General features: G+C 46.6%; 1 protein-coding gene across 1 annotated transcript; it reads right to left on the reverse strand.

Moving 5' to 3' along the window:
* Nucleotides 1-15,711: 15,711 nt before the first annotated feature.
* On the reverse strand, nucleotides 15,712-186,675 carry LOC138492279 (2'-5'-oligoadenylate synthase 1-like). Its single transcript, XM_069619330.1, has 7 exons — nucleotides 186,492-186,675; nucleotides 178,041-178,237; nucleotides 137,954-138,236; nucleotides 52,601-52,776; nucleotides 51,347-51,582; nucleotides 50,676-50,823; nucleotides 15,712-16,069 (listed from the first exon to the last, which is right to left on the reverse strand). The coding sequence occupies exons 3-7, from the start codon at nucleotides 138,135-138,137 to the stop codon at nucleotides 15,929-15,931; spliced, it is 885 nt and encodes a 294-aa protein (XP_069475431.1). The 5' UTR covers nucleotides 138,138-138,236; nucleotides 178,041-178,237; nucleotides 186,492-186,675; the 3' UTR covers nucleotides 15,712-15,928.
* Nucleotides 186,676-288,358: the final 101,683 nt, after the last annotated feature.

Below are 288,358 nucleotides of genomic sequence, written 5' to 3' on the forward strand. Positions count from 1 at the left end.
ACATCCTGTTGTGACATTGTTTTACTGTGCTACCTTGGTTGTTGCATCATTGTGGTAGTACTTGGCCTTTGTGAGGTACTGCTACGTCAAGTCATCTACTGGAGGGTGTTCGGGTTCGTTTTTATGCCTTGGATTTTGTGATTTTGGAAATGAGTGTGGATTCTGAGGGTTCAGGCATCTTTTTACACACAAGGTGGGAGATGGTGACGAAGGGTAAAGGTGATCCTGTGGCCAGGTGGAATTGAGGGTTGGAGGCTCCATGACCCAGGTGCAGTTGTTCAGTGGGCCATGGTCATTTGTGAGGGAGGGGGGGGGTTGTTGTTGATAGTTGCCTTGCCCTGCAGTGTGATGGGAACTCTGACATTGTAATGGTGGTATCCTATGTACATGTTGTGTTCTGCTGATCAATGCCTGTTCATGTGTTGTGTTTTCCTTTCAGGTGCGAGGGGATAGTTGTGGTTTGACATGCTGGGGTGTACACATGGTGAATGTTCACATGTGATGTGTAGGGAACACTGATGGTCACTTGAGTGCACATGCATATGTGGAGTGCATGTCCTTGCAGAACCACACACTTGCACTCTGATGCACTACATGTACTCCCACCCTTGCATATCCACGTGTACACTGTTTGCCTTCTGGTGCCCACTGTGTCCCTGCAGCACATGTTCTGTGACCGATTATGGATCCAGTACATGCCTAATTTGATGTTTGATGTGGTCTGTCACTTAGATGTGATGCTCAGGGTGTGCATCACACACAATGGCTGTTCACTGTGCTGTGCGCTGAGCAGTGTGTTGCAGGAGTAGGACACTGCACACATGAGCTGCAGTGTTGATTTTGCAATGCATAATGTGCATGTAGACAGGCATTCATTGTTATGTTACGTCTACGACTGTTGTAATGCATTTGGAAATGACTTATTTTGGGTGGGAGATTTTGTTGGTCTGTCATTTCATCTGATTCCGGGTCAGGCATCATTGTCTGATGCCACTGTACATTTAGGACATGGCAATGTGTACCTTATCGTTACTGTGTTGGTGTATGGGTATTGCTTGCCATGTCATGTTGATGTTTGGGAGGGTTTGAGTGACATGACAGTGATGGCCATGGCCTGTTTTGCAGGTGTGTGTGATGCACACCTTGCATGTCAGGGTCATCCGCTTCTCAGAGCAACTAGCTGGGGGTAGATTTCTCTCCGCGGCAGGGCCCTCCCCCTGGAACAGACTTCCTGCCTGACTTGAACTTGAGGGGAACCATCTCCAGTTCTGGAAGCACCTCAAGACCTTCCTCTTTGCTTCTGCTTACTCTCTGCCTCTCCCTTGCAGAATTTTTCACTGGAACTGCACAGGAGCTGCAACTGGGCCACTCTCACCGACCTCGGTCCCTGGCCCAGCCACTCTCCACTTGCACTGCCTCCCTGGCAACCCCTGCACTGCAGTACTGTCTCTCTATCCCTACAGCCCTCCCTTCCCAGCACTTGTCTGCACTTACCTTTGCAGTTGCCACCAGCCGACTTATGTATTATTTTTTTGGGCTACTTCCCCTGTACTGGACTCCCCCCCCACCCTTCCCCTTGCACTTTTCCCTTCCCCCTACCCCTCCACTTGCACGATCTCAATGACACCTGGCCTAGTAGTACCGTTGTCTGTCTTCCCTTGTTCCCCCCTCCCTGCCTCATTGCGCCTTGAAATACTTGTGTATGGGCCATATCATGTCATATGTCATATGTGTGCCTTTTGGTCACACAGGATAGCTTGTGTTTAAGTAGCTAGGGATGCAGACGATGTGGCACTTCCATGGCAACTATCTCAGGGTGGTAGGGTTGTGACAGTTGACTGTCTCTTTGTCATCATCGATTGTCACCTGGTATGTGCCAGGCCTGTGTGCACTCCGCAGGGGTGGGAGTTTAGCTGAAAAATGTGGCCACAAGCTGGTTCCGGGCTTCCACGCCACGTGCCCTGTCCCCTCCCATGGGCAGCGCCTGTGCCTGTGGTTGGGGATGTGGGGGCACCACCATGTCCACCGGGATGCCCTGCCGTGTTGCAACATTGTGCAGGACACATGCTGCCACAATGATCCTGCACACTACTGGTGGTGCATAGAGTAGTTGCCCACCAGAGCGGTCAAGGGAGCGGAAACGTGACTTGAGCACTCCGAATGTGCGCTCCACTATGCCCCTGGTTGCAATATGGGCGGCGTTGTATCTTACCTGGGGTGGTGTGGTGGGGTTCCGGATTGGCGTCATCATGTGGTTGCTCAGAGGGTAGGCACTGTCCCCTGGGGAGGTGATAATAGTTGAGATTATTAGGGTTTGGATATTTGTCTGTGTGTGACTTGCATGCATGTGCAAGGGTATTTGTACTGACCTAGGAGCCATGCTGCCCAGCTTCCAGGGCCCGGCTCAGGGCGGACATTCTGTATATGAAACTGTCATGGGTGGAGCCAGGGTAGTTTGCATAGACAGAGGTGATGATTCCCTTTGCATCACATACCACCTGTACATTGATGGAATGCCAGTGCTTGCGGTTTCGGTAGATGTGCTCAGTGGCCATAGGTGGACGTAGGGCCACATGGGTGCAATCTATGGCACCGAGCACTTTGGGGAAGTGTGCCACCCTGAAAAAATCCAGGACAACGGCCTGCCTTTCTGCGGGTGTTCTGGGCATGTATATGTGCCTGCGGACTGAGGGGCGCACTGTCATGATTGCCAGTACCTGGTGTAGGCAGCGTGACTGCGTGGCCTGTGAGACCCCCCCCCACTATGGCAGTGGTCCGCTGAAATGACCCAGTGGCCAAAAAATGCAGGACATTGAGCAGCTTCTCCAAGGGGCTCAATGCTTGGGAGCAAAGGGTGGGGGATGTGAGGTCATCTTCCCACTCCCTGACTAGGTCTAGGATGATATGGGGTGGAAACCTATACCTGCCGTAGACCTGGTTGTCAGGCATCCCAAAAAGGCTTGTCCGTGGTGCGAAAATGCGTGCCCTGGCTATTCTCCTCCTCCTGCAGTGTCCCACGATCAGTGCAGCGACAAATGGGGCATTCATCGTAGCTGTATATACGCGTTTGTTGTTTGCGCGCACTTTTATGCTGTGCGCGGGGACGCCTCCGCCTGCCTTCGTGTGGGCGGACGCGTTGACGCCTGTGCAGGTCTTTTGCCGTGCGCGGGTTTCCCGTATTCGGATACGTGGTAAGACTGTACGTCCGAGTGTCGTCGCATGTGATCGGAGGGGAGTGAGCGTACATGCAATTGGCCTGGGTACGTGTGTTTCGGGGTGCGCGGGAAGTTCCACACGCGATTCGCCTGGGTATGTGTGTTCCGGGGTGCGCAGGAACTTTCACACGCGATTGGTGGAAATCCACGTGTGTTCTGTCATCACGTGCAATGAGGGAAACACCCGCGCGCGTCACGTCACAGACGCGCTCACGCGCTAAGGGCCTTTGGTCCAATGAAATCGCATATGCGTGCTGCCGTGCATACGCGCGAAGGGCCTTTCCTCGTATTACACGCGGACGTGCAGTTTTTCACGCGCGCTGAAATGCCCATGCACTTCTGTACACATCACGTCACAGGGGCGCTTGCGCTTGAGGGGCCTTCTGTCCAATGAAAATGCGTATGCGTGCAGACGCGCTTACGTGCTAAGAGCCTTTCCTCGAATTACACGCTGACGTGCAGATTTTTCATGTGCCAAATCACTCCGTATCAAGCTGGCCACGCGTAAGCACATGGAAGACCACGCTCCTGCCCAGAAGGCCGAACTACTGCCCCCCAGAGCCCCGAGCACGCTCCCACCTGCCATCTGCTGCTGCCTGACTGCCTGCTGCCCACGTGCCCTGCCATTTGCTGCCTGCACATCAGCCAGGGGTGCTGTTGCTGTGACCACCCCTGCTGGAACCGAAGACTCCCGACTGGGATTCCATCGCTCCACAGCCCAGCCCCAGGACCCAGTTGCCCACCCACTCCTGCCTCTGGGGTTGTCATGTCGGGGCAAACACCATCTGAGACCACTGACAACCCCCGGCCAGAGAGGCAGAGGGGCACCAGCTTCAGTGCCACCGAAGTTGGTGTCCTGGTGGAGCAAGTCCTGGGGCAGTATGATGCCCTCTTCGGAAGTTCCCGTGCCGACAAGGAAGGACGGACTCGGATCTGGACTGACATCGTGACTGCCATCAACGTGGAGGGGGTGGCAGTCCGCGACTTACAACATGTCAAGAAGTGCTGGGAGGACTTCAGGTCCAGGACCCTGAACAAGACCCGGCGCCTCTTGAAGGCAGCGGATGCCAAGGGGCGCCGGGGCCACTTGTCGGAAGAACAGATGAGGGTCCTGGAACGCATATCCCCATCGCTCCACGTCCAGGTCCTTGAGAGGCAGACCTGCCTGGAGTCGAGCGGTAAGTGTACATGCATCCTGATTGTGAGCAGTGCGTGTGGTGATTTTTCAGTAGTATGCAGGTTGCACATCTGTTTGTATGGGGTCGAGTATGGGTGGGGGTGTACAGGGCTGTGGCGCTAACACATGCGAGGGCTGGAATGTGTGAGACATGGATGGTGCTTGTGTGTGTAGGCTTGCATGCCAAATGCAGTTGTGTGGGCACACATGTTTGGATGAATGTGTATGTAAGTAGACATGTCCGTGATGTCACGCATGTATGTTGTTTTCAGCTGCATGTATCAGCACTGTGTACATGTGCATGTGTGTGTATTTGACAAGGGTGCAACAGTGATGCAACATGAATGCATGTGACAGCGGTATGTGGAAGCCTGATTGGCAGATGTGACATGGATGCCCGTCTGAACACTGCGACACTTGGCAGGGGTGTACACATGCATGCAAGTGTGGTGGTGTGTGTACATGTGTGGTGCACTTCCTGTGTTGCATGTGATGTCTGGCTCACCTTTGCCTGCTCATGCTGTTGTATGTGTATGGATGGTGCTGGCAGTTGCGATATGGCTGTGGTATGGCTCATGTGTGTGAGTTGAAATGACATGTGTGTTGGGGATTGTGATGACATGTCTGAGGTTTGCCAATGCCACTCATGTACAACTGTCATGTGTGTATGTGTCCATTTTACAGTGCCCTGATGCCTGTGTTTTGTTTCTCCCTGTCTGCAGCGTCAACTGATGAAGAGGGCGGAGAAGGTGCTGTGGAGCACAGCGGCGGGGATCCCACCGCCAGCCGGAGACGCAAGCCCCGGCTCCCCTCCCAGGTTGTCATCTCGTCGGGGAGTGAGGAGTCCGGTGCCGCGTCCCAGGCCGCAGCTGCCGGGGAAGGTCCAAGAGGCGGAGGTTGGAGTTGGACTCCTCGGCAGCAGAAGGGGCAGCTGGGACCCCACAGGGCCCAACAGGAGAAGATGGCACGGAGTCATCCAGGTTGGTGGGGGGTTTGGTGGAGGAGGAGGCCGTGCAAGCACCAGAGACGGGGTCTGGAGGTGGGGATCCCACTGGTGCTAGTGGTGCAGTGCAGGACCAGGGACAGGAGGCAGCACAGGCCGCCGCGGAGGTGCCTGTGTGCAATCCTGTCCCTGATCCTGTCCCTGCATCATCTTGCACCAGCAAGGATGCCTACGTCCAGAGCCGTTTTCAGGCAGGGGATGAGCTCACGCCAACTGGCCTTCCTCTGCCTGCGGACGTGGCTATCCGGGTCCGGGTTGAGCCTGTCCTGACTGGTGTGGCCTTGCGTCAACGGGCCATGCGAGGTGACCTGCAGTCTTTTCATGAGGAGACTGCATGTCATCTCGAATGGCTCGTTGACCACGTCAGCCTGCTGGGACAGGTCACCCAGGCCGGATTCATCCGTATGATGGGGCTTGCTACGACCCCCTCCTCAACTGGACCCCCTACGCGCCAGTCGTCCTCCGTGCCATCTTCCCACCCATCAGTCACCTGGGTGCCCTGTGGAGCTGCCTCTGACGGTGCGTCCAGGCTGGTGGAGGAGGCATCCCTGCCACAGTCGGGAGTCGGACGTCCAGCAGGGGTGGCCACATCAACAACTGCACCCCAGCCGGCGGAGGATGTGCAGGCAGCAGGAGGCAGTGCACGGGCAGAGGCACAGCAGCAGCAGCAACGTGGTGGGAGCCATGAAGGCTTGGGGCCTTCAACATCGGAGGGGCAGGCATCGGCCGGAGGGCAGGAGGACCCAGGACAGAGAGTGTCTTCCGTGTGGCAGAGGTTGGGCCACGCCATAGATGCGGAGCGGCAGCGGGCGGAAGAGGCACAGCTCACAATGGTCAGGGCAGAGAACTCCATGCGGAGGGCCCTGAGGCGGGCCGAGTGCCTCGAGGCAATCCGCAGGGGTTTGGAGGTGGACACGTCGACGGCCCTGCGGACCCTCGGGGCCATGGAGGAGGACCGTCTCCGGGACATTGAGCAGGAGTTCGATGATGCCCTGGCCCGGGACATTCACAAGTGAGCCGTCAAACTAGCCCGCTGCCCTTGTACATAGTTATGTAGGTAGTGTTAGGTTTCATTTTTGTTTTGATTTTATTTGGACCTTTCGGACATTGGCCACATTTTTGTATATAGTTTATTTTATTAGTTAGTGTAGTTAGATAGGTTTCCTTTCTTTTGTTGGGATAATGGACCCTGGCTTTTTCCCATGTACATAGTTCACTGTTGGATTGTATTTTTTTTTCACATTTTAACCATGGAGCAATGGCTTTCTTTTTTATTTCCCATTGGATTTTGTTTTGTGGACAGTGACTTTGGACACCATTACTTTGGAATTTTATTTTTGGTTTTGCTTTTTTTCACGGACATGCTTCTTTTAATTTTTGTACATTCACATTTCTGTTTCTTTATTTTTTATTCTATATATGTTTCCTTTAATACATATTTTTTTTGGTGAACTTCAATGTGTGGTATCTCATTGGTTTCATGCATTTCAGGATATGGGTTTTGAGATTCACTGACACCCATTGGGTGTATGTGAGGGAGATGTGTTTGTTTCGGAACTTGCAATTGGTGTTCTGTGATGTAATTGCAATTTATGAGTGGGTGGATGCAATACTCGGGTGGGTGTTTTGCATTTGGAGGCTGACCATAGGGACCAGGGATCTAGATTGTGATGACATGTTGGCTGGGGAACATGAGTTGCACATGGGTGGGGGCCTGCTGGCAGGTGCCCCACAGTGCTGGGGGGTGGGGGTGGTGGGGAACATGAGTTGGACATGGGTGGGGGCCTGCTGGCAGGTGCCTCACAGTGCTGGGGGGTGGGGGTGGTGGGGAACATGAGTTGGACATGGGTGTGGGCCTGGTGGAGGGTGCCCCTGGGGGGTGGGGGTGCTGGGAGACATGGGTGGGGGCCTGGTGGAGGCTGCCCCTGCACTGCTGGGGGGTGGGGGTGGTGGGAGACATGGGTGGGGGCCTGGTGGACGGTGACCCTGGTGGCTGGGGGGTGGGGGTGCTGGGAGACATGGGTAGGGGCCTGGTGGAGGCTGCCCCTGGTGGCTGGGGGGTGGGGGTGGTGGGAGACATGGATGGGGGCCTGGTGGTGGGTGCCCCTGCACTGCTGGGGGGTGGGGGTGGTGGGAGACATGGGTGGGGGCCTGGTGGAGGCTGCCCCTGGTGGCTGGGGGTGGTGGGAGACATGGGTGAGGGCCTGCTGGCAGGTGCCCCACAGTGCTGGGGGGTGGGGGTGGTGGGGAACATGAGTTGGACATGGGTGGGGGCCTGCTGGCAGGTGCCCCACAGTGCTGGGGGGTGGGGGTGGTGGGGAACATGAGTTGGACATGGGTGGGGGCCTGGTGGAGGGTGCCCCTGGTGGCTGGGGGGTGGGGGTGCTGGGAGACATGGTTGGGGGCCTGGTGGCGGCTGCCCCTGCACTGCTGGGGGGTGGGGGTGGTGGGAGACATGGGTGGGGGCCTGGTGGAGGGTGCCCCTGGTGGCTGGGGGTGGGGGTGCTGGGAGACATGGGTGGGGCCTGGTGGTGGGTGCCCCTGCACTGCTGGGGGGTGGGGGTGGTGGGAGACATGGGTGGGGGCCTGGTGGAGGCTGCCCCTGGTGGCTGGGGGGTGGGGGTGCTGGGAGACATGGGTGGGGGCCTGGTGGTGGGTGCACCTGCACTGCTGAGGGGTGATGGGAGAGATGGGTGGGGGCCTGGTGGAGGCTGCCCCTGCACTGCTGGGGGGTGGGGGTGGTGGGAGACATGGGTGGGGGCCTGGTGGAGGGTGCCCCTGCACTGATGGGGGGTGGGGGTGGTGGGAGACATGGGTGGGGGCCTGCTGGCAGGTGCCCCACAGTGCTGGGGGGTTGGGGTGGTGGGAGACATGGGTGGGGGCCTGGTGTAAGGTGCCCCACAGTGCTGGGGGGTGGGGGTGGTGGGGAACATGAGTTGGACATGGGTGGGGGCCTGCTGGCAGGTGCCCCACAGTGCTGGGGGTGGAGGTGGTGGGGAACATGAGTTGGACATTGGTGGGGGCCTGCTGGCAGGTGCCCCACAGTGCTGGGGGTGGGGGTGGTGGGGAACATGAGTTGGACATGGGTGGGGGCCTGGTGGAGGGTGCCCCTTGTGGCTGGGGGGTAGGGTGCTGGGAGACATGGGTGGGGGCCTGGTGGAGGCTGCCCCTGCACTGCTGGAGGGTGGGGGTGGTGGGAGACATGGGTAGGGGGCCTGGTGGAGGGTGCCCCTGGTGGCTGGGGGGTGGGGGTGCTCGTAGACATGGGTGGGGGCCTGGTGGAGGCTGCCCCTAGTGGCTGGGGGGTGGGGGTGGTGGGACACATGGGTGGGGGCCTGGTGGTGGGTGCCCCTGCACTGCTGGAGGGTGGGGGTGGTGTGAGACATGGGTGGGGGCCTGGTGGAGGCTGCCCCTGGTGGCTGGGGGTGGGGGTGCTGGGAGACATGGGTGGGGGCCTGGTGGAGGCTGCCCCTGGTGGCTGGGGGGTGGGGGTGGTGGGAGACATGGGTGGGGGCCTGGTGGTGGGTGCCCCTGCACTGCTGGGGGGTGGGGGGGGGTGGGGGTGGTGGGAGACATGGGTGGGGGCCTGGTGGAGGCTGCCCCTGGTGGCTGGGGGGTGGGGGTGCTGGGAGACATGGGTGGGGGCCTGGTGGTGGGTGCCCCTGCACTGCTGGGGGGTGGGGGTGGTGGGAGACATGGGTGGGGCCTGGTGGAGGCTGCCCCTGCACTGCTGGGGGGGTGGGGTGGTGGGAGACATGGGTGGGGGCCTGGTGGAGGGTGCCCCTGCACTGCTGGGGGTGGGGGTGGTGGGAGACATGAGTGGGGGCCTGCTGGCAGGTGCCCCACAGTGCTGGGGGGTGGGGGTGGTGGGAGACATGGGTGGGGGCCTGGTGGAGGGTGCCCCTGCACTGCTGGGGGGTGGGGGTGGTGGGAGACATGGGTGGGGGCCTGGTGGAGGCTGCCCCTGCACTGCTGGGGGGTGGGGGTGGTGGGAGACATGGGTGGGGGCCTGGTGGTGGCTGCCCCTGGTGGCTGGGGGGTGGGGGTGCTGGGAGACATGGGTGGGGGCCTGGTGGAGGCTGCCCCTGCACTGCTGGGGGTTGGGGATGGTGGGAGACATGGGTGGGGGCCTGGTGGAGGCTGCCCCTGGTGGTTGGGGGGTGGGGGTGGTGGGAGACATGGGTGGGGGCCTGGTGGTGGGTGCCCCTGCACTGCTGGGGGGGGGATGGTGGGAGACATGGGTGGGGGCCTGGTGGAGGCTGCCCCTGGTGGCTGGGGGGTGGGGGTGGTGGGAGACATGGGTGGGGGCCTGGTGGAGGGTGCCCCTGCACTGCTGGGGGGTGGGGGGTGGGAGACATGGGTGGGGGTCTGGTGGAGGCTGCCCCTGGTGGCTGGGGGATGGGGGTGGTGGGAGACATGGGTGGGGGCCTGGTGGAGGCTGCCCCTGGTGGCTGGGGGGTGGGGGTGGTGGGAGACATGGGTGGGGGCCTGGTGGAGGGTGCCCCTGGTGGCTGGGGGATGGGGGTGGCGGGAGACATGGGTGGGGGCCTGGTGGTGGGTGCCCCTGCACTGCTGGGGGGTGGGGTGGTGGGGAACATGAGTTGGACATGGGTGTGGGCCTGCTGGCAGGTGCCCCACAGTGCTGGGGGGTGGGGGTGGTGGGGAACATGAGTTGGACATGGGTGGGGGCCTGCTGGCAGGTGCCCCACAGTGCTGGGGGGTGGGGGTGGTGGGGAACATGAGTTGGACATGGGTGTGGGCCTGCTGGCAGGTGCCCCACAGTGCTGGGGGGTGGGGGTGGTGGGGAACATGAGTTGGACATGGGTGGGGGCCTGCTGGCAGGTGCCCCACAGTGCTGGGGGGTGGGGGTGGTGGGGAACATGAATTGGACATGGGTGGGGGCCTGCTGGCAGGTGCCCCACAGTGCTGGGGGGTGGGGGTGGTGGGGAACATGAGTTGGACATGGGTGGGGGCCTGGTGGAGGGTGCCCCTGGTGGCTGGGGTGTGGGGGTGCTGGGAGACATGGGTGGGGGCCTGGTGGAGGCTGCCCCTGCACTGCTGGGGGGTGGGGGTGATGGGAGACATGGGTGGGGGCCTGGTGAAGAGTGCCCCTGGTGGCTGGGGGGTGGGGGTGCTGGGAGACATGGGTGGGGGCCTGGTGGAGGCTGCCCCTGGTGGCTGGGGGGTGGGGGTGGTGGGAGACATGGGTGGGGCCTGGTGGTGGGTGCCCCTGCACTGCTGGGGGGTGGGGGTGGTGGGAGACATGGGTGGGGGCCTGGTGGAGGCTGCCCCTGGTGGCTGGGGGGTGGGGGTGCTGGGAGACATGGGTGGGGGCTGGTGGTGGGTGCACCTGCACTGCTGGGGGGTGGTGGGAGAGATGGGTGGGGGCCTGGTGGTGGGTGCCCCTGCACTGCTGGGGGGTGGGGGTGGTGGGAGACATGAGTGGGGGCCTGGTGGAGGCTGCCCCTGGTGGCTGGGGGGTGGGGGTGCTGGGAGACATGGGTGGGGGCCTGGTGGTGGGTGCCCCTTCACTGCTGGGGGGTGGGGTGGTGGGAGACATGGGTGGGGGCCTGGTGGAGGCTTCCCCTGCACTGCTGGGGGGTGGGGGTGGTGGGAGACATGGGTGGGGGCCTGCTGGCAGGTGCCCCACAGTGCTGGGGGGTGGGGGTGGTGGGAGACATGGGTGGGGGCCTGGTGGAGAGTGCCCCTGCACTGCTGGGGGGTGGGGGTGGTGGGAGACATGGGTGGGGGCCTGGTGGAGGCTGCCCCTGCACTGCTGGGGGCTGGGGGTGGTGGGAGACATGGGTGGGGGCCTGGTGGAGGCTGCCCCTGGTGGCTGGGGGGTGGGGGTGCTGGGAGACATGGGTGGGGGCATGGTGGAGGCTGCCCCTGCACTGCTGGGGGGTGGGGGTGGTGGGAGACATGGGTTGGGGCCTGGTGGAGGCTGCCCCTGGTGGCTGGGGGGTGGTGGGAGACATGGGTGGGGGCCTGGTGGTGGGTGCCCCTGCACTGCTGGGGGGTGGTGGGAGACATGGGTGGGGGCCTGGTGGAGGCTGCCCCTGGTGGCTGGGGGGTGGGGGTGGTGGGAGACATGGGTGGGGGCCTGGTGGAGGGTGCCCCTGCACTGCTGGGGGGTGGGGGTGGTGGGAGACATGGGTGGGGGCCTGGTGGAGGCTGCCCCTGGTGGCTGGGGGATGGGGGTGGTGGGAGACATGGGTGGGGGCCTGGTGGAGGCTGCCCCTGGTGGCTGGGGGGGTGGGGTGGTGGGAGACATGGGTGGGGGCCTGGTGGAGGGTGCCCCTGGTGGCTGGGGGTGCAGGGGGACATGCGTTGGTGGGCAATAGTGCAAGTTGACATGTGGGTTGGCTGGGGGGCATGGCCATGGTGGATGGGGTGCCTGCAGGACATGTGCAGGGTAGGCCCCTGTGGTGTGAGCCACCTGCAGGGGCCGTGGAGGGTGTAGAGGGCACACCTGGGTGGACCCACACGTGCAATTCACGTGTGGTGCTCCCCGCGCACCCCTGTAATACACGTACCCTGATGAGATCGCGTGTGGAACTTCCCGCGCACCCCTGTAATACACGTACCCTGATGGAATTGCATGTGGAACTTCCCGCGCACCCCTGGAATACACGTACCCTGCTGATGTTGCGTGTGATACTTCCCCCGCACCCCGAAATACACGTACCCTGATGAGATCGCGTGTGTAACTTCCCGCAAACCCCCGAAATACACGTACCCTGATGAGATCGCGTGTGTAACTTCCCGCGCACCCCCGAAATACACGTACCCTGATGTGATCGCGTGTGTAACTTCCCGCACACCCCCGAAATACAGGTACCCCGCTCAATCGCGTGTGTAACTTCCCGCGCACCCCCGAAATACACGTACCCCACTCAATCGCGTGTGTAACTTCCTGCGCGCCCCCGAAATACACGTACCCCGCTCAATAGCGTGTGTAACTTCCCGTGCACCCCCCAAATACACGTACCCCGCTCAATCGCGTGTGTTACTTCCCGCGCACCCCCGCAATACACGTGCCCCGCTCGCACAGGCCCAATTGCTGTATGTTGCCACTTTTGTGATGCGCTGGGACTCTACCACCTGCCTTCGTGTGGCGGACGTGTTTCAGCTTGTGCGTGTCTTTGGCTGTGCGTGGCTTTGCCCTATTCGATTCCATGAATGCGTGTGGTTCGAGTGCGTGTGGGCGTTCCGTCTGCTTCCCTGCAGTACATCCCCAGTTACGCCCTTATTTTCGCGCGTTGTTCCCCATTCCGCGTGTTACGCCCTGTGTCCCGCCCACTTTCTGGTGTATGCGCCAAGGTTGTGCGCTTTCACTGTGCGCATCGCGCACGCCTTTCGGAATGTTGCAGTGACTTGTGCTCCATGCACAGGTTTGGCGCACATCCCGAGGTAAACACGCGCAGGGACTTCCATGAATCGCACGCCTGTTTTTTTGCGCTTGCGCCTGCTTGCGCAAAGATTTTCGGCGCACGTTTGTTCCATGAATCAGCCCCTAATTGTCATACGGCTTTACGAGAGTTGTCGACGATTTACGAGCGTGCACATGTGGAATATCTTGATTTGACAAAATGAAACTGATGCAGCTTTGGGGTAACATTGTCTGAATTGGGAAGCAGTACATTTATAATTGACAGCTGTCATGTCATATTTTACTTTTAGTAAACAGCTAGTGGTATGATATGATAGGTTATTTATAACGCGCTCAAAGCGCTGACCCAGGGATTGAACCTGTGTTGTTTGGTGTAGTCTTGCTTCCAAGGAGAGCACGTTGCCTCTGAACTATCCTCCCGAGACTGGTGTGTCTGCTTCTAATAAGCATTTCCATGCGTATGCTTGGGCACACTCTTAAAAAAAAGTGCAGAGCCAATTGAGGCGTGGAGACAACTGCCTGCCCACCTCTCTTTTGTTTTTCCCATTAGACATTTTGGATTTGGAAACCGAATAACTTTTTGTTTAATTGTTAGAGCGTAATTTAAATCTCTTATTACAAAATCATATCCAGGGCTGGATTCCGATCTAATAGCAGCTCTTGAAAAAGTTGTCTGGCCGGCACCTTATTGCATTGATCCAACACACAGGCAATGCTAACCACTTGGAGGGGAGATTGGAAGGCCCAAATTGTGCAAATAGTGCATTTTGCAATACATTTGTCCATAAATAGTGACAAAAAGTTCATGATCTCTCAGTGTGGTTGCCTCCCCGACCCGATGGCACCGCAGCCCAAACCAGCCCGCAAACCCTTCAGCTTAATAGGTAAGATACCTTTTTCCCCTATGGCCAGAACACCACTGATCACATAGGCAGGAACCTGATGGCATGTAAAAATGTACCATTCTTTACACTTTGGAGGGCATTGTTTGATGTCCCCTTATTTTGCACAGCAGACTTTATGCATGTAGAATAGTTTGAAACTCTATTGCACATTACAAGGCAGCAAAAGGGGACAGGAGAGGCCGAACCAGCAGTGGACAAGGCAAGGAGTTGTAAGTGGAGAGTGGGGATGGACGGGGAAGTGGGCATGCAGACTGGGTAGTGGAGGAGGGTGCAGGGCATCAGGGCCTTTTAAACCTTTCAGTTGAAATGGGTGCCAAGCAACAGGGTGGCCCCCCCAAGCAGCTGCCCCTGTGATGGCAGTCTTACTACACAGCAACATATTTCTTTAATTCATGACATTAAATGTGCGCTTTGCGGCGTGCACATTAAAGATTGCCTTTGCTTGTGCGCGGCAGGCAACAGCGTTGCTTTATACTCCGGTTTCGTCTGCATTAGCACCTTGCTGACAAAGAGCAGTTACTTACTTTCCAATGGGCATTCAGCATTTCAGCTCCCCGCTGGCTGCCTGTCCCATGATAATTTGCAGCGATTAACATCCCCACTGCATTCCTGCTATCCATTATTATGGAATTGTACGATCGGACTGAAAAAAAAGGTGCCTCAGACCGTTTTCCCAACCTGTATGCAAGGGGCCCCCAAACATCATATTGAAATGTGCCCCCACAAGCCCATGCAAATATTCAGAATGGATGAGTAGAGTGTGGAGGGAAGTCGGGAGGAGGGACTAGGAGGGACTAGGAGGGATCCGGGGTTTCCTCCAGAAAATCAACAGGGCGAATGGAAGGTGGGCAGGGGTTGGGGGGCGGCTGGGGAGATAGGGAGCAAAAAGAGATCATTTTTGCAACTCATTTTGCGCAAGAGTCTAAACACAATGCAAGTTGCGAAAAGGATCATATTTTCTAAAACAACATAGAACCCATTGTTTGGCCATCAGCCTGCATCCCTAGAGCACAGAGATGGAAGGGGCTTCGGCAGACCACTATTAAGGTGAATGCATCCTTGACTGTACTTAGCTGTGTCCAGTGTTTGCCCAGCACTGCCCCTAGAAAGCGACACTATGTGAAACCTTGACACTTTTTAATTGCCTGTTGAAAAGGTATCAGGTAATAATGCCCCCATACATAATGTCCCCATACATAATGTCCCCATACATAATGCCCCCATACATAATGCCCCCATACATAATGTCCCCATATATAATGCCCCCATACATAATGTCCCCATACATAATGTCCCCATGCATAATGTCCCCATACATAATGTCCCCATACATAATGCCCCCATACATAATGTCCCCATACATAATGTCCCCATGCATAATGTCCCCATACATAATGTCCTCATACATAATGTCCCCATGCATAATGCCCCCATACATAATGCCCCATACATAATGTCCCCATGCATAATGTCCCCATACATAATGCCCCATACATAATGTCCCCATGCATAATGTCCCCATACATAATGTCCTCATACATAATGTCCCCATGCATAATGTCGCAGGGAAAAGCCAATGGCGACATTATATGGTGACATGTGTGGGGATGGGTTGCATGGATGTCCCCTGTGACTTGCAAAAAATAAAAGAATTTGGGAGTTGCAGGGTTGTCCCCCTCATGTTCAATGTAATAATGTCTCTGTAAAAAATGGCGAAATTTTTGTCAGGAGACATTTTTGCAGGGACATTTTTACATGGAACAGTTGAAAAGTCAATGAATAACCACAATTGGAGTGAATAAGGGCCGACTCAGTCTTTCATCCTTTTGAGGTCTATAAACTGAGTACCCTTGAATTTGGTAATAGCATTATGTTATTTAGATAATTACAGAGCAGCAAAAACTGATGTAGGAAGCACTAAATAAAAAAAAAACAGAAATGAGTACTATCATTTTTATAAGTATTTTTTTCCACCTGCTAAAACCTTCCATAATGGACCTCCTTGGCCTGACGTGCGATGTTGGTAAGGTAATTTTTTTTATTAGCAATACATATGTTTTCGATATTTAGTTATCACATCCTTTTATTTTACATTATTTTAATCCATATTGTGGCTGAGCACCTGCAGCAGGGCTTGCGTGACTCATGCCTCCCCTCTTTTAGGGACCACTTGATGCCCACAAGGTGCTGAGTAATATCTAAGGAGGTGAGGACCACATTCCCTACCCCCCCAGATCACAGGATGGTGCAGTAGGTCCCACTGGTCTCTTGCTGGGTCGGTGGCGGGCTCGATTCGTTGTCTGCGTCAGTAGACCAAGAATTTAATCGTGGTACATATCTCGGACTGCGGCTGATCAGCGAATCTGGAAGTGTGGGCTGCAAAAGAAATAACAACATATCTTTGTCATTGTTTTGATTGTGGGATTAATGTCTAGATCATAGAAAGAACACAAATAAAGACTTGTGAGAAGTGTACTTAAAAAAGCTAGTTTAAACCATGGAAACCTTTTTTTTCTTTTTTTCTTTCTTTTATTTTGGTTGGCTGAAAATATCAACCTTTCAAAATATTTACAACACAAACAGTGTACACATACGTTAATAAAACCAAAAATGGATAAAACCGAGAGAGAAGGGGAAAAAACAATAAAGATTAACAAGAAAATATCTCATCTGACATGACCATGAGACATGACCATGATACATTTTTAAAATGGATTCAATATAATAGCAAAATCAGAACAATAATAAATAAAAAAAGAGCAAATTTTCCTCATATATACATTTAAAACACTTCACTAACATGTAACTACAGATCGTCTCTTCAAAGTATCACAAACAGATTTCATAGCTAGACTGAGGAAGATGAAAGAATTGCTTCCAAAAACAGCACCAATGCAATTCTAACAGAAATTCTTGAACAGGTAAAAATGGTTTGCCAGAACTTGTTTGCTTCCATTGGACGATATATGGCAAAACATTTCTTAAAAAACAGATGACGTTTTGCAAGTAGGGCAGGACATTCTACAATCAAGTGTTGGAGTGTTTCTTTCTGGAGTACATTTACACAGAAGCGACAATAGTTTTGTTCTTTGGTTATAAAACGCCTCCTAGCCAAAATATCATTAGTGGGCCACAGGTTTAATCTGAATGTTAGGTACTGATTCCTAATGTGTGGTGAAGGACATTTAACCAAATAATCGGCCATGTGACTGAGTTTCTTGTGGCCAAACAAAGAACAATCAAAATCAACATAGGTTTCACATTTCTCTTGTGAAGAGATCCAATCATGCTGGTACAGTTTGATCTTGGCTCTCTCTGGATTATCCAACAAGAGGTCTAGAGTAATGTTAGCATCAGACAGAGCATCTGTTATAAATTTGCGCCAAGTTTGTGGAAAAACATGAGCAGAAGTAATTAAACAATGGGCTACAACGCTCAAGATATTATTTACGCCGGTGCCAAGAAGACATTTTCTTAGTAAACAACACATTTTCCACAGAACGTGGACATATAATGACAGAGACCGTAATCAAACCGTATTAATGCCAATGGAGTAGAATTAGGCAATTTTAGTACTCCTTTCCAAAAGCGGGCCTCTAGTATATCCCAGCACTTCTGTTTTCTAGGGACCTTGGTTTCAGATCCATATAGCATAATAGGTACAACCTTTTGATGGAAAAACATCATGATGTGGTTACAAGTGAAGTTACCATAGTTATAAACCAACATTTTAGCCTGTGAAATCAAATTCACTAGTTTAGAGTCCAAACTCAGTTTATATAAGGCTTCCTTATCTGAGTCATGAAAGGATACACCCATGTATTTATATTGATGTACTGTGGTAAATTGCGTATTTTGTAAAGACCACGAGTACTTAGTTACTTTAGATCTTGCATGACTACCACATACCACGATTTGTTTTTTTTTTCGTATTTATCAACAGATTGTTCACAGAGGCATATTCAGCTAATTTATCTAAAAGATTTTGCAGCCCTTTTGGGGTTTGGGACATAAGGACGAGGTCGTCCGCATAGAGTAACCATGCTATTTGTTGGGAAACAAGTTTTGGAGCATCACCTATTGTTTCCATAAATGTATGGCCCATATCCGGAATGAATAAATAAAAAAGGGTCGAGGCCAATATGCACCCCTGCTTCAAACCACGTTTGGTAGCAAAGGAAGCAGATAATTGACCATCCAGTGATAATCTGACCTGCATTGTTGTGTTCATATGGAGTAGGTCAATCAAAGAGAGTAGTGATGCAGGATATTCAAAGCGACATAGCTTTTCATGAAGTAGTTGTCGATCAATTGAATCAAAGGCCACCCGGAAGTCCACAAAGGCCATATATAGGGACATTTTTTATTCTGGTTTTGCACTCTAGCAGTTCCTTCTCAGTTTGATCATCTTCAGAGGAATGTCAGAAGAATTAAGTTATGGGGGCGTTTACAAGAATCAAACCGGCCACCAGTGTTTAATCACTGCTACCAGCAGGTACGCTGTTTTGTCATGAGGACATGGCACGTTCCTCAAACACGTAATGATGTTCCTCACTTGTCCTGCACCAATAGAGGACGACCAGTAAATAGGAGGTGTGCTAGCAGGTCAGTGTTCTTCATTTTACATCCCCGAAAAGGAGGGAGTGCATGGAGGAATCCCTCTAGCAGGTGGATTGGGTGAAATTAGAATGGGAAACAGTAGGGAATGGGAACATTAGCTGTCCTGGTTATCAGGGGCACCTGGTTCAATCCATGTGCAACCACCAGCATGGAGAGCCTTGTTCTATAAAAGGTTAAGACCTTAACAAAACACCACACCCACAAAACATCAGAGGGTGTAGCATGGAGCCACCACACCCGCCTCATGTGTGTTACCATTGACAGGGATTCACATACCTTCTTCGAACACCTAAATAAGTGTAAAAATCAATCCCAATATCAGTGTATTTCTTTTGGTTGCTCACCAACCTTCTGGCCTAGATGCCAATTTCATCCTCGGATAGATAGGCCTCTGCAATGTACAATGTTTGGCTTCTACAAGCACTGGGGTAGCTTGCATTGCAGTTTGTAGAATGCATGGGACTAAGAACACTACAAAGAAGATGTAGGTCCCCCACATTTTCAAAAATGGCAATGTAAACAAAGTCACTGCTTTGCACCCTGTCCAGACTGGGTACTGCACAGGGTTGGTCTTAGACCTGTGAGTTCTATGTGAACTGGGGGCCCCCGTGGACGAGGAGCCATGGCAGAGCCTGGCAACTAATACATTATGTATCTCTTCTGCCTCTCCAGGCCAACACATGTTGCATTATTTTGGGATGACTGAGGCACACACACACACACACACGCACACACACACACCCTTGTGTATCCCAAGTCGAGTGCAGTCAGAAGAAAAGAGAAGAGCGGGACAAAGTCACCCACTGTGAGCGATCCGTAAGGACGGCCTGCTAACTCCAATTGGAAGAGATGAGGTACAAGCAGCTTACAGTGGACCTTCTCAAAGGCAGGAGATATGTTCAGTAATTTCAAAACCGCCACACCTCCGCCATCTGCTGCTTGCCTTCGAGTATCAAAGACACTGACCAGGACTGATTCAGTGCCTGTATCTGGGTGAAAGCCTGTCTGGTTATTATGGAGAAGAATTAAAGATTCTGTGTAGCTCTACTATGACTACTACCCATTCACAAATTGTGGATGAGCAGGGAACTTGATAAATAGGGTAGACATTTTTCAGTAATGCAGGATTTAAGGATGCAAATTTCCATAGATGGAAAATATTAACCTTTTTTATTTCGGATGGACGTCATCCATATACATGAATGGAGCATTGCCTAAAAGTGTCAATTTAAGAGCAATAGTGTCAAGAGTGGGGTCAGTAGTTTCGCTGGATAGAAGGGATCGAGAGGGCTTACATTTCCTTATGACATTTTTGAATTTCTTGACCTGTAGGATGACATAAATAAAATAATCCCTTGTGGCTTCCCGTAATTGGAACAAACTGACTCGTTAACGATTGCTGACAAGGAATGGGGAGGGGGGATCCGTACTGAGCCCCTTTTCCATTTCCATGGCAGCCATACCGAAGCAGAGTGGAAGGCACAGCTTGCTGCCACCGCAATCAGGTAAATGGGGAGGGGGAATTTGTAAAAAATAAGGGAACGGAGGGTGGGGGAAGATGATGGGCAGGTGCACAAGCCATTAGGTGGCTTGGAACGTTGCCAGAGATGGCCAGTTTCAGCCCGCGTTCCTAGCCTCCTTATTGGTTGGCTCCCCAGCAGGGTGCTAACAGATTTTAGGGAGTGTGTGATCCATTTCTTGGGAGCAAGATCATGTATACTGATTGTTAGCTTGGAGTTTAAAGCTCCCTTGATAGCACCTGGATCGCTATTGATCATGATAGATTGTTTAGCAATTGATTGAGAAAGGGATTGGCTTGAATGAGAGGAACGTAAGTAAAACCATCAGAAACATAATTTTCAAACTCATGATTGCTTTTAGACAAATGAGTGATTTGACATTAATTGCACAATGTATACTTTTGACACAGATACTTGACTAAGCAATTATTGGGAAACACCTTTGGCAAGCAAAATTTAGCAATATATTTTTAAAGGCCAAAACCTGAGGCAGAGATTTCAATGTTGACTTATCTCCTTCCTTAATATCCCCTTTTGATTTCAGTTAACCTCCAGATCTGTATTCTTTGCTGCATTTTTCCTTTTCTGGCCTTTCCACACAGTTACCATAATTATTTCAATCATACTATCACGCCTAGACTATGCCAATGCACTATACTTAGGATTCCACACCTCGCATCTGAGAAAACTTTGAGTGCAAAATACTGCTGCGAGAGTCCTCCTAGCCTTCCGTCCTAGAGAACACATCTCTCCTGCACTCCTAGTCTTCCATTGGCTTACGATCGGTGAACGTGCTACCTTCAAAGCGTTGTGCATCACTCATCAAGCCTTCTACAATAAAGGACCTGAATACCGGCAACAAAGGTTTACTCGCTACAGACCAACTAGAAGCCTCAGATCTGGCTCAGCACTTCTACACATAATTCCAGTGATCAGATCACCTCTAACTGGGGGCACCTCCTTCTCAGTACAAGGAGCCACAATTTGGTACTCTCTCCCTGTAAACATCCATCGCATTGAGGAGCATCTTGTCTTCAGGAAAGCACTCAAAACATGTCTTTTCCCTCTCTTCCACTCCCCCCTTGCATGCCTAATCTGTCATACTTGCCCCAGCACGACAAACAGCCCCTCATTTGTCTCAACCCACCCACCAAAGCCCAGCGCCCCCACGCCCTCCCACAACCTACATAACCAATCCATAAGCTTTCCTGTTTAATCAATTCAGATCTGGCCGCTGTGACATGAGCCAGCAATGTCATTGAACGGAATCAGGCTCTCCCAAAATAAGATACTCCAGTCCTCCCACAGCCCATATGCTACTAAGATTTAAATGAATCTAGGCCCTCTTAAGCTAAGCATTACTAGTGCCTCACGGAGACCACTTGCTTGTGAATGTATGAAATTAGTCTTGCTTAACATAAACCTCTCTAGCCCATCCCAAGGCCCCACCGGATACTGAAGCCTTCTGTAAAGCTCTGGGTTCCCAATGATGACTCTGACATCTCTTGATGTTCCAGTTGTTCCTTTAATTAGTTTCCAGTACATCTTTTATGTTTCATATGTCAAGTTCATCAGAGCTCCAGGCAAACATGCACCAGCATCCTCCCAGGTAGGCTACATCTCACCAACTCTCTCACTAAGAACTCTCAACCATACAACAACATTCTCACCAGCAAGATTCCATGTCACTCACTCAGCATTCTACTCATTCTGCAAAGACAACATGGAAACCTAAATCACTACACCTTCCACAACTTGCACTCCCAAATCCCCACCTGTAGGAATTTCAGCCTTGCCCTCAGCTAAGTGGAAAGGATCAGAAGTTCCATGTGTGAAATGGACATTCAGGGGACTCGTGAGTCAACGAGGAGGGTAACAAGTGGTGTCTCTCTAGAGGACCAGAACAAGTTCAGTATTTTTCTATAGGTGACAATGCATTATCGCTGCCACGTTTGAATCCATTATACTATATTTGACTGCAATAACAAGATGGTACAGATAAGAGGAACTCCTCTGGTGGTATCTGTTTCTTATGTGACAACTGTGAAAGTAATGTGCTTGTTGACTGCATGTTAGCCATTGAGGCATGTGTTCTGCATGTTAAGCATAGCAGGGACCTTAACGTAGAGAGCTGGCCTAGGATTTAACAGACTATTTACAAAACCCTTTCTCCCACTCACTCTGAAACCCATAGAATACAGCTGAGTCCCATGAAAAATGCGGTCCAGCTGTCACATAGCCACTGACATAGGATCCGGGAACATGGCGAAAGGGCAACATGTTTGTCTTGGAAGCAAGACAACCCATAGCAACACTGGTTCAAATCCCAGGCTCGTGCTTATAACCTGGTCTCCGGTATTAAGCGCATAATAAAAGAACAATTATAATTATAATTTATGATTATGGCAGTCTTTCCTTATGCCTTTGTAATATGTGCTGCATGATTTAAAATGCTTCAACCTAGTCATCTCTGCTAACATGGAATTTCAATTACTGTTCACTCACATTGTATTGCTCCTTTTATTCACGTTTGCACAGACTACGGTCTTCCGAAGGGCGTTCATCCACCGCAGCGCTTCAAAGCCATACTTAAGTGAGTAGGGGCTACACAAATATCAAATGACATACCATATGGGGTACAGTGTTCTTCCATGACCATATTCCTGCAGCAGTGTTCTGCTGTGGGTTTCTCTTTGTATGGATGCATTGTGACACTGGCAGAGGCACAAGCCAGCGTTAACATATGCTCCTGGCTTTCAGCAAGGCTTTGAAGTGTAAACAGGAACAGAAGAGTCCTTACGTGTGTGGTGGAATAGGGGAAAAAAACAGTCGCTATATCCGTGTCCCTTTGCCTCGAATTTGAAGCATACCATTCGGCATGGCTCGATGTAAACCCATCCTTTATTTACACAAATTCACCAGTCCATACAGAATGTGAATGTTAATCATGTTTTGTTTAGCACACAGCTGCCGTTGGTGTGGTGTGATAGCAGTGTAAAACAAAACACCATTATTTGGCTTGAAGGTCTCCCGGTGCCAAACAAGGACTAGAGTGGTGAGAGTGCGGCACAATGCACTTGGAGCATTTAGAGCCCACAAATTAGTTAGGTTTGGGCCTCTTTCTGGCAAGGCAACCATGCCACGACCCATTCCCCCTCGCCTGCTTGCCTCATCAGTTCCTACCTGCCCCCCACCTCGTTCAGAGCTACTCACACCACATGTTTGCCTGCCCACCCTCAACTCTGCCCCAATTCAGTACCCACTGATCCCCTTGTCCGTGCAGTATGCAAGTGTTTCCTTCTTCGCACCCCTTTGCTGGAGTTTCCCAGTGATGCACCACCAGTGTCCCTTATGCTCATCTGTCCCACTTTTCTGCCTACTGTCCACAGTCCATTAGTACTCATTGGTACCTGTAAGTGCCCTTCTCTTGTCACGGGTCTAGTAACCATGCTCCCTTCAATCTCCATGTTCTTATTCCTTCTCTTTCCCTCACTCCCACTGCCCGCAGGTCTTGGACTTGAAGGCTATGTGCTATTTTCATCACCCACCACTTCCTGAACATCTCTAGCATATTCTACACTTGCAAATTATTTTGTATCTCCTTTTGAGAGCTATTAAGGTTTTTCTGGCCCACCACTAAAAGGGTGTTCCGAACATTGTTGTAATAATAAGGGCTTCCAGCACAGTTATGGTAACACAGAGTCTCTAATGCCCAACATGGAATTAGTTGATATCTTCAATCTTTTCCATGCTCTCAACACAGACCTCTGAGGCCTCTTTCCTTCCAGATCCCCTTCATCGCCACTCCTTTTTCCCCCCTTGTTGATCATTTCCTTCCCTTTCAATTACCAAAATGTTTTCATCAGAGATCCCAGCATTGGCAATGGACAGTTCCTCTGGAACTAGATGCTCAAGTTCAATAATGGTAGGCAAGGATGAAGAACCTCCACTCCTTGCTGTACTAGGAGATCCCAGGTCGTGGGGAGGAGACAAAATACTCCTCTCAAGAGCAAGAGGAATCCGAGAATCATGTCGGTCAAGGCCAGTAAGGAGCCACCAAGATTAGGCTGCAACTGCGAGCATACATGAAGGTGTGTAGTGTCTGGCAAATTAGAGGAAATGGGGGAATGGGTAAAGAAAATTCCCTGACCAATCCAGGCTGAAGTCATCTCCTAGGGAGAAGAAGCCCAACCACTGATCAGAACCATCCACCCGACACAGATGGTTGCACTCCGTTGCAAGCAAGCCCACCAAAGGATGGCCCTATTTCTGAAATAAATGTATTGATGGCTGAACCTGTTGAGCTCCCATTGTTGAGTGCTATGAAACAGGATGCTCAAGGAGTCCGTTTTCACATTCTTCTCCCCATGAAGATAGGATGCGACAAGATGAACATGATTCAGAAGGCATCACTTCCAAAGCTTGCAGGGTAGGAGACACAAAGAGGGGGATTTTGGGTGGACTATTACTGTGCTGTTGTCCATGAACACCTCAACCACTTTCCCCTGGATCAGAGAGAGGAAAGATTTGAGGTCCTTAAAAAGGGTTCTCAGTTCTGAGTAGTTTATGTGGGTATCATGCGAAAATACAGAGAAAACAAAACGCATCTTTGTTTACTGTGCATTTGCAGTAGACGAAAATGCCTAATCTCCATTATATCGCACAAGGGGATCAGGGTTTGTGGGAGTGCCGGGAGAGGGAGGGTATCCACAAGTTGTTGACCCCTCGCGTCCCCTGCACACTCAAGAATACTGTCCGTGGACAGTCAATACATTCGGTTCTTTAGATGCAATTATTTGCAGTCATGTAGGTCCATAAATGTACGGGAAAACTCTTCTGGTTCATTCAATAGAGATATGTTAGAAGAAATTAGAAAAAATTGGAAAAAAAAAATAAATAAATAATTAAATTTCACTCTAGGTTCTCGGTGCAAGATATATCTACACATATATTTGTTTATTTCACAAATATTGTTAGTGGGATTATCTTTTTAACATGCGTGCAGTACACAACTCACAACATTGTTTGGTGTACAATTGTCCAGAACATATAGCAGTCTCTGTAATTTCTCACTCATGACAATTCTTAAAAACTCAACGCGTTTCAGGGAAAATCCCTTCTTCTGGAGTAAATGTTAAGGAATGTGAAAGTCTACTTCTATCCATAGCTTTTCTTCAATTTCTAAACTTCGAGGATGATGTTTCTGGGTATCTCTAAGAGAAATAATAATTCTCAGATGGAATCTTGTTCATTTGGTCAACAACAGATTTTTTCTTACTAATTGCATTTATCAAACTAGCAAAGTACTTCCTACCTCACATTGGTGCCCCCCACTCCCACTGTGCGGTATAACTGTTTCAGGGGTTGCGTGGGTGTCTCCCACACTTGCAGGCCAGGTATTGTATCATTCTACCATGGTACAGTGATCACTGCACGCCTGCATTTTTGCATTCAGAATTTCCGAATTCAGTATTTCCGGGCGGCAGTGCTCACATAGATCCTTTTATGTGAAGATTCTGCTCGTGGAGGTTCCACAAACATTAGGTTTGGTGAGATTTACAGTGGCTTCGCCGCCAAAAGAGGGAGGAGTCAGTAACCACAGAGATTTGAGGAGATTAGGGAGACCCCCTGAGGAGGTTCAAGTCCAACGTCCACCAATTGCGAGAACTCTGGATTTCCTTTGAGATGGTAATCCTCATGGACTGAGGCCCCTACAGATGATCCCAGTTTGCTAATAAATGCAACTGCACAGGTCTCATTCTAAGTCTGGCCAGTGGCATGACTAGAATGTATGAGGCCATCAGCCCCAAATGGCTCTCGTACCAGCAGGCGGATGCATGAGCCCTGATGGCGAAATGGTGCATTGTTTGATGCAAAGCCACAAGTCTGTCAGCAGAGGGAAGGACATAGCTAGAGAGGTGTCCAGAACTGCCTTTTTGAATGAGATTTTCTCAGCTGGAATGAAGGAGGACTTTTTCGTGTTGATCAAAACCCTGAGATCATTTAGATTGTTGCACACGACTAAAAGACTGCACAGATTTTCCTCCCAACGAGGAGCCCTGATCAATCATACAGGTAGGGATAATTCAAAGATGAGCTGCCAACACAGAAAGCACTTTCGTGAAGACTGAGGGGTCCTCAGTCAAAACAAATGGTAGGCACCTGTGCTGGTAATGCTGACTGCCGAGAGTGAACCTGAGGTTCTGATGGTGTTCTTTCCTGATAAGGACCTGGAAATTGGCATCCTGAAGATCCACAAAGGTTAACCGATCCCCCAACTAGACAGCCTCCATCATGTGAAATATCTCCACGGGGAGGAAACCGTTGACAGAGCTTATCTGTTGTGTAACTTGTATCCAGCCAGAACAGAAGCTGCGTTAATCTGTCTGAAGCATAGAGCAGTGTTCTGCTAAAGCATTTTGCCCTGTGATTCCCACAGTTTACAATCTTTATCCAGAGCAGTTGCAGGATTTTGAATTGGCCCTTGCCATTACTAAGACCTGCAGAAATGACTACTGATAGTGCAGGCAAGTCTTCCATAACAGCAAAAGATTCATCCTTTGGAAGCTTGTATTTGGAACCCAAGGATTTGGAAACTATAGACTCTGAATGAGGCTTTGATCAATTGTGCATTACCTGGCAATTCAAAGGATTAAATCATGCTCCCCTTCCGATGCCATTCCGGTGGATATTATGAAGAAAATCTCTCTGGATCTTCTGTCACTTCTCACTGTGGCAGTGAACATCTCCTGCCAGTCGGGGTTAGTCCCACCCGAACTTAAGGCAGCTAGAATTGTCCCACTATTAAAGAAGCCTTCACTTGATCCCACTGTTTTGGCTAATTTCCGTCCAATTTCTCTCCTTCCTTTCCTCACAAAACTTCTTGAATCTCTGGTATCACCCCTTCTACCCTCATTCCTTGAATCTTCTCTCCTCCTTGATCCTGCACAGTCTGGCTTTAGACCTGGCAGAGGCACAAAGAGTGTACTGGTCTCCGTCCAGGATGACATGGCCAGGCTGGTAGACTCAGGTGGGGTGGGTGCTCTGATTCTGCTAGATCTGTCAGCAGCATTCGACACTGTCGACCACCCCATCCTGTTGTCTCGGCTGGCCCAGATAGGCATATCTGGTCAGGTACTAGCTTGGTTCGCGTCATTCCTGGCGGATAAGACCCAGACTCTGTCCATGCCACCTTTTCTATCTGCCCTCTGTCATCTCAGCTGTGGAGTTCCGCAGGGGTCGTCTTTGTCTCTGATCCTGTTCAACATCTATATTTGGGCACTTGTGTGTCTCATCCGCTGCCACAGCGTCAGGTGTTACTCGTACGCCGACGACACCTAGATCCTGATCCGACTCGATCTAGATCGGAGTGAGGTGTCGTTGTGCCTGCGAGAATGCCTGTCTGCTGTAGCAATATAGATGAACCTCAATCGGCTTAAATTGAATGGAGACCAGACGGAGGTGCTGATGGTAGGGTGTCCCCCTGATCCCTCACACTGGGTCTTCTCTTTTTGGCCTACCTCCCTTGTTGCACTCCCCGCCCCGGTAAGTAAGGTGAAGAACTTGGGTGTTATTCTCTCGGCTTCCCTGTCTATGGCAAACCAAGTTGCTGCAGTCTGCCAGGCGGGACACTTACAGCTGAAGGTTTTAAAGAGAGTACTCCCTCTTATCCCTGCTCACCTCTGCCCTCCAGTGGTAGCAGCCTTGATATTATCGCAGCTGGACTATTGCAACTCACTGTATCTGGCCCAACCTAAGGGCCTCATTCAGCGTTTGCAACGCCTCCAGAATATGGTGGCTCGGGTGGCGACTGGAACCCCGTATGGAGCACACATTTCTCCGGTGATACGTTCACTGCACTCGCTCCCTGTCAACCAGCACATTCATTTCAAGACACTTTGCATAGTCCATCGCGCCATACATGAACAGGGCGCAGAGTTCTTGCAAACAAACTTCTCACGCTATACTCCCAGTCGACAGCGACGTTCTGTCTCTGCAAACCTGCTTACCGTACCCTCCTTCCACCGTATGAGGATTGGAGGCAGGGCTTTCTCTGTAGCCGGTGCCAGACTATGGAATGAACTTCCCCTTTCAATAAAAGAAACTCTCTAATCATCTAGCTTTTAGGAAAGCTGTCAAAACCATTATTTTTTAACCACTTTTTGCCTGCACTACTATTGGCCCCGATACGGATGCTTGTTCATCTCTCCAGCGCCAAGATACCTTTGGGTGGCCGTGCGCTTAAGAAGTAACAGTAACATAACATAACCTGCTCCATTAAAGAAACTTACATTGCCAAACGTGGCTTATCTGAAGAAGTAGACAAGAGCCTTGAAAAAAGGCCTGAAGCAGCGGGCTTCTCAGTTGGATGTATGTGTAAATCCTGCATTTCTTTGGACATTACCATATTGAACTGCTTTGAAGAATGAAGAAGGAATTTTGTCAACCGTGGTCAAGTTTGGATGGTTAACTGGTACTTCAATCGGTACCGCATGAGGAGTGGGAACCAATGGTTCTGATGGTAGGCACCTATCAGAAAGCTTTCTGCTGGCCAATATCTCAAACAACTCCTCGGGCTTAACAAACTGCATAACTGTATAAGCTATTGACTAAGTGAAATCTTTAAGAGGGGCTGAAGGCCCCGGAAAAGGTATTCTAAGGAAGCCATAGGAGATTTAGAAGTGCCCACAAATGTTAGAATATCAGCTTTGTGTAATGAGGACGCTAAAGACGTATTATGATACACATTCAAAACCAGCGGTCTTGGTAGCTGTACATTCATAAGAAAAATCAGTATCGAAGTCTAGGAAGCTGCAGGAAAACATTGTTCTGGAGAAAATTGAGGAATGGAAGATTTTTCATCCCTCTGAGGTGTCCCAAAAAGCTCCAGAGGCAGTAGCGTTTAAGTATTTTGAGGAAGAGGTAGGTGCAGGGGCACCCCCTATGCACATTCAGGCCTGCAGTACCCCAACCTGCATCCCCAATGTGCCATGCAATGCTGGGGGAGCAAAATGACCCCATCCTTTCATGGTCTATTTGCATACGAGCTATGTTACTGAATACTGTCAAAGGGAAACCCTTTGACAAGTGGGGCCAGTCTAAGAGCACTCCCTCAGCTGCTTGCGGCAGCTGAGGGAGCGCTCAGTGTTTTCACTGGGCTGTCTTAACTCATCCATAATGGGCGATAGGTCAGCACCCTGTCTGCCAAAATAGACGAGGCACCCCATTGTTGATTCTATATAATCTCCTGAAAAATGTATAACATTCCTCCACGGTCACATGGATCTCTGTATGGTTAGCTGGGTTCTCACCAAAGCGACCTCTTCCCTGAAACCGCCCACATTGTTGGTTGTTATTAGAGGGCAGACACATTTCAAGGTCCCTCAACGCTTTCTCGCAGACTGCATTTTTTGCTCATTTACATTGCTTTTTCTTGTTTTAATATTTTCCATGCCAGAGTATACCAACCTCTAGCGCTCGTATGGATGGCACTCCGGCTATTGGCGTCAAAGATCTCATATTTCCTATGAGTCTGCCAGATACATTAAGAATGTCTTCTGAGGCAGGCTAATCTGCTATGCATAGTTTGATATCAAGATACCCCAATAATCAAAACGTGGATGCCCCTAGGCCGTTTATAAATGTGATTTTCCCTAGTTGATCAGAAGATGCCCTTCTATTTAAGTCTTAAGAGGTGCAAACCCAACTCATACAAGAAGGAATGTAAATGTAGCCCTTCAACATTGCGGCAGCTGAGGGAGCGCTCAGTGTTTTCACTGGGCTGTCTTAACTCGTCCATAAAGGGCGATAGGTCAGCACCCTGTCTGCCATAATGGACGAGCCACCCCATTGATGTTGTTAAACCACTGACTGTGGGCCTCATCACGACTTTGGCAGTACCGCCAGCGGTATTACCGACGGCGGTATTAGCCCTACCGCCGAACTCCCCGACGCTAATAGCGCCGGATCACGAGTTCGGCGGTAAAGTAATTCCCCAATTTCACCCCAGCTCAGAGCTGGGGTGAAATCTGCCGAAGCTCTGATTCGGCGGACCCTTAAATCCGGCGGTAATAGCGCGACCACTGGATTTAAGGGTTACCGCCGAAGTCGTGATGAGGCCCTGTATCTGGTGTTATCTTTTTTCATCCAATATAAAATGATTTTCGGTGTAAAGCTTTTCTATTATTCCATATTGATACCCATAATAAAATCGATTTAATCTTAACTGAATCCGATAAATAAATCAACTTTACCTCGTTGTAAGGTAGGAAAGTTGGCACTAAATTAGATATGGCCAATAATCATTTAAAAAATTGATTCTCCATTTTTTGTAGCTCCCGCGACTTTTCAAAATCCCAAAGCTCTTGTCCATACAGCCCAATGACAGCCGATATTACTTTATAAGCTGTTATCATCTGCTTCACTGGCTGATTGACACTGGATTTACTATAATGGAAATTGTCTACTGAAGTTTGACTCTTTTTTGCTTCTTGATTTTGATGGTGTTGGTACCTTTTCAAGTTTCCAATAAGATATACCTAGACTATTAAATTGATTTGCCTACTCTAAGCAGCTTACAATCATAAGAAAAATGATAGTATTTTCCCTTCTTAGCCAAGAACGAAGACTTCACATTTCTCAGCATTCATGGTTAAGTCCTTGGCAGAAATATAGGTCATGCATTTATCAATGAAAAGTTTCAAGAGTCTCTGGGCTCTAGGGTTTAAGACCATCATGCCATCAACGTATTACGAGTCATATGCATTTTGGCACCTGTAGTCATAGTGTATTTAGTCATCAGGTGATAAAGATTTAGTTTGTGCTGTATAGTGCCTCATTTATCCCTGAATCCATACTGCAGCTCAGCCAAAATAGCTGTAGGAGTCGATTATGTTTGTATAGTCTTCCCATATAGTTCTGCTGAGCTACATATGAGTGAGACCAATTGAGAAGAACTGTCGAGAAATGTGTTTGATTTTCTTATACACTGGTACTATAAAAGCCCAGGTACAACTTAAAGGGTTGCAGAACTTACTGCATTCCAGACTTGCCAGTGTAAAGGCGATCATGGGCCCTGGAATGTTTTATAGATTCAGAGGAACTCTATCTAGGCTTTGGCTTTTTAGCGAACCTTGAGAGCTAAATACCTTTCAGAATTTCTTGAGACTATCCACCTATGTCCTTAATCTACATTAAAAGACCTCTTATACGTTGGTTCCGGGCAGACTCTTTAGATAAATTCCCTCTATATAATCTCCTGAAAAATGTATAACATTCCTCCATAGTCACATGGATATCTGTATGGTTAGCTGTGTTCTCAAGGTAGCTCTTGCCTGAAACCGCCCACATTGTTGGTTGTTATTAAAGGGCAGACACATGTCAAGGTCCTTCAACGCTTTCTCGCAGATTGCATTTTTTGCTCATTTACATTGTTTTTTCTTGTTTTAATATTTTGCATGCCAGAGTATACCAACTTCTAGAGCTCGCATGGATGGCACTCTGGCTATTGGCGCCAGACATCTCATATTTCCTATGAGTCTGCCAGATGCATTAAGAATGTCTTCTGAGGCAGGCTAATCTGCTATGCATAGTTTGATATCAAGATACCCCAATCTAACAATTCCCTCTATGATATCGGAGAGGTCAGTTTTGTCCCAATTGATATTTCTCCCATTTTATGCCACGGTGAAACCTCCTCCTTCCATTTATCGTACTACTTCAAGTGTTTATTTGTGGACTCTACCTAGATATCTAAAACTAGAGGGAAATTATCACTTTCTTTTCCTGGTATTATTATCATATTTACGCTTTTTCACTATTTATTGATACAATGAAATAATCAAAGGTGGATGCCCCTCGGCCGTTTATAAATGTGATTTTCCCTAGTTGATCAGAAGATGCCCTTCTATTTAAGAGGTGCAAACCCAACCCGTACAAGAAGGAATGCAAATGTAGCCCTTCAACATCCACTCTCCCATCTTACATTTGCAGCCTTGGCGTAATGGGACAATAGTTATCTTCATTATGCTAGAGGCGGTCTTCCAAATAATATCAATATCCCATCTTTACATTCAAATGTAAATGGATAATTATCATGAGAAAGTTCAAAAGGGCATCAGGTGTAACAAACATGTGGGTAATTACAGATTTTAAGACATTTCGTGATTGAAAGATTTTCCCTGCACTAACCAAGTTGCTGAATTTAATTACAAGAAAGTGTTTGCTATTATCTGTACTTAACTTCAAGCAAACAATGCACTCATCATCTTTTTTCCATCTGCTTTATTTTATAGTCTGCTAGGGTGGAGATGGTCATGCACAAACCTTCAGAATTAAAGAACTTGCTGAGTTGTTCATTTAGACCATGACGTGATACCTTCTAAATAGGGATATTAGCAGCCAAAGTCTCTTGGATAAGCACAAAATCGTAGGAACACAACATTAGATTGTTTTTCCCAGAAATGTCAGTGATTATCCTCTTACAAGCTTCGACCATTACCTGACTTTAAACACAGAATGGAAGAGATATTATGTAGGCATAGCAGCGCTCTATCCCGATGCATCATTGTCCTGCAAATAAATCAGGATATCTGAAGCATATGTCTGGCACAATGAGTTGGTGATCTGAAAGAGACTATTATTATCTCAAGACTCTCTGCAGTGGCTCAGGTCTCTAACGCATGATTGTAATGGTTTATTTCTTTTCTAAATAACCGATCTCCGCAGGTTAAGTTGGGTACTTTTATTTCTGATTTTTTAGCAGTTAAATATGGAGTCCCGCATGGCTCTTCATTGTCGCCGTTGCTTTTTAACATTTACATTCGCCCTCTGCTGGATATTTTCGCAGAATTTGGATTACTCTATCACTCCTATGCTGACGATAAGCAGATTTACGTGCAGCTAAATGAATCCATGGAAGCTACACAAAGAATGCTTGCACGTGCCAGTAAAAATAAGAGCTGGATGGTTGCCAACAAGCTCCAGCTCAACCCAAACAAAACAGAGGTCATTTTGTTTGGTCCCAAAAAAACAGGCTAAAACTCTATCATGCTTGCCCTGTCCAGAGGTTTCCACATCATTTGCTACACAAGTAAAAAACCTCGGATGTATCTGGCAGACCAACTTAAGATGCAATTTGCAGGTCAATGACATAGTGAAATCTGTATATTACCAACTTAGATTGGTAAAACACTTGCTACCATTGATTGCATCCAAAGATCGTCCCCTGGTTGTCAGCGCCCTGGTTAATTCTAGGCTCGAGTATTGTAATACCCTTCTAATGGGAGTTCCAAAGAAGCAAATCCAGCGTCTGCAGGTTGTGCAGAATTCAGTCGTTAGGCTGATTTTCTAATTGCCACGCCACTCACACATTCCTCAATCTCAGAGGAACCTTCAGTGGTTGTCCGTATAATAGAGGGTGTTGTTTAAGACCCTTTGCTTGATCTTTAGGTGTATCCAAGGGACTGCCCTGAGATACCTTGTGTCAAAGATTTCTGTCTATCACCCGGAACGTTGTCTTCGGTCATCATGAGAACAGTTACTGGTGGCTCCTCACTCAAATTCTGTGACATAGGGCGATAGAAATTTCTCCTGTGCAGGGCCAAGAGCTTGGAATGCCTTACCCTATGAACTCCGCAATACTGTGTCCTTGTAGGACTTCAGGAAGAAATTGAAAACATATCTTTTTAACTAAAATAGTAGACAATGTTGGCTTTCTGGTTCTGTGCTGTTACTACATCTGCGCCCAGATGCAATCATTTTGCCTGGTTCCTTTGTGGATGTGCGCTCTTTAAATGTAAAATACATACATACACATACTATCTGAAATAAGGACAGATAATAGCAGTGATGGAGTAAAGTACGGAGAGAATCCTGCATCCAGAAAGAGCCATAGCAAAAATGCACACCTCTCCCATATCACCTTCTGCCATCAATCCTTCAAAAACAGAGAGAACCACTGCATGACATACTTTGAATCCCTGCCTGCAAACGCTAGACTTTATGAAAGGGACGCATTTAGTGCCAGGTCGAAGGCGAATTATGGTTCAATGAGGTGAGCATTGTGACATTGTCCACATTCACTGTGTCAGTGATATTATGCTGGAGGAAGTTAGACGTCTTTGTCCTGTTAAGGGAAGGAAACATTCTTGGAAAGACCTACTAGCCACTGCATTTGACAACTTACCATAACAACATCACCTGTTTGAATAGCGCTTCATGTGAGATGCCTTCCACTTCCAGGTGCCATAACAATAGGTGTTATTATTACCCAATTTAATGGTACTCAATTGATCAACCTCAGAAGGATTAAGGGCTCAGTAGGCCCTTCCGGTACTCAAACCTGTTACTGTAGTTTGCATGCAAGGTAGCTGAGGTGAGGGCTGAACTCACTGAGCTACCTTGACAGCTTACTAGCCGGGATCATAGACATCAAAGAGTTATTATTGTCATTTTTAACATATTCAGAAAGCTTTTCCCCTGATTAAAAGAATCACGCATTCTTATGGAATCGGTTATGAGGAAGAACCTGCCTAAAAAGCCATGTGGTGTCCAGGAATGAGAGTCAGGTGTATTGGGGTCTTCAGTTATATGAACATCACCCATAGCAGATATGAGCCGCAACAACCCCACAGGCATAGGTAAGTGGCATAGTTGAATGTGCAGAGGTTTGTAGTCCAGGCAAGAGGGCGCATTCTGCAACTAGTCATTTCTGGGGAAAATATTTGTGATAGCCGACATTTATTGGACATAAGATCATTTGAGTATTTGTGGGTGGTACTATTCTGTAACAAATATTAGCGATGGAAATGTCTTCAACCCCCCAAGGTATCCTTGTTATAAATACATCTTGTATAACATTACTTTTCTTGGCAGTAATTACTTCAGACCTGATCCAGTCCACTACATGGACACAGTTTCTCCCAAACTCTCTTTCTCTATGCTACAGATGTGAAATTGGGCTTGGTTTCAGAGCCATCTCCATCGCGTATGGGCATTTTGCAGGGTGGCCGGTTGGAGGAGCATGAGCTCCACAAGCCAGCCGAAAAAAAGGTTCACTGGGGCGAGTGAATCCTCCCTATAAGTAAAAGGCTCTGCCCTACCCTTGGCATCCCTCGCTCACCCAGCTTTAATGCAAAGCTGCTGCTCTTTTAAGGTGAGATGCGCCATTGAATTTGATGCAGTGCTCCAGGTGTTTATGGTACTAAGAAGCCGCAAGAACAGACGACTATTATGGTGGTCTTTTGTGCACTTTATACATGGTGAGACTTGGGGTCTCACTAGAGCTAGATGATATCGGCACGACATCCTTTAATTGCGGGATGTTTTTTCGCTGGGTTTTTTACCCATCAAATTTTTTAGGGCGGGTTAGTACATTATATATATGGGGTGTGGGTGTTTGGGAATAAATACAAATGAAAGAAAATAGGGGTTTTGGGGGAACCCCCCCAAAAATTATTGTAAAAAAATTTGATGGGTTTTTTCGTTAAAAAAATCACAGAAAAAACCTGTGAAAAAACATCCCGCAATGAAAGGACATGGAACCATGATAACATGGTGGTCCGTCCTATCGGAATATGTATTTGTTGAGTTGCCAATCTGTCAATGCGCTTTGTAGGATATTAAATTGGTGTGGAAAAGTAAGTCTGTTGCATGGTGGCAAGATTTCATTAATAAAGCCTTATAGACCAAGGGAGGAATCATTATCGCAGGCTGATGACCCACCACCAAGTTGTGGGTGGGTGGGTAGAGAGGGAGGCGGTAGAGAGATTGGGGTATGGTGGGTGGAGCAGAGAGTGATGAAGGTGGGTGATTGGGCAAGGACAGAGCAGGGGTACAGTGTTTGGGTGGGGGTAGAGAGTGGGGGTAAGATGGGTGGGGTAGCGAGTGAGGGTACAGTGGGTGGGAGTTAGTAAAGAGTGGAGGTATGGTCTATGGGTGGTGGTAGAGGGAGTGGAGGAAGGGTGGGTGGGGTGGAGAGAGTGGAGGTAGAGAGAGTGGAGGTTGGGTGGGTAGATGGTAGAGAGAGTAGAGGTAGGGTGGGTGGGTGGGGGCAGAGAGAGTGTTGATATGGTAGAGAGAGTGAAGGTAGGATGGGTCGAAGGGGGTAAAGAGAGTGGCACTAGGGTGGTTGAGAGGGGGTAGAGAGAGTGGAGGTAGGGTGTGTGCGAGGGGTAGTGAGAGTGCAAGTATAGTGGGTGGGGGTACAGAGAGTGGAGGTACAGTGGGTGGGTGGGAGTACAGAGAGTGGAGGTAGTATGTGTGGTTAATTGTAGAGATAGTGGGGCTAGGGTGGGTGGTGTTATAGAGAGTGGGGTTAGGGTAGTGAGAGTGGGGATATTGGTAGAGAGAGGGGGTAGGGTTGGGTGGGGGTAGAGAGAGTTGGGTTATGTTAGGGTTGGTGGGTGGGGGTAGACAGAGCGGGGGTACGGTGGGTCAGGGTAGAGAAAGCGGGCGTAGAGAGAGAGAGTGGGGGTTACGGTGGGTGGTGTTAGAGAGAGTGTGGGTAGGGTGGTTGGTTTGTGGAGAGAATGGAGGGAGGGTGGGTGGTGTAAGGAACCAGGAGTAAGACTTGGACACAAGGGCACTATGTTGGATGGTGAAGACTTTTATTAAAGTAAAAAGAGGGTTGGAGGAAATTCTATCTTGCCCTATCTCTAAGTGGGGTTTCCCTGCCTCAACAAAACTAAAGGATGTCTGTGTCAGAATGTCCAAAGTAAAGTTCTAGGTTCTGTGTCCAAATCCTAACCTGACCCTTACACGCTAAACTCAAGATAAAGTGAAAAGGGGTGTAGTCTTTCAACTGGTCGTCTGCAGCTCTTTTACAGAGTTCCAATATAAATGTCCAAAAGGTACAAAAAGAAATAAATAAACAATCAAGGGTGGGGGTAGAGAGAGCAGGGGTAGGGTGGGCGGGTGGGGGTAGAAAGAGCAGGGGTAGGGTGGGCGGGTTCGGGTAGAGAGAGAAGGGGTAGGGTGGGCGGGTGGGGGTAGAGAGAGAAGGGGCAGGGTGGGTGGGTGGGGGTAGAGAGAGCAGGGGTAGGGTGGGCGGGTGGGGGTAGAGAGAGCGGGGGTAGGAAAGAGCATGGGTAGGGTGGGAGGGTGGGGATAGAGAGAACAGGCATAGGGTGGGAGGGTGGGGGTAGAGAGAGCAGGAGTAGGGTGGGTATAGAGAGAGCAGAGGTAGGGTGGGAGGGTGGGGTAGAGAGAGCAGAAGTGGGTTGGAGGGTGGGGTAGAGAGAGCAGAGGTAGGGTGGGAGGGTGGGGTAGAGAGAGCAGAGGTAGGGTGGGAGGGTGGGGTAGAGAGAGCAGAGGTAGGGTGGGAGGGTGGGGTAGAGAGAGCAGAGGTAGGGTGGGAGGTTTGGGTAGAGATAGCAGGGGTGGGGTGGAAGGGTGGTAGGGTGGGGGTAGAGAATGCAGGGGTAGGGTGCATGGGTAGCAAACAAGGGTAGGATGGGTGGGTGTCGGTAGAGAGAGCAGGGGTTGGTAGAGAGCTGGGGTGGGGTGGGGGTAGAGAGAGTTGGGTTACAGTGGATGGATGGGGTAGCGGGAGCTGGGCTAGGGTGGGTGGTGATAGAGAGAGAGAGGGGTAGGGTGGGTGGGTGGGGGTAGAGAGCGCAGGGTATGGTGGTTGGTTCATTGTAGAGAGAACGGGGTAGGGTGGATGGGGGTAGAGAGAGCAGGGGTAAGGTGGGTGGGGTACAGAGATTGAGGGTAGGGTGGGTGAGGGTAGAGAGTGGGTGCTCATTTGATGGGGTCTTGAGAGAGTGGGGGTTGGATGGGGTAGAGAGAGTGGGGTAGGGTGGGTGGCGGTAGAGAGTGGGACTAGGGTGGGTGGGGGTAGAGAGTGGGGGTAGGGTTGGTGGGGTAGAGAGAGTAGGGGTAGGGTGGATGGGGTAGGGTGGGTGGGTGGTGGTAGAGAGTGGGTATAGGGTGGGTGGGGTAGAGCGAGCAGGGGTAAGGTGGGTGGGGTAGAGAGGGAGGGTGGATGAGTGGGGGTAGAGAGAGAGGGGGTACGGTTGTTGAGTCCTAGAGAGAGTGGGGGTTGGGTGGGGTACAGAGGGTGGGGTGGGGTAGGGTGGGTGGGGGTAGAGGGTGGGACTAAGGTGGGTGGGGGTAGAGAGAGTAGGGGTAGAGAGAGTAGGGGTAAGGTGGGTGGGGTAGAAAGGGTGGGTGGGGTAGAGAGAATGGGGGTAGAGAGCAGGGTAGGGTGGGTCGGTGGTGGTGGAGAGAGGGGGCTAGATAGAGTGGGAATAGAGAGTTTGTGGGTTGCGGGCGTGGGGGTGGATAGGGTGGGGGTAGGGTTGGTTCGAAATGATAGACAGGGCAGGGGAAGGGTGGGGTGGGGTAGAGAGTGAGGATTGTGAGGGTAGAGAGGGTGGGGATTGGGTGGGTGATGGTGGAGAGGGTGGGGATTGGGTGGGTGGGTGTATAGAGGGTGGGTGGGGTAGAGAGAGTGGGGGTAGGGTGAGTGGAGGTAGGGTGGATGGGGGTAGATAGAGGTGGGGTCAGGTGGGTGGAGGTGGTAGAGGGAGTGGTGGGAGAGAGTAAGGGTAGGTTGGGTGGATGAGGGTAGAGAAAGTAGCGGTAGGGTGGGTGAAGGCTATGGAGACCTGGGGTAGGGTGGGAGTAGAGAGATCAGGGTTAGGGTAGGGGTAGTGGGAGGGTGGGGGTAGAGAACGAGGGTAGGGTTGGTGTGGGTAGAGAGAGTGGGGGTTGGTAGAGAGAGCAGGGGTAGGGTGGGTGGGGTAGAGAGAGCGGGGGTAAGGTGGGTGGGGTAGAGAGATCAGGGGTAGGGTGTGTGTGTGTGGGTAGAGAGAGTTGGGTATGGTTGGTGGGGTCTAAAGAGAGTGGGGGTTGGGTGGGGGTAGAGAGAGTGGGGTTGGGTGAGGTAGAGAGGGTGGGTGGGGGTAGAGCGGGTGGGGATTGGGTGGGTGTAAGTAGAGAGGGAGGGGGTAGGTTGGGTAAGGGTGAGTGGGTGTGTGTTTAGAGAGTAGTGGTGGGGTGGGTGGGTGATGATATTTGGTTAGGGCAAAAAACATGAAGAACAAAGCAGCCTTGGGAGGACTTGTCACAAGTAGCCCAAAATGGCCCAAACAAAACCCAACCAGGACGTGTAATGGGGTGGTGTGGATAGAGGGGTAGTGGGGTGGTTGGGGGATAGAGAGAGTGAGAGGGTAGAGAGAGTGGGCGTTTTTGTAGAAAGGCAGCCTCAGGAGTACAAAAAAACATAATCTGCGGACTAAAGTATCCCAAAAATAGCCCAATTGTCTGCTAAAAATTGCCCGAAATAGCCCAACATAGAAAAACTGCGCAGCTGGGAACTGGAAAGCCCGGCACCCAACTTACTTCTTACAAATCTGCTGATTGGAGCAAATATTGTTAGTGTACTTCTCATTGGATAGTATGGTGGGGGAGTTTGGAAAAAGAGGATTTAGTGATTTGGCAGTTTGATGCCATGGCATTGCCTGTTTCTATGCCAATTAGATATTTCTCAGTTCAGAAACCCCATTCCCTCTCTCTCTCTTCAGCAAAGGTTCAAGCAATTTTGTGGTGCAAGCACCACAAAAATTCGCAAAAACAACAAAGGTCCTTTTGGAGAGGAAGTGTCATGTTCAAAGAAATCGTGCCTGTAAAATTCATTTTTGTTTCCCTGTGTGCTTTCGAAGACAGAATGTTCAGAATGCAGTCAATACAGTAGTTATGGACTGCACTCTACGCATTCTGATTGGCTACAGGAGGTGAATAACAATCTCCATGTGATAACAGTGATATACAGTAGGTCCCCTATTGAATATGTTGTATCTCGGTCTTGCTGCATTCATAGCAAATGACATGCATTCAAAACGTTTCCCAGACCGTGAGAAGGGTGGACAGGCTTACATATTTTTTTTTTTTTACCATGAAGGCATAAATACAGCTTAGCAGGTAAATTAGCTCAACAGGTGCTATAGATATCTGCTCGAACGTGCGCTTTTGTTTCTCAAACACTTCTGCTATGATGCTGTTCGAAATATTCAATAAGTGTTTATCTGCCCGGAGGTCGCAGAGTACATCATGACTGCGATGACTTGATAGATTCCAGTCATGGGAATGTGGAAGCTAGGGAAAGGGTGGAGGATTGAAGGCAAGTGTAGTACAAGCTACGGTCCCAACAATAATGATGACTTTGCAATGCCACAAACACTGCATTATCACACTCTCCTATGTTGGTGGCTTTTACAAATGTGCCTTTTACATCTTCGTATAACATGCAAATACGCTCTGCATACTATCACACCTGTAACTAATCCTATAGTTCTAAACTCAGGCAGGGGGTAATGTAACCAAGCCAATTATCCTAGTAATGTAACTGTACATGTTATCAAGTGGCTAATGCACAGCTTTGTGTTGTAACAAAGTCATCTCCTTGTAACAGCGCCTCGATGTCCCTGGGCTGTGTGCACGCTTTATAAATGCAAATAGATAACTAAATACTGATGGCAGTAGGGGTTTCAAAGGGTCAATAATCACTGTGGAGATACAACAGTAATATGCAGTTATTGCAAAATACTGGAGCCTCTATTGAGGTTTCCTTTGCCATCGTTATTTGTGGGTTAGTTCAAAATCCAATGATGCAGCCCTATTCATTGCACCTGGTACAGAATCTAAAAGACATACAAAAGTGATTGTATGTTAGCAGCAGGACATGTATAAAGCAAATATTACAGGCCACTAACCAAGGTAACAAGCAGAATGAAAATGGTTAAGAGTGACAATGCTACAATTTCTTTTTCAGACAGATCTCATGATTTTCTTTGGGCACAACCATAATTGTAGGGGGTCAGTGATAGCATAGATTGCTAATGCAGTCCTCTTGATTTTCTTTGAGCACAGCAAATGCAAATATGTGTTTTATGCTGGCATATTGAGATTGCCCTATGATTCTCTGTGGGCACAACCAGCATGAAAATGAGTTACACAAATGCTCCTGTGTACTGTTGGTGACCTGCCATCTATTGTGTGTTCCCTTACAGAACAGATTGAACATTCTATGGCAAATGTTCCAATTTTCGTTACAAAGTGTCAATTTCATCCATTGTTTAACTCCCCACTCCACCCCGTGGAATACCCTAAACTCTCTTCAGTTGTTTCTGCCTCGCTCACATCTGTTGGGGGGGGGTGGGATAATATTTACCCCCTACCACTGGGTACCAGATCCTTCTAAGCACTAGTTTTCAGCTGGTATGAGGCTACAGGCAGCCTTTTCGAATTTGCCCTTTGGAAGTAACTTTCTGGATGAGACAAAAGCATGCTAACGAGCCAGACAGATACCATTTCTAGTATGAGGCACTGTTCAGGTGTGTTAAATGTGCATGTCTCCAAACAAAAAAGAGCTTGGCGATGTTAGGCCGAATCACATGCAGTACCCTTTGGGAACACTACATGTAAATAAGACTACAAGTGTAAGCAAAATTTCACCTTTGGTACAAGCCTGTACTACACAGTAAAGTGGTAGCGATGGCTGAGCAGCCACACTTATCTCAAGAATTTAAGTGAGCAGTAGAACAAGTTACACAAAGGACCAACCAATACAGTGATTCAAACAAACACTTACTCAAGGTTTCTTGGTAAAAGAATATACATTTATTTACTCAGTCAGTTTGAAAACATTACACTAGCAAAAGCAGCTCAATATCGCACACTAATAAACCACAAAAAAACACAACCAGTAAGTAACTGAACAAGTTTAGCTCCCCTGAAGTGGGAGCAAAATGGCACTTCAGATACTTAATAAAGGGGTTAAAAAGACAAGGTTGTAAGAATAGACAGCCCAAATACATTCATAGGCAGGGCAAACGATTTCAGTTAAATACAACCAGCAATTCTTCTCAACAGGCCTGGGCTAAAGTCAATGGTTCAGTGTCTTTTGTATAGGATAGCACAGTTCTGGTAGATAACGGTTAAGTCTTTGCTGTGCAGATTAGAAGATTTTGGCTATGGGAAAAGTTTGACAAATGTTAAGGCAAGGACTTCATAGTTAAGGAAAGTTTCAGGTACTTTCTCGATGGCTGAAAAGATTTCCAGCCTGCGTTTGCACAGTACCTTGTTAATGAAGAAGAGCTGTAGCTGAGGCAGTTGTTCCTGGCAGTTCGAGCAGATCTCGCTGTTCCTGAGATTCAGTGGTGGGGACAAGAAGGAGGACGTCGGGAGGTTCCTTCACTGCCCAGGGATGAGGCCAAAAGCTTTAGCAAGAGGTTGGTTTAAGGTGTGAGTGCCTAGTCCACGAGCTGGTTTCCTTCCTTCTGGCTATCCGGTTTTCAACAGCACTCTGATGAAAATCGACCAGATGGGGATGGTGTCCAGGTGGCTTGCGAGTTGGCTGTTCCCAATAACTCAGAGAAGAAGTTAACCTTGAAGGGCTTCTTTGTCGATGGGGTTTCAGGTAATTCGGACCTGCAGCAGGGCTTCACCGGTCGTCCAGGTGTTGCAGCAGTCCTCTTCCTTCAGCTCGTCTTCGGTTCTTTTGTTCCAGTGGTCGACTCTGCCTTCCAAGTCCCAGAGACCTGCTTTTAAACAGTTTTCCCCCATTCATTCCAGCCTGGCTGTCACTCACAAAGCAGGGTGGCTGTCCTTGGCAGACAGCCAGCGGCCATTCACGCCAGAGTGCATTCAGGTCTCCTAGGAGACTAAGCACAGGGAGTTTCGGGCACCTCCCTCACATCCTGTCCACCCCAGACACTCGGGCGCCAGAGGAGGGCTTCAGCACTGAAGCCCGCCAAAGGCCAACAAACAAAGGGACCAAACCTGGTTTGGCACGCAGAGACAAACACAAGAAGGACCTTTCCTAAAATAAATGGCGAAAAAAGATGACCAGAGTCTGTTTTTACAGATAGGTCTTGGGCGCCATATTGAAAAACATGGCTGACCTGATTTTTAGCTACCGTTGTTAGCGGTTGGGAAAAATCATGGTAGTTTGATCTAAACCACTGCTACGAGCCATTTAAAGTAGGAAAGGGTAACATTTTACTGTTACATGAGTGTTTTGACTCAGGGGAAGCTAGGCAACCCCTTAAGCACTCTATGGGAAGATAGTGTGTGTTGTCAGTAAATTTAAAGAGACTAGTAAAGTCAATTTAAGTTTACATGCTCTGGGTGACGGTAGTCAGTCTCAGAGAAGGTATTTAAACCTTGGGAAGTATAAAAGACATCCCTGTGCCACTGCACTGAAGGTGCTTTGTGAAACACAGAAAAAGATGATGCCACTGGAGTTTGTTTTAAAACTCCATAACCAAAGAACACAAAAGAAAAACACACACAATACATGGAAGAGTGGGAAAAAAGACTCACACTCTTTCCAGGTAGTAAAATCAAATCCTAGAAATCCAGCAAAGTTGCTGGGGGTCTCAAAAGGTAAGGGAAATTAGCACATATTGAGAATTCTCCCAAACACTCGCCCCCCCAGACTAAGGGACAAGAGGATTGAATCCACTCCTGGATGAATCTCCTTACTCCAGTCGGTCAAACATCCTGGAGAGACCATCAGCATTTTGGGGGTGACACCCAGACCTGTGTTCAATGGTAAAATCAAACATTTGCAGGCTGATTGACCATCTAAGTAGTTTTGGGTTTTCCCCTTTCATTTGCATCAACCATCTCAAGGGTTGGTGGTCAGTCTGAATCACAAAAGTAGACCCATACAAGTATGGCCTAAACTTCTTCAGTGACCACACAATAGCAAAGCACTCACACTCTATGGTTGCCCACCTTGTTTCTGATTCCTTCATCTTCCTGCTGATGAAGCAAATGGGGTGATCCCTACCTTTCTCATCCAGTTGACTAAGGACTGCATCTATACCTGTATTTGAAGCATCTGTCTGCACAATTAAGGTTTGGTTATAGTTAGGAGCTCTTAGGACTGGAGCTTGACAAAGGGCTTTCTTTAGGCCTTCAAATGCTTGAGTGTACTCCTCATTTCACCTGACCTTTTTAGGGAATTTGGGAGAGGAGATGACATTCAAGGGAGAAGCTATGGTCCCATAGTTCTCAATGAAGTTCCTATAGTACCCAGTGAGGCCTAGGAAGGCTCTCACTTGGGCTTGAGTAGTAGGGATGACCCAGTGTTGTACAGCTTTTACTTTGCTAGGCAATGGCCTGATTTCACCTCCTCCTACTTCATGTCCAAGGTAGACCACTTTACTCTGACCAATTTGACATTTACTAGCCTTTATGGTCCGATGTGCCTGCTCAAGAGCCTGCAAAACATATCCTAAGTGGTCAACATGTTCTTTCCAAGTAGGGCTGAACACTGCAATGTCATCCAAGTATGCCATGCAGAAGTCCTCTATCCCATTCAGAACTTGATTAACCATCCTTTGGAATGTAGCAGGTGCATTCTTTAGTCCAAAAGGCATTACCTTAAACTGGTAGAGGCCTGCTGGGGTGGAGAATGCAGTTTTCTCCTTGGCATGGTCTGTCAGTGCTATTTGCCAATAGCCTGAAGTGAGATCAAATGTCCTGAGGTACTTGGCTGAACCAGGTTTGTCCACCAGTTCATCTGTCCTTGGTAAAGGGTGGGCATCAGTCTTGGTGACTGCATTAAGAGCTCTATAGTCCACACACAATCTCAACACCTTGGATCCTGCCTTTGGTAATAGAACAACTGAACTAGACCATAGACTGGTAGAGGGCTCTATTACCCCAAGATCAAGCATCTTGTTGACCTCCTCCTTTATGTGGGATCTTACATGATCTGACATCCTGTAACCTCTGCTTTTAACAGGTAAACAGTCACCAGTTTGAATATCATGCTGGCCCAAGGGGTCAAGCCTGGTGATAGTGAAAACAGGGAGGCAAACTGATTTAACAGGAACTTGCACTCGTGTTGTTCAGGTGTCAAATTAGAAGAGAGATTAACTCATTCTATTTTCTCATCTAAAGGCTGGCCTCTGAGTAGGTCAGGTAGAGATTCACTCTCCTCCTCCTCTTGAGCTGAAGCTAGAAGCAAAGCTCCCACTTGTGGTCTTGAGACATAAGCTTTTAAACGGTTGGTGTGAAAGACTCTGGGAGCCTCCTTAGGATTGCCTAAGTCCACCAGATAGTTGACCTCTCCACGTTTACCCACAGCCTTGAAGGGTCCTATCCATTTGTCCTGTAAGGCCCTCTGCCTTGTAGGTACCATAACTAGAACTATCTGGTCTTGAGTAAACTCAACCATGTTGGCCTTCTGGTCATGCCAATGTTTCACCAGAGCCAGACCTGCTTTCAAGTTGTCTGATGCTTCTGCCATCATGTGTGACAATCTCCTCCGGAGACGGAGACCTATCACATAGTCAGTGACTCTCACTGGCTTGGGGGAAGGAGCACTCTCCAACCCCTCCTTAATAAGGGCCACGAGGCCTCTAACTGGATGGACATAAAGAAGTTCAAAGGGACTAAATCCAACTCCCTCCTGAGGGACTTCTCTATAAGCAAAGAGAAGGCATGGCAGTAGAAGGTCCCACTTTCTTCTAAGGGGTTCCTCTAAAGCACCTATCGTGCTCTTCATTGTACAGTTAAACCTCTCTACCAATCCATTTGTCTGAGGATGGTAGGCAGTTGAGAACTTGTAAGTTACTCCACAATTTTTCCACATGGCCTGCATGTAGTGGGACATAAAATTGGATCCCCTGTCAGAGATAACTTCCTTAGGAAAACCTACCCTGGTAAAAATACCAAGTAGGGCCTTAGCAACAGCCTGAGCTATAACAGTTCTCATAGGTATTGCTTCAGGATACCTAGTAGCATGGTGTACTACAACCAGTATAAACCTGTTTCCTGAATATGTTGGAGGGTCTAAGGGACCAACAATGTCGATTCCTACCCTCTCAAAAGGAACTCCCACCACTGGGAGAGTCACCAAGGTTGCTACATTCTTGGCTCCACTCTTGCCAGAGGTTTGACAAGTGTGACAGCTCCTCCAGAACTTATCTACATCAGACCCCAACTTAGGCCAGTTGAAATATAGAGGGAGCCTTTCCTTAGTCTTCTTGAAACGTAAGTGACCAGCCAAAGGTATCTCATGGGATAACTGTAGGTACTAGAGTCTGCTTTCAAGAGACACTACAAGTCTTCTGTAGTCCCCTGGGATAGACTCAGTCGGTTCACTGTAGAAGAGGCCATCTTCCCAGTACAACCTATGCTTCCCTGGCTCTTGCCCATCCAGCTGGGAAGCTGCCTGTTGGCGAAGACCTTTAAGAGTAGGACACTCTCTTTGACCTCTGCTGAAGTCTGCCCTACAAGGTCCACCTTCTGCCAGTAAAGACTGCAGCTCAGGATGGTCTGCAGGATCCAGATCTCCAACAGGAGCAAGGTCATCTTCCAGCTCTGATTCCTCAGCAGCTGATTCAACCACACAAGGTTGTTCCACACACTCAGCCTCAGCTGGTGGAGGAGTCACAGGTGTGACTTTGGACAGTCCTCTCAGGGATGTTTTGGTTGGTAGCACAGGAGTGCTGGCTGGTTTCTTCCTAGAGGTTTTAGGTTGCCCCTTTTCCTCCTTCTTCTTAGAAATTGCAGTCAGTAACTCCTGTGGACTTGGAGTTATAGTTTCCTCTATAATCTCCTCTGGAGAGCCCCTTAAGGTACTCTCTCTGGCCTTCCTAGTCTGCTCCTGTTTCCTTTTGCTGGGAGGCCTTTGGGTGCTTGATACAACTCCAAGAGGTTTTAAGTCTTTCACCAACAGGACTCTCCCAGGTACTTCACTCTGCACACTTACAGGTATCTTGACAGTCATGTCATTGCACTGGATGAGAGCTTATATCTGTGGAAGCATTTGGAGAGTACCTCCAGGAAGCTTAGTTAGGAATGTGGGTGCCTTAGAAACATCCTCTTATTTTTGATTCATCAACTACAGTTATGCTGTCCCCAGTGTCTCTGATGGCAGGGGTCTCCTGACCATTCACAAGAACACTGTCTTTGTAATACTCTTTAGTATTGTCTGGAATAGAGTTATACACATCTAGGTTCTGTTGTTCCCACTTACCCAGGGATACTAAAGAAACACTGGCTGAGACTTTCATGGGTTCCTCAGCCAGAAAGTGAGAGTTTCCACTTGCCATTGGTACTTCATCCATTGGTGAGAAGGCTAAGGACACAGTGTGGACCCCTGAAGGTTTACTCTTACATCTGGGATCCCCTTTCACATAGTCAGTTGACCCACAAGAATAACATTTACCAAATGTCTTTATGAATGGGGGTTTGTTCTGACCTCCTTCTGGTTTGTCACCAGAAGGTACACTAGCCTGATTTGGTTTCCCTTGTGGCTTACAGTTGTTATGTTTGTGGCCCTCTTTTGGAGTGGAAGTATTAGAATTCTCTTTGGCATCTTTTTTGTGCTGTTTCCCCTCATCCGTCTTCTGAGTTACCCCCGAATCCTTTTGAGTAGCCCTGTTGGCAACCCACAAGTCAGCAGCCCTTGCTAGCTTCTTGGGATCAATTTCCTTAGAGTCAGCCAAGTGCTGTCTCAGCTCAGAAGAGCAAGCATCATAAATAGATTCCAACATAAACAGATTTCTCATACCTTCATAAGTGTTCACTCTGTAACCCTTAACCCATCCATCTAAGTTTTTCAAACATTCAGTCACCCAGGTAGTCCATCATTCCTTTTGAGGGTTCTAAACCTCTTAAGATACTGAGAAGAGGTCTTCCCAAATCTAGCTATCAAAGCTAGCTTCACAGTTTCATACTCCTTTCTGTCTATATCCCCCAACTCCATTACCACATCAGTTGCAACAGGGGGTAGCCTAGAAAAAAGCCAAGGAATCAACTGATTCCCTGTAATGTCTTGAATCCCATGGTTATATTCAAAAGCAGCCAACCAATCCAAAATATCAAGCTTAACTTCATACATACTTACTGCATCTTTGGGCATGCGAGGCCTCTTAGGACTGGAAGACCTAGAGGACTCTGGGAGAGAAGCAGTTTCAAGAGACAACTTTTTCATTTCAAGTGCATGATTCAATTCCATTTCTCTGAGTCTAAACTCTTGATGCTTGCTTTCAGTTTGAGCTTGGATTCTTTTAAATTCTAACTCAAGTCTCAATGTTTCTAAAGAGACAAATTCAGGACATAGATTTGGACCTGACGGGGTCCCTGTGGTCAAAGGTTGAAGCCTATGAGCAGGTAGAGGTAAGACAGGGCCTACATTCTGAGACTCTTCTGCCTCATCTAACCCATCCACAATATTAGAGCTGGGCTCTGATATATTATCAACCTCATCAACATTTGCCACATTTGCTGCAGGGGTGGGGTTTTCAGACCCACTCCTTAGACTTTGGTATTCTAACAACTTTTCTATCAATTCAACCTTTTTGCCTTTAACAGTGAGATTCCTAGCTTTACACATATCTCTCAATTGATCAACAGTTAAAGTCACTATGGTCTCCTGTCTGTAGCTTTCCATATCAGTCACAATAAAACAATTGCTTTACTAGTGTTGCTTTGCCTTGGGAGGATTATTTGAACAAAAGTAAAAGTATCACTCTAAATGTAACAAGTATACTTTATCCCACCGCTGTACACCAGTGTCAGGCAGAATCACCTGCAGTACCCTTTGGGAACACTACAGGCAATTAGGACTACAAGTGTAAGCACAATTTCACCTTTGGTACAAGCCTGTACTACACAGTAAAGTGGTAGCGATGGCTGTGCAGCCAGACTTAACTCAAGAGTTTAAGTGAGCAGTAGAACAAGTTACACAAAGGACCAACAAATACAGTGATTAAAATATATACTTACTCAAAGTTTCTTGGTAAAAGAATATACATGTATTTACTCAGTCAGTTAGAAAACATTAAACTAGCATAAGCAGCTCAATATCACACACTAATAAACTACAAAAATACAACCGGTAAGTAAATGAACAAGTTTAGCTCCAAATGAAGTGGGAGCAAAATGGCGCTTCAGATACTTAATAAAGGGGTAAAAAGACAAGGTTATAAGAATAGACAGCCCTAATACATTCATAGGAAGGGCAAAGGGTTTCAGTTAAATACAACCAGCAATTCTTCTCAACAGGCCTGGGCCAAAGTCAATGGTTCAGAGTCTTTTGTATAGGATAGCACAGTTCTGGTAGATAACGGTTAAGTCTTTGCCACAGAGGTTAGAAGAATTTGGCTAGGCGAAAGGTTTGACCAATGTTAAGGGAAGGACAAGCCTTTGTAGTTGAGGAAAGTTTCACGCACTTTCTCGATGGCCGAAAAGATTTCCGGACTGCGTTTGCACAGTACCTTGTTAATGAAGAAGAGCTGTAGCTGAGGCAGTTGTTCCTGGCAGTTCGAGCAGATCTCGCTGTTCCTGAGCTTCAGTGGTGGGACAAGAAGGAGGACGTCGGGAGGTTCCTGCACTGCCCAGGGATGAGGCCAAAAGCTTTAGCAAGACGTCAGTTCAAGGTGTGAGTGCCTTAAAGTCCACAAACTGGTTTCCTTCCCTCTGGCTATCCGGTTTTCAACAGCACGCTGATGAAAATTCGACCAGATGGGGACGGTGTCCCGGTGGCTTGCGAGTTGGTTGTTCCCACCAAACTCAAGGGAAGAAGTTAACCTTGAAGGGCTTCTCTGTCGATGGAGTTTCAGGCAATTCGGACCTGCAGCAGGGCTTCACCGGTCATCCAGGAGTTGCAGCAGTCCTTTTCCTTCAGCTCGTCTTCGGTTCTTTTGCTCCAGTGGTCGACTCTGCTTTCCAAGTCCCAGAGACCTGCTTTCAAACAGTTTTCCCCCATTCATTCCAGCCTGGATGTCACTCACACAGCAGGGTGGCTGTCCTTGCCGGACAGCCAGCTGGCCAATCACGCCAGAGTACATTCAAGTCTCCTGGGAGACTAAGCACAGGGAGTTTCGGGCATCTCCCTCACATCCTGTCCACCCCAGACACTCAGGCACCAGAGGAGGGCTTCAGCACTGAAGCCCGCCAAAGGCCAAAGAACAAGGGGACCAAACCTGGTTTGGCGCGCAGAGACAAACACAAGAAGGACCTTTCCTAAAAGAAATGGCGAAAAAAGATGACCAGAGTCTGTTTTTACAGATATGTCTTAGGCGCCATATTGAAAAACATGTCTGACCCTATTTTTAGCTACCGTTGTTAGCGGTCGGGAAAAATCATGGTAGTTTGATCTAAACCACTGCCACCAACCATTTAAAGTAGTAAAAGGTAACATTTGACTTTTACATGAGTGTTTCGACTCAGGGGAAGCTAGGCAACCCCTCCAGCACTCTATTGGAAGATAGAGTGTGCTGGGTCTGTAAATTTAAAGAGACTAGTAAAGCCAATTTAACTTTACATGCTCTGGGAGACAGTAGTCAGTCCCAGAGAAGGTATTTAAACCTTGGGAAGTCTGAACGACATCCCTGTGCCACTACACTGAAGGTGCTGGGTGACACACAGAAAAAGATGATGCCTATGGAGTTGTTATAAAACTCCATATCCAAAGAACACAAAAGTAAAACACACATCAAAATACAAGGAAGAGTGGGAAAAAAAGGTTCACACTCTTCCCAGGTAAAACAATCAAACCCTAGAAATCCAACAAAGTTGCTGGGGGTCTCAAAAGGTAAGGGAAATTAGCACATTTTGGGAATTCTCCCTAACAGGCGAGTCAATGCATTCGTCAACAGAAATGTGGTACTGTCTGGACCAGAGTTTGGCGGTCTTACTGGGACGCAGCAAACAACACTGTGTTCACCAACTCCAAGGACCGGTTATAAGCCTTGATCGTAAGTTAAGTGAATTGAAGACAGCGACATTACAGCTTCTGAAAAAGTGCACCTATGATAAATACTCTGATATACTTTTTAAGACACGCCTTGAGCTCACAAGCTGGCACTCACTGGGAGATCTCTGAAGTCTCTGATCTGTTCAGCAGAGGTTCTGTAGCGCATTGTGGACAAGCAGCTTTCTGCCTCTATGGCGACCAACTCCCAGTTGTATCCTACCCCGAAATTGCCAGTTGGGTCTGCTGGGTCCAGGATAACGGGCCTGAAATATTGAAAAAGATAAAACACATTGAGTCAATCCACCCCAGTCATAGAAAATACACCCCAAAGAGTGATCTTCACCAGCAGAATCAACAACGGTAACACGTGAATTTAGTGATTATGACTGTCATTTTTAACAATGTTTTTATTTGACTTTTTAAAGTTCCGGGTGTCATCCATTGAGTATGGAAAGAATGTCTTCACTGGACCTTCCTTGATTTCACACCTGTAACCTTGACTTGGACAGGAAGCCCAGCCCTGGGTTCCTTCGGGACCAACATTTGTTTCCCTATCTGTACCACCCCATTGACACAGGAACCAGAAACCTGGGATTCGGATGGACTGACTTTGGTTTAATGACGCATCAACCACCACTAAAACCAGCAAGCACTGGCCTGTGCTCATCGAGGAGTGACCTTGGTTTCACTACATTTTCTCCCATTGAGAACGGAAACAGACATAGATACAGCCACGACCAACCATGATTTCAATATTATTATCCCACGGAGATAGGAAGCACAAACCTGGGTTTCTCGATCTGCTCTTCCAGGAACTCTCCTAGCTCTGCGTTGTCATATAAGTTGTAGTTCTCGGTCCACCAGACACAGAGTTCGCGGTAATTGCAGATGAGCTCCAGAAAGTTCCGGAAACTCTGAGCCATATTGAATCTTGGCTGCCCATTAGACCCTTTCTCCCAGGCATAGATGCTCAAAAGTTCGAAAGCATATTTTGGTGGAACGTTCCTGTTTCCGTGCAGCTTCTGTAAAATGGATGGGTACAGAGAAGTAACACATGTTAAGAGTCCCTGGAGAGGAGACATTCTAACAAGAGCCTTTCAATGCAATGAAGCGCTGGCATTGTGGATGTTCTACCAGAAATGTCCTGTCAGTGCTACAGGACTTCAGCAGCGTGGACATCTACCCAGCAAAGCCCTGTCAGTGTTGCATGAGTCCAGCAGTGCAATATACCTACTAGGAATGCCCATAGCAGTGCCACGGGTTTCTAATAGTGTGAGATTCCTCTTAACAGTAGCCACGCAGTAATAGCTCTACTTCTACTCAGCAGTGCTCAGCCAGTCCTCTCAACAGTCCTCGGTCAGTGATTGCTTCAGGTCTCCAATAGTGAGAATACCCCTCAGCAGTGCCCAAGCAGTGTTATAGGACTTCAGCAGTTCGAGCATACTTCCATCAACAACCCTATTGGACTCTTACAGTGTGAACGTCCTCTGACCAGTGACAGCCAGTGCTACAGTACTCCAACAGTACTAGCCTCATCTCAGACCCTGCCAGTGCTAAGGGACTAATCTGGGCGTCTTTGTAGTATCGGATAAAACCCTGCAGAAATCCAGTAGTGTGAAATGCCTCTAAGCAGTGCTGTAAGGGCTACATGACTTCAGCAGTGTTCACGTCCTGCCAGCAATGCATTGTAAATGCTATATAGTACTCCCAGCATTGCCCTTTCAGTAGCCAGCAATGTTTGACATGATTACAGGGCTCCAGTGGTGTAACCCTGTGTGCTTTTACTTTGCAGTGTTCTATCAGTGTGTTCACTCTACTGTCCCCTTAGAGTACTGTTGGACTTCAGCAGTGTGAACATTTCGTCTTCCACACCCTGCCATTTCTATCTGACTCCAACAGTAGGTTTCCTCCGGCAGTTGCATGTCAGTGCTATGCGGGTAGCAGTGTCTGCTTCCTACCTGTGGCACCTCATCAGTGCCACGAGGCTGCAGCAGTGCGAGTCCAGATGCTCTCACACATAGATGGCCCACGTGCACTTACCGTCTTGTACCAGTGCTTGACCAAACGGATGAAGCTCTTCACTTTGGTGGGTCGAGAGATAATGAATTCCCTCTGCAGCTCGGTGAAGCACGAGGAGAAGTTCTCGCCTGGTGACGCATCCCGAATGAGCCTCAGATAAACCTCGGGGGGCGGTTTATATCCAGAGATAAGCTGACCTATCAGAGGAAGAAGGGATAAAGACAAGAGTTAACCCACTTTGTTTTAAACCTGTGTCCATTTACAATCATTTGAATCCATAGAACAGGAGATGCAACGTCATCCATGTGCTAAGTTTAAAAAAACCAATAAGCGCATCAGAGACATGCCCAGACTGGACTGTATGGTAACAGGGCAATGCCCATAGGATCAGGCTGAGAAGCCACTGTGGGCTATTTTTATGGGCCAGAGTGGCCCACATTAAAGACTTTGTGGCTTGTTCATCTGGTAATCTAGAGCAAACCTATTTGCCACTGTGCTTTACAATGCACCATTTACCACAAATACTTTCAAAACAGACGTTCAGTGTGATTGCAATCCATGAATGTCGTCCATTCTGATTTGGCGCCTGGAAATTCTGTCTGTTCCAGTTCTACCATGGACAGAGATCTTCTTACCCTTCCCTGCTAATGAGTAAGAAGTGAGATTGTGAAATGCACCATGGTAAAAAAAAAAGACATAACACATTATTGAGTGTACAACAGTTCAAGAAGACTGCAGGGGTGATGACGAAATAACTTAAAGGCAGGAAGAGACCACTGAGAAATGGACTCTTGAGGCACAGCTGCAGCGGCTGCTGTATTTATGAGGAGGAGCTGATCTCAGGAATGTGGGTCTTACTGAAACTGTGGTGACACCTGAAGCAGCAGAGGATATTACAGTGAGGGTCGGCACAATTGCTGGATGGGAATACCCCAGCCGATTTAGAGTTCGCTTCCCCATGTTGCTCTATGCAACTCACTTTCTTAGTAGCATAGGCTGAGTTTAGAAAGCAGCCTTTTAGGAAGGTGGATGTGAGAGACAGTTTGCTGTACAATCAACAACAGTAGTTAATACAATTTGCATGGGGCAGTTTTAGATTAAACAAAAGGAAAACAACGCCATTATATGCATCTTTAAACAGTGCCTTCACCCTGCCAAAAATAATTAAAGAAAACATTTCGCATTTCAATAATGCCACCAGGGCCATGTTGTATCAAATGGAAACATTCACACCATGGTGGGTTGGAGCACATAAAGTTGGTGGTGCTGTAAAATGTTTGCTGTAATTGTGACAGGCTGCAGACACTGGTTAAATATATAAAAAGAAAGGTTGCACCCTTCCTTTAGAAACCTCTGCTCCTTCTTGCAGTTCTCTGGTGAACATTAGTGGGCCCACATAAGCACTAGTGGATGAAAAGGAAGATCCCAGCAGGTTTATGACAATGGTTTTACCTGCATTTTTTATTCATGGATTTGGACTGGTTTTATATAATTGCCCTTAGAAGTCATGTGTTTTTGATAGATTTTTAGCCCTTACAATTTAATTGATTTTTAGTGGTTGAAATAGAATTACCTATCTACTGGCTCACCAATATTGACAGCACTACTGTGAGCATATATTTACGTTTCACTATGCCATCTTTTATGTTGCTATGCACATTGCTGATGGGTGTATGGTTTACATTCCTAGAAGTGAATATGAGAAACAAAGGATGCTAGAACTATATTCAAGAAAAGAACTATATTCAAGAAAACTATTGCTAATATCAAGGGCCAATTGTTGCTTTAATTACACTATTTTAATACTCACATATTATCTCTACAGGAGAATACATATACATAAATGCCACACAAAAGAAAGAGAACATTATGTTTGTGTTTCTATTAAGGAACTGTGCAGGGAAGTTATTGATGACAAATAATAGTTTACAGAAGCGTACGACACATTGGTTCCTAGATGTTCTTGGGGTAAGCCCACAGCAATACTGCTGTCCAATAGTAAACCTGTCGGGTGCTCTTTGGTAGAGGTTCCATAGTGCTAAATAAATAAATCCACATCCCTCTTGCTTTGGGTATTCCCAGCACCAGGTGCCCATTTTGACATCCTCTAGCATAGAGATTACATTCTTGCAAGGAGGGTATGATGAAAATCATAACATATGGCACCCAATAAGGGGCCACTATCTCTATGGCTTAGAGTATATAATCTAAAAAAAACATATTTTTCATTTTGCAGAGGGATTTTGAAAACTCTCCCTGTTTGGTCACTGGAAAGGGGTCAACAGGGTTGCTAAATATTAAATACAAAGACATTCATATAACTACTAAAGAGATACTAGAATGGCATAACACAGATTTTCCAGTACCTACTGAATGCCGTCAAGCACTAAATAGATAGTTGACAGAGGGAAACATCATAAATCCCATCACTAGTTTTACTGTGGTGGTGGCACAACCAAGAGTTCGGCCCGGAAAAACTCTTACACGAAAACATCTGCTACTAAGGTTGGGGACCTATTTTCAAACCCTTTGACTAAGGAAGGACTTAGATCAAGTAGTACTCTGAATTATCCTTACAGATCATTGACCCTCCACAATGGTTTGCAGCAATTTGAAATGTTTCCAATCTGCTGCAAGACATGGGCCTTTCACATTAGTGCACCTGCTATGAAGATAGCTTCTCGAGGAGCTGCACTCGCACTGCATCCATATTTAGGAAGAGCAGAAAGGGGTTCCCCTTCTGTACCCTCAAATATATGCTGGGTACATGCCCAACAAAACGAGAAGAGATACCTAAGTGGTCCTCCACTAAATTAAGGCAGTATTTCCTCAAGATTCTTAATCCACAGCAGAGATATGTATACCTAGCCGTATAACTAGCCATGATCATGTTGGCAGGGTGCAGTCCACAAATGCAAAACTGTGATAATTGGATTTAATTTCACTATTGGCTGTACTTAGATTTAATGGCTACTCCAACAATCACAGCATTAACACATATTCTTAGGCAAAATAAGTAACATTCAAGGAGCAATCACAGCAATAGGTTTAGCATTAGCCATAGTTATGGGGAACTATCCTATGCTGGAAGGAAAGATCAAACCACAACTAGAAGGAGAACTAACCAGTCTAGATGTTACTACAATTTGCAGACATAGTACCAGCTACATAAAGTCTCTAGGTAGAGCTCACCAAAGAGAGACAACCCTTGGCAAACCTAATAGTGGTAGAACCACCTATCAGCTCAAGGGGAATGGGAAAGTGAGAGCAGTACAAGTCTGCCCAATATAGCAGCAGAATAATGTAGAGTTAATGGCACTAACTGCGACAGAGCAACCTCCTCTGAAAGGGAAAACTCCAGTCCTAAACAAGGAGCCAGTTAGAATATGGGATCAGAGGTCCAATATAAGGGTAGAGTTAAAATGACATTTAATCTCAGAGATAAAATACAGATTAGAGAATCACAAAGGTATAGAAAACAACACTATACGTTCTCTCATCCTCCAAAGGCAAGAAACAGGACTCAACATCCAAGTGAGGACAGAAACCTGTGAGGAAGGACGGAAAGAAGAGAAAAAGCAAACAGTAGATATACAAGAAACAATGGGAAGGTTTGAGACCCAAAGAAATCAGTGACTACATTGCAGTCTTTTTATATTCTGGTTTAAATATTCCATATTTGAGGAAAAACATGAATAACATTTAATAAATATACCAATATATAGCTAAATTGAAATAACTACTTCCACAGAACAAGTGGTAGGAAATAAAATAAATAACGTACTAACAATTCACCTTCGGGAGAGTGACCAAAAGAAATGAAGGCACTTTTTGGCTCAGATTAAATATAAAGTAGGGTGGTCTTTAGGGAACTCAAAACCAGCTAACACTTTTTATGATTGACCGCCCTAGGGGAGAAGATGGTATTGAAATGGACCTTTCAAAAGACGGTAAGGAATACTTAATAAATACATATGCATAATTGTGGGCTGTTCTTTAAGCAGTTCAGTTGTTCAAAACCCATGTAGGTCCTGACATTGAGTTTCTGCCACATAAAATAGTATTGTATGCAATGCCAAATACTCAGAAACAACATCCCACCACAAACAAGATATCCTTCACATAAAAGCAATAGTAGGCGCATTTGTTGAACAAATGAATCATAATGCAATGGCAAGTCCATGCAATGCATCCATATTTCCACTGGGTAAACCAGATGGTATGTACTATTTAGTTCTAGACTACAAAGTGCACAGTACATACCCTTTCGCTGAGGCAGTTCAAAATCTACAAAGGTCTGAACTTTTGAGTAACATCCAAAGGTATATAAATACATGACTGTGGTAGAGTTGGGGAATGTTTTTTCATGCAAGAATAATATCAGGAGGGTTTCAAATACACTGCATTCATCTTCAACTTCCAAGGGAAACACTATTGTTTCATTAGAAGACATTCCAAACTGTCGTACGTATGTAGATGACATCTTCTGTATAGATAATGAATTGAAAACTCAGTCACACAATGCGGATTTAATTGTAAAAACATTAGCTTGAAAGGCATATGTGTATATTACATTTTAAAAATGAGGGTAAGCATATCTCCACACAATTTCTAGAAAATGTACAAACCTCCAGAATCGTTCACACTCAGACAGCTTCAAGCATTACTGTTTTTTTAAACTATGGTCACACATATGTAGGAAACTATGCAGCATTGGTAAAACCACTATATTTGGTTCCATGTCTTTACTTTGGTATGCTCTCCATGCTGTCTTTTCTACGATGCATTTGCATCTCCACATTTAGTTTGGTGGGGCACTGGTCCCATACCCATGCTTCATTTACAAGAGCGTTCTCCACCCTTCAACCGTTTGTCTTGCTCCCCACCCCACCAGACTCAGTCTCCCTGATCTCACATTGCTTTCTATCATGTCCTGGTCTTGCCCACACCTACCTTGACCCACAATAATCTCTATTTTCCCAAAGCCACCATCTCCCTTGAGCCCTTTTCACTATAGCCCTTTCCTGACATTCCACATATACCTTCTTACCCTGTTTCTGTCAGCGTGGTAAAGATAGCACCACAATTCCAGTGTGGTAGTAAAGATGCAAACTGCAATTGCATTGTGGCAAAGACATGCCACACTTTATATATATATTAGTGAAAGTGAATTACCCGCCATCAGGCTGGAAGTCAGAACACACACACACACATACACACACACTCTTTTCAATAAAATAAAATAAGGCACTCCTCTTCAAGACAGGACACTTATAAAGATTTGAAAGTAACATTGCTTCCTGGTAAGAATATATTTATTTATAGTTTGTAATTCTGGCTAGAACAAGCCGTTAACAAGAGCGATGGGTATCCCCTGAACCGTGGACCGGGGGAACAATATACATAAGAAAACATGAGCAAAAGTCACATGGGTAAATATAGACACTATTCAAATACTAATTGATTTAAATAAGTGTGGAGAGGGAAGAGGCTCAATCGGGCAACCAATTTTAGCATCATATTTAATCAAAAAACATCATAATAACATTAAAATATTTATTACATACACACAATAACATCATCAAAATACATTTAAATGTATATCAACACAAAGGAAGTATTCAAAAATATCAAAAAATCTATCTAAAAGCAACCTGTCAATTACTGCTGGATGTAATACATCTCCATCTCTATTTCAAGCGAGCGATAGCACTTTCTTAGTGACTTATGGCACTTAGCACTTTTTGCGATAGCACCTTTGCAGTGATTTACATTTACTGCCTATGAGGTATTACATCCAGCAGTAATTGACAGGTTGCTTTTAGATAGATTTTTTGATATTTCTGAATACTTCCTTTGTGATTTAGCATTCAAGGCCGTTCAGTATGTTGTTGCTTCCAGATCAACAAGTGGCATATTCAGGTAAACTGTACATTTTGATGGGCTTCCATTTCCCTTTCTGCTTTTACAGGAAAGCTATTCCCTCCAGACATAGTACGTTTAAATCTGGGCAAAAGGAGGAGATTGGAGTTAACCGTTCTGGTGGGGCGGGAGAAAGGTGGTCTGGTGAATTTAGTTATAAGGTATTGAGGGGCTGCTTGGTGGAGGCATTTGTGAGTCAGAGAAACAGATTTAAGGAAAATTTGTCTTTGGTGGATAGCCAGTTGACAGACATTCTAGTCTCGGAGATGTGGGCTTTCTTTGGGATGCTAAGGGCCACACAGTGCGTTATTCTGTAAGATTTGAATTTTGTTTGTGATATATTTGTTGCAACCTATATATAGCGCATTGCAATAGTCCAGTTTGGAAAGGATCAGAACCCTGGCTAGGGTGATGCAATTGGAAGGTGAGAGGAATGGTTTGGCTGCTCTGATAAGTTTGAAAGTGTAAGATGTGGTGGATGCCATAGCATTAACTTGCTTTTTGAAGGTGAGAGTGGAATCTAGGTAGAAGCCAAGGGTTTTGACCTCCTTGGCTACAGTGATATTATTATTGTGGATTACAAAAGAGGAGTAGTTTGGGTCTAGTTTGGTGATATTTTGGGAGGACCCTAGAATGAGGAGTTCTGTTTTGTCATCATTCAGGCATAGACCATGTAGGGCCATCCATGCCTGGATGATGAGGTACACTTTGTTAACGAAGGCCAAATCCTCGTCATAATCCCTCGTCAGCGGGATGAGGATCTGGGTATCATCGGCATAGTATGTGTAGGTGATACCCAGACCATCTAGATTGTCAAAAAGGGGCTTCGTGAACATGTTATATAAGGTTGGGGAGAAGCAAGATCCCTGGGGCACGCCACAGGTAATAGGCGATGGGTCGGCTGCTACTAGAGGGGAGAAGACTCTCATCATGCGGTTGTTTAGGAAGGATTGGATCCAACCGGTTGCCTCCTGAGAGAAATGGGCTGCTTTTTGTAGGTGGTTGCATAGGATCTCATGGTCGACCAGGTCGAAAGCGGCTGAGAGGTCAAGGAGTAGTAATAGTGCAATTTTACCCTTGTCTCTCAGCTCATCTATCTGTGCCTTGAGATCTATGAGTGCGGTTTCAGTACCGTGTTGAGGCCTGAAGCCTGATTGTCGGACTCCAAGGAGATGGAAGTGTTCAAGGTAATGTTGGATTTGTTGGTATGCTATTTTATCGAGGATTTTAAGAAGGAATGGTACTGTAGGGATGGTGCGATATTTCGTAGGGGTAGCGGGGTCTAAATTAGGTTTTTTGAGAAGGGGGAGGACCCATGATTGTTTCAAGTTGTTAGGTACGGTTCCTGAAGTGAATGACGCATTTATTAGTTTGGTAATAAATGGTGCGAGATCAAGAGCCTCATCCTTTATCAGTTGTGCAGGGCGTAGGTCCCCATGGCAATTCGAGGGTTTGAGGGTGAGAATGACATTTTCAACCTCTTTAGTAGATACTTTGTGGAAGATGAAGTGGGGATTAGGCACGGGGGTGTGCGACCGAGTGGGGTGTATCATTTTAGGGATCAGGATACTAGGTTTGGTGGAAGCAAGAAGGGAATCTTTTTTAATGCTTATCTTCGTCTTGAGGGAGGTGATTTTGTTGGCTAAGGCATTTTGTGTACCCGTGCACCAATTCTTGTCCTTGAGTCACGAGTCAGGGACTTGGGTGGGCGATTCTACCTCTTTTAGTATTGTAAAAAGCTCTCTAGTGTGAGATTTAGCTTGTGAAATTCGAGTGCTGTAGGACATTTGTTTGGCCAAGATAATTTCTTTTTTATATTGGGAGGCTAGTATACTCAAGTTTTTGTTATTGTTCTCTGAGGGATGTGATCTCCAGGTTTTTTCACAGCGTTGCTTTTCCTGTCTGAGGGCTTTAAGGCGAGGAGAGAACCAAGTGTTGATGTGTTTTCGGGGTTTGCTCTTTCTCAACTTCAGGGGAGCTATGTCATCAAGAGAAGAGAGCATGACTTTATTATATAAGTCTACCATCATGAAGGGATCTGTGTGATCTGGGATGGCATTCAGAGTCGGTAAGATCAGTGGGAGCAGGTTTTCAGGGGTGATGTTCTTTTTGTTTCTGGTCTGGACAGCTGGAGCTTTGCTATCTGATTGCACTGATGTCGCCTCTAAAGTGAACGAGATCAGGTAGTGGTCAGTCCAAGGCCGTGGTAGTATAGCTGAGACTAGGACTGGGCAGTTATGCACAGCTAACCAGTCCAGAGTTCTGCCTTTAGTATGGGTAGACTCTGAGATCTTCTGGGTAAATCCTAGTTCCTCTAAGGTATTATTGATTATTGCGGTATTAACATCTGAGGGGTCGTTGAGACCAGGGTTAATGTCTCCTAATAGGATGCTTTGTGTGGAATTCTTAAGGTTGTTTGATAGGATGTTTGTAAGGTCTTTTTCAAAAGATCCTAGAGGGCCCGGGTAGTCGGTAAATGAGGTGGATGGAGATGGACTGTGTATTAGCTAGGGTAAGCTTAGCGGTTAGGCATTCGCATGAACCTGCGCTAGCATGTGGCGAGATTGTCAATGAAAGATTCGTTTTGGCTATAATGGCAAGACCTCAGCCTCGAGAGGTGGTACGATCGAGTTTTAGTAGAGTGTAGTCATCTGGTATGGCTAACATGATTGCGGGACCTGCGGTTCTGTGATAGCTAAGAAGTCCAGATCTTCATTATATAGTAGGTCAGCAATGTCTGTTGCATGGGCTACCATAGAGTGTGCATTTTTAAGTGCTCCCTTGGTCCCAGGTTGTGCTGGTGTCGGTGGTAGTGGCAAGCTTTTAGGAGTGGTGCTGATAGGCTCACGGAAGAGTCTACTGTTCAGTTGAAGAGGGTGCTGAGAGAGGTTGCTAGTACTAGCCTTATTGTGGGATGTTCTAGATAATGGGTCATATAGCCTAGGGAGTCTAGCCCGTAATTTGAGGTTCCTCTGAAGAACAGTGCAGGGTGAGGTGATCATATCAGTTAGTTTGGGTGTTGATTCATGCGGAAGTGAATTTGGTGGCATGGTAGGGTATTGGGTGCTCACAATATAAAGTAGTGATCTAAGCAGAGCAGTGTAGAGCGTCGGGAGATACATTATCTGGGTAGGATGGGACTAGTGCAGTGGCACTGTTGGTAATTAACATACAGTGTAGCGCCTAGATTCGAATTTAGCACTGAGGTCTGAGACACAGCAGTTATCATGCATAAGTAATATCACACCTAGAGCCAGTTATAACACTAGTAATATCACACCTAGATTCGAATTTAGCACTAAGGTCTGAGACACAGCAGTTAAAATGCATAAGTAATATCACACCTAGATACTCACACAATTCTCTCGAATTTAGCACTAAGGTCTGAGACACAGCAGTTAACATGCATAAGTAATATCACACCTAGAGTCAGTTATAACACTAGTAATATCACACCTAGATTCGAATTTAGCACTAAGGCTGAGACACAGCAGTTAAAATGCATAAGTAATATCACACCTAGAGTCAGTTATAACACTAGTAATATCACACCTAGATTCGAATTTAGCACTAAGGCTGAGACACAGCAGTTAAAATGCATAAGTAATATCACACCTAGATACTCACACAATTCTCTGTGAGTTTAACCACTGTAATAAAGGAGATGGTTCATGAGTATTTCTTGACTCTTGGTGCCTTCTAAGGCATCCTTGTAAAGAAGGATATTACCCTTGATGCATTTGTGATTGGAATAACTTTCTGGATCACCACTGTGATGAAGGAGATCACTCCTGAGACAATCTTGCTTGCAATGACTTTCTTTGCCAACACTGTGATGAAGGACATTACTCCTGAAACACTCTTGCTTGACACAGTTCGGCAACTGTCCTGGATCCCACCTGGTCTGGCCGCCATTCCCGTTTCCTGCTTCTGCCTGGGGATATGGCTCTGGTTCTTACCGGGGTTGCAGATGCTTCGTTATGCAGTTCTCAGTTACTGCCCGGCTCGTTGGCAGAATTCAGCTGGCAGTCTCTGCATTGTTTCTTGACCAAACGATCCACCTTTATGCAGTCACATCACTACTATGACTATTGCAGTCTTGGTTTGAGTCATTCTCCTGTTGGATCACAGGATCCTTTGGTGACATCTCGCCTTCGGCCTCTTCCCATATGAGGGACAGCTTCAGCGTGCCTCCAGGACTCCTGGGTGGAATCTCTCAGGCTTGGGTGGCGTTCTGCTGCTTCACAGGGTCCGTCTCCCAAAGTCAACTCCAGATTGGAATGTTTTCATAGTATTCTTTATGCTTCTCCAAGGCCACCTCATCACAGTATTTAGTGAAGTCTGCTTATTGTTAATTCACATGTTTCTTCCACTTGTCCTCTACCCAGTATTCTCTACACTTGTGATAGTTGTGGCTTCAGCATAACACATGGTATTTCTATCAATTGAGAGGAGGGAGGAGACAACGAAGGTAAGGTATTTTGAGATAGATTGTCAGGGAGGCTTTCCCCCAGATTAACATTTTTGTCCCCTGAAGGGGAGTCCCTCGTATGAGGTACCTAGCGGGACTATTGTGTAGCCTCGCCTCCCTAGCCTCATAAGGAAGGGCTCCCCTCTGGGGAGAAGTGATGGACACTAGTGAATCCTCACAATGTAAGCGAAGATTTTATGTTTGCTTCAATATTGAGGAGGCAGCACTGAATCATTGCTTTGATGATAAGAAGCACACAGCTTTTAAATGCCTTCACCAGGATAGGGCACATCTGCCTATGGCCTCAAAACCTAGCACTTTGTCAATTCTTCCAAACAAATGTGATTGACTGTTACAATGGTTTTGGGACTGAAATAAGCAATGTTTCCAATTTGTATTACATATTTTTCTTTTGTCTGGTTAAACCATTAACAGATATGAAGCATTTTTTTCAGGGAGCATTTGAAATGTCCTTGTGCTGCTAAAACACTGAGTTTATCATGATACAAAGGCTTGGCATAACAAATGAAGACTTGTGCTGCCCTTTGTATTTCTTTGGCCAGAATAAAGGGATCCATCAAAGCACAGAGGATGGAAGAGAGGAATCCTTAGAGGGGATTTAAAAAACGCCACCTGTATTTTTAAATCCATTGCTCTAGTGTTCTTTGCCGTTTGTTTTGTGTACAAATTCCCTCAGAAACTATAGACTTTTGACAGTTTTGTTTAACCCTTTTCATTTAGTAATTAAGTATGAATCCTAACAGCTCCATTGTGAGTATAACGTTGCACTGTTCCACAATTGTAGATGGCTTCACACATTGCAGATTGGTTCTAGAGTGCTGTAACATTTTAGAAGTGAATATGAGAAGAGTAGGATGCAAGGACTATATTCAAATACATTATTGTTACTATTGGGAGCTGCATATAGTTTGTCTATTCTATTATTAATGCTCATATCTCTACAAGAGAATAAAGACATACATGTTAAACAGAAAGAGTGTGAGCAAGTGTAACTACTTGTTGTAGTGACAAACTGTAGGGGAGATATTGATGACATCTAATGATAATCATACACACAATGGCAATACAAATACGTTTCTAGATGCTCTAAGTCGAGGTAGACCAACAACATTATTGTGGTCCGATAATAAACCTGTCAGCAGCTCAGTGCTAGTAATTTCTCTTGCACTTAGCAAAGCGATCCAACTCTCTCCAGATTCTCGCACTAGGTACAGCACTATTTTCTGCTGCAAAACCTGCCACAGCCTCAGGTGGGCTTTTAGAGCACATTTGGGATCGAGGTTAGGCTCTGGCTTTCAGGATCGGATGAGCATCACTACACAATAAGTTGTTCCACACAGGCCCGAATTCTGTGATTCAGAATTCATATTGAAGGGATACAATTTGAAGCTGCACTGATGGATGCTAAATGATTTTAAATATTCCACAGGGAAATCAATAGTATTGAAACAACTTTGGTAGAAGGTTTGCAACGTGAAAAAGGCAAATACTCTTCTGTGGGTTATGTACACAAAGATATACGGAACATATTCTGTGCACAATGCTGGCAATGTGCTATCAGACTTGTCCACAGCAGACTACAAGATCTGTGGATGTCGCCTTTATATGTTCCACTATAAACATATATGAAGACATAAAACCTTGCCTAGAAGCAAGCTGTCCTAACCCAAGATGATTCCCTCACATACAAATATGGTGATTTTAAGGAACTCGTAAAGGATTTGTGATGCTTGGTAGCTATGACAGCACCATAAACACTCCAAGCTGATAATAGTCTACCCTTGTCAGACAAAGTCTCAGAGATGCCCTGTTATGCTGTGGATGTTGCTTGCAATTCTCAAACCCTGGGTTTTTGTTATTGAAAACAGAGTTGTTAATAGACCCCGACCAAGTGTATCCTTTCCTTTGGGATTAACTGGGTTGATCACTTGCCTTTGGTAAGAAAATGCCTATTTTGCCAAGGCAATCGCAGTGTAAAAGTAAAATACCTTAGGAAGTAGTACATGGCACGCCGATGTGTGTATGGCTAACACAATCCTTCAAATTCCACCACCTGGCCAGATCAACTGCTTGTTACCATATTACTAACAGACCCTCTGAAGGTGTGGAAAGACATACTGGCCAAAGAGAGTATAATAAAGAAGGATTGCTGGGTTCTTAGAAAATTCCACAAAACAGAAACAAGTACAGGCAACCAGTGCAGGCCCTCACACGTGGGTGCACAGGAACAGCATTCCTTCCAGCTCGGCCCCCCAAAAAAAGAAACATGCAGTTGATCGCCTAAATGGCATAGAAGAATTGCAGGACAGAGCTGATCGTTTTTGTTTTGTTATATATGTAGCAGGGGCATCGTTCAAAATCACCCTGGTGTGGAGAAGGGACGGAAAGGCAAAGGTTAGGGCAGGATGGATTTCCCCCAAACACCCATAAGAAGAAAGACACTAGTTTAGAATAACTGGCACACAAAAGTAAAGGCAGACAAAGGAATGCTGGTGTATGGTTCTTTGCATTCTTGTTTAGCTTCACATATCTTTTCTTCCGGGACACCAGCAAGGGTTTTTGAGTTTTGTAAAAAAAAAAAAGGGGGAAAATACACAACACTATTTACAACATTAACTAACCCTAAGCAACTGCGTAACTAAACCTTAAAAAATATAAAAAGTCCTTTAAAAAATATAATAATTATTTACGAAATATATACAAAGTACATACAGTGCACTGTACAAAGACTATATATAAAATGCCTTACTTCGAAGATAACCTGACCCAGGCTGTCTCAAGGTCATTGCTGCTGCTTTCTGGTGTTCTTTCTGTTGATGATGGATTCTCTGGCAGGTAAGCAGTTCTTGAAGTGGCAGGCAGCATTTGTGTGTGGGGAGCCTCAAAGTCTTTTGTTTGGCTGGGCTGCGCATGCTAGAAGCAGCCCAGCAAGTGTCAGCAGTGTGGGGGCAGTACCTGGATTATGGCATTGACTGCATGTGGGGGGCCCATAACTCTCTTCAGCCCGGGCTGGATCTTCCAGGTGCCCAGGGAGTCCTGGTGGGCTGCCTAGCTGGGGGCAGCCTCTAACTTTTTTCTGCAGCCCATGAGGGCTTTAACGTTGGGCTCTCACTGCTCTGGGGAGCAGTGCCCAGTGACGGGAGGAATGCCTGGGAGGTGTGGTGATTCTGGGTGCTCCCTTGCTGATCAGGATGGGGCAGCAGCAGTGATGGGCGCTGGGTGGAGCGCCTAACAACCAGTGGTCGAAGTGTACAAAAAGAAGTAGTGGAGCTATGTACCCTGCTGGTCTTCCTTGCTCCCCACAAATCCCATCGCTGCGTCCCCTTCCACACACAATCCAAACCCCCAAAAAACACACCTGCTATTTAAGGGAAAGTTCAGTGCAGTGCACTCAAGTGCAAGCTTCAACTTCTTCCTACACTTTTATTTTAAAACTAAACCGTTCCAGAACGGTTTCTTTTTCAAATAAAAGTATAGGAACAGTGAACCTTAAAAATAAAAAGTATAGGAACAACGCTCCCGACCGCTCCCGCCCACTTCGACCTCTGCTAACAACCCTCCTTGATGAGGGTGGCAACTGTTTTCCTCCCGGTGCTCTGCTCACGTCAAGCAACTGTTTTTTTTCAATTTTAGAGTAAAGGATCCCTCGCGTGCCCACGCACGAGGGTCCTTTACTCTAGTTTTTTTCTCATTTTGTTTGCAAGGATCCTGGCACGGCTTCTTGTGCTGGGGATTCCTTGTATTTCTTTTGTTCAGTTATGTATATGCTTTGCTCCTTTGAACAATGCTCTGCCCTGAGGAGTGCCTTGACCAGCTCTATGAATTTGTCAAGCCATGATTTAGATGGGGCGGCCACCGATTGCCACCTGGTAACCTTGAACTCCGAGGAACCTGCTCTAAAGAAGGAGGACTGGAAGACTGTAAGGAATGGGCAATGGGGACTCAACACTGGACCCCCGGTGAATCAAATATTAACTTCCTAACAGATCTGCTCTCCCTGTTGGTATGATGGAAAGCAGCTGGGGGATCAGTTACGGTGTCCCCCAGGCTCGGCAGAGTAGTCAGCGCCAAGTGAGGGACCCTATCTTCCAGTGCAAGAACAGCTAAAGGTACATCCAGTATAGCAGGCGTGATGGGAGCAGGATTGGGAATAGACTCAGAATGAAAACTCTCCGGTTGGGGTTCGGGTTCACTAAGAGTGTGATCTGGATCTGTGGGTGTAGGTGTGATGCTGGAAATGCATCGGAGGGACAGGGCCTCCGTATCCTTGTCCTTTACTGCTTTTTATCGTGTGTTCTGTCGTGTTTTCCGCACAGGAGTTCATGTGGACTCCTGGCGGTGCAGCTCGCTCTCTTTTTTGGTTTGGTGAACGGACCCGTGGGATACCCTTATGGCACCCATGGGTGGGGGTACAACCCTGTGCCCCTAGTGTATGTTTTTGGGCACCTGTGGGTGGCCCACAGAGCAGGGTATGGGCTGGTGGCAGCTCCATGCTGAAATTGACAGGTGCGCGGAGTATCCTCCATTTTGGGATACCCCGGCCCTGCCATTGGGATCAGTTGATTCCTGATGGGAAACAAGATGGCCCCTGTGGCCTCTTGCTTTCTATTACCCATTACCTTGTTTTCCCAAAGTCCTGGGAAGCTCCGACTCTGTCCCTTCCCCCTGACTGGCTGTTGGGTGGAAATGCCATATATGGTGTTGTTGTGAAGGCCCGGCCAGACTAGCTAGAGCCTTCCCCATGATGTATGTTGTGGGTACCTCCTGTGGGTGGGACCCGGGTGAATAGAGTGTGTGACGAATATGCATTCTGTGTTGTGGATGTCTAGTATCTGGTGGTTGACACAATGACTAAGACAGCCCTGCCCGAAACCGGTATGAATGCAGCTTGGAGTGTTGAATGGCTCGGTACTTGTCCCAATACACATAACTTGTTGTGAGTGTTTGGAGAGAAGTGAATGGCCTGAATACCTCATTTGCCTGATTGGCTGCCTGCCTGCATGAATGCCTGTAGTCGTGATTGGATGCTTGAGTGTGACCCAGCGGAATGAATCGGAGATCAACAGTATATCTGGGGACCTATCACTGCTAAGAATCGTGTTCAGATGCTGAAGTCCACTACGACGAGTAACTGGAGTAACTGACGCTTGACCTTGAAGCCCTGCTGGACGAGAAGAATTGTGTAACGCTCACCTGGCTCCCACGGAGGCGCTGACCTGGTCTGGATTGCTGTGACCTCTTCAAGCGTGATGCGCAGGATTCGAAACACCGACTGAACTGGACCCCCAAATCTAGCTTGTCTGGCTCGTAGAAAAATCTTTCTGTAGGTGGAGAAAGGGGATTAACTGACTGCAGAGTATTGTGATTGCTTCCCACCTCCCCTTTGCTCTTCTCTGACCACCTTCGAAATCCCCAATCAAGGCTCACCTTAATGTTTGAATGGATGAGCTCTCCATCCTGCTTCTGGTGCAGGGGCGCGTATTTGACCAGTTACTTCACTGGTTTCGGAAGGCGAAATGCCGTAAGTATGCAGTTTAAAAAGTTCCAGAGTAGAGTCTTATCTTTGTTTGCTTTTCTTAACCTGCGATCTGTCCTTATTTTCAGGTGCAGAGTGGAAGTGATGCTTTGAGGGATATTGCCGGAGATAAACTCAAGTGAGTTCGTGATAAAATGATCCCTTTAAATGTCTTTGAATCCCTCTAGTAATGTCTTTATTTTTTCCCCTTAGGGGCCGGGGTGCGGTACCAGGCCAAGAAGTGGCGCCGACCCAAAATGAGGAGTGGTTCCGTCAAATATGGCCAGGTAAGTCTTGTGACGGAAAATCAGGCTTTCCTCATTTGTTCCTCCTGCTCACCTTTTGTCTCTTCTTCTCCCCTGCAGGTGCAGAGATGTGGCGGAATGCCCAGAAGGTCGCGGTGGATAGTGAAGACCCCACGAGGCAGGTGAGTGATGCGCGGCGATGCAACAAGTAGCGCAATGCTTTTTAAAGAATGTCTATCTTCAGGATCGCTGGCGTGATGGTTCCGGACACAGGTAGGAAGTTAGATTAAGTTCTTGGTTTTCACCTTTTCTCTTCCCTTCCTTCCTTTCAGGTATCCCAAGATCGAGGCGGGCGTGGCTGGAGGCAAGATGCAGGAGCAGGCACGGTGAGCGTTCAGCTGCTAGATGCAGAGCAACGCGAAGCACGTGTGGCAGTCCGGGCGTGGTTTAAATAGCCTTGGAAGAAGTTCCAGGTAAGTATTCTTCCACGGTCCCCACCCAAGTAAAATAGTTCCTTTGATAAAATAGTCCCGCCTAAGCATCATTTGGCTTGAGGCTTCATGCAGCATGGTCTGCGTCAGGTAAGTGCACCAAACACCCTCTTTTAAGAGCCTGGCGCCTATGGCGCCAGGACTGATGTCCAACATGAGCCTGGCGCCAAAGGCGCCAGGACAAAGTCCAAAGAGCCCCTATTAGGGGCCGCTGGGCTTTTACCCAAGGGCATGATGCCTGCTCCCGGGGGTGCTGGGCCTGTCCTGGTGCTCCGGGGGTAGGCATCATGACAGCACTCCCCCCCAAGTCCCCTCCCAAGGTCGTTCCCTCTGGAGGTTTCGGTTTGTTTGGGAAATCCCGATGGAACTTTTTTACCAGCCGAGGTGCATGTGCGTGGTCGCTGGGTTCCCAAGACCTTTCCTGAGGCCCGTACCCTTTCCAATCAATTAGATAGAAAAGTTTTGATTTTGAAATTTTAGAATCCAAAATGTTCACCTCGAATTCAGGCTCCCCATCTATCTGAATTGGTTCTGGTGGCTTTATTAATCTGGTTCCTGGTTGCACTAGTTTCAAAAGTGACACATGAAAAACGTGATGAATCCGCATGTTAGCTGGCAGATCGAGCTTGACTGCCACTGGATTAATGATAGCTTTGATCGAATAAGGCCCCAAATACCTTGGATTAAAAGTGTGAGGTCCCTTGAGCAATAAATGTTTGGTAGCCAACCATACTTGGTCTCCTATTTGGTATGAAGGCGCCTCCTTCCGATGCAGATCTGCATTTTTCTTGTATTTTTCTTTCGCTTGTTGCAAATGGGCAGTTGCATTCTTGAATGTTTGAGTTATAGTGGAATGCAAATGGTCTACTGCGGGCATTTCAAGGCTCAGAGGAGAGTCCAGGTCTGAAGTACGAGGGTGATGTCCATATAGGGTGTAAAAGGGGCTTTGTCCAGTTCCAGAGTGCACCGAGTTATTGTATGCATATTCGCCCACCCATAACAAATCCTTCCAATTACCCTCCGATTGGCGTAACATACACCGTAGATATTGTTCAAGGGTCTGGTTCGTTCTCTCCGTCTGACCATTGGTCTGTGGGTGATGGCTGGTTGAGAGTCTTACGTCGATTTGTGCCAGTTGACAACACCTTTTCCAAAAATGTGAAATAAACTGGCTTCCCCGGTCAGAGACTAATATGGACGGGAATCCATGCAAGCGGATGATATTTTCGAGGAATTCCTTAGCAAGGACAGAAGCTGAAGGTAATCCTTTCAACGGAATAAAATGAGCCATTTTAGAAAATAGATCCACCAAAACCAGAATAGTATTGTATCCATTACAAGGGGGCAGGTCCGTGATAAAATCTAGTGACAAGGTGTGCCAAGGCGCTGGTGGAATGTCTAAAGGCTGAAGAAGACCGGCGGGTTTTGTCTTTTGGCCTTTGTTTTGGGCGCAAACTCCACAGGACATCACGAAAGATTTAATATCCTTTCGCCAGGAAGGCCACCAGAATTGTCGTTTAATTTTTTCCTCAGTTTTGGCAATGCCAGGATGTCCTTCCATCAGGGTATCATGATGACGGGAAATAACCAGTTCTTGTAATTCCTTTTCTGGCAGAAATAAGCGTCCTTGGAAGTAAGGTAGGCCATCGTTGACCGAAAAGTAAGACCCCCTTTGGATCCAAACCTGCAAGGCGGTAGAGTCCAGGAGTTGTTTTACTCTTGCTTGAATGTCTTCAAAGGTTTGTAAGGAGGTTAATCCCAAAATTCTTTGTTCGGGAATGATCGGCACAGGTTCTGAATTAGTGTCTATTTCTCCCATTCCTATTCTAGATAGTGTGTCTGCTTTGCCATTCTTACAGCCGGGACCGTAAGTGATTACGAAATCAAACTCAGCAAAGAACAAAGCCCATCGGAGCTGATGTGATGATTGAGTCTTGGCAATCTTTAAATATTGTAAATTTCGGTGATCAGTGATCACGGTGATGGTGTGCCTGGTGCCAAGAAGATAATGCCGCCAAGCCTTAAAGGTGGACTTAATGGCTAATAATTCCTTATCGGTAATTGCATAATTTACCTCAGGCGGTGAGAACTTTCTGGACCAAAATGCTACAGGATGCAGTTGGTTGGTTTCAGGGTCTCTCTGAGACAGGACAGCTCGAATGGCTAAACTGGACGCGTCAGTTTCGACTATGTATGGGAGATCGGGACGCGGGTGCTTCAAAATAGGTGCAGACGTGAATTTAGCTTTCAATTCCTGGAAGGCCTGTTCGGCTTCCTTGGTCCATTCGAAACGTTTATTTTTCCGCAAAAGTGCAGTGATGGGTTGTACTACACGTGAAAATTCCGGAATAAATCTGCGATAAAAATTGGCCAAACCAAGCATGCTTTGGACCCCTTTTACCGAGCTAGGAGATGGCCATTTGAGGATGGCCTCCACTTTCCGTGAGTCCATTCGGACCCCATTAGGTGTCAGGATGAATCCAAGAAACTCCACCTCGGTGGTATGGAAAACACACTTTTTTCCAGCTTAGCAAACAGTTTGTGCTGGCGCAATTTCTCAAGGACGGCCCGGACATGCTTTCTGTGATCAGATTCCGAAGAGGAGTACACAAGAATGTCATCGATATATACGACAACACAAACATCGATAAGTTCCCGAAGGACATCGTTCATGAAGAATTGGAAGGCAGCAGGCGCGTTGCACAACCCAAAAAGCATCACCTGGTATTCGAATAAACCATATTTTGTACGGAAGGCCGTTTTCCATTCGTCGCCTTCTTTTACTCGCACCAGATGATAAGCCCCCCGGAGATCTAACTTGGTGTATACGCAAGCGTCCTTCACCTGGTCAAGGAGTTCAGGGATCAAAGGCAGAGGGTAACGGTTTTTAACCGTTATCTGGTTCAATGCGCGGTAGTCGATACAAGTTCTAAGGTCGCCTTCTTTTTTGGGCACGAAGAACAAAGCCGAGGATGCCGGGGACTTTGACGGGCGAATGAAACCATTGGCTAGGTATTGATCTAAATATTGTCTCAAATGCCGGTTCTCAGGTTCAGTAAGGGCATAAATCCTGCTACAAGGGGGTTGTGCACCGGGCACCAGATCGATTTGGCAATCGTACGATCTGTGGGGGGGTAATGTGTTGGCCTGTTCCTTTTGGAAGACGTCCTGAAAGTCTTGGTATTCCGGAGGTAGTTGCATGGAGACAGAGGTTACAGATGCTAGACTAATCTTCAGATTTTCTGGGTAGCAGGTTTGTGCACAATCAGGGAAGGTTATTCTCTTTGCTCGCCAATCAATTCGGGGATTATGTGTCTCTAACCAAGGAATTCCAAGAATAACCTGAAACTGTGGGGCCTTGATTACGTCAAACACAACTGCCTCCCGATGGCCGTCCGGACCAATAAGAGTCACCTCAGTAGTGGAATGTGTTACCGGTCCTGAGGCAATTTCAGTTCCATCGACTGTGGTGATGACATCTTTTCTGGTTTTTGGACGCAGAGGGAGGTTAATCCTAGAGACCAATTCACGATCCACATAGTTTCCTATAGCCCCACTATCGATGTATGCCTTTATTGCATGCAACCGCTTAGGCTGTTCCGGATCTACGAGAACCATTGGTCCAATGAAATGCGAGGTCTGAGAGTTAGTTTTCAAGCTCGGCAAGTGGACCCCTACGCTTGTCGGGCGGAGTCGTTTCCCGAAACAGAGTCTTCATGGTTTTTATCAGCGGCACCTACCACCTTCTTGGGCGGTTTTGCCGGGCAATCTCGTAGAAAGTGTCCAGACTTCCCACAATAAAGACATAATTTTAACTGCCGCCTCCTTTCACGTTCCTTTTGGGTTAAAGGTCCTCTAACCCCTCCAATTTGCATAGGCTCGGAGACATCGGCACCCTTGGGAGTGACGTGGGTCTTGACCAACACCCGGGTTTCAAACTTGGACCGATCCGCTTTTCGGTTTTGGAGCCTGTGATCCAATTGGACCACTAAGTCTATATATTCTGTGCATTCTTGGGGCGGATTTACAACTTGGGCCAAAACATCTTTAAGTTCTCCGCGTAGACCCCGATAGAATAATGTGATTCTTTTATCCTCTGGCCACCCAGTTTCCATGATTAGTCTGTTAAAGGTTGCTATGTAGGAGAGGAGGTCTTGGTTGCCCTGTCGCAGGGATAGAAGTTCATCATCCAGAGCTTGTCCCTGAGAATGTCGAGCAAATAATCTCTCCATGCTTGCTTGAAATCCTTGGAAATCCCAGAGGATTGGGTCATCTTGAGTAACCAGTGGTACTGACCAATCGGCAGCACAGCCGCTAAGGTATGACAACACAAAAGCTACCTTGGTCTGGTCATTAGGGAAGGCCCCAGGTCTGCATAGGAAGTGCAAACGACATTGATTCATGAATACGGCGAACCGTTTGGGGTCCCCAGCAAAGCGTTCAGGTGGGACCAGCGGCATATTTCCAGGTAATTTGATTTACACAGGGTTACTTGAAGCCACAGGAACAGAATTCCCCCCGGAACCAGGTAGAGGGGTTTGCCCAGCTTGACCTTGCAATACCTGCCTAGCCAGGTCATCAGTTCGTTCCTTAGATACGATTAGTTCCCTCCTGAGGGCATTAGTCTCTTGACGAGCGGCATGTACTTCGGCCCGTAATTCCCCCAGTAATTGGGCCAACATATCAGTCTCAGAAGTTTCCATAGCGCCTGGGTGGGAATTTGTAGGAAGGCTTCGCGTTCTGTAACGCTCACCTGGCTCCCACGGAGGCGCTGACCTGCTCTGGATTGCTGTGACCTCTTCAAGCGTGATGTGCAGGATTCGAAACACTGACTGAACTGGACCCCCAAATCTGGCTTGTCTGGCCCGTAGAAAAATCTTTCTGTAGGTGGAGAAAGGGGATTAACTGACTGCAGAGTATTGTGATTGCTTCCCACCTCCCCTTTGCTCTTCTCTGACCACCTCCGAAATCCCCAATCAAGGCTCACCTTAATGTTTGAATGGATGAGCTCTCCATCCTGCTTCTGGTGCAGGGGCGCGTATTTGACCAGTTACTTCACTGGTTTCGGAAGGCGAAATGCCGTAAGTATGCAGTTTAAAAAGTTCCAGAGTAGAGTCTTCTCTTTGTTTGCTTTTCTTAACCTGCGATCTGTCCTTATTTTCAGGTGCAGAGTGGAAGTGATGCTTCGAGGGATATTGCCGGAGATAAACTCAAGTGAGTTTGTGATAAAATGATCCCTTTAAATGTCTTTGAATCCCTCTAGTAATGTCTTTTTTTCCCCTTAGGGGCCGCGGTGCGGTACCAGGCCAAGAAGTGGCGCCGACCCGAAATGAGGAGTGGTTCCTCCTGCTCACCTTTTGTCTCTTCTTCTCCCCTGCAGGTGCAGAGATGTGGCGGAATGCCCAGAAGGTCGCGGTGGATAGTGAAGAGCCCACGAGGCAGGTGAGTGATGCGCAGCGATGCAACAAGTAGCGCAATGCTTTTTAAAGAATGTCTATCTTCAGGATCACTGGCGTGATGGTTCCGGACAAAGGTAGGAAGTTAGATTAAGTTCTTGGTTTTCACCTTTTCTCTTCCCTTCCTTCCTTTCAGGTATCCCAAGATCGAGGCGGGCGTGGCTGGAGGCAAGATGCAGGAGCAGGCACGGTGAGCGTTCAGCTGCTAGATGCAGAGCAACACGAAGCACGTGTGGCAGTCCGGGCGTGGTTTAAATAGCCTTGGAAGAAGTTCCAGGTAAGTATTCTTCCACGGTCCTCACCCAAGTAAAATAGTTCCTTTGATAAAATAGTCCCTCCTAAGCCTCATTTGGCTTGAGGCTTCATGCAGCATGGTCTGCGTCAGGTAAGTGCACCAAACACCCTCTTTTATGAGCCTGGCGCCTATGGCGCCAGGACTGATGTCCAACATGAGCCTGGCGCCAAAGGCGCCAGGACAAAGTCCAAAGAGCCCCTATTAGGGGCCGCTGGGCTTTTACCCGAGGGCATGATGCCTGCTCCCGGGGGTGCTGGACCTGTCCTGGTGCTCCGGGGGTAGGCATCATGACAAATTGCTGTTGCTCTCCTTTACAATCTAAAAGCTGTTGTGCCTCCAAGAACTGACCCAGAGAGGACCTGGTACGGTGCCCTCTTCCCGAGCTACGAGGGATCATCGTGCACAGCTGATCTTTGCCAAAGCTCCCTGGTAGACAGACCTACGACAGGCTGCCGACCCGATACGGGGACTGCTGCAGAACTCCAAGGAGAAGCACTCGGACTGTTGTCCGCCACTGTCGACGACCGCTGTCGCCGACCGGAGCCGCCGTGCTCCCGTTTGCCTAAGAACTTCAATTGATCATCAGATGCTCTCATCTGCATCGTCACCCGCTTGTCTCCCGCTGGAGAAGGCCCGACCGTCGACACGCCGAGGAGCATCCACCGGTGGGTTTCCACCACCTAAAGACCACAGAGACGCCGACGACTCGATGCCCTTGCTGGGCCACAGTTCTTCATCATCTCTTTGCGGTCCAGAACTATCATCACCGAGGTGCCCCGCACGCCTCTTCCTTGCAGGACGCCAACGCTCTGTCGTCGACGAGCACCGCTAGGAACAAAGCTGTCACTTCCCTGCCGTAGTTCAACCTGTTCACCATCGGAAGTTCGACGACCCGTGACTCCCGCCTTAAAGAGAGGGCAATCAAGAAGGGCCGTTGATTCCCAGACACCGAATGCCAAGTTCCCCGACACCTCGCGACGATCCGTGGCTCCCGCCTGAAAGGGAGTCACTCAAGAAGGATCGTTCGATGCATCGTCGGAGAACTCTACTCCACCAGGTACATTGGGGGGGTAAAACCTTTATCGGAAGAAGTGAGACTATTGAACATATGGACTGGGCTTGTGCTATATATCTTTATTTACAGGTTGCCCAGGTGGGGCGATCTCCACACAGAACTGTGCCTCGTGGTAGGGGTCAGTATTCTGCCTACTGTTTCGACCATCTTGCGTTACTTCCTATCTCTATTGCTGGTTTCCTCGTTATTGATCTGTGTGACATTTTAACCGTACAGTTGATGCACTTTAATGAGATTCGATAACATTGGTGGTACCACTTTAGAATTGTATATATTTATCATTATTGACTTCCGAGTACAAAGTGCGTTATTGTGATCGTGTACATACCTTTGAATATTAATTATGTAAAGACTGTGTTTTCAGTAATACAGTGTGTGGACATTCCTTTGTGGGGGTTCGGGGACTACACTGTACTTAAGAACCAGCCTGCATTACCTCCTGAGAAGCTAGGCCTTGATTGCTCGACCACGTACCAATAATAGAGAATCTTGGCTGGGGTCCTCTGTGCCTCTCCTCTACCATATAGAGAGCGGAAGTACAGACACCCCCTACCAGTCTTTACAGTAGGGAACCACACTAGTGTCTGATCTAACCAATGTTCTGTGCAGAAGGCAAACTAATTGTCTTCAGCATCCTCACTGGCTTCCAGCTGGCTTTCTGCTGGTTTCACAGGCTTGGTAGTTTAAGAAGCTTCCGAGGATTGAGCCTTCGAAGGATCTTCTTCTGGCCTTTCAGCACAGAGTCGCTGCCATCTTGTTATTTGGTTACTTGGCCAATTCTTCTTGGGTCACTTTTCGGTGTCAGCTCAACCTCTTCCTCGATTGGGGAGTAAGTGGTTCTGGAGCAAGGTCTTGATGTTCCTTGGCCATTCCTCCTCTCTCAGCGGGTAGGCAGGTAGCTCTGCTAGCTGACACTCTCATTTGTTGCCTAGCTTGTTGTGTCCCCTCTTTCCCAGGCAATGGCTCAACACAAAATCGGCAGGCTGAAGTGCATGAAAACAAACCCTGGTGTTATAGCAGCGTTTGTTTCTTTGTGCTGTTTTCTCTGCTGCAACCTGGGAAAGCTGGTGTGCTTGTTCACGTTTATGCTTGAGCTGTCTCACATAACTGGTTTGATTCTCGCAGCCTTTTCCATCTGTGGACACTCCAAAACACAGGTCTACAGGCAGATGGGCATCCCTTCCAAATATCAAGAAGTTCAGTATAAACCTGGTGGCATCATTATTTGTACAGTTATAAGCATGAGTCCAGGTAGGCACTTTTTGACTCCATCTGTTCTTCTCCTCTGACCTCAGGGTGCCCAGCATTGGCAAGAGGATTCACCTACACCTCTCCACTTTGGCACCCCTCTGAGGGTGATATGGAGTTGTACAGGACTTCTTGATGCCAACCAGCTCTAGCATCTGCTTGACGAGTGCCGATTTGAAATCCAATCCCTGGTCGGAATGAATCCTGGCCGGCCAGCCGTAGTGCACAAAATATTTCTCCTACAACAGGCGGGCAACAGTAGTGGCAGGCTGATCTTTAATGGAAAATGCCTGTGCATACCGAGTGAAGTGGTCATTCACCACCAAGATGTTCTGCACACCTTGCCTACCCATCACCAACTTGAGAAAGTCATTGTAGATGAGGTCCATGGGCACAGAACTCTGCAAGTGATGAAGATAGAATGCAGGACGAGCCACTGTCTTCCTGGTGACACACCTGACACAGTGCTGGAAAGAATACTCGATATCTGCCAATAGACTAGGCCAGAAAAACCTTGGGCGGACCAACTGAAAGGAGCTGCTGCTGCCAAGATGTCCATGCTGGTTGTGGAGTGCATACAGTACAGCTCAGCAAACTTTGTGGCAACACCACGCAATGTAGAATTCGGTCTACAATTTTGCTTTCCTTGTACAGGATTCCAGCCTTCTGCATGAGAATCTTCCACTCAGTCAGCATTGCTGCAGTTCCATGTGTTTAATATCCCCGCAAAAATATCACCATATTTTTGCGGCGATATTAAGGCATGGAACCTGCGGCGGACACCCCCTGCAAACCCAGCTCCCAAAAAACCCTAATATTATCCGCACTAAAAATATCGCCTATGGCCGTTCCCGACGACCATATATACGGCAATATTTTTGATGGGGTTATTACCTGATACCATTGCAGGCCTGCTCTGGATCATGAGAGACATCTCTGGAAACATCCGCTCCCATGGCCTTGGCTTACAGGAACCAAGATGGGCCTGGATCCGCTACCTGTGACATACAGATTTCATCTTGGGTCCGACGCGTTAATTCAGATACCTCCAGACTGGTGATGGGCGATGTAGCAGTAGACACTGGGTACTGCCTCAGCTAAGGATGCCAAGCAATCCACACCCCTGGCTCTTTCTGGCTCCTGCTGACTTGTAGCCTGGCAGATAGCTTGGATACCTGAATATAACTCATTCCACGACGTGGATCCAGCTATATCCTCCTGCTGAGCATGACACCTCCGAGAGAGGGCATCAACAGAAAAGTTAGTGCCCAGGTATGTATTGCAAATTGAAATTGTATGTGGACAGTGTGGCGAGCCATCGCTGTCCAGTAGCATCCAGCTTTGCTGATTTTAACACATACGTAAGGGAGATGTTATCCATCCTTACTGTGAAAGTAATCCTGTAACGGCCCTCTTCGAATCCTAAAATTCCACCTAGTGGACCAGTTAGTTCTGTTTGGCTGCGTGCATGCCTCTGCTGGTGAAAGCGACCAGCCTCTATTGTATACATACAGCTTGAATTAGGCCTGGTATTGCTAAAATCTCTCACAGAGGGTAACTCTTCTTGAAATCTAAAGCATCTCCAGTATGTCCTTTATTAACCAAGCTAGGTTCAAATTACTGTTTAAATCATGAACCTGGAAAAGACAACAGGTGCATGAGATTGGTAAAAGACCTGTTCTACAAGCTTGACTGGAAACCAGATTTTAGGCGGTGTTCGAATCTTAAGACATTAAAAGGCATTTTTGCACGCCGTTTGATAAAACGGGACTGGATTAACAACTACAAACACTTACAAACATTACATGGCTACAGTCAGGTTGTGCAAGTTGTGCACACAATTATATGAGACCACAAGGTTATTTGCTATGCTGCCCCGATTCGGAATTGCAATGGTTCTGATTGTTAATGCGCACAAATCAGGTCCCTGTAAGAACCATTCGTGGTACGCAATGGAAAATCCCAAAGAAAGGTATATTTTGTACAGTATGTGGGATTCCTACATCCATCGAAACGGTAAGACATCTACTCACGGAGTGTCCCAAATTGGGCCCCCTTTGCATGACCTTATTAGGTCATTTGACCCATAATTATGAGTCGATAAAAAACCCTGAATTCTTATCTTTTTATTAAACACTGAAAGTGGGTTGACACACATTGTTGCCCTGTTGAGAGTATGGTGCTGTGTTAACAAGTACGTTTAGGGCACTAATGGTTGATATACAATGGAAAAAATGTTGGTATTCATGGTGAAAAAGACAAGTCTTTGAAGTGCTAATGAGAGTTTTTACTTATTTTATATGAATTTATGAGCTTTAGGATGAATGAATTGACATATAAAATTGTAAAATGTCCTATTTTAGGTTTGTGAGTGAAGTATTGTAATATGTATACATTAATACTTGATGTATGATTAATATGTGATGTATTGCCAATACATTGTCATGTATTTATACTCTAATAATTTTGTAAAAGTTCGTTTTGAACTAAATACAAATTATAAATAAATAATAAATAAATAAATATAATGGTGAGAATAAATAACGCACTCCAAAACTTGGGAGAACCCAAATAATCACTCAGCAAGAGTGATCTTCTACTTTGATGTTGGGATATAGAATCGTTCATAAATTGAAAAGTAGAAAGAAGGGGGGATTATTAACAGTTATTCCCTTTGACACGGACCATGTCAAATGTTTCATTCATTAAAGTACAAAAGATTCCAAATTTATATAACTCATCAGTTGAGACTGTACAACAAGATGCTTCTTAAAAAAAGACTCTAAATAAAGATATCCAAATATAAGTGACAACAAAAACACTTCTAAAAAAGAAGAAGAAAGGATGTAAAGGTGCATCCGATACTTAAAACAGGAACTATGTGTGAAGAGATTAATCCTTTTCTTGTTGTTCAGACTTGTATGTGGTCTCCAAATCAGTTTATCAGACTTGACTATTTCACAAAAAACCTTTAACTCAACATGTTTCAGTCCTCTCTATTGTTTATGGGACTTTCATCAGGAGTATTCATGTCCAAAACCTAGAGTCACAGTCACAAACAAAATGTTTCTCTTTTACTGAAGCAAAGTACACAAATTGAAGGGTGTAACTGGATACACCTGTGCGGCTGGTTCCTCGTGAGAAATACTGTTCATAACTGGACTAATTTCTCGGTTTCTGTGTAAAGGAAACTATTTCTTCAGTAGAAACCTGTCACTAGATAGGTGGATGATTGAATGAATGGACTGGTCAGTCATTGGTCTCCGAAATGAAGTCCTGAAACAATCCCTCTTCCAGTGGCGAATATCTGTCAAGGAAGCACGCAGCACAAAAAGGTATCTACCAAGTGCTGCCTGGTTAACCGCTGATCTCTCTCTGCCTGTTTGGTACATCTGCCACGCACACCATCATTATTCTCACTATCTACTGAGTGGTTGCTCTGGATATGCATTGACAGATGTTGCTAGATACAAATGGTCTGCATCATGAAGCACGTTGTCACAATATACCCAACCTTCTTTGGTGCAAACATTCGTAGGCCACCTGTTTGTTGCAGACAATGGAATCTAGCCTTCAGAAGTCCAAAACTTGCTCTGTAGTGAATTCTGTCTTAATATGGACTTCATTATAGCACTTCTCTTCAGGTTTGTCTGGGTTACTGTCTGCTGTTATGAGCCATGACAGAAGGGGATATACGACATTACCTGTATGCATCAGGCAAAACATGAATGCTATGAGCTGTATCAATTTGTTTTTGATCACATTCACATGGCCATAGATTCATGGCTTCCTTGGTTTGGTGGATGAGTCGTCGTGATTCATCAACGTCAAACCCCCCCCTCGACTGACGTCATTACACAAGCCACTCCCCCAACTGACTTCATTATACAACCCTTCAGAGCTCCATTCATTGCGCACACAGACACACCAAGGTGCACTTATGTGCATCTCACATTCAGTGTGGGTGGCTATGTAAGCTGGCAGAGTGCTGTTGTGTAGTATCATGGCATCATGTGTCGAGCCTGGAAACCTTGCATTGCAGTGGGTGATTGTGAGGTAGGTAGTCCCAGGTCATCTGCATATTCAGGGCATGATGTGGCTTGTAATTCCAGTTACTGCTCCTTCGCACCATGTGACACCAGGGGGACATGTGTGCAGTCCAGGGCATACACGTCTTGAAATTGGGCTATGGTGCAGAACCACCCTTGGATAGAATGTTTCCCATCTTGGGCAGGATTTGGGGCCTGTGGAAGGAAGGCACCTAATATTTTAGGGAGCACACGTGAGAGCGTAGGCTGTGACATGCCATACAAAATGCTCACTGAGTCCTTGAATCTGCCAGTAGTGAAGATATTGCTGTGTGTATGTCGATCTGTCTTGCAAGATCGCCCTCAATGAGCTGCAGTAGATGAGTTATGGAGTTTCTGCTAGTGTTACTGTAGCTGGATGCAATGATGTCTTCTGCCATAAAAGAGGATTCTCAGCCCTGCCACGTGGAGTGGCAGGGCTCAACCAGGCTGTATGGTTCAGTATGTGTTGTAGGAGGTTTGGGTCTGCCTTTTCCTTCCTTTTGAAATGGATGGGTGGCACCAGTGCGTGAATTGGCCTCACGTGACTGTGTTTACCACTCCCTTTTCACAGGAGGTAACATTTAGTGGTATTTCTAGTGCTATTTTTCGCGGTATCAGTACTCTGTATCATGCAGTAATTATCACATGTGGGATCGGTTGTCTTTGTATGGGCTATTTTCCACATCTTTGCATTCGTCTCCCCTAAACGCACTGTGGCAAAACGTGATATTTCCGATTTGAGCATGTTTTAGTGTTATCACATGATTTGTAATAACCTCCACTGTCCTTTCATCCGAAAATACCTTTCTACACACTATTTCTGCGACTGAACCAATGGCAAAAAATACAATTTGAAGATGATGTCTACGTGGAGGACGGGGTATTTTGATGGTCACCTTGGTGTCACTGAGCTGTGTGGCTACTGATGGGCCCATGACGATGCTTATTTTCAAAAAAATGTTTTTAAAAAGTCAGAAATATTCCTGAACTACTTCTAACTTGCAAGTACAGCTGCTTCAGGTTTTGAATTAATGTATTATAGTGCTTCGTTTTTCAACTTTTTTCATCATTACGAATCTCCCACTTCTAAATGCTGTAATAATAATAGTTGTTAGCACCTAATTAAATGGTAATCAATGCGTTGACCTCTTAAGGATAAATGACTGAGTCTGCCCTGCCGGGATTCAAACTTGTGAAGTGCATGATGGCCTCATGTTACAAAAAAGCACTTATATCATCAATGAAATAAAATGTTTTTTTGCAAGAGTTTGCTATGCAACCCTGTGCCGCGGGAGCAGTCAGGGGTTTAAGAAAGGAACGTCACTTCCTATATTGTATGCACAGAGGTGAGTGTGATGGCCAGCATCATGGACGGGTCCGCGGCTGATGCAGTGCGACTGCCTCCAGAAATAGTACAGGCGGTAATGCATTTTCTGCGACATAATAGATACACTTGGTGTCCCCTGTTCTGGTTGTTGGGTGGCGTGATATGTAATAGGCGGGGTTTTGGTCACGTAATGTAATGATGACGTAATCGTACTCTTGTAATCGTATTCCCCATCTCTCGATTCTGACCGGCATCGTTTTGCGAGGGTTCCCGAAAAGGGAGAGCAAAGCTTGGTGGTTGGTCACTAGGGTGAACCTCTTTCCAATGACAAAGTTATGAAAATGTTTGCACAGCCAGACTGCCGCAAGGCTCTCCTTTTCGGCCTGTGAGTTGGTTGATTCCATTTGAGACCTTGCGTAGGCGACTATGTGTCTGGGGTGCGTGTCTTCCCCACTGGGCTGGGCGAGGATGGCGCCTAATCCCACTGGGCTAGTGTCAACTATGAATTCAATAAAGGTAGCAGGTGCCCCTCTCTCGGAAGAAGAAGGCTTGATAACCTGTTCAGTGGTTGTTAACCACATTGAGAGTTCGCAGCCATCTGCTCAGACAGGCGCAGCTTCACCTCACTGATGAGGCCCAACAAGGCTGAAACACGTGTATGGGGTTGCTGTTGGTACTCTTGTTCAGAGAGGAATTGCCATAGCGTTTCGGTGCTGGACTGCCCATGTGGGCGGGACAAAGACTGATATGCAAATGGATATTTCCCATCTGTGAAAGGTACAGCGAGCAAAACGCGTGTGCTGCAAACTCTCATCTCAGAACAGGTTATCATGCCATGTTCCTTCTGGATAGGAGCGCCTGCTACCATTTTTTGAAATTTTTGTAAGGAACTTGGGGTTGGTCACCCTGAGTTACCTGGGGGCAACCAGACGTGGACTCGCTGCACACTGTGCTCAGTGAGGCGCAGCTTCACCTCACTGATGAGGCCCAACAAGGCTGAAACATGTGTATGGGGTTGCTGTTGGTACTCTTGTTCAGAGAGGAATTGCCATAGCATTTCGGTGCTGGACTGTTCATGAGGGCGGGACAAAGACTGATATGCAAATGGATATTTCCCATCTGTGAAAGGTACAGTGAGCAAAAAGCATGTGCTGCAAACTCTCATCTCAGAACAGGTTATCATGCCATATTCCTTCTGGAGAGGAGCGCCTGCTACCATTTTTTGAAATATTTGTAAGGAACTTGGGGTTAGTCACCCTGAGTTACCTGGGGGCAACCAGACGTGGACTCCCTGCTCACTGTGCTCAGAGAGGCGCAGCTTCACCTCACTGATGAGGCCCAACAAGGCTGAAACACGTGTATGGGGTTGCTGTTGGTACTCTTGTTCAGAGAGGAATTGCCATAGCATTTCGGTGCTGGACTGACCATGTGGGCAGGACAAAGACTGATATGCAAATGGATATTTCCCATCTGTGAAAGGTACAGTGAGCAAAAAGCATGTGCTGCAAACTCTCATCTCAGAACAGGTTATCATGCCATGTTAATTCTGGAGAGGAGCGCCTGCTACCATTTTTTGTAGTGTCAACTATGAGTTCAGTGTGCCATGACGGGTCAAAATAGGCAAGTTGTCTCGCTTCTGCGAGCGATGCTTTAATGTCTTTGAACGCAATATGGCACTCCGCTGACCATTCAAATTCAGAGTCTTTTTGTAGTAGCCTGTGCAAGGGCTCTGTGAGCAGTGCATAATGTGGAATGTATCTCACACAGTATCCCACCATGCCAAGGAAGGATCTCATATCTGCCACTAGTGTCGGAGCTTCAAGGTTGGTGATGGTGTTCACTTTGTCTGGATCTGGGGTCGTGCCACTGTTCGAAAAGATATGCCCGAAGACCAAGAGTTTTCTCTTTCCAAACCTACATTTTTCTAAGTTCAGTGTCAATCCGGCAGCTTGCAGAGCGGTGCAGGTTTCGATGAGGGCTGTGTCATATGCCTCCTATGTCGAACCAAAGACTAGAATGTCATCACTGTAGTTCAGTGCCTGTTTTACCGGGCGGAACACCTGCCTGATGGTCTCCTGAAAAATATCTGCTGCGGAAGAGATGCCAAAGTTCAACCATCGATACCGGAAAAGGCCTTTGTGCGTGGCAAACGTGGTGATACTTCTGGATTCTGGGTGGAGTTCGAGCTGATGGTACCCTTGCATGAGATCCAACTTGGAGAAAGTGGTCGCCCTGTTTAGCTGAACTATCATGTCCTCATTACACGGACCCGGGTGTCGTTTCCTCTAGATAGCGGTGTTCGCCATCCTAATGTCAACGCAGAGTCTGATGTACCCCTTGCCTTTGGGGATGATGACTAAGGACAACACCCACGGGTTTGGACCAGTGACATGTTCGATGATCTTGTTTCGAAGGAGCTGGTCTAGTTCTTTTGAGACTGCGCCTTGAAGGTGGAACGCCACTCTTCTCGGGTGTTGGGGTACAGGGCGGATGTTTTCGTCGACGTGCAATTTAACAAGCGTTTCCTTGATTCTCCCAAGCCCTGTGCACAGGCTAGGGAATTTGGATTTGATGAGCTCTTTGGTGATGGCGCTGCCTCTCTCCATGTTTCCGTTGGGCGCGCATATGGATTCTCTGTTCTTCGTGGGAGGCATAGTTGACTGGATCACTTCCCCTTCTTGAAAATGTATGTCAATGAGGCAAGTCAACTCGCTGTGTGATAGCTGAGTAAGCATCAGCCTTTCGTGGGGCTGCGTATGACGTGGATGGTGGTGTCAATGGCATTTCTGTTGTGTAGCAGTCGTCTTTGGAATTGCCCGATGGATTGCAGGGGTTGTGTTGCGCCCCCTTGGAATATTCTTGAGGCGGTCTTTTGTGAGTTTTGGTTTATCCAGCATGTGTTGGCACTTCGGTTCTCCCATGATGTTAACTGTTGTGCCCGAGTCAACTAGAAAGCAGTATAGTTTGTTTCCTATGTTAACAGGGATTCTGGGCGCTTCTCTCGCTTTCCGGTCATCGTGGATGAGGTTGTCGTATTCATCTGGTTGGTGCGGGTTGTATTCAGCATTGTAGTCATATTGATATTGATATTGTTGGTCCCTGTATTGCTGGTAGGAGTATGGGGGTTCATCGTATTGATCCCCATAGCTGGCGTACTGGTCCTGTGGCTCGTACTCTTGGGTGTGTTCCTGGGGTGGCATTTCTTCTATTGCCCTCACATATCTTCTCTGGCCCTGGTACTGTGGTTGGTTGTATCTTGGCAGGTAGCCTAGGGGATGTGTTTGTCTGTTGTATGGTCTTCCTTGTGGTTTTAGGTTTGCTTGTGGCGTGGGAAACGGTCGTCCCTCTCTGCAGACGGATTGGAAGTGCCCTTCTCTCCCGCAGTTTGAACATCTTTGGGACAGAGCCGGAGAGGTCCCGGAGTGCGGGAAATTCATGCCTCAGCGGTAGCACTGTCGGAGTATCCTGGGAGGCTCTTGGCCACTTGGTCTTCCTGTTGGCATCCCTCTTGCCCCCGGCCTTTGTGCCAGTGGTTGTACTGCTGCGATGGTTTCATGGCGGTCGCATTTGGGTCCTGGGTGGTTTTCAATGGAGGCAGCCTGGGCATCGACCCTCTCTAAGATCCTTGCCAGCTCACTTACTTTGTCTATAGTGAGGGGCTTTTTAAGAAGTCGTTTCCAAAATGTGGGCGATGTACAGCCTTCGATCGATGGCTTCGTCTGTTGAGAAGAGGTGGAATTGACAATAGGTGGCACGTGATTAATTCATCAACGGACTCTTCCGGCTTTTCTTTGCACTGATTGAACCTGTACCGCTCGTAGTGACGGTTGGGCTCGATGTTGAGGGCCGTGATCAGGGCAGCAAAGTCTGTCTTATCTTCTGGGGTTGTGGTCTTCACAATTGTTTTAATTTCGCTCCCCACCAGGTTAATGAACATGTCGCATAATGTGGGGGATTTGTCTTCGCCCGCTGCTTTAACAAAGTGATTGAAGTCGTCCATCCATTCAATCCAGCGTGGCACATTGTCGCTCTGTGGCACCAGGGTGAATGGCAGCGCTTTCCTTAGCAGGGCTGCTTTGGATGTAGGTTGTGCTGTGGGAGCTTGAGCCTCAAGGTGAGCGGGGGAGCTCGGACCACTCATATTGGTAGTAGTGTTGGCATGGGCCTAGCAAGAATGGTACTGGCACTGCATGATTGGGTAGCGGGCTATGCTGTACCTCTGGTTTTGGTTGACGTGTGGCGCTGTTGTTCCTGGGTTTGCAGTGCTCCTTTTCTTGTGTGTTGGCACCCCCCCTGTAGCGTGGGCCTGGGACCCATTGGTGGGTTTGTGGGACTGTGCGATTCACGTGGCAGTGGACTCTCTCTCCACTGAGGGATATCCGGTTGGGTGGTGTCTGTGGGGTGGAGCTGCAGCTTCTATTTGTCCCTCGCTTTATCTGCAGTGGTGGGATTTGAATATTTATTTTTGTTTTCTTAATTTCTTTTTCTTCCTGGCAAGGCAGGATCACCTTGCTTGCATCTGTCGCCTGTGGCCTGTGGTGGATGTCCTCTCCCGGTTGTCTCTGGGGCGGGATCGCCCTGAAGAGCTGTGATGGGCAGGATCGCCCTGCGGCTGTCACACGGGAGGTACCGGCATGTAGATAGAGCTTGGTGTGGGTGGGAGGTATAACGTCCTTTCATCGCGGGATGTTTTTCGTGGGGTTTTTTACCCCAAATTTTTTTAACAAAAAAAACAGCAAATTTTTTAGGGGGGGTTGGAATGATATATATTTGGGCCGTGGGTGTTCGGGATAATTTTAAAAATGAAAGTAGATTGGGAGTAGGGGGGAACACCCCCAAAAATAAAAAAGTAAAACATTCAATGAGTTTTTTTAGTTGAAAAATCTGCGGTCAAAAAGCCCGCGAAAAAACATCCTGCAATGAAATGACATAGAACCGGGTGGGATCACCCTTTGTAGGCACGAGTGGGATTGCCGAGTGCCGGAGCAGCCTGGATTTGCCTCTGGACTGGAGGGATGGCAGGATCACTGTGTGAAGGAAAAGCAGGATCGGTGGGATCCCGGCCTGAGGATGAGTGGATGCCGGTGTGCGGGAGTGTAAACCTTGTCACCAGTTGTTAGCAGCGTGGATTGGAAATAACAGGACAGGAATCCCGCTGGAGCAGGAACATTCTTTATTTCGCACTCACCTCGTTCCCGCTCCGGCCGGTGTCGCGTCCTGTTATTTCCAATCCAAGCTGCGAACAGAGTTAAGGATAAAATGGTAAAGTCTATAAAAGTAGGGAAGGCAATGTTAAGGCTACTACCAACGCTAGAATACAACTAAGTGAAGCTTAGGGAATGCCAATGCTAGGGTACAAACACGCAAACAAAATCAACTATTTCCCGAAGGCAAATCACCCTGCTACAAATGAAAACTTAACTCACACTAAGGCACTTTACAAGACTCACTTTAACTATAGCAGTAATTCCAGGAACATAATATTTAAAGCATGGGTTGCAAAGCAGTGGTGCACCTTGAGGTAAGGTTTTGAAGTGGGATGAACTTTGTATTAGGGAAATAGTTCATTTGAACTGGGTATTTGTATTTTAACGTTTGCATGTCCAACCGTGGTAGACAACAAGTATAGCAAAGAATCAAACAAGTGCTCGATTTGCAGTTGTGGCCATCACTAGTAAAACAGGGCCTCAGGTTAACTGTGTGAATCTTGGAGAGAACATCACAAGTTTGGGTGTACAATTGCACGTGTGTGTGTGTGCACCTGCATCCTCTGTGCGTGCGCGTATGTGTTGTTTATTCCCAGTGCTGTTGATGGGTGTGTGTCTTTGTCAGTGATCAGCGTGTGTGTGTGTGTGTATGTGTGTGTGTGTGTTGGGGTGTTTTTACAGAGCCCAAGCAAGGCTAGCATCCTTATGCGACAGAAAACCCTGATGCACTATAGTTTGACCCTTTCCTATACTTTTGGAACTTTGCCATTGACCGACAAACATTTCAAAGATGTTCCTAAAGTGAAGCTCACCATCTGAAAACCTAGTCAGACAGTGGAAATTCCCCAACATAAACAAAAAGAAAAAAGTCAAAAGAACAACATTTCAAGTGAGGAGGTTCAAGTGAGGCTGAAGACTAAAGGTTTCCACAGATTCAGCCTGGACTATAATCAATTATTGTATTGGATTGTATTGTATATGAATTTGTACCGTGCTCGAATTACCAGAGGGCTTACGGGCGCTGACAAAAACATACAAAAAGAAAAGCTCTAGGGCTAACGGAGCAGATTATATTCACATAATTTCAATGGAAGCATCGCCAGGAGAATAGATCTAATCAAATAGATTTTTTTTGTTTCTTTTTAAAAATGTTGACTGACTTCAGGTCCCTAAGATCCGCCGGAAGGGCATTCCAGGCTCCTAGGGCGGCATTAACAAAGGATCCCATGAGGGTTTTGTTAGTGTTAGAACGGGGGATCATCAGTTGATTGGTGTTGTTGGATCTTAAGGCTCTTGCATTGTGTATTATAAGCAACCGATCCATTAAGTAGGAAGGCATAAGTTCCAACTGACATTTTTGAGTGATCAGAAGTAGCCGGAACTGAATTCCTGCCCTCACCGCAAGCCAGTGCAGATCTTGCCTTGCATCAGAGACATGGTCATTCCATTTGAGTCCAGAAACCACCCTGACCGCGCTGTCCTGTATCACCTGGAGGCGATCACAATCTGATTGTGAGCTGCCAACAAGCAAGCTGCAACAATAATCAATTTTGGAGCCGATTATAGCTCATGCAATTGTCTCTGCGTTTTGTTGTGAAAAATAAGGCTGGAGTGAAGCAAGTAGTTTAATGTAAAAGGTGGAGGGTTCTTTAGGCCAAAAGAAAATGCATTCCTCTGTGTCAGAAAATACGTCAGTCAGAGAGAAGAACAACCATTCTCTGTCAAGATAACCTCCTGGGAACATAGGAATTCACCACATTATTCTTCCTGACAACGAAATAAGGATTTTCAAACCATATAACGTATACATCATGTGTTCTATTAATCCAGCAGAATGTCTGTGTTTATGCCTGTATGCATGTGTGTATCATTGTTAATGCCGTGCTTGTGTGTATGTCTGTGTCTCAGCATGTTTGTGTAGTGTGTTTTGAAGTGTGCTTGTGTGCTGCTGAGTGTATGCGTGTTCAGCAATTCTGTTGCTGGGTGTTTGTGTTTGTCAGTGATGAGTGTGCATATTCTTGAGTGTATGTGTGCGTTTTGTATGGGGATGCTCGTAAGAGGGGAAAATGTTCATGACTGCAGGGAAGTGTTTGTTAAAACATTTGAAGCAGACATTGCTTTATACTTTTTTTCTTGATTTAGTGCCCGAATAAAAGCAAAGACCTAACTAAAAATCAAACCTTAACTCATGTTACACCACTCCTTCACAATACTTAATATAACTAAGGTATTGATGTCTATACTAGATCTTCATGTATTATGTATGTAACTTATCAAATATTTAAAGTATATGTTGCTACATACTACACACAGAGAAATGTAATTGGCTTTTTTATGCTTAGTATCCCGAGATTTGTTTGGTTGGATTTTGTGGTAGGAAGACAGGTTTCCATTCATTCCAGCCTTCAACATGTCCATTCAATCTATCCACTCGAGATTCAGCCATGAACAGCTACATTTCCGACCACAATGTACAATCTTAGCATGTTAAGCAACCCGGTTGATGTGTGTCCACTTTATAATTTTACAGATCGCTGACTTCGAGATTACACAGCATAATGAACGCTGATGTGGGGATTGCTTACAGTGAACATCTATTGCGATACAGAGGGGGTTCTGACCACTCGCAGGGGGCGCTCGATAAAAATATGCCCCTTAAAACTGTGTCAGGAGGTGACATAGATCATAGTTTTTTTATTGTTTAAAAAAAGGTTCTTATGAATTTTATAGTGGAACACATTAGTTAAACTTACTGTTTCAGTATGTTTATGTGATAGTATTGTTGATAATGTATATGTTATTTATTGTATATGTCGTTATACACAGAAAACAAATATTTATAAAATTGTTTTTAAAAAAGAGACTGGTTGCCCCACCGTTATTAAGCATGACTTTTCCTCATCTGTCCAATATCATTTCTGCCATTTAGTGTTCTTAGACCATTTCCAAAAATAGATTAATGGCAAGAATAGACTCTTCCAACTTTGCCACATGTTTGCTCTCCCAACTCCCCAAATCAGGGTTATAGAAATGGATAAGAGGATCAGTGTGTCCACATTAATCAGTATGCAAGAAGATCAAGATATGGTCCAAACCAATTTAATGGGGCTGCACCACTAAATCTAAATTGATTGTGAGCCACATAATGAACACAAAGGGGCAACACCTCAGGTTTTGCATGGTGGGGATCAGTGCTCCAGATAAGATTTTGAAGTGGGACTGTTACTCGTTATTTTTAAAATGTGGGAGTAACATTATTTTTTAGAGAGTAAAAATGTAAGTCCACTTCCCAATGGGAGTATTTTATAAACATGTAAAAATATGTTTTCACTGGAAAACGGAAATGTTTTTACAACAATAATTACTTCACACCTAGTTATTTATACACATTAAAAGATACAAGTTACATGTTTCCAATCAGGCAGCTATGATATTAGTTTCTTCCTGTGGCACTATGTTCACTACTGGCCAAACATATCCATGGAGCTGTGTGAGTGAAGGCAGGGGCACAAAGTTTTATGTGTTGGGAGTATTTGTACTCCCTATTTTTATTTTTTGGGAGCATACGCTTATTTTTAGGGAGTAAAAGTGGCCAATACACCCCTTATCTGTAGGGCTAGTGGGGATAGAAGTGTGGGTAAGCTCATTAAGGTCAGGTTTATGGAGTGGTCATGTTTCTTGTAACATTGTTATGTCTTGCTTGCAAATAAACAATGTCCAATCAGTGCTCAGCATTTTAGGCGTCAATGTGGCAATAGTCTTAGAGACACGTTTTGATTGGCTATCCTCGTTTGTAACCTCCTTTTTCAAAACCCTCACTCTAACTGTGAGGCAGACACATATCTCCTATGCAGAGCCTCAACTAGGATAAGGCAGAGCTACCACAGAGGTGTAGGGTGCCAAACCTCTGTTGTCCTGAACAAGACTGAGGACTGACTGGAACTAATGGTAACCTGCAGATAAAGCCTTGCTCTCCTGTGCTAATCTCCAGCACTGCACTAGGTAAACATACCACTTTATATGTTTCATTATCAGCTTGTGTCTGAGAATTGTAAGAGAATGTTAGTTTAGTGTAAAGCTGGCCAGGCTTTTAATTATGAGTTTTAGTGACAGCTGGGAAATTGTGCCCAGGGAGCTGCCTTTCACGTTTTGTGCTGGCTCCGGTTTTGCGACAGGTTTTTTTATGGACATCAACAATGAAGGCTACCATGTGTTAGATATGGAATTGCAAATGATAACTAGCCACAACTGGAATATATTTCACCAACGGCTTCCGAAAGAGATCTGATAGACAATATGATATTATATGATATTTTATTTATACGCGCCCATACACAAGTGTTTAAGAGCGCGTCGAGGTAAGGGAGGGGAAAAAGGGAGGGCAAAACAGCGATCTTACTAGGCCCAGTGACATCGAGAAAGCGCAAGTGCAGGGGAGAGGGAAGAGGGAAAGTGCAAGGGGCAGGGGAGGAATGGAAAGTGCTGAACACAAGATCAAAACACCAACAGGTAGTGCAGCCAGCAGGTGGTAAGTGCAAATATAAGTCGCAGACAACGGGTGTCTAATAAATGCAGGAAGGGGACTGTAGGGTTGCAGATACAGATCCAAGTGCAAGGGTTGCCAGGAGGCAGCGCGGGTTTGCTGCTGGGTGGGCAGGGATCTGGGTCCAAAATCAGAGGGTAGCCATGTGCCCAATGCCGAAGCAGACAGAGATCAGCGGGGGAGAGGAAGAGCGAAGGCAGAAGCAAAGAGGAAGGTCTTGAGGTGCTTCTGGAACTGAAGATGGTTCTCCTCATGTTTCAGAGAGGCAGGGAGGCTGTTCCAGAGGGAGGCCCCAGCCGAAGAAAGAGATCTACCCCCAACTCGTTGCTTGGAGAAGTGACTGACCTTGAGGAAGTTGGAGAAGCGAAGAACTCGAGTAGGATGATATTTCCGAAGGGAGATTTGAAGGTATTGCAGACCCAGGCCCCAGAAGGCCTTGTGAACAATGCAAAGGTCTTGAACTTAATCCTTGCAGCCACTGGGAGCCAATGAAGAGATTTCAGTGCTAGAGAGATACAATCCCTGGTTTGAGGCCAAGGACAAGTCTCTCAGTCCTGTTCTGGATGAGCTGCAGAGGGCTGAGAGTATTTGCAGGCAGATTTAGAAAGAGGCTGTTGCAATAGTCCAGCCTAGAGAGAACCAGAGCTCTAGAGACAGTGAGCTTCTGGGGGAAGCAGAGGAAAGGAAGAATATCTCTGAGGAGGTGCAGTTGGCAGTTTGACTTCTTAGAGACGTCAGAGATGTGTGAAGAAAAGGAAAGTGTTGAGTTGAAGATGGCCCTGAGGTTCTTAGCCTCACAGGTGGGAGCAGGGAGAGGGCCAAGGGAGGCCGGCCAGAGTGACAGGAAAGGAAGGTGCAGGTGTGCCGATGAGGAAGATCTCTGTTTTACTGGCATTAAGGCAGAGGTCGTTGGCGGCACAGCACTCCTTGATTGCAGACACGCATAGCACTGAAAATTGGAGCAGAGAGCAGCAATCCAGTGGGCGAGGGGTGCCAGGCATTGGTTGAAATGCCAGGGAGAGAGGTTAGACGCCTGGAGAACACCACAAGTAAAGAGTGAGATAGAGGAAAGGAAGGACCCACGTTGGACCTGGGAGGGTCGGTTGGAGAGGAAGGAGGTCAGCCAGGCCAGGGCCTGATCAGTGATACCCAGGTTATCACGGAGGTGGTTGAGCAGAATGACATGGTTGACCGTTTCAAAGGCAGAAGAGAGATCGAGTAGGATGAGGACAGATGGGATATTAGAATCAAGGTTGGAAAGCAGGTCTTCACGGATGTTCAGGAGAGCAATTAACATGCTTCTGGCTGCTCTGAAGCCAGACTAATGGTTGTGGAGACAACCAACAGAATCAGTGTGAAGATTAAGCTGGGAGATGGCCAGCTTTTCCAGGAGTTTGCCCAGGAAAGGAGTGATAGAGATCGGTCGATAGTTAGCTGGGCAGGAGGGGTTGGCTGTGGGTTTCTTAAGAAGAGGGTATACAATAGAGTGCTTCAGAGGGGAGGGGAAGGCTCCATAGGCGAAGGAGTGGTTGCAGAAGTCGGCCAGATCAGGGGCGAGGGTGTCAATATGGTCCTTGATGGTTTTTGGTGAACAGGGAAGAATCTGTTTTGATGAGACTTTCATAGATCAGACTTGTCTGGAAATCTCATTAGGGGAGAGAAAGAGAGAGGAGAGGCGACTGCAAGGGGGATGGAGGTAGAAGAGAGAGGAGAGGTAAGGGGAAGAGTGGACAAGAGGGTGGACATGATGTTCTGGGCTTTAGAGGTTAAATGAGAGAACCGGGCCGTGCAGAGGGCCTGGGAGGGGACAGGAGAGGTAGAAACTGCAGCAGGTTTGGCCAGCTCCTTGCAGATTTTGAAGAGTTCGGCTGAGTTGTTAGATGCCGCAGAGACTCATGCTTGGATGTGGGATTTCTTCTTAGTGCAGACAGATAGCCGGTGTCGCCTTTGGAGCAGGCGGCAGGCCAGTTTGTCAGAGGATTCACAAGAAGCACGCATTTTCCTCTATGCCACCCTACACTTGCGTTTAAGGGTAACTAGGTCAGAGTCGTACCAAGAGTTGCAATTGGCTTTGGGCTTCAAGCGGATCCTCATGACAGGGGCAAGAACATTGAGAGTATCAGAGATAGCAGAGTGGAGCTTGGAAAGGGCAGTGGCAGGATGAGAGTCAGCCAGAGGTGGAGGATAGGGAGAGAAAGTGGCAGCGAAAGCCTCAACTGACACACGCTTTATGGCCCGGATATCCAAGAAGGTAGGTGGCAGTGCTGGAGGAGGCTTGGCCTGCAGGGTAGAGAGGGAGAGATGTGAGGAAAGGAGAAAGTGATTGCTTCAAGAGAGATGAATGGTGAGGGGTTTAGAGAGGGGGAGGTCAGAGGAGACGAGAACATCCAGAGTGTCCCCTGCAGAGTGAGTCGGGCCAGAGGGAAGAATAGAGAGAGAGAGAGAGAGAGAGAGAGAGTCACAGAGTTCGTGAAAGAGTACAGAGGAGGGACAGGAAGCATCCAGGTGGATATTGAGGTATCCAAGGAGGAGGAGTGAAGTGGTTGAGGCCAGGAGGGAAGAGGAGAGGTCAGCCCACTCAGAGAGGAAAAGGTTGTATACCAGGTGGCCGATAGATAGCAATGGTGAGAGAGTGGCCGGGAGAGAGAGAAAGCCTACAGACAAGGCATTTGAGGAGTAGGCCTGCATCGGAATCACAAAGGCAGGGATCCTCTCTGGGAAGATCAAGGCTACACCACCACCGGGATGGTTGGATCTGGGCGCAGAGAGGATCTTGTAGCCATCAGGGAGAAGAGTGTCAAAGCTTGTGACAGAGCTGGCCGTGAACCTAGTCTCGGTGAGACTGAGGACGTCCAGATCTAGTTCTTCCAGGAGGTGGCATATGTCAGAGGAGTGTTTCACAGCTGAGTGAGAGTTGGGAGTGGCAATATGGAGAAGGCTGCTAGCCTTGAACGACTTCCTTGAGAGAAAAGCTTAAGTTGCCTATAATGGCACTTGCAAACCTGTGGTCAAATGAAGCCCATTGATGATAGGTTTCTATCTACACTTTTATGTTGGTGCTTTTTCCACACCGGACCTATCCTCATGGGCCAGCAGTATAGGGGGAGGATTAGAGTGGCATGAGTAACACAGACATCACGGGCCAAAAAATAAAATATATGCCATCCTGCCAACCTAGTGGCAAGAAATCATAGTAGGGTGATACAGCATTTATAAACATCTATATGTGCTAATTGGCTTCATATGCAAACCATAAACAACATTTCTATATTATTGTCATGTTACGTGTCCTTTATAAAGTGCTTTTCTGCCATTGGTATGACCTCGTAGCACTTCAGGTGTCTGCTTGCATGGGTCTGGCTTTTAGAGCACCAAAGTCTACTATTGTATAAAAATGTATAACCTGATACAGATGACCCCAATAGCCGCAGCGGGCACCCAGGGTATTTACCAACCTAACAAAAGAGAATGTCCCTAGTGGATAATGCTATACGGTTTTTCACTCACGTTTTGACAGACATCGCAACATTCTTGTGTGAACCTATTAAAGCTCAAAAAGCACAGTGGAATAAGATTTTCTTTAGAAAAATACAAATCATGTATTTGTATAAATCAAATCACCTTCAAATCCTGCTGCATCATCTACAAGACAGTCTCACTCAAGTCCACAAGCTACATAGCTGAGAGGATCAGTATCTCTAGAAGCCTAGGATCCACCAGAAGTAAGGAAATGAGCAGACTTGAACTCCAATGTTGCAGGGAAAAAAGAACCAGAAACCTGGCCTTCTCTGTTTATGCCCTAAGACTCTGAAATCTCCTCCCCATCAACGCCTGACTCACCGCCCTCACTTCTACATTTTCAGGAAGGCGCTTAAGACCGTCCTCCTCTTCAAGGACTGGCTCATCCCTAGGTCCACTCACCCTCCACTCCCTACCCAACCTGAGTCTGGGTGTTCTGTTCCCCACACCCCCTCCTCCCTCATTGTCTTCCCTGGTTGCTTCTAGATCCCTAGGTGACATATTTCCCACCCTCCACTTTCCCTGTTGTGATCTGTCAGCTCCTTTCTATCTCTGCTTCCCTCACTGCACACTTGCCCTGTGATTTGTCAAGCACTCCATTGCTTCCGAAGCTAGGTATGTGCTTAATAAATTCCCTAGTAATAATATTACTAATAATAAACAACCATTTTAAAATGCTCAATGTAGAGTATATCATCTACAAGACAGATATAGCTTTACACAAATTCAGATTCAAACAACAAACAAAACAATGCATACATCCACCAGAATCAAAATCATTAAGACACATATTCCAGAAATTCATTATTTCTCAATTTTGGTGAGCAAAGAAATATACACGGTCAACCTTTTGTCTCCATTATTTATATATGCCCCTTTTCCCAAAACATTTGTTTATTCTTAAAATTCATTTTTACAAACAAATTCAAATGGTTTTAAGGTTCAATAGATTCATACAAAATGTTGTCATGTGTCAAAGAGTGATCGAAAATGTGTGAAAAGTATTATCCCCTGGGGAACTTCTATCTTGTTTGGAACCTGTGACAATGTTATTGTAAAGTAGTGTGCACGTGCACTTGGGTGCCCAGTATAATGATGCAATTTGGTTTGCTGCAACCTCAGTTTATACAGTTGTTACCCTACACCTGTTGCAAATTTAGACACATGAAAAGAGGTCAGCTGTAACGATTGCGTTACAGTGCGTGTTCAAACTGGATTTTTAATATTCAATAATATAGTACAATCTTGCACAAACCTTAACGTAGCACTGTTGTTGTGCCCATACGATCCTTAGTTATCTACTATTTACAACACTAATGTTGTGCCCATACAATCATTGGTCATGTAGCACCGGTAGTGTGCTCATACAATCCTTAGCACTGGTGTTGTGCCCATACAATCCTTAGTCATGTCACACTGGTAATGTGCCCATACAATCCTTAGTCGACATGTGTTTCGACCCCTAGGTCTTTCTCAAGACTAACACTGTGATTGTGGCACTTGCAATTAAGCAATCAACAGTTACCAATTACTTTGAATATTGGTTAGTTATTTCGGTTACATGTCATTTCATCGCAGGATTTATTTTTGCCAGGTTTTTTACTGCAAATTTTTTTAACGAAAAAGCAAAGTATAAATATCCCAAGAAGGGGAAAACCAACAGAATGAGTAGACCCAAGATGGGACAAGAATAAAGATATTCGTGATGGGAGTAGAGCTCCTAACAAAAGTCTGAATGCAGAGAGATCAACAAGCCTATCAGAAACTGACACACTCCCCCAGAAATAAACCAGAAAGCCAGAGGCCTCCAAGGCAAATAAGTTCAAGGACTATAAGTGACAAACTGAGTAAAGCATGGTATTCACAAGAATTGGAGGCTTACATTGTGGAGCGAGCTAAGAAAGATGCTGAATACCTACCAGGAGTAATTGCGTGAGAGTGTTTGAAATTAATGGGACAATTTTCCTAGGGACCCCAAGCCACCTTTTATCCAGGAACAAGTACAGAAATCCAAGAATGTAGCTTTGCAAATATTTTGGGTTAACAGGCCGGGGACTGAGTTAAAGAGGAGTACCAAAGACGGAACTAGGTGGGGGTCATAAACCAGCCACCCTGAGCCATAAGTATAGTGGCCATACCTTACTGAGGCTAGTTACATTGTTTAGTTTAAGTGGTAGGACTAGCATAGGATAGAATAGGTTTGGACAGAGGCCATAATTTATGTGAGACATCCTGACAAGCACTTGTTTTTATATTTTTGGTTGAAGAAAGGGAACCTCATCGTAGACATAGGGCTAGTTCAGGTTTTCTTTTCTTTAATAAACACCTTTGAAACATGTCTTCTTGTCCGCCTCCTATGTCCTATGTCCAGTATGCAAGACATGAAACGCATAATGTCATAGAAGGCATACAAATCATGAAAGGCATAAAGGAGTTTAATTCAGACAGCTTGGAGTCATGGAAGGAATTGGAGACAAAGAAGACACAAAATGCATGGAAGAACTACATGCACTCTAAAAAGACAGTGGGCCTCATTACAAGTTTGCCGGTCAGGAAACAACGGTACTGGTAAGCTTGCCGGTACCATTGTTTCTGGACTGGCAGACTACATGTTCTGCACGCAGGAGCCTTTCAGCCCAACAGGTCTGACCTGGCAGGCGGAACGGCACCCGCTCATAGACCTAGACGGATGCACCGGCACCATTCATGAATGGTGCCCGTGCATCCGTCCTCCCCATTCCCATTGAGTCCAGTGGGACTCAGATGGGAATAGGGAGTAATATTTTCCGGCGCCTGAGAATGGGCAATTACCGGGTCTGCCGGAGCTGTAATGCCCCAGTAATTGCCAATTCCCAGGTGCCAGAAAATTCATGACTCTGGCGGCAGCCGTGCAGGTATTTACCGGCACAGCTACCGCCAACCTCATAATGACCCCCCACTTGGAACTGTGACTCCTCTGGGAGTAATGTCGTAGACGGAGCTGCATGGGAGTTCTTAAGCCCTGCTCTGAGGCTTGTCAGGAGGGCTGCAGTTGTGTGGATCACTCCTGGGCTCAGGCTGTGCTCTTCTGGAAGTTCTCTGCATAATCCAGCCTTTTGTACCCTTCTCAACCTGGGCAGCAGTTACCAGGTTCTTTTCAAATGAGCGCAATACATATAGATCGTGGGCAAAAAGTGTGTCGAGCTAGCTTACAAGCTACAATTTGCAGACCATCTTTGCGGATTAAAGCCATTATGATGGACTGAGTGCCGCTTTACAATTGTGTTAATTATTTTGGTGTTTTGTGAAGTGGTGCATGTTACCTTCGTGTTGATATTGCCTATGGTCTATCCTTTCATGGTATGGTTGAAAAAAGCACGGAAGGTTTTCTTAGGACAGACTCTTTTGAGGGAAGTTAAAAATAAGGCTCATTTTAATAGGGTCAGTAAAAGTAAGTAACCCATAAATCAGAATCGGGGATATATTACATATGTTTTTTTGAAAAAGTGTGCCTCCTACTAGCCTCTCCCCACACCCTTCCACTTTCTCTGAGAGTCCTCCATTCATTCATCCACGTACACTATTACCCCTACTACCTATACCTCTGAATATCTTGCTTGGTGGAAATTCGTCGCTAACCAGTAAAGGAAGAGTCAAACATAGCGGAAAAGCAGATGCCTTGTGACCTCCAGCAGCCATGTAATGGTGGTAGAAGGGCATTTATAGTGACATGGGTGGGCACTTTATTGCCTGCTAGTGCACATTACTATCAATATGAGGATCATTCTACTACCCATGCTTTCCACTTCAGATGTCACCCATTCAACAGACGTATGGTGAGATGCACCCCACTGTCAACGGATATCGCTCTGATTGTCCTTGCCCCCATTGTGGGTCAAACCTCTGGATCTCCAGGGATAGCAGTGCCATGTGGACAGCGGGCAGGTCAAGGCCTGGTCACACAGCGGCTGCATCTTGCATTTCATGCTAGTTCCTGGGGATGTACATTGGTCTGTGAGGTACCTTTTCACATAAAGCTGCTTCTGTAATATATAGTGGAACCTATACAGGTGAGACTGTAACCTGGGCCTCTGAGGACGGTTCAGCCAGAGAAGAGCAACACCTGGGTGGATTTTTGACAGAAGATAGTAGAGTATCCCTCATAAGTAGCTATCAACATTGTAAAGATGCAGTTGCAATCTTCATGGTTGTGATGTGGTTTGTGGTAGACTATGTCAGTTGCCAATGTATAGTGCGTAGACTGGTTGCATTCTGTTGTAACCCCTTGCCACGCTAAGGGGTGGGGGGCTTGTATGTGAGGTGTCATTGAGCTGTCAGACGAGGGACTTGGGACAATTAACTACAAATTGTCCGTTTTAGGTTCAGACCAGTGGCGTAGCATGACATTGCCTAATGTAACAAAACCATTGATTAATGGCAGAGGGGGGGATTGGAAGACTTAAAAGACATGCACAGCATTAATGGCATGGTAGCCTTAAAAGGCAAGGAAGGCATTAACAGAGTGGAAGGTATTAATGGAACGGAAGATATTAAAGGCATTGAAGGAATAATGGGAGAAAAGGCACACAAGTCCTGAAAGGTATAAAAGCATAAAAGGAGGCATGGAAGACATAAACGACAAAGAAGCTTAAAAGGTAAGGAGAAATCAATGGCATGGATAGCCTTAAAAGGCATGTAGGGCATACAAGTGGCAGAGAGGGAATAACAGAGGCATGGGGGAATCAAGGACACAGAAGGACACGGAGCACACAACGAGGCATGGCCAAGCATAGAGGGCCTCAAAAGGTATTAGAAAGCATAAAAGCATTTACGTTGTGATTAAAAGCATGAAAGCACTAGTGGCCTGGGTTAAATAGGTGCATTGAAATAATGAAGACTAGCATAGCCTAATGCAGCTAGATAGCATGAAGCTTAGCACTCATTCCTTATATTTAAGCATGAAGCCAGTAGCAGTCTTTGAGGATTACCTGGACGTGATCAGCAATGGGTATGTGTGTGTCCTTTTTATTCAATTGCACATTAATACCCTGAAGGTTGGCTTTTATACCGCCAAATGGAAACCCTCGAGTGATTCTAGGTGCCTGGTGTGTGGTGCTGTAGTAGAGACAGTCACCCATTTGTTAATTTGTTGTGTTGGTTTTACCGACTTGAGGAAGAAGTACCTCCTCCCACTACTCAGGTGGAAAATCATTAGGACCATTGGTTTGGCACTGGGCTTCTCTAAAAATACCAGTCATCTCAATGCAGTTTTTTTCGTTTCAAAATATTTATATTTGGTGTGGCTGAGAAGATCAAAGTGGGTGTAACTGGTGGCCATGTGCTTATACCACCTGACATTTTGTATCAACTGTTTCATTGTTACTTGAACTTGTACTTTTCAGTGTAACCTTGATGGTTCAGAGTTGGACTCACCCGGGGGATTAGTTAGTATATATATGGTTGTTTTATTGTGTTATACTGTTTTTATCATTAATGCTTGGCAGAGCATGCAGTGACATGGTTATTGTATGCTTTGTGTTGTTTTCACTGTTTTAAATGTATGTGTTCGAATTGGATGTACTTTTAACTGATAATGTTGCAAGATTGATATTGTATTCTTCTGGCTACTAGAACGTGATTTTATTGTTCTGTTTTATGAATGCAAATTGATGCTTTTATGGCAAAGGCCACATAAAGCTATGTAACAACATAATTAAGACTGGAATGTACTCTTGTAGTGTTACGTTACCACTCTACCAGGTCGGAAGAGTAAGAGGATGAGTAAGAATGCTTTCAGTAAATTCCCAGCCTTAGTTGTCCCTGGGTTGTCCGACGTTTCTTGGTTGAATATGCCTACGCCTGTCTACACCTACACGATTATGCAACAGGCTGGCTCCACTGAAGGTGCCTATCCCCCCACCCCCCTTGGGCCAGAAAGGTGATTGTGGTGGGTATACTGGTACTGTGTTTGAGTGTCACTCTCCTCATCAAGGTAAGTCAGGTCTCTCACCTACTTGGTCATATGAAGTAGAAGGCAGGACAGGGGTTCAGGGACCGAACTCGTAAACATCACTGTCAAGAGTTCTGGACTATTAAAGAGAACGCACAGAGTGAAAGGGGGCGCTTGCATTGGATGGAGCAGTGGTGGATGTAAGTTTAAGAGTAGAAGGTGGGACAGGAGTGCGTGCATCAAAAGCCAAAGAATCTCTGCCAAATGGACAGGTCTATTAAAGGCAACCCAATATTTGTGAGCCATGTGTTGTGATGTGGTATGTGCTTCATGTCTTATGGTATGTGCATTGTGTGTTAGTGGTGTGTTTGATATGTACTGTGCTGTGGTATGCGCATTGTGTGATGTGTTATATGTGCTTGTCTGTTGTATTGTGCTAAAATCTTTGTGTGGCATGTGTGTTGTATGTTGTCTTGCTGAATTTGTGGTGTATAGCATGTGCTTTGTGTTGTCTTTGAATTATCTGAGGTGCTATGAGTGTACTATGTACATTGTGGTATATGTTTATTGTGTGGAATGAGTGTTGTGTGACATGAGCATTGTGTAATGTGCTATCGTATGTCAGTTGATCACACTTTGTGTTGTTGTTCGAGATATGTGTTTTGGGTTTTTGTATGTGCTATACAATGCCATAATTGCATTGCGTTGTGGTGAATTGTTGTATGAGCCTGGTGTTGTATGCGATGTGCAGTGTGTATTTTTGATTTGTTGTCATATATGCATCGTGTGTTGTGTTATGGCATGCGTATTGTGTTGACTTATAGTATGTGCATGGTGCAATGCAGCATGTGGTGTAGCCTTGTGTTTAGTTGTATCATGTTATGTTACTGGTTTTTGCGTTTGGATGTGTACAATGTTGTGTGTTCTGTAAGCATGTTGTGGTATGTGTGGAAATTGGCAACTTCAACTACCTCAAGACCCAAGCAATCAAAAACAACAGAGATTCATTCCTGTGCCTGGCAGAATCGTTGCACATAATCCAACGCATGCTCACCCTGACACACATTAAGGGTAATACCCTAGACCTCCTCGTATCCTCTTCCCTCCTCCTAAGCTGCGCAGACCACATTGTGCTCGACTGGACAGACCACACAGCTATCCCATTTTCTAATCACACACCCCGAAAGCACACAAGGGTCAGGAAAGGACCCCATTGTGGCATGTCACTTCTTCAAAAACGTTCCAATGGAGACACTGGAGAACAGTTTCACCAACTTCCCCACCTCTTCAAAGTTTACTCCGCTATTAGAAGCCTTTTTCCAAACCTCCAAGGAACATGCCAGAACCAAACCGTCCGCCACCTGGTATACTCAAGAGATCCCTATCAACAAACGGTACATTAGAGTCCTTGAGAAATGCTTTCAAAATGCCCACAAACCGGAGGATCACCTATCCCTTAAGGCCTTACGTTGATGGCTGACCGAAATACAAAGCCAAGGCTACTTACTACACCCACAACATCACAGCATCCTCCAACAGGGGCAAAGCTGTTTTTTGCAGCAGTCAAACATGTCTCGTACCCAAACCAGACCCATGGGTACCAGAATCCTGGAAGATGTGTGAAGCTATCAATACATTTGATACGATCAAGCTCTACATCAAGGGCTCCAAATCCTCTGACCCTCACTCCCTATATGTTCAGATGGGCCATTCAAGCCAAAATCAACTTCTCTCTCCTCTCGCTCGAGGACCTCTCAAATGTGCTTGCATCTTTCAAACTGATCTCTTGTGCTGTTGACCTCCTCCTGGCCACATCCTTAAAAAATGTACTGGACCTCCCCTTAAAGCTCTTCTTAAAATAATCAATGCTTCCCACAGTAGGGATACATTCCAATTGCCATAAATACAGGGCATATATATGGTCCCACTTCTGAAACGAAACATCCTCGACCTGGAAGACCTAACAAACTACCCCCCAATTACAAGCATCCTTTTGCAGCAAAGTCATTGTGAAAGGAGTCGCTAACCAAGAATCAAGCAACTCGGTCTGCTCCAAGATTATAAATCTGGGTACCGCCCTAAATACAGCACTCAAACAGCCATGATCCAGGTGGTTGACAGCACCCTTCAGATTGAAAAACAAATATTAGGCTTGAAAGTCATCCTGGATCTCTTAGCTGGGTTCAACACAGTTGACCATCAGGCACTACTCATACTTCTTGCATGCAGGATGGGCTTCCCTGGCACTGTCCTGAAATGGTTCACATCCTTCCTATTTGCAGACACCAGGCTGTCCATATGGGCACGCTAAGGTCAGAATGCTGCCCCATCTCCTGTGGTGTGCCCCAAGGTTCTACCTTGTCATCTTTAACCTCTATATGGAAACCCTGTGCTCACTCCTAGACAACCACACCATTGCAAAACATCAGTTAGATGATTTTATCTAAGGGTCAAGGACCCACAAGATGTCATTCACCTTTGCTCATACATTGCAGCCATTCAAATGTGGATATATGGGAACAGAAATTTTAACCCAACCAAGACGGAATTTGAAAACTTGAGCTACCCGCCCAAGCAAGAACCCACTCAAAGGTGGCTGGACAAATGCGCTTGGAGGGCTTCAACTCTCACCGCACTCACTCATAAAAATACCTAGGCTTCATTTTGAATAGCAATCTATCCTTCCATAAACCCATCATGAAAAAAGGCTCAAATTGCTTGGTATTAGATATCTCGACTGCAAGATCAACCCTTCCTCCTACATAGGCTTCCAAACACTGGTGCAGGCCCTCGTGATCATGCAAATCGAACTGGATAGCACCCTTCTGGCAGTGCAGTGCTGCCAGCTACTCACCTTGCCCCCTCCAAGTGACCAACCATGCTGTAGTTTGCCTCATGGCAGGGTCTAGCAAATGTTGACCACATCAACCTCACCCAGCACAAATTACATTGGCTTCCCATCCCAGCTAGGGTCTGGTTCAAAACCACGTGCCTTACCTACAAGGTAACTGCCACCAGTAGGCCAGCCTACCAGATTAGCCAAACTAAAAACATTGGGAAGCAAACAGTCATCTTGCAGTAAGACTTTTACCATCCTGGAAACTAGACTGGCTTGCATGAAGAAAATTAGGAAACAGTCCTTCTCATGTTACGCTCTGGTCCTCTGGCATGCCATTCTGGTGGCAATCGAGAGTGCTCCAAGTCCCTTTCAGTTTAGAAAAGAACGGAAGAGGTGGACCTTCTAACACCTTGTTGTATACTAGATTCAGGCTATCGTGTGCAATAATTATTACTGGATAGTAGTTTACTTTATGACTTGTTACATTCTCGCTACTAATGTTTTGCTCTATGCCCTTTACAGCGTTCTGTTGCTCCTGAGTTTTATTGGCGCTATAAAAATAAAATAATAATAATTCTGGGATGTTGTTTGGCATGGTGCTGAGTAACACTTGTGTACAGGCGGGTTATAAATGCCAAATCACATCATATCAGGTGGGGCGCACTGTAGTATGGAATTGTGTTGAGTTGTGCCATGTTACGTTGAAGAGTCTGCTATAGTCCAGAAGATGAGGCTGTTAGGAGAGAAGAGAAAGTAAAGTGAGGGTAAGAAGGTACCTGAGAAGGAATGCAAAGATCTGAGGGGGTTCTGGGGACAGGAGTTTGAGGGGAAGCAGAGTGCAACTGGGTGTAGAGGAGGGGAGGTGGACATGCAGGGGGTTGGAGGGTGAAGGGGAATTGGTGCGGGTGAAGGAGAGAGGTGGGGAAACAAGAAGGCAGATGAAGAGTATGGGATTGATGGGTATTGCAGATAAGCAGGGGAGGGATAGTGGGTGAGGGTGCAAGTTAGTGAAAAGGAAAGGGGGGAGGCTAATGGAAGGAGATGCTGGGTAGTGGGCACATGCAGTATGGGGGTGGGGAGGAACTAGCAAGGTCATGTGCGCTTTCTTGTAAGAGAGGAAGTTAGAGTGGGCTAGAAGAGAATTCCATAGTGTTGGTGCCACAACTGCGAAGGTGACCCCCCCTCTGCCTTCTCTTCCCGCGTTGGTGGGTCTTGATGAGTTGCGCTGAGAATAATGCAAAGATTACTTGAAGCAGTTTAACTCTGGACCTTTTGCATAGACTGTACGGTGAGTGATGATGCATAGGACTCTAAAAGGGACTTGCAGCTGATGAAAAACCAGTGCAGGATGTGTAATGCCAGAGTGAGGTGCTCCCTTGTGCAATAGTGTAAGAGCAATGTGGCAGCAGTGTTTAGGACAGTGTTGGGAAAGATTTTCTTTTTGCAGCTACCCCTCCCTTGGCATAAATGTAACCCCCAACTCTTGTTGCTGTTTTTTGATTCTGGACCTGACTTTTTGCTTTACTTTTCTTACTTAGTTCAACCGTGTTGGGGCACTGGTCAGTCCCGAACGCTCCCTTTATGCAATTTCTTATTGGATAAAAGCTGCACTCCTCATATTAAAGTGAAGTGTGGCTAGGGTACTTTGTATCCCTTTTTCGTTTTCATTTTGTGACATTTTTGTTACTTTCACAATGTGTCTAAGACGGGCTGGTGGCAGTGGATATTTTTCCAGTGTGTTGTTCATTTTTCACACATGCACTTTAGCATTGAACCTCATAATGCCTTTATGAGGTGCAACATACTGCAAAGGGCTGCGCCTCGTGTTATTCGCCCCATTGTTTGGCCTTCTTTCTGCCTTCTCAGGTCAGAAAATACCATATAAGGAAAGCCCTTCACTTTCCCGGGCAAAGCGGCAGAGTTAGCATCTGGATGGATTTGGGGACACTTGGGTCGTCCAGCATCAAGAACCATCTCACTGGAGTTCGGAACCGCTTCTTAGCCGCACCTAATTCAGACTCAGAAAGCGAACCCTGCACCTGCAACCCCTATACACCCTGCAATGAAAACAATTATAGAAGTAAGTTGGCCCAGTGAATCTAGGAACCCCTGGGTTGGTTTCTAATGGAATCAGAGTAAAGGGTACAAGCCTGCATAGCTGTGTCCACCACCCTGCCACATAGGGTTGTACAGGCACAAAGCCCTGACCTTAACTCTTCCTTGCCTGGTCGTGATCAGTCGAGGTCTGGCTCAGGATCCCCCCTGGAATTCCCCTAGAGTGGTGGATTGGGAGAGGACCCCTAATATTTGGTAGGTACCTTTGTTCTTGCATCCTGGGAATATTTTACTCACCTATTGGCTTTGTAAAAAAAGTGTTCCTCCATTTCTAAACAGTCCGGACCCCATACAAAAGTTTCTTCTTGGGACTTGTGACCGTTGAGCGCACTCTTCACACTTACCTTAGCATGGAAGGACATTTGAAGCATTAGGGGCCTTCTTCATAAGGCAGGGTACGTGGTTCCATTGCTTTCTCAATACTTACCCTGCATTTCACTTGTTTCTGAATTACTCACTGGTTTTGCTTGCTTTACCTCAAACAATGTTCCAGTGTTTATTAGTTGAATCATCTCTGTTTCAAAAGTAAAGTGTTGGTGTTATCTGGTGAGAACATACATTGTGAATGTATATATGTGTTTTGTTGTATTTGGGTAGTTTTACTTAACTGTTATTTTCATTGATTAGTGAGTGTAATATTGCATGTTTATACTTTACAATCTAATCTGATTTATCTGAGTGCTCTGTGTGTGTCTCATTGTGCCAATATATCACCCCCACAATTCTTGAAGCTTAAACCTTAATGCTCTAGCACCAACCATGATTGAGTTTGGTTAAATCAAAGTGTCTTTACCCTGTTCACTAAAATAGGGTGGCCCTTAGAACTCTCCCCCAAGGCTGGTCCTGAAGCTCCATCTTAACAGGCATGCTGGAGAGGAGAACGGCCAACGCTGCAGTTACTCTTTGTGGTAAAGTTAGGAAAGGGAAGGTGTGCTGCAGGAATTTCAGGTGGTAGAATGCTCAGTTTACCTGTTGGATGAGAGAGAGCTCCACCTCCACGGCCGAGGTTATTTATTTTTAAATGTTTTTATTGGCATTTATGTATATATGTGCATTAAACCATCATGAGCATGGTGAGGATTGAATCACCTAGTACATAACATATATGCAATTTAAAGCATTGGTAAGATTAAACAACTAACAAACAACAATAGTAACACTAACTGTCTGTATGTCCTCTGAGTTGTTGGGCTCCTCGCTTCCTATTCGAACCCTCGTCTCGGGTCTGATGCGGTCTGGCTGATCTTGGTGGGGCGTGATGTGGGGGGGAGTGTGAGTTTGATATTGCAGTTTCTCACTTGAACTTACATAGAGGTTCAGGGGGTAGATTCAAGGGGATTTGTGGCTCGTTGAAAAAATCAGGTCTCTCAGAAGGGTCTTCCAGGCCTCCAGTGCGGTGCTCGAGTCTTCTCCGCCTCGGCTATTCCCTTCCTCCCACGCTCTGGTTTCGGCTGCCGTCCATCTTAACATCTCCTTAATCCAGGGTTCATACCTGGGGCCAGTCGGGGATTTCCAGGCCATGGCAATTGTTCTCTTCGTGAGCACACATGCAATGTCCATAAACTTCACCGAGTGTTTGATTTTACTCAGCCTCGGATGGGTGCCCAGGAGGCATTCCTTAGGTGTCCATTCGTATATCTCCAGCCCGGCCCTCCTGCAGGTCTGTTCAGCGGCGGACCAAAGTTTCTGTGCTTTAGGACAGGTCCAGAACATGTGGATCATGTTGGCATGATCGGAAGTGCACCATGGGCAGGTCGGGGCAACCTTGTCGGAGAATGTGGCTATCCTGTGTGGGGTCATGTAGGTCCTATAGAGGATATTGAGCTGAATTAGCCTGAACCTCGCATTCCGGGATATCTTCTTCGGGTATGATAGGGCCCTCGACCATTCTCCCTCTGTGATTTCAGTCCCTAAATCGGACTCCCATCTCTCTTTCAGACGTGCACTTCTTGGGTTGGACCTGTCATTTATTTGGATGTATAACCTCGACGTCGGTTTCCAGCCGTCACTGACACCATACATCTCCTGCACGAGGGGGTGTGTGTTCGGCTCCTCGGGCCATACATTCCATTTCTCTTTGGCAACATGTCTCACCTTCTGGTACCATAAGAATTGTCCTAGGGCGAGTCCGTCTATCTGTCGCAGCGATTCAAATTCCCTAAACAGCCCTTCGGTAAACATGTCTCCCCATGAGTAGAGGCCAAAGTGCTCCCATCTCCTCATTGCCGATAAGTCGCTGGGGGTTTTGCATATGTCTGCCAGCATGGGAATCTCAGGTGCGTATGAGTGCCGTAGCCCAAGCATAGAGGTGACTTTTGTCTATACCTGTCGCCCCAACCGTGCTATCATGGGTGGGTCAGAGGGCCCAACTTGCTTGTTCCATATTAGTTCCTTAGGGTGCATGGGTGAGGTTAGTCGGCGCAGGAGATTCGTCTCTGCTGAAGGGTCATCACATAACCATTTTGCGATATGGGTCAGTTGTGCCGCCAGGTAATACCTCTGGAAGTCGGGCAGCTGGACGCCACCCTCGGCGTAGGGAAGTGTGAGGATGCTCAGCATGAGCTTGTGCCTGGCTCGACCCCAAACAAAGTCCCTGAGCAGGGATTCCAGCTTCTTGAAGAAGGGTGGTGGAATATAGTATGTTATGTTAGTGAAATAGTAGACAAATCTAGGCAATATTATCATTTTGGATATTGCTACTCTACCCATCATAGAAAGCGGCAATTTCGACCAGAATTTGATGGATCTGCGTACTCCGGACATGGCCACCTCCGTGTTGCATTCGTGGGTGGAGACCGGCGTGTGCTTGATGGTGAGGCCCAGGTAGCAAAACGCCTCCACTTGCCATTGGATGCCGATCTCAGGGAGTTCGTCTGTGTTCCTGCCTCTGAGTCCAGCCAAAGGGAAGGAACATGATTTCTGGCGGCTGAATTTTATCCCAGAGAATTTCGCAAAATTGTCTACGATATCCAGGGCTGTAGGGGTGTTTCTTTGGGGGTCCCGTAGATACAAGAGGACATCATCGGCATATAGGGAGATGATATTGTCCGTTCCGCCCAGGCTGATACCTGCATCGAAAAGCTGTTTCCTGAAGTAGATTGCCACCGGTTCCAGACCCAGGATGTACAGCATTGGGGAGAGGGGGCATCCCTGCCTGGTTCCCCTTTGGATGGCCCAAGCCTCCGATATCCTGCCCCCAGTCTTCACTCTCGCAACTGGGTTGTTGTAGAGCACCTCGATCCATCGAACAAATTGTTCGCCAAGTCCAAATTCCCTCAGGGTCTCGATCAGCCACTCCCAGAAAATCGAATCGAAAGCCTTGATGGCATCTAGCGACAGTACAGCCAGGTCTTCGGTGGATTCGGCCGTCTGTGCTATTACATGCTGGAGTCTTCTCAAGTTGGCCGTGGTGTTGCGTCCTGGGACGAAGCCAGTTTGGTCTTCATGTACCAGGGTTCCTATTACTCTCAAAAGCCTTTTTGCCAGTATGGTCGTTAGTATTTTGCTGTCGTAATTCAGGAGCGCTAGTGGGCGGTATGAGTCACAGTTTTCGGGTGGATTGCCAGGCTTAAGCATTGGGACTATAAGGGTCTCTCTCATGCTACTCGGTAATATTCCAGTTTCATATGCCTCCGCATAAACTTCTTGCAGTATGGGGGATAAGATCTCCTCATACGCCTTGTAGAACTCTGGGGTAAGGCCATCTGTTCCAGGGGTTTTGCTCGTGGAGAGGGATCTGATCGCCTCGGATATGTCCTCGGATGTGATGGGCTCTCCCAGCATGTTTCTCTGCTCCTGGTTCCATTTGGGTAGACCGACTTCCGCCAAGGTGTCTTTTATGTCTGCCTCAGGTATTCGGTTGGTGTGGGCGTATAAATCGGCATAGTAGTCAGAAAGTGTTGTTTATTGCTTGCTGTGTCCTGTGGGCTGTGCCCTTGCTGTCCTTAAAGGAGAGTTCCGGGACTTTTTTTTTATTGTCCCTACGGTTCGGCCATGTGTTTTTAAGCATAACTCGGTAGATCGTAGAAAACTTTCCTATGGACCTTACCCGACTTTTAGTCCATTAACGCACTCGAAATCAGCCGCCATTTTATGATAATCCTATCACTTGCCGCATCGCCCTGGCTCACCTGCTTTTGCGGCACTAAATCAAATCCCCCGCCCCTGAGCCTGACATCAGCAGACGCGTACCGCCCATTTCCCAACGCCAAAGCACGTTTCGTGTCAACAATCGCTGCGCCTCAGCTAATGAAGTGTCGCCATGGAAATGGCAGGACGCCTCTTTCCTCAATAAGTATAAACACACCGTTTCACAACACACAGCAGCAGATTTTCGAATCCATTCCTCTCTCTGTGTTACTTTGAGTATTCTGTGACTCGTTTCTGTGCTCTGGTCAGCTACCTTCGCCGCTTCTAGGCCTTGTGAACACCTGTACCATCTCTGTAAATTATTTTACTTTCTTTACCACACAATGGCTACAATAATGCCGTATATGTACGAGCCCGAGTACACCGAGGAAGAACTACTGGAAAGGCAAGCACGCGAAAACGATGGGGATTCGGACGGCAGTTGGGAGGACCAGTCAACGGATGAAGAGCCTGGACCATGTCGCATGGACGGCGTCTCCACCTGGTGCACGTGCAATCGGTGCGAGCTAATGCCAACTGAGGAGGAGAACTGCTGCTGCCGTGAAAATTCCGGGTGCTTGGCCTACATTTCGGAAGGCGAGCCAAGTCCGCAATGCATCACCGAGCTGCCAGAGTTCAGGGAAGCCTGCCTCTCACGGACCGTGTTGAGGATGATGATGGTGCTTATGCACGAACTTTGCGGCACTGTTCGTCCGCGTAATCCGAGTAACGAGTAAGTATACTCTGGTTGTGATGTCAGTGATGCCACTACTATTTCATGGTCGTCTCCCACATATAAAACTACATCTACATATCATTCGAATGCATGTAAATTGGTTCCATGTTGTGCATTTTCTAGATAGAATTTTTTTCAAAGCAGAATGACATTTTTTACCTGAATCGACAGTGATAAGAAAGTTGTCATTTTAATACAGTTTGCATCTTTCATTTTCACAGGTGGTACAGGCTGGTGGCCTATCGTTGCTTCACTTGGTGGCTTCACGGGAGGCTCGGACACCGCGTTCGGAGAGTTATACCTGCCTGTGCGGTACTTGCCATTAGACAACATTTCCCCAGCGACAGTGGACATTACCGCGGATTTTCCCGGGATGTGCTGCAACCGCAACTTTACAATGTGTAATGTTTATTATTTATGTTCAATTGAAATTAAGATCTAAAATAAAACACAACATATATTTTAACAATGGTTGTTTTGATTTTTTAAATGAATCTAGTGTGTCTCCATTGAATAGTCTTCCTGTGCCTTGTCTTGTCACACCACATGTCTCCGGCCAGCATCCTCCCTCACGCTGGCCGCCCACCTTCAATCCACATAACCGTTGAACCCATATGCAGCAGACATACATATGTTATTTTGCGGGTTGGCATCAAGCCTAGGCATCCAGGGTCTCCAGGGTGAACTGCACCCATATATTCTCCTGGGACGGTGAGGTATTTATAAACTCACCCCTCTGCCTTCCATGTACTATCAAAGGCAGTTCGCACCGGGGTACTTGTGCTGGCAAGTGGAGCTGTCAGGGAGCGATAAAGGCCAAGAGGTGCCAAAGACCATGTACACTTGAAAGTGGTCTATAGCGCATGGGTTGTTGTTCCCATGTCTACCTCCAGACCCCGTGTCTCCTGCCAAGCATCCCCCTCACGCTGGACGGCCCCCTGCAATCCACATAAGTGTGTCTCCATTCACGAGTCTTCCTGTGTCTTGTCTGCACGACCACCGCCCCAATCCACCCCCCGCCCTATCAAAGGCAGTTCGCACCGGGGTGCTTGTGCTGGCAAGTGGAGCTGTCAGGGAGCGATAAAGGCCAAGAGGTGCCAAAGACCATGTACACTTCAAAGTGGTCTATAGCGCATGGGTTGTTGTTCCCATGTCTACCTCCAGACCCCGTGTCTCCTGCCAAGCATCCCCCTCACGCTGGACGGCCCCCTGCAATCCACATAAGTGTGTCTCCATTCATGAGTCTTCCTGTGTCTTGTCTGCACGACCACCGCCCCAATCCACCCCCCGCCCTATCAAAGGCAGTTCGCACCGGGGTACTTGTGCTGGCAAGTGGAGCTGTCAGGGAGCGATAAAGGCCAAGAGGTGCCAAAGACCATGTACACTTCAAAGTGGTCTATAGCGCATGGGTTGTTGTTCCCATGTCTACCTCCAGACCCCGTGTCTCCTGCCAAGCATCCCCCTCACGCTGGACGGCCCCCTGCAATCCACATAAGTGTGTCTCCATTCACGAGTCTTCCTGTGTCTTGTCTGCATGACCACCGCCCCAATCCACCCCCCGCCCTATCAAAGGCAGTTCGCACCGGGGTACTTGTGCTGGCAAGTGGAGCTGTCAGGGAGCGATAAAGGCCAAGAGGTGCCAAAGACCATGTACACTTCAAAGTGGTCTATAGCGCATGGGTTGTTGTTCCCATGTCTACCTCCAGACCCCGTGTCTCCTGCCAAGCATCCCCCCTCACGCTGGACGTGATTCATACACGTCATTCATTCACAAACACACCCCTGTTTCGAATTCTTTATAACCCACTTCATATTTATAATGAGAACTTCTTTGCACTTTGCTAGTCAACCCGTGAAGGTGCTGGTTATCTGCTCTTCGTCTCTGTGAACTTCCGTGACCACTTCGAGGAAACTCGTCAGTTTGCAACCTGTGAACTGCTCCCTGTTCTTCGACAAGAAACTACTCTGATCCCTGCATCTAACTGTTTGCTCGTCAAGGTAAGGCCATGTACCATACTCATTTTGCGTCCAATTTCTTTTCGTTCAAGACAGTACATGCAAGGAACTAGTCATATGTTCTGAGTTTAGTCAAATTATTTTTCTATTTTTTTAAAGTTATTCAAATACTTATCCGCATGTGAATAACGTGTATAGTTCCAAGAACCAAAACATACCTTGCATTGAACCTTTTATGTGTCATTTAATTTTTTAACACATTGGTATTCATAGAGAATTGTTGATCTTTACTTTTCAGAACTTTCTACAATGCCTGCCTGTTCCATTGGCGGTTGCCCTTCGAAGACCCATAATAAATCTGAAGGTACTATAATGCATGTTTTCCCTAAGACAATAGATCAGATAAGAGAATGGGTCCGATATTGCGGATATCCACCCTCTGAGCTTGAAAGTAGAGTCCTAGAAGTCTTTGCGGACAAGAGGGGTGATCGATACCGCATCTGCAGCAGGCACTTTACCTCTGACATGTACTCCACATCATTGCTAATAAAGAAGAACACACCGCGAGCGAGGCGAAAATTGCTCTCCACCGCTATTCCCACTCTATTCGTCCACATCCCTCCACTGGTGAGTCAAGTTTACGTATTTATCTCTCGGCCTTGCGGTAGTGTGTAGCATTAGCTAACAATAATTTCCCCATTTATGTATCCACTCAATATGAAGGCGGAAGATTCTCCATCCGTGTCGTTATTGCAGTCATCAGCCACTTCAAGCGCCTATCGGGTAATCTTACTTAGCTATTCTGCCATTGACTTGTTTTAGGCATGTAAATCAACAGTTTTAATTTATCGTGTAATTATTTTACCTAATGGTACACCCTTGTACTCGTCCTCTAGTCTTTGTTTTGAGTTATAATTATTGTTATCCAAAATAATTCAAGTACTGTCTTTCAGGGAGATGCTGAGGAGTCCAACGTATTGACGACTACCGTTGATGTCACTCAGATGCTCGAGGTACGTTTCAGGACAGTTCCATCGATGGAGATCATCAGATCTTGCATTCTTGTAGCGTGATTGTTACACACAATGTTTCTTTCGTTTTTAGCCATTGATATGTCCTTCTGTCGTCGCCCTCGTATGTGTCTTCTTTTTTCAATATTGTGTTCATTACTAATGAAAGTCCTATGTTTCAGGGAGTCGATGGAGCATTAGTCCAAGAAGAAGGGGGAGCGTGCAGTTACGGGTCGGCGCAACAGCTTGCAGAAGTGTGCACCGCAGTTACATCGTCCCTTGATGTTCTTATGCATTTCGAGGTATGGATACTGACAGCTCGATCAAGCGAGATCATATGACGTGATTACATCCGCTATACTTCCTTCTTTATTAACGCAAGTACTATGTTTCAGGGAGATGACGGAGCTTCTTCTACAAGAACATCACCCCTAGTAGTTGATGCAGATTTCTGGGTGGTGACACTTCCAACGATCGAGCAAATCGAATCATATTTAGATATCCATTATTTATTTTAGACAACTGATCATTTGTGCAGGTCTATTTAGATGAGCCGTTGACGCCTGCACAAACTTTATGTTCTTTTTATCAAAATAGAAAACCATACTAATGCAATTACTGTGTTTCAGGGAGTCACTGAAGCATCATCTTCAATAATATCATCAATGGAAGTCTATGAGGAGCCCAAGGTATGGATCTTGACAGTTCCATCTAACTAGATCAACAATGCGTGAATAATTGTCGTTTGAATGTTCTACACAAAGCGTTCATTCGTGTTTTGCTATTGAGATGTACGTGGGTATTGGTCCCCAAGTACATTTTGTGTTTTCGATATTATTATACATACTAATGAAAGTTCTATGTTTCAGGGAGTCGATGGAGCGTCAGTGCGTGATGGATGTGCTTATCAGGAAAACATAGTCGTTGCAGCGCAAGAGGAAGTGGAGACATATACACACGAGTCGGAGCAACAGCGTCCTGATGTTGAAGTTCGACGCAAGAAAGTTTCAAAGAAAAGAAAGCAAAAGAAGGTTAGTGTCCTGGTCACTATATTATGTTGTTTTTCACTGTTAATAGTTCAATACTGTAAGTTGTGTTTAAACTGAACACCCCTTTTCCAATCTGTCCTCTAGTTGCGAGTGGGTGTACGAACTAGATCTACACAGACAGTGAAGCGAACGAGAGATGTTGCTTGTCAAACCTTTTGGCAGGGACTTGAGACTGGAGAAGCATCGTGCCAATGGGAAGAATATGAAGTGATTGACAACGGAGCTATACCACCACCAGCCATTGATAGTGAATGTCCTCCTGGTAGTTCGGATGCAGTCGGAGATCAATTCACAGAATCCACACCCGCAAAAACTAAGACCGCGAGAAAGTTGAAGAAATTGTTTTATTCACCCATCGCCGGAGAAGGAACATATGTTGCAATGGAAGAGAATGAAGTAGGCGACAATGAAACACCATCAATATCACTGAACATAGCGGAAGACGATATCAGAGATTCTACCTTTCATGTGAGTGACATGTCCTCAACGTTACAGGCCGAACCAGCTGGGATGCAGAGTGACAGTATAAGGAAAGAGGCCAAATTCATTGTATTCGATAGTTGTTTGATTGATATTATTATTCGGATTAAATGTGGGCATTTGGTTGGTGGGGAAGTATGTGGGGAGCCATTGATTAATGTGACTCGTGCAATTCGAGGCACTAACCTTAAAATACATGCCACCTGTACAAAATATCATCCTTTCACATGGTCTGCACAACCTATGCTGGGACAACTGCCAGCAGGCAATCTACTTTGTGCAGCGGCTGCACTTTTTAGTGGTTCAAGTTTTAAAAAATTAGAGTCTTTCTTTCAGTTTGTGGGAATCCATTTCATTGCGAAAACTCAGTTCTACAAATACCAAACCGATTATCTATTTCCAGCCATTAGCGAAGCTTGGAGAATGGAAAAAATGTCTATTGATAGTACATTCGCGGGCAAACGGTTCAGGCTAGCCGGTGATGGACAGTGCGACAGCCCAGGATTTTCAGCCAAGTACTGCACCTACCACTTTCAGGACATGGAAAGTAAGAAAATTGTGAGTTCGGTGGTCGTGCAGGTGTCACAAAGTACATCCTCAGTGGCCATGGAGAAAGTTGGCTTTGTAGCATCATTGCAAGAACTACAATCGCGGGGAATGGTGATCGACCTGATAGCCACGGACAGACACGTTTCAATTGCCAAGACAATGAGAGAACAGTACAAAAATATAAATCACCAATTTGACGTTTGGCATCTTGCAAAATCAATCAATAAAAAATTGTCGGCTGCAGGTAAAAAAAAAGAATTGCAAGGTATTTCACAGTGGTCCAAGTCAATCAGCAACCATCTTTGGTGGAGCTCAAAAACATGTGGAGGGTTGTTGGAAATTCTACTGGAAAAATGGCGGTCAGTAATGCCACACTGTACAAACGTTCACCGATGGAACACGAACCAACATTTCCACAATTGTGAACATGGCCATCTGTCCACAGAGGAGGCACGGAAGAAGAAGTGGTTGATTCCTTCATCACCCACTCACAAAGCCATTGAAAAGATTGTATTTGATAAAACTATAAAAAGCTTTGAGGGGACTCACGGAATTCTGCCACACAGGAGATTTGGAGGTGTTCCACAATATGTGCCTCAAGTACAGGCCAAAACGATTGCATTTTGGCATGGAGGGCATGATAAATCGGACTCTTTTAGCGGTCTTGGCACATAACCATAATGTTGGCCGTCAACAAAGTAGGACGACCGGAACTTTAGGGACGCTTCGCTACAATAAGGCCTTCACTAAAAGAAGTAAACAATGGGTGATCAAACCAGTGTTTGAGGATATGCAATATGAGTTTATTGAGAAACTTATTGTTGACGTCCTAGATAGGCACATAAATGGAGTTGTGAACGAACCTGTGCAGGGGACAACTGCATTGCCACCCAACATTGCATCTGTTCCATGTCCACCTAAAGAAGAACTCATTGAGAAATACACATCACGGTTTAAATTATTGTAATTTCATTGTCTGTTCTCTCAAGTCTCCTCATGTCGCAGGCCCATTGAATATGTGTATCTATCCAACCTTGTTCATTTGCGCATTAAATTAAACCAAACAGTAATATAAATCATTTTTCAAAAAATATAGAATGTCTCCGTATTTATGGTTCTGTGTGGCTGCAAAGCACGCAGACAAAATGCAAAGATGGAGTGTAAATTTCAAGTCCTGTGAGAATGCCTTACACTCAATGTAGCTAACTAGGAATATGTGCTCGTTCAAAGTGAAGGTCAGCTGCTTTGATTTTTTCTCGGGTGCCAGAATGGCACACGACTCAGTATAAGGTTCTATTGTATTTTCACCTTGACAGGCCGGGACCACGTAAGAAACGATAATGAATATAATTTCAGAAACGAAAGCCATTTCATGTTCGTTCATTAGAAGAAATAACGTCGGCATAGAAGGAGTGGTATTTCGGGGCTGCCCTACGCACAGACGCAATGGAAAATGCAAATATAATGTAAGTAACTCTTTAGATGAGTTTATACCGCAATTTAATTACTATACAGTTGCTTTAAAGACGGGTTAAGTTGTACTTGTTCGTTCTATGTGGCATGTTGTTTTGTACCGCGCACTATCTTGGGGAGAACCGTCTACTTTTACGGAAGCACCTCAAAACCTTTGCTTCTGCTTTCTCTCTCCCTCTCCCCTGCAACAACTGGTCCACTGTCTGCGATCTCGGTCCTGGGCCCTTCCACTCTCCACCTGCACTCCCTGTCAACCCCTGCACTGAGGGACTGTCTCAGTATCCTACAGCCCCCCCTTGACGTTTAAAACCCAGTTGCACTGTCCTAGCTATGAAATAATTTACCGACCGAATATATAAAATGAATAATTTTAATAAAGATCTGATGGTGAGACTAATTTCATTGTTTATGTTTTTCAAACAGGTACATCATGCATTACTGCATGTGTCACGAGTACCAGACACCGGCGGACGACTTCTTTAACCGCCAGTTGCTTCTCCGCGTGAACAACGTTACCACCCTGACCATTTTATGGGACGATCGCCAAGTACAAGTATGCCCTTACGCGGTACTAACGGCTAGATGCAACATACAGACCGTTGTGGTGGCCTAGTGCCTCGTTGTTGGAACAGCCATGCGATTATCAGTGCGACCGAAGAGCTTATTTTATCGTAAACCAACACCCTGTTTACTGCACAAGAACATCGCTTGCCTCAAGACGAACTATTTTGGATCGAGAGCAAATAAAAATGAAAATCGCTGAATATTCTATAAACATTTGATGTCCAATAAATGTACTTTGCCAAATGTACAATCTTGCAGTTTGCTTTTAAACCACAGTTTGATATTCCGAATTGTGGCGCTGTATTGTGAGATGATCTAAGACCCTGTGTACAGCAAAGGAACATCGCGTGCCTCAAAACGAACTATTTTGGATCGAGAGCAAATAAAAAAGAAAATCGCTGAATATTCTCTAAACATTTGATGTCAAATAAATGTACTTTACCAAATTTACAATCTTGCGGTTTGATTTAAAAGTACAGTTTCATATTGCGAATTGTGGCGCGCTGTGTTGTGTGAGCTGATCTGTGTTGATTTCCGGGTTCTGTGTGGAGTCGCGTAGAAGACGCCTGGGCGCGTTTGCCTACGCAGCACAGTCACGTCACGGATAGAGGCGGGGAATATGAATGTTTTGATAAAGTCTGTTTCAGGGGCGGGGGATTTGATTTAGTGCCGCAAAAGCAGGTGAGCCTGGGCGATGCGGCAAGTGATAGGATTATCATAAAATGGCGGCTGATTTCGAGTGCGTTAATGGACGAAAAGTCGGGTAAGGTCCATGGGAAAGTTTTCTACGATCTACCGAGTTATGCTTAAAAACACATGGCCGAACCGTAGGGACAATAAAAAAAAAGTCCCGGAACTCTCCTTTAATCAGATTTAGTGCCATCCTCTGGTGTTCTTTCCCGCATATCCAGGCTAGTATCCTACCTGGTTTGTCCGCTTCTTTGTGTGCCTTCGCAGTTCGTGCGGAGAAGTCGAACTTCGAGAGCCTCTCCCATGCAATTTTACAGTCTTCTCTGATCTCCTTCAGCCTGGTTTACCTCTCAATCGTTGGGGGGAGATTGTTTTCGAGGTGCTTGATCTTTTCCTCCTCAGACTCTAGTTCCTGTCTCAATTGCCTCCTGATCCCACCTGCCTCGGCGATTACCTCTCCCCTCGTTGCCACCTTCATGGCTTCCCAAAATGTACTCCATTTGTCGACTGAGCCCTTATTAAACTCTATGTATTCCTCAAGCTTCTCAGCTAGGGTTTCTTTGAATGTGGGATCGGTCAAGGCCTCTGTTGGCATGCGCCACATCGGGATAGGAGGTCTAGGGCCTCTCAGGCAGAGTTGCAGTATTAGTGGGGAGTGATCCGATATTGATCTACCCAGGTAGTTCGCAGATTCAACCTGTGGGGTTAGCTCATTGTCTATGAAGAAATAGTCTATCCTGGTGTAGATGTTGTGGGGGGCCGAGTAAAATGAGTAGGATCTGTCGACTGGGTGCAGGTCCCGCCAGATGTCGGTCATGTGTAAATCCTCCACAGCTCTGCGGAGGGCTTGGGAGGAAAGGTTGTTGGGTGTGCGTGGTGTGGTACACCTGTCCAATTCAGCGTTCATGACACAATTGAAATCTCCTCCCCATACTAGAGTGTGGTCTCTATGGAGCATAATTTTGGCGCATAGCTTCTTGAGGTGGGACGGTATACCGTATTGGGAGAAATATGAGTTCACTATGCATAGCCGAGTGTTCTCCAGCGTACCCCACATTATCAGGTATCTTCCTTCGTTGTCTTTTTCTACACCCAGTTGATGAAATGGGGTGTCCGGGCTTACCCACGTGTACACCCCTCGTGCATATCTCGAATGGGATGAGCCATTCCCCTGGCCGCCCCAGTATTTCGTCAATTTATCCGCCGAGTCTGTGGAGAGGTGCGTTTCCCGCAGTAGGGCGAATGATATCTTCTTCCTCTTTAGGTAGGATTGTATCCGGTTTCTTCGGAGGTAGGATCCCATCCCTCTGACATTCCACGTGATCACCTTGGGCTTTGATGCCATTGTATGTTTACATCAGTTATCGACAGGGATGCCACCTCTTTATTGCGGCTTGATCGTATGTTGTCGCAAGCCATGACCCGTTCAGACTGTGAGGGGCAATCTGTTTCGATATTTAATTCTGGGTTAGTTTCGGTACAGTTAAGAGTTCTCAGAGGTAGGAGATTTAAAACAATAACAACTTGAAAGAAACAATTATAACTGGTGCACCCAGCTCCTGTCACAACGGTGCAGTGCTCAGGTGCTCTCGCGCTGCCTATCCCCGTCCGGGTGTCTAGCGCAAGTAGGTATGCGCTGGCAACTGGCCTGCACTGGTCCCTCGCGGGAACGTGGTCTGTGTCCATGCATGGGAGACCCGGTGGGCCACGCAGTCGTTTAGCATTCTCTTTTTGTAGTTTTGCTTCAGATAGATCTGGGCTCTTTTACCGTTTCAGGTACATTGAGGAGGGCGTGGGTGCCCTAGTCAGGGTATCCGTGTGCCATCCCTGGCTGTCTTCATTATGTTTTCCGTGGGAAGAGTCGGTGGGGACCTCGGCCAGGTTGTTATGTTCCATCCACATAGTGGCCGCCGCTGGTGTCTCCAGAAATACTGCCCTTCCCTTATAAATCACTTTCAGTCTAGAGGGGTAAAGTAGCATATATTTCAGATTTAGTTTCCTCAGTCTAGCCTTGATTGGGACGAAGGAGTTCCTAGCTTTCTGAACCGACTGAGTGTAATCGGGGTATATAGTGATTTTAGAGTTGCCCCGCTCTATTTCTCCACCTTCTCTTGAGAATTTCAGGATTACCTCCCGGTCCCGGAAGTTGAGGACCTTCGCAATGATGGGGCGAGGGTAGGAGCCTGGGGGGGGTTTCTTCTGGAACGACCTGTGAGCCCTCTCTATGGCGAAGCCCTGGGAGAGGTTCGCCACCCCGATCTCCTGTTGTATTAAGGATTCCACAAAGGCCGTCGGGTCCATAGTCGGTGTCCAGACATTTGGTCGACCTAAAACTGGTCGAATGACATTTGGTCGACGCAATTTGGTCGAAAACCAAATGGTCGAAATTTTTTTTTAAATTATATATTTATTTTTTGGGTTTTCGTTTTTTACAAAAATGGGTTTTTAGAAAAAAAAAAAAAACATTTTTCTGGTCGACCAATTTTTTCCGACCAAATGTCTGGTAACCTCCATAGTCTCTGTCCCCTCTGGTACACCCAATATCCTAATGTTATTGCGCCTAGCGCGACCTTCCGCCTCTTCAGACCTAGCTTCCAGGAGGGACACCTTGTTTTTGAGGACTGCAACCTCCAACTTTAGGGCCGTCGTGTCAACAGACCTGTCCTTCTGGGAAGATTCAATAGCGGTGACACGTTCCGTCAAGTTGCGGGCATCCTGTCTTATTAGTTGAATATCGGCTTTGACTTCGCCTATCTTCGATTCTATGGATGATCTTAGGGCTGCGATCGCATCCAATACCTGGTTGTGTCTGGTGTCTTCCTCAGAGCTGTCTCGCGTTGCTGAGCCTATCAGTGTGGTCTGGGAGGCGGGCTGAGACTTAGATGTGACAAAAGGGTCCATGGTAGCATTTTTGGCCTTATTTCTTGCGGCCGCCATAGTGGAGTATCTTGGCCTTAGTGGGTGACGCAAGGGGTCCGATGACCTCTCGCAGGGTGGGTAAGCGTGCACCTTTTCACAGCTCTCCACTGCGTATCATTTAAGTATGTTGTGCCGCCAGTCTTAGTGCACCCCCTGTGTCGAGTGTGCAGGAGCTGTAGCTGTCCCGTGGTGAGGGCACACGGGTCGTTGCGGCCCGAGTCTTAGGTGGGGTAATGGTGGAAGAGTCGATGCTGGTTGCTGCGGGGCAGGTGGGTTGAAAGGGGCACCCCAGTGTGGCCTGTGAATGTTAGTTGGGGGAGGCGGCTAGGCCCTGCAGTCCGGCTAATGGGCTACTGGGCTAAGGCCCACAAAGTGAATGGGGTCGGCCTTCAGGCGGAGCGAGCGGCTCCCGCAGCAAATCCGGTATGCGCTCCGGAGAAGGATCAGCTGGGGCAGCTATCAATGAGCGTGTAGGGTGATGGGGTCAGGAGGGGCCTGCGATTCACTCACTCCAGGCGAGGTGTCCTCCAGTCGATCCCGCGTAGAGGACCACAGGTCGCGGTGAAGAAGTCCACTTGAGTAGGCGGCCGTGCTCCCTGGCTGGTGGAGATTGAGTCGGATGTGCCTCAGGCCGGGGCTTCAGCAAGTGAACCCCATGGTCTGTGGAGCCGGCAGTGTCCGCTCCGCACCAGTAGTGCAAGTTGCACGCCCGTACTGTCCGGCACGGGAGCACTGACTCTGGGCGCGAGGCGGGAGCTTCCGCGATGTTGTCCTTCGGTCCCAGCAGAAGTTTTGTTGGACCTCGCGAGTCCGCTCCGAGGAACGGCGTGGACTCCTGGGTGGCGGCGGTCAGCAGGAGGAGCGCATGATCAGCCGGGCGGAGGTGCTGTTGGATCCCGACCTCTCTGATCGCTCCGGAGTCATCGGCGCAGTGCGGCCACCATCTTGGGAGCTTCCCTTGGGTGGCAGGGGGAGCCGGGCCGGATCGACTCAGCAAGTGCCCGGTCTCCGATTTTTGTCGGAAAAAGGTGCGACACACAGATAATCGCTTTATGTGTAACTGCACCATAGAGTGGGTGGTGCAGCTACGCTCGTAACGCCCGAAAAACAGGATCTGACTGCGCGGCCCGGCCGGAGCTCAAGGAAGCGCTGTCCTCACTCCATGCGCGTCAGGCCACGCCCCCCTCCACGGCCGAGGTTATTAATTGTTTTGGGTGATGGACTGGTACCTTGACAATAACAAACTCGAATTAATTACATTATTTGTATACATCTGTGTTTGGTTGATGAGCTACCCTTCCGACATCAAAACAAGCGATAAGATAATGATCAGAGCACGAGCATAAATGGCGGCAATGAGGGGTTTTGACAAAATACACGGGAGGTTTACTCACCACCCCCCCCCGAGTAATGAAAATAGTACCTACTGTCCTCTAAAGTTTGGAAACAGGCACATTTGTTTGGCATGAATGGCTGAACATGTTTGACGATAGCTTATGGAGAATCACTCCGGGGTTGCCGAATTCGGTGACAATACAGTGGCCTAACCTCGTTGGAAAGGCTATTACACTTATGAATATCCCTCTGGTTAAAAATTTGGGTGACTGAGCAGAATTTTATCTGGAATTTATTTTAAAGAAATAATGATGGAAAGTCCAGATAATCATTTGACTTGGAAGGTTGAGCGAATTCATAGGTTATATGTGAAGAAATGATATGATCTGGGAAGTGTCCTGAGGGATATAAAGAATTAAGAAGAGACCAGCTGAGAAAGTAAAAAACGATGTAGCAATGTCTGCCTATCAGGGAAGGATCCAGGCATATCTGACCAGCTTCTCTTCTAAGAAGGATATATGAATATACCTCACATTTAGGGCAAATTCTTTAGGGACACTCGAGTTGTTGGGCCCACAGAATAACAAAAGAGCTAACTATACAAGGAGAATTGCAAGAGAGTACCTGAATTCTTAAAACATCTTTATATACATGGCTCTGGCATGAAACAGTGAGCTTTTGGGTGTTGTGTATGAACCGATGATTGTCCATACTGGAGAATTTTGGGAAAGAGGAATGCTGGGGATTCAAATCTCTATAGTTTTAGTGGTCACTCAATTTTGGGATATTATTTGGGACTGTTTGGGTAAAGGTGCAAAGGCAATTTAATGAGATAATGTAATTGTGGTCTCTTGTTTAGTTTCACCTTCTTTGTCCTTGTCCTGGGTTTATTTTATATTTCCCTTTTTGGTTTTGGCAAATGTTTGTGGTGCAAGCCACACATTTCCCAAAACCATTCTTACAAAACAGAGAGCGAAGGGAATGAGGTTCTATACTGAGAATATCTGGTTGGCATAGCAAACCAGTAATGCCATGGAATTAAATGACTAACTTGTTACATTTTCTATTTCCAAACTCTTGCGCGCTACCCAATGAGGAGCTCCATAACAAGATGTGCTCCAATCCACAGCTTTGCAAGAAGCAAGTTGGCCAGTCTTTAAATTTCCAGATGCGCAGTGATTTGCCTTCTTGGCTATTTTGGGCTACTTCACATACAACTGGGCCATTTCTGGGCTTCTTTTGGCGCCAATCTTTTTTGTGTGAGTTTTTTCTTACAGATGCAGTGGCGGGCTGTCAGGGGAGAGGGGTGGCACTCCTACACCAGAGCTGCAAGCACTGCTCCCAGTCCTCTGTACCCCGAGGCACAGCCCTCTACCCAACTACACCTCACTGTTCTTGTCTGGTGTCTCCCTGCCTGGGTATCTCTTCAGCATGGAGCAAAGGCTGTGAGAGAAACTTTTTTCCTATTTCCTATTTCCTAACTACCCTACCCCCACTCTCTCTAACAAAAAGCCCACCCACACCCACCCATTCCCCAATCTCTCTACCCCCACCCGTCCACACTACACCCACTCTCTCTCTATCCCCACCCATCCACCCTACCCCCACTCTCTCTACACCCACCCTACACCCACATTCTCTACCAACACCCACCCGCCCTAGCCCCACATTCTCTACCCCCACCCACCTTACAGCCACTCTCTCTACCCCTGCCCACCTACCCTACCCCCATACTCTCTACCCATACCCACCCAACCCCCACTCTCTCTACCTCAACCACCCACCCAACCTCTACTCTCTCTACACCACCCACACAATCACCAATCACTCTCTGTAATATCACCGACCTAATCCCCAAGCCACTGTAGAAATCCCCACCCTCTCAATCCCCCACCCTCTCTACCCCCACCCAATCCCCCACCCTCTCTACCACCACCCCCACCCTCTCTACCCCCACCCACCCAATCCCCCAACCTCTCTACCCCACCCACACAATCAACCACCCAATCCACTACTCTTTCTACCCCACCCACACAATCCCCACTCCCTCTTCCCCCACCCACCTACCCTACCCCACTCTCAATCTACCCCACCCACCCTATCCCTACTATTTCTACCATGCCCAACCACCCTACCCCCACTCTCTCTATCTCATCCACCCACCTTATCCCACTCTTTCTATCTCATCCACCTACCCTACCCACTCTCTCTACCTGCCCACACAGCCTACCCCACTCTCTATCCCATCCACCCACTCTCTCTAACCCACCCACCCTATCCCTACTCCCTCTACCCCACCCACCCTCCTCCCACTCTCCGTTTCCCAGCATTCCCTACTCTCTATACCCCCACCAACCCTTCCCCTACTCTCTCTACCCCACCCACCCTACCCCTACTCTCTCTACACCATCCACCATACCCCCACTTTATACCCAAAATCGCCCACCCTACCCCCACTGTCTCTACGCCTACCCATCCTGTCGTACCCCCTCCCTCTACCCCATCCACCCACTCTCTCTACCCCACCCACCCTACCCCTACTATTTCTACCATGCTCACCCACCCTACCCCCACTCTCTCTATCTCATCCACCCACCTTATCCCACTCTTTCCATCTCATCCACCTACCCTACCCCACTCTCGCTACCCTGCCCACCCACCCTACCCCACTCTCTACCCCATCCACCCACTCTCTCTACCCCACCCACCCCATCCCTTCTCCCTCTACCCCACCCATCCTACTCCCACTCTCCCTATCCCAGCCTTCCCTACTCTCTATACTCCCACCCACCCTTCCCCCACTCTCTCTACCCCATCCACCCTACTCCCACTCTCTACCCAAAATCGCCCACCCTACCACCACTGTCTCTACACCTACCCATCCTGCCGTACCCCTCCCTCTACACCACCCACCCACTCTCTCTAGCCCACCCCCTATCCCTACTCTCTCTACCCCACCCACCCTACTCCCACTCTCCCTATCCCACCCATCCCCACCCTCTATACCCCACCCACCCTTCCCCATTCTCTCCACCCCTACCCACCCTACACCTACTTTCTCTACCCCATCCACCCTACCCCCACTCTCAACCCAAAATCGCCCACCCTACCCCCACTGTCTCTACACCTACCAACCCTACCCTACCCCGCTCTCCCTACCCCATCCACCCTACCACATCCCCATTCTCTCTACCCCCCACCCAATCTCCACTCATTCTACCCCCACCCACCCAATCCCCATTTGCTCTACCCTCAACCACCCACCCAATCCCCATTCTCTCTACCCCCACCCACCCTACCCCACTCTCTGTACCTACCCACCCACTGCCCAATATCACTACCCCACCCACCCTAACCCTGATATCACTACCCCCACATACCCTACCACCGATATCACTACCTCAAATCTCTCTACCCCAAATCACCCACCCTACCCACACTCTCTATACCACCACATGCCCTACCCCCACTCTCTAAACCCATCCCCTACCCCACTCGCTCTCTACCCCACCCACCCTACCCCACTCTCTCTACCCCACCCTACCTAACTCTCTCTACCCAACCACCCACCCTACTCTACTCTATACCCTGCCCACACACCCTACCCACTCCCTTTACCCCACCCAGCCACCCCCTCTACCCCACCCACCCTACCCCTACTCTCTAAATACCCACCCACCCAATTCCTACTCTCCCTAACCCACCCTATCCCACTCTCTCTACCCCCACCCACCCATTCCCCACTCTCTCTACCCCCACCCACCCCGTCCCCACTCTCTCTATCCCCACCCACCATACCCCAACTCTTTCGACCCTCACCCAAACTACTCCCACTCTCTCTACCCAAACCCACCCACCCTAGCCCTACTCTCTCTACACCTACCCATCCTATCCTACCCCGCTCTCTCTACCCCCACCCACCCTACCACATCCCCATCCTCTCTACCCCCACCCACCGTACCCCCACTATTTCTGTCCCACCCATTCTCGCTATCCCCACCCTACCGCCACTCTCTCTACCTCCATGCACCCACCCTACCCCCACCCACCATACCTCCACTCTCTCTCGACACCCACCCACCCTACCCCTATGCTTGCTACACATACCCATCGCATCCTACCTGCTCTATCTACCCCCACCCACCCTACCACATCCCCATTCTCTCTACCCCCACCCACCCTACCCCCACTATACATAATGCACCCACCCTACCCCCATTCTAGCTATCCCCACTGTTAGGCAGAATCACATGCAGTACACTTTGGGAACACTGCAAACAATTAAGACTACAAGTGTCAGTACAATTTCACCTTTGGTACAAGCCTGTACTACACAGTAATGTGGTAGCAGTGGCTGAGCAGCCAGACTTATCTCAAGAGTAAAGTGAGCAGTACAAGAGGTTACACAAAGGACTAGCAATCACAGTGATTCAAATAAGCACCTACCCCGCTCTCCCTACCCCATCCACCCTACCCCATCCCCATTCTCTCTACCCCACACAATCTCCACTCATTCTACCCCCACCCACCCACCCAATCCCCATTCGCTCTACCCTCAACCACCCACCCAATCCCCCATTCTCTCTACCCCCATCCACCCTAACCCCACTCTCTCTACCCCCACCCACCATACCCCAACTCTCTCGACCCTGACCCAAATTACTCCCACTCTCCCTACCCAAACCGACCCACCCTACCCCTACTGTCTCTACACCTACCCATCCTATCCTACCCCGCTCTCTCTACCCCCACCCACCCTACCACATCCCCATCCTCTCTACCCCTACCCACCGTACCCCCACTATTTCTGTCCCACCCATTCTCGCTATCCCCACCCTACCGCCACTCTCTCTACCTCCATGCACCCACCCTACCCCCACCCACCATACCTCCACTCTCTCTCGACACCCACCCACCCTACCCCTATGCTTGCTACACATACCCATCGCATCCTACCTGCTCTATCTACCCCCACCCACCCTACCACATCCCCATTCTCTCTACCCCCACCCACCCTACCCCCACTATACATAATGCACCCACCCTACCCCCATTCTAGCTATCCCCACTGTTAGGCAGAATCACATGCAGTACACTTTGGGAACACTGCAAACAATTAAGACTACAAGTGTCAGTACAATTTCACCTTTGGTACAAGCCTGTACTACACAGTAATGTGGTAGCAGTGGCTGAGCAGCCAGACTTATCTCAAGAGTAAAGTGAGCAGTACAAGAGGTTACACAAAGGACTAGCAATCACAGTGATTCAAATAAGCACCTACCCCGCTCTCCCTACCCCATCCACCCTACCCCATCCCCATTCTCTCTACCCCACACAATCTCCACTCATTCTACCCCCACCCACCCACCCAATCCCCATTCGCTCTACCCTCAACCACCCACCCAATCCCCCATTCTCTCTACCCCCATCCACCCTAACCCCACTCTCTCTACCCCCACCCACCATACCCCAACTCTCTCGACCCTGACCCAAATTACTCCCACTCTCCCTACCCAAACCGACCCACCCTACCCCTACTGTCTCTACACCTACCCATCCTATCCTACCCTGCTCTCTCTACCCCCACCCACCCTACCACATCCCCCATCCTCTCTACCCTCACCCACCCTACCCCCACTATTTCTACCCCACCCATTCTGGCTATCCCCACTCTCTCTACCCCCATGCACCCACCCTACCCCCACCCACCATACCTCCACTCTCTCTCCACACCCACCCACCCGACCCCTATGCTTGCTACACCTACCCATCCCATCATACCTGCTCTATCTACACCCACGCATTCTACCACATCCCAATTCTCTCTACCCCGACTATATCGAAACCACCCACCCTACTCCCATTCTCGCTATCCCCACTGTTAGGCAGAATCATATGCAGTACACTTTGGGAACACTGCACACAATTAAGACTACAAGTGTCAGTACAATTTCACCTTTGGTACAAGCCTGTACTACACAGTAATGTGGTAGCAGTGGCTGAGCAGCCAGACTTATCTCAAGAGTAAAGTGAGCAGTACACGAGGTTACACAAAGGACTAACAATCACAGTGATTCAAATAAGCACTTACTCAAGGTTTCTTGGTAAAAGAATATACATTTATTTACACAGTCAGTTGGAAAACATTCCACTAGCAAGAGCAGCTCAATATCACAATCTAATATACTACAAATCATAACCAATCAGTTTCTGAACAAGTTCAGCTCCCCTGAAGTGGGAGCAAAGTGGCACTTCAGTTACTTTAGAAAGGGGTAAAAAGACAAGGTTATAAGAATCAACAGCACAAATACTTTCAGAGGTAGGGCAAATAGTTTCAGTTCACTACAACCAGCAATTCAGTCTTGGTTAGGATAGCACAGTTCTGGTAGTAAACGATTAAGTCTTTGCCCTGGTTTTTAGAAGTAGTTGGTCAGACGAAGAGTTAGATGTTGGTTTAGGGAAGGACAAGCCTTCAAAGTCGGGAAAGTTTCACAAACTTTCACCGCGGCCGAGCAGAGTTCTGAACCAAACTTGCACAGTACCTTAAAAATGAAGACGAGCTGTAGCTGAGGTAGTTGTTCCTAGCAGTTCATTCAGATCTCGCTGTTCCTGAGCTTCAGTCGTGGGAACAAGAAGGAGGACATCGGGAGGTTCCTGCACTGCCCAGGGAAGAGGCCAAAAGCTTGGCAAAACGTTGGTTTAAGGTGTGAGTGCCTTAAAGACCACAAACTGGTATCCTTCCCACTGGCTATCCGGTATTCAACAGCACTCTGAAGAAAATTCGACCAGTATAGGGACGGTGTCCAGGTGACTTGCGAGTTCGTTGTTCCCACCAAACTCAAGAGAAGAAGTCGTCCTTGAAGGGCTTCTCTGTCGAGGGAGTTTCAGGCAATTCAGACCTGAAGCAGGGCTTCACAGGTGGACCAGGAGTTGCAGTAGTCGTCTTTCTTCTGCTCGTCTTCAGTTCTCTCATACCAGTGGTCAACTCTCCTTACCAAGTTGTAGAGGCCTGCTTTTAAACGGTTTCCCCCCCATTCATTCTAGCCTGGCTGTCACTCACACAGCAGGGTGGTTGTCCTTGCCGGGCAGCCAGCCGGCCAATCATGCCAGAGTGCATTCAGGTCTCCTAGGAGACTAAGCACAGGGAGTTTCGAGCACCTTACTCACATCCTGTCCACCCAGACACTCAGGCGCCAGAGGAGGGCTTCAGCACTGAAGCCCACCAAAGACCAACGAACAAAGGGACCACACCTGGTTTGGCGCGCAGAGTTAAACACAAGACGGACCTTTTCTAAAAGAAACGGTGAAAAAAGTCTAAATATAGTGTGGAATCAGAAAAAAATACAATATTATGGCTGTTACACCAAGCAAAGGAAAATGCACCGACACGGGCTTGTAAAGATTCCCAGAATCTTTATTACAAAACTGAACAGTAGTCAACAAAGTACACAAATAGCTATTTGGCCGTCAGTACATCACAGAGACCACCAGCAGGGTTCAATGTGAGCAGTCAGCAGAATTTGCTAGCTGGACATCGGCGTATTCATACAGTTTGTTATAATGATGTCCAGCCTCTTACAAGTTAATAATACAGTGGGCTAGGGTCGCACCAGGTTCACTTTCCTAATTTACATATCTCGTGCATGCGGTTTACTTTTGAATACATTTACTAACACACTCTATTACTCTTTAATTTAACGTTACACTCTTTACATATTGTTTTAATACAGATTAAACAAATGCTTCGCATACCGTATTTGGATAGCATTACTGTTCTTGTATACTTGTAGTTTAACATTTGCTAATTCAAGTAATTCCCTGATCCCGAGGTCAACAAAGGACAAGGTCTACATGACCCTAACATGTAGCCTGAAGGCAGGTTGGACATTAACCCTCCTACAGAGGTTGAAAGAGGTTAAGGCAAGAACAAGAGCACATGAGACGGCCATTTTAGACTACAGGGTGACTTTGTACAAAAACTAAAATGGCGGTTCCAACCTAAAATGGAGGCTCGATTTACTTGGGGTCATGACCTTGTAATATGGGTTTCCTCGCAAAGCGACTGGGCATAGGCCAACATATACAATGAGGACGAAACAATATTATATCAATTCTAACAATAGGTCTGGGGCGTCATATTGGAAAACATGGCTGACCCGATTTTTAGCTACCGGTGTTCGCGGTCGGGAAAAATCATGGTAGTTTGTAAAAACCACTGCCACCAGCCATTTCAAGTAGAAAAGGGTAATATTTGACTGTTACATGAGTGTTTAGACTCAGGGGATGCTAGGCAACCCCTCGAGCACTCTATAGGAAGATAGTGTGTGCTGGGTCTGTAAATTTAAAAAGACTAGCAAAGTCAAGTTAACTTTACATGCTCTGGGAGACAGTAGTCAGTCCCCGAGAAGGTATTTAAACCTTGGGGAGTCTGAAAGACACCCGTGTGCCACTGCACTGAAGGTGCTCTGTGACACATAAGAAAAAGATGATGCCTATGGAGTTGTTTTAAACCCAAAGAACACAAAAGTAAAACACACATCAAAATACATGAAAGAGTGGGGAAAAAAGGCTCACATTCTTTCCAGGTAAAAAATTAAAATCCTAGAAATCCAGCAAAGTTGCTGGGTTCTCAAAAGGTAAGGGAAATTTGCACATTCTTGAGAATTGTCCCTAACACCCACCCTACCCCCACTCTCTCTACCCCTGCACTCACCCTACCCCCACCCACCCTACCTCCACTCTCTCTCTACTCCCACCCGCCCTACCCCCACTCTCTCTAAGCCACCCACCCTTCCCCCAATCTCTCTAACACCACCCACCCTACCCCAATCTCTGTACCTCCACTCACCCTAACCCAACTATCTACCCCCACCCACACAATCACCCACCCAATCCACATCTCTTTCAACCTCCACCCACCCAATCCCCCACACTCTCTTCCATCGCCCACCTACCCTACCCCCACTCTCTCTCTACTGCACCCACCCTACTATTTCTACCATACCCACCCACCCTACCCTCACTCTCTGTCTCATCCACCTACCCAATCCCACTCTCTCTATCTCATTCACCTACCCTACCCCACTATCTCTGCCCTGCCCACCCACTCTCTCTACCCAACCTACCCTACCCCCACTCTCTCTACCCCACCCACCCTTCCCCCAATCTCTCTAGCACCACCCACCCTACCCCACTCTCTGTACCTCCACCCACCCTAACCCAACTATCTACCCCCACCCACACAATCACCCACCCAATCCACATCTCTTTCTACCCCCACCCACCCAATCCCCCACTCTCTCTTCCATCGGCCACCTATCCTACCCCACTCTCTATCTACCGCACCCACCCTACTATTTCTACCATACCCACCCATCCTACCTCCACTCTCTCTGTCTCATCCACCCACCCTATCCCACTCTCTCTATCTCATTCACCTACCCTGCCCCACTCTCTCTATCCTGCTCACCCACTCTCTCTACCCCACCTACCCTACCCCACTCTCTCTACTCCCACCCACCCTACCCCCATTCTCTCTATCTCCACCCACCCCAACCCCACCCTCTCTACCCACACTCTCTCTACCCCACCCGCCCTGCCAAACTCTCTCTACCCCTTTACCCCCATTCTCTACCCCCACCCACCCTACCTCCACTCCTTCTACCCCCACTCACCCACCCTACCGACGATCTCTCTACCCCCACTCACCCACCCTACCCCCACCCTCTACTGCCACCCACAGACCCTACCCCTGGTACCCCAACCCACCCACCGTACCCCCACTTTCTGTACCCCCAACCACTCACATTCTCCCTGCTCTCTGTAGCCCCACCCACCCTACCCCCACTCTCTGCACTCCCACCCACACTACCCCTGCTCACTTTACCCCCACACCCAATCCCCATCCTCTGCACCCTCATCCACCGAATCCACCACCCTCTCAATCCCCATCCTCTCTACCCCCACTCATCCAATCCCCCACCCTCTCTACTACCACCCCACCCAATCCCCCACCCTCTCTACCCCCCTCCACCCAATCCCCCAACCTCTCTAACCCCACCCACAGTCACCCACCCAATCCACCACTCTCTCTACTCCATCCACCCAATCTGCTACTCTCTCTACCCCTGCCCGCCCACCCCACCCCCACTCTCTACCTCTGCCCACCCACCTTACCCCACCACTCTCTCTACAAAATCAACACTCTCTACCCTACCCACCCTCTCTACCCCCTCTCTCTACCCCACCCACCCTTACTCTCTCTACACCACCCACCAACCCTATTCCACTATCCCTACCCCACCCACCCACCCACCTCCCAATTTCCCTACCCCACCCTTCCCCACTCTATATACCCCAACCCACCCTTCCCCCACTCTCTCTACACCCAGCCACCCTACACCTACTCTCTCTACCCCACCCACCCTTCCCCCACTCTCTCTACCCCATCCACCCTAGCTCCACTCTCTATCCAAAATCACCCATCCTACCCCCACTGTCTCTACACCTACCCATCCTACCCTACACCACTTTCTCTACCCCCACCCACCCTACTCCATCCCCATTTTCTCTACCCCCACCCACCCAATCCCCCACTCACTCCACCCCCACCTGCCCAAGCCCCATTCTCTCTACCCCCAACCACCCACCCAATACCCCACTCTCTCTACCCCCACCCACCCACCAAATCCCTGTTCTCTTTACCCCCACCCAATCCCCCACTCTCTCTACCTCCACCAACCATCCACCCTCACCCACCCATCCTACCCGCACTCTCTACTGTCACCCACTGACCCTACCCCCGGTACCCCAACCCACCCACATTACCACCACTCCCTGTACACCCACCCACCGGTACCCCCACTAACCCACCCTACCCCCACTCTCTGCACCCCCACCCAGACTACCCCCGCTCACTGCACCCCCACCCACACTACCCCCGCTCACTTTACCCCCACCCAACCAATGCCCCAACCTCTCTACCTCCACTCACACAATCACCCACCCAATCCACCACTCTCTATACCCCAAGCCACCCAATCCACCATTCTCTCTGCCCGTGCCCACCCACCCTACCCCCACTCTATCTTCCCCCACCAACCCACCTTACCCCCTCTCTCTCTAAAAAAAACACAATCTCAACCCCACCCACCCCCTACTCCCAATCTCTCTACCCCACCCACACTACCCCCACTCTCTCTACACCCACCCACACTATCCCTACTTTACCCTCTCTACCCCAACCCCACTACCCCACTTGCTCTAGCCCCACCCACCCTACCCCCACTCTCTCTACCCCACCCACGGATCTTACCCCTCTTTCTACCCCTACCCACCCTACCCCCACTCTCTCTACCCCCACACAGCCCACCCCCGCTCTCTCTACCTCCTCTCATACTTCCACTCACACTCTTGCTTCATTTCTTACCCTCTTACTTTTACCCTTTTTCACTCAGATTTCCACTTGCTGCTCATCAATGGCACCCTCTCTCAATCATTTCCTCCCTTGCTTTGTTTTCCTTCCTTCTCATTCTCATGCACACCAGTGCCCCTTATTGCATCCTCCTTTGAAACTTTGCTCTCTCCTCCTTGCATCCTGGTGCCTGTAAATGCAAAATGCAAAAAACAGTAGTAAATGCCAAAATTGTTGGCTTTGTCAATGCTTGTTTCTTTTAAAGTGACTATAAGGGAACTTTCTTATCAAATTCATTTTGCTGTAATGTTTACTCTTAAGATAATGTTTTTAAGTATAATTGAAGGTTTATAAAATTATGAATAATGAAGGTAATTTAACCTGTTTGTGGATTTAAAAGAAATATACATATCACAATAATAAATTGTTTTGCTTGGCTGTGGCAGGGTATTCACAGGGGTGTTTTTATAAAGCACAATTTCAAATTTTCCCAGGCTGAGTAGGAACTAGTTCTGAAACCTCCATTTGTCAATAGACTGTAGAGAAGCTGCTAGTTAAGGCTGTGCATTGCTCACCCACTCTCCATCCCCACACACCCCTCTTCCTTCAGTTCTCATTGATGTGATTCTTGATTTGGAAGATGCTATGTCCTGCCCTGGCTTGTTCAATGACATTTTTAATAACTAGGACCTCCTTATAAAGCACATACTTCCATTCAGTGTGCACCTTTTGGAAGGTATTCCCTTGACTAGGCCAGGAGTCGTCCGCTCAGGAGGCTCTTTTTGACCTTTCGCAAGGTTCCTTGGATCTATTGGCGTACATCACACAGTTGATGCGGCTTGCTGTGGAAAATTCCAGCTGTGATTAAAAGGCACGATTAGGAGAAGCTAATTGAGTCAATAGTCCAGATTGGCTTTCGCTTCGAGGAGAGAAGGAAAGAGAATGCGGATGGTATGCTTCATGGATAATCAGTGTCCCTGATGCTTTATATTGGAAGGAGGCATGAAGTGAGAATCAGTATTAAACCATCAGCCTTGTTGGGGCCAGAAGACCGGATGCCAATCAAGTCAAACTGTGGCCTGTTCACCCCTGAAAACAGGGGGAAATGGAGGGCTTTGGCTTGCTGATTGTATTGTGGATTAATGGTCATCTGCATGTAAATATTTTTCATGCCATGGAAAAGTGTCAACCACAAATGAGGAAGGAGGGGGTTGGATTTACTTTAACATCCTCAGGTTTCTGAAACATCTGTTTTATTGTCAACCCTTTGGTTCAAGCTCACTACTCATGTTAAAGATTGGTTTGCTGCTCTGTGGGATGACAATTTAGGAGCTAGTCTTGCCGTTGTTTGATTTTGGCATCCTTGGAATGCACAAAGGCATTATAAGGGGGAAGGAACATCACATTGCAGTGGTTCAAAGGAGTGCTAAGGATTTGGTGTAGAGGGTCCTTGGACGGGTCCTGGATTTGGGTTAAGTAGGTACCCAGGGCCTCAAAAGGTTTGGTGGAAATATCAGCATTAATACTACCAAAGTGAATTACTGGTCCAGTCAGTGGAAATGGTCCTTTCATCTTGATTATGGGTGTTTTTTACTCCCTATTCTGAAGTGCCTTAAGAATTCATTGGGACGTGGCGAAATGACTGCATGTGGTAAATCCGCCAGCACTGTTTATGTTTTGGAAGTGGATGTAATACCTCACTTCACAACCTGTCAGTTTGCTTGCCCATTGGTTTAAAACACATAATCTGACAGAGTGTTAAACTGGTTGCAACAGTAATACCACTTGTTTTTACTGCTACTGACAAACTTATTAAGAGATCCACAGAGTGAAAATCCTGCGAGTATACGTGATAAGGCCTGCTGACCCCAGTTGTGGTGGATGATAATGAGGATTTTGATGTTTCAGAGATTTGCGATCACAGCATTTTTGTGAGTTAAGTTACAATAGTTGGTTGGTTGGAATGTTTACATTGACACTAAAGGTTGGATTACTGCAATGTACTCTTTGCTGGTACCTCTGCGCACAACCTCCAGCAACTGCAGATCATCCAAAACAATGCTCTTTGCGCGGCCCTCAACATTCCTAAACCTGAACACATTTCTGCCGCACGTAGAGCCGTGCACTGGCCCCCGATCCGAGAATGGATAATTTTCTAAACCCTGTCCATTGCGTGTAGGTGCATCTCCAAGTCTGCCCCACCCTACCTCTCTCAGAAAATCTCCATGGGTCACTCCTCCAAGCCTACTAGAACTCCCTATGCCCACTGTCTGGGCCAGCCCAAATTCAAACGCACTAAAGCAGGAGGGTCAAGTTTCCCATCCATAGCTGCTAAACAATGGAACTCCCTTCCACCTGTATTAAGGGCCGAAGAATCATACTGGGTCTTCCAAAAAGAGCCCTCAAGACCTGGCTTTTTATCTAATCGTAGACCCTACACTGGGTTCGCCCCGATCAATATTGTCTGCATGTAATTCCCAACCTACTGCCTGTAACCGTAACTACTAATTGTTGGCATGTAACTTGTTTCTGTAACAGGTTTTGTGTGGTTTATGAATAAATAAATAAGGGGTCAGGAAGGATGCTTCATCACAGCTCCTCTTGTTACTTGCCCACCATGGTGGTGCTGGATCTCTGCTGTTTTAGTGATATATATGAGGACCTGAGGATTGGTGTAAACTGGAAGCGTTTATGCCTGCTCTTATTTCGTCCAATGCGTCAGGCCCCAGAGCCTCAGACCTTGCCACTAGGCTCTGGAAATTAGTGTAAAGACGTGTTACTTACCAAGAGCATTGTAGGCCGGTAGAACATCAAAGTCAATGAAATCCGGCACTTTTGTTGACCGCATACAGAAGCTCAGGACACGGGGGTTATTCCACTTTGTTTTCTCAATTTGAACTTCAAACGTGTTCTTCCTCTTACATTCTTCCAGTTTCTTACTGATTTCTTCAATAATCTCCTTTCGCATTATGTATTGATCATTGTAACTATGAAAGCAATCCAGGAAGACGACGAGATCGGCATCTGAGCCTACTTTCAGGGCTGTGCCTTTGGCGGACGATCCACCCTGTGAAGGGAGAAATAACATGAATAAAGAAAACATAATTTAAAGAATAATTAGGCCCCTAGATGCATCACTTAGGTGAATTAAAGGTGTGACTTTGTCCATAGTTGTTTTCAGTGAGTTTTTGAGCATGCGCAGATAATGGGACTGAAAAAGGTGCTGCACTGCAGGAATTGAAGCCAAGGTAGTTTTGGCCCAAGTGATGTCTGATACTGGTAAGGACTGGTACCAACAATGGACTGCTCTGCTCATAAAAGAGAGGAAGTCATTGTTGTGTAAGGGTTGACTACACCCCTCAGCAGAAATGTTAGGACCGGAAGTCTTCATATGAGGCAGTAACCCGAAGTTGATACTCTGGAAGGACTAAGGGCTAATTAAAGGATTCACTGTTATGGCAAGTGGAGAGTTGAACCGGCCAGAAAGCCTTGTGAAGAGTTCCAGATTGTTCTCCAGTTTCAAATCGGTCAGGTGAGGGGTCTGGAGGGCAGATTAGATTAGTGCTGTCAGTTCCCGATAGACGTAGGATTCTGGGCCCTATTCTCGACTTGGTGCAGTGAAGGTGCTAAACAGCACGATTCACTGCGCCAAAAGAGGACGACTAGGCTCCACTACTATTCCCAAGTGGGCCTAGGCATCCTCGTAGAGCACGACAGTGATCTGTGAGAATTGTGCCTGTTTTTAGTTCTAACGGGCGCAATCCAATCTCGGCAGCATTTTTGTAAAATAACGACATATTCGTTATTTTACAAAAATGCTGCCGAGAACACAGATGAACACGTTCCTATACACCAAAGTGAGCAGCTTCAACATTGCAGGATGTTGAAGCTGCTCGCTTTGGTGTAAATGAAAGTGTTCATATACACGCGTGTGTTGTATATGAACACTTTCATGTACGTTGAAGCTTGTTGCTTTGGTGTACATGAAAGTGTCCATATACAACACACGGGTGTATATGAACACTTTCATTTACACCAAACAAGGCTTCTTGTGGCACTCCTCCAGTTTAATGGCACCAAAAGGGTACCGTATATGTGCGCTAGTTTAGCGCACATATTAAACTGGCGGAGTGCCACAAGAATAGGCTTCCCAAAAGCCAGTTTACGAATGTGGCGGTTGCTAGGTTGGTTTCCAACCCATCCCAGCAACCGCCAGATTTATTCCGAAAGTGGTGCATTCCTTCCGACTTCGGAGGAATGCGCCACCTTCAGAAAAGGTCTTACATACCGAAAAAGTTGTTAAGCCTTTTAACGTCCTTTTCGGTACTTAACACCTGGATGAGAATAGGGCTCTCTGTTTCCTTGCCATGCAAGCTAACGAATGAAGCCGTCTCGGTTTGACAACATCATCTGAAATTAACGCGTGGGCTTGTTTTCTCAGACCTGTTGTGCAAAACCTGAGTACCAACAACTAGAAAACCGCTTCCTCCAGAAAATCCTGGCATGTATAAAGGTAAGAGGGGCTACTTAAAAACTCCTGACAGGTGGTTGGGAGAACCTGGCCGTCAGTGGTGCACTTGTGTGGCTTCCTAGGGCAGACAAGGGTTTTCTTAATGACCAAGCGAAACACAGACATTTCCAGAGTATAATTATACTGTGTACTAGCGCGATATAAATAAAATATCATAATCAAACAAATATCAAAATACTGATTCAAGCTTCTGGCTTGGATATTTTGGTCTGGTAAATGTAATAACTTGGTTAATTGGTATGGTACTTGTTCTGTCTTGGACTGGGATAGTCTCGAGTTGTTCTGATCTGGTTATCTGATCTGGTGAGGGTCTAGAGACCTTTTGGTATAACTACTCTGGTCTGCTGAGATTTAGAGACCATTGATAACCTGATTGGGGATTAAAATATGTGACAGGAACGGGGCTTACATCTACCCATTTCTAATAGGGTCAGAAGGGCGGCAGACAGCTTAAGTGCCCCAGTCCCCTTTCAGGGGCACTTGGCAGTGTCGCTCAGAATAGATCCTCCTTCCCCCTTTCTTTTCAGGACCGCAAAGAAAGTGGAGTCACAGTCTGAGTGGAACAGGGGCAGCCAGTGATTTCAATGAGTGGCACTAAAAACACTGCCTATTGCATCCCCAAAAATCAGGTTTCAGAAGTGCCCACAGCACCGAATCTGCCCTATTAGATTTACAAACTAAAATGTTAGGCATCCTGGACAAGGGAAAAGCAGGTCTGCTAGTGCTTTTGGACCTCTCGGCTGCATTTGATTTATTAGATCACGGCAAGCTCCGAGAAGCCCTAGACACAGCGGGAAATTGTTCTAAGGAAGCTATTGATTGGATTTCATCCTTCTTAGAGGATAGAAATTCTAAAATTACCTGGCGAGGACATTCCACGCACTCCAGCCCAGTGGACTGTGGTGTTCCACAGGGAGCTAGTTTTTCCCCCTTGCTTTTTAATCTGTATATCCGTTGTCTCTGCACCCTTCCCCCCCCGTGTTCTCCCCTTCTACCCCTCCCCTGCTCTTCAATTTTGTCACCGACATTTTGCTTAGTAGCGTGCCTTGTTCTCCTTCCCCCTCCGTCCTCTGCCCCCCCTCCCACCCCGCCTCTTGTTTACCACCTGCACTGCGTAAATTGTCGTCAGACATAGTAATGTTACTGCTTGCTTTGTTCTCCTTCCTATCCATTACCTCCTGCCTTACTTGTTCTATGCACTTGCACTATCAGAAATGTCGACAGGCCTATTATGATAGTTATTTTCACATTCTGTATTGCTTCAAGGACTTTGCTGAATGTAACTGTATTCTCCTATGTCCCCTCCCTCCTTGAAGCGCTTTGAAACACATTGTGTATAGGCGCTATATAAATAAACTATCATATCATATCATATCATATCTAGGGATCTTCTTCACCAATTTTGCAGACGACACACAGCTCATCATGGAACTGTGCGGGAACCATGATACTGACAACAACAGATTATCAGAAATCTATAATACAATAGAAACATGAATGAAATCACACTGGGTGTGCCTTAATAGCACTAAAACAGAGCTCATGACATTTGGCTCCACAAAAGCCTTGAAAACCTAGGCCCTGATTATACAGCATTCCGCATAAAAGACTCGCCCATCACAGTGTCTAACAAAGTTAAAACACTCGGCATAGATCTACAATCCTCTCTAGGCTCCGAAGCACAAACCGCCTACCTAAAACGGAACTGTCAATATTAACAGAGGCTCCTCTGCCTCATTAGACCACTTCTTGACACCAAAAACAGTGCCACACTAGCCAGAGCCACCATCTTGTCACGATTGGACTACGGAAACGCCTTATTACTGGGTGCCAGCGGCAGTTTCTTAAAGCAATGTCAAATCATCCAGAATAACGCCGTACGGGCCATTGTGGGAAAGTCCAAACGCGAACACATTACAACAGACAGAAAAGACCTACACTGGCTGGGGATCACTGACCGTATCATTTTCAAATAATTGACACGGGTTCACCGCTGCCTTAATGGAACAGCTCCAGTATACCTGAAGAAAGAGTTCAACTGGTACGAGCCAGGACGAAGCTTGAGATCCGCTAAACAAGGATTGCTCCAGCCTAGTCACCCCAGAGCAAAACCTACAGGTCTAGGCAGAGCATTTCCTAGCAAGGCCATCTCCTACTGGAATGAGCTACCTCGGAATCTCAGGCTCGAAAGCAATGTGCTCTTGTTTAGGAAACAGCTGAAAACCACACTATTCAAGTAAGAAATCTATCATCACTTACTTCTGTGGCCATGTAGAGCCTGATCCTTCCCGTTTTTCTGTTCTGTCCTGTCACTCCACCGTACCTGTGTCTTCGCCGCGCCCTGATGCCTGCGGGCTTTCGGCGCGTTATATGTAAATAAATAAATAAATAAATAAATAAATAAATAAACATGGACAGTCATGGACAGGGGTCAATCGAAGTAGGTGCCTATATCACCTAACGGAACACCTGTCCATTATATGTTTACTATTTATGAGTTCATCAAAGCCTGGCACCATTTAACATGGGAGGATAGGCACATCCTGTTGCGGCTTAAATGAACCTTTCACTTGGGCCAGTTATCCGCATTGAAGCGCACATTAAAGTCAAAGAAAGGAAATGTGGATGCGAGCCAATGGGGGCAATACAACATGGTTCGAAGAGGCCTGAGAGAGGCGGTACGTTATGAGACCAAATTAAACAGGGGAGGGAGGGTGGTGGGAAATAAACAGGCATCCACACCAATGTTTCCTCTAATGTTTTTTTGTCTGTGTTCGGAAATAGAGAGCCTGTTTGCAGGCGGTTTTACATTCCTGGAGCAAATGTATGATCGACTGAGCCAGTGGGATGTAAGTAAGTGAGCGCAGTGAGGCAAACTCCACTTCAGGCACCTCCCAAAACCTTCATTTCGTCAGCATTGTCATTTTGCATGGAGCCACTATAGTATGTTAAACCATCAGTGAGCCTGTTTTTTTGAATAGTGCACACTGTCAAACCAGTCGCTCAATGGTGGCATTTTTTCTTTAGTGCTCCTCTCCACCTGCCGCATATTTTCCCTTTACCTTGTGCTTATACAGTCATGCAAAACAGCCACCGTTCAATATTCAAATAGCTTTTTGAAACATTTTGGTGTTGCAGTCTGGCAGTTAGGTTTAGGAAACTCCAAGGCACTTTTATTCAGTCAGTTTGCAGCAATGGTATTCAAACATTTTATACTGAACCCACCTTGAGTAAACATGTTTTATTGTTGCTGAGCTCCCTTGAGAAAATATATTGTTGCCTCCCAGCCCTCCCATCCCCCACAATGCCATTACTGCTTATGTGGCCTATCAAACTTAGCCCCCATACCCCTTTTTTATAGATCCTCGCACCCTTCCTGGACATCCTTCGGGCCCCCTAGGGGGGACCAGTCCCACAGTTTGAAGACCACTGATCAGGGTCCTTTCACTGGAGAGGATTCCCCGCCCCAGTCAATCAGGCATTTGTTCCAGAGTTGTGTTACAGTTACCCAGAAAACTGCTTCTGTGCAATTTTGAACAACTTTCCTTTGGATTTTTATTCCAGTCCCCTTTTGTTCTTGTTTGCCTTTAGCACATCGCAGTCCCTGGACAGGTCACGGCTAAAATCAAAGTGCATCAGTGCAAACAAGTGTATCAGAGGAAATGCCATTAGACTGATGTAAAGAAATGGACAATCCATTACCCAGCAGTGGCACTTTAGAGAATGGGCACAGATTCAGCCATGACTTGGGGCTCTGTCCTTATTTTATTTATTTATTTATTTATTTATAACGTTTATATAACGCCCAAACCCTGGGGTATCACAGCGTTTGTACAGTAAGAGAGAAGAAAATTTACATTTAATACAGAGCATGATTCATACTTGTCAAAGAGCTTTTAGAAGCTTTTTGAATGCCCTGTAAGATTGTTTGTTTCTGATGGCCGTAGGAAGAGTGTTCCAGAGTATTGGTGCGGTAACCCCAAAGCTGACTCCTCCTGCCATTTTGCTCTTGTAGCAAGGGGTAACCAAGGAGATACTGGACCTGGATCTTAGCGAGTGCACCAGTAGTTTCTGGACGAGACTGTTGTTGATGTAAGTGGGCACCTCTTTGTAGATGCACTTGTGGGCAAGAGTTAGGGTTTTAAAGTCAATCCGTGCTTTGATTGGCAGCCAGTCAAAGTCGCATTTGGTTGCTGAGATATGATCACATCGAGTTAGGAGCTGAATTGCCATTGTGAATGGGCACTCGGTGCGATCACGCAGGACCCCGCACAGTTTACTCCTCTCCCTTCAGAGCAGCAGCTCGCCCTGCTGCTAAAAAACTGGCCTCTAGTCTAGTAGTCAAATTCCCCCATGTCCCAGCAGATTCTAAGATAATGATTACTTTCATTGTTGCAGGCAGAGTATTTAAGTGGCAAACTCTTTGTTATCATGTCTGCTTATTTGACACACCAGAAAGTACCTGCTTTCTCTTCACGTCATAGTCAAGAAATGATGATCTTATTACACAATGGGTCTCATCGCGGGTTGGGCAGAGTGGTAAAAATGCGGCAGTAGCGCTATTACTGCTGCATTACCTAAGCAGACATTTGATCTCAATATGCCTTATCTGTCTGTCAACATTAAAAGTCCCTTGAAGTGTTTCAGATCACACAGTGCAATATGAAAAAAAATCTCAATCATGTACTACTCCATATAAAATAACAACAATGATCACAGGTTGCAAATTACAAAGTGCATTTAGCATAAAATACTCATGACCCTGCTTATGACATTTTCTGTGATGTCTTTTCATTCATTTTCATTTTATTGGATTCATAGTGCCTTTCGCCAAACGCACTGAACAAAATATATTACGAAACAGCACAATCATGATAAAAAAAATGGGTAAAAACTGAAGAAGGGAAAGCAGGAGGATTAACAGACAAGAGAAGATAAAAGATGAGTTTTAAGGTTTGATTGGAAAATACAGAGAGATAAGGCAGAACGAAGTGAGAGGGGATGGGAGTTACAATGTTTGGGAGCTATTAGAGCAAAAGAATGGAAACGAGAAGAAGCACAGGGAGTTTTGGGAACAGTTAAAAAAAATACATTCTTGATCTGAGAGGGTGAGATGGGATGTAGAACGAGAATAAGGCAGAGAGATAAGGGGGGCCAGACCATGGGTCCATTTGAAGACAATTGAGAGAAAGTGGTAGAGAACACGGGATTCAAAAGGGAGCAGTGAAATAGAAAGGAGGGAGGGTGTAATAGAAGACCGAGCAAGTAAAGAAAAAAGGAGACGAATCGAGGAATTATAAACAGAACGATGACAAAGAAGACAGGAGGCAGGGTGACCAAGCAATAGAGATGAGCAGTAATGAATGAGAGAAAAGACAAGAGAATCTTTTTTTTTTCTTCGTTGCATGAAAAGAGTTAGGGGCGATCATGACGGATGTTGAAAAGTGCATAACGAGAAGAGTGAGCAATAGAAAAAATGTGAAAAGAAAACGAGAGAGAAGGATCAAAGATAACACCCAGGTTACGCGGAGATAGTGAGAAAGAAAGAAAAGATGGCGGAAAAGAGAGACTGAGGGGGAAGACTAGCAGGAATAGTAGAAGCAGGAAAGAAAAAAACCTCAGCTTTAGAAGGGTTGAGCTGTAAAAAATGAGACATCCACTTTTGAACAGCAGAAAGACAGTTTGAAACAAAAGAGTGGAGAGCAGAATCATAGGAAGAAAAAGAGAAAAAGATCTGAGTGTCATTGGCGTACAGATGAATAGAAAGATAGAAAGAGGACATAAGAGTAGAAAGAAGAGCAGTATAAAGAGAGAAGAGAAGAGGACTAATTACAGAGCCTTGAGGAACACCATATAAAAGAGAAAGAGAAAGAGAAGCGTGCCCAGCCCAAGTTGCAGCACAGGACCGTTGGGAAAGACAGGAATGGAACCATTCAAGAACAGACCACGAGATGCCCAAAGTAGAAAGAGGGGAAATAACGAGAGAGTGATCAACAGTCATATGTCATATTTCAAAACATATATTCAGATTTGGGGCTTGTACCACAACTCTTTTGCTAAACAGGGCCTCGCAAATCCTAGAACCGGCCGTGTATGTATGCTGTGTGCATCCTTGCTACATTAAAAAGGTCTTATGCAAGACAAGCATATCACACAATGTTTACGAGGGCATTCAGCTGTCTGCAATGAGTCACTGCCTAAATATGTAATAATACTATTCCCCCTGCAGTGATAGCCCCCATATTAAATATTTCGCGTTCTTATACTTTGGGTGAAAGAAAGATTATGCCACATGAAATGGAAATCGCACTAGGATGTCAACAGCAAAAGAATATTGGGTATTTTAAATGGCCAGTAACGTGATACTTTGATTACGTAATATTAGGTATCGTATCAATCATAATAATGTTAAAGTCAATTACTTTTTATTTGAAAAACGCATTCCAGAAAAGTCTGGTTCCCAAAACAGCACTAATGAACATCGCAGCTACAGAACTGAAAATCATCCCTGTGAGATTGTGTGCACCGAAGGCCATCCCAACCTGGACTGCAATTCTGCACACAAAGGGCAAAGCCGAAGCACTTAACTAAATGCCCCAATATAAATGTAAAGTGCAAGCAAGACACTTAAGAATAATAGAGTGGCAGAGTTAAATAACTCAGATAAATAGCAGATAACACCTACCATATTTTTCAGACAATAGCATTTCTCATTTGAAAGCACGGTGTGCTACATTTCTGTTACTGTACACAATTGAGTATGGTGAGTTTTCACCACCGATATTAATTAATCTTGTGTAATGGTAATTAACGGAGCACGGGAGCCAGGCTTTGAACTTGTGTTGCTTTGCGTTATCTTACTTCCAAGACAAACATCGCAGCCTGTGAGCTATCCTCCCGTGCTATACTGGACTCTCGCTACATGGATCAAATAGTAAAAAAACATGATCATTATAGGTAGGGGTGTACCAAAATTCTGCTTCAAGTGTATTCGGCCGAATTCCGGCTGAAAAAAAAGATATTTGGCTTTGACCGAATACTTAATTAATTATGACTCGAAGCCGAATAGGTTCCCCTACAAAATACATTAAGTACTGCTTTGACTAGTGCCTGGAATCATTCAGGCGTGTCATGTTTATCATTTAAAAGGATCATTAAGCACATGCTGCTGTCACTTTTTTGAGTGAGTACATGCAGAGCAGAGGTAAGAAAGTGGAAAGTCCCTGCCCTTCATGTGAGGGACAGACATCTTCTGGTGGTTTGCTGGGGAAGGGTGAGCTAAAGCAAAACTCTCAATATTCTGAATATATATCTGGTCTCCCTTGTATTTTGCAGTTGAAAACCAATGAGCTGGAACAGTAGTTCATAAAGTCGTTATTGGAAAATGGCATTTTCTTTAGGCGCTTATTGATTTGCCGATGACCTGTGTGAGAAATCTGAAAGTTAGAGATTGCAATTCCACCAATTCCCAAGCTAAATAATATAATTTAGTTGATTGATATAGCTGTTGCAGAGATCCGAGTAAGTTTCAAACTATGAGTAAAATAGCTCAGGAGGTAGTGTGCCTGCAGCAAAGAACTGTATTCAGCCTGCAGGCCAAGGTTTTAAAGAAAGTAAGATGGCTCAGTGGGAAGTGTGCCTGTGGCAGAGATGCGCCTGTTATAGCGAAACAGGTTACAATTCCTCCCCTCTAACTTTCTCATGTTGCCAAAATGAGTCCCTTCGAATTGTGTAAAAGTGACAGATGTTACTAAAGAACATGGCTATTTATTTTTATTTTTTACCAAAATGCCCCAGTCTATGGCAGTAGAAATATTCCTCCCAACATTTAAGAGTTAAAAAAGAGGGATATTTGTGTAATAAAGACAAGTAGATAAAGTTTACAATTTCAAAATATTGGACCAAATGGATGTACAAGGGAAAAACATACATAAAATAAACATGCACATGCCCTTTATATTTCTGTCTGGTGTATTTTACCATGCCTTAAAACACCACAAACATTCCCCACCCGAAAAAGAAAGAAAAGTACCATCTATTAATGAAAAGACATTTTTTCAAATGACTTACCCATACTCAGCAACACAGGCAAAAAGCATGGCTTATATTAAGTAGCACATTAGCAGACAGTATGGTGCTAATTGCTGTAATCATTCCTCTTGTGTTTTAGTGCCTCGGTGGAGCCAATAGGCTAAAGATGGGCAGGCCCAAATGGAACATTTAAAAGTACAAGTAGACACATCACAGTCTTCCCTCACAGTCATTACATACGTGCATAATATACTTTTGAGCTAGTATTAGTTACCTGAGCCCTGCCCAATAAGCGACACCTATGAATGGACAAAAATGTAAACTGTGCTGTTATTGAACAGTTTATTTTCTGATAATGTATTTCTTTCATGGTTTACACAAACATCTTCCATAGACACCAAAGAAAATGAATGCAATAAAGAATGGTTATGCGTATTTTAAAGTATGTTGTTAAGGGACATCAATTCAGCACTCCAACTAAGTCAATGCCTGGCCTGGCATGCCCAAGGGAAGCCCTTATTTATATATTTTTATGACAATTTCATGGATCTGGATGATAAACCCTTGTATAACGCCCCTCTCTTTGAATCCCCCTGACCTCACTGAGCCAAGAAGTAGGTTTGTTTTGCAAATTAACAGATTTATTTGAAAATTAAACAATATATATATGTATTTCACTTTTATAATAAATTAATATTTGATCGCACACTTATGAATATGACAGTGATCAACAATGGATAATATTACACTAGCACACTTTTGTAATCACTTAGGAGTTGGTATAGGAAGGATAAGGTAGCTGAGAATGCTTTTATGGTTTCAAGGAAAAACAATGATGGAAAGAATGAAGCACAAAAATAAACTGATATGGTTTCAACAAGGGAGAATATAATCACTTTTCCCCTTGTGGCAATTCCCTCCCCTCCTATGCAGTATAAAAAGGTGGAAGGAGAGCACACAATTTTCAGGAATACCATCAAATGCAATACCAATTCAGTTCCCCCCTAGCAAGCTTAGAGCACAGGGATGATTTTAAAACAGAGGCAAAAATACTTTAAATGTGATTTGCAAAGAAGTGAAAATATGCTAAAAATTATTTTAATTCCCTATAGGAGATTCAGGGTAGGTGACAGCTACTTTGAATTAGTTCAGGTCTACACTAGCAATGATTCATGAGGGATTATCAGGTTGAAAACGAATTTCAGCAATGCAAGCAAAAGACAGCTATTTTTGACAGGTGAAGAAGTTTGAGCTAGTTTTCAATTCGTGGCACTTTTTCCAAACGCGGTTCCAAAGATACGAACAATTTTGTGGAGGTAGATTTTCAGAAATGGAAGAATGATTCAGAATGGCAAGTGACACTTTCACAGGTTTGAAATAACAGAATGGACACACGATTTCTATGCAGTTCTAGGCAGGTTGAATTGGATGGGATAAGCTTATTTTAAACTAATAGATGACTATGCACAGTTCTGGCTGGGTACTCACACTATAAATTTGAAATAGGCCGTCAAGATCTGGTCAGGTTGGCTGCGGTTCTCTCGCCACGGGACGGTCTCTGGCACTGGTTCTGGTCACAGCAATCTGGTCTGGGTCTGGTCTGCGGTTCTGGATCTCTGGTTCTGGTCGCGGCACTGCACAGCGGTCTGGATACAGGTCTGCTTTCTGGGTTCTGGCACAGGGTTCTAGCCAGAATCAAACAGCTCACCCGGCTGTTGAATAGTTTGGTTAGGTGGCTGGATTCTGAGGCCTGCTGAGAAGGATTCAGCTTTTGGACTAGGCCTCTCTGCTGCAAGTTCTGCAGTCTGGATTCTAAGTTCTGTTTCTGGTGTTTTCTGGATATTGTCTGGTCCGGCAAAATGCTTCGCAAGAAATCAGTTTGAAGTGGAAAGTGAATGTCTCTACCTGGGTCCCAGTGGCTCCTTTTATGTCTTTTGAAAGTGGGTGGGAAGGCTGACTTTCTATGCCCAACCCTCTGAGGATCCTGATAGGTGAGAGAATCTACCGTCCTCTGATTGGGGAAGAAAATGAAGTTTCATCGTGATGAGGTAGGTTTATGGGTCAGAGGATCCTCCCCTTGTCAATTTGCACACAAATCTATTTTTGATCCAAATACATATTTATCTATGTACAATTTTTCTAATATTATATGTCCAGTTAAGATATTTTCTGTAGCACCAAACCATCCGATCCCTGTCTTTGTACGATGTCGTGTCCACTTCTGACAGAATTCTGCCCTTTTCATCAAGAACACAACCTTTAAACCTTTCCAAAATTTACACAAATGTGCACAAGGAATATGGACATCAGATGATAAAGTGTCAGATTTTTAACATACAGACATTTGGAGTAACACCCTATTTTCTGCTACTACCCCCCAGAACATACCACGGAGTCCTAACACCTCTTAAAATGTGTTCAGAAAAATCACAGGAATAATGATATTATTGATATAATTTTGACACTTCCGTACTATGAATTATCCATCTTTTTAAAATTATGCTCTGGCCCAGAGGGGTGTGGTTTCCCAAAGCACATGGTGGAATTTCTGGTTTGTCTACTTCCTCCAAGCTCAGCTTGCTCACAGAGGCACTGCTCCTCCCAGTTTCTTCCAAGAGGAAGCCATTTACAACCCCTTGATTAGCATTTGCCTGAGCCAAGGAAAGTTCATTGTTCGGTTTCCTTGCAGTCCCAGGTGCCCCTCCTCTGATTCAATCAGGGAGGTGTGATCTCCTTTTGGTGGGGGCAGCGGAATGCAGGCCAGGCTTGGGAATGCAGTTGCTGGGCAAGTTTCAACTCCTGTCGGGGGTAGTTGTCAGGCAGAATTCAATCTCTTTAAGCCAGGCTTCAGCTAAATGTCACTTTTGTTCCCAGTTTTTCTTCATTCAAATCAAACTTACAATTTTTACACATGCAGCTAGAACGCTGATTCTAAGTTCAAAACTATGACATTTAAACAGTTGCAACCTATGTGACACTCAAAAGTAGGTCACTCATTTATTTTAAACATTTCGATTTTAGTGGTTTTAAATCCAATTTCACTTAAGCTGCTGACATCCACAGCTCAGCCAGTTTTGTTATGAACATTTTTTTAGGCTCTTCATCTTTCCAGATTTTGTATGCACACAAGACTTCATTCTGCCAGATGTCTGCTGGTATTCAGTAAGATTATTGAATATCTTGCAATGTTTAAAATAGGCATTTTTAGCTTGCATTTCAGAGAAACAAAGATGATTTCAAAGCGCTTTTTGAGCTAACAGACACTGCTGTTTTTCCTTTGGCACCACGTTTCACTCATGGCGCTTCTGGCTGATCAAGCTCGCACTGGTGGGTGGCAGGTTAGGCGACCTTTTTGGTGTGCGCAAAACTGCGCGGTTTTCCTGGATTCTGGCGCAAATGTGTGCTTTTCGGCCATCTTGAATTTCCTAAACCCACAGCACCAAATGTTGTAGCATAATAATTCAAACGTGGGTCAAGACACCTGACAAGCCCCCCCGCCCGACTGCAGTTTGATTTCGAGACGAAGGGGAGTTGGGTGTAAAGGATTTTTGATCCACGCGCTGGGATGTCCGCATCATCTTCTTCCGATTCCGCAGATGGCAAAGTTCAGCATCTTTTCCTCCATCAGGGTGGTTCAATTGGTTCTCCTTGCCAGTCCTGATGGGAGTATTGGGCGGTACCCCGGGCTCCTCGGATCTTTGCTCTCGGTCCCCGGGTCGTCCTCCTTGGTCAGTCTCCAGGGTTTCATCTCTCCTAGGATGACAAAGCAAAGCAGCAGGAACATATTCATAGACATTTGCCCAACACTATTAATGGTGGGGCGAACGTATACATGGAATATTTTACGGTTGGACTTGTATTACTCTGGAGCGGCCCCCTCTGGGATTGCAGAGGACTCCTCCAATTGCTGCAGAGTGTGCCTGGGATGGAAACACTTTAGCTGATTTATATGGACCCACTTGTCTTCCCCTTCTGCCAAACTACCCTTGGGGAAGCGGATCATGTAAGCGACTGGGGAGATCTTGTCTACAATTTCAAAAGATCCCTTCCATGTAGGCAGAAATTTCCGCTGTTTGGACTGGTTCCTTTGGAAATTGTATAGATAGACCCGGTCTCCCACATTGTATTCTTTCCTGGTAGTCTTCAGGTCATAGTGAGTTTTCATACTCTCGGCTGATCTTTCTAGATTCCGCTGAGCATAGGCAAAAGCATGTTGGAGGTGTTTCCTTAAATTCTCAACGTATTCGTGAGTTGTGGAGGCATTTATTAATGTCTGCTCTTGGGTCCTGTAGAGCAAATGCTGGGGAAGCACCATCTTGCGTCCAGTCATCAGCTCAAATGGTGACATTTTAGTTGCAGATGAAGGGGTAGATCTGATGGCCATTAGGACCAGAGGTAATCGGATATCCCAACTTGGCCCAGAATCTCCCACAAACTTTTTTAAGATGCTCACAATGGTTCTGTTGTATCTCTCCACTGCACCAGAAGAGGCTGGCCGGTAAGCAATATGTAGCTTCCTTTTAACCCCCAGTATCTCCACATCTTAGTCATTACTTCGCTGGTGAAGTGGCTACCTCTGTCTCACTCAATCCTTTGGGGTAGACCAAAACGCGAAAAGATGTGGTTGATCATCAGGGCAGCTCATGTTTCTGCCTTGCAGTTTGGGGCCGGGAGACATTCCACCCATTTAGTAAATAAGCATGTCACCATCAACATGTACTTATTTCCCCTAGAGGAGCAAATCACGGGGCCTATGAAGTCGACTTGCAAATCTGACCATGGCAGTGTCATGTTGAGGAGAACCATCTCCGGTTCCGGAAGCACCTCAAAACCTTCCTCTTTGCTTCTGCTTTCTCTCTCCCTCTCCCCTGCTGAACAGCTAATATTCTTCACTGAAATTGCACTGATTCTGCAACTGGACCACTCTTAACGGCCTCGGTCCTGGGTCCAGCCACTCTCCACTTGCACTGATGCCCTGGAACCCCTCTGCACTGCGGGACTGTCTCTGTATCCCTACAGACCCCCCCCCTTTTCCAGCACTTGTTCTGCACTTACCTTGCACTTGCCACCAGCTGGCCCTATGTATTTATTACTTTACGCCACTTACCTTGTACTGCACTTCCCCCCCTCCCCTTCCCCTTGCACTTTTCCCCCTCCCCCACCCCTGCACTTGCGCGATCTGAATGACACCTGGCCTAGTAAGATCGTTGTCTGTCTCCCCTTGTTCCTCCCCTCCCTGCCTCGTCGCGCCTTGAAACACCTGTGTATAGGCGCGTTACAAATGCCATATCATAACATATCATATCCCCCTCTTTTGGAGAGGCGCACGGTGTGTGAGGGATGTTGGCTGAAATTGTGCACACACAAGAGACCCCTTTAAGTATTGGTCGAGGTCCTGCCCCATGTGTGGCCAGTATGCAACCACTCTTAAGATCTCAAGTGTTGTGTGAAACCCCTTATGACCGGCGGTGGCCACATCATGGGCGTGACTTAACATCAGGCTTCGGAATGAGGTAGGGACCACCCACTGATCATGGCCAGCTTGGGATTTCCTTACCAACAAACCGTCTTGGATTCGGAACATTTTTGGACATTTCATCAACACTCTAAGGTCCTCTTTCCCAATGTAATCGGTATCCGTCAGGGGAAAGTTCTCAGGGTCCTCAATGTGTTGGTAAAACTTACCAATTATTGGATCCCCCTTCTGAGCCGTAATCAAATCAGCATCTGGGGTCTCCTTACTCCATTGTGCAGTTGAAAGATCATTGTGAGCATTTGTCTGGGACCTAGTGATAGCAGTGACCTGGATTTCCCCCAACAGGGACTCAATCTCTATTAGATCCCCTTGGATGGCCCCGGTTTTGGCCAGCTGATCAGCTAAGTAATTTCCAGTTTTGTCTGGTCCCTCTACTTTGGAATGACCCTTGATCTTCTTCCAGTAGATGGTCATCCCATTCACGGTGACCAGATCATCAATGTTTTGAATTAACTTCCCATGTTTCAAGGGTTTGTTATTAGCACATAACATGCCTCTGGTTTTCCAATTAACCAGGTGCTCCACGAACCCGTTCCATACATAATCTGAATCTTTGATAATGACCAGTTCGTGGAGTTGATGTTGGACAGCAGTGAGGATGGCCTGATGCACAGCCATCAACTCTGCCACCTGACTACTTCGGGGACCAATTTTGTACCCAGCGGAGGGTTCTGGGGACTCATTCACCCATGCATTCCCTATGCCGGCCACAAGTTCTTTTTCCCCATTGTTGTCAACATGGTAAGAGCATCCATCCACATAGACAGTGGGCATTCCCTCACACTTGTCTTCTTCAAAGACTTTGTGGGGGGGAATTAAGGTATGCCTCCATGTTTTCCTTGATTTTTAGACTTTCGTCCTCAAGACAGTTTTCTCTGACACAATCATGCAAGTCAGCCAGACCTTGCGCGAGGGGACTCTTCTTGTTTTGGCCATATCTGACCTCCACAGGAAAGCCTTGCATTGACAGAATCCAGGAAGTAATTTGGGAATTACTCACATTTCCGGGCCAGATTCTGTCACTTTGGAGATATTGCAGAGGCTGGTGTGGAGTCTCCACTATGATGTGTTCCCCCTGGATAAACGAGCGGTAATTCTTCAATGCCCACACCGTTGCCAGGAGTGCCTTCTCACAATCGTTGAAATTTTCCTCCACAGAGGATAAAGTTTTGCTCGCATAGGAGATTACTTTATTGACCTTGTCATGCTTTTGATATAATACTGCAGTCAAGCATGTATTAGAGAACTCTGTCTCCAAGAAAAACTCCTTGCTTCTGACAGGGTAAGCTAGGCAGGGTGCTTGTGAGAGGCTTCTTTTGAGCTGTCTTACTGACTCGGATTGTTCTGGACCCCATTCCCACTTGACCCCCTTCAAGAGATGAATCAGGGGTCTGGTGATCTCTGTGTAGCCCTCAATGAACTTTCTGCTGTAATTAGTCAGTCCAAGGAGGCTCCTTAGTTCCCACAGAGTTGTGGGGTCTTTCAGTTTCTGAAGTGCTTCCACTTTCTTTTCCTGGGGACAGAGACCCTGAGGAGTAATCTCATGCCCCAAGAAATTAACACGGGTTCTACACCACTGTGCTTTCTGAAAGGAAAGTTTTGCTCCGGCGGCCCTCAACTGTGTCAGAACATAACGGAGCTCCGCTATGTGTTCCTCCACAGATGACCTTTTGATGAGGACATCATCTACATAAGCCAGGTTACCCCTCGCACCCACGTCGGGCATGGCCTTATATAGGAAAATGTTGAATTCATTGCCGGAGTTGAGGTATCCGAAGGGAGGCAAAAGCCAGCTTGTATTGGTCCTCCCTACTGACAGGCACAGTCAAGTATCCATTGGTCAGATCTATTGCAGTGAATACCTGTGACCCCTGGATCTGGGCCAGCCCTTGGCAAATGTAGGGAAGAGGCCATCGGGAAGTATGGACCCGTTTGTTGAGCTCCCTAAGGTCAGCGCAGAGTCTCCACTGGCCGTTTGGCTTCAATATTCCCAGCACCGGATTATTGAAGGTGCTGTGTACTGGACGGATTATTCCCTGGGACTCAAGGTTCTTAATTATTTCAGTAAGGGACTCCATGGATGCGAGAGGCAAGCGATATTGCTTCACAAACACTGGAGTCATGCCAGGGTCCGTGGGAATTGTTGTCGTGTGGATGTTGGTGCGACCACAGTCATATGAGTCTACCGCAAAGAGATCTTGGAAATCCAAGAAAACTTGTTTCAACTTTTGTTTCTGTTCCAGAGTCACACAGGCATCAGCTACGTTGACTCTCTCTTCCACCATCTGCCTGAAGCCTGGAAGGACTTCTGGTTTTGCTATCTCAGCGGCCTCCTCCAGCTGGGTGGAGAAGTCCCTGGTCAGAGTGCTGATTTGAACTGGAGGCTTCAGGTGGTAAAGGCAGCCCTCATGGACCTTGAAAATCACCTCATCCCTCCTGAAGTCACAAGTCACATCTTCCTTACCATAAGGGCAGGAAGTGTACACCTGGAAGTTCCCCCCATGCCGGCTAAAGATCCTGTCTGGTGTTGGGTTGTCATCACTGTCACTGTCAAAACAGTCCTTGGGGATTGGTCCTAACAGTTCATTTCCTAAATCAATGGAGAAATGTCGGTCATCAACCGCCATTCCAATAATGGTGCCTGCGGCTAGAGTAATACTCTTTAAGTCGCTGTTATCCACCTCTATTGGAATGGTGTCATGTTCTATGTTGACTAATGGTGTTGGGTTTACCCCCAACCCTTGCTGTTGGAGAGAAGCATTTAGATGAATATAAGCATCAGGGTTTTTCAATTTTTGTCCTCTTTTAACTTTCACTTCCAGGGACAATTGTTGGGTCCTTTCTGGGATGGTGACTTCCTCTTTAATCTGAATTTCAACTGCATAAGGTAGCAATTGAGCTGACCTAAATGCTTTTTCTGGATCATCAAAGCCCATCGGATTATCCACTAATCGGGACCAAGCTTTGAAGTTTATAAGGCCCAAACTAATGGCAAAGCGATTGAGAATATCACTGCCTAAGTAAAAGGCGGCAGTGACGTCTCACACGACCCAACAATTATGGACTATGCTCTTGTTGCCAATGGAGATTTTGAGAATACACCTGCTTGGCAGGAGATGTTTGGAATTGGGTGCTTCCAGGTCCATTTCCCATTTGTCTATCAGTTTGAATGTGGGAATGGCTGGATCTTTTGGGAGTTGGCGGAACATGGCTTCGCTGATGAAGCTCTTACCGTTGTTCACACACACTCGGGCGAGAACAGAGTCCTTCCCATCATTTAACTGAACAGGGATGAACAACTGCTCTCCAATTTGCTGAATATCAGCCAGGCTCTGAGCTGACTTCACATCTTTCTGGACTATTGGAGTGGGAATGTCGGATTGTGGATTAGTAAAGAATTTCAGAGTGTTTCCTTCCAGTGTGGAATACCACCTAAAACTGGAAGGAAGGTTGATTTTCGAAAATAGAGAGGACCCCCCGTCACCAGTCTGTTGTTCTACTGCTGTTATTGTCACGTCTGGAATTTGGTTGTTCTGGAAGTGAAATTCTACTTGGTCAGATTTTTGTTCAACCATGTGGCAGGTGCCGTTTAAACTAACATGGTTGACGCTCTGTTTTAATTTTATTACGCAATCTATTAGGGGTGACAACCTTCTCAGGAGGTCATTCCCTAGTAAGCAAGGGGTGCCCTCTGGAGTCACTACTATGACCGGGTGTTTCACCTTGAGTCACCCAATTTGGATGTCCAAATCTGCAGTCCCCTCAACGGGAATTTCCTTCCCGTCAAAGTTCTGAAGTTGTCCAGGAAGAGAGGTGAGAGGAATTCGGTAATTCTCCCCCCTTCCTGCATTTAGTTCATCAAAGGCCCTTTTGGACAGAAGGGTAGCTTGGGATCCAGTGTCCACCAGTGCCAAAATTGTACCCTGCCCCTGTACTTGTACCGGGGCATAGTATCTTCCCTCGTTCTCCTCAAGGGGGCACACATAATGCACATTTTTGGACAACTGGTTGGCTAATTTTCTGGTTTTGGACATTGAGAGAGAAGAGATTTGAGCAGAGTTCGGCAGGGAGTTTTGGGAATCTGAAAGAAAAAGTTGGCAATTGGATATTGATGCGGTTTTGGGTTCCCCTGGTTCCGGTTCTGGGCCGCCCCCCCCTTTTTGGAAGCAGTCACCAGGATGGGTTTGAACCAGGAGTTTTCGGTATTGTTGGTTCTGGGATAGAATGATGGGCGGCGACAGCTCAATCCCCACATCTGCCCAGTATATGGATGCGGTTTTGGGTTCCCCTGGTTCCGGTTCTGGGCCACCCCCCCTTTTTGGAGGCAGTCACCATGATGGGTTTTAACAAGGTGTTTTCGGTATTGTTGGTTCTGGGATAGAATGATGGGCAGCGACAGCTCAATCCCCACATCTACCCAGTCTGGGTTGGAATCCCTTGGGACCCATTTTTCCTTGGGAGGAGTTCCCCCATCTCTGAAGGAGAACATCCTTTTCCCAGGATCCTCTGAGGATCCCTCTCCTTCAAATTGGAAGACCTGTCCCTCCTCCACAAAATGGGTCTGTTTGGGTCCTTTGTTTCTCCTATCTCCTCTCTGCTCCTTGGGTGGCAGACTTTCACCGGTAGGAGATTTTGTTTCCGGTTCCTGGGTTTCCAGGGGCTGTTTACAAGTGCGGAAGGAAGCTTCCTCCAAGGCTTTACACCCCCCTTCCCCTTGTGCCTCCTCCCTGGGAACCGGTGGGTTATCGGGGTGCTGCCCCCATCATTGTTCTGGAGCACCAGGCCCAGAGTTTGGGGCATTCTGCGCCGGCATGCTCGTCTGAGGGTTCTGTTGAGCCCTCAGCATGTGACCCAGATCCCGTGCCATATTTTGGACCTGGCGCTCTAACTGGGAAACCCGCTCAGGCGGATACAGGGTTCTATTTTCTCCCCTGGGCTGATCCCGGGAAAGGTAGCTATCCCTTCTCTGGTAGTACCCCGGTTTGGGAAGATTTGGGTACCCCTCCACCTTTGGCCTCCCCTCTCCCGGATTAGGTTGTCTGGGCTCAGGGAATTGGGGAAAGAAGGATGGATGATTTTGGGGCTGGAAATTAGGTGGATACCTGGGAAAAAAGTTCTGGCCAGGGTTTGGTGAATTTCTGCCCTCCTGTGGGAAGTTAGGAGGGAAGTTCCCTGGTTGGGTGCCTGGCTGGATCCCCCCCTTCGGCTGGAGGAGTCCACACATACCCCAGGATGGGTCGGTTTCCCTTGTAGCGGGGACTTACATAGTCAGGGGAGCGAGGGACCCCATTTGTGGGACTACCTCCTTGAATCCCTGTCTGTGACTGGTTCGAGGGCCTTCTGGGCTGAGAATTATTCGGTGCAGGCAGGTTTTTAGGCCCCCCCCATCTCCAAATCTAAAATGGGAGGAACCTTTACCTCTGCCACGTTGGCAACAGCAGGGGTGCTGGTCGGTTTGGGACTTTTCTGGGCGTTGTTTTTATTTTCTATGGGCTTCTGCACCTCATAGATCCGGGTAGCCTGTTCAATGACCCAGTCTAGTGACCTTTTCTCGTGACAATCTCTCAGTAGCTGGGTCATTATGTATTTGGGTAAGGCATGGAAAAACTTATTTACAAACTCTTTGCTGTCCGTGCGCACCCTTCTGGTAGTCTGCGCAAAGGCACGCTTCAATTCCTGCACAAATTCTTGTGGGGCCTGATCCTCCCCACATTGCAAATTGTAGGCTGCCTTTGCGAGCCTCTTGGGGATTTCTGTGAACAGAAATATGTTTCAAGATGGCAGCCCTATATGTGGACCATCTTGAATGGTTTTGGTCCTCCAGCCACGCAAAGAAACTGGAGTATTCTGGGGAGAATGTCCACTTTACATATTGAGCAGCTAGTGCTGTCTTTCAAATGGAAAGTCTCCATCATTTGCTCATAAAGCTCCAAGTGTTCCCAAACAGAATACTTGGTGTCCTTGTGATAAGGGGTGATGACACTCCTTATTGCCTTAATCTGTTTTAAGGGGTCCTTAAGCAAGGCCCTTTTTGCCTTATTGGCCTTTTTGGTTCGGGTAACCCTGGTCCATTCATCCTCTGACTCAGAAGCACTGCTCCCAGAGGTGCCCGTCTGATCTTCCAGGTTTTCCCGGATTCTGCGAGCCTGGGAATGGCTGGCAGAATGTGGGGACCTGGTCTCCTGTGTCCTGTGACGCTCAGAAGAGTTTTCAGAATCCTCCTTGCTGCCAGGATTTGATGAGTCCCCCCCCACTGACCTAACTGGGCATAGGTTTTCAGGATGACCTTAGTTGGCCTACTCTCCTGGGGTTCCCCACTAAATTGCACTGTACTTAGGTGCCCATACCCGGATGCCCGCCCATCCATTCCTGGGTGGTACTGGCCTATGAGCCCCATACCTATGGCTGGATGGTAATCTGCCATCCCCGTGGCCCTGGGCTCATGTGCGCCATGGGACATGGGGGTGGCAGAGTCCCAGAACTGGGAAAGATGAAGGCCTGTGGTACTGGGGCTCCTGAGGTTATGCTCAGGTGTTTCCCTTTCCCAGCGAACCTCATCTCTATCAGCCCCTGCTCCCTGTTTCCATGCTAGAGCCTGTGCTTTCAGTTCCTCAGTTAAGGCCTTACTTGACTCGATCAGTCTCTCCTGCATGGCTACCTGTTGCCGGAGCCTATCATTGTGCTGACAGAGAGCCTCATTCTCTCTCTGTGCCTCCTGGTTGGTCCTGGAATACTGGGCCAGTCTTTGCTGCAGGAGGGTTACCTCCTGAGTCCCATCCCTAGTGGCCTGTTCCTTTCTTGCCAGAGCATCTTCCATCCTCCTGGTGTGCTCTAACAAGTTCTGATGCTCTTTTTGGAGGTCACCCAGTCCCTGGAGGGCCAGGTGATTTTCTTCAATTTTTTCTTTTAATTGGCAGACTTCCTGGCCTAAGGTGTCCCTTTCCTGACTAAGAGCCTGCATCTGTGCCGCCAGGTCGTCCCTCTGCCTTTTAAGGGCCCCAGCTTTCTGGCGCTCTTCTTCAAATTCTGTCTGGGTATCCAGGTCTTTCAGAATCAGTTTGTTGCTCTCTGCCTTCTCCCTATTTAGGTGGCTTTGCAGGGTGACTACCTGCTCTGCGCATGCCCTATTGAAGTCCAGTTGTTGCTCCAGCCTTTTCTGGCTCTGCAGTAGGGCGTCCAAACCTTCTTGGTACTCCTTCTGCAAGGCCAGAAATCTGGTATCCTGGTCAGACTTTTCCTGTTGCAGGATACCCATATCCTCTTTTATTTTAATGATATACTGCCTACTATCATTTTCTGACTCCTGGCACCTCTGCAGCCTCTGCTTGGAAGAGACCAGGTCAGATTGGGCCTTCTCTAATGCCATCAGTTGCCTATTTGCCAGATCTTGGCCTTCAGCACATTTGTCCTATATGGCTCCCATATATAAATATAAATATGCAGCTACCCTGGCAATCTTGTTGTGCTCATCCTTGGCCTTAGGGGCCATATATAGTTCACTCAGGGCCACATGTAAGGGACCCTGATCTCTCCATATATCTGACCCAGTTACAGTGACCTGTTGCGCGATTGCCTGCAACCACACATTCTGGTCCTGTTCCGTCCATTTGCCTCTCACAAATAGCTTATGTAAGAGGTGCTCTCTGGCTATTTTGATATCTACCAAGGTCGTCATTCTGGAAATTGATTTCCTTCCTGACTTACAGAAGTTAGTATTTTATTTTGCAAAACAGACCGTTTCCTTAGAGCGTTCCTTTGAGGAGTGTTTTTACAGTGTAATACAGCGTGGTGATCCAACAGGATTTATGTATCCTATCAGTTAGCACACTGTATCAAGCTGCACAAGTGGTAGTCTAATCCAGATGTCCCGGACAAGCCCCCACTCTGTTTAGGGACTTCAATTCAGCACTCCAACTAAGTCAATGCCTGGTCTGGGATGCCCAAGAGAAGCCCTTATTTATATATTTTTATGACAAGTTCATGGATCTGGATGATTAACCCTTGTATAACGCCCCTCTCTTTGAATCCCCCTGACCTCACTGAGCCAAGAAGTAGGTTTGTTTTGCAAATTAACAGATTTATTTGAAAATTAAACAATATATATATATATATATATATATATATATATATATATATATATGTATATATATCACACTTTTATTATAAATTAATATTTGATCGTTCACTTATGAATATGACAGTGATCAACAATGGATAATATTACACTAGCACACTTTTGTAATCACTTAGGAGTTGGTATAGGAAGGATAAGGTAGCTGTGAATGCTTTTATGGTTTCAAGGAAAAACAATGATGGAAAGAATGAAGCACAGAAATAAACTGATATGGTTTCAACAAGAGAGAATATAATCACTTTTCCCCTTGTGGCAATTCCCTCGCCAACTATGCAGTATAAATAGGTGGAAATAGAGCACACAATTTTCGGGAATACCATCAAATGCAATACCGATTCAGTTCCCCCCTAGCAAGCTTAGAGCACAGGGATGATTTTAAAACAGAGGCAAAAATACTTTAAATGTGATTTGCAAAGAAGTGAAAATATGCTAAAAATTATTTTAATTCCCTATAGGAGATTCAGGGTAGGTGACAGCTACTTTGAATTAGTTCAGGTCTACACTAGCAATTATTAATGAGGGAATATCAAGTTGAAAACAAATTTCAGCAATGCAAGCAAAAGACAGCTATTTTTGACAGGTGAAGAAGTTTGAGCTAGTTTTCAATTCGCGGCACTTTTTCTGAATGCATCGAGCGTGATTACGGAACAACTATAAGGAGTAGAAAGTCGATTCTGGGTTCGTTGGAAAGCTCAGGATCTTAGCTTTAAAATGAAAAGCTTGTTCCTAGCACACGCGGTCCCAAAGATACAGACAATTTTGTGGAGGTAGATTTTCAGAAATGGAAGAATGATTCAGAATGGCAAGTGACACTTTCACAGGTTCTAGGCAGGTCGAATTGGATGGGATAAGCTTATTTTAAACTAATAGATGACTATGCACAGTTCTGGCTGGGTACTCACACTATAAATTTGAAATAGGCCGTCAAGATCTGGTCCGGTTGGCTGCGGTTCTCTTGCCACGGGACGGTCTCTGGCACTGGTTCTGGTCACAGCGATCTGGTCTGGGTCTCGTCTGCGGTTCTGGATCTCTGGTTCTGGTCTCGGCACTGCACAGCAGTCTGGATACAGCTCTGCTTTCTGGGTTCTGGCACAGGGTTCTAGCCAGAATCAAACAGCTTGCCCGGCTGTGGAATAGTTTGGTTAGGTGGCTGGATTCTGAGGCCTGCTGAGAAGGATTCAGCTTTTGGACTAGGCCTCTCTGCTGCAAGTTCTGAAGTCTGGATTCTAAGTTCTGTTTCTGGAGTCTTCTGGATATTGTCTGGTCCGGCAAAATGCTTCGCAAGAAATCAGTTTGAAGTGGAAAGTGAATGTCTCTACCTGGGTCCCAGTGGCTCCTTTTATGTCTTTTGAAAGTGGGTGGGAAGGCTGACTTTCTTTGCCCAACCCTCTGAGGATCCTGATAGGTGAGAGAATCTACCGTCCTCTGATTGGGGAAGAAAATGAAGCGTCATCGTGATGAGGTAGGTTTATGGGTCAGAGGATCCTCCCCTTGTCAATTTGCACACAAATCTATTTTTGATCCAAATACATATTTATCTATGTACAATTTTTCTAATATTATATGTCCAGTTAACATATTTTCTGTAGCACCAAACCATCCGATCCCTGTCTTAGTACGATGTCGTGTCCACTTCTGACAGAATTCTGCCCTTTTCATCAAGAACACAACCTCTAAACCTTTCCAGAATTTACACAAATGTGCACTAGGAATATGGGCATCAGATGATAAAGTGTCAGATTTTTAACATACAGACATTTGGAGTAACACCCTATATTCTGTTACTACCCCCCAGAGCATACCACAGAGTCCTAACACATCTTAAAATGTGCACAGAAAAATCACAGGAATAATGATATTATTGATATAATTTTGACACTTCCGTACTATGATTTATCCATCTTTTTAAAATTATGCTCTGGCCCAGAGGGGTGTGGTTTTCCAAAGCACATGGTGGAATTTCTGGTTTGTCCACTTCCTCCAAGCTCAGCTTGCACACAGAGGCACTGCTCCTCCCAGTTTCTTCCAAGAGGAAGCCATTTACGACCCCTTGATTAGCATTTGCCTGAGCCAAGGAAAGTTCATTGTTCGGTTTCCTTGCAGTACCAGGTGCCCCTCCTCTGATTCAATCAGGGAGGTGTGTTCTCCTTCTGGTGGGGGCAGCAGAATGCAGGCCAGGCCTGGGAATGCAGTTGCTGGGCAAGTTTCAACTCCTGTCGGGGGTAGTTGTCAAGCAGAATTCAATCTCTTTAAGCCAGGCTTCAGCTAAATGTCACTTTTGTTCCCAGTTTTTCTTCATTCAAATCAAACTTACAATTTTTACACATGCAGCTAGAACGCTGATTCTAAGTTCAAAACTATGACATTTAAACAGTTGCAACCTATGTGACACTCAAAAGTAGGTCACTCATTTATTTTAAACATTTCGATTTTAGTGGTTTTAAATCCAATTTCACTTAAACTGCTGACATCCACAGCTCAGCCAGTTTTGTTATGAACATTTTTTTAGGCTCTTCATCTTTCCAGACTTTGTATGCACACAGGACTTCATTCTGCCAGATGTCTGCTGGTGTTCAGTAAGATTTTTGAATATCTTGCAATGCTTAAAATAGGCATTTTTAGCTTGTATTTCAGAGAAACAAAGGTGATTTCAAAGCGCTTTTTGAGCTAATAGGCACTACCGTTTTTCCTTTGGCACTACGTTTCACTCATGGCGCTTCTGGCCCATCACGCTCGCACTGGTGGGTGACAGGTTAGGCAACCATTTTGGTGCGCGCAAAACTGCGCGGTTTTCCTGGATTCTGGCGCAAATGTGGGCTCTTCGGCCATCTTGAATTTCCTAAGCCCACAGCACCAAATGTTGTAGCATAATAATTCAAACGTGGGTCAAGACACCTGACAATGTTTTTAATTTACAAAGTGTTTTTCTTGTCTCGGCTTCAACTATTCGCCAAGTCCAACTATACTTGTCCAACTATTCGCTATTCAGCTGAATACTTTAATCTACCATTTGGTAAACCCCTAATTATAGGTCTTTTTTCAAATGCGCATAGAGCCCCCTCCTTAAAATTCAAAGATGAAGGTGGATGTTAAAATTGAACTGTCTTTTTATTTAATAAAAATGAAATGGTGAAGGCCACAATGTTTAAGTAATCCAAGCAGAGACAACCAAACTGTTTTTAGTTTACAGTTCTGTGTTGCCGATCCTAAGTGGATTTAGGCTGTCACAGTGACAGTCCAGAGAGACGTGCCACTCCAATTACTTTACTAGCACTTTACGGATAAGAAGCAACCAATGTATTGAAAGGACGTGCAAATACACATCTACTAGTTTCATGAAATATTCCCCCACAACCAGATGCCAGTGATCTTGGACACCTTAGGGCATATATCTGCATGCTGGCAATGGCAGCTGAAAAAGCAGTTGTGACAGGATAGAGCAGGTCCACTGCCATCTCAGATTACCTGCCCTTGTTCTGAAGCACACGAGAAAGATATCTGAGGGCAAGCCTGCCGCAGCCCGGTGAGGTGTCTGTATTTGATAGTCTGCTGCAGCGTACACCTTCACATTGTGCACTTCTAGAGCCAATCATGTTGAAAGCATGATATCCAAGGCCACTGATTGGCTGAACATACAAAACTGATGGGGGGTTGGGAACAGTGCTGTGTATGGTAAGACCTAATGTGCAGACTCAAAAACAAAAGGATTTCCCCCATAGGTTCCATGTAGAGATTGAAGATAACAGGGGACATGATGGAGCTGTGCGTAGCTCCACAGTGGACTGTGCAGTACTGGGACACAATTGGGACCATCTGGACAAGCTGGTCCCCATTGGAGGGGTATGAGATTACAACAGCAAGACTGTTCTATTAAAGCCCATGAACATTGTAGGATTCTTGAAAAGAGCTTCAAGGTCAAAAGTCAGCAGTCTCGAAGGCGGCAGAGAGGTTCTGTAGGATGAGTAAGAAGAGGTCTACTTTTTCCAGGAAGTTTTGAGTGTCACTGTTAATGTGGATGGAAATGGTATCTGTGCTGCATCATGTTCGGAATCAGGATTGGTAGTACTGTAGGAGATTGTGCTGAGTGATCCTTTCATGCAACTGGTCAGCATCAGTCTTCTTGTTCGCTTTGCCAAGGAAGGGGAGATGTGTGATGGGGTGATAGTTGGCCAGGGTGTCTGGGTTGAGTGTGGGTTTCTTCAGCAGGGGAGGATCTGAAATGTTCTCAGCACATCTGGGAAGGTGCCTTGCATGAGGGATGCATAGTTATAATTATAATTGTTCTTTTATAAAATGCTTAATACCAGCAAGTAGTTTCTAAGCGCAGGATCAGGATTCAAACCTGTGTTGTGCTGCATTTTCTTGCTTCCAAGACAAATGTGTTGCCCCTGAGCTATCCTTCCTACCCAGTTAATGTTGGGAAGTGGTGTGAGTGCCTCACCTGTGCTGACCTTCACAATGGATATGGCAAGCATGTTTCTTTTGTAGATTGTGTGGGCTAAGTGGTGGTCACGTCTTCTAGAGTATTTCCCCTGAATCTGGTCCATCTTGATATGTTGAGAGCTGGTATGGACAGGTTGTCTTTGTTGTGTTTGGAGCTGGCAATGTATTGCCGTTCCTTTTCCATGATTAAGTTGTTGATTACATTGCATTTGTCCATGGATTGTAGCAATGCAGGATCTGCCAGATGGTTGATGCAGTGATTTGTGGCATGGAAGATCACTCTACTCTTGGTGGATGCTTTCATAATGGTTGTTGTATAGTATCTTGCTTTGGCTCTGGCGATGAGTGTTTTTCATGCCTAACTTAACTTTCATAATGTGACAAGATTTGTTTGTTGTTGATTTCCTCTAAGAATGTTCTTGTCTGTGGATGACGTATCATTGGTATCAATGAGTTCTCATGTTCAGCAAGTTGTGGAGGACTTGTGTTTGTTGAGTTAACATATGCATGTTGGTCTCATTTAGGATTATTTTAATTAAGTGATGTGACTTTCAGTTTAAATATTCAAAGCTTTATTTGTAAACCTTTAGCCATTGGACTGAACAGATATCAGCAACAGGAGGCAGGAGTATTAGCTGGATTAAAAAAGGCACATTTAGAGCTTGACTATAGTAAATGTTGCATATATTTTACTTTTTTATGGTTATATATTTATATCTACTCAAGTCTCAATTTGACAGTTGATTGGTTAATCATTTCATAAACAGTTATTTGATTTGATAGATTGATGTAAGAGGAAATCCATTGATTGATTATAATTGTTGTACTGCATGGTTTATTCCTATGTTGAGTGTACTTTTAAGAATGTTGGTCTTTTCCAAAATAAGGAAAACTGAATTGAATTGATACTTGACTGTGATATTTATATATAAAGCTGAATGTATATATGTATGTGTATGTATGTATGTATATGTATGTGTGTGTGTATGTTTGTCCGGCTGTACAAATCCACACCGTTGAACCCACGTCTACCAAATTCTGCATGGATTGCTCTTTTGTCTGGGGCAAGATTGTAGTCTATGTTTTGATGCAAACAATTCACTCCGTAGACACCCTCATATACTGATGCTCACCCTGATTCGCTACAGTAGTTACATGAAGAAGGCAACATTTGGAAAAGGGTCTGAAGCAAAATGTTCGATGTGTTGGTTATTCCTTGGAAATTCATTACTACGTTATTCCTTTCGAAAGTGTTTATTAAAGACTTTTTAAAAGGAATTAAAAAAAGATTTTATTTTATTTTATCACCCCACTACAAATATGGGAAATGACTAAGTTACAGTTTACTTAAGTTCATTCACGAGAAGAGAGCACAATCAACCAATCTTTCTTGGACATTTTCTCAAATGGGCTGAAACCATTGAGTGACTGAAACATGTTGAAAAAAAAAAAGAATATCACTTGGCAAAGCCCCATCTGATGCAATGTGAAAATCAATATCAAGAGCTTCTGAAACACAACAACAAACGGCGGCACAACTTGCCGACCAGAGGACAAGAGCAACTTTCTCAAGGACAAATGAGGTGCCTGAGCAAACTGAAGCAAAACTTTCTGACATAAGAACAAGAGCAATATCCTGCAGGACACATGAGACACCAGAGCAAACTGAAGCAAGGCTTGCCGACAAGAGGACAAGAGCAACATCCTCCAGGGCATATGAGACACCACTCGATCAGACACGGGCAACGCCGGGTACCCCAGCTAGTTGTTTTATATTCAGTGGTGGCACTGCATTGTTCACTCATCAGTTCAACATGCACAAAGTGAATTCTATCTGGTGCCAATGGTGGTCTGCAAATGTGGTGCACCTGCATTGGAGGCCCAACCGAAGTATGTGCTAATATTTTGGAGCAAGGCCATCATTTCCTTCACAGGTGAAGGGAATGCGCAAAGCAAGTATTATGCATAGCCAATCTAATTCACAGGATAGCAAGGATATAAGACTAATCATCGGCATCATCAAAACCCAGCTGTAGTTGTGGGAGGCTTTGCCACTGTGCCTCCACCGTCTCCCAGATGTCAACTACCCCGTGGCCGCTGCCTTCAAATTACTGCACATACAAAGTCGATTGCTGCTAAAAGTATATTCGCTTGCTGCTGCATAGATTAAATTGCAATTGGGACCCATCTCAACATGCAGGGAATGGGAAGGTAGCCCAGTGTGTGCTCACATTCATGTAGACAATGATCTGTCCAGGTATACAGTCTTTATAACGGAAAATACATAACTAATGAAGATATAACGAAACATAAATAACAAATAAAATAACAACAATGTATGTGTGGGTGGAGTAAAGATTCAATCATGTGGTGAAGCGGATGGGGTGGATTTTTAGCTGGGATAAACAGGGGTTTGGGGGGAACCCCCCTTCCAAAAAAAGAAGAATTGTTTATTTCTTATTTTTTGTCGTTATATTTGTTTCATTATATCTTGATTCGTTATTAGACAATTTGTTATTAAGACATGTAACCCTCTGTACAATGGTCCACATATCCATGGTGCCGTGGACTTTCTGGCCCTCAGACTGATCTAGTACCTACCCCAAACTGAAAAGTAAAAACTGTAGTACAACCTTGCAGTGATCGGCTTTACTCATAAACCAAGGGCTACTAAGGTTTTTAAAAAAGAACACAGACCATAGATATCAGGTAAGCGCTTTCCATGGGGGTGCCACAGGAGGGCTTCACCACGTAATCCCCCTCAAAACACAAGCTCATGCACCGTGGCTGAGGGAGCGGGAAAGCTGTGGTTGGGCTGCTTTTCTCTAGCAGACTAAAGTCTCTGGGAACAGCACCAGGTGATATAATCAAGTTGGCCAAGCCAGTCCCACGGCTATTTGTGGGAGCTGGGGAAATCAACCTGAGCACTCACACAGCACCAAGGCGGTTTCAAATCACCTCTTGGCTAGTAGGTATAGGAACGAGAATGTGGAATGGAGGGGCGCTCCAAGGAGAGCCAATCAGACGGTACGTTTTGGTGTCTCAGGAAAGTAACATACCCACAGAGTGTCCACAACAGTGTTTGCGAATGCTTCAATTTTGCAGGTGCCGTGTGAATGTCTCCATTCACACTAGTTCAGGGTATCTAGTGTTCCTCCCTTCCTGGTGCTGACCAATGACAGATGAATAAAGGCCCAGAGGTCAGCACAATCATGTTATTACTAATTGCAAACTGATTGTGGGGTGGAGCATGAATCAATGTGGTGCCACACGGGGAGGATATGGGAGAGGGTAGGTATGTTTGCTCCAATCATGTTGCACTAATGTATGCCTAACTATAGGGGTGTGACACAATCTAACCAGTTAGCTTCATGAGAACCAAGAAGACGTAGAATTTGAAGTGCAACTGTTTCTAACTGTACAAACATTGTATTAGTGGTATAAAGGTAGTGTCTGTTGTGAGGAAGTTTGTCAGCTCTCAACAACCAGTTCTGTTCCACTGTGCTGTTTGATTTGTGCTCGCCCATCTGTAATAAACAGCATTTCTTCTTGCCCGGTGTGTGTTTCTTTTTGGATTACTACTGGTAACTTATCTATTACGAGCCCTAGCGGACCCCTAATACATTTTTGGAGGTCTCTGGGGGTGTGGGTCTGGCGACCGCATTCCTGATCCATGCGCAACAATGAGGAGGACCTGCAGGCGCCGAGTTCACGAAGGTCTGCCGGATCCCGAGCACCAATAGCGAAATACAACAAGAGTGTCCCGACAGGGAAAAGGGATGGAGTAGTTTAGTGAATTAAATCCCTGTACATACAAATGAGTGTAAACTTTTAAGGAAATGTTTTACACGTCTACAACCTTTATGGCATTGGGGGACCTTATAATTTGTTCTGTATTAATCAGAACAAAACACACTGTGCTGTGTCTCCAGGCAGTGACAAATTAATTTTTATTTGACATAATTGAATTGTCCTGCCAAAAAATCGAAAATATTTATAATTTATAGTACACATAAAGTAATATTAAATGCATGTGACAGATAGAGCATGAGAAAAATACAAAGCTAAAAAAAGACTGTGCACCAGCACACCTATACAGAATAACAACACATCCAATGGTAACCGTTGTAACTGATACAGTTCTCAGATGGGGCACAAAATAAAAAAAATAAAAAACTCAGTATAAACAGAGATTATTAATGCATACAGTTAATCATGTTAACCAGAGCCTTATAGTTTTTTGTTGTTCTACTCAGAGGCTGCTGAGAATTAATCAAATTCTTTTCATACAAAGATCAAGCATTAATAGTTCAAGAGTTCAAGGGTTGATCACTATGTACAACTAGGCCTCCAGGGATGATATTGGCTTTCAAATATTCCCTTAGAAAGTGACCGTGTAGCTCCGTTCTGAAGCCTTTTTTCTTTAGTTTAAGTCATTCGTCAGCGTTAGTATGTGATCGGATGGCACTGCCTGCTAATGTTTGATCAAACAGTGAGGGGCCTCTAATGATATTCAAAATGTGTTCCTCGCTATAACTCAAGGTGGCACTCTCTGTCATAAAACACAGCGTGTGTAGTAGATGTAAGAAAAAGGACAAGTGAAAGACGGGTGGAAATAAATACATTCGTGTACATAGAGCCCTTAATGTGTCTTAGCAAGATGTACAAGAAGGAGACCCTAAACTCAGCCTAGGCTGCAAATGTATTATAATACATGAGGGTCGAGCCCTACTCTGTTGGGGACCTGGGTAACTATAATTAAATACAACAAGAGTGTCCCGACAGGGAAAGGGATTGAGTAGTTGTAGTGAACTAAATCCCTGTATATACAAATGAGTGTAAACATTTTCAGGACATGTTTTACACGTCTAGAACCTTTATGGCATTAGGGGTCCTTGTAATTTGTTCTGTATTAATCAGAACAAAGCACGCTGTGCTGTGTCATTTGACATAATTGAATTGTCCTGGCAAAAAACTAAAATATTTTACAATTTATAGTGCACATAACGTAATAATATTAAATGCATGTGACAGAGCATGACAAAAATACAAAGCAAAAAAAGACCGTGCAACCAGCGCACCTATACAGAATAACAACACATCCAAGGGTAACCATTGTAATTGATACAGTTCTCAGATGTAGCATAAAATTACAAAAAATAAAAACTCAGTATAAACAAAGATTATTAATAACTGCCTGTCCTCAGGGGGAGGAGTGAGCCCGCACAGGAGGCTCAGTGCCGAGGGGACTTGAGGATCTCTAGGACACATGAGTGTAGCCCTGCAAGAAAGTGCTGCATCGTGGTTGCATACCCATGGAGCGGGGTGAGACAGTATTTTATGAAGTTTTGGATGCATCCTCAAGGTGGGAGGGCGATCGGCCGTAGTAGTAGTAGATTGCCATCCAATAGGGAGTGGACGCGTGAGTGTGGACACCACTGTATTAGAGCAGGAGAGGTGCGTAGTGTGGGCGGATGCTTCTAGTTGGGAGATGCGCGTAGTACCAGTGATTGTATAGTTGTGTCATTTAGGCAGAGGCGTAGACGGGGTAGGGCCTGAGGGGCAAGGCCCACCCTAAATCTGTAAATGCCCCCACAGCATAGCTGAGTGAGCATCTACAACTGCCACTGTGCAGCCTGAGCAGCAGGGTTCGCTCTCCGGGAAATCTGCGCATTGCGCAAATGAGCCAGAGAACGGACCCTACTGCATGCATGTCAGAAACCATGAAGCTATTTCTGCTTCTTGGTTTCTGTCTGTGCAGGAGCCAGAGGCCTATGGAGCAGCCGAGGAGGCGGCGGCGTGGCGAGTCTGGAGGGAAACAGGTAATGGAAGAAAAAGTGTTTTTGTTTGTGTGTATGCGTGTGTGCGAGGATTGTATCTAGGTATGAATGTATGTATGCATGCTTGCAAGTGTGTGTGTAAGTGCACCTGTGTATGTAAATATGTATGTATGCAAGGCAGTGTCTGTAAGTGCATTCGTATAAATTAATGCAGTGTGACTGGTGTACATTGGTGCGAGAACGGGTGTGAATGAGAATGTATTATGAATGTTCTGGCTGCTTGTGTGAATGACAGAGAAACTGTATGGGTATGTGACTGTAGGATAAATATGCATAAATGTGCATGAGTCTGTGTGTTTGTTTGTGTCTATGTGTATGTGTGTCTGTATTTTTGTGTCTTTGCACGTATATGTATGTGTGTGTCTATGTATGCAAGACTGGGGCGCGGGGAGGGTCATTGGACCATGAGCAATTTTTAACAGGGACATTGCATGTTTAACTGGTGTTTTTGGGTGCAACAAAGCCAAATTGAGTGTTATTATTTGAAGTAAAGGTTGGTGTAGGGGTAAGGTACTACACTATGAAAATGCATTGGAAACATCTTCTCTGCATTGTTGGTGACTTGGATCTTCTAATGAATCCCCCTTGAACGGTGTGGGCTCCCTATCTATGCTTTGTCGCACCTGCACATTTAGAGCAAATGCACCTTCCATCTGCAGGCTCCCCTTAGAGTGGCCCTACTAGGCTAGATCCAGGCCCCACTTGTTACACAATTCTGGCTACGCCTCTGCATTTAGGTGAGTCAGGTTTCATTGTATAGTGTAGTTATTGGTGCAGTATTTTGAAGAAGTAAAGAAGGACCGGTGCATGTTAGTAAGTGTTGTTTATCTTGTTTTTGCGGCACTGACCAAGGTGCAAGGGTCATCACCGAGAAGGTACATTGTGTATGATAGCGCGCTTACCATCTTTTGCGGTAGGCCTGAGTGAGAGGAGTGGTAGTGACTCGGCACCTACCTTTACTAACATAGGGGAAGGATTCGGGCCTGAAGAAAAGGCGAGTGTGTTGGGTGAGTGTGCGTGGGTAGGCCTGTGGAGAAAGCCAGAGCGAAAGGGAGCAACAAGGTGGAGTTGAGTGGCTGAGGGTGAGTGTGGGAGTTGTCGAGAGAAGAGTATGAAAAGGGGACGGGGAAGAAAAAAGGGGAAGGGAAAAAAGAGGTGTGGTGGGTGGTGACTAGGGCAATTAGGGCATAGACGAAGGGCAGCCAAAAGACTGAGATAATGGCCTATCTAGATAGCCTCCTCAACCATATGTGTAAAATGTTGCCCCAATATTGCGATAAAATATTAAAGTATAATTTTCAGTGGGTCCAGGAGACTGCAGGTCAGTGTTTCCATGCCTGGCCCGGAGAAGAAACATTCCATAGTAAAATAATAGAAAATACGTTCTTATATTTGTTAACAAAATACAAGGGCTCAAAGATAAAGAGCAAGCAGAAAATATTGAGGCTCTGGAAAATTTATGAAGAAAAGAAAGGGGAGCAAATGAAGGAGGAAGAGGGGACACAGGAGAGCGACGGACCAAGTTCTCCGCCCCTGCCCTATGGTATCTATCCAACATTACGGCCCACGGCAGGTATACTAACCCACAGCGGGCAAGCCCAGAGGGGGAAAAAGAGACGACAGAGAAAAGGAAGGATAGAGACACACGGCGGGATGAGGCACACAAAAAGGGGGAGAGGAAATACTTATTGGACATTGAGAAGAACACATGACAACAGGTGGATGCATTATTTAATGAAGAAGAGAGGGTGATAGAAGAGGAAGTGCTGAGGAAAAACAGTAAGCGAAAGGACAAGGGGGAATGGTTGTCGGGGAGGATTAGATTTAGACTGGACGATGTCTCAATGCCAGTAACACAGAGATCCCCTCATCGGGACACCTGTGCCCTCTTTTTCTCTTACCCTCGGGCCACCCTCTTTGGTCCCTCTACCCACCACCCCACCATCTTGTGAGACCAATAACCTCTGGGTCATCTTTGACTCTGCTGTCCTCTTCTCCAGAGATCTGGTCCTCTCCAGGCTGGACTACTGCAACAGCCTCTTTCTCAATCTCACTCTGTCCTCCCTTTGGCCCCCTCCAGCTAATCCAGAATAGGGCTGCAAGACGTATCCTTGACCTCAAACCAAGGGACCATATCTCTGCAGCCCTAGAATTTCCCCACTGGCTCCCGGTGGCTGCAAGGATCAAATTCAAGACCCTCTGCATCATCCACAAGGCCGTCTTGGACCTGAGCCAACGCTATCTCCAACTTTCCCTCCCTAAATACTCCCCTGCTAGAGCCCTACACTCCTCTAATTGCAACTCTCTAACTGTCAAATGCTTTTCCAAGCAGAGAATGGGGGGCAGGTCTCTCTCCTCGGCTGGTGCCTCCCTTTGGAACAGCCTCCCTTGTCCTCTCAGACTTGGGCTGGACCTCCTTAGGTTCCAGAAACTGCTCAAAACCCTGGTAGTGTTAGTGTGACTTAGATTGGGAGGCACTCTTTGTTGAGGCCTTCCCGCTAGTGCTTTGTAGTGTTTCGTGGGTGTGTCACCCCGACATCTGCAGCTGTTGGATGTATGCCATTTGCGTAGTTCATGTTACGAGGGTGTTGGACATGTTTCCACAAAATGGTTGATGTATACCTTCTACACGGGTGAATGTCCATGGGGTTTACGGTGCCATGGTGGGTGTGTATGTCCTACATGTGGCCCAGGCCCTTGCTAATGGAGTGTTTTGGATCGAGTTCACGCCTGATGTGCCCATTATTGTACTGTACCAATGTGTTCCACTTGTTGTTGTTGCACTGGCTGGGTAACTGCAGGTGTGCCTGTTGCCATTTCATTGTAGTTACTGTATACTCACCAGGATCTTCGTAGCAGCTAGCTTCCAGGTCTGCAGTGCCCACTGCCTCCTGGCCCTCCATGTGGAGGATGCTTTTGACCTTCTCCTCCCATGGCGTGAGCTGTAGTGGGGTCACATTGCCTTTGACTGTGGCCACTGTGTCCCTGCAGTGGGTGTTGCTGAGCATACGCACCCTGCTCCTCAAGTCGTTCCACCGCTTCCGCATCTCATCAATGTCCCATGGGTGGTTTCTGACAGCGGCCACCTTGTCCCTTATCCCGGTCCATATGGACATCTTGTGCTGGGGGACATTTTTATTTAGCGTGGCCCATATAACTTGTCAGCATTGGTCACCACCTCCTCGGACAGCACAGCGAGCTACTGCTCACTGAATTTCGGCTTTCGTTGCCGCATTTCTGTCACCTTCCCTTTTGCCTTTGACTAAGGACATATTCAGGGTGGGTTGTAGGATTAGATGGCAATCCCTTTTAGTGATTTTGAGTGGATTACGTTTTTCAAAATGGCCACCACCGTGCTTCCTTTTCCTGTGATGAAGGATTTTCGCTGGCGGTAATTCCGCTGAAAAATTGGGCGGTAACGGTAATTCCACTGACTATTCGGCGGATTGTCCTATTTTCAGCAGTAATTCCACTGTGCGAATTACCGGTACCACCAGTGTGGTGTGCATGCACCCGCCTGGTTGTTATACAGGGGTAATTCCGCTGAGCCACAAGGTGGTAACACTAATTCCGATATGTCATAGTTACTGCTGATTATGGGACAAATTCGTAATGAGGCCACATGTCCCTTTTCTATTTCTATGGTGGGCCCTGCGATAGAAGGTGCAGGCTTTCGGGAGGTGATAAAGGAAGCCCAGGGTCAGCAAGTAAGTCTATGCGGGTGGGTAGGGAGGGTGTTGGTGGTGCAGGATGTTGTGTGGGTGTTGGGAAGCAGGGCGAAAATCCCAGGCCCCTCAGTGATTTAGAACGAGGTGATTGTAGAAGGAGATTTTGTAGGGGAGCTAGGATAATCGAGGGGGGGCACCCGTAGAAGCTGGACTGTAGTGGAAATGTAGTGAATTCTGGTATTAGTAGTATGTGTGTATTGAAACATTTTAGAAGTTAGATGCCATTTTGGAATTGAGGCCTAGTGCCATAAATATGCTTAAATCCCGTCCTGTGGCTTAGAAGGGTGTGCGTGCGTTCTATGCTCACAGTCCGGGCTGCTCTGCAGAAGGTTAATTTCTATAACAGACACAGTTCTTTATTGTGTCTTATCACTAGCGCATGTAACCCAGGAGGAATGTGCTCTGCAAGGCCAAGAGAGGGCCTGAATGAATATTTGAAGAGCTATCCCACAAGAAGGGGGTGAGGGCGGCAGGCATTAACCAGTCCAGATCTCTAAGTCATAGCAGCCCTAGACCCCTGAGCCCCGAACATAAACACTTCAGTCCACTGACCAGCCCAAGACCCCTGGCCATAAAACTGTAACATGAGCAATCGATCGGGAAGATCAGAGAGCAGGGAGGGGCTGTCCCCACCACCAGTTCATGTGATTTGTGCTGCGAGGTGCCAGATGAGAAGGTAACAAATTTAAGCTGCGGGTGGGGAACTTGTGGAGGCGCCAGCGTATCTGGGAAAGGAGCTGGGGTTCACATAGTACTGAGAAGTTATCACAACCTCGAAAGTAGCCACCTCACTCATGTCCTTGGTACCAGGTGTCCCAAAGAGCTATGAAATAATTAATTGTGTAACCAAATTGCCAATTAGAGCATTTGTGCTGGATGGCGGAAGAAGAAGATCCCCACATGTAAGAAGATAGACAGAAGATGCTGGGACCAATCGCCAGGCATCCCGTATGGAGCAGGCTATATGTGTAGAGGGTCGCACCAACCAGCTACCTGGATTTTTAACCTATGTTATGTACGTCACTTGTGATGCTGTGTACCTTTAAAACCCATTGCTTATGCTGGTTTTATCAGAGTGCTTCGTGGCAGCAGAGTTCTTTGCTGTACTTATATTTTTGAAACAATAGACCTTGTTCTCCTTGCAAGAGGTGTGATGGGCTTTTTCTCTAGTGGGTCGTATTTATTCTGGTGTGAGCATTGAGGGGCTTCCCTACATGGGCCAGAGGGGAGGAGAGTGGAGGCTGGAGGGTGGGGGTTCTGCACAGGGCCCTGAGGGGGCAGACGATCAAAGAAATAATGGCGGCATCCGGGCAAGGGTTGCTGTTGGTTGTGTGAATGCGGGTGAATGATGGCAGTTTCCACTTGTGTTTCAAGTCACCTGACGGGCTGAGTTCCCCTATTCAGTTGCTCCGAAAACAAGATATAAAAGGTAGTTGAAGAGGCCCTGTCCATCTGGACCACCTTAAAGGTCTGCAGTGACATTTAAGACATCCTTCTTTGCCTATTTAAAGACATAACCTTGAACATTGACTTGCTTCTGAGAGGTTTTGCCTGAGAACCTTGGTTTATCAAACAAGAGTGCCCTTTCTTCTCAAAGTCTTCATTCTCTGTGTTTCCTTTACAGGGGTGAGTCTTTAGTGTTTTAATTAGTTGTGTGGATTGATTGTTTTATGTAAGTTCTAATGTTCAAAGAATCTTGATTGGATATTCTCACCCCCCGCTGAAGATATAGTCAGTGCTACCAAAGAGGAGAAGGTGCTATGCCTATCGTGCTGTGCCTCTTTCACATTTATGATTGGGTTCACTGCTGGTTTAGTAGTGGCATGGGGCAGAGAAGGCGGTTTAGACACTATTCATGCCCATGCTATCGCAAAAGATTCTTCCCCTGCTGCATCCCTCCCTTGCTGTGTCGTAGCACTCGTTTCCCGTTTTACCACCCTCTTATCTTACCCCTCGCTCATTTTATTTCTTCCAGCAGGTTAATGTTTGGCTACCCTTGGTGGGGGCACAATACACCTAAAGGCTATTAGCATAACAGAACATCTGGCCTTGCTGCTAAATTTTGATTTTGGACCTAGAAGACATTGGGCATCATTACATCTTGGGTGGTATTCCGGCAGTAAATCTGCCAGAATACCACCCAACGGAATTACCGTTATCGCCACTTGGTCAAATGGCGGTGGCTGAGTTAATCCCCATTTTTTGAGAGTCCATTGGACTCTATGGGGCATTTTTGGCAGAAGTACCAATGCAGTAATTCTGCCAATTTTGGTGATTGTTGGTGGAAAGTGGGAGGATGCTGGAGGTAATTCCCCCACTCCAGGGCCAAACTCGTAGTGTGGAAAAGTGACAGAAATTCTGTTACTGACAATTTTTTCCAACACCGCCATATTTGTAATGAGGCTCATTGACTCTTTTTCCAGCTTCTCCACTTGACTCCACTGTTTAATCATGGGCAAATAATGTCATCCCCATGGGCCTCAGCTCCATACCTGCCAAAGTTGGAAGATTTTAGAAACAAGCTAGATGATGGTAGTCAGCAATTTGTAAATACTGGAAATGTACATCTGGCCACACCACTAGGCACATCCTAGGAAAGCACCACCACCCCCAACACACGGCACTTACCTTCACCACCTTCAGCACCTTAATTTTGGAAGGGTGGCCTCGGTAGCAATTTTCTTTCAGGAATGCACAGATAGTGTCCACGGCAGTGTTCACCTGTCTCCGAAAGACCTCATTGGGCTGCAGGTATTCTTAGATATACGTGTTCAGGTCCAAATCGTTGGCACAGCAGTGGTAGAGATCGGGCGCGCTGCCCATTTCTGTGAACCAAGGTGAGAGCAGAGATTGGACGGGTGCAAAGAAGCAGAGAGAGCAGAGAGCGGGAAGCACAGGAAGCTAGAAGAGCAGTCTCCAAGTTAGATAGTAACAGTGGTACTGGTAAGCTTGGTGGTACCGTTGTTTCTGGACCAGCATACTCCGAGTTCTGTGAGCGGGTGCCTTTCCGCCTGCCAGGTCTGATCTGGTGGGCGGAACGGCATCGGCTTGCAGACCTTGACGGTAGCACCGGCACCATTATCAATGGTGCCGGTGCTACCGTCCTACCCATTCCCATTGAGTCCTATGGGAATCGAATGGGAATGGGGAGTCATTTGTCCTGGCGCCTGCCAACGGGGAATTACCGGGACCGCCGGGGCTGTAATGAGGCCCTGACTGGAAGCACAGAGAGGCAAACAGAGAAATGGTGCAAGAGAAAGATGGTGAATACATACACAGTGACAGAGAGGAGGCCAGTTAATACAGACACAGAGAGACAAGATAGGGGGTGAGTATTTGCACAGACTGAGCAACTACAGGCACAGACAGAGAGAGGCAGGCAATCAATACAGGCGCAAGAGAGACAGAGATGGATGCCTGCCACAGACACAGTGAGTACAGGCAAAGACAGAGAGAGGCAGTCAGTTAAAATAGTTGCAGAGCGACAGGAGACGGCGGTGAGTACTTGCACTGTCAGGGCGAATACAGGCACAGGCGAGAGAGGCCGCCAGTTTTAGGCAATGCCGCAGGGCCGCCCAAGGCGAGGCAGAGTAAATGATGTTACCATCTGGCAGGCTAGGAGAGGGGCAGCTCCCGCCCCCACGCCTGCTCCTCTCCCCCACAAGCGCAGAGACACGCAGTCTCTGTCACACAAAGCTGAGGAAGGGTGAGGTGCGAACAAACGTCTCACCTTTCCTCCAAACAATAAGGCGCTAAGCACCTACAGAAAACCAACAGGCACGCAGGGCCCAGGTTCAAAGACCTGCCTCCTCCTCAGGGGGCCAGACATGTCGGCTATCCGGCCGGGGGCTGGCACACAGCCCCCACTACTATACACATCAAAGACCCAGGGCTTCCCTGGGTCTGATAAATAAGAGCAGAATGCTCTAAGAGAACACAATCTGTTTGTGGACCCTGAACGGGGACCCAAACCGACAGGAGGTTTGCTGTTCACTCAGCGTCTTCCACACTTTGCTTCTTTAGCAGTCTTTAAAAGTTCACTGCTTACGCAGCGTCTTTTCTCCCCTCCTTTGAACATTGTACTGTTCAGAAAACTTTCAGCTACAGGCGAAGGGCGAAACCGCGCTGAAACAGAAGACACCCCGGGGAGAACGCATGTAGAAGTAGGATCCAATGCCGGCACGAACGAGCGCGGAGGAAAAACAAACAAAGCGCCCAGACGCAGGCATCCATGTCTATTTCAGCTTTGCAGACCTAAAAAGACATGGGTCCCAAGCGTAAATCACGGGAACCTCCAGCACCGTCCCAGAAACCAAAATCACCCCACTTGCTAGCAGCCATGGAGGCAGCGGAGCACTGCGGCTGGGCCTGGGTCAGAGAAAATATGTACGGCTTACCAAAAGAAGGGGTCCCCATACCAAGCAGTCATGGGGACGAGACGACACCGGAAAAAAGAAGGAAGTCTGCGGAAGGCATGGGAAAAGGTAACAAAAAACTGTCTAAATTGTACGAGAACATGAGTGAGATGCAACAATTATTGCTAGAAATTAGGGGCAAACAAACACTTCACAAAGCCGAGTCCAGGCATGCAGACCCCACCTCACCAATAGTACCGGACATCACAGTTACCACCCCCCCACCAGCAGCAGCTGCAGCAACACCAATGCCAGCAACACCAATAACAGGTGCCAACAACGCCAACATCAACCGTCACAGTTTTAACTACGCCAACTATGACAGCTCCTGACACAACGGGTGCTTTTAAAGCATGGTCAGTCCCCATTACAAATACCGCAGGACAGACAGGAGCAAGCAACAACAACCCAGCAGAGACGGTTATGATTAGTAGTTCCCAATTAGATCAAAAACTTAAATCTTTTCAAGCAGAAATATTGAACAGATACAAAAGGTGTCTAGCATGGAACATTGACATAACAATCAAAGAAGCATTATGGGCGAAAGAGATCATCGAGATCTTTTCACTGATAGAAGCCCAACGCAAAGGGAAGGATGCTTTTAGGGACCCCAAAAAGATAGAGGAGAAAGCCATAGCCAGAAACTCCCAGGTAGAACAGAATTGGGACAACTGGCTACAGGCTTTCGCCATTTTAGCAACTATTTACGAAGAAAAATTCCCCCACGATGGCAGAAAATGATGGGCATACATGGACAAAATCAGAGAAGTAAAAATCGTTCAAAAAGGGAAAACCTGGCTAGCACACAACATTAGATTCAGGAGAAGCATGTCAGAGAGGCCAGCCATAGAATGGGACGAGGTCCAGAACGACTTATACATGTTAAACGCAGAGCCTCCTTCAGAAGAAGAGATTGCGCAGATAACCCCCAAAAATAGCAAAAACTCACAGGGCCCCAGACCCTCGACAATGAAAACCACAAAAAGGGGGAGCAGCCTTTTCGGAAGAACCAGCCATGCGGGGCTAAAGCTAATACCCACAGGCAGAACAAAACCATTCTCAGAAATCCAACACCCCTTTGGGGAAAACCAGTGCACATAGGGAAAAGAATGCTGGTACAAACACACGTGCACAAACTGCAACGGTGACCATGCAGCAAGTAACAGCACCAGACTACCAGCCAAAAATACAAAAGAATAGCATCAGATGCATCCCGCCAACCCCATGTCTAACCCCGGGCTGCTCACCCATCAACCCAGACTTTTTTGGGGAGGCCCTCAGGAATTATCCAGACAAAGAAACCAGCAAAACAATCCAGCAGGGTTTCACCAAGGGTTTTATCATCCTGTTCAAGGGCATCAGGTCGCTGAATGTTCCAAACAATCTGAAGTCAGCCAGGGATAACCCACAAATGGTCGAAAACAAAATTGAGAAGGAATTACTATTAGGCAGGATCGCGGGACCTTGGGACCGCATGCCTCTCAAAGAGTACATAATATCACCTCTAGGACTGGTCCCAAAAAAAGAACCTGGGAAAATGAGGCTAATTCGTCACCTATCTTACCCCAAAGGCCAATCACTAAATGACGGCATTCCGCACACGGAATCTGCGGTATCATACACACACTTTCAAGAAGCGGTAAGACTCATGCAGGAATGCAGCACGAACGCCCTGATGACCAAACTGGACATCGAATCCGCTTTCAGATTACTGCCAGTTCATCCAGACTCACAGCGATGGCTAGGTTTCACTTTTAAAAACACATTTTATGTAGACAGGTGCCTCCCCATGGGATGCGGAGTATCTTGCGCCCTATTTGAACAATTCAGTTCCTTTTTGCAATGGGCTTTTCAAATACAGAGACCAGGGTCCAGGATAGTACACTACCTCGATGATTTCATGGTAATGGGGCCAGCAAACTCTGAAGAATGCAGCAGAGCGCTGGCGACATTAGAAGAAATGGCCGCGCAATGGGGCATCCCCCTAGCAGCCGAAAAAACGACCAAACCAGCCAACAACATAATCTTTCTAGGCATTGAAATAGACTCCGCAAAGGGCCTATGCAAAATTCCAGAAACAAAAGTAACAGAACTCCTGGAAAAAATACGAAGCTTAACAACAAAAGACAAAAGGCACAGTGAAAGAAATCCAGTCCCTAGCTGGAAGCCTCAACTTCGCAGCCCGAATTATCCCTTAGGGGAGGGTATTCTCCAGAAGTCTGGAACTAAAAATCAAATCTTACACCAAACCCCACCTACACATCCGACTAGGCGCAGAGGTGAAACAAGTTCTGGAAATTTGGGGAAATGTCCTTAAAGATTTTAACGGAATAACACTTTGGCGTACGCCATTGAACACATCGACAAAAAGGGTCCTTTTCACCGATGCAGATGGGAGCAAGGGGTTTGGAGCCATACTAGACACAAAAGTGGCAGGACACTGGCCCATAACATGGCAAGCGGCAGGGTGGACAAAAAACATCACCCACCTAGAAATATTTCCCATCTGGCTTACTTTACACATCTGGGGCAGGCAGCTAGCGAACACGGAACTCTTGGTCTGGTGCGACAACATGGCCGTGGTAGGCTCCATAAACAGAAGATCCACTAAATGCCCTTTAGTGCTGAAAGTCCTAGGAGCCATTACAGCGGTCACACTACAAGAAAACATTGTGGTCAAAGCAAAGCACATCGCTGGAGCAGACAATAATATTGCAGATGCTTTATCTCGCTTTCAGTGGCCAAGATTCCGGGAGGTAGCACCACACGCCCGAAAACAGATGACGCCAATACCAGCAGAATGCTGGACAATAATGGGAATACAAAAATAACGGCATCAAGGCCAGCGCCAAAGAGCAATGGCCAGGTTGCCCAACAAGAACCAGGCACCTCAAAAACGGGTGCCAAAAAAATAACGTTATCAACGCCAGTGCCAAAGAGCAATGGCCGGGTCGCCCAACAAGAACCAGACACCTCAAAAATGGGTGCCAACAAAATAATAACATCAACGCCGGCGCCAAAGAGCAATGGCCGGGGTGTTCAACAAAAAGCAGGCACCTCAGAAATGGGTGCCTACAAAATAATGGCATGAAGGCCAGCGCCAAAGAGCAATGGGCGGGGTGCTCAAAAAGAACAGGCACCTCAAAAAGGGGTGCCAACAAAATACCGACATCAACGCCAGCACCAGTGAGCCCAGGCCGGGATGTCCAACATGATACAGGCACCTTTAAAACGGGTGCCAACAACTCCCTGCCCATAGAAAGTTTGAATCCGGGCCCAGGCTTCTTAATGGAGATAGCAGAGAGAGCACTGGCAAGCACTACTGCAACTCAATACAGTAAGTGCTTACAAACGGTATTTAGAGCCACAGGTTTAAACCATGTCTAGTTAATAACGATTAAAGACATAGAAATATTCTTAAAATGGGCGCATGACCAAGGCTTTAAGAGGGACTGGGCAAAAAGACACCTAGTAGCAATCTCATATTTCTCAAAATCGTGTGGCGACTCAGATCCCACCCAGAACGCCCTCATTTCCTACGCTATGAAAGGATGGGCCAGAGTGGCAGGGCCCCAGATAGACACTCGCCGCCCCCTCGATTTCCATCAACTGGTAAAAATAGCAGACCAGTTGGAAGCCATATGCTGGCACCCATATGAGATTGTACTATTCAAAACAGCATTTTTTCTGGCCTACTTCGGGGCCTTCCGGGTGGGAGAGCACATCGCCTCCAGCACCAAGGCCACAAAAGGTTTAGGCGTCATGGAAGTCATGGTCAGACAAGACAGCGTCAACATAGAAATTAAAAAAACTAAAACTAGGGCCAAAGGATCTATTAACATTTGTTGCATCGACGATGCAACAAACTGCCCAGTATGTATCACCAACCTTTATTATGCACAAAGGCCCCAGGTTGGGGGGAGATTTTTAATCCACCGAGATGCCTCGGCACTAAGCCGCTACCAATTTAAAGGGGTGCTGATGAAAGCGATCGGCAATGCGGGATGGGACCAATAGGACTTTGGTACCCACTCCTTCAGAATATGTGCCGCCACCTCGGCGTGGCAGGGAGGCCTGGCACCAGCAAAGCTAAAAAACATAGGGGGATGGAAGTCAGATTGCTACAAAAGATACATCAGACCACAGCCAATATAGTCATCCCCGTGTCGTTTTCTTCCTCCGCCCCCCTATGCAGAACCAACAGGCGACGGGAAGACCTCGCTCAACTCAGCATGGATTGTCGGCCACTCATTCGTCTTCAGGACAGGCCGATGGGCGGAAGAAACCAAAAAAGGTCCGCCGTTTAAAAATACCATCGCTTCATGGTGGGGTTACAGGGGACTACGGTGGGCCGACATCCACAAAACACTAGCAGAGCTGGTCGCATACAGAGACCCGACTGAATTTCTCATAATACACTTGGGGGGGGGGGATGACCTGGTGAACCCAGGAAGGAAAAACTTATTTGAGGAAATCTGCTCCTCCTTGGCAGGCATTTCCCCCAACTGGAGGGAAATGGAAATATATTTTTCGGCCATCCTTCCCAGAAAGAAATGGCTGGGGGCCCACTGTTACAAATCCGTAGACATTGCTAGAAGAAAACTCAACAGGGGAATAGAGAAATTCTGTGCAGCAAGAGGGCTGGGTTTCATAAAACACCCGGCCATTACCCTGGGTGATCCAGATCTTTTTCACAAAGATGGCACCCACTTATCAATCCAAGACATGGAACATTTCTTTCGGGAAATCTCGGCAACTCTCGCATCTAGAGGCTGTTATTAGGAGATACTTTCGGGGGAACACGGCCAGCAGGTAACCTGCCCGTGTGTGGCGGCACGGGCCACAGGGGGTAACCTCAGGACCCGGTGCCCAAAAGTATGATATTATTATGATATGTGATTATTTGTTTATCTGCATAACCATGTCTGTACAATAAAATCCTACAGCCTTTTATTGCCAACACTTTACAAAATGTTGTGAGACAAATCATTTCGGGTGAGGGTCGGGGTTCGGCTTACAACGATGCATGCATATGGGTTCATCAGTTATGGGCAATGCCGCAGGGCCGCCCAAGGCGAGGCAGAGTAAATGATGCTACCATCCGGCAGGCTAGGAGAGGGGCAGCTCCCGCACCCACGCCTGCTCCTCTCCCCCACAAGCGCAGAAACACGCAGTCTCTGTCACAGAATGCCGAGGAAGGGTGAGGTGCGAACATACGCCTCACCCTTCCTCCAAACAACAAGGTACTAAGCACCTATGGAAAACCAACAGGCACGCAGGGCCCAGGTTCAAAGACCTGCCTCCTCCTCAGGGGGCCAGACATGTCGGCTATCTGGCCGGGGGTTGGCGCACAGCCCCCACTACTATACACATCAAAGACCCAGGGCTTCCCTGGGTCTGATAAATAAGAGCAGAATGCTCTAAGAGAACACAATCTGTTTGTGGACCCTGAACGGGGACCCAAACTGACAGGAGGTTCGCCATTCACTCAGCGTCTTCCACACTTTGCTTCTTTACCACAAAACCCTCCCACCCTACAAATAAGGGAGAAGAACAAAGGAAAGAAGTACAGGGCACTGTACGGTGTCCACAACGAGTTGTGGGACATGAGAAGGCGGCACGGGCCAGAGGGGGTAACCTTAGGACCCGGTGCCCAAAAGTATGATATTATTATGATATGTGATTATTTGTTTATCTGCATAACCATATCTGTACAATAAAATCCTACAGCCTTTTATTGCCAACACTTTACAAAATGTGAGACAAATCATTTCGGGTGAGGGTCGGGGTTCGGTTTACAACGATGCATGCATATGGGTTCATCAGTTACGAAGAATGCCGAATAGCAGCCCCATCATTCTACCATGGGGGTGCAGAATATCATACAACACCGGCACAGAAAGACAAAGACGAATGGTGATGACTTGCACAGGCACAGTGAATTTAGACCCAGACAGCGACAGTCAGGTAATACAAACACCCAGAGACAGAGAGAGGCGGTGAGTACTTGCACAGACATAGGCAGTCAGTTGATACAGCCTGGCATTGAGAGACAGTGGCTGACGGCGAGCGCTTGCACAGACAGAGCGAATAAAGACGCAGAGGGAGGTAGTCAGTTAAAACGTGTACAGAGAGAGCAGGCAGTGAGTACTGCACAGACATACTGAAGCGAGAGAGAGACTGGCGGTGACTACTTGCACATGCACAGTGAATACAAGCACAGGCAGAGAGAGACAGTCAGTTAATACAGGCACAGAGGACAGAGATGGACAGTGAGTATGGTCACAGGAAAAACAGAAATCTAAATAGGCGCACTAAACGGGGACTGGAAGAATTAGCGAAAACAGACGCTGTCCGAGAGGCAGGCAGTGAAAACAGACACTTACTGACAGAATCCGTCACGTGAAAAGGCACAGAAAGAGAGATACATTGACAGACAGCGAGTACGGCCACTGACAGACCATGGCCAGTTGACAAACTCAGAGACGCAACAGGCAACACATATGGAGCGACACAGACTGACACGCACAAAGACGAACAAAATGAATAGAAGGATACACGCAGAAGCTGTGCAAGAGATACACAAGGTGAAAAAGATTGCCTATATAGGAGCAGACGGTTTGAAAATACAGGGATACGAAAGACGAAAGGTATTTTCTCTCACTGGTTTGAGCCCGTTACTGTATTTGATCTTCTTGGGTTCTCTGGGTGTCGTCACTCGTCACTCCTGGGACAAGGCTTTTAAATATCTGTGTTTTTCTCGTCTCCTTCAGTTGGACGGTGGAAGCAGAGGCACAGAGGAGGACCTAATGATGCTGTCCCAACATCTAGGAAGTTTAAGCCAGACTGCGCCTCGCCTCCCCTTACAAGCACCGCCCCTTCACTCTTGCTCTCAGGTAAACACACCCCGTGGCAGCACCTGGCTCAGAGTTTCATTTCTTCGACGTGAGGCACAACATTCTGACGACAGCACTCTAGGCTACTACAGCCTAACGTGGGCGGCGTGACTGACTGCAAATACCGCTCCTTGAGGAAACGGATATTTTAATGTAACAGGTCTCTGCTTAAAAATGCATTGCTTAACATGGGCAGTCGGGTACTGCTCGCCCCCACCATCCCGCTGTAGCCCACCTCGGGTAAATAACTAAGGCCAGACCAGCTTTTCTCATTTGTGGCATAACAAGGCTGCAGTTTATTTTTAAACATTTCACACTCTTACTTCTAACCAAACAATAATATCTTCAAAACATTTTACAGCCCCACATGATCGGCAGCACATTTCTGTTTAACATTGTTACTCTGGCACCACCCTTTCCTCCTGCCATCTCTCTTTTTCCTTGGCCATTCATTTTCCTGCATACTTAGGTCTCACTCCGCGGATCTCGCAGAGCCTCCCGCTCTGGGTGAAACACATTGGCAGTCGCTGCTGATGGGCTGCAGGGAGTGCCGTTATGCTTCCTTTCCCCACCAGCCCAAGCTGGAAGCTGACTACTGGGGGGGGGGGGAGGAGAGGGGGGGTGCCGGTGCCTCTCCTCTTTTTACCATGCTGCCCCCTGCCGTGCTATGCTAACAGGGGGCCATTTACCCATGGTCCTCTTTACCCTCCATCAGGGGGTGAGTTTATGCACTGCTCGATCGCCTGAGTTACCACCACCGTAAAAAGTGGTTTTAGCACCTTTGTCGCCCCCACAAGTGCAAAATGGGCTTGCTGTTCGCATCCTCACCCTGTCATGGCGTCCTGGTACCAACCCATGTCTGAGAGGTGAACCCCGTCCTTCTTGTAATACCCAGGCACTCCTAGGTACATCAGCCTCTGCCTTAATTTTGAGAAAACTAGCCCCCCTGCAAAAAATGCCAGTGCCATTGCCATGTTCAGCATTCCCAGACTTCTCCCCAGCTGAGTTAGCTTTGGTCTCTATCCCCGTGAACCTAGGGATCCATTCTGGCCACATCAACTCGCAAGCCACCAAGGCCTTGCTCAATGCCCACTTTGTGCAGGACATATTGTGCAGCAGATGACCTCTGCCCAGTTAAGCCAGGTCATTCCCCCCTAGGTGGATTATTCTAACTATGTGGGAGGGTCTCCTCTTTGATCAATTCCACCACAGTTTGCTCCAGTACCTCCCATCTTCTTCCTTTATTCCCAAACCAAAGGGTGTCGGTCTTACTCAAAGTCCTCTTCCTTCAACTCCATGTGACCTATCGCCCTTTTCCTGCCTGATCTGTATTTAACCTCCTAGCAAAACGGACACCTCATTCCCATGCAGCTCCACATCAGCCTCCCTGAGGCCGCACCTCAAGAGTATATCGGATGCTAATTTGTCATAAAATGAGTTCAGCAGCGGCCGCCGTGCCTCGAGCTTGGTGGGGGTTGGGGCTGTTTCCCCCGACCTAGATTCCACCCCCCTTCTGCTTTGATTGCTTCCTCTGCTTGGGGACGTGTTGCTCCTTAATTCCGCACCGGTTGGCTGTGTGGTCTCTGCCGCATATGCTGCAAGCATGCCTCAACTTGCACTTGGCTCCTCACTTGCAAGTTCCCTTTTTCAAATTTCCAGCAGGTGGTGTCCTTCCCCCATCCGCCGCCCATGGACCAGGCACCACCCCCCGTGAAAGGGGTGCCTTCCCCTCTTGCTACTCTGATAACTCCTGTCCTGGGTATTGACTCCTAACTGGCTGCTACTCCCCCACTGGCATGCTCTTGTGCCCATTGCTAGATATCATTTTATGGATGTATCCTGACACATCCTCGTCATCCTAGTTCATGCATTTGCATCTTTAACCTGTAGCCCTCATCGTATTTGAGCCAAGCATCCCCCCCATTACTCCTCATGGGCCTCGTGCATGTGCTGCTCGTACGTGATGAGTGCAGCAGCGGCGCCCGGGTACTTCTCCACCATGATGGAGGTGTACCTCCTGAAGGCATTTAGCCAGTTCATGATGCTCCTTTCTTCCTCACTCTCTTCCAGATATCCCTTCTGTCATCCTCCTTCTTGGCCTCCTTTACTATGACCAACCCCATCTACTCAAGCTTGAGTAAAGTAAAAATGTTGATGAACACCTTGCTCCACATTTTCTCCTTGATTTCCAAGGTTATGTGCCACACTAGGCCTCTTCTGGCCCCCACCACTGAAGCAAGCCATAATCACTAACTTTATTTTGGCTGAGTGCCATAAAAGTTGCACAACACAATTTATAAATCGCAAAACAAAACTCAAGACAGTTATTGACTACTGAGAGTTCCCACTTCCAGTCCATAACCACTCAGATCTTTGCCCCAGTTCAACTAGGTTGGCTTCGGTATGCATGAATGGTTTGGGTTCAGCTCCCAATGTGGGCAGAATTCCCATAATGTCGTTGCCTTTGCAGGATGGGAAGGCACTAATGACGCTAGAGGTGCTGGGCTTTGGGCCCCGCCGGATATCAATTCCCAACAGACCACTAGCCAAGTTAGAGTCCCTTAATTCGAAGCGGATAGAGTCATACAGGCTTCCAGCATTATTTGGTAGTCTTTTGCACCAAAGAATGTCCTCCCTGATCAATGACCGACACCCATGACCTGTCCGCAACCAGTGGATGCACTTGTTTGTAATAGAGGCTCATGATTCAGGATTGGTGCCAGAGCATTTGTCGACCCTGTGCATATAGACCACCTCTGATCTTCGTGGTCTCCACAGACTTCTGTACTTCCGGGTCTTGGTACTGAGGGACTTGTGGATTTGGGGCCTGTGAGTTTGATGCATTACAGTTTGGGTGGGACAGATGTCATTCTAGTAGCCACTTCACATACTCCCCAGCACCTTACCCCTTCGCAGGACATTAAAGCCCTCGTGGGAAGGAGCCCCAGGATTGCCCCACCAGGAGGTTTTGGGAAGGTCTAGCCGACCATTGATGGGCATTGGGCTAGGGCCAAATACGGATTGGGCCCCAGGCTCTTTAGCCGGTAGCACACAAGTGGGCCCCATGAAGCCATGTGGGGCGGGCTGTGTCGCGGCCGTTAGGGGGGTTGTACAAGGTTTCCTTGCCCCCTAGTTCAAACCCCTTGGTGTCGAGCTGATGTGTCCCTGAGTTACCTGTTACAATGCCTCCGGCCTTGTCTAAGACCAGCAATAAAAGTTTCTTAAGGGCCACCAATTCTGAGAGGACCTGGGAACAATGACAGCCCCGTGGTATATGCTCTAGGTCAAGGGTTCGGATAGGGTGGGAGGTGTTGCAAGCAAAGGCATAGCGAGGGGGTTACTTCCCAGCAAGTTTCCATTTTCAGTGCACAGACCTCCCACATCGAGTGTGTTACAGGCATTGATTCCTGATGGTAATTGGGAGGTTATCGTTGGGAAGGTGGTTCCCCATTTCTTTGACCCTGTTGGAGGAAAGTTAGGTAGTCCTTTGCTAAGCGGGCTGCATTCGACGTCTCTATGTTGAAATTAGCCGATGCTGCAGATGTTAGTGAAACAGGAGGAAGGGGACAATTGTGCTTCGTCTGGAGTTTATGCTCTGGGGCCACAGGGCAGCTCATCAGGGACCATGGCTTAGGGTCAAGGCTTGTGGGTGGAATAGTAAGGGGGTGTGGACAACCATAGGAGATGAACCTAAGCCACATAACCCCAAAGGGATTTTATCCGGGGTGACCCCCCTCCAGCTCTGCGAAGTCAAAGGGAATGAAACAATTGTGGCTGGGCTTTCTTCTGGGGGACCATCCCCTGCATTTGATGGCACTCCTATCAATACGTTCCCCTTGCCATGACATTCCTGGTTAGCCTCTACCTTTTCCCCCATGGGAATTCATGTATTTCCTTCATCAAATTATAAGCTTCTCCTGTTATCATCGGGCGGCTCTGGGAGCTGGGTTTGTCACCACCTGGGACACCTGGGACACCGTCTAGACAAGGTTGATCCACTAGCATCCGTTTTACAGATCAAAATGTCCTCCTTGGTGAATAAGGGAGGGTTCGGAGTGGAGAGTGGAGAGGGTGGGGTGAGATGGGGAGGCCACAACATCCGTGGCAACTGCCATTGTCGCCATGCCAGTACTGATCAGTCACAGATTAAATGGAATAGCAAAAGGGCAATTCCGGGTTCCAGGTTCAGTATTCAAATGTTCAAATATTCAATGTTCAGGATTGAGTAGTTGTGAGTAGTGGAAGTGTCGAAGGATTTTCCACCCTCTCCTCCTGCTTTTTTACACTTCTCACCTGTGCTTACTGCTCAGTGTCTTGGGTCAACTTGGGGCAACTGTCCTGTGCTTGTTGAGCATGCAGGTTTAAACCCCAGCAGTCGCATTAAAACCCCCAGGCGGGTCCTGCTGCCGGCTTTGTTGGTGGGGCGTGTCTAGCATTCAGGCACTGACAATGGCATCCCTCCTGGGACAGACGAGCTCCCCAGCGGAGCGTAACACCCCATACCCATTTCCCCGGAGGCTTCAAACCTGGCGGGTCCTGCTGCCGGCTTTTTTGGTGGCGGGGAACATGGCCTAGCGCTCCGGTGCTGACGATGGCGTCTCTCCTGGGACAGGCGAGCTCCCCAGCGGAGTGTAACACCCCACGCCCTTTACCCCGCGGGCTTCAGCCCTGGCGGGTCCTGCTGCCGGCTTTGTTGGTGGTGGGGGCATGGCCTAGCGCTCTAGCGCTGACGATGGCATCCCTCGTGGGACAGATGAGCTCCCAAGCAGAGCGTAACACCCTGTGCCCTTTACCCTGAAAGCAACTGTGTCTGCTAGCATGTTTGCCCCTTGGATGCCCCTCTTTTCGAGTCCCCAAGCTTCCCCAGGAAAGCCCACCAGTAGGGGCCTGGTTACCACCTTTATTCCTTGTTCTCCCCTGCTTAGTTCGGAGCTGTGCACCTCCCCTGCGTCAACTGACTGGGTGCTGCTGCACCATTCGCCTTGCGCTCCCCCGCCCGCAATGGATACATCATTTCCCCCTATTGCGGGCATGCTTTGTTCCAACAGCGCCATGTTGATGTTCCCTTCCAGACTTGTCCCCACCTGCAACCCATAATTGTACCTGCAGGAGTTCACATTATCAACCTGCCCGTTCTCATGTAGCCCTTTCAGGGCTCTTTCTACATGCATTTCTACCAACTTTGCAATCCTCTCAACCAATGCATCTTGGCCTACCACTGCCGTTAAGCCCCTTAGCGGCTTCTTGGCCCTGGCATTCGACTGGTGCTTCTGCTTCAGTGATTCCCTCTCGCCATTAGCTTCTGCCACTTTCCACAATGCCTTCCTGGCTCTTTGAGGTCTCTTGGCAGCTGGTGGGTTGCTCTCCTCCTCCATGCTCTTCCGTTTTAGGGCCGCCTCCATTCTGTTTGGCACTTCGGAGTATTCACCCACTGTCTCGCTCTCCTTCTCCTTGTGCTCCAGCCACCCACTCTCCTCACCCTCTGTATCTTCCAGCATCACCACTCCTTTCTGCTCCTTCTCTTCCTTCGCTGTTGCTTGTGCGCTGAGCCAAACCACGCCTTTGTCCCTTGTGGCTGCTCTGATCCTCCTTACTAGGTCTGCCATCTCCTCTGCACTCTCCATTCCTCCTTCTCTCTCTATTTCATTGTTAGTCACAGATGGCTGGGGCGGCATTGCCAAACCACAAGACTTTGCTTCAAAACTGTATCTTCTATATTCTCTCTTTTTGAAAAAAATGTGTGGCCAGTAAGATGAGCCTAATCAGTCTTTATGCCAGCGATCGAGCAGCCCATACTGCCTCCTGCACGTTCCTTCTCTCTTGTTGAAAATTCCACTTTTCTCCTTCATGCAGGGTGCAGTACTTCTACCGCCCCCCTGGTTCCTCTTGCTTCCTGGTAGCCACTTAACTGCACAACAAATATTCCCAGCAGGTCTCCCCCTTTTCTTTGCTGCTGTCGCACTATCCAAGAACTGGGACAAGGAGGCTGATGCCTCTCATGGGCTCCAGACACTCGGTTCTTGTCCAAAAATATGGCTGACAAGCTGCCTGCCCATTGTTACAGCCTTTCCTCTAATGCGTTCTTCAATGCTGCCTCATATCTAAACCAAGATGGCCTCCACAATTTTAGGGCCTTCCTTTAATGCGCTGCACAACCTGTCATGTAGCTGCTCTTCCCGGGTAGCACCTGGGAGCCCCCGGTTACGAAAGTGCTGCGTTGGGATGAGGCAGAGCCTGGAGAACTCACCCGGGCTCCTTCAGCTGGAAGTGTACACCCCAGTTGCTTGCCACTTGCCGCATACAGCTCCATGTCAGCACTGGCACCCTGGGAGGCCCATTTGGAGGCCGCCAGATGGCTGGTTACTTTTCTGCAGCCGCTCATCAGGCAAGGGGTTGGTGTGTCAGCAGACGGATCTGCTGTCTGCACCCCTTTCCAGCACTGCCCTGTGTCTGAATAAAACCTTCTTTGGACCAACAGTGCACGTTCCAACTGGCCGCTCGACTTGCCTGCACCCTGATGATGGTCCCAAAGGTACAAAAATGGAATTGAAAAAAGAAATGAAAAAAAATTGGGTGGCGAGCACTCCACACACACACACCTTTGTGCTGGAAATCTTTTAACAACTTCACCTGGATGCACACATGTTTTGCTTGTGTTCTTGAAGGTGTACAACCTTATTAGTAGCCACTTGGCTATTTAAATATACATTGTGAATCTCCACTACAAAATGGCTGATGCATCTTCGTGTAGAGGAGCAACCGACAGCCTAGCCAGCTGCCCCTCTGTGATTGGGCAGCTTTTTCTTTGAAGAGCCAATCCTTGGTGCCGGCTGGTGGAAGCTGGCCCCTTTCGTCAAGACCCCGTAACTAGGGCCCCTGTCTGTCCCTGTTGTGAGAAACCTTAAGGTGTCTCGCTTACTAATCCCTGGGGATCTGTCATCCAGGTGGCCAGGACACAACCATCGCTATTGGATCCAGTTCCTTGGGGTGGACCAGTGGGGGAGGATCACCTGGATGGTGGGTCTACCTTCCCCACAGGCATAAAAAGCTGAGCATGAGAGCACACTTCAAGCAAGGCTGAACACACAAGGACACAGCTATACCAGACCGCCAGTTCAAATGGACGAGAAAGGTGGACAGACCGGAAGAGATGATGAAGGGGGAACTGCCCTTGCCCTTTTCAACTCAGACCCGCAAAGCCTATGAAAGGGAAAGCTTAAGACCGGGAGTTACAGCTGGCGTGTGGAGGAATAGATGTCAACAGTGCACGGGGGCCTCCCACATTGATAGCACAGACAGGGAGCATGCTAGCTACCGTGGTACCGTTCTTCTCTCCAGAAGCAAAACAAGCCAACGGGTTCAACACAGCCGGTGAGTCAGACCAAGCTGATAGCAAACCGAACTGTGTTGAGCCTAAGGTTGAAAGTGGCACCATTACTTGAACGCCACGAGCTTGAGAAGAAAGAACTTGTGTCTGTGTTTGAACTTTTGGGAAAGCCCCAATATGGCCCAGCTGCAGAGTGGTCAGGCACCGCAGGAGTGCTCATTCGAAGGACTCTTGCTGGTCCCCTTTGTTTTGTGTTTAAACAGCAAGTACCAGAAGGCCCTAGGAAAGGGTGGCGTGAGATGTCAGAGTGGTCCTAGAAAGGTAACGTCAAATCCATTGTACAATCGAAGGTCTATGACCCACTGCTGAGAGAAAGTTAGGGAAAGGGAACCCCGCTTTCTGATAAGATTTTGAACTGTGGAATAAGGCAAGTGTGAACCCGACAGAGGGATGCCGAAAGAAAGCTACGAGAAGGAAACCCACGCTTTATGTGAAACAGAGCAAATCATGAACTGTGTTAGAAATTCATGAACTGTGTTAAAGATGGCTATGTGAACCCGATGGATTGATGCCAAGTGGAAAGCTACTGAGATTGGATCCCGCATTGAGATGAAACAGAGTGAACTGTTTATTTGGTAAACATGAACCCAGCCTAGGGATGCCTGCGAGTTGGGGTGAAGAGTAATACACCCGTGACATTGTGTTGACAAGAGTGAACCCTGCTGAGGTTTGTCCACAGTAATAGTTGTTTAAAAGACATTAAGGCTCTTGAAGGTTGCAAGCTATATTTGAAAGGCCATAGTGAACCCGAAGGAGGGAGGCCCATTTTGCAAAAAGGATCCAAACCCAGGCGGAGAGAGATCCTAGGGGCAAAGAACAATCGCCCATGGTGCAAGACCACTGAAGGAACTTTTGTTTTTTCATTTGTTGTTTTGATCCAGCAGGCCTTCGAAGGCAAGAGACTTTGAGGAAAGAGACTTGGCCCTTGAAGGTTCTGGTATCGTGGAATGAACTTGTGGTCCTCATACTGGAAAGGCCCAGGAGTGTGCTGTGCTCAGCAGTCCAGCCTTGTCCTGTGCTAAAAACGCGGGAAAGGGAGTCCCCACCATACTATCCTGACTTATAATTTTTGTGAACACTTCTTTCTTTTCTGATGAACATTATCCCACACTCTTCTTGTAACTTAGTGGTAAGGACTGGCAATTGTTATTTTTTTTGTATAGGCCCTTTTTATTTGACGAGACGCTACTAGGACTGGTTTATTATTATTTGATGGTCGTAACTTGCTCCCATCTTAGCTTTAGGTTTAGATTAGGCATTTTTCTCACCCATGCATACAGTTTAATAAATACCCTTGAACTGTGATCACTTGCGTCTATCTTTACTGTTTCCACCATGAGTTCCTTACACTGTATGCTGCCATTACATCTACTGGAAGCAGGGCAGAAGCCTTGTGCATAGCATCTTCTGTTTCCACCGTTGGACGCTGCAGGAGCAGCAAGTCCACAGACCCCTGCCACGATTGAAGGTAAGCCCTGTTGGGCTATATTATGCTGAACTAAAAAATGGAATTGAAAAAATAAATTCGAAAATTGGGCTCAGAGGAACCCCTCCTTGAACCCCCCTTATCACCTCATGGAACAGCCTCCAGGTATGCAGCCTGTTACCCTACGAACTTGGGCCCCTGGAACTTTGTGCAACCCTCAAGAATACCGTGAGTCCTGACTGAACATTGTTGTTGCTTTCTCAACCGACCTAAACAGCTGTTGAACCAAGGTGTTCTTATGCCATTCTACCTTCCTTGCATTACTTAATCCTTCGTTCAATGTATTTGTAAGCTTGGCGTGCAAATTCGAATCCTGGTGTGTTTTTTAACCTTGTATACCCCTTTTTGCATTGCATTCTGTGCTTCCTGTGCAAATTTGAATCCTGGTGTGTTTTTTAACATCTTGTGCCCCATTTTGCATTGCATCTGTGGTTCCTGTGCAACTTCAAATCCTGGTGTGTTTTTTAACATTTTGCACCCCTTTTTGCATTGCAATCTGTTGTTCCTGTGACAATTCTAATCCTGGTGTGTTTTAACACCTTGCACTCCATTTAGCATTGCATGCTGTGCTTCCTGTGCAAAATCGTATCCTGGTGTGTTTTCTTTAACATCTTTGCAGCCAACTGTCGGTACTAAAGTGTTCCCATTGCACCTGTTTCCTTGCTTCCCTTGGCTAATAGGCCGTCTTGTGAGCTGCTCTCGTACTGTGCTGTGAAGCCCCTCCACTATCTTCTTCCTACCCTCCGCCGCCCCATGGGACTCACCATCTCCCCTATCTTTTCTAAATGATATACTATCACCTATCCTCCCTCTCTCACGAAGTCTGGAAGAAAAAAGTTTAAAAAAGAAATTCTGACCACTAGCCCTGGCCTATCTATCGCAGACACTTATATCAGCGCAACTTCCAGACAGATTTTCACTGATATGCTCTTTTCTGTCCCATCTCCTCATCTTATCTCTACTCTCTGTCCACTTACATCTTCACCCATTAATGGTGGCACTAGATGGAAAGTACTCTTGGCGGGCTTCTCATCATCCAGGTGTATCATTAATATCTATCACAATGGCACCATCTTGGTTCAGGGTCCTCAACCCAACCTCCTCCTCTTTGACCGGTGCTTAACGTCCCTCGTCAACTTCCTCCCCACACCTGCTAACCTTCTTCCTTTCTCTCTGTCCCCCCTCCTCTGACTAGTGTACCACGCCCCTGTAGCCCTCCTCGGAAAAGCTTCTAAGGGAGTGACCTCTTGCATCTAGCCACGCTTAATGCTCATTCTGCCATCAAACACTCTGCTTCTCCTTGAAGACCTTGACCTTGATATCCTTGCGCTCACCGATAAGTGGTTCAATGCCAGGTCAGTCACTGCTTTTGACTCCCTTTTCCCTGATGGCTATAAGATCATTTCCAAGCCTCGCCCTAACCATGCTGGCGGTGGGGTTGCTCTGATCTTCCCTGAGTGGGTCCCTTCTTCCCTCACACCCAGCCAGCCTTACTTTTCCTTTGAGAGTCTGGTTTGCAAGCTGGTCATCTCTCCCACATCCTCCCTGACCGTTGCCACTATCTACAGGCCACCTGGCTCTACCACCCTGTTCCTATTCGAATGAGCTGACTTCTCCTCCTCTGTCCTCACAACCACCTCTAAACTCCTTCTCCTGGGTGACTTCAACATCCACCATAACTCCTCAATCATGGCATCCACTCTCTTCCGTGACTTCTGCACCTCACTCTCCCTCTCCATTCTCCCATCTGGTCCTACCCACTCGGCTTGACACACTCTTGAGTCCTTCATCCAGACTGATCTTTTTCCCTCCCCCACACTCACCACCGCACTCTCCAGGGTCAGACCATTCTCCCTCTCCCCTCACCTGGGGCCCCTCGTCCATCTGACCTCACCTCCCCAGCCCTGCCAACCTCGTTCACGAACATCCACCCGATTAAACGCGTGTCAGCTGCTTCCTTCGCATCTACCTTCATTCTCCTTTGTCCCCCCACTACAGACTCTACCTCTGACTCCGAACTCAGCAACCTCCATCTTGCCATCACTAATACTCTTGGCATTCTTGCCGCAGTCATGATAATCTGCTTGAAACATGCCTCCAACCGTAACTCATGGTACGACTCCGAGCTTGCTGCCCAGAAACGCAAGTGAAGAGCTGCTGAATGGAAGAGGCAGACATCAGGCTCACCCTCTGACAAACTGGCCTGTCGGCTGCTCCAAAGGCAATACCGACTATCCATCTGCTCCAAGAGAAGGGCCCACATCCAGGCTTGCATCTCTGATGCATCCAACAACACCGCTGAACTCTTTAAAATCTGCAAGGAACTACCCAAACCTTCTGCAGTCTCCTCCTCACCTTTTCCCTCCCGTGCCTTTTGCAACACACTGGCCACACACTTCACTGCAAAAATTCTGGACATCCTGAGCACCCTTGCTTCCCTCTCCCCCTTCCGTTCCCCCACCACCCTGCCTTCTATGGCCTCTCATCCCATTCTGAACACCCACAAGGAACTGCTTGCATCTCTTGACTCCAACTCTCCATCTGCGCTCGTTCTACTTCATCTCTCCTCTGCATTTGGCACGGGGTCAACCACTCCAGCCTCATAAAACGGCTCTACGATACCATAGGTATCTCAGAGTGGGCACTGGACTGGCTGACCTCCTTCCTCAATGACCGTCCATCCCAGGTTATTCTGGGCTCTTTCTCCTCCCCCACCTCTCTCTCCACCTGCAGTGTCCCCCAGGGCTCCAAACGTTCTCGCTGGATCGTTAACACCTGCCTTGCTCTGCTTGCACACCTCATTTCCACCTTTTCCCCTAACTTCCAGTGTTATGCAGATGAAACACAACTCTTCTTCAAACTTCCCTCTGATCCTTTCCTTACTTCCTCCATCATTCCTGACTGCCTATCTGCCATACAGTCCAGGTGTACCTCCAATGATCTCTGCCTCAATGCCACCAAGACTGAGTTCCTTCCCATTGGGACTCCAACTCCCTCTTTCTTCCCCTCACTCTGGCCACCTTCTATTGGCTCTCCCCCTTCTCCTTCATCTGAAGACAGAAACCTTGGAGTCATCTGCAAAACCCTCTGTTTCCTTCCTCCCACACATTCAGGACTTTGCCAAGAAGGCCCACTTTCAACTCCACCTCCTCAAAGAAATCCTTCCTTTCCTCATTTCCGCCAGAAGCTCATTGTCTCTAGAGCAGTGGTTCTCTCTAGGCTAGACTATTACAATAGCCTCTTCCTTAATCTACCCTCTTCATCTCTACAACCCCTCCTGCTAATCCAGAACAGGGCTGCAAGACTTACCCTTGGCCTCAAGCCCTGGGACTACATCTCTCCAGTCCTAAAAGCTCCCCACTGGCTCCCTCTGCATCATCCATAAGGCTGCCTGGGGCCGAGGACCACACTATCTACTACTGGCTCTCACTAAATACTCTCCCTCCAGATCTCTAAACAGCGAGCTGGTGGCCGATCTCTTTCCTCAGCAGGCACCCACCTACGGAACAGCCTCCCCTTCCTCTTCTTCTTGAGCCGGATCTCCTCAAATTGCAAAAGCTCCTCAAGACCATCCTTTTCACCTCCTCCTTCCTTCCATCCCTCCTCTGCTAAACACCACAGTTGCTGAGATTGGTGATCAGGGCCCTTATGTGTTCACATGGGTCCTGGCCTCCTACACCAAATCACCTTCAGCCTCTGCCCCCTCATAGAACTTGCCTTAGCACCCACTGGCCTATGCCACCACAGGCCTGCACACACTTACTTAATTATTGGCAGTTGATCACTCTCAACAAGACACTTAACAGCTGCTTACTCTCTAGCACTTCCCCTGTGGTACTCCTAGAACGTACCCCCCACTCCCTCATCCCTTCTCTCTCTCTGCACTTGCACGTTCTGAATGCTCACAAGGCCTGGTGTGTCCTCCTCTACCATTGATTGCTATATTTGCCTTTCATTCCCATGTTCCTCCCTGCTGACCTGTGGGTGCTTTGAAACACAATTTACTTGAGATATAAGCACCTTACAAATGCATAATATATAAATAAATTAATAAAATAGCATGCTCCAGCCTCTGTGGACCATTCCTCTGATAAGCTCCTCTTTTGTCCTCTATTGATTAGCCTTGCCCCAAGAGAACACTGATGCTGCTGCAGGGGGAGCTGACGTGCAAAGAGACCGCTCCCCCAGTGCAGGTTCTAGATATAGGGGCCATTCTTTATGGCCCCACTTCCTTTTTCTGCCTGCGTCTCATTACTGAGGCAGCAGGCGGGTGGGGAGGCTCGCCCCCTCTGTCCCGTTATGCCTTGGTGCTTTGAGTCCCATTCCTGAATTACTTGTCACGCAGATCTAGCCTCACCCATTAGAACCACAACAAATGCCCACTCAGTGCACCTAATGCCCCTCAACCACCCAGCATTCTGTCCGTTGTGAAGTAGATTTGCTACAATACACAACATATCTCTGTCCAATCATGAGCAAATAAGGCACCACACACACAATTCGACTGGGTAACGCGGGCCGCATCTGCTTTATTAGGGAGGAGTTAATTTACAAGCAATCCGTACACATAAGACACACTTCTATGCTGAGCTGGTGTTGTAGCTATACCCGAAGAGGGAATTGTTGTGTCTTGTTAAATGACTCCAATCAAGCAGTCCCACTAAGTCAGTACCTTGTCTGGGATTGCTCAAGGGAAGCCCTTATTTATATATTTTTATGTCCAGTTCGTGTACTCTGGATGACAACCCTTATATAACACCCCTCTCTTAGAATCCCCCTGACCCCACTGAGCCAAGAAGTAAGTTTGTTTTGCAAATTTAAAAGGTTTATTTGAGAATTAAACAATATATATATATATATCGCACTTTTATAATAAATTAATAATTGATATCACACTTGTGAATATGAGCAGTAATCAGCAATGGATGAGGTGATACTAGCACGCTGGTTTAATTACTTAGGAGTAGTATATAGGATAAGGTAGCTGAGAATGCTTTATATGGTACAAGGAAATGCAAGGTGGAAAAGAAGCAACACAGGAATAAACTTGATATGATTTCAGCAAAACATAATATAATCACTTTTCCCCTTTTGGCAATTCACCCCCCCCCTCTATGCAATGTAAGGAGGTGGAATTGACACACACAGTCTTCAGGAATACAATCCCAGTACAATCCCAATTCAGTTCCCCCCTAGCAAGCTTAGATCAACAGGGATGATTTTAAACACAGGCAAAGTACTTTAAAGGTGGTATGCAAAGAAGTGAAAAATATGCTAAAATGATTTTTAATTCCCTCTAGAGGTTCAGGGTGGGTGACAGATACTTTGTATTAGTTCAGGATCACATTAGCAATGCTCTATGAATGATTGTCAGGTGGCAAACGAATTTCAGCAAAGGAAAGCAAGGAGCTGCTATTTTGCCAAGTGAAGAAATTGAGCCAAATCGCAATTCGCAGCAATTTTTCTGAGTGTGTCGAGCGTGATTACGGAATAAGTATAATGAATAGAAAGTCGGTACTGGGTTTGTTGGAAAGCCCAGAATCTTAGCTTTAAGATGAAAGTTAATTTCCGTTCCTAGGACAAACGGGTCCGGAGATACGGACGATTTTGTGAAGGTAGATTCTCAAAAGAAAAGTCAAGCTCAGAATGACAGATGACAGTTTTCAGGTTTGAGATCACAGAAGGAACACAAGATTTCTAGGATGCAGTTCTCAATAGGTTAAAATAGTTTGAATTAGATTATTTTAAACTAAGAGATTGGGTTTTGCACAATTCTGGCGGTACTCACACTATATTTTGGACAGGAATGCAACTTTGCCGCGGATCGGGTCAGGATTGGACTGTGGTTCCCTCGCCACGGACGGTCTCTGCCTGGTTCTGCTCACAGCGATCTGGGTCAGCTCTGCTAGCGGCACTGCATAGCGATCTGGATCTCTAGTTCTGGCAAAAGTTCTTGGCACTGCACGGAGGTCTGGTCTCTGGTTCCGGGTACAGCTCTGCTTTCTGGGTGTTTCTGGCACAGGGTTTTAGGCCAGAAACAAACAGCTCAGCCCGGCTGTTTTACTCTGATGTGCCCCTTGGAAGTCTGGGTGAATCAGTTTGCAAAAGATTTTGAGGCCTGCTGACAAATTCTGAAGTCTGAATTCAAAGTTCTGGTTTCTGTCTGGATTTGAAGTCTAAGTGCTGGATCTGATGTCTTCTGGCAAAACGCTCCGCAAGAAATCCGCTTGAAGTGGGAAGTGAATGTCCCTACCTGTCCTGCACAGTCTCCTTTTATGTGTTTAGAAAGTGGGAGGGTCGGCTCATCTTCTATGCCCAACCCTCTCAACTTATCATTGGCCAGTTCCTCCTCTCTCCCTTGATTGGGGGAACTGGGTTGTGAGTCAGAGTGATGAGGTAGGTTTATGGTCAGAGGATCCTCCCCTTGTCAAATTGCACACAAATCTATTTCTGATCCAAATACATATTTATCTATGTACCATTTTTCTAATATTATACGTCCAGTTAACATATTTTCTGTAGCACCAAACCATCCGATCCCTGTCTTTGTAAGATGTGGTGTCCACTTATGACAGAATTCTGCCCTTTTCATCCAGATAACGACCTCTAAAGCTTTCCAGATTTTACACAAATGTGCACCAGGGATATGGGTTTCAAATGATAAAGTGTCAGATTTTTAACATGCATACATTTGGAGTAACAACCTTTTTTCCGCTACTATCCCCAGAACATACCACAGGGTCCTAAAACCTCTTAAAATGTGCACAGGAAAATCACAAGAATGATGATGTTATTTATATAATTTTTACAAGTCGGCACTATGAATTATCCATCTTTTTAGAATTATGCTCTCGCCCCAAAGGGGTGTGGTTTTCCAAAGCACATGGTGGAATTTCTGGTTTATCCACAGATGCAGTGCCCCTCCCCGATTCCTTCCAAGAGGAAGCCATTTACGACCCCCCTAATTCAACATTTGCCTGGGCCAGGGACAGTTCTTTGTTTAGTTTCCTGTAGTCCCCAGGTGCTCCTCCCCTGATTCAATCAGGGGGGTGTCATCTCCTTTTGGTGGGGGCAGCAGAATGCAGCCAGGCCTGGGAAGAGTGGCTGAGCAAGTTTCACTCCTGTCGGGGGTAGTTGCCGGGCAGAATTCACTCTCTTCAAGCCAGGCTTCAGCTAAATGTCACTTTAGTTCCCAGTTTTCTACATTCAAATCAAACTGACAATTTTTACACATGCAGCTAGAACGCTGATTCTAAAGTCAAAACCATGACATTTCAATGGTTGCAAACTATGTGACACTCAACAGTAGGTCACTCATTTATTTTAAACATTTAGATTTTAGTGTCTTTCAGTCCAATTTCACTTCAGCTGCTGACATCCGCAGCTCAGCCAGTTTTGTTATAAACAATGTTTTGGGCTCTTTCTCTTTCCAGATTTTGTATGCACACAAGACTACATTCTGCCAAATGTCTGCTGGTGTTCATTGAGATTTTTTAATATCTTGCAATGTTTAAAATAAGCATTTTAAGCTTGCATTTCAGAGAAACAAAGGTGATCTCAACGCGCTTTTTTTATTTTAGCCACCAGCACTGCAGTTTTTCCTTTGGCACACATTTCACTCATGGCACTCCTGGCCCCTCACGCTGGCACTGGTGGGTGGCAGGTCAGGGGACCATTTTGCTGTGCGCAAAACTGCATGGTTCTCCAGGATTCTGTTGCAAATGTGGGCTTTTCCGCCCTCCTGGATTTCCTAAGCCCACAGCAACAAGTGTTGCAGCATAATAACTTGAACGTGGGCCAAGACACCCAACAAGCCCCCCCGCCCGACTGCGCTTTGATTTCGAGTCGAGGGGGAGTCGGGTGCAAAGGATGTTTTGATCCACGCGTTGGTATGTCCGCATCCTCTTCTTCCAATTCCACAGATGACACAGTTCAGCATCTTTTCCTCCCTCCAGTTGGATCGATCGGTTCTCCTCGCCGGTCCTGATGGGAATATTGGGCGGTACCCTGGGCCCCTCAGATCTTTGCTCCCGGTCCCTGGGTCGTTCTCCTTGGTCAGTCTCCATGGTTTCATCTCTCCTAGGATGATAAAGCAAAAGCGGCAATACCTATTCGTAGACATTTCTCCCCCACTATTGATATAGTAGGGCGGCATATACATTGTATAGTCAAAAACATGAACATATACATTTTTTAAAATCAGTAGGCAAGAACATATTCAAGAATCATAGAATTTTATAGGCTATATGTGGACTATTTTAGGGTGGAACTGAATTAATCTGGAGCGGTCCCCTCTGGTATTGCAGAAGACTCCTCCAGTTGCTGCAGAGTGTGCCTGGGATGGCAACACTTTAGCTGATTTATATGGACCCACTTGTCTTCCCCTTCCGCCAGACTACCTTTGGGGATGCAGATCTTATAAGCTACTGGGGAGATCTTGTCTATAATTTCAAACGGTCCCTTCCATGTAGGCAAACATTTTCGCTGTTTGGCCTGGTTCCTTTGGAAATTGTATAGCTAGACCCGGTCTCCCACATTATATACTTTCCTGGAAGTTTTCAAATCGTAATGGGTCTTCATGCTATCAGCTGATCTTTCTAGATTCCGCTGAGCATAGGCAAAATCATGTTGAAGGTGTTTCCTTAAATTCTCCACATACTCATGAGTTGTGGAGGCATTTATCAATGTCTGCTCTTGGGTCCTGTAGAGCAAATGCTGGGGAAGCACCATCTTGCGTCCAGTCATCAGCTCAAATGGTGACATTTTAGTTGCAGAAGACGGGGTAGATCTGATGGTCATTAGGACCAGAGGTAATCGGATATCCCAACTTGGCCCAGAATCTGCCACAAACTTTTTTAAGATGCTCACAATGGTCCGGTTGTAGCCTTCTACTGCCCCAGAAGAAGTTGGCCGGTAAGCAATATGTAACTTCCTTTTGACCCCCAGTATCTCCCACATCTTTGTCATTACCTCGCTGGTGAAATGGCTACCTCTGTCTGACTCAATCCTTTGAGGTAGACCAAAACGGGAAAAGATGTGGTTAATCATCAGGGCAGCTGCTGTTTCTGCCTTGCAGTTTGGGATCGGGAGACATTCCACCCACTTGGTAAACAAGCATGTGACGGTCAACATGTACTTGTTTCCTCTAGACGAGCGAATTACAGGGCTTACAAAGTCGATTTGCAAATCTGACCATGGCAGTGTCATCCCCCTCTTTTGGAGAGGTGCACGGTGTGTGAGGTATGATGGCTGAAATTGTGCACACACCAGACACCCCTTCAAGTATTGGTCGAGGTCCTGCCCCATGTGTGGCCAGTATGCAACCTCTCTTAAGATCTCAAGTGTTGTATGAAACCCCCTATGACCGGCGGTGGCCGCATCATGGGCGTGACTTAACATCAGGCTTCGGAATGAGGTAGGGACCACCCACTGATCATGGCCAGCTTGGGATTTCCTTACCAACAAACCGTCTTGGATTCAGAACATCTTTGGACATTTCATCAACATTCTAAGGTCCTCTTTCCCAATGTAATCGGTATCCGTCAGGGGAAAGTTCTCAGGGTCCTCAATGTGTTGGTAAAACTTACCAATTATTGGATCCCCCTCTTGAGCCGTAATTAAATCAGGGGTCTCCGTACTCCATTGTGCAGTTGAAAGATCATTGTGAGCATTTGTCTGGGACCTAGTGATAGCAGTGACCTGGATTTCCCCCAACAGGGACTCTATTTCTATTAGATCCCCTTGGATGGCCCCGGTTTTGTCCAGCTGATCAGCTAAGTCATTTCCAGTTTTGTCTGGTCCCTCTACTTTGGAATGACCCTTGATCTTTTTCCAGTAGATGGTCATCCCATTCGATGTGACCAGATCATCAATATTTTGGATTAACTTCCCATGTTTCAGGGGTTTGTTATTAGCACATAACATGCCTCTGGTTTTCCAATTGACCAGGTGCTCCACGAACCCGTTCCGTACATAATCCGAATTTGTGATTATGACCAGTTTGTGGAGATGATGTTGGACAGCAGTGAGGATGGCTTGATGCACAGCCATCAACTCTGCTACCTGACTACTTCGGGGACCAATTTTGTACCCAGCGGAGGGTTCTGGGGACTTCACCCAGACATTCCCTACGCCGGCCACCAGTTCTTTTTCCCCATTGTTGTCAACATGGTAAGAGCATCCATCCACATAGACAGTGGGCAGTCCCTCACACTTGACTTCTTCAAAGACTTTGTGCGGGGAATTAAGGTATGCCTCCATGTTGTCCTTGATTTTTAGACTTTCGTCCTCGAGACAGTTTTCTCTGGCACAATCATGCAAGTCAGCCAGACCTTGCGCGAGGGGACTCTTCTTGTTTTGGCCATATCTGACCTCCACAGGAAAGCCTTGCATTGACAGAATCCAGGAAGTAATTTGGGAATTACTCACATTTCCGGCCCGGATTCTGTCACTTTGGAGGTATTGCAGAGGCTGGTGTGGAGTCTCCACTATGATGTGTTCCCCCTGGATGAACGGGCGGTAATTCTTCAATGCCCACACCGTTGCCAGGAGTGCCTTCTCAGCATCGTTGAATTTTTCCTCCACAGAGGATAAAGTTTTGCTCGCATAGGAGATTACTTTATTGACCTTGTCATGCTTTTGGTATAATACTGCCGTCAAGCACGTATTAGAGAACCCTGTCTCCAGGAAGAACTCCTTGTTTCTGGCAGGGTAAGCTAGGCAAGGCGCTTGTGAGAGGCTTCTTTTGAGTTGTCTTACTGCCTCGGACTGGTTCTGGACCCCATTCCCACTTGACCCCCCCCTTCAAAAGGTGAATCAGGGGTCTGGTGATCTCTGCGTAGCCCTCAATGAACTTTCTGCTGTAATTAGTCAGTCCAAGGAGGCTCCTTAGTTCCCGCAGAGTTGTGGGATCCTTCAGTTTCTGGAGTGCTTCCACTTTCTTTTCTTGGGGACAGAGACCCTGAGGAGTAATCTCATGCCCCAAGAAATTAACACGGGTTCTACACCACTGTGCTTTCTGAAAGGAAAGTTTTGCTCCGGCAGCCCTCAACTGTGTCAGAACATAACGGATCTCCGCTATGTGTTCTTCCACAGACGAACTTTTGATGAGGACATCATCTACATAAGCCAGGTTACCCCTCGCACCCAGGTCAGGCATGGCCTTATGTAGGAAAATGTTGAATTCATTGCCGGAGTTGAGGTATCCGAAGGGAGTCCGGGTCCATGTGTACTGCTGGCCCCGAAAGGTAAACGCCAGTTTGTATTGGTCCTCCCTACTGACAGGCACGGTCCAGTATCCATTGGTCAGGTCTATTGCTGTGAATACCTGTGACCCCTGAATCTGGGCCAGCCCTTGGTCAATGTAGGGCAAAGGCCATCGGGCAGTATGGACCCTTTTGTTGAGCTCCCTAAGGTCGGCACAGAGTCTCCACTGGCCGTTTGGCTTCAATATTCCCAGCACTGGATTATTGAAGGTGCTGTGTACTGCACGGATTATTCCCCGGGACTCAAGGTTCTTAATTATTTCAGTAAGGGACACCATGGATGCGAGAGGCAAACTATATTGCTTCACAAACACTGGAGTCATTCCAGGGTCCGTGGGAATTGTTGTTGTGTGGATGTCGGTGCAACCACAGTCATATGAGTCTACCGCAAATAGATCTTGGAAATCCAAGAAAACTTGTTTCAACTTTTGCTTCTGTTCCAGAGTCACACAGGCATCAGCCAGGTTGACTCTCTCTTCCACCATCTGCCTGAAGCCTGGAAAGACTTCTGGTTTTGCTATCTCAGCGTCCTCCTCCAGCTGGGTGGAGAAGTCCCTGGTCAGAGTGCTGATTTGGACCGGAGGCTTCAGGTGGGAAAGGCAGCCCTCATGGACCTGGAAAATCACCTCATCCCCTCTGAAGTCACAAGTCACATCTTCCTTACCATAAGGGCAAGAAGTGTACACCAGGAAGTTCCCCCCATGCCGGGTAAAGATCCTGTCTGGTGTTGTATTGTCATCACTGCCACTGTCAAAACAGTCCTTGGGGATCGGTCCTAACAGTTCATTTCCTAAATCAATGGAGAAATATCAGTCATCAACCGCCATTCCAATAATGGTGCCTGCGGCTAGAGTAATAATCTTTAAGTCGCTGTTATCCACCTCTATTGGAATGGTGTCATGTTCTATGTTGACTAATGGTGTTGGGTTTACCCCTAACCCTTGCTGTTGGAGGGAAGCATTTAGATGAATATAAGCATCAGGGTTTTTCAATGTTTGTCCTCTTTTAACTTTCACTCCCAGGGAGAATTGTCGGATCCTTTCTGGGATAGTGACTTCCTCTTTAATCTGAATTTCAACTCCATAAGGTAGCAATTGAGCTGACCTAAATGCTTTTTCTGGATCATCAAAGCCCATGGGGTTATCCGCTAATCAGGACCAAGTTTTGAAGTTTATTAGGTCCAAACTAATGGCAAAGCGATTGAGAATGTCACTGCCTAAGAAAAGGCAGCAGTGACGTCTCGCACGACCCAACAGTTATGGACTATGCTCTTGTTGCCAATGGACATTTTGAGCATACACCTGCTTGGCAGGAGATGTTTGGAATTGAGTGCTTCCAGGTCCATTTCCCATTTGTCTATCAGTTTGAATGTGGGAATGGCTGGTTCTTTTGGGAGTTGGTGGAACATGCCTTCGCTGATGAAACTCTTACCGTTGTTCACACACACTCGAGCGAGAACAGAGTCCTTCCCATCATTTAACTGAACAGGGATGAACAACTGCTCTCCAATTTGCTGAATATCAGCCAGGCTCTGAGCTGATTTCACATCTTTCTGGACTATAGGAATGGGAGTGTCTGATTGTGGATTGGTAAAGAATTTCAGAGTGTTTCCTTCCAGTGTGGAATACCACCTTAAACTGGAAGGAAGGTTGATTTTCAGAAATAGAGAGGACCCCCCATCACCAGTCTGTTGTCCTACTGCTATTACTGTCACGTCTGGAATTTGGTTGTACTGGAAGTGAAATTCTACTTGGTCAGATTTTTGTTCAACCATGTGGCACGTGCCGTTTAAACTAACATGGTTGACACTCTGCTTTAATTTTATTGGTCGGCTAGTCTGGGTCCAGAGGACCTTGTTTACACAATCTATTAGGGGTGACAACCTTCTCAGGAGGTCATTCCCTAGTAAACAAGGGGTGCCCTCTGGAGTCACTACTATGACCGGGTGTTTCACCTTGTGTCGCCCAATTTTGATGTCCAAATCTGCAGTCCCCTCGATGGGAATTCCCTTCCCGTCAAAGTTCTGGAGTTGTCCAGGAAGAGAGGTGAGAGGAATACGGTAATTCTCCCCCCTTCCTGCATTTAGTTCATCAAAGGCCCTTTTGGACAGAAGGGTAGCTTGGGATCCAGTGTCCACCAGTGCAACAATTGTACCCTGCCCCTGTACTTGTACCGGGGCATAGTATCTTCCCTCCTTCTCCTCAAGGGGGCACAGATAATGCACATTTTTGGACAACTGGTGGGCTAACTTTCTGGTTTTGGACATTGAGAGAGAAGAGATCTGGGCAGAATTCTGTGAAGAGTCTCGGGAATCTGAAACAAAAAGTTGGCAACTTGAAATGGTTTCGGGTTCTGTGCCGTCCCCCCCTTTTTGGAGGCAGTCATCAGGATGGGTTTGAACCAGGGAAGTTTGGCTTTGTTGGTTCTGGGATAGGATGATGGGCGGCGACAGCTCAATCCCCACATCTACCCAGTCTGGATTGGAATCTCTTGGGACCCATTTTTCCTTGGGAGGAGTTCCCCCATCTCTGAAGGAGAAGATCCTTTTCCCAGGATCTTCTGAGGATCCCTCTCCCTCAAATTGGAAGACCTGTACCTCCTCCACAAAGTAGGTCTGTTTGGGTCCTTTGTTTCTCCTATCTCCTCTCTGCTCCTTGGGTGGCAGACTTTCAGGGGTAGGAGATTTTGTTTCCGGTTCCTGGGTTTCCAGGGGCTGTTTACAAGTGGGGAAGGAAGCTTCCTCCAAGGCTTTACACCCCCCTTCCCCTTGTGCCTCCTCCCTGGGAACCGGTGGGTTATCGGGGTGCTGCCCCCGTCATTGTCTGAAGCACCAGGTCCAGAGTTTGGGGCATTCTGCGCTGGCATGCTCATCTGAGGGTTCTGTTGAGCCCTCAGTATGTGACCCAGATCCCGTGCCGTATTTTGGACCTGGCGCTCTAACTGTGAAACCCGCTCAGGCTGATACAGGGTCCTGTTTTCTCCCCTGGGCTGATCCCGGGAAGGGTAGCTATCCCTTCTCTGGTATTACCCTGGGTTGGGAAGATTTGGGTACCCCTCCACCCTTGGCCTCCCCTCTCCCGGATTAGGTTGTCTGGGCTCAGGGAATTGGGGAAAGAAGGATGGATGGTTTTGGGGTTGGAAATTGGGTGGATACCTGGTAAAAAGTTCTGCCCAGTGTTTGGGGAATTTCTGCCCTCCTGTGGGAAGTTAGGAGGGAAGTTCCCTGGGTCAGGTGCTTGGCTGGATCCCCCCCTTGGGCTGGAGGAGTCCACACATAACCCAGGATTGGTCTGTTTCCCTTATAGTGGGGACTTACATAGTCAGGGGAGCGGGGGACCCCATTTGTGGGATTACCTCCTTGGCTCCCTGTCTGTGACTGGCCCGAGGGCCTTCTAGGCTGTGAATTATTTGGTGCAGGCAGGTTTTTAGGTCCCCCCATCTCCAAATCTGAAACAGGGGCAACCTTTACCTCTGCCACCTTGGCAGCAGCAGGGGTGTTGTTGGTTTTGTTTTTTTTTGGCTGATTCTTGTTTTCCACCGGTTTCTGCACCTCAAAAATGCGGGTGGCTTGCTCAATGACCCGGTCTAAAGATCTTTTCTCGTGAAAGTCTCTCATGAGCTGGGTCATTATGTATTTGGGGAGAGCATGGAAAAATGTGTTGATGAATTCTCTGCTGTCCGTGCGCACCCTTCTGGTGGTCTGCGCAAAGGCACGCTTCAATACTTGCACGAATTCTTGTGGGGCCTGATCCTCCCCACATTGCAAATTGTAGGCTGCCTTGCGAGCCTCTTGGGGATTTCTATGCACAGAAAAGTGTTTCAAGATGGCCGCCCTATAGGTGGACCATCTTGAATGATTTTGGTCCTCCAGCCCCGCAAAGAAACTGGAGTATTCTGGGGAGAATGTCCATTTGACGTACTGGATGCAGCTACTGTTGTCCTTCAAATGGAAGGTCTCCATCATTTGCTCAAAGTGCTCCAAGTGTTCCCACACAGAATACTTGGAGTTCTTGTGATAAGGCGTGATGACACTCCTGATTGCCTTAATCTGTTTTAAGGGGTCCTTAAGCAAGGCCCTTTTTGCCTTATTGGCCCTTTTGGTTCGGGTAACCCTGGTCCATTCATCCTCCGACTCAGAAGCACTGCTCCCAGAGGTGCCCGTCTGATCTTCCAGGTTTTCCAGGATTCTGCGAGCCTGGGAATGGCTGGCAGAATGTGGGGACCTGGTCTCCTGTGTCCTGTGACGCTCAGAGGAGTATTCAGATCCCTCCTTGCTACCAGGATGTTCTGGGTACCCCCCCCCACCCGCCCTAACTGGGCAGAGGTTTTCAGGATGCCCTTAGTGGGCCTACTCTCCTGGGGTTCCCCACTAAATTGCACTATGCTTAGGTGCCCATACCCGGATGCCCGCCCATCCATTCCTGGGAAGTACTGGCCTACGAGCCCCATCCTTTTGGCTGGATAGTAATCTGCCATCCCTGTGGCCCCGTGCTCATGTGCGCCAGGGGACATGAGGGTGGCAGAGTCCAGGACTGGGAGAGATGAAGGCCTCTGGTACTAGGGCTCCTGAGGTTATGCTCAGGTGTTTCCCTTTCCCAGCGAACTTCATCTCTATCAGCCCTTGCTCCTGGTTGCAATGCAAGAGCCTGTGCTTTAAGTTCCTCAACCAAGGCCTTACTAGACTCTATCAGTCTCTCCGGCATGGCTACCTGTTGCTGGAGCCTATCATTGTGCTGACAGAGAGCCTCATTCTCTCTCTGTGCCTCCTGATTGGTCCTGGAATACTGGGCCAGTCTTTGCTGCAGGAGGGTTATCTCCTGAGTCCCATCCCTACTGGCCTGCTCCTTTCTTGCCAGAGCATCTTCCACCCTCCTGGTGTGCTCTAACAAGTTCTGATGCTCTTTTTGGAGGTCATCCAGCCCCTGGAGGGCCAGGTGACTTTCTTCCATTTTCCTTTTTAAGTGGCAGACTTCCTGCCCTAGGTATCCCTTTCCTGAGTAAGAGCCTGCAACTGTGCTGCCAGGTCGTCCCTCTGCCTTTGAAAGGCACCAGCTTTCTGGCGTTCTTGATCAAACTCTGCCTGGGTGTCCAGGTCTTTCAAAATCAATTTATTGCTTTCCTCTTTCTCCCTATCTAGGTGGCTTTGCAGGGTGACTACCTGCTCTGCGCATGCCCTATTGAAGTCCAGTTGTTGCTCCAGCTTTTTCTGGCTCTGCAGTAGGGCGTCCAAACCTTCTTGGTACTCCTTCTGCAAGGCCAGAAATCTGTTATCCTGGTCAGACTTTTCCTGTTGCAGGATATCCATTTCCTCCTTTATTTTAATAATATACTGCCTACTATCATGTTCTGACTCCTGGCTCCTCTGCAGCCTCTGCTCAGAAGAGACCAGGTCCGATTGGGCCTTCTCTAATGCCATCAGCTGCCTATTTGCCAGATCTTGGCCTTCAGCACATTTGTCCTTATGGCTCCCATATGTAAATATAAATATGCCGCTACCCTGGCAATCTTGTTGTGCTCATCCTTGGCCTTAGGAGCCATATATAGTTCACTCAGGGCCACATGTAAGGGACCCTGATCTCTCCATATATCTGACCCTGTTTCAGTGATCTGGGGTGCGACTGCCTGCAACCAGACCACCTGGTCCTGATGAGCCCACTCACCTCTCACAAATAGCTTATGTAAGAGGTGTTCTCTGGCTATTTTGATATCTACCAAGGTCGTCATTCTGGAACTTGATTTCCTTCCTGACTTACGTTTTGCAAAACAGACCGTTTCCTTAGAGCGTTCCTTTGAGGAGTGCTTTACAGCGTAACACAGCGTGGTGATCTAACCGGATATGTATCCTGTCAGCTGGCACACTGTATTAATCTGCACAAGTGATAGCTCTAATCCAGAATCCCCGGCTACGAGCCCCCACTTTGTTAAATGACTCCAATCAAGCAGTCCCACTAAGTCAGTGCCTTGTCTGGGATTGCTCAAGGGAAGCCCTTATTTATATATTTTTATGTCCAGTTCGTGTACTCTGGATGACAACCCTTATATAACACCCCTCTCTTAGAATCCCCCTGACACCACTGAGCCAAGAAGTAAGTTTGTTTTGCAAATTTAAAAGGTTTATTTGAGAATTAAACAATATATATATATATCACACTTTTATAATAAATTAATAATTGATATCACACTTGTGAATATGAGCAGTAATCAGCAATGGATGAGGTGATACTAGCACGCTGGTTTAATTACTTAGGAGTAGTATATAAGATAAGGTAGCTGAGAATGCTTTATATGGTACAAGGAAATGCAAGGTGGAAAAGAAGCAACACAGTAATAAACTTGATATGATTTCAGCAAAACATAATATAATCACTTTTCCCCTTTTGGCAATTCACCCCCCCACCTCTATGCAATGTAAGGAGGTGGAAGTGACACACACAGTCTTCAGGAATACAATCACAGTACAATCCCAATTCAGTTCCCCCTAGCAAGCCTAGATCAACAGGGATGATTTTAAACACAGGCAAAGTACTTTAAAGGTGGTATGCAAAGAAGAGAAAAATATGCTAAAATGATTTTTAATTCCCTCTAGAGGTTCAGGGTGGGTGACAGCTACTTTGTCTTAGTTCAGGATCACTTTAGCAATGCTCTATGAATGATTGTCAGGTGGCAAACGAATTTCAGCAAAGGAAAGCAAGGAGCTGCTATTTTGCCAAGTGAAGAAATTGTCACAATCACACTAACTAGAAGGAAGAGAGATCGACACTCTCCCCCGAACCACGGAAGCCGAATGAACTCGACCCTCCCACCGTGGTTGGCACAGGCGCCTGAGTTAGGAAACACGTCGCCACGTGGCAGCCAATGGGGGGGAAGAGGGTTAGGGAGAGGTTGTGGATAGGGAGGGGAAATTAGGAACACCGGAAAGAGGGTAAGGAAACTCCTAAGGTGGATGGGACTGGGGAAACACCAGGAAAAAACCCTACTCTAACTCACATAGAATGAACAGAAATATCACCTGCACTATTAACATGTACCTGCTTCCTGAATAGTACACCTTAATACGTGTACTGTATCCTGCTTTTCAAATACCATTCTCTTACAACACATAAGCAAGCAATATGACCGCACATAAGGGAAAGCTTCCCGAAACGATTAGACAATACACATGGCCCTTCGGGCAGCGTTAGCAACATACAACATACATGCATTTCCTTTAGTTCCTGGCACTAGTGAAATGTCGTTGTCCATATGCAGTACTTCCTGCATTAACCCACACAAGATTGGCGAAGTTCTTGAATTATACGAGTAACAAACACACTTTAGTTTTTCACACCAATTGAATTCAAAGAGATTAGGGCGTTACTTATCTCAGGTCTGTGAAGCCCGCTGGACTTCCCAGACAAATATTGAAACAGCGGTAAATCATTCTAAGCAGTTCAGAAATATATTGTCCCCACAAGTACTTATCTTGAGTCTGGGGAGCCCCGTGGGACTTCCCAGACAAAGAACAGCAAGCGTTGTCTCTACCGGCTACTCAGCGCCCCTCCTGCTCCTACTGCACCGTGAACACGTGCGATCAAGCGTTTCTCCCCTGCATCTCGTTTCGTCGCACGCGGACGCCTTCCTCCTGTTGCCGAACGCAGCAGCCTGCCTCCTGCTCCAAATCAACAATAAGCGACACCTGCCCACCGCCATTGCCTGCCTTTAAGCTGCCTTGATTCTTGATGCAGTACAGCTGGCAAGGCGCGCACGAGCCAAACTACAAAATAACACAAAGGATGCTGGGAACTGAGGTTTCCTTGTCCTTCCAGCACATAATGTCTCAATAGGCGTATTTTAGTACTCCACGCCTGTGCCAACCCTGATTCCTGACAGAAATTGAGCCAAATCGCAATTCGCTGCAATTTTTCTGAGTGCGTCGAGCGCGATTACGGAAAAAGTATAATGAATAGAAAGTCGGTTCTGGGTTCGTTGGAAAGCCCAGAATCTTAGCTTTAAGATGAAAGTTTTTGTTTTCGTTCCTAGGACAAACGGTTCCGGAGTTACGGGCGATTTTGTGAAGGTAGATTGTCAAAGGAAAAGTCAAGCTCAGAATGACAGATGACAGTTTTCAGGTTTGAGATCACAGAAGGAGCACAAGATTTCTTGGATGCAGTTCTCAATAGGTTAAAATAGTTTGAATTAGATTATTTTAAACTAAGTGATTGGGTTTTGCACAATTCTGGCGGTACTCACACTATATTTTGGACAGGAATGCGACTTCGCCACGGATCGGTTCAGGATTGGACTGCGGTTCCCTCGCCACGGACGGTCTCTGCCTGGTTCTGCTCACAGCGATCTGGGTCAGCTCTGCTAGCGGCACTGCACAGCGGTCTGGATCTCTGGTTCTGGCAAAATTTCTTGGCACTGCACTGCGGTCTGGTCTCTGGTTCCAGGTAAAGCTCTGCTTTCTGGATGTTTCTGGCACAGGGTTTTAGGCCAGAATCAAACAGCTCAGCCCGGCTGTTTTACTCTGATGTGCCCCTTATAAGTCTGGGGTGATCAGTTTGCAAAGATTTTGAGGCCTGCTGACAAATTCTGAAGTCTGAATTCAAAGTTCTGGTCTCTGTCTGGATTTGAAGTCTAAGTGCTGGATCTGGTGTCTTCTGGCAAAACGCTCTGCAAGAAATCAGCTTGAAGTGGGAAGTGAATGTCCCTACCTGTCCTGCACAGTCTCCTTTTATGTGTTTAGAAAGTGGGAGGGTCGGCTCATCTTCTATGCCCAACCCTCTCAACTTATCATTGGCCAGTTCCTCCTCTCTCCCTTGATTGGGGGAACTGGGTTGTGAGTCAGAGTGATGAGGTAGGTTTATGGTCAGAGGATCCTCCCCTTGTCAAATTGCACACAAATCTATTTCCGATCCAAATACATATTTATCTATGTACCATTTTTCTAATATTATACGTCCAGTTAACATATTTTCTCTAGCACCAAACCATCCGATCCGTGTCTTTGTAAGATGTCGTGCCCACTTATGACAGAATTCTGCCCTTTTCATCCAGATAACGACCTCTAAACCTTTCCAGATTTTACACAAATGTGCACCAGGGATATGGGTTTCAGATGAGAAAGTGTCAGATTTTTAACATGCATACATTTGGAGCAACAACCTTTTTTCTGCTACTATCCCCAAGAACATACCACAGGGTCCTAACACCTCTTAAAATGTGCACAGAAAAATCACAAGAATGATGATGTTATTTATATAATTTTTACAAGTCCGCACTATGAATTATCCATCTTTTTAAAATTATGCTCTGGCCCCAAAGGGGGTGTGGTTTTCCAAAGCACATGGTGGAATTTCTGGTTTATCCACTTCCCCCAAGCTCAGCTGGCTCACAGATGCAGTGCCCCTCCCCGATTCCTTCCAAGAGGAAGCCATTTACGACCCCCCTAATTTAACATTTGCCTGGGCCAGGGACAGTGCTTTGTTTAGTTTCCTGTAGTCCCCAGGTGCTCCTCCCCTGATTCAATCAGGGAGGTGTCATCTCCTTTTGGTGGGGGCAGCAGAATGCAGCCAGGCCTGGGAAGAGTGGCTGAGCAAGTTTCACTCCTGTCGGGGGTAGTTGCCGGGCAGAATTCACTCTCTTCAAGCCAGGCTTCAGCTTAATGTCACTTTAGTTCCCAGTTTTCTACATTCAAATCAAACTGACAATTTTTACACATGCAGCTAGAACGCTGATTCTAAGTTCAAAGCCATGACATTTCAACAGTTGCAAACTATGTGACACTCAACAGTAGGTCACTCATTTATTTTAAACATTTAGATTTTAGTGTCTTTCAGTCCAATTTCACTTCAGCTGCTGATATCCACAGCTCAGCCAGTTTTCTTATAAACATTGTTTTGGGCTCTTTCTCTTCCAGAATTTGTATGCACACAAGACTACATTCTGCCAAATGTCTGCTGGTGTTCATTGAGATTTTTGAATATCTTGCAATGTTTAAAATAGACATTTTTAGCTTGCATTTCAGAGAAACAAAGGTGATCTCAACGCGCTTTTTTATTTTAGCCACCGGCACTGCTGTTTTTCCTTTGGCACACATTTCACTCATGGCACTCCTGGCCCCTCACGCTGGCACTGGTGGGTGGCAGGTCAGGGGACCATTTTGCTGTGCGCAAAACTGCACGGTTCTCCAGGATTCTGTCGCAAATGTGGGCTTTTCCGCCCTCTTGGATTTCCTAAGCCCACAGCACCAAGTGGTGCAGCATAATAACTTGAACGTGGGCCAAGACACCCAACAGTCTGCATGCAGGGCTTTAAATGGGCCATGGTCATGCGGGGCCGAGTCCCAGCAGGCTCTGAAATATCATTTTGAGGCGGGGCCCTGCCTGGGTTCACTAATGTCCCCTGGCAGCCCCGGCCGCTAGAGGACAAGGCTTTTTTTCTCAAGCCTGAAGCTCTTGCTCATGTGCAAGAGCTTTAGGCTTCAGAAAAAAATGCCTTTCATCCATAATAGTGGCGCCGGACTTGCGAGGCATCCCTTCAAGCAAGAGATGATTGTGGGCCGGCGTCACCATTATGGAGCGAAATTGAGGCCGCTGGAAGCAGAGGCCTTGTTTTCTAAATAGCGAGCATTCGCGGGAGTTTCAGTCTTTAGGAGAAAAACCTCAGCTTCCATTGGCCTCACCCTTTCAGCCTTAATGGTGATGCTGCCCTCCCCCACCTGGGGAGGCGCAGCGCCACCATTGAATAGACTGAATAGGCTAGGCGCTGTCCCCTGCCAGGCAAGCCTATAGAAAATAAATGCAGAGATCAGCACCCTCTCCGCATGGGAAGAGGGCGACACTTTTAGCACTGACCCTAAATAAGAAAGAATAGGAATACCAAATAATGTGTCTTTCTGGAATTCTATACAATAATTGCTAGACTCATTAAAGGTTTATTTCAGGCACACTTCAGGGGGGGAGTCACTGATTTAGTCTGTTCTTAAACGCCTCAACTCAGCCTTTCATCCTTCTGAGGTTGATAAATGAGGACCAACACAGGTTGGGTGATATTGGGTGTATATTTTTTCTATATAAAGCGCTTAAGCCTAAGTGCTATAAAATTACACATCATTATCATTTGGTCATGGACATATGCTTGCATTCACATTAATTTGGTAATATTGACCTATACACACTGGTCTTAACGATACATATGGCGATCCATTCTTGTATAAAATGTACATCACATTATAGTGATATCGTAACCATATTTTCCGTAGTGTAGAATGCTATGTGATGCCACTTCCTGTTTTGTCAATGGGCGAAAGGTCGTGTTCCACCACTTCGGGGTGGGGTCAAATAACATCACTTCATGTGATGTTATCAGGGGGTCAAGGGTCATGTGATGTCACTTCTGCTACCCCAGGCATTTTGGTCAAATTTCATCCCTGCTACAAGGGAGCACAATCATCAGTTCAGTGTCAGTCTAAAGTTCTTGTTGGCAATTTAGAGAAATGCCCAAGCCTTTGCACAGGAGGAGCGCTACAGAGCGTCTGATTCCTCCCATGGGCGCTCTCTTCTCTTTACGCGTGCATGCGCATTGCAGACTTGCGAGGTCCCAGCGCTCTCCGTGATCTTGAGGCTGCATCCGCACAGGTATCGTTAACAATTCCCCTCCAAGGGGTTCCCCTTCTAACACTCCCTGCGTGTTTCTCGCTATACTTAAAGGCATGGTCTAGTAAACATTTTTATTGTCCCTACGGGTCGGCCATGTTTTTTTAAGCCTAAGTGGCTCGATTTTAGAAAACTTTCCTATGGACCTTAGCCGAGTTTTCGTCCATTAAACGCACGCGAAAACAAGCACCAGGGAGCCGCCATTTTCTGATAATCCTATCTTTTCCCCCATCGCCCTGGCTGACCTGCTTTTGCGGCACTAAATCAATTCCCCCGCCCCTGAGCCTGACATTATCAAAACATTCATATTCCCCGCCTCTCTCCGTGACGTTATTGTGCTGCGTAGGCAAACGCGCCCAGTCGTCTTCTGCGCGACTCCACAAAGAACCCGGAAACCAACACAGATCAACTCACAACACAGCGCGCCACAATTCGGAATATGAAACTGTACTTTAAAATGAAACAGCAACACGGTACATTTGGTAAAGTACATTTATTTGACATTCAATTTTTAGAGAATATTCAGCAATTGCCATATGAACTCCGAAAGCCATTTATTTTCTTTTATCTGTATCCGCAATAACTGTTCCGTTTCATCTTGAGTCACGCGCTGTTCCTTTATGGTACACAGGGTGTTCATTTTTGTAAAAAGAATCACTTTGGAAGCACGGTGAACCGCAAGGCTGTTCCATCAACTAGGCACTAGTCCAGCATAAAGGTTGATATGTTGCTTCTAGCCACTTGTACAGCGTAAGGGCATGTGGGCCCTTGGCGATCGTCCCATAATATGGTGATCGTGCTCCAGTTGTTGACACGAAGCTGCAGGTGTCTGCTGAAGAATCCATCCGCCGGTGTCTCAAACAGATGGCAGTGGCAGAATGGGATCAAATACCTGTTATGAAAATAAAAAAATTATAATTAGTCTCGCTAGCCGAACTTCATTAATATTACTCATTTTATTTATTACGGCCGATCAGAAACTATTTGCTTGCAAGGATAGTTCAATGGAGTATGTTCGTCTCTAAAATCAATGCGAAAAGTAACGAGATAAATCGAGGCAAACACACAATGATAAACGACAGTTAGTCTACATGCGTGAGGAATGATATGATATATGATATGGCATTTGTAACGCGCCTATACTCAAGTGTTTCTAGGCGTGACGAGGCAGGTGGGGAACAAGGGCAGACAGACAACGATCCTACTAGGCCAGGTGTCTTTCTGATCGCGCATGGGGAAGGGCTGTACATGGTTAGTTGAATACAAATTAAATAATAGGGCCAGCTGGTGGCAAGTACAATGTAAATGCCGGGAGAAGGGGCTGAAGGATACAGAGACAGTCCCGTAGTGCAGGTAGGCAGTGCAGGGAAATGTGGCTGGGCCAAGGACCGAGATCGGTGAGACCAGTGGACCTGCATGCCCATGTGCCCACTACGAACACGTTTTACTTGCTTTTCCTAGCTCTTCATTCATTCATTTATTCATGCATCCATTCATTAAATCTTCATTCCGGTATAAAAGCGTGTAAAGATTTACTTACATTATATTTGAAATTTCCATTGTGTCTCTTCGTAATGCAGTCTGTAAAACGGACCGTGCTCTTGACAACGATTTTTCGTATACTGAACTAAAATGAAACTCGGTCCAGTTTCTGAATTTTCTGCCTTATCGTCTCTTCCGTTATTGCGCACTCCCTTCAAATGTAGTTCTTTCGGCATGGTCCCTGTCTCAAGGTCAAAAAACAATAGACCCTTATACTTCCAGTGCGACTTGTGGGCCTCATCTGGGCGCTGTCCTTCGCATTCTTTATTTGCAACATCACGTAGTATAGGCATCTGTGAGAACTTGAAGTTTAGAATCCGTCTATGTAGTGCGCCTCAATGTGCAAATGCGAACTGGCTTCTCTCCCAAATGCCACGCCCCGCTTGGCTGGCGCGTTCTAAGTGCCCCAATTTTGTCCCCGTTGTCTGCGAGCTTTGCAGCCCAAATTGAGACATTTAATTTTTTGCGGAAGGTCAGGGAAAGTATAAAGTACCACAGGAGTTGAGTTAAAAGTGAGATTTATTGTTTGTTTGTTTGATTTATTATTTGCAATACGCAAGCCTCCCCTCCGTTAACAGTGCGCAGCATTTACATTTACATGAGATGAGACATGAGAAAAATATATACATGCACATATGTGAGGTGAATAGAGAGAATTCAAAGATGACACCCAGCTTGTTCGCCACCCATGATGGTGAAGGTAGGGGTTAGGTTTACAGGTACACTGTACAATAACATTTATTTACAAAAAGACAATCGTATTGCAATTATTTAAACCGGGATTTGTACTTCACAATCAGCTGTGCTTCGGGTGGGCATGGCACAGTCGCAATGTTCGGTGGCAATGGATCACTGCTCTGCACAGAAACGTCCAAAATTCCATATCTGTGCTTCTCTAACACAGCAACAATAAGGCCTTTCACAAAGTCGAACTGCATTCATCATAGACTGGTTTGATCACCCATTGCTTACTTCGTTTTGAAAACACCTTAGTGTAGCGAGGCATCCTTACTTTACCCCTAGTCCTAGATTGTTCACGTCCGACATTGCTGTTATGGGCCAAGACCGCTAGTAGAGTGCGATGTTTCATGCCCCGAAAGCTAAAATGCAAGCGCTTTGGCCTGTACTTTAGGCACATATTGTGGAACACCTCCAAATCTCCTGTGTGACAGAATTCTGTCAGTCCTCTCAAATCTCTTGATAGAGTTTTGTCGAAAACAATCTTCTCAATGGCTTTGTGTGTAGGTGAAGATGGAATCAACCACTTCTTCTTCCGTGCCTCCTCTGGGGACAAAGGGCCATGTTCACATTGGTGGAAATGTTCATTTGCTGTCCAGCGGTGAACGTTGGTACAGTGGTGCATCAGTGACCGCCATTTTTCAAGTAGTATTTCCACTGACCCCTCACAAGTTTTTGAGCTCCACCAAAGATGGTTGGTGATAGAATGTGACCACTGCAAAATACTTTCAAAACCTTTTTTTTCCCCTGCAGCCGAGATTTTCTTATTGATTGATTTAGCAAGATGCCATACGTCAAATTGATGTTTAATATGTGGGAACTGCTCTCTCATTGTCTTGGCAATTGAAACGTGTCTATCCGTGGCTATGAGGTTGATGTGCATTCCCCTTGATTGTAGATATTCCACTGATTTTATAAATCCTAGTTTCTCCATGGCCACTGACGATGTACATTGTGTTACCTGCACGACCACTGAACTCACAATTTTCTTACTATCCATGTCCTGAAAGTGGTAGGTGCAGTACTTGGCAGAAAATCCAGGGCTGTCGCACTGTCCATCGCCGGCTAGCCTGAATCGTTTGCCTTCGAATGTACTTGCTAGAGACAATTGTTCAATTTTCCAAGCATCACTAATGGCCGGAAACAGATAATCACGTTGGTATATGTAGTACAGCGCTTTAGAAATGAAATGGAGTCCCACAAACTGAAAGAAAGCCTTTAACTTTCTAAAACTGGAGCCACTAAAAAGTGATGCAGCTGCACACAGTAGATTGCCTGCTGGCAGTTTCCCCAGCATCGGTTGTGCAGACCATGAGAACCTATGATTTAATCTACAGGCGGCATTAATTTTGACGTTACTGCCTTTTATTTGACGAGTCACATTAATCAATGGCTTCCCACATACTTTCCCTCTAATGAAATGCACACATTTCAGCATACTTATAATTTACCGAGATGGTACAGGTGTTCACACGGGCTACAAGCGGCGAAGGTAGCTGACCAGAGCACTGAAACGAGTCACAGAATACTCAAAGTAACACAGAGAGAGGAATGGAATCGAAAATCTGCTGCTGTGTGTTGTGAAACGGTCTGTTTATACTTATTGAGGAAAGAGGCGTCCTGCCATTTCCATGGCGACACGTCATTAGCTGAAGCGCAGCGAATGTTGACACGAGACGTGCTTTGGCGTTGGGAAATGGGCGGTACGAGTCTGCTGATGACAGGCTCAGGGGCGGGGGAATTGATTTAGTGCCGCAAAAGCAGGTCAGCCAGGGCGATGGGGGAAAAGATAGGATTATCAGAAAATGGCGGCTCCCTGGTGCTTGTTTTCGCGTGCGTTTAATGGACGAAAACCCAGCTAAGGTCCATAGGAAAGTTTTCTAAAATCGAGCCACTTAGGCTTAAAAAAACATGGCCGACCCGTAGGGACAATACAAATGTTTACTAGACCATGCCTTTAACATTTACATTACACAACATACTTGATTGTCTCTTGTTATCAGTTGTCTCAAACGTTCTCACTTGACCATTGTTATTTGACACAAGTTTCCCGCAAGACCCCCCACAAGTTTTTAGGGGGTGGAAGTTGTTCTATTCAACTCCTGCTTCCCCCCTCCCACAACTTTCGGTGGCCTCTCAGGCGCCTTGTACCCCTGAGCGTTCTTGTCTAAGCTGGGGGCTGTTCAGCACTCTTGTGCTTCCTGACAGCACTTTCCTATTGGATTTACCTCTTGACACCGCTCTGACTTTCGGGGGGACTTTAGCCGCATGAGAGCTCCCCTCACACCCGTAAACGATAATGCTATAAGCACCCCACCATCCTTACATGAAAACACATTCACACCAGTACATATCCCACTTTGCATGGCAGCTAAAACATTGCAAATCCATCAGACTGGGGGACACCACATGTGGAAACATGTATTCATGACCCACTAAGTACAACCGTAGCATCACGCTTAACGGTATTCTACCCTGTCCCACAGACAAGTGTACCCATCTGGGGCAATGCAGCACACTTAAAAAGAAATATGCCGTAGTCTGACCATGAAACAACCATATAAACCTTTTCACACATTGCTTGTGTTGTGAACTAACTCCGGAAAACGTCGCCCGCTGAACTGCCTTCTGGTGTCTATTGTCTCCCATCCAAGATGGATATACACTAAAATGTACTCTTTTAGCTCAACATAACTGAACAGGTGGTCTTCGAATTGAAATGTACGGATTAGATAGGGTGCCCAGACGTCGCGGTTTTCCCAGGACAGTCCGGGGAAATCACTGTCTGTCCTGGAGTCCCAAGAGTTTTTTAGTTTAATGAACCCTGTCCTGGGATTGGATGGGTGGGTGGGTGCTAGGGTGCCCAGACGTCCCTGTTTTCCCAGGACCGTCCGGGGAAATCACCCTCTGTCCTGGAGTCCCAAGAGTTTTTTAGTTTAATGAACCCCGGGCCGGGATTGGATGGGCGGGTGGCTGCGGTCCCGCTTTTTGCTGGGATCCGACTCAGAAATCCTGAAATCAGGGGCCTGGTGCGACTCTTCCTATGTGTGAAGGCTTTTTACGCCCCCATTTCTTCCCCCTTCCTCTCCCTGGTCCTATTTCGATGTCTATGGCCTGTCCAGTTTTTTTTAGTTTTTTTAAAATCTTGTCACCATAGATTACAGTCTCACTCCGCTCCCTCTCCGGCTCCATGCACCCAGGCACCACTCCACTCTCTGTCCCTGTAACGCTCACCTGATTCCCGTAGAGGCGCCGGTCTTGACTGGGCGTATACCGTATCTTCAAAGGTGATGTGTAACACACAGCTGGCTCTTTGGGCTGGACCTTGTGCACTGTATGTCTGACTCGAAGGGTAAGATGTCTGCAGATAGAAAATATGGGATTAATGAACTGGGTTATTGAATGTCTCTCTCTTCTTCCCTTTCTCTTCTCCTGTAGAACCCCAAAGGTTAACGCTCTCACCTTAGGTAAGTGAACGCCGTGCTCTCCATCTGCCTCGGGGCAGGGTGCTGTAACCAGTTTCTTCACTGGATAAGGGTAGCAGGCCTCTTGACTTCAGAGGACTGCTGACGTCGTTTACTGCACGAACGGTAAGTTTCGAGTAATTCTAATGTCTTTAAAAGTCTTTAGTAATGATGTCTCTTGTTTTGCAGGGTTCCGGCGATGGTGGATGACGGGCTGAAGTGAGTTGAAGATGGAGCCCGTGTGATGAATAGAAGCGCCTGGAAGCACATAAGTAAGCGCTTGTTGCCTGCTTCACGATGCGCTCTAACTGTCTTTTTATTTTGCAGGTACAAGTTCGGAGCGGCTGCAGGGTGCCGGAATACCCACTGGGTTAGATGTGGAAAGGAGTAATGGCACGTGAGTATTAAAGTTCCCCAATGTCTTTAAACGCACCTTGTTTTGTCTTTCAGATGCGGGATGCAGCGCCGAAGGCCTCCGGAGCGTGCAAAGAGTTGGTAAGCTTTTGTCTTTCAGATGCCGGAATGCAGTGCGAAGACCTCCGGAGCGCACGAAGAGTAGGTAAGCCTTTGTCTTTCAGATGCCGGAATGCAGCACGAGGCGTTGGTGACAGTCGATGGACCAGGTAAGTGAAGCGCTGTCACTGAAGACCGTAATGCTAACCTGTTCTTTCTTGTCTTTATAGGTGTTGCTGAAGACTGGATCCAGGATGGTAAGCCTTTTTCCTTAGGCCCAGGATCAGATGCAGAAGACACGATGAGCGTTCTGCTGCAGAGGATGCAGAATAACGCAAAGCAAGATTCATCCATCGGGTGTGGTTTAAATAGCCTCCTGTAGTGCTTAGATGTCTCCTTCCACAGCCACGCCTAGGTAAGAAAAGAGTTCCTGCTTTCCAGAAGAGTTCCAGTGTTCTGAACCTAGGGAGTGGCTCCTGCCCCACCCAACAAGAAAAGTAGTTCCAAACAGAAGAGGATCAGAGGCTCAACTGGCAGGCAAGTAAGCAGCATGGTCTGCTGCAGGTAAGTCGACCCAAGCATTATGAGCCCGGCGCTTCCAGCGCTGGGACTGGGCATATTTATGAGGCTGGTGCCACTGGCGCCAGGACTGGGTCCAAAAGGTCCCAATTGGGACTGGTTGGCACTCGGAACCTGGGTTATGGATCTGCTTCCAAGGGAGTTGGGAAAACCCTGACCTTTTGGAAGCAGAGATCATGACAGTACCCCCCCTCAAGGCCCCTCCCAAACCGGGCTTCTCCGGGGGTTTTGGCTTGTCAGGAAATGTTCAGTGAAATCTTTTGATTAGGCGAGGAGCGTGGACATATTCAGCAGGTTCCCAGGATCTGTCTTGGGGGCCGTAGCCTTTCCAGTCAATTAGGTAAAATAGTTTAGATTTGGAGATCTTGGAGTCCAGAATGCTTTTGACTTCAAACTCGAGTTCTCCATCAACTAGGATGGGTTTTGGAGATTTAGTTAGTCGGGTTTGAGGTTGCACGGGTTTCAATAGAGAGACGTGGAAGACCGGATGTATCTTCATGTGCGGGGGCAAGTCCAACTTGACCGCTACTGGGTTTACTATGGTAGTGATGGAATAGGGACCAAGGTATCTTGGGTTGAATGTGCGTGGCCCTTTTAGAGGTAGATATTTGGTGGATAACCAGACTTGATCCCCTACTTGATATTGAGGGGCTTCCTTCCGATGTTGATCTGCTCCTTTCTTGTATTGTTCTTTAGCCCTTTGAAGGTGAGAAACAGCTTCCTTAAAGGCTTGGGTGATTGTAGAATGCAGGTAGTCTACTGCTGGTGTTTCAAGATCTTGGAGGGGATCCAACTCCGAGGTTCAAGGGTGACTGCCGTATAAAAGAAAAAACAGGGTTTCCCCAGTTCCCGAATGGACAGAGTTATTGTAGGCATATTCGGCTATCCAAAGGATGTCTTTCCAAGTTTTTTCAGTTTGTTGTAGCATGCAGCGTAAATACTGTTCCAGAGTTTGATTGGTCCTCTCGGTTTGTCCGTCGGTCTGAGGGTGGTGACTGGTCGATAGTCTCACATCAATTTGAGCCGACCGACAGCAACTTCGCCAAAAATGAGAAATAAATTGACTACCTCTATCCGAAATTAGAACCGAAGGAAAACCGTGCAGTCGGACGATGTTTTCGAGAAATTCTCGGGCCAGAGTTGCTGCTGTTGGCAAGCCTTTGAGCGGAATGAAATGCGCCATCTTGGAGAATAAGTCCACGATTACTAGAATCGTATTGTATCCGGAGCATGGAGGTAGATCGGTGATGAAGTCCATAGAAAGCGTATGCCAAGGGCGAGGTGGGATGTCAATAGGGCGTAAGAGGCCTGCTGGTCTTTCCTTTTGACTCTTGTTTTGGGCGCATACTCCACAGGACATTATAAAGTCTCTGATATCTTTTTTCCAAGACGGCCACCAGAAGTAGCGCTTGATCTTTTCTGAGGTCTTGGCCATACCGGGATGTCCTTCCATTAAAGAATCGTGATAACAAGAGATTACTTTTTTCTGTAAATCTGTGCTGGGCAGGTATAATCGTTCTTGGAAATACAATAAGTTGTCCTTTACTGCAAAGTCCTTTCCCTGCAGATGCCAATTCTGTATGTCTGCTGGAGTTACAAGTTGCCTGGCTTTATCCTTAATTTCCTCTATGGATTGTGTGGCGATTACACCCAGAATTCTTTGTTCGGGAATGATTGGTACAGGTTTAGGGTTGATCAAGTGTTCTTCCACTCCCATCCGAGAAAGGGCATCAGCTTTACCGTTTTTTGTACCAGGTCGATAGGTAATTATGAAGTCAAACTCGGCAAAGAATAATGCCCAACGGAGTTGTCTAGAGGATTGGGCTTTTGCGGTTTTCAAATATTGCAGGTTTCGGTGATCCGTAATCACAGTAACGGTGTGTCGGGCCCCCAGCAGATAATGCCGCCAAGCCTTAAAGGCAGACTTGATAGCCAGAAGTTCCTTGTCAGTAATCGTGTAATTGATTTCAGGAGGCGAGAATTTGCGGGACCAAAATGCTACGGGATGCAACTGATTGGTTACCGGGTCCTTTTGTGATAGAACTGCCCCCATGGCAAGGCTTGAAGCATCAGTTTCCACGATGTAGGGGAGTTCGGGGCGAGGGTGTTTTAAGATTGGTGCAGAGATAAATTTAGTCTTCAAATCCTGGAAAGCTTGTTCCGCCTCGGTAGACCATTCAAAACGTTTGTTTTTCTTTAACAAGGCAGTGATGGGCTGGACTATTCGAGAAAATTCGGGGATAAACCTGCGGTAAAAGTTAGCGAAGCCTAACATGCTTTGCACACCTTTTACGGAGGATGGTGATGGCCATTTGAGAACTGCATCGACCTTCTTTGAATCCATACGCACTCCGCTAGGTGATAATATGAATCCCAAGAATTCAACTTCAGTCACGTTGAAAACACATTTTTCCAATTTAGCGAAAAGTTTGTGTTGACGCAATCTTTCGAGGACCATTTTCACGTGTTTCCGATGTTCAGATTCCGATGAAGAATAAACGAGGATGTCGTCAATGTAAACAACAACACACACATCTATGAGCTCTCTGAGGACATCGTTCATAAAATATTGAAAGGCGGCCGGGGCATTGCAAAGTCCGAAGGGCATGACCTGATATTCAAATAGCCCATATTTGGTGCGGAAGGCCGTCTTCCATTCATCGCCCTCTTTTACTCGTGCCAAGTGGTAGGCTCTTCTAAGATCCAGCTTTGTATATATGCATGCTTTTCTGACTTGGTCCAGGAGTTCAGGGATCAAAGGTAACGGATATCTATTCTTGACGGTGATCTGGTTCAGGGAGCGATAATCTATACAAGTTCTAAGGTCTCCTTCCTTTTTTGGAACGAAGAACAAAGCTGAAGAAGCAGGGGACTTGGAAGGACGAATAAACCCATTTGCCAGGTATTGATCCAGGTATTGTCGAAGGTGAAGGTTCTCAGGCTCGGTGAGGGCATAAATTCTACTACAAGGAGGAGTAGATCCAGGTATCAGGTCTATCTGGCAGTCATAAGACCTATGAGGAGGTAGAGAGTTAGCCTGATCCTTCCGGAAAACATCTTGGTATTCTAGGTATTCGGGAGGTAACTGGGGAGTCTCTGAAGAAATTGCTGCCAGTGCAACACCAGGTGGAGGGTGACAAGTAGAGACACATCCTGGAAACTGGACCGTTCTTGCTCGCCAATCGATCAGAGGATTGTGTTTCTCTAACCAAGGTATTCCTAGAATAATCTGAAACTGAGGAGCCTTGATCACATCGAACACGATCTTCTCATGGTGTCCATCTTGACTTACTAGCGTCACTTCTTGAGTGGTATGCGTTACTGGTCCGGAGGCTATCTCCGTTCCATCCACCGTAGTAATGACGTCCTTTACAGCCTTGGGACAAAGAGTTAGATTCATCCTCAAAACCATTTCATGATCCACATAATTGCCGATGGCACCGCTGTCGACGTAAGCTTCAATTGCATGTAATCGATCCGGATTATCAGGGCTAATGAGGACCATAGGTATCACGAAATGCGAGGTCACGGAACTGGTTTTCACGCTCGACAAGAGGACCTCTATTCTTGTCGGGCGAGGTCGTTTCCCTGCTCAGAGTTTGTAACTTTGGTAACTGCAGCTCCCACTGCCTTCTTGGCAGGTTTCACCGGACAGTCTCGAAGAAAGTGCCCTGAGTTTCCGCAATAGAGGCATAATTTCAACTGTTTTCTCCTTTCCCGCTCCTTTTGTGTTAGAGGACCTTTCAGGCCCCCTATTTGCATGGGTTCCCCGGAGTCTACTCCTTTGGAAGGAGTTGGCGGTTTGGAAAATACTCGAGCATCAAACTTGGAACGATCGGCCTTCCTGTTCTGCAGTCTGTGATCTATTTGAACGACTAAGTCTATATAGTCCGAACAATCTTGTGGGGGATTCACTACTTGGGCTAACACATCTTTGAGCTCTCCACGTAGACCTCTATAAAACAGCGTAATCCTTTTGTCCTCAGGCCATTGAGTTTCCACTATCAGTCTGTTGAAAGACGCAATATAAGCCAAAAGGTCTTGATTACCTTGTCGCAACGAAAGAAGCTCATTGTCCAAGGCCTGCCCCTGTGAATGTCTTGCGAACAGTTTTTCCATACTGAGCTGAAAAGCTTGAAAATCATGGAGGACCGGATCATCTTGATTTACTAGAGGGATCGACCAGTCTGCCGCATTGCCACTAAGGTACGAAAGCACGAAAGCTACTTTAGCTTGATCAGTTGGAAAGGCTGCTGGCCGGCATAAGAAATGCAACCGGCACTGATTGATAAATACTGCAAACCTCTTTGGGTCACCAGAAAATCGTTCGGGCGGAGCCAGAGGTACATTCCCAGGTAGGTTGATCTGCACTGGATTCATAGAGGATGTAGAAGGAAGATTTCCCCCAGATGCGGGTAACGGGGTCTGTCCGGCTTGTGACTGTAGCAATTGTCTAGCGAGATCATCTGTTCGCTCCTTGGAAATAATCAGTTCCCTTCTTAGAGCATTCGTTTCCTGACGGGCTGCATGCACTTCTGCCCTTAGTTCCCCAAGTAACTGGGCTAGCTGGTCGGTATCCGAGGTTTCCATAGCGCCTGGACGGGAGTTTTACGGTAGGCTTTGCGTTCTGTAACGCTCACCTGATTCCCGTAGAGGTGCCGGTCTTGACTGGGCGTATACCGTATCTTCAAAGGTGATGTGTAACACACGGCTGGCTCTTTGGGCTGGACCTCTGTGCACTGTATGTCTGACTCGAAGGGTAAGATGTCTGCAGATAGAAAATATGGGATTAATGAACTGGGTTATTGAATGTCTCTCTCTTCTTCCCTTTCTCTTCTCCTGTAGAACCCCAAAGGTTAACGCTCTCACCTTAGGTAAGTGAACGCCGTGCTCTCCATCTGCCTCGGGGCAGGGTGCTGTAACCAGTTTCTTCACTGGATAAGGGGAGCAGGCCTCTTGACTTCAGAGGACTGCTGTCCGTCGTTTACTGCACGAACGGTAAGTTTCGAGTAATTCTAATGTCTTTAAAAGTCTTTAGTAATGATGTCTCTTGTTTTGCAGGGTTCCGGCGATGGCGGATGACGGGCTGAAGTGAGTTGAAGATGGAGCCCGTGTGATGAATAGAAGCGCCTGGAAGCACATAAGTAAGCGCTTGTTGCCTGCTTCACGATGCGCTCTAACTGTCTTTTTATTTTGCAGGTACAAGTTCGGAGCGGCTGCAGGGTGCCGGAATACCCACTGGGTTAGATGTGGAAAGGAGTAATGGCACGTGAGTATTAAAGTTCCCCAATGTCTTTAAACGCATCTTGTTTTGTCTTTCAGATGCGGGATGCAGCGCCGAAGGCCTCCGGAGCGTGCGAAGAGTTGGTAAGCTTTTGTCTTTCAGATGCCGGAATGCAGTGCGAAGACCTCCGGAGCGCACGAAGAGTAGGTAAGCCTTTGTCTTTCAGATGCCGGAATGCAGCGCGAGGCGTTGGTGACAGCCGATGGACCAGGTAAGTGAAGCGCTGTCACTGAAGACCGTAATGCTAACCTGTTCTTTCTTGTCTTTATAGGTGTTGCTGAAGACTGGATTCAGGATGGTAAGCCTTTTTCCTTAGGCCCAGGATCAGATGCAGAAGACACGATGAGCGTTCTGCTGCAGAGGATGCAGAATAACGCAAAGCAAGATTCATCCATCGGGTGTGGTTTAAATAGCCTCCTGTAGTGCTTAGATGTCTCCTTCCACAGCCACGCCTAGGTAAGAAAAGAGTTCCTGCTTTCCAGAAGAGTTCCAGTGTTCTGAACCTAGGGAGTGGCTCCTGCCCCACCCAACAGGAAAAGTAGTTCCAAACAGAAGAGGATCAGAGGCTCAACTGGTAGGCAAGTAAGCAGCATGGTCTGCTGCAGGTAAGTCCACCCAAGCATTATGAGCCCGGCGCTTCCAGCGCTGGGACTGGGCGTATTTATGAGCCTGGTGCCACTGGGTCCAAAAGGTCCCAATTGGGACTGGTTGGCACTCGGAACCTGGGTTATGGATCTGCTTCCAAGGGAGTTGGGAAAACCCTGACCTTTTGGAAGCAGAGATCATGACAGTCCCTAGGAGACAAAATTCTCAGTGTCTCAACCTCTGATCTGGCCACCTTGCCAGCTGTTTCCCAGGTGAGCTACCGCAATACAGAGCCCTAAAAAAATGCACACGGCAAGCACTCTCTCGCACACTGAAATCTCTCCACTGGCTCCCAATGGATGCAAGGATTAAATTCAAAACCCTCTGCATTGTCCACAAGGCTTTCTGGGGCCTGGGTCCAAAATACCTTCAGCTATCCCTCTGCAAATACCTCCCCTCTCGAGCTCTTCGCTCCTCTACCTCCAACTCACTCAGGGTCAGTCGTTTTTCTAAGATACGAGCTGGGGGTAGATCTCTGTCTTCGGCTGGGGCCTCCCTCTGGAACAACCTCCCTGCCACTCTAAAACTTGAGGAGAACCATCTCTGGTTCCGGAAGCACCTCAAGACCTTCCTCTTTTCTTCTGCCTTCGCTCCCCCTCTCCCCTGCTGATCTGTTCTCTCTTGGCACCGTGCACCTGGCCACCCTCTGTCTTTTGGTCCCAGGTACCTGCTCATCCTGTCACCCTCCCACACTGCCTCCGGGCTACCCCTTGCACTGGGGTCTGTATCTGTACCCATACAGCCCCCCTTTTTCTTCCTGCACTTATCGGACCTACCCTGTCTGCTGCCTTAAACCTAGCACTTGCAAATTGCTGGCTGCATTACCACTGTTTGTTGCCTTTATTATTTATTTAATGTATTGTTATTTATCTGTTTCTCCTCTGCTTCGCACTTTCCACCTCTCCCCCTTCCATGCACTTTTCCCCTTCCCCCCTCTGCCATGCACTTGCACGTTCTCAATGTCACTGGGCCTAGTAAGATCGCTGTTTTGTTCTCCCCTGTTCCCCTCCCTTGCCTTGTCGCGCTCTGAAACACTTGTGTACGAGCGCAATAGAAATAAAATATCAATCAATCAATCACTCCCACCATCTCTTCGATGAACCAAAAGCATGCCTGAGATGCAGACAAGCAGAAAGTGGGAGAAAACCTGGCAAGACAGAAACAAAGGGGCCAAAGAACCCTGGACCCAAATATAAGGGGGGCCCCCCAAAATATCCTTCCACTCTGATCGGTCCCACCTGTGGTGTTGCGCTGTCCCCTCTCTAGAAGACTCTCCCCCATCTCAGCCAGAACTGTCCCCAACCACTATGGCCTCAGTTCTGGTGTGTGCAGCTGCTAAAAGCGGCGAACATCGATTTTATTTATTTATTTATTATTTGTAGCACGCTGAGACAAGAGGCTCGGGGGCATAAGAGTGCTAACAAGACAAACAAGCAGATAACGAGAACCTAGCAGATCTAGACTAAGTAATGAGGACATCTTTAGTCCACGTTTGAAATTATTTAGGGAGACACAACTCCTAAAATCAGGCGGAAAAGCATTGCTATGCTTGGGTGCTGCATGGTGAAATACCCCCTGGCTGACGATGGTCAATTTAGACAGCCTGTCTGAAAGATAAGCTGGGTTTTGGCCATAAAGACATTTATGTATCCAGGAAAGCAAGCAGAATGTAATCCTCACGTTCACTGGGAGCCTGCACAGTGCTTTCCTGGCCTCAGAGATATGATCTCTCTTACTCAAGCCTTCTACAGCACAAACAGCATTGTTTTGAATAACCTGAAGTTTGGTTATTTCTCCTTTCCCAATATCCTGCAAAAGACTCACACAGTAACCTAACTTGGCGCTTATTATAGCTCTAGCAATGGTAGCACAGTTGTTATGCGTCAGAAAAGGTCTTAGCTGACTAAGCAGATTAATGTAATAGGAAGATGAGAATACCAGGCACTTAACGTGGGCCTCCATATTCATTTCTTGATCGAAACCACAGCACCAATTTTAACGTTAGGCATAGTAGCAATGGACCAGCCTGCTATCAGGAATTCCTTGTACTTAGAGTCAAGTTTCCTTAGCCACGCTGCTGTGCCTGCTATCATCAGCTCTGTTTTCGAGTTGTTGAGGGCTAGACCATTATCAGCCATCCAAAGCAGAATCAAGGAGTAGATCACATTAATAGTCTGTGTCTCTTGAGCATAGTTACTAGACAGTGGTATTAAACAGAGAGCATCGTCGGCGTATTTTGTATATGAAACATTTCTGGTGTCAAGCAGATCGAACAGTGGCTTTGTGAAAATGTTTTATAATGTAGAGGATACACATGATCCCTGAGGGACAACACATGTTACCTCAAAAGCATCGTAAATGGCAACGCAACAGAAAACTCTGGCTTTGCGGCTAGACAGAAAAGACTTAACCCAATTAGCTGCCACAGGTGAGACAAAGGCAGAATGTTATAGCCTATTGACTAGTATGCTGTGATCTACAAAGTGAAACGCGGATAGGTCCAACAGCATGAGTAGTGCAGTTCCACCGTTCTCCATTGTCTGTAGAATATTAGCTTTCAGATCAAGAAGTGCTGTTTGACTGCAGAGCAGTACAGAACCAAGATTGCTGCTGACCAAAAATGACGTTCTGAGTAAGAAAGTCCTGAACTTGGATATATGCAACCCGATAAAGAAACTTAAGCAAGCAGGGGACGTTCCTGATAGGTCTGTTGTTTGTAGGAGCGTTAGGAACCAAAGATGACTTCGATTACAATGGGGAGAGCCACACCAGCTTGATACAAGATGGCATGGAGCTCTCCAAGAAGGATTTATTGATGAACTTGGTGATAATGGTGGTCAGCATGCTTTTACCACCATCGCCGGGCACAGATCTCCTTTACAATGTGTAGGTTTTAGCTCATCTATGATATTAGCTATTTCCAGTTCTGTAACTGACATGAACTCAAAATAGGTTTTGATGGTTTCAGTCTTAGCAATGTCTCCCTCAAGCACAGATCTCTCAAGGTTGGTACGTTTGCTTGAGATATTTTCCTGAATCGTTTTAATTTTTATTGACAATGTTTTCTTGAACGGACATGCACCAGGCCTCGCCGTTGATGATTTACGGTGTTGCAGGACATGGATTTTCCAGCTCTTTCAGTATTTTAAAGAGCTCTTTAGTGTCAGACCTAGCATTCGCAATCCCATACACAGACTTTTTGGCCTGAACAAGGGAGGACTTGTGAGCTTTAGCTATCCGATCATGTATCTCTCTATTCTCCTCAGAGTTGGATTTCAGCCATGTAGCAAAGGCTTTGCGTTTTGCTATCTTCAGATTATGTATTTCCAGAGAATACCAGGATTTCAATTTCTTATTGAAAACCCTCCAAGTTTTGAGATGCCATAGTGATGGCGTGTTCCCTGGCATAACTAACGCCTAACCCATTAATCTCACTGACAGCAGCCCACATAACCCATCAGCCGCTTGACGACATCTCCTGGACCATCTGGCCATGATGCTACCCTCTTCTTGTACAAACTGACCCACATGGGCTCCATGACATCAGCTAGCCGGTCTCTTCTAAAAGCAGGCTAACTCCCATTTTCCTCTTTCCCACAACCCCATCTTTTGCAAATAACTGAACAAAAGATTAACAATCTTACCTTAACTGCTTGGTGATGTTGCTGGCAAACCAAGCACAGCCATAATCGCCCCATTCTGCACAATCTGCGACTGTTATGGGATGGAGGACTATCGTTTACAAATTGCAGCATAGAGACAGATAGATAGTAAATGCATGGAAAACATTAGGGTACGTGTTAATTGAATATGACACATGTACATCAGTACCAGCATAGTTTTTTTTTTTTAAACAATTTTATTAATTTTATTATAAACGAACCACATACAACCAAAACTTGCAGCACGTGTTTGACATTTCAAGGTATACATATATCTTCCCGCATCTACTGCTTAGCCCTTTCCCTCCCCCCTGGTCGAGCTTACTACACTGCGCCTTTCGCATCTCCTTCTTCCAAAGGGGTTCCTGTTCCTTCGTCCTCAACAGAGTCCTGGTTGCTCGACCAGTCCGTATAGTGTGGCCACTAGATTTCTCCAGACTATCAGGGTTTCTGCCTCTTTCTCCCCTCCGCTGTTCCCCACTTCTTGCCAAAATGCCGTTTCAGCTTCAGTCCATTTCTGGAGGTCTCTCCACCATACTTCTATCCTGGGTCTGTTACATGCCTTCCATCCCATGGCAATCCTCCGCTTGGCAAGTATGTATGCCAAGTCCTTCAGTTAACACATGTTTTAATTGACGTGGCCTAGGGAATCCACCTACCAAACATGCCCATACTGATTCCGCATCTGTCTTGATCCCTTTCTCCTCTAACCCGTGGGCTATTTCTTCCCAGAATTTCCCAATTTCGGGGCATGCCCAGAACATATGCGTCATCCCCACATTCTCTTCCCGGCATTTGGGGCATTCCTGTCGTTCTGCGTTTTTAAATTTCACTATCCTTTGAGGTGTCATATATGCCCTATGGGTTATGTATAGTTATATTTGCTGTAGTCTAGCATTCCTAGATACCTTCTTATGATACCCTTGGGCCTGTTCCCACATCCCGTCACTCATAGGTATCTGTCACAATCCCCCGTGTCTCTGCAGGAGCAATGGAACACCTCCTTTGACCCCGAGTGCAGGAATGCCTGTCAAATAAAAGATCCACACTAAGATCTGGGTTGACCTGATTCCCTGGAGCTCCCTCCCTTCTCCATAAGAATGTGCTGTGATATCCCCAAAAGGCTTAACTTAATTTTTAGTAGGGTGTGCACTTCATCCTGCTTTTCGCAGGGGCGCGTTTCTATTGGGAGGATCTGTAGTCCTACACACGTAGGTATGACGGCCAATGTCTGTTTGCCACGTTCAGGTCCCACGCGCTGTTCAGACTTCACAGCCAGTGCAGTAGTGTTCGAAGTGCTAGTTACTTCACTAGCAAGGAGTTTGCCAAGTGGAGGACGTTGCGCTGGGATTTTGGAGAGTTCAGGTTTTGGTACTGTTTAGATTGTCTTTCTGATGCCAAAGGTACCTTGCGTAAGTATGCGCAGCGTGTTGAACTCCGTGGGGTCAGTGAGTATGTGCGGCATTGCTGATTTACAGGTCCGGTGAGTATGCGCGGCGTTACTGGCTCAAGCGCACTAAGTAATGTTCCACCTTTCTTTTGCAGGAGTAGACTGATGAGCGCTCGCGCTACGAGCCGGGATTCAGCGCAGCGTGAAGAACCTCAGCGGTCCGGTGAGTATGCGCGGCGTTCTGGTTCATGCACTCAGAGTAATGGCCTTCCTTTCTCTTGCAGATGCCGATGTAGGTGTAACCTTGTGTCCGGACGATGATTGCTGCTTGGAGAATGCACGGAGGAAGATCCGGAGCAGGTAAGCAGAAGCTGAAGCACGCGGACAGACCAGGAGCACGGTGAGTGTGTTGCTGATGCAGTTTACAGAAAGCAACACGAAGCACTGGGGGAACCCGGGGCGTGGCTATATAGACAGCCACACCCAAACACTAGAGAGCACATGAATTCCCATACACTTCCTGTTTCGCAACAGGAAGTGGTAACAAAGAACAGGAAGGGACGAAAAATACCAGGAAGGAACCATGCCAAGCTAACTAGGGGAAGCTATCAGCTATGGGTAATAGTGTGTCTATGCCAGGCCTGCCAAGCCTCCGCCCAGCTTGCCCCGACTATATGCCTGGTGCTCATGACAGTATCCCAGCTTCTTCTTCCCAGTCAATTCTCAGTTGCACCACTTCCTTCCCCACTTTGGACATCAATAGCTCATATATTCTGGAAATCCCATGTCCTCCTTCTGCTATATCATAAATTGTAACCATGGTGGCATCTGGTTGCTCTTCTAGTGTTATTTCCGACCACGTATCTCTGATCCGTCGTACCATTCTGTTATATGTTATGTATTGCCCTTTATGTAACCCTGTTTCCTCTACTAGCGTCCTGAACTCCTTTGTCTCTCCTTCGTGCCATATATCTCCCATTGTTACGATTCCCACCGGTTCCCAGTGCCACCTTATCAATTCCCTTAATTGCCCTTCCCCTCCAGTCAATGCAACCAACGGCACTTGTGGTGAGCATGGGACTGCGTTCTCCATTACCTTACAAGCTCTGTGCCATACCTCCCATCCCAGCACCAACATCTTTGAGCACTCTTTCATCTCTGTTTTCGGCAGCCATATAATTTCGTTCAGGAAGTACGGGGCAGACTCTAGTCTCAAATATCTTGATTCTGAGGTCGGGTCCTCTGATAACCATTTGGCTACACATTGTAATTGACTAGCTAAGTAGTAAATCTCATAGTTAGGTTGTTTTCTGCCCCCTTTATCGTACGTGTTCTGCAACTTACAAAGGGCGATTCTATTCCTAGTCCCATGCCATAGGAATTCCCTACATATGCTCTGTAGTCTGCTAAAAAATCTCTTCGGTATCAGGTATGGTATATTCCCGAAAAAATGTAATAATCTCGGTAATACCACCATCTTCAGCAGCGACTCCCTTCCCATCATTGCCAAGGGGAGCTTAGTACAAAACCTCATGCTATTTTCGATATTCTTCACCGCTTTCTCAGTGTTGTGCCGGTGTTCTGCCTCCACCGTGTGGTAAATGTCTATCCCAAGGTATCTGAAAGTGTCTATTTTCCATGGTATTTGCAGGACTGGTAGATTGTTTAATGGGACTCCTACATACCTTCCCAGCGGGAATATGCATGATTTTCTGGGTTTCACCACTATGCCAGATAGCAGCGCGAATCGCTCCATCACTTCCGGATATATTGAATATTTTCTTCAGGGTATCGTAGGTACAACAGCATGTCGTCTGCATATAGCGAAACCAAATGTGGCTCTCCTTTCATGCCAATCCCTATTACTTCGTACTGTTGCCTCAGCTATATTGCCAGGGGCTCCAATGCTAAAATGTACAGCATCAGAGACCACAGGCATCCTTGCCTAGTACTCCTACTCAGTTCCCACCTTTCCGAAATGACTACCCCCGTCTTGACCCTGGCTAGCGGTGCACTATATAGTAGTTTGATTCACCTGAGGTACCCCGGCCCTATCCCATAGCTAGTCAGGGCTACAGTTAGCCACGGCCATCTGACTGAGTCAAAAGCTTTTATTGCATCCAGCAATACTATTGCCATCTCACTTGGGTCCCCCTTTGTGTGTTCCATAACTCGGTGGAGTCGTCTGAGGTTGTCGGATATATGTCTGCTCGGGACATATCCAGTTTGGTCCGGGTGTACTAGTTTATTAATAATCCATTTCATTCTGTTTGCTAACACTGCCGTGAGCATTTTGGTATCTTGGTTCAGCATAGATAATGGTCTGAACGATCCACAATCCTTGCTTGGCTTATTGGGTTTGGGGAGTGGAATGATAATCTCCTCTCTCAGGGATTCTGGCAGCTGCCCTATTTCGAATGCCTCATTTAGCGTCGCTAACAGCGGGGGAGCACCTCTTTCCTATACATTTTGTAAAACTCACTGGGGAGTCCATCAGCCCCACGGTCTTACTCGTGGGAAGTTGTATTACTACCTCCTCTAGTTCTTCTAAAGTAATTGGTGTGTATAGGTCCTCTCGCTCCTCAGTACTTATTCGTGGCAAGCCTATGTCCTCCACTGTGTCCATTATCTCCCCGCTGTCACTACCCCCTTCGTCCCCGTACAATCTTTGGTAGTATTCAAAGAACTCTCGGTTTACGCCCTCTTGGGTGCCCGTCCTCCCCTGTTACTGCTCTGATCGCGGGTCTAGGAGTCTCACATTTGTACAACCATGCCAGCATCCTCCCTGGCTTATCTCCACCTGCATGTTGCCTCTCTACATATTTTTTATAGTTCAGGTTGCATAACCTTTCCCAATGGCTTGCACACTCCTGTTGCAGTTGGCTTACAGTTTCAGCCTCCTCCTTAGTGCTACCTCCTCTACCCAGAACTGTTTCCATCTTAGTTTCTGCCTTCTGCAATTCCCTCACTATGCCTCCCTGTGGCCCTTTGGACTTGGCTATGGCTATCCCTCTTACTACCACTTTAAAGGCTTCCCATAATGTGCCAGCTGACTCCACGCTCCCAGCATTGGTCTCAAAGTAACTTATAATTTCTTCTCTTAGGTCCTCTCTGAACATCACGTCTTTCAGTGCCTCGGCTCTAAGTCACCACGTCGTAATCCTAGCCCTTGGAGGTCGGTACTGCCATGTTAGGACTAAAGGCGAGTGGTCTGATAGGACCCTCGCTTTGTATTCTGTCTGTACCATTTCCACCACCATTTACTGCGCGGCAAACATGTAATCTAGTCTTGTGTACAAATTCTGTGGGGCAGAGTAATGCAAATATTGCCTCACTTGTGGGCGCTGCGCCCTCCAGATGTCCTCTAGCCCAAAGTCTGTCAATAGGGTCTGCAGGGCTCTGGCAGCTGGGGAGGGCCTGTCTTGTTTGTCATCTGACCTATCCACCTCCGGGTTTAATGTGCAGTTAAAATCTCCGCCCTATATCATCGCCCCTCCCAGGTGCGGGCTCACTTTATTGTATAGGGTCTTGAAGTATGACGTTGTGTCCTGATTCGGGGCATATGTATTTATAATGCATATTTCTTTATTTTTCACCTGCCCCTTGTATTACCACCATCCTCCCATCTTCTTCAACCTTGGACTGTATTAGCTAAAATGGGACGTGTGGTGCTACCCAAGTAATCACACCGCTGGCATACGCCGAGTATGTTGCACCAAAGACCGTCCCCTTCCATTTCTTCTGGATCACCTCAAACTTTTCTTTTGTGAGATGAGTCTCCTGTATTAAGGCTATGTCTATTTTCTGCCTTCTTAGGTACATCATGACCTTGTTCTTTTTTAGGTAGCTATTGAGCCCCCTGACATTCCAAGACCTTAAGGTCCTCCATATTCTGGCCTTGTTCCCCCCTCCCGTTGCATATCCTCACCCCCTGTCTAGAGCTCCGCCGCTCGTATATGTAAGCTTGTTTCCCCCTTAAGCTATCCAAACCTCCCCCCACTCCCAACACTGCAACTCCCCCAACTTTTCTCCCTCCCCCGCCCCAACTCAGTTCCCATTAACACTACAACTTCCCAAACCTCCCCCCTCCATTCCCTCCTTCCCCCCTTCCCTGGCCCAACTCAATCCCAAACTCCCTACCTTCCCTCCCCCATCCCAACTGTTGCCCAGCTCCATTCCTGGATCTTAGGCACCCCTGCATCTAGCCCGTTTCTTGGCTTTCGCCAGTACTCGGGGCACAGCAGGGAGATAACGCCCTACTGGCGTCTCAACAACTTTAGCTACTGGGGGTTGGTCGTCTTCATTCTGTGTCTCCTATGTTGGCTAGTGTTTGCAGCGCATTTTGGCTCATAGCTACATTATACAATTCTATATTCCAGTCCACCCCCTGTATTTATCAAATAGTAAGCGTCCGCTCTTTTTTAGCGCGCTAATCACTCCCATTAATGGTACCTCGCTGTTGCTTCCCCCCCCTGCAATATCAGCATAGCGCCACATCACTTATCCTGTCCATCTCGTTCGTGGCTGTCTGCAGACTCTTGGCATCCCTGGGTATCCAGCCAGCATGCCGCCTCCTCTGGGGTTTCGAAGAAGTGTACGTTCCCTTTGTGTAAGACCTTAAGTTTCGCAGGGTACAAAAGCATGTATTTGAATCCGGCCATCCCCAATCATCTTTTCACCGCAACCTAGCTGTACCATTGTCTCAGTACCAGCATGGTATAATCCGGGTATGCAGTGACAGTAGCCGACGCTCGCGTTATTGATCCTCCTTTCAGAAAAAATTCCAAGGTCTTTTCCCAATCTCTATAGTTCAATATCTTTGCTATTATGGCTCGGGGTGGGGCACGGGTTGAGGCCTTCTTGTCAGGGCCCTGTGCGCACATTCAATCGCAAACCCCTGCGAGAGCTTGCCTGCCCCTTTTTCCTGGATGAGCATGTTTTCCATGTAGTCCATGGGGTCTTCTCCTTCTTCACCCTCCGGTAGGCCCACCACACATATATTATTGCGCCTAGCTCACCCTTCGGCCTCCTCAGCTTGGTTTCTCAGGTTGGACATTTGTTGCTTCAATATATGGACCTCTTTGGCGTTGGTGGTGCTAACATCGGTATTGGTTTTCACAGCGCTCTCTAAGCCACTTGTTCGATCCGCCAGTGCCCTTACATCCTGTCTTAGTAGGTTGACCTCTATACCCACAGCATCAATCTTAGTTTTCAATGCTGCTTTGAGGTCTGCCATCGCAGCTCCCCACAAGGATTTCAGTTCCGTTATGGTCTCCAGGATCTGGTGGTCGTCTCTCGGCGAGGTCATCTCTTCCAGTGTGGTGGCCATAGTCTGTGCGGACGTGGTCGGGGCTTGCTGTGTTTTGGTAAATATGTCCATTGTTGGTTGCTTGCCTTTACCTTTGCCCCACTTGAGAGCCATTTCACTGAACGTCCAAAATCTTGCTCGTCTGTTGCTCAGGCTTATGTCTCGCCCACAGTGTGTTGGTGCATGTGCTGGTCCAGAACCTTAGCTTTTCGAGTGCGGGGCTCTCAGTGGCCCTGTCTGCTGTGCGCGTTCATTCCTCAGTGTGCAGGTCTACTTTGTGTGTAGCCTGCTGTACTGATCCCTCAGATTCCTGGCTCTGGTGCACTTAGTTGTTTCGTGGGGGCTCCAGCACTGCACCAGTTCTATTCTTATAGTTTGGCTCAGTCACTACTGGTCCTCACTTTCATGTGCGCGACGCTCGCCTTTCCCGCCCAGGCTGTGTGCACACTATCACACCCAACGTGTCTGGACCCCACCTTAGGACAAGTGCGCTGTTTAGAGGAGGACAAGCCTGGCACCTGCTCTGCTAGCATAAGGACATTTTGCAGGGCCACCTATGTCACGTTTTGCTCCTTTTTCACCCCCCCAAGGGTTTTCCTCCCTTCTTCTCGCCCTTTTGCTGTCTGAAGTTTTGCTTTTTTATTTATGGGTGGCGCACCTCATTTCACACCAAAGTCGACTATCTGCATGTCTCCTACTGTGGCTTAGTTCCTCTGTCCCCATGGGGCCTTTTCTGATCAGCTGATCGGTGCCCAGTCTTGGCCAGAACCCTCCTTTGTGTTCAGCTGCGCCACGCTGCGCCCGTTTTCTTGCTACATGTCTCTTTGTCCCCTTTCTGTTGTTGTGAGAGGTGCATTCCTGGGCAGTCGCCTTTCTCCACTTTAAAGTCTGTTCCCCTCTGCCTCCTTCTGGGGCTCCGCTCCTCAGTTTTTTGGCCCCTGTTGCTTTTGCACTACTCTGGTGCCTATACTTGCCCAGCCTTTCGCTGTGCGCTGGGGGGGGCACCACAGCCCACCACAGCTTTGGTCTTCAAGTTAGGCTGCTCCTGCCCATTCCTTATTGTCACTGTTGTTATCCCGGTCTGCTTCTTTGCTACGCCTTGTGCATAGTATTCGCTGTTACCGACACTCGCCCTCAGTGCCTGCGCTTGAGGCGTCCCCTTCATTGTCTGCAGGTGCATGCTGCCCCAGGGCTTCCGCAGCGCCTCTCAGTGTCCCCCAACGCCGTCAAGGTCCTTCAGGCCTTGCAGACTTGCCACGCTCTTGTTAGCCTTTTCCCCACCATCTGGGGCGCGGGGGGTCCCGCTTGCTGCAATCTCTGGAACCCTCGCCGCGGCAGTGATCTCGCGGGTGCTCCAGGGCAAGGGGTCGCTTGATGACCTTGTCTATTTTTTATTTCAATCAGCTGCAGCTGTTGTCTGCCTGGATTACCAGTGCAGCCGTTCGCCTCTGCTTTCGCTCCGCTTTCGGATCTTGCCATTTGTTGTTTCTTTGTTGCAGGGCTGCCATTTTGTTTCCAAATTCCAAAGCGCTCGCGGGGGAAACAAAGTTGCAGAACTCCTTCGGTATTCTTTCAATCCACATGCGGCCACGTCCCTCAGAGCCCTCATGTGTTCCTATACCTTTGGCTGCATTCTTCAGTTGTTTCTCCTGCTAAAAGTCAGTGCGCTCGTACGGATTGAGATACGGATTTACGGAGCTCACTCAGAAGTCAGCCTAGTCCATGGCTGCCAAGCCACGCCCCCCTAGTACCAGCATAGTTCTTGCATGTTGTCATCCGAGGGATACCCACGTGCTAGTTGCTTTGAAACACAATTGGCGCTTTGAAACACAATTCTGTTCTATAAAGCTCCTTACAAATGACCAATAAAATAAAAAATAAATTATAATGTAGTCCATCTGGTCTTTATATTAGTGAAACCATCACATACCCTCCTCCCCCTCCTCCCCAGTGTTGTGTTGTGCCGTCGGTTGACCTTGTAGTACACATTTGGTACCCTGGCCGTCCTGGACAAACCCTTTAATCAGAGAGTACCTGCAATACACCAAACTTCACCAGTGGCCCCCTGCAGACATAGGGGTCAGCACTCTAGGATTCCTTTTCTGGGACCTTTCCAGCGGCAACCTGCCCCAGTTATAACACTCCTTCCCGGGCTGGACTGCAGTAGGTTGATCAATTTGGGTCCTGCAAAACCTCACCCAATGTCCTTTATGATTTTTCTTCTGGCGAATTCAGCCCATGCCTAGACTTCTCCATTGCCATTATAGATAAGGTGCCATGCCACGCTAGTCTAGATAGAATGCTTGATAGGCCTAACTTGCTCCCCAGCCTTTCTATGCTCCATCTCATCTCTAAGCAGCTGGCCTCTTACATTTATTACGCAATAATCCAACTATGCTTGCACAATGTCCCATGAAAAAGACATTGGGCACTGAATAAGTAGTGACCAGCACATTGACAAAGTTCTTCATGGGATGACACAAAACAATGAATACGTAGAGTTTAACTTATTTGAAAAGGATCTTTACTAGTCATTGACCATCCCTTACAACTGGACTAATACAGAATTGATAAAAAAGCAACAATACGAAAGTGGTTCCAAATTAGCTGGATGGGAAAAATGAACCATTGGACGAACGTTGATCCATAGTCTGGAAAGTACAATGATTCCCCTGTTTGTCTTTGGGGCTTCACATCAGTATGAAAGATTAGAAGACAGTATAAAAGACTGAGGGCCTCATTACGACCCTGGAGGTAACCATGCCGCTTTTTGCAGAATGGCTACCCCCATTCTGGGTACCAGGTCTGGGTTCCCTGAATGGGGAAATACCGGGCCATTCCGACCTTGGAGGGCCCAGTATTTCACCATTCAAGGAACCCAGACCCGGTAAATCCCCATTCCCATTTCAGCCGCCATAGGGCTCAATGGGAATGGGGATGATGCTAACAACGACGGGCACGTTGTTACCATCCTGGTCTGCTCGCGGGACCGGCTAAGGATGCCTGGTTTAGTGGGTTCCGCAAGCAGACCTTGTAATGAGGCGGTAGGGGGTTAACAGGGCTGGCAGCTCTACCGGCCCCGCTAACCGCCCACTGCCAGGGTCGTAATGAGGCCCTGAGTCTTGTAATCATTTATTTCAAACACTCAAGAACAGCAATAGGAGCAAATCGGATTCGTGCACCCTGATGAAGATCCTGATATATTTGATCCAAGGGATTGAAACATGCACACACATTTTTCGCACTGAGGAATTGTTTAGGGACAACACTTTGCGGTCGAGCAGCCTCCTTAACCCCTCCCTTATATGTGTTGTAACAAACGTAGGCAATAAAAAAAAGGAATATATATTTTTCTAGTGGTTTATGAACAAATATATATGTGCAAGACAAAATATAAAAAAGAAATGCATTAAGTGATTATCACAGGCATAATCTGTTCTGTTTATATTACTCTTCAATTTGTGGCCAGATCATTATCCCCCAAGTGCTATATTATTAATATGTTCCTTGGCCTGAGCAACCCCAGGTCCATAGTCAAGAAGCCATCCAGACCGGCCCACTGCATGCCTCCATTGCCCTTCCAGATAACTTCAGTGTGGGCATCCCCACTCCCCCACCCATTCCAGGCCCCTTTTACCTACTTGTTCTCTTTTTCTGCCCTCGGCTCAAAAGAGTGCTCCACGCCCCATAGGATTTTTTGTCTAAGCAAATGAAGATGTTGGTGATTTATTTGGCATTTATTTGCCGCAGCACAAACTAATAACATTTCGACACACATTGTCAGCCTTTTTCAGACATCCAAGTGCAGGCTGAATTGCTTGTGTACGATGCTCACAAGGCCTAAAGTTTACAAACTGCTTTTATTCTAAGAGCACACAATGGGTCAACAAAAGGAGGAAATGCCCTATTTAGGGGGCCAGAACCCCCGATTTAGTAACTAGACCGCGCCAATTGGTTTCCCTCTAATGGGCCAGGCCATCCATAGACCACTATCACTTAGCAAGTGAGAGAAAAGATGGTCCAGATAGAGCAGCACTGGTGGGGGAGGAAATTAGAAGATGTGTTCCACTCTGCCGGGCCACATCCAGTGCAGATGAGCGCGTGGTATAGGTACAGCACAGTATGCAGCCCATGGCTGAAAAGCACTGAGGGACGCTGAGGCAGTAAGCATGAAAGTTCTAGTGCTGGCGCTGCCTTGTGTGGATACTGACAGTGGTGAGTCATGAGTGGCCTGGAAAGAAGACAACAGGCACAGAACCAAGAGTAAACACTGAGCACCCCGCAAATCCTCCTAGTCTTATCACAGTAGTGTTCATAAGGTGCAATGACGGTGCTGGCCCTAGTGCATGCTTGCTCTGCAGTCTTACACACATGATGCACATTGGCATGCATTCTGCAGACTGCATTGCAGACATCATGCAATGCATGATGTTTGCTGGCATTGCACTCTTAGGCGTGCATGCTTTGTGGAGGGAATACTTTTTGGAAGACTGGTCCTGGGCTGTGTCCATGTGGCCAATCACTGATGACTTGAACTGGATCATCGAGCCAATTAACATAACCCACAGTCCTTGGTGGGGCACCACATAATGAGGTAAAGCGGAGTCAGAGAGAGAGCAAGCAGAGTAGCTACATAGAGCTGGCATCCATTTGTATTCAGGTGTCTGGCTCCACTGTGGCAGGTTAGCATTTAAACAAGGTGAATCCATTAATGAAATGCCAAAACAAGATCGCACACTCACAACTCGGAGACGGACATACCGCCGTAAAGACACTTTACCTATTTTTAATCTATCCTCAAGATTACTTTTGCAACCGGAATTGGATGTTCTTAGCCAAGGTTTAAAGTTTGTCATGACATAGGCTCCAAGTAAAATCAAATTGTTCACTGAAGTAAAACAATTGTTTTGAAAAGTAAGATTAAAAACGAATTTGTCAGGTATTGATAAAATAACAACTGGTAGTTTTACTGGATTGCAATTACCTTCTACATTTACACCAATGACATCAGGATGCCACACAAACTAATTACATACAAAAAGGTTGTAATAAAAGAAGTTGAAATAAATCCATTCCAAATTTCAATCCAACATGCCTAATTTGCAACACAAGGAATTTAAAGCTATTGAGATTGTAGTCATAGATGCTGATAAATATGGCCTTGAAGTATTGCGATTGTTATCCATCCTAGGCCACTACTCTAAATTGTTGAGTAATCCAATAACTGGTATTAAACAAAAAAGTACTATCATATCCGCCTTAGAACAAGGCATACTATGCAGAAAATAATATGACTTCATCAATAAATTGTCGGGGAGAATCCCCATGTTTTGTATCCTCCATAGAGATTCTATAAACTCTGCGGGCCATCCTATAGTGTCCGGATGTGGGTCAATATTGCAACCGCTTGCCCAATATGTAGATCACTTAATCCAGCCATTGGCAATCTTGATGCGCTCCTATTTGAAAGATACTTGGGACGTAATTAATTCAGTTGAACATTTGGGATTTAACCCTGAAGAACACATTTTATTGACGCTAGATATAGAGTTACTATATACAAATATCCCTCAAGAGAAGTCCTTGATGAAATTGAGAAGGTTTGACTACAAGGCCAGCTCAACATAGCGTGCCTACGTACTTTATTGTGAACTGTGCTGAACTAGTACTTACAAATAGTTTTTTCATGTTCAAATATATGTTTTTTAATCAAGCTAAAGGCACAGCTATGGGCTGTTAATTCGCAGCAGATTTGGCCATCTTGTGTGTGTCATCATTTGAAGAGACTTACATTTATTCCATGGCCAATCCATATCTTGAATCAATGATCCTGTATAAAAGATACATAGATGATATTTGTATCCTTTGTCAAGATTCTAGAGAGACCATGAAGGCATTCATAGTTTGGATCAATAGCATTGATGTCAATTTGAAATTTAGGCATAAGTGCAGCCCAGAAAGTCTTCCTTTTTTGGATTTGATAATCATGCATAACAATGGAATTTTACAGGATTACTTGTTCCAAAAACCAACAGGATGGAATTTGTATTGATTGCCATTCTCAAGTCATCATCCTAAATCATTGTTGACAAATTTACCTTGTGTTATGATTCTACGTGTCCACCGTAATTCCGTAATTAGTTTCCACAAACAGGCAGATATTCTACATCTAGGCTCTGTAACAGGGGCTGTCCCTCTAAATTGATACAAACAAAGTAGAACAAGAGCATGCTATGCAGATCATGCACAGTTATTACTTACAAAAAAGAACAAAAGAGATACAACTAACAGGTTTGAATGTGTTTCAACATACTGCCAATTTCGTAAAGCCATTCGGGGCATAATTTTGAAAAATTGGCATCTATTGAGGGCTTTCGATTCCACGGGCCAAGCCACTATTTGCATTGAAAAAAGGAACAAGTTTAAAACAGCAATTAGTACGAGAAGCCCGTAAGTCAAACAAACCATGTAATACCATCACTTCAATGTGGAACATCACACCAGTACCAAGACATATCCCTAGTGGAGAGTGCGCCACCTGTACATTTTCACAAAGGTGATTGAGTTTGAATATGTAGAGAAAGGTTGAGAACATACCACTTGTAATAGCAATGCATTAAGTACAAATTTAATTTACATAATTACGTGTCCATGTAAGAAGGTTTATGTCAGAAAAAACAACAAACAAGTAAGTGTCCGTATTAATGAACATCGTTCCAAAATGTGGACAAAAAATCTAACTGCACCTTTAGTGTCTTATTATGTTGAGACAGGACATAGGCCTGCCAATATTTTCTGGTTTGCAATTGAAAAAGTTAACTTATAACTATATAACAAACAAGTTGAGTTATAAGTAGCAACTTTGGATGTATCATTTTAGATTTTACGAAAGAGGGTTGAATATGTTAGACGAATGGGATTCCACTAGGCAATTGTATTATAAGATGGCCACCATTTTTTGCATTTTCACTGAGCATAGTGTGGTCCCTCTTTTATTTTTACATTGAAAAATGATGTAGGTTATTTATGTGAATGCAAGCATCAGCCCACCATCGTAAAGCAAAGCGAGCAGGGCTGCCGGTGAAACAGATGCAGCGAATACGTGACCACCATTCCAGTGCTGGTACTAAGAAGGCTAGTGCCAGTGCTGTTGCACCGCATGACATGGACGTTAACGTCTGCTTTGAAAAAGCTGAATTCACGACAAAAACAGCCTATACTATATGGGGTTAAAGGTTCCCAGTGGAGGAGACTCTATGATGTACAACCATGTGTTTTACCTTAGCCACAGCCAAATGCCCAGGCTATAACGGATCTAAATGACATTTTAGAGTTTAAAGAAATACTTTGCCAGTCCAAGAGTGAGTAGTACAGCACAAGAGTCGGGTGCAGGTGATGGGCACAGGGCGAGTGCACTTTTAAGTAATGTTTTGTTAATCTCCAATGCAGCCTGAACGAATAATCATCCTATGTAAAGAAGTAAGCAAATTCATTTGAAAACATTTAATAAAATGAAATAACAGTTCTTGGCACAAGAGTGGGGTGCAGGGGATGAGCATGGGAGAGAGAATTTTTAAGAAATGTTTTGTTACTCTCTCAAATGCAGGCTGAACGAATCACCATCCTAGCTAAAGGAGTAAGCAAATTAATTTGAAAACATTTAATAAAATGAAATAACAGTTCTTGGCCTTAAATTATAAATAGGCTAACATTAAGTCCAATTGTTGTTTTAGATATGTGAATCATCATAGAATTGTCTTCCTTAAATACTGATCTCCCTGAAGAAGACTCCGCTTAAATCAGCTAAACACGTCAAAACCGCTCAGTGTTTTCTGTAAAAAATCATTGTAGCAAGAGCTCACATTAATTTCGTCTACTATTAGGTTAGATGCCCAACGTGTTTGATAAATGATTACCTTAATTATAAGGTGAAGGGACTCTACATGCACAAACTGGTGAAATAATTTTTACTTTTTTGTATACATAGTTTGTAAAACATTTTCTGTAGACATTCTATCATTATTCTTATGTCATTGTGTAAAGCTCTATGGAATGAACATTGTATATATATGAAATGGGGGTGGATATGAATGAAAATGTTTTGAAATTGGAATTGTGTGTATGCAAAAATATGTGAAATAATATTTTGAGTGATGTGCTGTTATGCATTGTTTTCTAATAGTAAGGACTAATGGACTGTTACAGGTACATAATTGAGAGAGTCATTTTCCAATAAAATGAATTAAATAATTTATGTTTTGATTCATTCCACATGATACAACGCTCCGTATTTCATCGTCTGACGTCTCAAAGCCATATCTCAACAGGGTAACAAAACAAAAGAGGTGATGGTTGGAAGGTTTACAATACATCTTAACTTCTGACATTGCTCTGGGCTACCCCGCAGACCATCGTTCTTCACCGGCCAGGCCATTACAAAAGGGGAAAGACTATATGCAAAGAAAGGGGCAGTCCTGCTCAAACATCTTGGTCACATCCCTTCTGCAGGAGACCGCAAGCCTGTGGTCATGATTAATTCAAAACCTTCAGCTATCACCTTTTTGTTTTGCTTAATATCTCAAGACGGTAGCAGCTCCCTACAGGTTCTGAGGTTTGTCACTAAGCCTGTGAGACACCAATATTTGCAATCTAATAAGTGACCATTTTACATTGCAGATCCTCATGCAGGTTTATCACGCTTTCAAACACAGGAGTAACGGCTTGCTCCACAGCACAGGGGTGCCTTGTCATGTTTAAAGCATTACAACAGAGTTTTCACATTGGTGATTACTTTAATGTATGCACACATGCATGCTTCTCACTGTTAGTGATTAATGTTTGGGAGTCTGTGAAAGCCCCTTGGTTGGTTCGAATGAAGGTCTGCCTGAGAGTTCATGGATTCAGTGTTTCATATAAATGAGAACACATGTGCTTATATACCATGAACCTTCTTCCTATCCAACTATTTTAGAAACAATGACCATATTCAGCAGACCTTCGCCCAGGATACCAAAAGGGATAGCCTTTTTGAGGCCTCTGCCCAATGTATATGTCATGAAGGCCTTAACACATGGATTAGGCACTCTCTGAGAATCTTGAGATTACGTCAACCTGTGCAAATATCTGAATCTGCTGACTTAGAATGGGCAGGACGGTTCGAACAAAACTCAGCCCCGTTGAATTTCCAGAGGGTTTGTCCCAGTCATACATTACAGGGTTTTCCCAAGGTTCGACCTTGCAACTATATATAGAAAGTTGAGTAGAAACTCAAGCCAGTCGATCGTTTTTGAAGTGGCAGGAGTGACTAAGGCTTGTTAGGGAAGGCATATGTAGGAGAGTTAGGTTAGAGTTGACTTAAATCCATAATAGGGCCATGGTAGAGGTAGGACATTAGATGGGATTTTTTGGGGGGTTTGGGTGGACCCAATATGTGGGTGGATCAGTGGGAGTGTAAATTATGGGTTGAGGGCAGAACAACCCAGAAGTATTCTATAGGAGAAATCAAAGCACAGGGAACCACACATGCATTTACTAGGCATAGGAAATGGTCAAAGAACTGATAAAACCACATGCCTTTACCAGGTGTTGGAGAGGCCCAAGCACTGAGAACCCTTTGTGCAAGTGGGCAGAGGAGAAGGCCAAAACACTGAGAACTGTGAGTGCCTCTAGTAGGCAGAGGAAAAGGCTGTAGAACTGGGAACCCCACAAGCATTTATTAGGTAGAGGAGAAGGTCAAAGTACTGAACACCATCTGCATTAAGTAGGCAGAGAAGAATGCCAAAGCACTGAGAAACCACGTGTATGTACTTGGCATAGAAGACCAAATCACTAACAGCCCCATGTGCATTTACTAGGCAAAGGAGAAGGCCAAAGCACCGAGACCCCCAGGTGCATATAGTAGTCCGAGAAGAAGGCCAAAGCACTCAGAACCCCATGTGCATTCACTAGGCATAGAAGACCAAAGCACTGAGACAACCACATGTGCACTTAGTAGGAGGAGAAGGTAATAGCACTGAAAGCTCCACCTGCTTTTATTAGATGGAGAAGAAGGCCAAAGCAGTGAGAACCCCATATGCATTTAGTAGGCAAAGGAGGAGGCCAAAGCACTGAGAACCCCATGTGCACTTACTAGGAGGAGAAGAAGGCCATAGCACTGAAAACCCATATGATTTTACTAGGTGGAGAAGAAGGCCAAAGCACTGAGAACCCCATATGCGTCTAGTAGGCAGAGGAGAAGGCCAAAGTACTGAGATCCCGACATGCATTTATGGAAGAGAAGTGGTGAATTAAATTAACATATCTAAATCTACTGCAGTATACACACATGATAGGGGACGGGATAAGGGTCTGTAGAGGAAATTATTTGTTGGCCGTTTTTCATCTGCTCCAGCAATAGACGTTTGTGTTGGAGAAGCCCATATAGTACACAGATCATGCACTAGCCACAACGGTCAATTGTGCCTTAAAGACCACAAACTGGTATCCTTCCCACTGGCTGTCCGGTTTTCCACAGCTTACGAGTTGGTTGTTCCCAACAAACTCAAGGGAAGAAGTTAACCTTGAAGTGCTTCTCTGTCGATAGAGTTTCAGGCAATTCAGACCTGCAGCAGAGCTTCACCGGTTGTCCAGGAGTTGCAGCAGTCGTCTTCCTTCAGCACGTCTCGGTTCTTTTGTTCCAGTGGTCGACTCTGCTTTCCAAGTCCCAGAGACCTGCTTTTAAACAGTTTTCCCCCATTCATTCCAGCCTGGCAGTCACTCACACAGCAGGGTGGCTGTCCTTGCCCGACAGCCAGCCGGCCAATCACGCCAGAGTGCATTCAGATCTCCTAGGAGACTAAGCACAGTGAGTTTCAGGCACCTCCCTCACATCCTATCCACCCCAGACACTCAGGCTCCAGAGGAAGCACTGAAGCCCGCCAAAGGCCAACAAACAAAGGGACCAAACCTGGTTTAGCACGCAGAGACAAACACAAGAAGGACCTTTCCAAAAAGAAATGGCGAAAAAAGTTGACCGCAGTCTGTTTTTACAGATAGGTCCTGGGCACCATATTGAAAAACATGGCTGACCCGATTTTTAGCTACCTTTGTTCGTGGTCGGGAAGAATCATGGTAGTTTGATCTAAACCACTGCCACCAGCCATTTCAAGTAGGAAAGGGTAACAATTGACTGTTACATGAGTGTTTTGACTAAGGGGATGCTAGGCAACCCTTCCAGCACTCTATAGGAAGATAGTGTGCGCTGGGGCTGTAAATTTAAAGAGACTACTAAAGTCAATTTAACTTTACATGCTCTGGGAGACAGTAGTCAGTCCCAGAGAAGGTATTTAAACCTTGGTAAGTCTGAAAGACATCCCTGTGCCAGTGCACTGAAGGTGCTGTGTGACACACAGAAAAAGATGATGCCTATGGAGTTGGTTTAAAACTCCATAACCAAAGAACACAAAAGTAAAACACATCTCAAAATACATGGAAGAGTGTGAAAAAAGGCTCACACTCTTCCCAGGTAAAAAAAAATCAAATCCTAGAAATCCAGCAAAGTTGCTGGGGGTCTCAAAGGTAGGGGAAATTAGCACATTCTTGGGAATTCTCCCTAATAGCAAGGAGATGAGGTTCCTAAACATTCCACACCTCTTCTTTGGAAACAGATGAAAAACATAGGAAAGATTATGCTCTATCCTGTGATTCAAGAATGAGACTCAGATACCTCATCATTGAGGATAGCACAGATAGCTGTGGAAAGCAGACAGAATGAGAGAGTGCAGGCATTAACAAACCATGTAATTAAGAAGTGCAAGCACTGTATTCAGGCAGCAAGCTTCAGGCAATCCCCTTGCACCAGTGCACAGTCTTTTCCAAAGAATTGTCTGGAAAAAACATGTTAGTTGTGTTCCAAATTTGCAATTATTCACATCAACACTATTTGCCCCTTGGTCAGCAGCACCCACACAATATCCACAGCCAAGTGCACCAAGGAGAACCAAGAAGGTAGAGAGATAAAGTCCCAACTCAGCCCTCACAAAAAATCAGGAGTGTGGAGTTATTTGATATCAGAAAAGCAACAACTGTGTCTTGCCACCTGCTAAATGCAAGAAAAGGGTCTTGTGAGGGAAGCCGAGGATAGGGCATCATTCCTACCTTCCCTCCTTCCCACAGGCAATGGGCATTTGGACCACAATCCTACACCACTACACCAGAGTATCTTCCTGATTTACATATGTTTACAAGCCCTGTCAGAACATCATCTTTGTCTGCAGATCTCACAGCATGCAGACTACTTATTCCCCCCTCAATGCACTAGCCCATCATTGTTGAAGCTTTTGCTAGCCCATCATTTTTGAAGCTTTTGAGCATGTCACTAAATATCACAAAATACATGAAAATCTGAATCTACTCAATGACAATCTTGCTGTAATGTTGGCAATAGCTGTACTGCCCTACTCCCTTTGAGAAAACCACAGCGGATTCAAATGCCTCTTTGGCCTCATTGATCCCTGCTGGGATACTGCATGTCAGCAATGTTTCATTGTAACTTCAGTGCCATGCCTCTGTGAGCATATCATGCAAGCAGTCGGAATGGCACTGGAACAATCTGATGGCAAGAATGTCCACATCCACCAAGATTGAACATGTGGGCAGTGCTCAAGGCACAGATTTTATGGCCATAACTAGACACTGGGTCACTTACCCCAAAACCTCCCATCAGCAAAGCCCAGGACAGCAGCTACAAAATGTTATTCACCGGCAGGCCAACTTGTGTATGGAAGGGTATGGCTGCAGGTCCCACATTGGAGATGATCATTGGGAGTAAGTAAAGCAGGCTGTGGACCACTAGCTCATTCGTTGTGGTTTATAAGTGGACTTTGTGGCAGCTGACAATGGATCTAATGTTGTAGCTGACCTGAGGATAGGCGAAACCATGCAGGTGCCCTGATTTACCCATTTCCTCCATCTTTTGGTGACACCCTTCATAAGCCACCACCTGCCACTAGATATGAGGGCAAGTGTGGCCCAGAAGATCTACAACCACTTAAGTTTTTCCTATAGTGCCTGGAACATGTTAGGAACGCTGCAGCCATGCCACCAGGTACAAAAAGATAAAAACTGCAATCCTGACTCAGTGGAATGTAACACTCCATATCCTGGAGCGTTTGCTAGGACAGTGCAATGCAGTGACCGACTACTGAAATTGCCAAAGCTGGAAACTACTGACACAGTGGAGAATGTTGGACAATGTTTCTCTTTGCTGCAGCCATTTGAGGGGGCAACCCAGCAGTTAGCCTGTACGTTGCATCACTCAGTGCAGTGGTGCCAATGTTGTATCTGTTGGAATTAGAACTATCCAACACAATACATGACATGAAGTGCTTGGCCATGAAGAAGCAGGGCAACTGGCTATGAATCTGCTTTCAACCTTCGGGCAGGATGCACGTATTATTGGTATGAATGGGCATGTACAGCCAGGTATCTTTTTTTTGACCCATTGTTAAATGTCAAGTTGCCAACTTTTAAACAGCCTGTACGTGAGGATGTGAAAACACAATGGACTGTTATCTGCAAGAGGAGGTGCTTGCCATGTCTAAGAATGCACTAAAGAAACACTTAAAGTCCATCTGGAACAAGAAGAGAGAGGAAAAGTTTGGAGATCAACAACCCAGTGCGAGACTCCACCACTACAAAGAGGTTCACCTGACAGTGCACACCCAATCACCACAACTCTTAAAATTAGTTCAGGCTACTGTATGGTGAGCTTTCAAAGAGTGGAAAACCATATTCCTCCCCAGTCCCCCAAGAGAAAGCAGTGGGTCCACTGCAGGCTAGATCTTTTTATACCTATGTTTTTTACACTTGCCAACTGAGCAGTGATGATGATGCACTGAAATTCTTTTTTGTATAACATCTTTTTATTGATGGTTTTTCAAAGTCATAACGCACAACATTCTTCAACAACTGACCATGAAAATAAAGCAGTTTATGCTCAACATTGCAGAAACATCTATACATGTCTGTTCTGATGAATTGCGTGAATCAGTCACTTCTCCACACAGGGAGCCTTTCCTTGTGAGGCTAGGGAGGTGAGCATGCTATGCGATACACTCCCTAGGGGACCACGCCAGTAGGGCACTCCCCCCTTAGGGACAGGACTCCTGTTCCAATGAGGACATCCCTAGTCAACATATGTATGGTACCACGATAAGAACATCTGATAGAAGAAAATCTGAAGAACAGAGATTTGTTATTGCCAAATAGAATCTTTGCACCATCCTGCAAGGAAACACTTATGGGCCACTGAGACGAAGAAACGCACTAGAGTTCTACAAAGTACAAAAGTGCCAAAGAAGAAGGACGTGCAAGCTGTGCCGGGGAAGGCCGACGGCAACATCATAAGTGCAAGTGGAGGAGACTGGAGAGCGAGAGAAGCCTGGGAGCTTCAAACCAGCTGGGAAAGCGAAGCTGCGCGAGATGGAGACACGCTGCCTCTGGTGTGGGAAAGGGTCTGGTGAGTACAAACCGAGCAGGGTGTACCTGAGAGAACCTAGAGAGAGAGAAGCCAAAGGACAAGTGCAGAAACCAATGAGCACAAGGATACCTAGTGGTTGCATGACTGAACGATGGTGGCCTAGGAAGTTCCTATACAACACCGAGACCACACATCTAAAGGCACCGCGGAGCATGCCGAATGCAGAGGAAACAAGGAAGAGAGAAGTCAATCTGACAAGCAGTGAAGATGGACTGGACTGTATCGCAGACCCAGTGAAGCGATCCCCAAGACAAGCAGGTACCTGGGAGAGCGGGAGACCCGGGTGGGGACCTGACAATAATGAATGGAGCTTTCATACTTGTCCCAGTGAAGGACAAATATGCTTGAAGAATGAGAATCATTACTGGAACACTCATCCTCGTCCCAGTACGGAAGAAGTGTCACTTAAGAGTGACAATCATTACTGGAATGCTCATCCTCGTCCCAGTAAAGAAGAAATATTGCAACAGAGTGAGAAACATTACTGGAACTCTCATGCTCGTCCCAGTAAAGAACACGTGTTGGGACTACCTAAGAAGAGTTAGAATCCCTATTGGAAATCTAATGCTAATCCCAGTGAAACCCAATTAGCGGAAGCCAATGAAAAGAGTGAGAATCAATATAGGAATAAGCCACTAATCGTGGTCAAGAAAAGGATTGGAAATGTAGCCAAGAGAGAAGCTCAAGATTGACTTTAGGGGAAAAAGAGAGACATCCTCAGAAGGAGAGAAGATAAAAACACCTAAAGTCATGAGAGTGAGAGGAAGAAATACTTTGTGAAAGATATCGAAAAGAACCTGAAGAATCCAATATCGGAACTTTACGACTAATAATATTGGTTGCTAAGAACTATCTGAAGATACTACATTAAGATTGAACCTGCTGAGAAAGAAGCTTAAAGGAGAAGGGAGTCAGTTTACTGTGCCTTTAGTTCTTTAGTAGAGGTAGTGTCTTAGATTAGTTTGTACAGTGGACTGATCTTCCTTTTGGACTTTTTGACAACAGACGAGCATCCTAGTTAGTTTTGGTTAGGTAAGGAAAACCAATTGTTTAGGGAAAGTTAGGAGTTCATATTTTCTGTTAATGAAGAATATACTTCAATATGGAAGATCAGAGTTTGTGTCTTTCTTCTGATTTGTCACACAGTTTTGAGGTTATCTCCCCCCACCCTTCACTTTGTTACCTCCTCCCTCCCCTGAAACAAATCAAATTGCTTTGTAGACTGGCATTACTCCGATTCTTTTGCAACGTAATATGCATTCTTTGGGTATAACAATGTCTTTTACAACAAGGTGCTAGCAGCAATATATGCCCTATTATTGTTCATTTGTATGCTTCCTGTACACTTCAACCACATTCCTATGCTCCCCCCCCTCAGCACTCAAGGAGCCCCGGCGCTCTCAATCTAGTCGGGCATGCAGCATCTTTGTTCTAGGGTTTTACATGGTTTAAAAAGAGAGACCAGATCACTGCGTAAGCAGATAATTCTGCCCTCAGGGAAAAAGTTTATTTTTGTTGCACAGAATTGCCCATAACTTGGCATTCCAATCTAAAAGATCTGGGAATCTAGGAGACCACAATTTCTGGGGGATGACTATCCTCGCCGCCAGGAAGGCCTTCAGCAGGATCTCAACTCGGATGGAGTCCCCAGGTGGCCCAGTAATGAGGTCCTGTACACTTTTATCTGCAACATATTATGAATACTGCGTCCCAGTACTGGGTTAATTTGGGACAGCTCCACCAACTATGCAGAAAGGTGCCTGCTCCTCCACACCCTCTCCAGCACAGGCCTGATTCTTCTCTCAGTATTTCCACACTCTATCCATTTTGTAAGACTGCTCTGAGTTAGATGCACATGCAGACTTGCAAATCTGCTCCCATTTCTTCATTGGGAGGTACCTCCTTAGATCCCTAGGCCAGGCTTTTATTTGTGCTCCCTCCACAGATGCCTGTTTCGGGCAGAGCAGAATATACATTTTGGAAATTAATCCTTTGGTCCCACAGGATGAAACGACAGCATTTCAAATGCTGTAGGTGGGCGTGAAGCTCCCGACCTAATCACATCTGCTAGCCAGTGCCTCAATTCCCAGTATATAAATCCCTCGTATTTATCCACCCCAAAGGTTTCTTTACATTCTAGGTATGATTTCATTTCACAACTGTTGATCATCTGGCCCATAACTTCACATCCCTCCTCCAACCATTTCTCAGACCCCATCTTTCAGTAAGCCTGGGTAAACTGGGGGTTACCGTGAACTGGGGAAGCCGGACACGGGAAGGAAGCAAGCCCTGATCTTACCGCCAGGTTGTCCCACACCTTCATTGTGACAACAATGGATGGGAGTGCTCTTACTGCCAGTGGCCTGTCTTTCTGTGTTAGCTTAAATATATGCCTAAACGGGCTGCCTACCACTTCTTCTTCAATGGTTTTTCACATTTTTGTCAATAAGGTGTTAACCCATTCATTGATTATGTGCAATGTTTTGGCTCTGTAATACCTTAATACATCTGGGAAGGCCAAGAGTACCCTGAGAGACCCTTGGCTTCTCTCCATCCCATATACATTGCAAACTAGCTCTTTGTAAGTGTTTGGTCTGGAATATTTGGTGGTACCTTTAGGAAGATGTATAATAGCTGTGGCAATACATTCATTAAGCCTTTATTTCCATGATAGTGAGAGATGTTTCTCAAGTCCTTTTTCACCTCTATTATAGTTGGGGAAAGATTCACCATATAGAGCTGTGTTAATTTGGAGGTATTTTGATTCCTAGGTATTTTAGACCATCTTCTGCATCCCACAAAGAGGTAATATTCCTCAGCACCTCCCACGCCTTGGTCAGGAATTAACATTAAAGATAGAGGCTGCCTCGAACTCTGCCAGCATTCGTTGCAATCCCAGTAAACTGACCTCTGGGTTGGTCTGTGAGAGCAGTATGTCAACTACAAAAAACAAATCTTGCATTCAGTCCCTCCATATTGAGACATCCAAATTTCAGGGTAATCTCTGACATGCTGAGTGTAGGGTTGACCACCATCGCGAACAGGAGGTGTACATGTGACAACCCTGCCTAGTGCCCATCCATAGTCAAAAGGGCTCTGAGAAGAAGCCATTTGCTCCAACTTTGACTGGAGGAGAGTGTGATTAATCTGATGGTGTCATCACTTCTTTCCCGGCGGTAACCTGAACACATGAGGCCAGGCGACTGAAGTCGCTACCTGAACCTGACCATGAGGGTGGCTATATGAGGGAAAATCACAAGGGGGGGACAACCTCTGGGAGATAAGTAAGGCACCATTGGACGTGGCATGCTATTCCCCTTCCTCCCTTGAGGAGACCCCATCTATACCGATGCCTTGATGGCATATTTTTACACCTCCTCTCATCCACCTAGGAAGGGTACTGAAAGCCATCTAACAAGATCTGCATGTGAACTATACAAATCTACCTTTTTCTCTACAACTCATGAAAACACCTTCTCAGAATCTACCTACAAATTATTCAGAGCTAGCTTGGCCTTAAAACCCACAGAGAATGTTTGCCCAGACTTCATATGCAAGTCGTCAAGAATGGACTTCCATTCCTAAAAGCATGAGAATACTGGGACGAGGAAGAGGAATCGAGTAATACAGATCACTCAATGCCAAGAGCCCAAGCGGTGCACTAGTTGTTGTGAGTGCTTACCTACAGCTGGGAAATGTAAACAGCAGAGGCAGCAGACTAAGGAGAGCTGCTGGTGGGAGAAGACTGCATTTCTCGGAAGACACAGAGAGACTGAGGGGGTAGATGGCGTTCCGTCGAGCAAACCGGCTCGTCAATAAGGAGACAGGAAAGCTGACCATGAGAAAGTACACACTGCCGGGACGCCAGAAGCCGAAAGAAGACTTTTGGGAATTTGCAGGCATTAGGAGGCAGCCTCCACCTTACCGGAGATGGGGAAGATGCCAGAGAACCCAGCAGGAACCGCAAAGGGCCGAGAAGATGAGAAACAGAAGCGGTAAGTGTTAGGGAGAATTCTCAAGAATGTGCTAATTTCCCTTACCTTTTGAAACCCCCAGCAACTTTGCTGGATTTCTAGGATGTTAATTTTTACCTGAAAAGAGTGTGAGCCTTTTTTCCCACTCTTTTAGGTATTTTGATGTGTGATTTAATTTTGCGTTCTTTGGATATGGAGTTTTAAAACAACTCCATATGCATCATCTTTTTCTTGTGTGTCACACAGCACCTTCAGTGCAGTGGCACAGGGATGTCTTTCAGACTTCCCACGGTTTAAATACCTTCTCTGGGACTGACGACCGTCTCCCAGGGCATGCAAAGTTAAACTGACTTTACCAGTCTTTTTAAATTTACAGACCCAGCACACACTATCTTCCTATAGAGTGCTGGAGGGGTTGCCTAGCATACCCTGAGTCTAAACACTCATGTAACAGTCAAATGTTACCCTTTCCCTCTTGAAAGGGCTGGTGGCAGTGGTTTAGAACAAACTACCATGATTTTTCCCAACCGCGAACACCAGTAGCTAAAAATCGGGGCAGCTATGTTTTTCAATATGGCACCCAAGACCTATCTGTAAAAACAGACTACGTTCAACCTTATTGCCGTTTCTTTTAGGAAAGGTCCTTCTAGTGTTTGTCTCTGCGTGCCAAACTAGGTTTGGTCCCTTTGTTCGTTGGCCTTTGGTGGGCTTCAGTGCTGAAGCCCTCCTCTCGTGCCTGAGTGTCTGGGGTGGACAGGATGTGAGAGGGGTGCCCAAAACTCCCTGTGCTTAGTCTCCTAGGAGACCTGAGTGCACTCTGGCGTGATTGGCCGGCTGGCTGTCCGGCAAGGACAGCCACTCTGCTGGGTGAGTGACAGCTAGGCTGGAATGAATGGGGAAAAACTGTTTAAAAACAGGCCTCTGGGACTTGGAAAGCAGTGTCGACCACTGGAGGGAGAGAACCGAAGTCGAGCTTGAGGAAGACGACTGCTGCAACTCCTGGTCCCCCGGTGAAGCCATGCTGCAGGTCCGAATTGCCTGAAACTCACTTGACAGAGAAGCCCTTCAAGGACGACTTCTTCCCTAGAGTTTGGTGGGAACAACCAACTCGCAAATCACCTGGATACCGTCTCTATACTAGTCGAATTTTGTTCAGAGTGCTGTTGAAAACCAAATAGCCAGTGAGAAGGATACCAGTTTGTGGTCTTTAAGGCACTCACACATTAAACCGATGTTTTGCCAAGCTTGTGGCCTCTTCCTTGGGCAGTGCAGGAACCTCCCAATGTCCTCCTTCTTGTCCCCACGACTGAAGCTCAGGAACAGTGAGATCTGCAGGAACTGGCAGGAACAACTGCCTCAGCTACAGCTTTTCTTCATCAATAAGGTGCTGTGCAAACGCGGTGTGCAAATCCTTTCTGCCATGGTGAAAGTTTGTGAAACTTTCCCAACTTTGAAGGCTTGTCCTTCCCTAAACCGACATATTACTTTTTGTCTGACCAACTACTTCTAAAAACTGTGGCAAAGACTTAACCGTTTACTACCAGAACTGTGCTATCATATCCAAGACTCTGAACCATTGACTTTGGCCCAGGCTTATTGAATTGAATTTCTGGTTGTAGTGAACTGAAACTATTTGTGCTACCTCTGAAAGTATTCGTGCTTTAATTCTTTTAACCTTCTCTTTTTACCCATTTTTAAAGTAACTGAAGTGCCATTTTGCTCCCACTTCAGGGGAGCTGAACTTGTCTGGAAACTGATTGGTTTTGTATTGTAGTATATTAGATTGTGATATTGAGCTGATCTTACTAGTGGAATGTTTTCCAATTGACTGTGTAAATAAATTTATATTCTTTTACCAATAAACCTTGAGTAAGTGTTTGTTTGAACCACTGTGATTGCTGCCCCTTTGTGTAACCTCTTGTACTGCTCACTTTACTCTTGAGATAAGTCTGGCTGCTCAGCCACTGCTACCACATTACTGTGTAGTACAGACTTGTACCAAAGGTGAAATTGTACTTACACTTGTAGTCTGAATTGTGTGTAATGTTCCCAAAGGGTACTGCATGTGATTCTGCCTAACAGTAAGCAGGAAGTTGAATGCTTGCTACCGGCTTTCCGCAGGAGAGACAAAATATGCCAGCAAGAACCGGTGAGTCCACAAAAGGGAAGCAGGGACCCAGGGGCATATTGGCAGACATCCCAAACACTATGTATTAATAAGACAGCCGTTCAAAGAAAACGTGCAAGTGAGCATTGCTATAAAAGAGGAAAAGGAACCAGCATAAGAGACTTCCAATTGTGTGAGTGTATGCAATACTCATGTGAAAGAAGTCCTGGCAGAATACTATACCAAGCAGATACGATACCAGAAAAAACAAATGTAACAGTACATCAATGTTGGAAGTCTGTGCAGACCCCACATAAGGAAACCCTGACAGGAGAGTGTTGGGACAATCTCCCAGGTATGCCAGAGGGCCACTAGGAGTTTGCGGACTCTCGGAAAGCCCAACACCTTCCTCAGGATAAATGGAGGACTCAGTCAACCGCAAGTTCAAACTGCGGTTTATTACAGACAAAACAGGGATCAGAACAGGAACAGGAAAAAGCCATGCACCTCTCGCTCGCTCTAGGCTCGCAGGCCAATTTTGCACTACAATTGCATCAGAATGACATCACAACCTAGGCCTTTCTCCAGGAAACCTGTTGGCTCTCCTAATTGGATACTGAGCCTCTTACCACCTATAATGGAAACTATACATGTTATTCTACTGGCCCTTGCATTCCAGGTGGTGGCCTGGTCCATCCCCAAGACACTATCTATAACAATGTTGCAGTGTGGGGGGTCTTACCATTGGTTCTTGTCCGCTGCTACCCACCCCTAGGATACTGAACTGGTTGACCAGAGCTGACGTCCCCAGGCCTGGGATCTGCAAAGATTCTCAGCTCTCAGTGTACCTCCTCAAGGTAATAAGAATGATTACGTGTCTGCATTGTAACTTGTGTGTACCACCTTAGTCTATGAGAGTGTTCCTTTGCTCGGCGCAACACTTGTCTCATACCGTAGCACATTTGTTGAAGTCCTCTGTCTGGTAGCCTGAGATTGGCTCTCTTTCCCAGCACTGGTCACTGTCCATTGTCTGCTTTGTCTGGGTCACGTGTTCAGAGACCACGAATTTGAGCCGTGCAGCTCTGACTTATGAGGAATTATTTGTTTTTACTGCAGCTGGTGCCCTTGTCATCTAGGGAATGGAATGTCATCTGTATTGTGTGGCTTTGGCTGTGGGTCCTGTCTCGCACACCTTACTCTCTGTCAAGCTTGAATTCAGCTCAGCTCGGCTCTTGCTAAGAGACATGTGGCCTGCTGTAATTTTCCTAAACCATTATAATGCGGTTTCTACAATATCCATGCTAAACTAAATTCTCCATAGGTTAGTCACACTTGGTTCTGTTAGGTCCCATAGGTGCTCATGCAGTTCAATAGGGTTATTCGCATGTAATCATCTGCAAGCTTTGCTCAGGATATATTGCTTCTTGCAGTTTCTGCATTGCAGCATTTGGCTAGTGACAAAATAATAAAAGCAGTGACAGTATGTATATGTGGCTGTGCTCTAACTATAGAACTGTACGCTCGTGTTCTTCATGTATTCAAGTGCGTGTTTGTGTCCCGAAGTGCAGATGGCACGTGTGCTTCATGTCTAACGTGGCAATGTCGTGGTGTCTCTAACGATGTCAGCAACATGGCTTCTTGGTGCTTTTAATCGAGACTGTCAATCGAGGTGTCTTTGGTCATAGCCTGGGGCTTCTCGTCCATGCTGGGATAAATTCGTACCGCACCTGGTCTGTGAGGCTGGTTGAGGGCGTATGGCTGGCTGAGGGGGTATCTCTCGATGTACTTGTCAACCATTGGTCCGTTGGGAATTAATCCAAAAAAGAATGGGTTATTGCAGTGTTTCCTGGCCTTCTTCCACGTCATACATTTCGTAGGAGGGGAGGAGGGGGCAGGCTTCCCCATCCCTCTTCAGTCCCCCTGCTGTTTGACTTGTCGACAAAATCCTTATATGACAGTCCTGTAGCTCTGGGCTGCCATATCTTCGTTATTCCTCCTATGTGTCCATAGTAGTTTGTGTGGTTGCCGAACGACCAGTGCATGTAACAGCACACTCCTTTGGGCTTGCAGCAAACCCATTTCCTTGATAGTACTTTGGATCATGCGGATTGTCCAGCTTCATGGGTTCAGTTGGGAATAGTTGACACTGTGCAATTTTCTCTCTGAGCTTGTCCCGTTCTGCAACAATCTTGTCTTTTGTTACTCCTATGTTTACATCCATCAGGATCTGCATTCCGATGGCCTCTTGTGCTGTTTTCTTGCATCTTGCGATGAAGATTTTGATCCCGCACATGGATGCTGCTCCCAAAACGAGAGCTCCCGCTATAACCTTCAGACCGTCTGACAGCCATGATGGCATCCATGACCACATGTACGCTAGTCAGCTCTTGTCCTTCCCTGTCTCCCGCGCTTCATCTCCCATTTTGGCGTGCATTTGTGCTAGTTGCACCACTGCATCCGATAGAGTTCCATTATCTTCGTCGTTGGCAGGTAAAAATGTGCAACAGGGACTCCCTATCTTTGCGCAAACTCCTCCTTCCATAGCCGTGAGGAGATCCAGAGCATATCTATTCTGGAGCGCCACCAAGCTTATTGCTCTGACCTCTTCCTTTATTGTGTTGAACCCATTCACAGTAGAGTTAATTGTTACCATCAGCTCCCAGCAAGTGATCTGTAAGCACTTGGCATTCAGAACATATCTATTCTGGAGCGCCATCAACCTTATTGCTCTGACCTCTTCCTTTATTGTGTTGAACCCATTCACAGTAGATGTAATCGTTACCATCAGCTCCCAGCAAGTGATCTGTAAGCACTTGGCATTCGTGTATGCCTGTACGGATGGTATTATTGATGCGAAGAAAATTTGTGTCTTTCTGAACAGCCTATGCTCTGTTGGGATCTCATCAGGTGCTGTTTCTGAAGCTTTTAAGAAATAATTCCCGCCCCTCTTATTCTGTTCAATCCTGCCGGCTTCTCCGCTTTCTCTGCCTTGGCTGTTGGTGGCACCTCGATCGATCTCTTCTTTCTTTTGTTATTGTTCATTTTCGGGAACTCGTCAAGCTTTACGCCCTTCCTTGGCATGACCAGTGAAGGCATATTGATGTGTACCAACAAGCGAACTCCTCCCCAATCAGGTGGCAGTTTCCCGTATGCTTTCGATCCGCAAGCCCAATAGTGATCCATTTTAGCTGCGAGTTACTCAATTGTTTTGCACCCAATGTTCTCGCCATTGTTCTGATAGCACAGAGCTGGTGTCTTCAGAGGGATTATCGGCATTGGACCAGCTTCGTTCTCCACCCATGTCAGTAACTTCGCACTCTCATCCGATTCCTTCAGACACTTGTCATTTTCTTCATGCACCTTGTTCACTGATGACTGTGCTAATGTTGGTGCTTTGCTTCCCACCACTCCATCTTGCCATCCATCATTAGTGTACACTCGTCCATACACTAGTATCTGTGGTCTTTCTGAGTAGCTGGGCTCTCTTCCTTCACTTTGGTCCAGGGACATAGCAGTTCCTTCAATGTGATAGTCTTTGTTTCTACCTTCTCAGGTCTGTCAGTTATGTACTGTATAGCTTTGACTAGCTGCCAATAGTTGTTCATCATGTCTAATGTCTTTAAGTAATAATCTTCCAGACATCCATCTCAACATTGCCAACTTCCCTTGAAATCATCCTTGTGTTTGCACCATCGTGAGACACATCAGGGATTGTGCTCTTGCTGCTGGTATTTCAGTTGCTATGAACGTTCTCGAGGCACTCATTGTGTAGGGGATTAACGAGCAGACATAACAGCTCTCCCCGGTGGTTTCCTTACCTACATTTGTCATGTGTTTGTACCACATGTTGTTAGGCACTCGAGCAGTGTCAGTAACATACATGTCTACTCCCTTCATGTATGTGTCAACACTGCGCTTACCGCTCCTTACCTTGTCAGCAGTGTCCTCTCATCCACCTGACATGGTCGTTCCACCTGCTTGGGTTGGGGGAATATTAGTAGAGGATACAGCGGTAGCACTAACAACAACATATAATTGCCAGAATATGAATCCCATCAACCCACTGGGAATTAATAGACACAACATAGCAGCTCTGTGATACAGTTGCCCACCTGAAATGTGCAAAGAAGTGTGCTACTGTGTTAGTATTCTTAGTACCCTTAAACCCGGTGGACCAGATAATCCCTAATTGCAAAGGCAAACATCTCCTCCCAGACCTTTCTTACTGATGGGTCTCTTAATGTGGCCAGCACTGGAGGCTCACCGTGCTCAGGTTGTGGGTATGTTTGGGCCAAGTACTCTACGAAGACAAGATGTTATACTCCAGGGGATCGTGCTTTGAATCGGGTGGGTCTCCTTACAGCGTGGACAAACTGGTTAGAGAAAGTGATGTCTCGTCCCATTATGTTTACTGGTGTCTGTCGAGAATAAAAAAAAAGGCAGTGATAGATCATGATCTCCTATAGATAGTGAGATATTATCTGTAAAAGGAACTTCTTCCCGAGCCAGAGAGAATCCTTGAGTGTTCATGGCATTGCCTGACAATGTAATAGCTCCTTCCCTAATGCATGACCTAGTCGCCCCTGTGTCAACAAGAAAGGAAAGGGTTTTGTCACCTATCACCACCCCTATGCAAGGTTCCTCCACAGGGTTGGGTGTGATCGACAGGATGGGACACATCAAGTTCATTTGTGGGCTGTCCTATTGAGGGTACAGGGACAACCCATTTCCTGTAAAGGAGTTGTTCCCTACCATGGTAACTCCCCCCAGTTGTTGGACGGGTACTGTCGCCACTGTGTCCAAGTGTGCTGGTGCATCATCATTCTGTATCTATGCTAGTTGCTGTGTGCTCCAGCGAATCTGTGGTTCTTGTAGATACTGTGGTAATGGTGCTGGCATCTGTGGTAGCTGCATCTGTGCTGGTGGTGCTTGTGGCATTTGTGGATATGGACCCTGCATTTACCCTTGTGGTGGTTGGTCCTGTGCATAATAATTGTCCTGATCCCCTTGATATGGCTGCTGGCCCTGCCCTCCCCAATTCTTTTGTGTCCCTCTGAACCGACATACCCTAGAGATGTGCCCTATATTCCTACAGGTCCAACACAGTGGTGGCTCCCTCCCTCGCCCTTGGTAACCCCTCAGAAAGTCCCCTGGGTTCTGCTGCACCTGTTGCCCATATCTCCTATACCCTCCTCGAAACCCCCCTTGATTGTGATGCATCTGTGGTCTGAAGCCACACGCCCTTGCAGGCCTCCCCTTCCTCGGAACCCCTGTTGTGGGCTGCCCCACCCCATGTACCCTCCTCCAATGGGTGTTGCAAACTGCTGTGGATGTGACTGTTGCTACTGCTGCGCATGTGTTGTGGGGCTGGTTATTACTGCTCCTTGCATAGCATACTTCAATAGCTTTTCTGTACTAGTTTAGCTTCATCTGCCTTGCTGTCCTCGTCCTTTTTCTTAACCTTCTCCTGCCACAGCCTGCAATGGTGAACTATCGTGAGCTGTATCGCTGGCCATCCCTTCACTTCCATCCCTACTGACTTCCTTAGACTCTTCTGCACGGCTTCTGGTAGCCCCTGAACTAGTAAATGATAGAATATTGCTACTGTTTTATCACAAGGCTCTTCGGTTTCAAGGTGCCAAAGCTCTTGAATCTCCTGAATGTACTGCACAGGATCATCATCTTCCCTCATTTTGCTTGACGTAATGGCCCCGATGTCTGACGTGTCTGGGTACTGTGTCCTCAATGCCTGCCATTCTGCTGCCCTGCAGTTTGCAAATGGCAACCCTTCATGGGCAGTGTTTTGTGTCGTCTCCCGTGGGAACCCTGCCCTCTTCCCTATGTCATCAGCGGCGTCTCCTAAGATCGACACTAGAAGTCCCTTTACGTCCCCTACCGCTAGCCTATGGCCAGCTGTCCTTTTCTCCATGTCATAAATGTACTTCCCTGCTCCCGCACTTAGTGATGGAAACCTACACTTCACCTTCTCCTTGTTTGTGTGCATCCATGGCATGTACTGAGGTCGCATGCCTCCTCTCTCTAGTAAGGGCATCTGTGTGTATGCTGTCTCCTCCTCATGCATCCTCCTAGTCAGTCTAACTTGTAGATCCCCCCTCTTCATTCTCAATGCCTGCACATGCATCTACTGTTTCCTACATAGGCACTCTCCTGTTGTCGTCATACGCTCTAGTCAATCGCTCCCTTGAACAAGCTATGGCTGCCTTCCCTCTTCTTTGTCCTGGGAGATCCCTTAGTCTATTGATATAGATGCTGTGTGAGGCACAAAAGTCACCCACCTACTGTACCTGCTCCTCCGAGCGGCCTCCTCCTTCTCCCTGTGTATGCATCCTAAACTCCCATGACACCCATGTGTCTGTCCCCGTCCCTGCTGACTGGGATTGAAACTGCTCCCCCCTCTCGTCCCCACTGTATTTGTCCTCATTTTCTTCAACCCCTGTGTCCATGTTACTACAGAAATTGTCTGCAAAGCTCATTCTCCTCGATGTCAAGTCTGTGTTGGGCTTCATGCTGAGATCGATGTCTCGCAAGTCATACCTACATCCTCCTGCTCAGGCTCCTTGGCCTGCTTCTCCTCCTTTGGTTGTGTTCCTGCCCCAAGAGTTTGTGCGATCTGGCTCTTTCTGTCTGTCCTCCTCAAATCTATTATTTCCCCTATCTAGTGCTACTTGTGTCTTTACCGCCCTTATGGCTCACTCGTTCTCCTCCCTGCACGCTTGTTCCCTTACCAGTCTGCCAATTGTAACTTCTCTCCATTCTCTCTCTGCTAACTTGCATTTTTAATGCTCAGCTATCTCCCTCCGTCTTTCTGCCTTCTCCAGTTCTCTTTCCCTTATCTCTCTCATCTCTCTTTCCGCCCTCTTCCATTCCTTGAGATCTCGCTCAATCCTTCCTTCCCGTTCCCTTTCTAGGTATTCCTTCTCTTCCTCCCTCCTCCGCTTCCTATTTTCCCTTTCCAGTTTCTCCTCTCTCCTTCTTTCCCTGTCCTCGCGCTCTAAATTCACTTCCCTCTCCTTATCCCTCCTGTCTTCCTCGTCCATTATCTCTGCCCAATCTGTTGTGTCGCTACTCCTCTTCAGGCCTTCTATCACCTTGGTCGCCCCTTCTGCCTCTCCATTTGTCTTCCCTTGAAGCTTCAAGAGTATCTGTGCTGGTATCCATTTGTTCATGGTTATACCCTCGAGCCCCTCCTTCGTGCCCTGCTGCACCTCACTGCTCTCCACTTGGTCACCAGCTGGTTGCCCTGTGCCTTTCGGCTTCTCCTCTTTCATATATATGATGGTGGTTTATAGGTCAGATTCGACTACCCCTCTGCAGCCCTTAATTCCCTCATTGAATACATTCCCTGTTCATTGTCTGTATCATCGATTGCTACAATCGGAGGGGCAGATGGAGGTGCGGAGGGATGGGTCCCTGTGTCCTTCACCTCCTGCTGGCTTAGCATCCACTGATTCCTCGCGGCATCCCCCTCACCCTCCTGGAACATACACCATAACTCAAATATAGCTATGCGCTTGGTCAGTTTCTTCCCCTTATAGGTACCTTTTATGTGTATCAATAGTGATTGCTGCATGTCTTAGGAGAAACATTCGCACGGTGGCCATGGTTTAGTCAATTTCCCCTCAGCGCCTTTGGACCATTCTATTCTATATTTACAGATATTTTCCTTATAAGGTGGTAATGTCTTACACAAGTGCTGAAGAGGCGTGTCCACCTGCATTTGCCCTGATACATTTTAGTACCTTTACCTGACCTCAAGTCGAGGGTTCCGATAGTCCGCTCTTTTAGGGAAAAGGGCACAATATAATAGCAGTTCTTTTTTCAGTTTCTTGGAGCCTCTCAAGCTCCACCACTTATTAGGTGTGTGTTCTGCTCACCTGGTTCCCACAGGGGCGTCGATCGTACCCGGACAGCTGCGGTCTCCACCAACGTGATGCGTAGTGCCGAGATGACTGTCTGGACTGGCCCGCCTAATCTCGTCTGCTTGATCCGTAGAAGTATTCTCCTGCAAGTGGAGAAAGGAATTTAGCCACCCGTGGATTTTAGTGATGGCCCCCTCCCACTGTTCTCGTTCTCCCCACTTGTCACTTCTGATATCCCCTTTTAGTAACCTCACCTTGTGTTTTTTAAATGATGAGCTCTCCATCCTGCATGGCATGCAGGGGCGCGTAGATACCAGTTACTTCACTGGTTTGAAGGTACTGGAGGAGTTCCAGAGGAATATTGACTCCGGGGTTTATAAAGTTCAAAGAGTTCAATATGTCCGATGTTCACTCTTGTTCCTTCATTTGTTGAATTGCAGCTGGTTCAAAAGAATGTTGCCTGGAGGCAGCTGATGGCGTTCAGGTAAGAGTCTGTATTACCCAACACTGTCCGGTAAAAGTTGCATGAGTTTAACTATTTGTTTTCTCTCCCTTTATAAGTGCGGCATATGAAGATGAGGCGCATTAAAGGGTAATGCCTCCGGTGGTAAATCAGGTAAGCCTATGGTGGTAAGAGATTGTATTTGTCGGCTCTCTTGGCTCACCTCATTGTTTCTTTTGTTTTCCCCCAGGTGCTGGAGTTCGACGAAGAAAATGATGGAGGCAGCGCCGAGTCGAAAGATGCTGTGGACTGGTGAGTATAACGCGGCGCTGCTGCTGGCGACGCGACGCGTGCTGGAATAATGTCTTTTTCTAGGAGCTCCGGATTCGAGGCGGGCGTGGCAGAAGACTGGATGCTGACTTGCAGGCACGGTGAGCGTTACGCTGCAGGATGCAGAATAACGCGAAGCGTGTGCTGCTGTTCGGGCGTGGTTTAAATAGCCTCCAAAGTAGTTCCAGGTAAGAAGTTCCTCTGAACACAACCGAGTAGAAAATAGTCCCTGTAACAAAATAGTCCCATCCAGGCCTCACGTTGGCTTGGATTCATTTACAGCATGGTCTGCATGAGGTAAGTAATGTCTATGAGCCTGGCGCCTATGGCGCCAGGACTGGTTTCTAAGATGAGCCTGGCGCCTAAGGCGCCGGGACTAAACCCAAACAGCCCCCAGCCGGGGCTGCTGGGGTTTTAACAAGTATCTGGATGCCTGCTCCAGGGGCTGATGGACTCAATCCGGATGCCCGGGGGTAGGCATCATGACAGCGTGCTCCGCGCACCGCCCCTCCTTCACACTCTTTGCCCCCTCAGGCACACCCACAATCTTGTTCATGCGCCTTCTGCGCACCGCCGCTGGTTCACCTCGTCTGCCAATCCCAAGTTTCCAACACTAGGTCCTCACCGTCTCAAGCTTTCTGTGTCCTATGTGCAAACCTAAGGTTGACATCACCAAGCTAACAGAATAATATAGGAAGATCAAACACTGCGCGCACACTGTAATAGCCCGCTACTCCCAAACCACACAAAAACCTCACAGCTGTCTTCCTGTACTCAAGGCAGAGTATACCAATATACTCTTGTGATCAAACTGCACCTGCTGCGTCACTTAGCATGCAAAACATCTCACTCCAGGAGACTTAACCAGTCGACTCACCTTCCGCAATCTAGGCCAGCTCCCTTGCTAAACCTTACGGGGATACCGTCATCTATGACCCGAGCTAAAACGCCCAGCCTACAGGAATACCACTATTTTACATATCTTCTGTCATCTAAGCCCGTTAGTCAATAGTCTAGGTTATTCACTAGAACCTTTTACCTCTAAGACAGAATGTGCCCTAAACATAGACAAAGGACTTCTACATCCGCTCCCGTCCCTACTCACTTTGACAATACTAGATAATACTTTTACAATACTTGACAACACTAGACAATACTCCACAATACTCAATACCCTCCCTCTCACCCACAGATGACGTTAGACTGCGTCAATACTTAAACTCTAGGATTTGCTAGCGCTGCTCGGCTGCCGACTCCTCCTCAATGCGCTCGCCTCCCTTTCTTGGTCTGCATGGACAACTCGCTGATTTTGGGGGGGATGATTTGCAAGGGGCTCTTGATTACCTGTACACAGGCACGTGTTTTCCTGTCTTCTCGAAATATGCGAGGGTCCTGCAGCCTGTCAGGTTCAGCGGCGAAGGAGACGACTTGGTGGCGGGCTGGCACAGACAACCATGCCTCTGCTACCAACTTGTTGGGACAAACTCCCAGGTATGCCAGAGGGCCACTAGGAGTTCACAGACTCTGAAGGCCCAACACCTTCCTCAGGATAAATGGAGGACTCAGTCAATGGCAAGTTCAAACTTAATTTTATTACAGACAAAACAAACAGGGATCAGCACAGGAACAGGAAAAATCCATGCACCTCTCGTTTGCTCTCGGCTCGCAGGCCGGTTTTACACTGCAATTGCGTCAGAATGACATCACAACCTGGGTTTTTCTCCAGGAAACCTATCGGCTCACCTAATTGGATACTGAGCCTCTTACCACCTATAGTGGACACTATACATGATATTCTACTGGCCATTGCATGTCAGGTGGCTGGCCTGGTCCACCCCCAAGTCGCTATCTGCAGTGTGGGGGTCTTACCATTTGTTCTGGTCCACTGCTACGCACCCGTAGGATACTGAACTGTGGTTGGCTAGAGCTGACGTCCCCAGGCCTGGAATCTGAAAAGATTCTCAGCTCTCGGTGTACCTCCTCAAGGTAATAAGAATGATAATGTGTCTGCATTGTAACTTGTGTGTACCACCTAAGTCTATGAGAGTGCTCCTTTGCTCGGCTCAACATGTGTCTCATATTGTAGCACATTTTTGCAGTCCTCTGTCTGGTTGCCTGAAATCGTCTCTCTTTCCCAGCACTGGTCGCTGTCCATTGTCTGCTTCGGCCGGGTCACGTGTTCAGAGACCACGAATCTGAGCTGTGCAGCTCTGACTTATGAGAAATGATTCTTTTTTACTGCAGCTGGTGCCTTTGTCATCTAGGGAATGGAATGTCATCCTTATCGTGTGGTTTTGGATGCAGGTCCTGTCTAACACACCTTACTTTCTGTCCAGCTTGAATTGAGCACAGCTCGGCTCTTGCTGAGAGGCCTGTGGCCTGCTGTAATGTTCCTAAACCATTATAATACGGTTTCTACAATATCCCTGCTAAACTACATTCTCCATATGTTAGTCACACTTGGTTCTGTTAGGTTCCATAGGTGGTCCTGCAGTTCCACAGGGTTATTCGCATGTAAGCATCAGCAAGCTTTTCTCAGGATCTTTTGCTTTTTGCGGTTTCCAGTACCGCTGCTTCCAGTACCGCTGCTTCGGTTTGCAGCGTTTGGCTAGTGACAAAATAATAAAAGCAATGCAGTATGTATATGTGGCTGTCCTCTAACTATAGAACTGTACGCTCGTGTTCTTCATGTATTTGAGTGCGTGTTTGTGTCCCGAAGTACGGAAGGCATGTGTGCTCCATGTCTAATGCGGCTACGTCGTGGAGTCTCTAACAATATCATCAACATGGCTTCTTGGTGCTTTTAATCGAGACTGTCAATCGAGGTGTCTTTGGTCATAGCCTGGGGATCCTCATCCATGCTGGGGTAAATTCATACCGCACCTTGTCTGTAAGGCTGGTTCAGTGCGTATGGCTGGCTGAGGGGATATCTCTCGATGTACTTACAACCATTGGTCCGTTGGGAATTCGTCCAAAATAGAATGGGTGATTGCAGTATTTCCTGGCCTTCTTCCACATCATACATTTAATTAGGAGGGGGAGGAGGGGGCAGGCTTCCCCATCCCTCTTCCAGAGAATACCAGGCAGTTGCAGGTGTGTTTAAGGAAGCCCTAGCAGAAGAGAATACCAGGCAGTTGCAAGTGTGTTTAAGAAAGCCCTGTCAGGGGAGTATACGAGTCAGTTGCAAGTGTATTTAAGAAAGCCCTGGCAGGAGAGTATATCATGCAGTTGCAAGTGTGTTTTAGAAAGCCCTGTCAGGAGAGAATACCAGGCAGTTGCAAGTGTGTTTTAGAAAGCCCTTTCAGGAGAGTATACCAGGCAGTTGCAAGTGTGTTTAAGAAAGCCCTGGCAGGAGAGAATACCAGGCAGCTGCAAGTGTGTTTAAGAAAGCCCTGGCAGGAGAGTGTAGTAGGCAGTTACAAGTTTGTTTAGGTAAGCCTTGGCAGAAGAGAATACCAGACAGTTTGACAGTACAAGAAGGTCCTGGCAGGAGAATATGCCAGGCAAATACAAGCCACAAGAGTTTTGTAGGGTGGCGTTTATGGCCCTATAGTTAACGTGAGTCGAACTCCCATTGGAACCGAAACAACTTGTGCACGAAGCATTTAGTGGAGGCACTTTTGTGGTTTGGGGTTATTCCGTGCAGTTGTTTTTTAAATATTTGATGGAAAAGGGGGTGCCCCCTTCTCCAAAATAGATAGCTATATCTCAGGTAATTTGCCAAAACCAGGTGTTTTTAGTAATGAAACAGCCACCATTATTCTTTTTTGCAATTTGAGAGATAGCCACAGCTGTAGCGGAGGATATTGGAAAATAAAAAGCAGGAAAAAAGCCATTTGCAGGCAAAACAAATATGCAAATGTCATTAGGCTAGAGGTGGGGTGGGGTGGCTAGAGGACACCAAGTACAATTTGTGTGTTGGAGGGGGTCTAGGAACTGAGTTTGCCACACAAAGCTTACTCTAGCCACAAATATAGCCGCAATAGCTGACATTTCATAGGAAACTGTGTCACGGGAACAGCGTGTGTTGTGGGGAGAATGGGAGAGGGCAGGGGAGTTGAGGAGGCCATCATGGGTATGTGGGGAGCAGGCACAGGCACAGAGTAGGGGACAGTTGGTAAGGGCTTGGGTGGGGGCAGGGATAGTTTTTCTTCTTACAATAGTTTTTCCCGATAGCTGCAGTTATCGGGACTACGGATAGCCAAGGGTATCTGTAGTTCCGTATCCACGGGTATAATTCTTTTCTTTTTTTTTAAAGATATTTTTTACAGCTAAAGTGACATCAGGGGTGAAAAATGGCCAGGGCCAGTGACATGGTAGGCACTTGGGCCTCTTATCCATGCAGTAAACGGGACTGAATCTGCTTTGTTGGCTCCCTCAGGGTATGTTGCCTAATAAATTAGCACAAGTTACCTTAGAGCAAGGCTTTTTATAACAACATTCATATTGTACCATTTTCCTTTTTAAGGTTATTTGTTTGCGCTTGTCCTAAACTTTCTTTGCACCTCCTCCGTGGAGTACCTAATTGTGTTTCACAAAGTATGTTCTATAAGTAATTGTATTTTCTTTTTTTTTACAGACTGAAAAGTGCATATTATGACATAATTATTGTGTACCTATTACTGTGGACATGGCTAGTGTCTATACCTCTGTGCATATACTGTATACCACTTTCTGTACATTCACCCAATGTCCGCCCATCCTTACTATCCCAACCACGGACAATACTTGCTGCCTCTTTATTCTCTCCCTTGTTACCTAACCCTGATTCTCCCTGTGTACTCCCTGTGTACTCACCCTACTTACATCTTTTGTGCTACTATTTTACTCCCACCATGTCTTTCCCTATCCATACACTCTACCCACACTTTCTGTATCCTTATGCAGCCTACCCATATGCTGTTTACCACTACCCACCCACTCTTCCACTACAAAATGTATTCATGCTTCTGTACTGTTCTGCCATTTTCTCTTACACTGTATATATCTCAAAAGACAAAATACAAGGAGTGCTAAATACGCACATATATACATGTGAAAATATTTTTTTCTACAGTGATGTGATTGAACGAACCACATGCGTGAATAATATCAGCAATGACTGGAGTGCGTATCCGCAGCTACGACAGCACTTATAACTACGCGGCAGGTGTAATCACGGCTATCCGGGGGCTCTGTGTTATCGTGGCTATATACAAGCCAATGGTATGTCGTGTATTTTCTCTGGTTGCATAGCCGCAGCTACCCAACATTTTCATGAAAACTGCATCACAGATACAACGAGTGTTATAGGGAGATTGGGAGAGAGCAGGGGAGGTGAGGAGGACATCAGTGGACTGGGGGGATGTGGCATACATGTTGGGGGTCACTTGGTGAGGGCTTGAGAGTGCAAGATAACATTCATTTTTTTCATTTTTTCCAAATTGCCCCGGCTACAAAACACACTTTATAGTGTGTTTCTATACCTATGGTTATACAGAGTGCAGGCAGTCGCGTTAACGTATCTCGTCAGTTGATTGTCTGCTGTCCTACACTCGGCTATATGAATAGCATAGATATTCTGTGCAATAATCATATTTTGTGGATGTTAGACCACACAATTTTACTTGTGTTTCTGATTTTATGTCCTCAGGTTTACTCTTGTCTTATTTGAACTTTTAAAGGTTAGTAAGGTTTGTTTTTGAGTTAGTAAAAAATGTACGTGTATCCGCGTCTACAAGACGATGTTTATAGCCGTGTTTGAATAGCCGCGGCTAACAAAGATAGTCAGAAAACAAAAATGTTTTCTTGCGTTTCAGTGTTTGTAATTGCTTGGTGTTACTGTTGTAATTGTGTACTTGCCTTTTACAAGTTGCAGTAAAAATGTGTAGGCCTTTTTTGTACTTGCCTTACTATATAGTCCTCTTTTGTGCTATTAAATTTGGAAAGTATAAAAGCCACAATTTTCTCCAATTTTCTCATTTTGATTGCAGAACTCACACTGTGCACGTGATGAGTGTGTGGCTGATGTGAAAGAAGTGTCAGTACATATTAACATATTTAAAGGTTTATTTGCAGTGTTGTGTGTGTCAGCTAGATTAACTACTGCTATCAGATGGCATATATTGCCACTATTTTCCTCCTACTCACATCAAGTGACTGTTAATTGTACCATGAAAGTGTTTAGAAAGTGCATTCTTCTTCACGTTACAGCATTAGAAAGGTTTTAGTGCTGCTCATATACCTATGCATTGTCAGTGTTTTACTGAGATGCTGTTAAAGAAAGATAGCCATCCCAGTTCATACAGCCATGCATTAGCAATGTTTTATTCTGATGCTTTTTAAAAGACCAGCAATAATTTTCAAATATTTTCCTTTTTCTACGCACGTTGCTGAGAGTAAAGGTTTAGTTGTTTGCACTTGTCCTAAACTTTCAATGCACCACCACCAACATGGAGTATCTCTAGCTGTCTGCAATGTTCTCTTTGGAGGAAAATGTAAAATACATTTTAAAAGACATGGGAAATAGCACTATTCCACTGAAAATAAAACTATTTAAAAAATAATAAATAGTTAATTTAAATAGTGACTTGACAACTTTCTCTGAGGTTAAGGGCCTCCTCGCGAGTTGGGTGGAGCGGGTAAAATTCAGCGGTAACGCTATTACCGCTGCATTACTGCTCCGCCAAATCCCGAGTTTGGGGGAAGGTCAGAGCACTCAGCTTCAGCTTTGAGCTGAGGGTGAAAATGCCAACATTCCACCCATTTTTGACGCAATTATGCAATTTATCGCCACAGTAATTGCTCCAAAAATCACCCATACAGTCCTATGGACTCAAATTAAATGGGGATTTACTGCAGTAACGCAACTTGTGATCCGGCGCTAATAGCGCCGGACCAAGTTGCGGTAGCGCTATTGGCATTGGGCGGTATGCCAGCAGATTTATTGCCGGGATACCGCCTAACTTGTGATGAGGCCGATATTTTCCGAGGCAGAAAATGGTATATCCCACCGTGAAACAATTGTGACATTTGCAGCACAAAACTTGGCAATTTGCCAGTGGAGGTCATGGAAGGTATGATGGTGGTGGTGGAGGTGGATGTTGCAAAGGTTCTTGAGGTGGTTTCTGGTGCAGATGTTGACGCCACGGCAGCTGTTGGCAGTAGTCAGAAGAAAAAGCATTGAGAACTGTATGGGTTTTTCAATCCACCTTGTTTTTTTTCCAATGACTGACTGATTCTTATAAGTGAAGAGAATGACAGTTCGGTTCATGTGCCTGTATTTCGTGTCTCTCATAGGCCTTTCGGTAGTCCTCATCAACGGACTGAGTATTGTATGAGGACACATGTCCCCAAGCTCTGTGATGGGACACAATATGGTCCACGGAATAGCTTTTTATTTGCATATCCTGCACTGCATTTTTTCGGCCTGTTTTAAGGAGTGGTGCTGCTCCTCCATAATGTACCTCCAGTTGTCTGCAGTTTTTTTCATGCCACATAATTTGTTGCAGGGGGGGTGGATGCTTTCTTCAGCCACCCACCCCCCGCTATCCTTGCTCATGCATTGTACCCTCACCCTCTGTACCACTGTGCACCATACCGTCACTCTATATATCCTAATATCCAACCCATCCTACCCCCTCCTTTCTAACCTCACCTACCCTAGTTTCAGTTCCCCGTCCCACCATACTTCCAGCTTCTGTACTCTCAACCACCCTGTGTACCCATACCCACTCAGTGTATCCCCACCCACTATACTCCCAAACATTCACCTTATCAAGCATATGGTTTATTTTGATCCACCTTGGATTTTCTCCCAATGACACAATGATTATTAGATGTGAAGACAACAATAGTGTAGAACGCACAAGTGTTGTATCGAACATAGAGCATATGATGTCAAAAATCGTAAACATATGTGTACAACTGTAACTTATTGTATTTCATAAAGTATGTTCTCTAACTAATTATGTTTTCTTTTTTTACAGACAAAAGAGTGCAAATTATACCTTCCTCATTATATCTATTAAGTGTCCATTCCTAATATGAAACCCACCTACTTTACCTAACTCTGACTACCCCACCCACTCAACCTGTTAACAGTCTACCCACACTCCATACACTTACCCACATCCTCTCTACCCCTTTATAGCCTACTCCCACCCTCTTGCACCCTACTCACCGTATTGCTACAGAATCTATTCATGCTACTGCACCCTACTCCCATCATCTCTTACACTCTATATATCTTAGAATTTAATTTACAAGGAGTACTGAATATTTACATATATACATATGTACACTTTTTAAAAAAAAAACATGAATTCATAAATGTGGCTACCGCAGCAACCAACGATATGGCAAGCTTCGAGGCGTGGTTAATCTCAGCAATAACTGGAGGTCGTACCCACGGCTACGAGATTACCAATAGCAATGCACCACATCTATACGCGGATACATAGCTGTGCGGGGGACCTTGGTATTTGTGGCTATAAAGTCAATGAACTCCATACCCGTGGGTATAAAGAAAAAAATGTGGAAAATACATTTCAGCAACCCAAACTGCATAATTAGATCACCTAGGATGTTGTTTCTGTTTTATTTTGTCTATTTATATAACTCAGAGGTTGGCCCTAAAAAGGGCAGTTTTGGGGGAGAGGGGCGGAGGAGGGTGTAACTGGGACGGGAAGAACATTAGGGTTTACAAATGTTACAATGGGTAAAAAAACAGGTAACATTTATTTATTTATTTATTATTATTTTTTTGTTTTTAATTTTGAACAAACAAAATAGTAAAAAAATTGACACTTAAAAAAAATATTCCTAGTTGCAGTGGGCCTGGTGTTCAGAAAGAGCACGTCCCAAGCCATCTAGGGTAGCATCTCCCACTGTGATCCAATTGCGGCATTGTTTGCATAAAACCTTGAAATCGTTTAGATACAGTGTCGGCAGCAGTGGGGAAGGTTGGGGCCTGTTGCAGGTCGCGGTAGGTATAGTCGTCGAGGTTGATGGTCTGGAGGGATTACCGGCACCGGTAAGGGCACCAGTGCCGGTAATCCCTTACCGCCCTACTACGAGTTCCCTTTGCGGGTCCTTCCTTAACGCCTGGTTTTTGCAGGCGTTAAGGATTGGACCAGCAAAGGGACTCTAGGGCTAATAACGGTACCGCAATTTGCTCTCTGTTTTTTGGTCTCTGATGAAAGCTGAAACTACCTTATTAACATTTCTCCATGATTTTTCAATGTTAGAATTAAATCTGGTGTTCCACCTCAATTTTTGTCTCTGAGTCAGATTAGAAAAGGTAAAGATGGTGTGAGGAAAACTTCCATTCGTTTTTGTAAGTCCTGTTTCATCATTAAAGCAAGAGACATACCTCATACATTACCCCAATCGTTGCCACCACAATGAATGAGTATGATGTCTGTCTGCCCTGTACATTTCAAACTGAACAACTTAGGAAAAACATAGGACCATCGCATTGCCCACAATCCAAACCATTTAATTCTAAAATCAGTCAACCCTAGTCTATGTTAATAGTGTGTTTTTTCACAAAAGGTTAGTAACCAAAAGAGCCATCTATCTCCAATCAACCACACAGTTTTACAAACAGTCATTATATCTGTTCTCCTTTTCAGTTTATAGGAACATTAGTCTTAGTTTGAATTAAGTAATAGTTTGAATTAGTAGTAGTAGGAGTGGGGCATGCATGTGTGTTTTGGTGTTTGCAATTGGTTGGTGGTAATGTTGGAAGTGAGTAGTTGGATGTAAAAGGTTGCAGTGAAAATGTGTCAACCATTTTAGTAGTTTGTTTTCTACAGTCCTATTATTGTGCTATTGATTTTTGAAAAGTATGATAGGCACCATTTTGTAGACATTTGTCATTGTGATTGCAGAACCCGCACTCTGGCAGTTGTAAAGATGTGAGCATTATTTGAAATACTTAAAGGTGAGTGATAGTGTATTTGTATATATATGATGCTTTTTATGAACTGTGGTTTATATAAGATATATTAAGTAACTTTATGTTTTTGAGTTAGTAAAGGTTATAACTTTTATTTTGAAAGCAGGGTTTTTCTGGTTTACTTGAGTGGTTTAAGGAGAGTGACCAAGCAGCAGTCTGGGTTAAGCTATGGCTATTTGTGACAGAAAATTGCTGGCATTTAAAAGTTGTTTCTCACTGTTCTGCTGTAGGTTTCATTTGAGAATAGGCTGATAATGGGGCTTCGGGAAGTTCCTTTTTGTATCTTTCTCTATGTGTTAAAAATGAAGTGGTACTGCTGTATATCTAAAAAATGGGTGGCCACAATCTTTGGTTGTTCATTAGGAAAGAAAATAGATTATAGTTTGAAGAAGTACACTGTACATTGAGGTGCATAGTATATAATCACTGAGCATACTTGCTCCAATGAAAATAAAAATATAATTACGGAGACATAGGCCCTCATTACGACCCTGGCGGAGAGGGTTTACGCCAGCGTAAATCATGGCATACCCTTCCGCCTTACTACGAGTTCCCGTAGCGCCATGGAGCCTTTTTCCGCCTGCTTTTTCCGGGCGGAAGAATCCATGGCGCTACGGGACCTTGATGTTAATTACGCCACCGTAATTTACGGTGGCGTAATTAACGCCTTCCCCACTCCCATTATACCCTATGGGGCAAGAATGGGAATGGGGAAGGGCAAAATGGGGATTGGGGATTTACCGCCCCGCCAAGGTCGGAATGGGGCGGTAAATCCGCCAACCCCCATGGCGGTGTTGGCAGCTTTGCGCCATGGTCCATGGTGCAAATTGCACCATGGATCTCCGCCAGGGTCGTAATGAGGGCCATAGACATGTGATTACTTTTTAGAATGGTTTTATAACCACATTTGTTGTTTTCAAAAGAGTTTTGTTTGGTAATTTGAAAATGTGTGTGTTTTAAAAGGAGTCTTTATTCTCCAGTGTATGTTATTGTATGGTTAGCTATAAGAGAAAATAGATTGCATTTATTTGTTCTTAGTTGTTGTTTTGGTAATTCCACTGCTTAATTTGTAAAACAATATGTGTTGGGGTCAACATTTCTCTCTGTCAGTGAGCAGTTCTTTAAGACATTCATTCAAGTAAGAAATAGCCCTGTGGGCTGCACTCGTGTAGGATTTCTGTGCAAACAAACGCACAAAAAAAACAAAATGGAGGTAGTCAATTCCAGCAAGCCATGTCTATTATGGTGTTTGGGAATTCAAGATTTCAGAAAGGATACAGCTTCCCATTTAGAGTTCACCTATCCTGATAGGTAAGCAGTGTGCAGTGATGAAATGTTTGGGGGAAGAGAGGTCGCCAGTTTTTCGCTTCCATGACAGATATTTATTTCTTGTTGCAGGACCACAGATATAGTCCTTGCTTTAAACAAAGTTGCTGAAGGTTAGACCAGACCACTGCATAGGGTGAGTATAGGTTTTTAGCTAGAGGCTGTCGCTTGCATTATATTGATTTATGGGATTTGGGCTGATCTAGTGTTTTTGTGTTTTGGGAACAGGTTGGTGTTGTCCGTAGTTTAAAACAGATAATTATGTTTTTCACAGATTACTGCAGATGGAGAGATTTAGTTTGAGTATTTTTCCTGTGATTCATTCAAGAACTACACCACAAAGTCCATTTGAGGTCATTGTTATCAGGGACCTACCTCAAGTTTGGACAGGGACTTTACTTTGGAGTCTTATAGCATTAATGGCTACTTATGTTTGTTTTTCTTCAGCTTTTCACAGTGAGAAGAGATCCAAGGGTCCAAGAGAGACACAAGCTCAGGGTTGTATTTTGAGTGAACTTTTGAAGGGGTTTTAGTATATAAATCCTGAGTATTAATAGTGACGTTAACATTTAGCTCCTGAGGAATGTTCACCATTGATTTGATTTAAAGAACAGAAACATGTCGAGCCACAGCCTTTGCTATATGCCTAGTTTTTTTTAGATCATTTGTAGGACCATGGGAAGTTCTAGTACTCTAGGAGATCTGCTATTTTATCACAGACTTGTTTTATTGAAATCTGTAGGCTGTATATGAAATAGCCTTTCCTATTTAATAGGACATTGGGCCTCATCACAAGTTGGGCGGTATCCTGGCAGTGATACTGCCCAACAGTAATAGCGTTAGCGCCAACCGTTCTGGTGCGATTATGAGTTAGGCGTTAACGGTAAATCCCCATTGCCCATTGGGCATATTTGGCACTAATACTGTGTGCTAATACTGCCAGCGGTAATAGCGCCAAAAACAGGGCACTAAATGGGATTTTCACCTCCAGTAAAAAGCTGCAGGTAAAACAGCCCATTTAACGTCCAACTGATGATCGGGCCAGCCCTTAAATGCAGCGGTAATACTGTTACTGCCACATTTAAGGGCTACCGCCTGTCATGATGCCTACCCCCAGGCATCAGGACCAAGCCCATCAGCTCCGAAAGCAGGCATCCAGATACCTTTTAAAACCCCAACAGCCCCGACTGGGGGCTGTTTGGGTTCAGTCCTGGCACCTTAGGCACCAGGCTCATCATGGAAATCAGTCCTGGCGCCATAGGCGCCAGGCTCATAGACTTTACTTACCTGATGCAGACCATGCTGCTAGTGAGTCCAAGCCAACGTGAGGCCTGGATGGGACTATTTTTCTACAGGGACTATTTTTTACTCGGGCGTGGTTCTAGGGGACTTCTTACCTGGAACTACTTTGGAGGCTATTTAAACCACGCCTGAACAACAGCACACGCTTCGCATTATTCTGCATCCAGCAGCGTAATGCTCAACGTGCCTGCAGTCTGCATCCAGTCTTCTGCCAAGCCCGTCTCGAACCTGGAGCTCCTAAAACCAAGAGGAAAGAAAAGGACAAGATTAGAAAACAAACTATTTCGAATTCCTCACGTGATTTCGAATCCATCACGCCTTCGGACCTGGAAGGAACATCATTTCTGTACGCGTCGCATCTCCAGCTACAGCGCCGCGCCATACTCACCAGTCCTCGCAACATCTTTCGATTCGGCGCTGCCTCCATCATTTCTTCGCCGAACTCCCGCACCTGAGGGACAAAAGAAAACAACAAAGTGAGCCGAGAAAACCAACAAATAAAACACTTATTATCATAGACTTACTTGATTACCACCGGAGGCATAATTCTATAACTCTCCACATCTTCATGTGCCGCACCTGCAAAGGTAGAGAAAACAACACGTTAAACACCGGCAACATTTACCGGACGGCGTAGGGTAATACAGACTCTTACCTGAGCGCTACCAACTGCCACGAGGGGTATCTTCTCACGATCTTAGTTGCAAGACAAGGAAGGAAGGGGTGACAAGAGTGAATATCGGACATATTGAACTCTATGAACTTGATACTTACCGAACCTTGCCAGGAACCTCAGAGTCATTACTCTCCGGAACTCTCCCACGCCTTGAAACCAGTGAAGTAACTGGCATCAACGCGCCCCTGCAATCCACGCAGGATGGAGAGCTCATCATTTAAAAACATAAGGTGAGGTTCCTAAAAGGGGATATCAGAGGTGACAAGAAGGGAGAACGAGAACAGTGGGAGGGGGCTATCACTCATATCCACGGGTGGCTAAATCCCTTTCTCCACTTGCAGGAGAATACTTCTACGGATCAAGCAGACGAGATTAGGCGGGCCAGTCCAGCCAGTCATCTCGGCACTACGCATCACGTTGGTGGAGACCGCAGCTGTCCAGGTCCGATCGACGCCCCTGTGGGAACCAGGTGAGCGTAACACCGCTCAACTCAAAATGAGCCCCATTGAGTTACTGTTTGCACTTTATTACAGAATTGTGGATTGAGACACTTTATGTGTGTCCCACACACCAATTCGAGTGTGTGTGTCTCTATGTTAGTATGTTTTAGTAGTTTGTATGTCCTTGATTGGGTTTAAATAATTATTAAAGTTTTGTTGTAATTTTTTAATAGCTGAATTTTTCACTGTATTGGATGTGATCGTTGGGGATGGCTCTTACTGTGGATGCCGAAATTGACTACCTCCATTTTGGTTTTTTTACATCTATTTTGACACCAGTGAGGGGGTAGTTCCACTATTATTTTTATTAGTGCAGCCCTGGTTTCCTTTTCTTTAATTGTAAGATTTCTGTGGCCTGTAGTGGTGTAAGGTAACCTTTCCTCTACTCAAGATTCTGTAATCATGAGCCATAGAGGTGAAAGCATTCATCATATGGAATGAATGTAATCACCAGTGTAAGCTTTTGTCAAATAGAATAGTTGCAACATGCACTTTAGCAGTGCACACATCCCTCACATATACACGTATATAACGTTGGTCCCAGCAGTTAAACTTGTACTCATGAAGAACATAGGAATGGTCTCAGTAGTGCAAGCTCCCATTATGTAAAAGAGACACAGAACAATAGTCACACTATGGGCCTCGGCAGTGCAATCTCAGCCCGCATATAACAGTTGCAGTATGGGATTGGTTTTGCCTGCTCTCCTCATGTAGAATAGGGACAGTGCTTTAAGACTTTCCCTCAAATATAAAAGAGGCTTGTGGGGTACACTGGTGTAAGGTAACTTTTCCTCAACACAGAAATTGTAAGCATTACATATTTAAATGCAGGCATTCATCATATAGAGTACATGTAATCCCCAGTGTAATCTTCTGTGAAATAGAATGGTTGCAGCAGGGCCCTTAGCAGTGTTAAAAGTGCATTTGCGGTCAGGGGTGAAGAAAGTGTTGAATAGTTTTTAGGTTGGAATCTTGTGCATTTGGTGGGCTAGCAGTGCAATATTCTTTATCATACACAGAAAAGGGATATTGTAAGTAGCAGTTTAATAGCTGTTATTAATACAACCAGAGAAAGCATGTAGCACATTAACGTAAGCTTTGCATATGCAGAACAACTACGCTTCTCAGTTGTCCACACCCACAAACACTTAAGAAGTTAAGATGAACTTCCTTAATAGCGTACGTCACGTTAGGCCTCATTAGAATAATATTCACCCAAATATATTGGGTACAGAATTGGACACAGCAAAGGAAGTTTGAACTAATAGTGCACATCAGCATGGGAAGTACAAGTGGATGTTTTCCTCTCCAATATGTCATTATGGAGTACAGTATTGTAAGGATTCCTCGTACACAACATGTCACTGTTGCCCTCGGCATTAAGACATTTTCTCAAGTAGAAAACAGCCCTGTTAGCTGCAACGGTGTAAGAGAATGTTCCGTTAACACAGACTCTGTAAGGATGAGCCACGGAACAGGGAGCATTGATCATATAGAAAAGATTGAATGAGCAGTGTAAGATTTTATCAAATAAAATGGCTGCAGCATTCACTTCAGCAGTGCACACTTTCCTGAGATGTAGGACCTGATTCACAGAAGTGTTTTTATAATAGTGCAATCCCATATGAAAACACTCTGTGAATCGGGCTCTTAATGTATATTTGAATTGATTTGATTTGATTTTATATTTATTACGTGCACCTAACAGACTGGGACAGCAGTGTTAAAAGTGCATTTCCGGTAAGGGGTGAAGAAAGGGTTGAATATGTTTTAGGTTGGAATCATGTGAGTTTGGTGGGCTAGCAGAGCAAGATTCTTTATCATACACAGAATAGGGACATTGTGACTAGTAGTCTTACAGATATCTTCATTCTTTATACTGTTATTTATTGATTTTCATTTCATCTTCGTTTTGCACATTCATTCTGCTTTAGAAGAGTAGGTATGTCTGTAGAAATTCTATTTGTTTGTTTACAGCATTGCTGAATTATGCCTACCAAGAGGCGTGAAAAACGTGCCAGAAGGACAGAAGGATGGATTGTTTCCAGGAAAGTAAATGCTTTAAATGTAGAACTATTAATGCTCATGCTTCAACTTCTATAGAAACCTATTTAAATGACAATACACCCATGTGTGTTAGTGAAAATATTTTTGAAAATGTCCAAATTCAGATAGGAGATATGCCATGTAATCAGTTGATTGGAAAATAGCATATTGTAAGTCAAAGTGATAAAATGAAAAATGTATCAATACCGTTAGTAGTTAGTAAGCAAATAAAAGGTTTTTATGAGAAAACAGGAAAAAACTCCTTTAGGTCCTAGACAGATGAATAAAGATTTATATAGAAAAATGTTCCACTCTCAAGTCTTTTCAAATCTGTGCAGAAGTGTAAAATCAAAATCTAGATATGTATTGAAGTGGTTTTTTTGGGAAAAAAAAATGTAGAAGAATAATTATAAAAGCTTTTCATATGAAAAGAAAATTGAACATTTTTGTATTGAACAAACTTAAGAAGTTAATTAAGGTCACCACGCGATTCTACAGAAATATACAAACAGTCCATTTACTTAGACGTAACAAGTTGTGTGATGTGTTTGGTGGACAGTGGAAACACTTCTCATACAGAAAGATTTTTTAATGAAGAGAGTTACATTCAACAAAGGAATTTAATACTTTCTATTATTGAGACTGAATGTCACTAGGAAATGCAAAATAGTTTGATTTCTGAAAAAGAAGAAATCCTATAGACATTCAGTAGAGAAGTAGAACATTTACAACAGTCTGCAATAAAACCTAGGAAAACTTACAGGAACTGAAAATGATGATCCTATGCTTTCAAAGGATCGGGAGGATAGCTCAGGAGCAACATGCTCGCCTTGGAAGCAGGACGATGCTGAGCAACACAGGTTTGATTTCCGGGTCCGCGCTTAGAAGCTTCTGGCTATTAAGCGGGTTATAAATAACCCATTACAATTACAATTACATTACAATCACATTTTTCAACAGTTTAAAACAAGTATTGCAATGTTTGAGTTGTCTTCTAGTGAAAGACCTGACATTGTTTGCGTGTCTTGTTGTCGCACTTTCTATAAATCCCAAGTACAAGCAGTGCACATTACAGAGAAAATTAAACACAGTGCAGAAGTTGTTTGGAAAGACCTTTATCTGTATTTGTTGGTAGAAGAATGATTTGACACAAGTGAGGCACTAGGTGATATACACACACTTGAGGTGATGAATGGAGAAAAAGGCTGGAGACAGGGTCAGCACGGAATGAATGATATCATAGCACTGCCCACGACACGTACCCACACACTGAGTGCACACGAACAAGGGCAAGTGTCAATGGCTACAAGACCTCCAACGAAAACAGTAGACAAGGAGAGACTGCCTGATGAACATTTAATTCCGGAGAATAGTGGAAATAACCAAGAAAAATCAAGTGAATTACCAAAGATGGGGGAAAAAGCTAAATCCCTCAAAAGAACAGAAGTGGCCACGAAAGAATTTGCAGAAAAGACACAAAAGCTAATTAATTACTTGTTCCCATTCATAGCCCAAGAAAAAAAACTACACAAGAAACTGAACAACAGAACTGTAGAAACTATAACAGCAAGCACTCGGCAGACAGCAGGTGGACAGGTGAAGCTTATAACAGACTACAAGATGAAAAGAAGGAAAGCACAAAACCAGCCCCTACCACAGCGATACATTCAAGGCAGCCTGCTCCACCAAGATACCCGAAGTGGAAAAGCAGTGCCGACACATTCACAGACGTAGTAATAGAGAATTACAGCAGAAC

Source organism: Ambystoma mexicanum, chromosome 10 (genome assembly GCF_040938575.1).
Source record: "Ambystoma mexicanum isolate Mex_15411 chromosome 10, UKY_AmexF1_1, whole genome shotgun sequence".
NCBI classification, from domain to species: domain Eukaryota; kingdom Metazoa; phylum Chordata; class Amphibia; order Caudata; family Ambystomatidae; genus Ambystoma; species Ambystoma mexicanum.

Coding starts and splice junctions, on each gene's coding strand:
- LOC138492279 (XM_069619330.1), bottom strand. CDS start 138,137: ATGCGAAAGGAGATTATTGAAGAAATCAGTAAGAAACTGGAAGAATGT. Junction 51,583..52,600: donor TCAAGCACTGGTACAAGACG/GTAAGTGCACGT, acceptor TCCATTTTACAG/AAGCTGCACGGAAACAGGAA. Junction 50,824..51,346: donor GAGCAGATCGAGAAACCCAG/GTTTGTGCTTCC, acceptor TCAATATTTCAG/GCCCGTTATCCTGGACCCAG.